Source organism: Amphibalanus amphitrite, unplaced genomic scaffold (assembly GCF_019059575.1).
Source record: "Amphibalanus amphitrite isolate SeventyFive unplaced genomic scaffold, NRLGWU_Aamphi_draft 000878F_arrow, whole genome shotgun sequence".
Taxonomy (NCBI): domain Eukaryota; kingdom Metazoa; phylum Arthropoda; class Thecostraca; order Balanomorpha; family Balanidae; genus Amphibalanus; species Amphibalanus amphitrite.
In genome coordinates, this window is record NW_024882372.1 from 1 (window position 1) to 235,000 (window position 235,000).

The 235,000-nt window shown below is 47.6% G+C and overlaps 8 protein-coding genes across 15 annotated transcripts in view; 3 read left to right on the forward strand and 5 right to left on the reverse strand.

Moving 5' to 3' along the window:
• Nucleotides 1-2,193: 2,193 nt before the first annotated feature.
• On the forward strand, nucleotides 2,194-64,855 carry LOC122367570 (relaxin receptor 2-like; the record flags this gene model as incomplete). Its single annotated transcript, XM_043340797.1, has 20 exons — nucleotides 2,194-2,328; nucleotides 2,884-2,967; nucleotides 6,960-7,074; nucleotides 14,220-14,288; nucleotides 14,581-14,652; nucleotides 15,034-15,174; nucleotides 15,673-15,738; nucleotides 16,084-16,155; nucleotides 17,763-17,834; nucleotides 22,337-22,408; nucleotides 22,850-22,921; nucleotides 23,305-23,376; nucleotides 23,616-23,683; nucleotides 23,941-24,105; nucleotides 24,304-24,449; nucleotides 28,787-28,943; nucleotides 29,273-29,402; nucleotides 60,229-60,419; nucleotides 61,877-62,035; nucleotides 62,754-64,855. Coding segments are annotated over 20 exons (2,207 nt in total), but the record flags the coding sequence as incomplete, so codon positions are not given.
• Nucleotides 64,856-64,900: 45 nt separating this feature from the next.
• On the reverse strand, nucleotides 64,901-67,175 carry LOC122367576 (membrane progestin receptor delta-like). The gene is made up of 2 exons (XM_043340809.1): nucleotides 66,403-67,175; nucleotides 64,901-65,984 (listed from the first exon to the last, which is right to left on the reverse strand). The coding sequence occupies exons 1-2, from the start codon at nucleotides 66,752-66,754 to the stop codon at nucleotides 65,047-65,049; spliced, it is 1,290 nt and encodes a 429-aa protein (XP_043196744.1). The 5' UTR covers nucleotides 66,755-67,175; the 3' UTR covers nucleotides 64,901-65,046.
• A 542-nt stretch (nucleotides 67,176-67,717) lies between these two features.
• Nucleotides 67,718-91,042, reverse strand: LOC122367571 (speedy protein 1-A-like). 3 transcript variants are annotated; one of them, XM_043340798.1, is made up of 6 exons: nucleotides 90,546-91,042; nucleotides 89,978-90,122; nucleotides 83,795-83,966; nucleotides 71,764-71,863; nucleotides 70,048-70,158; nucleotides 67,718-68,750 (listed from the first exon to the last, which is right to left on the reverse strand). In XM_043340798.1, the coding sequence occupies exons 1-6, from the start codon at nucleotides 90,841-90,843 to the stop codon at nucleotides 68,530-68,532; spliced, it is 1,047 nt and encodes a 348-aa protein (XP_043196733.1). In that variant the 5' UTR covers nucleotides 90,844-91,042; the 3' UTR covers nucleotides 67,718-68,529. The 3 variants fall into 3 exon arrangements, with proteins under 3 accessions (XP_043196733.1, XP_043196735.1, XP_043196734.1); XM_043340800.1 differs by lacking the exon at nucleotides 70,048-70,158; XM_043340799.1 differs by lacking the exon at nucleotides 71,764-71,863 and having other exon boundaries at nucleotides 90,546-91,035.
• Nucleotides 91,043-91,334: 292 nt separating this feature from the next.
• On the forward strand, nucleotides 91,335-132,926 carry LOC122367572 (serine/threonine-protein kinase SIK3-like). Of its 4 annotated transcripts, none has more exons than XM_043340801.1 (18): nucleotides 91,335-91,429; nucleotides 93,199-93,566; nucleotides 94,749-94,865; nucleotides 96,109-96,172; nucleotides 102,246-102,407; nucleotides 102,735-102,859; nucleotides 105,107-105,230; nucleotides 105,984-106,213; nucleotides 107,095-107,250; nucleotides 110,407-110,529; nucleotides 112,594-112,792; nucleotides 115,655-115,829; nucleotides 118,340-118,452; nucleotides 118,890-119,072; nucleotides 120,855-120,970; nucleotides 122,173-122,281; nucleotides 130,610-130,722; nucleotides 131,216-132,926. In XM_043340801.1, exons 2-18 carry the CDS (start codon nucleotides 93,423-93,425, stop codon nucleotides 131,798-131,800), a joined length of 2,838 nt encoding a protein of 945 aa, XP_043196736.1. In that variant the 5' UTR covers nucleotides 91,335-91,429; nucleotides 93,199-93,422; the 3' UTR covers nucleotides 131,801-132,926. The 4 variants fall into 4 exon arrangements, with proteins under 4 accessions (XP_043196736.1, XP_043196739.1, XP_043196737.1 ...); XM_043340802.1 differs by having other exon boundaries at nucleotides 91,346-91,423; XM_043340804.1 differs by lacking the exon at nucleotides 118,890-119,072 and having other exon boundaries at nucleotides 91,338-91,429.
• A 174-nt stretch (nucleotides 132,927-133,100) lies between these two features.
• On the reverse strand, nucleotides 133,101-180,820 carry LOC122367575. 2 transcript variants are annotated; one of them, XR_006254077.1, is made up of 15 exons: nucleotides 180,425-180,820; nucleotides 161,912-161,967; nucleotides 142,136-142,270; nucleotides 141,598-141,743; nucleotides 139,568-139,761; nucleotides 139,066-139,193; nucleotides 137,412-137,569; nucleotides 136,802-136,921; nucleotides 136,259-136,385; nucleotides 135,674-135,918; nucleotides 135,202-135,451; nucleotides 134,627-134,914; nucleotides 134,200-134,351; nucleotides 133,408-133,933; nucleotides 133,101-133,351 (listed from the first exon to the last, which is right to left on the reverse strand). XR_006254077.1 is itself a non-coding variant. In XM_043340808.1 (14 exons), the coding sequence occupies exons 2-14, from the start codon at nucleotides 161,948-161,950 to the stop codon at nucleotides 133,798-133,800; spliced, it is 2,118 nt and encodes a 705-aa protein (XP_043196743.1). In that variant the 5' UTR covers nucleotides 161,951-161,967; nucleotides 180,425-180,820; the 3' UTR covers nucleotides 133,101-133,797. The 2 variants fall into 2 exon arrangements, 1 of the variants encoding a protein (XP_043196743.1); XM_043340808.1 differs by having other exon boundaries at nucleotides 133,101-133,933.
• An 897-nt stretch (nucleotides 180,821-181,717) lies between these two features.
• On the reverse strand, nucleotides 181,718-183,006 carry LOC122367578 (sperm flagellar protein 1-like). The gene has a single exon (XM_043340811.1). The coding sequence runs from the start codon at nucleotides 182,754-182,756 to the stop codon at nucleotides 181,887-181,889; it is 870 nt and encodes a 289-aa protein (XP_043196746.1). The 5' UTR covers nucleotides 182,757-183,006; the 3' UTR covers nucleotides 181,718-181,886.
• A 415-nt stretch (nucleotides 183,007-183,421) lies between these two features.
• Nucleotides 183,422-203,630, reverse strand: LOC122367574 (UDP-N-acetylglucosamine--peptide N-acetylglucosaminyltransferase 110 kDa subunit-like). Of its 2 annotated transcripts, XM_043340805.1 has the most exons (16): nucleotides 203,212-203,630; nucleotides 195,159-195,309; nucleotides 194,654-194,897; nucleotides 193,958-194,026; nucleotides 191,819-192,105; nucleotides 191,031-191,268; nucleotides 190,502-190,600; nucleotides 190,010-190,174; nucleotides 189,331-189,654; nucleotides 188,626-188,829; nucleotides 187,829-188,155; nucleotides 186,569-186,772; nucleotides 185,745-185,951; nucleotides 185,273-185,525; nucleotides 184,814-184,937; nucleotides 183,422-184,455 (listed from the first exon to the last, which is right to left on the reverse strand). In XM_043340805.1, the coding sequence occupies exons 1-16, from the start codon at nucleotides 203,249-203,251 to the stop codon at nucleotides 184,302-184,304; spliced, it is 3,090 nt and encodes a 1,029-aa protein (XP_043196740.1). In that variant the 5' UTR covers nucleotides 203,252-203,630; the 3' UTR covers nucleotides 183,422-184,301. The 2 variants fall into 2 exon arrangements, with proteins under 2 accessions (XP_043196740.1, XP_043196741.1); XM_043340806.1 differs by lacking the exons at nucleotides 193,958-194,026; nucleotides 194,654-194,897; nucleotides 195,159-195,309; nucleotides 203,212-203,630 and adding an exon at nucleotides 192,563-192,653.
• A 27,803-nt stretch (nucleotides 203,631-231,433) lies between these two features.
• Nucleotides 231,434-235,000, forward strand: part of LOC122367577 — a 14,755-nt gene continuing 11,188 nt past the window's right edge. The window contains exon 1 of the mRNA XM_043340810.1: nucleotides 231,434-231,753. Coding sequence (XP_043196745.1) covers nucleotides 231,571-231,753 — 183 coding nt within the window. The 5' untranslated portion in view covers nucleotides 231,434-231,570. The remainder of the gene's footprint in view (nucleotides 231,754-235,000) is intronic.

Genomic DNA, 235,000 nt, shown 5'->3' on the forward strand with positions numbered 1-235,000 from the left:
CGCTGAATTGTAAATGTAAAACACCCGCCATTTCGGTGTCCGAACGGAAACGGGACGCCGCGTGAGGTAGGTTTCGCTCAGATTTATTTGATTTTGAGATCGCAATTGCCCATTTTGTGAATTTCAAACCATCGTTGTAATCATTTGGCATGTTTGAGCAGCAAGTAAGTGGTCATTTCAAGTCAAAATGCCTTGATTTTTACGCTAAATTTGAGGGCATGAAGTGCTCTTTGTTGAGAAAGGAATTACAGAAGAATCGCGTCCCGGCTTGTTTTGCTGTCGGGGCGTTGTCGGTCCATGACTGTGAGTGGGGTAACACCGCCATGCTCGGCGGTGCTACCCCAAGGGGTGGCAAAATGGATAAAGCCGCAATGATGATTCACTCAGCTCGGAGAAGAGCTTTAGTTAGGCCGCAAACGTCGTCTGTTTTTAACCTCACGTTTGACTTCACTGGATGTTTCGAAATAAACGTGAATTTGTCATGCTTTGTATGCATATTGTCCGCAACAAACAGTCTGATCTGTGACAAACTAACAACCAATTCTTGTGTGTCTTATATGAGTTTGAGTTACTATTTCAGACAGCAGTAACCCTTCCAAGGGTGGCTGTCACCGTAAGGCCGATCTGTGGATAACATCGCCATCAGTGGCGGTGCTACCCGCACATTTTTTGGAGGACGAAAAATGCAGGACTTGTTTTCGACGTCTGTAAAGTAGCGAAATTTTATAATGGAGCGCTGGAAACTATGCCAACATGTAGGAAAACATTCCTACTTCACATGAATGCAAAAGAGCTTCGTTTTTACTACGCATATCAGCTCGGTGAGCAGAAATGCTTAAGGTGGCGGTGCTCCCCCGCTTCCCCTAAAAGTAATCGCGAAAAATTAGGGTCTCAAGGGGTCTGGCGTTAACAGTAGTTGCTTAAAGAAAAAGTTAAGTGGCAACATGCTTTCATGATATATCATACGAAACATTCAATCATGCTTTCTTTCTATGACGTATGTAAGTATGTCACTTTAATTTGATAGAGTAAACCGCATCCGGGTTTGTTGTTGGGTTGCTGTCGATGTAAATATTTAAGCATGTAGCGTAGCCGCATCCTAACCTAACCCAATTGCTTGAAGCATTATCGAAGTAATCACTGCCGCTTGCCGTCTTCAACTCCCCAGTGACTATAAGTCGTGGCTATGTATGGCCTCTATACTTCCCAGCCTCCTCCCTCTCCCCCCCCCCGAGACGCTGACAGACAGGCACACAGCACGTCCACGCAGAGTGCGTATCTCCGTTGGCTCGGTCTGCCGGGGAGGGGAAGGGGCGGGGGGATGGATCGCTGCCAAATCAGACGCTCCCCCCCCCTCCTTCGGACACGCAGCTCGTAATGATGGGGGTGCGAGGGCTGCCGATAGACGAGAAGGGCCGACGTTGGCCGTCCATGGCAGGGTAACGAGAGATCGTCTGGGGAGGTGGTAGCTTCAGATGCCGCTTTGGTTGGTTTTTGGTCTGCTCTGATAAAATGTTGAACTGTTTGTGCCAAAAGCTCTAAAGGGCGCTTAACCTGCCAGGAAATTACAATGATGCCTACAATGCTCAAGAAATATATGAGGTCTTGTGTCATATCCTCTGTCCGTATCTGTATCAAAATGCAGCAATACAAGTAGAAACTAGAAAGTATTTCATACAGCTACTTCCGATCTCAGGAATTCCATGAAAAGCATTAGCATGCCACCACCACTCTGTCTGTGAAACTCGCCATACATTTGATTCCTTGTCTTGGGTCAGTGCTGCCGAGAAGCTGCACAGTGCGATAAGGCCAGCCGTCATACCTTTCTGACATCGCTCTAATGTTCGCCTGTCCCACCTTTGACGCTAATGTGACCCTCACCTACGACGTATGGCGTCATTACGTCAACCATTGCGCTCAGTCGGCCGCGAGCCATAGCCACCAACTGCCATTGTTCCAGTTATTGGTGCCACTGCCAGGTCGTGGGCTTTCATGCTTTAGCGCTATCCGCACAGTGGTGATTACAACACTCAACACTCATGAACAGGCATCATTGTTGAATGAGACTGGACAGTGGTAAATGCTGATGACAAAACATCACAAAAGAGACACTTGATACCATTATCCAGGAGCCAGCACCCAGTAATCACCATATCGTCGAGGTAATTAACTGTGCCGTCTGACTGTTCACAGGTGTCTGCCCGAAGGGTACCAAGTACGTCTGTGAGTTGCGCAGCGGTGAGGCGCGCTACTGTCTGCAGGAGGTCTTCATCTGCGACGGAGTACGACACTGCAAAAACGGAGAGGACGAGGGCGTCGACCTCTGCAGTGAGTACATCAATCGCTCCACGTTCTCCGACGGCTTTCGCTTTTAAAAGCACTTAAATGTGTGTAAAAATCCGTGTGCTTTTTGTTGACCATTCCAGGATATTTCACTGAATGCTCGTACGAAGTATCGGCAAAATAACGTAACATGTCTATCCAGTGCACACTGACACTGCACACAAACTATTTCCGCTTCAGTGATACATGGCCCGTTTTTTTAACGAGTGGTGTCGCAGTGGTTCAGTTGAACTCATTATAAAAATAATATAAACATTTAACACCGATCGTTGGGAACACCTGCGCGGATTTATACTCATTTGTAGCTAGGTTAAGTTTTGATTACCTTGTCTATTCTTCTTTCATCAGCGTTTATAATTGAACGCAACAACATATCAGTGTACTGTGATGAATGCACAAAATGTAATAAATTGCCTGCATCCTGACAATATGTTGCTGCTTTGGTGTAGTTTTATCACAATTTTACGACTGTCGGTACGTCTTGAAGGCAATTCTGCTGAGGCCCCACGGCGCGTAAATGACTCTGTTTGGCTGTTTCAGAGAGGGGGAAGATAGCTACAACCATATACGATCCCAGATTGTACGGAAACGCCTCGAAGCTCTTCGGCGATCGTGACTCCTGCCGTAAGTTTGTTTATGAAAAGGGGAATATGTAACTGATGTCAACAGAGTGCGTTAAAGAAGAAAACATAAGTATGAGACAATCTGACAAAACTTCCACCTTAGATACAATTCATGATTGGGTTTTAATGGCACCCTAAGTACTGGGGCATTCCACGATAGATCGACCAAAGCCGTACACCCTCATATTTTATTTTTTGCTTAAAATTGGTCTAATGGGTTGTGATGGGCGGGGAAGCCAGCTGTGCCAAGGATTTTTTTTCTTCGAACAACGGTTTCCGAGATATAGCCTCAGGCAATTCCTGGAGGTCACGCTGCAATCCTATGTTTGGCGGCTTATAACTCAGAAATTATTGGTTTTCTATGGTAAAAACTTTAAATGGTTCAACTCGCAATCAACCAACAAACGTTTTGGCTATCTCGGATTTTCGATTTTGAAAATTTTGATCACGTGACATCTTGACCTTTTTTTCGAAGAGTGACCTTGATATTTTTCCCAACTGAAAGTCGCAATTATGTCTGATGACGATTAAAGCCTTATCAATTGTCATTCATATGCGACAATAAAAAATTGGCTTTTGGCCTGCATTGACCTGAGATCAGGTCATTTTTGTGACCTGTCCTTTATAAGTCAATGGCAGAAATATCGGCTACCACCGAAACGCATCTGACCGGTTCAAATACTTTTGAATCATGTTGAGTTAGGCTATATTTGATGGCACTGGTGCAGCTTTGTATCAGTGACCCGCTGAAAGGTCATCCGAGGCCACGCGTTGAACACACAATAATTTTCCGTTTTTGGCTGTACCTTTTGCTCTAATAAAGAAAGAGACGTAGAGTAGGCACCAATGCGTTTGCTTTCGCCTAGCGCCAGTTCGTTTTGAATTTCAATACCGATGACCTAAGGTCAGGTCAATTTCTTGACCACCCCATTATAAGTCAATTGGGGAAAAATCAGCTCCATTATTTTTACAGTAAAACGCGTCGGAATTGCCTAATATACCATGAGTGACTTCATATACGACTAACTTTGACTACCTTGAGACCTTTTTTGCTCTTGGTCAACTGTGGCGTTGCTCTTGGGTCATGTGACGTCATTATGTAAAGGTCACCAAATGTTTTTTGCTAATAACTCCTTACAGGTTTGAGATACAGCCGCGCGGATAGGCTCATTGTGTTCAGCTCGTCAAGGCCCATCGAATGATATATATGATGACCTTAAGGTCACGTGACCTAAGGTCAACTTTTGACCTTGACCTTTCGAGGTCAACATACACATGTTTCGATGCGGATCGACGAGAAGATCACGATGGTGCTATTAGTTTGTTACTAGCTGTGATACTTTGAAAGTTATTCGAGAAAAACTTAATATAGGGGAGAGCGGGGCAATGGCGGACAGTGGGTAATGCCGGCCACCCATCTCTTGTGAGTACTTTGTCCATCACTAATCAGCTGATGTTGTTTACATTTCAGTTGAGCGCCATTCTAGCACGTGGTGCAAGTTTGTCACGGTAGCTCCATTATTTTCATTTTTATAGCGTTAAATGTGTTTTTCGTATCTGATTTTTAATTTTTGTTGCATCTATTTGCTGACTGTGAAATGTGTTAACCCTAGAACGCCTAGGGGGGGGGTTGTATCAACCCCCCCCCTGAGGTTTTTTCGAAGTGCACGCTAAACGGCTTGTCGTAGCGGGCTGAAATTTTCAATACCCACTGGGGCAACCTTTGCGCATCTTTTGCCGAAAAAAAATTGATCGGGTCATGTCAGGTCACGGAGTTATGACGTCATAAGAGGTACAGCCTCCGGCCGGATTTTCACAAACTGAGTGCCAACGCCCGAGGTTTCCTGCCGGTGGTACGAACATCGGTTGATGGATCGTGATGAAACTTCCCATGCATGTTGGGGCAAGTATTGGCTATCATATGGCATAAGAAATTTGACCGGGTCAGGTCAGGTCACGGAGCTATGACGTCACAAGAGGAACAGCGTCCGGTACTATTTTTGAAAAGCGCCCGAACCACTATTTTGCTAATTCTTGTCACCTCAATGGGAATATGCAGCAATATTAGCTTCTATAGGGAGGAAATGGACCTCCCAAATCCAAAAATACAATCAGATTTCAAAAATTTAAATTTTGATTTTTCGAATTTCTGCCGCCGACTGTGACCTTGCCGACTTCCGGCGCTCCCAACGCGCCATTTTTAGAGGGAAACGAAATACATACCAAACGATAGAGAATTGATCAAGGAACACAATAGTGAAGGTTTCAAGTCGATATCTCCCACCGTTTTGCCGCAATCGCCGCCGAAAGTTGAAAAAAGTCTATTTTTCCGAAAATTTGACCTTTGACCGGTCAAAAGTAGGTCAAATGTTGACCTAGGACCAAAAAATATACCACCAATCGCGAGATCTCGTTGAGAGCAATCCGTTGGTTTTTCCGCTAAGCTCTACGACCTTCCGTTTCGAAACGCCAGGGGGGGGGTCGTAACAACCCCCCCCCTGGTCGTTCGTGTTATGAGAAATGGCCTGGTCGTGCGAGGGTTAACGCATTTTCAGAAGTGCTGCTTTGCAATGACCTTCAATTAAGCCTTTCTTAGGCGACTGCTGGATGTGAGGGGTTTGCGACACAATGCCTTTGACTGCTGCCTGCTTTCTTAAAATAAAGCTGACCTCGGGGTAATACCGGACACGTGTCCGGAATGACCCCACGCGGTTTTGTTTGCGACTTCTGTCGTTAAAGCTCAACGTTTCGGGTTGCTGTGTTTACGGCTGTGTTAGTTTGCTTGCTGTTTACGGTTGTGTTAGTTTGCTGCTCTGTTGGCGCCGCGCTGTTGTGTTGCAGCGAGTGCAGTGTTGTGTTGCAGTGCAATGCACTGTTAACTGCTGAGTACAGTTGTCGTTTCTTAATTCTCACTTAAATTTCCATCGAAAGAACGGTTTGAGGATGAATACCAGTGACGATATTTCGACTTTTTGTGCTATTGCACTTAGTGGCCGGCATTACCCCTCGCTTTTTTGCACCTCCATTTTTCACCACATTTTCGCGTAGGCTCTGAATCTGTCATCAGTGATCTGAGATACTAAAACTGGGTGTTATCTGAAAGCCTATTCCTTTGGCTACAACCACAGTCAAAATCACCATAAAATAGCTTCAAACAGCTAAGCTATTGAGCAAAATGCTTATGGTGTCGCCATTGCCCCACTCTCCCCTATATATGTAGTGCCGCCATTTCGACTTTCTTTTTACCTCTGTGACGTCATCTTTGACCTGAACTGAAAATGACCTGAGTAAAAATTGTAGACCTTATCCATGTGTACCCTGTGCCGTTTACCGCTTGTCGCTATCTTGATTTGTTCTCGAGATGTCGCTGTCGCTCCCGCTCGTAATAATGGGAAGGTCATAAAAATTACCTGACCTGAGGTCAACGCAGGCCGAAAGCCACTTTTTTATTATCGCATATGAATGACAACTGATAAGGCTTTAATCGTCATCAGACAAAATTGCGACTTTCAGTTGGAAAAATATCTAGGTCACTCTTCGAAAAAAGGTCAAGATGTCACGTGATCAAAATTTTCAAAAATCGAAAACCCGAGATAGCCAAAACGTTTGTTGGTTGATTGCGAGTTGAACCATTTAAAGTTTTTACCATAGAAAACCAATAATTTCTGAGTTATAAGCCGCCAAACATAGGGTTGCAGCGTGACCTCCAGGAATTGCCTGAGGCTATTTCTCGGAAACCGTTGTTCGAAGAAAAAAAATCATTGCCACAGCTGGGTTCCCCGCCTATCACAACCCATTAGACCAATTTTAAGCAAAAAATAAAGTATGAGGGTGTAGATTTTATTTATTTTTGGTCGATCTATCGTGGAATGCCCCTACTAGTCGATTCCTTAGTACATAGTTTTCATCTGTACTACAGGTGCTGCCGAGAGGTACCGATACAGGTTACCTGTGCCCAAATTTCTTACCAGTCATTTGCTCCATGTGCATCAGAACTGGAGAACTACAATCAGCCGGTGTGTAACTGTGTCTACAACACTCGCCTGGAGTGTGACGACAGACAACTGACGCGGATACCGGGCAACGTCAGTCCAAACGTCACGCGCATGTAAGTACGTACGTGACGTATGCTGCCCCGGGAGAGTGTCAATCGAACCCAAGGCGATATATGTAAAGGGTCGAACCGGCTATACTCTGGTCTTTTCCACGCGATGTTTTCAAACTTCAGCCCCCACGTCACGCCCATTGATGTTCTTGGTTACCATCAGCTACAAACAGCGTCAAGCCTGACTCGGACGTCTGCTGTCCTGTAAGATCACATCAGTCCCAACATCAGACCAATACGAGTTATTCCGTCCCGCTGCATACCGTCCCGCTTCAAATCCTCGGCAGTAAAATCCGCCGACGGTGTAGGATGCCATGAGCCTCACCCCTTATATTTCCTCTGTTGATAAATTGCTGTTGATAAACAATTTTCAGCTATCATACGACCAATGTTGAGCATCTCTAAGCCGTTTCATTGGATCAAATTATCATAGTACTCATACTGATTCCATATACCTACAGTGATGCACGTTCGATGGCGCACAATGCTTATCGATTCATAATCAGTATAGTCAGTATAGTCGGAAGACAGCACAAACCGGCGTTATTACGCATGCAAAATGTCATTGCCCCATTTGCATAGTAAACGACGATGTAATCACATTCCCAGTACCCCACGGTCCGAGTTGATCCATTTTCCGGTATCTGGACAGGCTGAAGTCCAGTCCAGTTTGATCGGGTGCTGAAGATCATGCATGATGCATGTGGCATTAGACTGTCATTATGCATGGTGTGTGCAGTGTGCATTGTCTGCAGAGCCAGCTGATAGCTGTTGGCAATAGTGCCCACTCTATCTCATACTTGCTTGTCTAATGAAAGGAGACGGAGCATCATGAACTTTATGTGCAATATTATCTAACATATAAGCGCGGTTTATTGCAGATAGCAGTTTTCAATTAAGACCGGGAGGCCTCCATGTAAGATATTTCATAGTAATGACTTTGTGTTCATTGACGTTAAAATCAAGTTTTTAGCCCTTCTTGTAAAGCAAGTATTTACTGGTTTATTGATATCTTAGTGAAGTCATTAAAACAGCAAGCCTTTTATTATACTTGACGTCATTTTCGTTGCATTGAGCGTGTTTGTACTCTTTAAAAACCAACAATAGCCCACACAATTAGGTATGTGTCTGTAATAATTACTTTTACAAAGCACACTTATTATTGCTTCTGATATCGAGCATTCCTCTTTTTTTTTTTTTTTTGATTAACGCTGGCGAAAATTAAGTTCGAACATAATGGTATGTTGATCAAACATCAAATTGAGGAAACGCAGCAGTTGGTCCATCGGGAAAAACACTTCATTCAACGACAAAGAAAAATATATATTAGGCAGTCAACTTTGCCGAAAAGTTACGGGCAACTGAGTTTCATAACTCCAGAAGTAGAATTCTGGAACCACTGGAATCTAAATGAGGTCTAGATGGGCTGCTAATTTTCCTGACCTCCAGGCGAAATGGAAGCTGTTCAGGGGCATGCTTTGAAGAAGTACACCGTTCTAATCATGGGATGCTCATAGTTTCAGTTCTTTGCTAAGTGCTCCACATATAAAACAATGCTTGTTTACTGCTCAGTGCTCATATCTATTGTTATATATATGACATACAATTAGAAAAATCCGTTGGTGATGAATAAATATGTACTTAGTGATTGGGAATCCAAAGTTATTGTTCAAATGCTTATATATGTAGGTATCGAACAAAGGCCCGATTCGAAAAAAGAATACCCAAATTCATTTGGGCCATCCATGTGGTAGGTATTTCTGCTACCAAGAGTGAGGAAAGGGACTAGATCCGGTTGATTCGGTCTCCCGTCTTTCCACGCCCGTCCGGCGGAACCCTGTCAAACACGGTCCGTGGCTCAAACATCCAGCACGGGCCGGGCATTTCCAAACACCTCCCCTCCAGCGCTCAGGCGGATACTAGAGCGCCTGTCTACACTCTGAGGTCAGCAATAGAGCTTCTATTTAGACACCCCAACCGGTCAGCGTCACTGGTCAGGTGTAACACACTTCAGGCACGCGGCGACGAGCTCCGGTATGAACCGCGCTTTAGGGCGATCCAGTTAGAGTGGGGTGTAACACGTGCTACTACCGGGAGGCCGCGGGCTGAGGGCGGGTTCACAGGGTGGCGTCAGGGTATGTGTTTACTGGAGCTGCGGGCTGTGAGGTCGGACTAATCCGGGCTCGCATACCGACCGTTTTAGATCACAGGTGCTTTTGGATGATGCAAAGGTAGCGAAGAGCATGGTGGGCAAACCTTTAAACTTTCAGGCTTTCGATATGGCTGAAGGATTAAATCATAATTACAGTTAATTACGTACGTGTGTAATTATGCTGTGTTTGGTTGAATTCTGTCAGAAGTTAACCCGCATTTGTTCATTCGAGATAGAGGTGAGAAAACTGCACTCGTAGCTCCCTTAGCGCAGCAAATTGTTCATGCATGTAGGTATGCAATGTGCATTGGAAAGGATAGCAAGTCAAGTGCCGTTGCAACATATGTTTTAGGCCGGGTATGAGAGCCACTTTAGGTCCGCACCTGATAGTGCTGATGTCATTTAGGTCGGAAGGGATTTAATTAAAGTCGAAACAAGGTCATCGTTCTTTGCTAGTCGGGATATTCCTCCTTTTTATCACACCGCACTGGTGCAATGCTTCCCTTGCACGGTTCCAAGAGGCCTCAGAGGTGCTTTCCGTGTAGTTGCCAGCTGATGACATCGTTTTTGTACTTGGAGCTGAAGTATGCAAGCTGTCCTCAACACTTTAGCTTGCTAGGTGATGCCACAACTGGAAATCTACATATTTAAGTGCTGCCGCTAATATCGTGTCTCATTCATATGATGAATACACGTTGCTCGTTTCAACAAAGCGAATCGATGACAAGTTTACGTTTTTTTTTTACATTCTTTGAGAAAACTCTGTTTTTAATGATACTTATATCTTAACTTCGTTTGTAGGCAAAATATAAATTCAACACTTCAGATGTGCTAGATGTGCATTGTGCAATAAAATAGCTACCGATTCCTGGATCTGGCATGGTCAGCTAGACTCATGTGCGGCAGTGGGGCAGTCACGTGCCCCGTACTTTGGCACCCATAAGGACGCTTTGCCTACGGCATGCGGAATGAAAGCTAAATGGCATCATCGCAGCTCAATAGCGTATAGATAGCTGATACCAGATATGAATTCTGATGTGATGATGAACATAGCCGGCTAAGCCGAAATTAAGCACAGGAAAATGGCCACAATGACGCTTGATTGAAAACTCAGCAACTACACATATAGTTATTTGACAGAGCTTTGTCTATGTGATTGCTGATGAATGCTAGACAATCCCAAGAAAATTTGCCTTTTATCCTCTGGCGTTGGAATAAAATTACATTACATGTAGGCAATTATCCGCATTCAAGCTCCAAATGCTATTACATCAAATGCGAATAGCGATATTAGACCTCCATATTTAATTATCGATCTATAGTTGCTGGCTCAGGATAGCAATGCACACACAAGAAAAGAAATCCTGTAGGTATATCCTATTACACATATACATATATCCTATTACACAATATACATATCAGTAAAAGGCTCCAAGGCTCCATTTTGATAGCAGATGTACCATTTTCACAAGTAGGCAATGGGCGTTATAAAGCCATGGGTATGCTGCATGCTAGAATATTACTTGATATATTTAAAGCTATCAACGCTCTTCCTCCAACAAATAGAAACGAATACAACTTAACACACGTACGTACACAAAGGGAATCTTCTGAAGATAAATGAAGCCATCCGACAATGAGTTATTCTGGATCATAGATAACATGAACTACCTGGATTGGACACTCGTTTTTGGCGCGAAAAATAAGAGGCCACTTTGGCCTCTTATTTTTAATGACGGATTTTTAATAAGTGTTTTAAGAGGCTGATATCTCAGCAACCGCTGGGCCGATTCGCCTGCGGTCTTTTTTGTTGGGTAGCTCCATCCTTTTTGCCCCGCAATTCACTTATCGTGGTGCGTTCATGGGTGACCGTCGTGGCACGTGGCACGTGAAAAGTTGGGGTGTTCAAGTCGTTCTGCTGGAGTAACTGTTTTGAGAGGCTTAATCTCAGTAACCACTGGGGCGATTGACTTGCGGTAACTTTTGTAGAGTAGCTGTATCCCTTCTAACAAACATTGGATACTCGTGATGCACGTGAGTGACCCCCGCTGCACGTGCGAAGTGCAAAAAACAGAAGAGGCGTTAAATTTGTTCCCATTTCAGTAACTCAGCAACTACTGGGGCGACTTCGCTGAAACTTGGCATGCATGTAGGCACCCACAGGGCAATGCCCGCCGTCAAAGACATCCGTATGTCATGGTTGGGGTGCTATTGCACGTGCGGCGCACGTGCAGGAGTCGCTTCCAGATCTCGAGAACGGCTGGACCGATTGCGCTCAAATTTGGTACACGATTAGAGACCGGCGAGAAGGGTGCCATGCAAAAGTCAGCTGGGACCCATATTGCACGTGCGCACGTGCAGGGTGCCGCTTCCAGATCTCGAGAACGGCTGGGCCGATTGCGCTCAAATTTGGCACCTCGCAAGAGACCAGTAAGTAGAATGCCGTGCACCGGGGAGGTTGTAGCTCTGCGCGTGCTCACGTGCTCACGTGCACACCCCTCTGTCATATCTCAGAAACGGACTGACCGATTGCAATGAAATTTGGTGTGTGATTGGATGCTGAATGTGTATGAGTTTTTCTAAGTCGATGAAGGTGAGGTAATGTACGTGCGCACGTGCAGGGGTCGCCTCCAGATCTCGAGAACGGCTGGACCGATTGCGCTCAAATTTGTCCCACGACTAGAGACCGGCGAGAAGAGTGCCTTACCAAAGTCAGTTGGGACCCATATTGCACGTGCGCACGTGCAAGGTGCCGCTCCCACATCTGAAGAACGGCTGTGTCGATTGCGATCATATTTGGCACATCGCAAGAGACCAGTTGGTAGGGTGTCGTGCACCGAAGAGCCTGTAGCTCTGCGCGTGCTCACGTGCGCACGTGCACACCCATCTGTCATATCTCAGGAACGGACAGACCGATTACAATGAAATTTGGTGTGTGATTGGATGCTGACCGTGTATGAGTTTTTCTAAGTCGCGAAGGTGTGCTTATGCACGTGCGCACGTGCACGAGCACACCCAACATTAACAGCTTAAAAACTGGAAGGCCGATTTCGATCAAATTTGCCGTGCGATTAGGGGATAAGACAACAAATTGCATTGACTGTGTGCATCAGAATAAGTGTGAATATGCACAACCCAATTTTTAGAGCTGACAAAACGAGCACGCTGGTGGTGATCAGATTCGGTTCATAATCGATAGCGTAGCTCGCTCAGGCTGGGTAGTACGGTCAGGTCAGGTATATACCTGACCTGACTGAAATCCCCAGTCTGAGCGAGCTACGCTATCGATTATGACCCGAATCTGATCACCACCAGCCTCTGCCCGTTTTTCAGCTCTAAAAATGGATTGTGCACCTTCATATGTGCATACTCGCACCCATTCTGATGCACACAGTCAATGCATTTGTTACCTTATCCCTTAATCGCACGGCAAATTTGATCGAAATCGGCCTTCAGCTTGTTAATGTTGGGTGTGCACTTGCGCACATGCATATTCAGTGCTGGAGCATACAATAAATGCACTTTTTTATTTCCCAATCGCACACCAGCTTTTACTGAGATCGGCTAGTCCGTTTTTAGCTGTAAATATGGGGTGTGCGGTGTGCACGCGCGCACTTGCTTTAGCACAACTTCGTCGACTTAGAAAAACTCATACACGGTCAGCACCCATTCACACACAAAATTTCATTGTACTCGGTCAGTCCATTCCTAAGATATGACAGATGGGTGTGCACGTGCGCACGTGAGCACGCGCAGAGATACAGGCTCCTCGGTGCACGGCACCCTACCAACTGGTCTCTTGCGGTGTCCCAAATATGATCGCAATCGATACAGCCGTTCTTCAGATGTGGGAGCGGCACCTTGCACGTGCGCACGTGCAATATGGGTCCTGACTGACTTTCGCAAGGCACCCTTCTCGCCGGTCTCTAATCGTGTGACAAATTTGAGCGCAATCGGTCCAGCCGTTCTCGAGATCTGGAGGCGACCCCTGCACGTGCGCACGTGCATTACCTCACCTTCATCGACTCAGAAAAACTCGTACACATCCAGCATCCAATCACACACTAAATTTCATTGCAATCAGTCACTCCGTTTCTGAGATATGACAGAGGGGTGTGCACGTGAGCACGTGAGCACGCGCAGAGCTACAACCTACCCGGTGCACGGCACTCTACTTACTGGTCTCTTGCGAGGTGCCAAATTTGGGCGCAATCGGCCCAGCCGTTCTCGAGATCTGGAAGCGGCACCCTGCACGTGCGCACGTGCAATATGGGTCCCAACTGACTTTTGCACGGCACCCTTCTCACCGGTCTCTAATCGTGTACCAAATTTGAGTGCAATCGGTCCTGCCGTTCTCGAGATCTGGAAGCGACCCCTGCACGTACGCACGTGCAATAGCACCCCAACCATGACATACGGATATGCATTGCCCGGTGGGTGCCTACATGCATGCCAAGTGTCAGCGAAATCGCCCCAGTAGTTGCTGAGTTACTGAAATGGGAACAAATATAACACCTCTTCTGTTTTTTGCACTTCGCACGTGCAGCGGGGGTCACTCACGTTCATCATGAGTATCCAATGTTTGTTAGAAGAGATACAGCTACTCTACAAAAGTTACCGCAAGTCAATCGCCCCAGTGGTTACTTAGCTATAGGCCTCTCAAAATAGTTACTCCAGCAGAACGACTTGGAACACCCCAACTTCTCACGTGCCACGTGCCACGACGGTCACCTGAATGCACTACGATAAGTGAACTGCGGGGCAGAAGGGATGGAGCTACCCAACAAAAAAGACCGCAGGCGAATCGGCCCAGCGGTTGCTGAGATATCAGCCTCTCAAAATACTGATTAAAAATACGTCATTAAAAATAAGAGGCCAAAGTGGCCTCTTATTTTTCGCGCCAAAAACGAGTGTCCAATCCAGGTAGTTCATGTTATCTATGTCTGGATGAATGATGGATCGCAATTCTGACTGCTGATGCTTTGGTTCATTTCAGGTACTTGCATCGAAACCGGATCGTCCTCCACAAGGGTGATCTGGACAAATACAAGAAACTAACGATGATGTAAGTGCCAGATAATACCGGCTCACCATTGGAAAAAGCATTATGTAAATGTATCAACAATGTTGAGACACAAATGATTGATAAGTTGTGACTTCTAAAGTGATAATAATCGAAACGTGAAAACTGGGTATTAGGTATGTTAGGTATGTTGCATTAAAAATGTATGGAAAAGACAAAACAATTTTGCACTCCCTTGAAACCAAGAACTACCTTAACAATTGTTTTACATCGGCAATGTTGCAGCAACCCAATGAGTATCAAACATCTAATTCATTGACCTTTTATTCCATAGAAACCTGAATGACAATGGCATCGAAGATATTCCGGAGGGTCTTTTTGCAAACCAAGACAGTCTTTTCAAGCTGTAAGTATGGCGCCGTTCACTAATTGGAGAGAGAGAGAGAGAGAGAGAGAGAGAGAGAGAGAGAGAGAGAGAGAGAGAGAGAGAGAGAGAGAGAGAGAGAGAGAGAGAGAGAGAGAGGGAGAGAGAGAGGGAGAGAGAGAGAGAGAGATTTGGCAAGTTAGCTGTTTTCCCCACCAGTCAGATTGTTTTTAGTAACCCACATACACTGAAATGCTATAACCTGACTTTTTAGGAGTTGTTTTGTTCAGTTGCATGAGTATGCATTTATAGGAACATCGCTTTCACTGGTTGTTAATATAATCAAATAACTTTATTTTCATGCCAAGTCCGCACCCAACTTGGTCTGTGTGACATCCCGTTGCCTCCGTCTGCCCTGTTCAGATTGCTGCGAAGGAACCGGCTGACTCGTCTGCCGGAGATGGCGTTCTCTGGCGCCGGCTCGTCTCTGACGCAGCTGCTGATGGACCAGAACCTGCTGACCCACATGCCGCCCATCGGACACCTCACTCAGCTGCACTTCCTGTGAGTTGCAGCGAGCAGAAACTCGCCAGATAGCTCGGAAGAGTTAATACCCTGGGGCGATTCACAGGTGGGAGGAGGCTAAAGATAACAGTTGTCAGACAATTTGCTATCGCCAATATAGCGATAACTGTAGTCTTTTCGTACGTCCCTGGCCAGTGGCCATACCGTGCAGAGTGCCCAACAATTTGGGCGCAATCAGGCAAAATGCGTTACTATTACTCAGCCTTTCCTGTAGTCGCAATTTGCTGCCCTAATCGGGTGACGCAAGCCAATAAAGTAGTCGCGCAATGCGGCTCTTTGGCTCTTGGGAGATGTTTTTCCTGATACCTGATTGTTTTTTTTTTTACTATTGCCGTAGAAACAGCCAGACCTACTGAGTCCCTTCGTTTCGCGTGTGTGCGCGCGTGTGTGTGCGCGTGTGCATTTGTTTATATTGTATGTAGTAGTCTATGCCAAAACGTATCCAGTAACTATACACGGCTGCATTTACTTTTCCAGAAATATGAGCTACAACAGACTAACTCTAGAAAATTATGAGTTCCCAGAGTGCAAGATACAGAAACTGTAAGTACATGTTCCACTTAATTGCATTGTTTCATTAATATTCCGTTTCACTTATAAGGTTTTATCGCTATAGTTTTGTGAACGACAGACATCCGTGCACGGACGTCGAATCATATAATAAAAGGAATCATGATTCCTTTTATAAAAAATATCCATTCATTAAAATGTCGCATGTATGTATTTTTTTTTTTTTGAAGTGGAATAATCACTTCGTCAATAACAATACTTATTAGGCTGTCAACCAGTTCAGGGTTATTTATCCCATTTTGTAGACGACGAATGAAACCACTTCTTGCACTCATTGGCGAGTTTCAGCTCCATTGAACAATACCGAACTTCCCTCAGGCATCTTGACGATAATCAGATTCGGCACATCACCAACAAAACCTTTCGGAAACTGCTGCATCTGAAGACGCTGTGAGTACGATTTCAAGAATAAAAATGTGTTTTCACATAGATCGTTCAAATAAGCATCATTTGTTTTCGTTTCAGTGTCAGGTTGGGAAGGAGCAGTGGAGCTCAATTTTGAAATGTTTAACCCTCGCCCCGTTTGGGGGGGCCATTTTGGCCCCCCCCTGTGGGTTTTCCTGAATAGCAAGAAAACGGCGGCGCGCAGCGCCGCCAAATTTTCAGTACCTTCCCGGGCATCAATTTGACACCTTCACACCAAATTTCAAGTCCTAGGTCACCTTAGGTCAGGAGTTATTGAGGTCAAACTGAGGTTATGTTCGAGCAAAAATGAGCAAAAAACATGCAATCTTGAAACGCTCACCAAATCTACAGTTATCAAGCAATTTCAAAGTTCTTTATATGGTCTAGTAGACAAAAAGCGGCGCTACAAAACTGCTATCTCGGATTTTCAAAATTTTTGGTTTTTGACCAAAAAAAAATCAAAAAATTGATTTTTTAGAAAAACTTTGAAAAAATCCAAATTTTTCCGAATTTGGAAAAAACCGGAATATATGTGATAGTCCCAGCGCTCTTCTAAATGCATACCAAATTTCAGATCGATATCTCGTTTTTTGGCCAAGTTATAGCGAAAAAACTGTTCAAAAATGATGACGTCAAATTTTTTAACTCAATTTTTAGCGATTCTAGACCACGTACGGCAAAACAAAGACCACCATTGAACTCCCCGTGACGAGCTGCATCGATTCGATACCCATTTTATGCAAAAATATTAACTTTGAAATTTGACCTAATTTGACCTGACCTTGACCTGACCTTGACCTGACCTTGACCAAAACGTGATCTAAGCTGGCCCCAAAGGCTGCCTGACCCATATAATCGCATTTGTCATGTAAAATGGACCATAAAACATGTATCACACGACACTTTCATATTGTGACCCCCCCGTGACCTGACCTCTGTGACCTGACCTGGTATCAGTGACCTCAAATAGCAAAATATGTGTTTGAAGAACATTTCCCCATCGATGATTTTCAATGAAATGCATTTTACTCGATTTTACAACGCATTTCTTGAAGTGCCTGTAAACGGTGAAAATTGGACCTTTGACCTGACCTGTGACGTCATCGGTTTGACCTAGGTCAATAAAATTGGGTCACAAGGTAGTTCCCCGTTGGGGCTATCCAACGCCGTTTACCGCTTGTCGCTATGTTGCGTGGTTCTCGAGATCTTAGGGGGGGGGGCCAAAATGCCCCCCCCCCCTCCAACCGGGCGCTTTGCTCGGCAGAGCCCAACGGGGCGCGGGTTAATGTTATCATGAAACCTACTGCTCTAGCAAATCTATGACAAAATATCTTTAATGCTCGTCTCGCGAAACTCACATTTGTGCATATTCCTACTAAAATAGTCGTTGGTGAGTCAAGAAGCTCCATTGATTTCACTTCCAAAAACAAGCTATCCATTTAATTGCCTCTCTCACAAATAGCTTTTCACATTCAGTGCTACACTCGATGTCGATAACACCAGCACACAGCATACAGGCCGGTTGACATAGGATCATCTAACATCTCGAGGCGATTTCATTTTTCAAATGGGCTCGTTTCCGTTTTGGGCAGGTTCTTGCGAGACAACAGGATTGAAGATATCGCACCGGATGCTTTCAGTGGTCTGCCCAACCTCACCGAACTGTAAGTATTTATATCTTGAAGACAGCAGTGTGGCTGGTTTCATCATTATTTTATCCGCTGTGTTCCATAATCCATACTGCACACTGAAAGAAAAAATGACACCAAATGGGGGGTAGGGTGACTCTGCCAAAAAGTCCGCCCCACGGGGGTGTCAAACAAACTCTCTTTTGGAGCATCATAACACCGTAATATGGTGTCCGTGAACGCCGTTTATTGGCGTACATGGACTCTTGATTTCGGAGTTTGGATGCCCCAAAAGAGAGTTTTTTGACACCCCTGTGGGGCGGACTTTTTGGCATGTCACCATAAATAGAGTCGCGACTCCCCTTAGGACTCTTTCTTTTGGGGTAATGATGCCCCAAAAGAGGGTATTTTGACACTCCTATGGGGCGGACTTTTTGGCATATCACCTTAAATGGAGTCATATCTCTCTTGAATTACCCCCTACCGAGGTGCAAATGACACTTTTCTGGAGTGTTATCTTTTTAAAGGTGTCAAATATCCCTACGCGCGACGCGCTTCAGCAGAATCGTCTTATTTGGTGTTTCACCATTCTTCAGCGAAAAAGAATCCACGTTGCCGCCATTCACTGTTGTCATCGTGACATGTACAGATGTACTCCATTTCCATCATATCTTGAGAAATTCCAAAGTGTTGTTCCAGGAAGATCTCTAGATATGACTTCAATGTCCACATCCGGTCTGCAAATTTTGATTTGACTCCAAGATTGGAATCTAATCAGTATAACCACACACATGCAAGTATTAAGCTTTATTATATACAACATGAATCTTTTCACCGAGTTTTAGCCGTCAAAGCATTACCACACAATCATCTTACATCATATAGAAGTTGTGATGGGCCAGTCCTAAATCTCAAACTGCCAAACTGATGAAAATGATGAAAGAAAGACAAGGTACGTCAAACCTACAGACAAAAAGCGGAAAGTTCGACGCAAAAAAAGACTGTCACAATCAGCGACATCTATGAGAAAAAATAAAACTTTCAGTACCAGCACGATAGCAGCGCCACCTATATAACATCCGTTTAAAGGAGTCGTAGAGGAGTCTGAAACCTTAAATAGGGAGTATACATTTTCTGTTAGAGTTTAACATTCCCGTAATGTAACGTCACACTTTTGTTAGAGGGACATATCTTCAGCGAGGTATTTAGTCGTAGTTCTTTAAAAGAAAGCCGTACATCAATGGAAATTTTCAAAAGTGAGTGGTATATCATGAGGGATCATTGAACAGGGAGTCGTACACCTTCAAAAGCGAGTCATACCTATATGTAAACTATATATATGGCGTCGTACATATCTTAAAAGAAAATCGTACCTAACTCAAAAGGGATTCGCACATTTCCAAAAAGGAGTTGTACCTCTCGAAAAGGGAGTTGCACATTTTTAAGGCGAGTCGCACATGTTAAAAAGGGAGTCACTCATTTTCAAACGAGAGTCACACAGTTTCAAAAGGGAATCACTTATTCTCCAAAGGTAGTCACCTACGTTCAAAAGAGAGTCATCCTTCTTTGATGAGGAGTCAGATATTTTGGCAAGAGAGTAAAGCACCTTTTATGGGAGTCAAATGTGTAAAAGGAGTCTCGACTCCATGTTAAGTGAGTGCAATAACGTAGAGTCAAGACACCTCATTTTAACTTGACTCCCATAAAGGGGTTTCTTACTCCCTTGCTAAGATGCACGACTCTAGAGTTCTGCACGGCTGCAATTTTCCACAGCCTAGCCGCCCCGCAGCCATGGCTCCACAGCCACAGCCGCCCACAGCCGTGGCAAACTGTGGGCAGCCAGCCATCAGCCGGCCGTGGATACTTTCAATGAAATGCAACCAAATAGTATATAGTAAGTTGTTTTTAGTTGAAACATATAGCCAAAAGCACATTGCAATGGGCTATAGATTCTCAAGCTCATGAAGCATCATAGGTTAAGTGGTTGTGTATCTGGCTTTAGGCTGAAGGCCTGAAGCCTGATGCGCATCGCATGCTTACACAAGCCCTTGCAAGGGGTTAAGAAAGATGGGTAGGTAGGTACCTACATCAACAGAAAACATAAACAACGAACCAGAATAGAAGCACTAGCAGTGTAGACATCTAATGCCAAATCCTGAAGCATGGTTGTGGGACAGAACAACAGACCCTGATGCTTTTCATTATCAATGTTAGGTATGGAAAATGAAACTGAAGTTGATGGACTGTCAAACAGTGATTGTCTAGTCAAAACTCTTGCTTCTTTCTCACCTTGCATATTATTTGGGGTGTGATATGCCAGGCTTAAAGCAGCCTTCTGAGCAAGTCTCAAACTAATTTGATATGCAAGGCATCAACACACTAGTGAGCATCCAAGAAAGAAAAACATTCATCTATTTTGATTTTTCCAAATAATGATCTTCGCTCAAATCGTCAAGGACGTGCGAGCCACAATTGCCTCTTTGAATCAAAAATTTTACTTGAGTTTTTAATGACGTCAATAGCAAAGAAGTGGCAATGAATTGTTTTGTGTCACTATAAACAGCCATAAAAATTATAAATAATAAATAATAATGCTATAAAACTAAAAACTTGCTCTCAAACAAAGATTAATGGTCAAATTTTAACATTTTTAGAAGAAGACGTCATTTTATTAGTAAAGTCAACAGCTCGCGTAAGAAATATTGTGTTCAGGGTTTTCACCGTCATGTGAATTACGTGTTCAGGGTTTTCACCATCATGTGAATTAACCGTGAGTAGGGTTCATGCTCACTTATAATCTAATTCCATTGGCTTCTTTGATCAGCATTTTCTGTTAGCGGTCACTCACACACCAGTTAGAACATAAAGCGCCAGTTTTATATTATGTAATTGGACTTGCCGAAAATCCAGAAATACGTCTAAGAGTTATTTTAGATAATATTTTATGAAGCCTTTACCTGCCTTTACCTAGGCGTGATTTCTTTTTCTATTACCTGAAAGAATTATTGAACGCTCGTCTTCAATAGCTGTAAGGTGCTCTCCTAATGACCAGGTGAGATTGATTTGAGAGGGATGTGACAATGCAACATGTTGCATTTTCTGAAACTGCCAAGCTCTTGATGATGAAGGAACAATTGGTACATATAATTAGTATTCTGTACCAGAGTGCAAACTCCCCTACAGCAAATGGTAAAACCATTACAGGTTTTCAAAGGCTTCACCACTTTCAATGTTCTTTGAAAGGGCATTCTTTGCATTTGCTGGGCATTCTTTGCATGATTTTTACAGGCTAGACTGCTTATCAGAATGTAAGATTAAGGATTTAAAATTTTATATTTTGATTTGAGTACTTAAGATTGAGCTTGAAATCTCACAGCCGTGGCCACAGCCGTAGCCGTGTTCTTTGAGATATTTGCAGCCGCCCCGGCCCACAGCCGTGGGGCTGCAGCCAGCCGCGGCTGCAGCCGGCCGGTGCAGACCTCTACACGACTCCCTTTTAAAGATAGCCAACTCCCCAACAAAAGCGTCAACTATTGCCGTTTTGGTGTCGGACACCCTCGCAGAGCTCACTGATCCGATTTAAGGGTGTCATGACCCTCTCAGGAGGACACCATATTTTGGCTTCGTCGGAAACCGACGCCAAACGATGGGGTCAATGACCATACATTTTGGAGTCGGACACCAAAATCTAAGCACTCAGACTCTAAAACATGGAGTCGTCGTAGAGGTGGGGTGTCAAAATTTTTATCAGTGTGATACACCGTAAAATCCATTCACTGATGTCTAATATCCATTAAATCTGCGCTGGTGGAGATGGGCAGCTGAGCCTAACAGCTGAGTCGTGATGTGTATTTATAAACTTAAAACTCAGTTGTCATCAATTAACCTCAACTCTGTTGTCCGGGGAGCAGCGGGGTATACCGGATCATGATCCCTTTCTCGGATGGAAACGGCCATGGCTGCTATGACAATGACGCCACCTCGCCGACCTGACTCTGCTTCGGCTGTGTCCGCGGGCAATCTCCCATAGACAGGCGCTCCATCAAAACTACGACCAACGAGCTGCCCATACTCTCCAGAACGGACGACCAGCAGCTCAGCTGGGGCCCGCTGAAAACGAACACTCTTAATTTGTAAACTGGCTGAGTAAGAGATTGGAAGAGGCCACGTAACGAGAAAACGCGAAACAAGTTTAGCCATTTGACCGCTCCGCGGTGCCTGAAAATGATGGCTGCTTGTTAGTAGTTTCCACACTCGGCTCGACGCATATTTGAAATAGTTTCTTGTAAGGCTGGATGTGGGTCGCTTATGACAAAAGTTTGAATTAATTTTCGAAAGCCCAACCAGTCAGCATCACACCGGCAAGGTTTTATTTCGGTATGCGTTCATTCGGTACGGAGTACGCTCATAACTGCAGCTATACGCGTAGTTTGTTGTTGCAAGTATGCAGTGAGGTGCGCCTATAGCGCAACCGATCTACCCTCAGCAGCTGTAGGTACTCGGTCTGTGTCTGACGTTTCTTGTCGTCTGTTCGTCAGCTACCTGTCGGGGAACCGTCTGACGCTGCTGCACCGCTCCTGGTTCGTCACCACGCGGCGGCTCACGGTGCTGTAAGTGCTCACGGTGCTGTAAGTGCTCACGGTGCTGTAACTGCTCACGGTGCTGTGAGTATTCACGGTGCTGTAAGTGCTCACGGTGCTATAAAAGTGCTCACGGTGCTATAAGTGCTCATGATGCTGTAAGTGCTCACGGTGCTGTAACTGCTAACGGTGCTGTAAGTGCTCATGATGCTTACTGCTGAACACGGTTTAGGACTGAGCTCATTTGAATTAACGGCTGGCAAGGGCTGATGCTTGTCAATTTGTCAGTTAATGATAGGTGCTCTGACGTGGCATAGATGAGGTTGTCTTTATTGGGACTCATGTATTTTGAAGCGTGACTTAAAGACAACACTCAATATCCATATCCAATAACCATATCCATGCCTAACTATAGCATCCAATAGTATATCGATGACGCTGCTATTCTTACCTGGTTTTTATGTTTTCCAGCGATCTCGCCTTCAACAACTTCAGAACGTTCCCAGAAGATGGCTTTCACGATCTGATATCACTTTATTCCTTGTAAGTATCGCAAACACTTCTTTAAAAGCGTAATTCCTTTGACTGCCGTATTCAGTCGCTGAATCAGAATGTAAGATTGGGAAAATAAACAATAGTGTTTTCTGCTTTTATCTAAAATAGGAAAAATAAACAACAATGTTTTCTGCTTTTATCTCTATTTGCGCCGGAATTCGTTTGCATGCATTTGTAAATATACTGATATTTTTCCGCAATGCATCAAGAGCCTATAGAGCGATCAGTGTTGGAAAAAATATCAACCACATTTCACCTAGGTATTTACATTGCTCTCAGGACGCCATGATCCAGCGCAAGTTCCATATATTGGGTTCCCATAGACACTGTTTCAGTACTATCATCATTGCTAAATATGTTCTCTATTGCAGGGACCTGAACGGCTTGACCATAGACAACATCAGCGAAACGATGTGGTCTCCTCTACACGAACTCAGCAAAATGTAAGTTATATAGCACTCTGCACAGTTTGCTCATACCAAGCCGGCCAATGCAACGCTTCATGGATTCAATGTTGCAAAACATGATTACTCGTTTATTCGTATTCCTGAAGTGCGTGCTTATTGCGCTGTTTGCGGCATAACATAAAGTACAGATATGATTTTCATGAAGTGCTTTAGTGCTTTGTATTTTGCATATTTCTCATGACAAGGAATTATCACTACTTTTGTGTGGTTGGCAGACGTTTTGCCCGATTCTCCGATTGTGCCTACACCCCTCGAGTGAAGAACTGCGAGCCACGAACAGACGGTACGTGCCCAAAGTCAACCGTGATCGGTACTAAGGCTTTCTGATGTATGTACAGCAAAAAAGGCGAGAAGATCTCTTTAAATATCGTCTTTTGTTCATTCATCACAACAAAATCAAGCAACCATCCTTACGTTTTTGTGTTTTGTAAGCCCCACTAAGCCCATGCTTCTCCACTGCCCTCTTTAAACTTTCAAATTGTGATCCCTTGTCTTCCGCTCTGAGTTCACGACCAACTGAAGCTCCGTCCTCTGCGCAAGGCGTGTCCTCCATGGAACACCTACTGGACACCACCGTACATAAGGCCATGATCTGGCTGATAGCTCTGATGACCGTCACTGGAAACTTGGTGGTACTGTGGGGCCGTGGATTCCAGAGAGCCGACGATAATAAGAACGTCAGCGTACTCATCTGTAACTTGGCAGGTTAGTGGATCGGGGGAGAGGGAGGGAGAGAGAGGGAAGGAGAGGGAGAGGGAGAGAGAAATATGTCTATATGTAGAGAGAGAACGCGTGCTGCCTATGAGGTAGTTGCACGTGTTATAGACCGTGCAAACGGTAAATGTAGATTGACCCGATGTATAAACACTCCGCCTGCTTTACCACCATTTTATGTTCCGACAGTGGCTGATCTGCTGATGGGCATCTATTTGTTTGTGCTGGCCTTCAAAGATCTCGAGTACCGGGGCGATTATAACGAGCACGCTGCTCACTGGAGAGACTCACCACTGTGCGTCATCAGCGGTGTGCTGGCTATGACGTCATCCGAGGTAAGCTGGCCGTGACGTCATTATATGTGAGCTGCCTGATCGGCCGCTGAGGCTTCTGACCGGTGCACGGAGCAGTCAAGCTTTAGATATTTGTAGTTGTTTGGGTGTGTTGAGTTTCCGATCCTCTCTTCCCGGGCTGAAATGAAACAATATCAAACCAACAGCATTTTGTGTCAATTACGGCTTTAATTACCTACCTAAACGTACGCATCAGGCCTCATAGATATTTTACATGAACTGTGTTGCATAGGATGATGCATCATTCGTCTTTATATCCTGAAAGGAACAGTTATATGGTACGTCATTCATGCATTGTGTGACATTAATTAATCTTCAATAATGTATGTAAAGGCAATGAACATGATTATCTGGCAAACACTGCCTCTGTATTTCGCGGAAAGCAATATTCAGCTGGGAAGCGAGCGGGGAGTGATTTCAACAGATTGACATCAGGCTGAATAGTGAATATCCCTTTGGAGTCTGTGGTGCCGCAATAACCATCATCACAGGATTGTCGTCGTTGTGTTATACTGCCCTAGTAAAATGGTTGGCACAATATCAGGATGTGTTGAGGCAGGCCTGGACCCCTCATCGCCAGAGCCTTGCATCAGCAGCCACGATCTGGGAAAATGTCAATATAATGTTATCTACCAATCTCTTTCAATTATACAAGATTATTTGGAATAAAGCAACAAACTGAAGGAAATGTGGTACCTATGTAAGTGTGACGACTGAAATAATTAAATGAAACACATCAAATTGATGATAGGGTCCTCCATTCTTATGCAAAACAAAAAATGCCCATTTACACGTTTGGCAAACATCTGTGGCGGCGGGTTCTTCCTCTATTTATTTGCCTATATTCACACAGAATCGTGAGACATTCTTATGACTGGCTATCGGCACATGGTTTTCGTTTTCATGGGATTTGACGGCTATCTTGATTGGCCATATGTGTAAATACCCGCGAATTTGCTAACGGACGTAAAAGCTGCCAAATGGGGTTATCAGTGCTGCCAGACCCCCTGGCTGCCGTTGAAAAACGGTTACTGGTCTCATCAGCGCTCTTAGCGCCGTTATCGCCAGCCTCGAGGACGGAAAATGTCACCGCAGGCGGGTATTTTTAGTCGGGCCTTATCGACCCGCCAGGACCTGCGCTTTTCATGATGTTGCTGTGAGTAAAACAGGTAGTCATGTTTGGTACAGGAATTAATTACGCATTAGCCTCAGGTCCTCAATTACGCATTTGTTTCCACTGTAATCAAATACGTAACTAAATGATCCCGTCTGAGCACAATCCTTCACTGTGTTTTTTCTTTTTAACCATCACCTGCCGTCGTCCCCGCAGCGTCTATAATTTATTCCGTGTTTTCACTAAGGTACCCGGCGCTCCCGTCACCTTGTCAGTGTAATTAGGTTCCACGTTCGCCGTCAAACAGGCCGCGGCTCTCCTCCAACTCAACGGAAGACACAGGCGACTAACGAGATTGCAGAGCTAAACTGCAGAGCGTCCTCAGTCGTCTCAGTGCGAGCGAGTGCTGGACTGAACGGCTGCAGCGCAATCAGCGTTCTGCTCGTATCTCTCACTCATTCTCTCTCTCTCTCTCTCTCTCTCTCTCTCTCTCTCTCTCTCTCTCTCTCTCTCTCTCTCTCTCTCTCTCTCTCTCTCTCTCTCTCTCTCTCTCTCTCTCTCTCTCTCTCTCTCTCTCTCTCTCTCTCTCTCTCTCTCTCTCTCTCTCTCTCTCTCTCTCTCTCTCTCTCTCTCTCTCTCTCTCTCTCTCTCTCTCCTCTCATTGTCCTTGCGTATCTCTCTCATTCGTCGTATTTCTCTCGCTGGGTGTAAACGAGTGCTAATGGGCGCTTTCAGCTGAGTGGAGAGCCTCTCCAGTTGTTGTGATAAGGGGACACGGACGTGGTAGTTGCCTCCGGCCATCCCAGTGGGAAAATCAGCATCAGTGGCGGACTCTATGTCCGTTCCGTCACCATTTCGCCGGGAGCTGCCCCATGCTGATAGTGCTTGAAGCCTGGGTGATTATGGGCAGCTGCGACCTGGCCGGAAAGATATCTTTCATAAAGGTGGATTTCGAACGGAAGGTGCCGATGAGAAGTGAAAGGAACGTTAAACATTCAAGAAGATTGAATGTTTTTGTTAACACTGTTAGCAAACATCCACTGAATGCCACTTTTATGATTATTACAACTACAAGTGAGCTTTAAGTAACTACTGTAGATTAACCCGCGCGGGGCTGGGGTCTCCAGCCGAACGCGCGGGGCTGGGGGAGGGAGGGGGTAAATTTTACCCCCCCCCCCCCCCTGTTATCTCCCGAACTAATGGTCCGATTTGGAAAATTCAAACGCCAATCGAAAGATCTCATCACGAACAACTATAAACATGCACTTAATTTAAAGTTTGAGGTCAAGGTCAAGGTCAGGTCAAGGGTACAAATTGCAAGTTTCTACAGTATCGGCCTTGCACCGTAGTTGCCGAAGAATGGACTGAGACTGATTGCCCAAAACGTGTTCTTAGACTACCAAGACAATATTCGTTGTATACAATGTCATTCAAAGGTCAAGGTCAAGGTCAGGTCAGGTCAGGTCAGGTCACCAAAAACATAATATAGAAAAGGGCATGTGCGACACATGTTTTATGGGTCATTTTACTCATAGAATTCAATAGGCACACTCAATAAGTGATATGGACCACCTCTGGATGAATTTCAGGTCGAGGTCAGGTCAAGGTCAGGTCAAGTGAGGTCAAATTTTGAAGTTGGTTGTTAAGGCCTAAAAAGGTGTCTATCTGATACAGTTTTTCACGGCGAATCGAATGGTGCTATTTTTGTTTCCGTACAAGGTCTAGAACATCCAAAAAAATCATTTTTCAAAATTTTTGTGTGTCGTGACGTCATAAAATTTTGAATAACTCCCACATTTTTGAACCGATTCTTCTAAAAATTGGTATGTAGGTGCACATAGAACACTTCTCTGACATATATTCCGGTTTTTTCGATACACTCAAAATTTTGGATTTTATAACTATTTTCCCAAAAAAGTCAGTTTTTTGAAAACATTTGGGCCAAAATCCAAAAGTTTCAAAAAACCGAGATAGCCATTTGATAGACAAGGTAGAAAGACGTATAACCTTTTTGTTACGTCTTGATTCCTTTAAAAATGAAGATGTTAGCGGCGTTTGAAATTTTGCCGTTTTTGAGGCGAAAATGGCGAACATGACGTCACTAAAACGTCAATTTCTCAAAAAGTTTCCGACGGATTTCGCTCAAATTTTCAGGGAACGTGTCAAATTGATGTAAGAAAAGGTACTGAAAGTTTGGCGGCGCTGCGCGCCGCCGTTTTTGCGATATTGCCAAAATTCGCGAGGGGGGTAAAATTTACCCCCCCCCCCCAGCCCCGCGCGGGTTAATGTTCGATTTTATATCCTTGTCAGTTGTCACAGCGTTACGTAATCAGATCTGACTTTTGCCTCGTGCCGATCAATGAACCCAGCTCAGTACGGTGCCGGAGTTCCTGGAAATGTTCCTAAGGGCGGTCACGAAAAGTTTTGCAAAGGCATTCACTTATTGATGCAAAACTTGTAGATGCAGCCGCAGCCATTTGTTCCTGAAAGGCTATATCCTCCCTATGTGCCATGGAACTTCGTGTTCGGGTCAGCAGCGGCGACTCTTGGCTCGCTCCATTCTCGATAAAATAGTTCAACACTCTGGTTCCATTTCTGGAATAGCTTAAAAATGGATTGTTGCATGTCAAATATTTTTATGTTGTCTTCGTGTAAAGGCTGAAACAGACTCTTTCCGCAGTCAGGAAATCGCATGCGAGAGCCTATTCAAATACCTTACAATCCATCCCGCATCAAACGCGTGCGGGAGGTGCGTACGATTGATGCGAGCGTGATTTAATGTATTTGAATAGGCTCTCGCATGCGATTTCCTGACTGCGGAAAGAGTCTGTTTCAGAGGCGTAGCCATTTCATCCGCAGTCAAGCCATGTCAACTGTCAGGCTGTTAGGCTAGGAGTTAGATGACACAAGCTGTATTATTTAAGTTGTTTCTAAGTTCCACTTGTTTGCTTAATTTCTTGATAATGCTTAATTAGTTTACAGTTATTTTATATTCATTGTAAATTCAAGTCTAGTACTTGCATAATAAATCACTCGTATCAAATTATGGAAGGTCAGAAATAGTCGAGTAACGTTTGGCTTCCTTTAATGGTACAACTCAGCCACATTAGCATTAAGGTCGCTTGACATCCCCGTCTCTCCTGTTTTTTTCATCATCTATCCACCATCCACCAGAACTGACGTTAGTTCCGATTTCGGCCGACAGGTGGCGGTGATGATAATGACGTTCATGTCTGTGGACCGGTTTCTGGCCATCGTGTACCCGATGATCCGACAGAGAGCCAGTAACCACATGTCGCGCACGGTGCTGGGCTTCATGTCGGTCATCTGGACGGTCGGCCTGATCATCGCCCTCGTGCCAGGTGGGTACGACGGGGCCAGACTGTCTGCTGCGGCCGAGTAGAGAATAACAAAATGACGATAAACCTGACTTAGCCGTAACAAATCAGATATCAATAACAACTTACCTTTTTATTGAATGCATCGGAAAGAAGCAAAAAAAAAAACTTCTGTTGAATTCGCCTCTCAATGGACATTGGACACTGCCTGTTGGCGCTATTGTGAAGTAAACATCAAACAATAAACAACGAAGACTAAGTGTTATTCCGGTAACTAGAACCTGACTCCAATTAACCTAAATCGGTTAAAAGTTATCTCCTCTGAGTGACCTTCATTTCTTTGCTGACCACAGTCTTCTACTGGAGAAGCTACAGCACCTTCTACGGCATCAACGGCATCTGCTTCCCCCTGCACGTCCAGCGACCGGACTTTGTCGGCTGGAAGTACTCGGCATTCATCTTCCTCGGCATCAACGTCTTCAGGTAAGTCTCCAGTGACAGCTACAACTCTGTCACTGGAGTGTCCCTTCAAGGTTCTAATGTTTAATTGCAGGTATCGATTGGACTGTGTACCTATTCAGGATCGTATTTGATTGAATACGGACTTGATTGAAATTATGATTAATTTTTGGTTAGTTGGTAGGCATCAAAAGGCATTCTTCAACAATAAACATGTGCTAAAGAATCTTATCAACACTCGGCTCACCGGCTTCCATTATTTTTCATCAGATCTCTCGCCGCAATGCATTTTTGCACTTGTTAACTTGCCCTATAGATTACTATCGTGCCTTGCTCCATGCCTTCGTTCACCGGCACTTTAGAGGCAGAGACCGGCGCGGATTTGCTAGCGGTCGCCATGGAAACGCGTTTCAGTGTTCCATCGCGTACCCTGGCGTGCCCAGTGCTCGGCCATGAATCCGACGCTGAAATTTCTGTTGTCGCACTGCTTCCGAGACTGGATTACGTCCGTGACGACCGGGGCAGGGTGGAGGCATCAGGCAGGGTGGGTGGAGGGTGCTACTTCCACTCATCGTCCGACTCGCCACGTGCCTGCAGGTGCCACAGTCGAGCGCCTTACCGGGCGCATCAGTGACGTGGCCACGCCTGTTGGTACTTATGGATGGCTGCAAAGACGTGCTAGAGGATTGCTAGGGCCAGGCTTTCATATCTTAGTTCTTTTCTCATTCACGGCAACTTTTAATGCGATAATTGGAAAGGATTTACATAGAGACAAATACTCATGTTACGCCTAAACATTAATTGGGTGAAAGCGTTACTGATTTATATTCTTCTTTTATAATGCAATGCCATTTTTATCCACTATACCTCGACCTGAGTGGTGTTAGGCCGCCGTTTTTTTTAGCACATTGCCAACTGCTGGCGTTTCTTACCACCACATTGGTGAAAAGCATGAAAAGCATGTGGTCTGCAGTGTTCACTAGGGAGAGGCTGAACAGTGTAAACATATTTATCCAATATAAGACCGAACCGACAGTATGTTGATCAAATCGCCACCAAACAGTCCAACGATTTCAGGATGCGTCTGGAAAATAATGTAATGTTAACCTTATAAGTTGGATATCAATTGCTAAGACCAAAAGCTGCCGAACACCTTTGTACCGATGTAGAAAATTACCACACGTGCTCGATGTAATCAGTCTTTGATCAGCGATGCAAAGCTGGCATATATTTACAAATAGCTCGCCCTGCGCTGATGGGAGCCGTGAGACTGAAGGGCTGCGATGTGGGCAGCTCAAGTAAAGGCCGCCGTCCACTGGTTAGGCGCACAATATGCGCGTAATCGTTAAGTACCTACCTAGTGCACAGTGAAAACTTGAAGTGTTTTAAGTCGTCATGAGTATTGAGTAGTAATGTAATCTTGAGTCGTTAGCGCATGATTCGACGCCCAACAGACGTCGAATTGTCAGCAGAATGCGATTCATCGTGCATTCGGCGCTGAACCGCATTCGGCGCGCAGCCTATAGACTTCAATGTTAAATTCGGGGCGCACTAAACGAGTGGATGGCGGCCCTAAGTGGAGAGCCTGGATGCCAGCCACTTACTTAAAGTGCCTACCTATTTAATTAAATTTTATTTTATTGCAGTGTTTACAACTTCTCCGATTTCTAATCACATGCACTATTTAAAATTCATGTCACCCAACAACTTTTACTATCAACAATGGTCACTGCGCAGTATATAATTACCCAGTGTTGTAAGTACTGTCTTGCAGACATTTCAGCACTTATTTGCAGTTCTGCACTCATTTCCTCTGCGCAGCAGCCCATCGAGGCTGCTCAGTTTTTCGTAGTTCGTGTTCTAATCTGGTCGGAAACTGTAGCTGTCAGTGGTGTTTACCCTCTGTCGGCTCGCTGTCAGATTCGGATGGGATCGGCGGTACAGGAAGCGCGCAATACTCTCCCTCTGTTAGCTGGACCCCGCTCAGCTGGATACTCGGAGCAGAGGGGCTGGGACGTTAGCGCGGGCGCAGTTCCGTAGAACTTGATTGGAGGAATTCGCTGCTTATTACACAGATCTTCGAATGACGAGCTTTTTTGGTAATAGTGACTCTTCTGTCACTACTACAACTTTTTACACTTAAGTAGAAAAATATCTACAAGCTACCTATGGGACATGTAAACCGAAGGAGCACCATTTTAACCCTCGCCGGACCTATTGGTTTTCTACATACGCGCCGGCCGAGGGGGGGGGGGGGGGGGGCGGGTACGACCCCCCCCTCGCTGTTTTGGGGCTAGCGCGTCGCAGAAAAAACGAGCGTGTGCGCCGTTACGAGACGCAGAGATTGGTACCCGATTTTAAGGTCCTAGGTCAACCGGTGACCTCTGAGGTCAGGTCAAGTGCCCCAAGGTACGGTTCAGTTTTTGGTGAATAACTTCGCAAAAAACGGCCGCAGAGCGCCGATTTTGGCAGCATCGTGTTCGTCTCGCTCAGGCGCGTCGAATGATATACTTTTTGTCCGGGTCAGGTCAACTTGGGGTGTTGACCTCAGGTCAAGGTCAAGTCAGCACCCCCAGGTCACGAAGTTGGTCGAAAGAGGTCATGTCGCATATCATTCGATTCGGTAGGTCTTCCTGAGTCCATTGGTGGCTTTCCCGACTCGCTAGCTCAATTTGATCAAGAGTTATTGACGAAAAACTAATATGACCTTGATGACGTCATAAATGACGTCACGCAAGGTCAACATTGCAAAAGTGACGCATCTAACCTTGCAAGGAGTGCATCAAATCACGATTCTGTGTGCTTGAGATAGTTGGAGATCGTTCCCGGCGCCAGAATAGCAGTTTGAATTTTTCCCCATTGACTTATAATGGTGAGGTCACGAAAATGACCTGACCTCATATGACCTTTAGGAAAAATCCGAGATATACAAATTGTGGGACTCATAATGGATACTAGACCCTGCAAGTTTCATTTCCCTGTGACATCTCCTCTGGCAGTGAGGGCGTTGCGAAGTTGCGACATCTGAAGACCGTGCAGAGGTTCACTTATGACGTCATAGGTCAGTGACCTGACCTAACCCAAAAATGCGGTTGGTGTCAAAAGATCCGGCTTGGATCAAAGGTCAGGTATGTCAAGTTTCAGCTCTCTATCGCCAGCGTGTTCGGAGCTATCGCGAAAAAACCCTATGGGGGGCGGCACCCGCCCCCCCCTCGGCCGGCGAGGGTTAACTGAGTACGCTTTTGTTAGAAACGCCATCGCGCTGAACGAACACCGCAAACACATGCTACTTTTGTGGGGTAGCAGTATTGTGAGCAGAATAACTTACCTACGCCTGAAGCGTCTGTACAACCGACAGTCGGCTTTATTACGGAGCGAGCGAAGCGAGCGTAGTCTTTCCTTAGATTAACGGAAATTTCTGAGTATGAGCGGCCGGCCGGCCGGCCGGCCGTGGTCACGCTTTTGCGAGGCTTATATCTCAGCAACCACTTGACCGATTTACATGCGGTAATTTTTGTAGGGTAGCTTCATTCCTTCTACCAAGTATTGGACTATTCCCGATGCATGTGGGTGACCCCTTATGCACGTGCCACGTGCAAAACGAAGAGGTGTCCGTTTTGTAATTGTTGCAATATCTCGGTAACTACTTGGCCGATTGCGCTGAAAGTTGGCATGTAGGTAGGCACCCACTAGGCACTGCATATCCATGTGCCAGAGTTGGGGTGCTGCTGCACGTGCGCACGTGCAGGGGTCGATTCCAGATCTCGAGAACGGCTGGACCGATGGCGCTCAAATTTGGTACATGGCTAGGGACCGGTTAGTAGGGTGCCGTGCAAAAGTCAGTTGGGACCCATTTTGCACGTGCGCACGTGCAGGGTGCCGCTTCCAGATCTCGAAAACGGCTGGGCCGATTGTGCTCAAATTTGGCACATCGCTAGAAACCGGTCAGTAGGGTGCCGTGCACAAGTCAGTTGGAGGTACCCCCTCGAAATTTCGCACGTGCAAGATTCACCCCTTCGCTCGCTCCGTTAGTCGCCCCAAAAGGCGCTATACTGGTATAACTATATATTAGCCACATTCACGACGGGCTATCCGGCGAGTGCACCTAATTTGACCAAATCTGCACCGAATCTCTTTTACAGCAAATATCTTTATTTTTCGAATTTATTTCAGTGTGTTAACCCGCGCCCCGCTGGGGGGGGCAGAATCTGCCCCCCTCCCGTTTTTCGCCAATAACTTCTCAACGCGTTACGCCAGCGACGTCAAACTTTCAGGACCTTATCATACATCAATTTGACACGTTCCCGGAAAATTTGAGCGGGTGAGACTAAATGCTTACTTCGAAATCTAAGCTGCGTTGCGGCATTGGCGGTTATGTGCGGCGTGTATGCCGCATGATTAGTAAGCGGCGACCACTAAATTAAAAATTCAATAGCTTCGACCTGTTTTCAATGGATAACACTGCATACCAAAAATGTCCATCGCTCTCGTCATAGGATATTTAGATTTAAATAACTAACTTATCTACATCATTGTTTTGAACCAAATTAATACTCAGCCGCGAACGTATAAGGTATAACCCCTTGCCGTTTCGCTCCTGATCAAGCTAGAGCTTCGCGGAAAAAACGAGCGTGTTGCCCGTGACGAGAGAAAGCCGATGATACCCAATTTTAAGGTCCTAGGTTATCGGTTGACCTTCCAGGTCAGGTCAATGACCCAAAAGGCGGGAAAATTGGGACCTGTTAGAACGTCGTAGTGTGGCTGCTATGGGGTTTTTCGGGGTGCTGATCACGAATATCATACTAGTTTTGATCACAGATGATGTCATCATTCATTTAGGCCAGGTCGGGTTAGGTCAGGTCAGGTCAACCAGTAGAGGTCCTGCCAGGTATTTGTAGTAGGTGTCAACCGCCTCTGACAGCCTCGTAACATGTTACGAAGGCACCAAAACTACTTTGTAAACGTTCATGTGGTTGCTTAATTCGAATTCAGCTCGAAAAAACTGACCTAGAAACATTTCAAACTCGAAAAAGTGAACCGAGGTCACCAAAGGTCAATGACCTGACCTGACCTTCAGGTGACCTTGACACCCACCCTAATGCATGGGGGCAACATCATATCACATGTTTGAACGCTTGAAACCACGAAAAGACTGCAAACGCGCTGCTAATGCGAGCCGACATACGCTGAATCGCGGTTCCGGCCAAACATGGTCTCGAAAAGTAGGTCACAGGTCAAAGGTCATTTGGGTCAGGGTCATGAAATTTTCAGGATGGGTGTTAAATTGATCAATGCGAGGGTACTGAAAGTTTCGTCGCGATCAGCCGCTTTTTAAGCGAGTTATTCGCGAAAAACCTTAGGGGGGTTGCATCAACCCCCCCCCCCCTGTGCGGGCGAGGTCATGTTTTGATAGCAAGACTGAAACAGACTTTTTTGGGTAGCCAGGAAATCGCATGCCAGAGCCTATTCAAATTCTTTTATCGGCCTTTATATGCACCAGTCGCATACAGGTACGGGATTTAGCATACGATTTCCAGACAATCGAACGACTGTTTGGAGACAACAAAGGAAGGAATGAGTGAGTTAAGTTGAAAGTATTAATTTGGTTCAAAATGATGATGTAGATAACCTAGTTATTTAAAGCTGAATATCTTATGACGAGAGCGGTTGGCATTTTTGGTATGCAGTGTTATTCATTGAGAACCGGTCGGAGCGTTTGAGTCTTTAATTTAGTGGTCGCCTCTTACTAATCATGCGGCATACACGCCGCACATAACCGCCAATGCCGCAACGTAGCTTAGATTTCGAAGTAAGCATTTAGTCCCACCCATTTGAGCGACATCCGTTGAAACATTTTTGAGAAAATGACGTTTTAGTGATGTCATGTTCGCCATTTTCGCCTCAAAAATGGCAAAATTTCAAACGCCGCTAACATCTTCATTTTTAAAGGAATCAAGACGTAACAAAAAAGGTTAGGGGAAGTTGGGGCAATGCCGGAGTTGGGGCAAAGCCGAAATTCGAGATATTTCTAAAACCGTACGACATGGATGCCACGTCTCAGTGATGCTCTGAAGCTTAAGTGACTACAATTATCGCATGTTTGTTACGAGTTGTCATTTGGAATACTTCGGCTGTGAGGGCGCCAAAAGCGTTTTCAAGGTACGTTTCCCTTGTACTACATGCGCCTTTGAAGCTGCATTTCTTACTCATTATGCTACCGTTTGTCTGGCCAATTCGGTCAAGTAATCTTCAGCATGTCTTTGCATAAGTGTGCTGCCGATTTGAAATTTATACAGCACGTTTAAAAGTTATGGGCCTGCAAATGAAAGTATGGCTGGCTGGGGTAATGCCGAAAACGTGCAATTACGCACGTTAAAGCACGCTACGTGGACTTTACTGCTGTAGAATAGCAACGCGTATTTTTAGTCAAACAAATTACACTTTCAGCCGGCACAACGGCCTGTTACCTGTAAGGAATGATTTACCTAGTATTTTTTTATTATATCACACAATTATAACTTCCAGTGTGCACCAAGCGTCCTCAAGCTCTTAAAACGCGTGTCAGCTTTGATGAATTGTGGATAAAGTTTAAGATAAATTGGCAAAACATCAATGTCGGCATTCCTCGTAGATCATTTATCCCATTTTCGGCTTTCCCCGCAGTCCGGGGCAACGCCGAAAAAGTCAGTTCTTTGATATTTTTAGTTTTTGCGCTTAACGGTATGCGAATTCATCAAATGCGCCTGGTATGTTTGAAAGACAAAAGACTGGCCTCTCGAATGACGCCAACAAGAATAGCTTATGTTGTCTACCTTGCGTGCTACGGGCGTCAGAAAAAAAGTATTCGGCGTTCCCCCAACTTCCCCTATACGTGATTCTACTTTGTCTATCAAATGGCTATCTCGGTTTAAAAAAAATTGGATTTTGGCCCAAATTTGTTAAAAAAACTGACTTTTTTGGGAAAATATTTATAAAATCCAAAATTTTGAGTGTATCGAAAAAACCGGAATATATTCAAAGAAGTGGTCTATGTGCACCTACATACCAATTTTTAAAAGTATCGGTTAAAAAATGTGGAAGTTATTCAAAATTGTATGACGTCACGACACACAAAAACTTTGAAAAATGATTTTTTTGGAAGTTCTAGACCTCGTACGAAAACAAAAATAGCACCATTCGATTCGCCGTGAAAAACTGCATCAGATAGACACCTTTTTAGGCCTTAACAACCAACTTCAAAATTTGACCTCACTTGACCTGACCTTGACCTGACCTCGACCTGAAATTCATCCAGAGGTGGTCCATATCACTTATTGAGTGTGCCTATTGAATTCTACTATATGAGTAAAATGACCCATAAAACATGTGTCGCACATGCTCTTTTCTATATTTTGTTTTTGGTGACCTGACATGACCTGACCTGACCTTGACCTTGACCTTTGAATGACATTGCATGCAACGAATATTGTCTTGGTAGTCTAAGAACACGTTTTGGGCAATCAGTCTCAGTCCATTCTTCGGCAACTACGGTGCAAGGCCGATACTGTAGGAACTTGCATCTTGTACCCTTGACCTGACCTTGACCTGACCTCTGACCTACTTAAGCCAAAAATGGGCTCTTAAGATCCGCCTTGTTGAGAGCTTTCGATTGCCGTTTTCCCCGTCTTTCTACGACCATCGGTTCGGAAGTTAGACAGGGGGGCAGAATCTGCCCCCCCCCCCCCCCCCAGCAGGGCGCGTATGGCTGAATAGCCCAGCGGGGCGCGGGTTAATCGATGATGCTTTTTGATAATATGGCAAAGCAGGCATATAAGCAATTAGTGCAACCCTAGCTGATAACTACTAAAGGTCTGGCCACACTATGCGTTTTCTGCGTGCGTTTTTTGCGGGTTTGCGGGTTTTGCGTAATATCGTTCTAGAATAAAAAAAAACGTTATTACGTTTTGTGATGTTTTTTATATCAAATTTTAGTTAATATAAGAGTTATGTTAACTTACTTACATAACTAATGCACAACTAATGTAAAAGTTGTATTATTTATAACTTTTTTCTAGAACGATATCACGCAAAAAAACGCAAACCCGCAAAAGAAAACCCACGCAGAAAACGCATATTGTTGCCAGGCCTCAAGAGACACACTGAACCTAATGTGACCAAATCTGCACCTAATCTGCACCATACTCGTATGTGCACCAAATGTGTACAAGATGGCCGTCGTGAAAACGGCTAATGACTCGTAACATGTTTTGGGCTTAATTTGATTGAAGTGATCGGTAACATGCCAATAGTTTGCTAGCATACAAACTAAATAACTCAAACAATGCCGAAGCTATTCTGTGTTGTGAAAATAAGGCAACGAGTCCTGCTTTTTTATTTACCGATTAATTTGATATGATATTGTTAGGCTAGTAACTGGGATCAAACTTGTTGGAGTTCACTAATCAGAGGCCATAGATGGCCACCACTCACCAGTCAGAGTTGCAAGATGAAATTAAACTGCCTGCAAAACTAGTCCTCGGGCTCTAATGCTGTAAGCAACGCCACAGATGCATAACGGAAACTTTTTAACTTTTCATAAATGAATCATCAAACTTTTTTATCAACGCACACTACTTACCTGCGCAATTGCATATTTCATGGCATATGCGAAGTCGATATAAGCACATCAAAAGCGCACGCAGTAAATGCACCAGTACTCATGGGGCTGCCAAACTTCTGAAATTATGACAAAGTCGCGGCACTTTGCTGACAACGTGACCGAGGCCCAAATGACCTCGCCGCGCTTGTCCAACTTGGGGGCTCCCGTCAATCGTCTCTCTCTCTCTCTCTCTCTCTCTCTCTCTCTCTCTCTCTCTCTCTCTCTCTCTCTCTCTCTCTCTCTCTCTCTCTCTCTCTCTCTCTCTCTCTCTCTCTCTCTCTCTATCTCTCTCTCCCTGTCTGTCTTCTCTCTCTCTCTCTCTCTCTCTCTCTCTCTCTCTCTCTCTCTCTCTCTCTCTCTCACTCTCCCTCCCTCCTAATTGATTCACAGTTTGGCCTTTTCTGGCCGTAATCAATCATTGCCATTGGCCATCCGTCCCCTGCACCAGTGGGTGGGTATATCTGCCATGATCGGTACGATCGCTTATGCCTCTCCCGACCCTTATGATTATCCCAGGGGAATCCGTAGAAGCCAGTCCTAAGCGAAGTTCTCTTACAACGATAAGTTGACGGAATTGGTGGAAGTGGATTGAAGACTTCACTCAATCCAGTCGCCAAAACAGTCAAGAAGGGAGAACGACCACGCATATTGCCTGCGGTGAAAAGCTAGACCATCGTTGTCTCCGGGGCTTTGTGTCTGCGCATCTGTGCGCGCCTATTGACTATTGCGACTGCTGTAAGACTTGTAAAGTTTTGAGTGGACTACTGTGCAGGTGAACTTTTGCTAAAACTTACACAATTGCTTACGAGTTACGACCCACAAAGTTCAACAGACAACTTCGGATTCGCTGAAGAGGGTACGAAGAACATTGTTTAATTATCGTATAGTCCGATTAATTGTCCAACACACAATTTCCGATGATGCGATATTGCCTTCTAAGAAAAACGTCATAATTACCCCGTTTACATGAGTCAGCGAAAATGACGTTTAGAACGGATATTTCCGTTTAGCGAAAAGTGCGCAAGTTTCGACTCATGTAAACTGGTTTGGGCGCGCAAAAATGACGATTACGCGGAACGGAAATATCCGATGAATTAATGGGAAATATCCGTTTAGGACGTCAGGCCTAAACGGATTTTTTGCGCATCTAGCAGAAAATGACATGAATATGCATGTTTTATAGATGAAATTTTTTAGTTTACACATCAAAATACATGTTTATGTTGAATGGTAGGTCTAATGACAATGAAATCCACTTTTTGCCCCTGATTTCGCGCCATTGTGGCAGATTCATGAAGTACCTACATAAGTGTTGAGAGGAACGTCCTATGCTTCAAAACGGAAGCATTCTAGTTGAGGGGTAATTTCCTTATTTCTTAGATTCAACAATCAGGGTTCAATTCCAGGGCAACCAACATAGCCTTCCCAGCCAGTCGCTCCCTATAGCCACTTGGAACAGCATGGTAGTGCCATTTAGTGCTTAGTACACTGGATATGATGCTTGATTTATTTTGCTTTAGTACATGCTCCCAAAAATGTTCTCTACCTAGGTACTGCAAACTTCCTAGCAGTGATTCAGATAACTTATGCTTCAGCGAACAGCCACCAGACGGCAGGGCACGCAGGCTGGTTGAGACAGGAACTTGGCTGCATGCCAAAATATACACAAGACACACAGCCAAATTTACTCAGTGACATTGCCATCTGCCCCCCCCCCCCCACCAATATTTAAATGTTCTTAGATAATTGTTCCAAAGAAGTAGATTCTTCAGTGGTGGGAAGGCCTCTGAAAGTTTGGTTAATCTCGGGTGGTGGAAGCAGGTAGGTACCTGGCAAGTTTTGTGGAATTTGTAGAATCATACCTAACCTTACCTACCAACCTAACTTTCAACCTACCATCCTTCAAACACACCTACATGCCTACAACCTATCATACCAAACTACTTCCTACCAATCTACAAGGTCAACCAACCTACCAAACCACATAGGTACCACTCGGACTTCATCTTCACATCTTACCTGGTGTGATTGAGAGTGGATTATTCTATGCATTTTGAAAATTGCACTGATAGTGTCTCAAAGTTTGGTGGTGAGTAGATGTAACTTCTGATATGAATAAAACACATGGAACTGATGGATCCTGTGTTGCACTCGACAGTCAAGCAATGCAATGCACAGCACAGGTCACATCTACTACACAATTCACCTAGTACTGATCTGACCCCTGTCTTTGAAGAACTGAGCAGCTAAAAGCAAAACATGAAAATAAAGTGCTGGAATATTCAAGTGCTTCAAATGTGTTAACCAAAATGTATGCACAATCCCGCACCACCCACTTTCATACCAATGTTTTCTGAAGTGTGGCACCATCCTGCACATCCTTTCATGCATTTTCATTTTGTCAACTTACTGGAGGTCAATCATGATGATCTATGACTATTATGAGCTGTCTTAGCCTTTTTCTGAAACCAAAAAGACTTTCAATATAGATGTGCGCTTCAATGTTGTCCAAGACCTCAATTGTTTTCTTGCTTTCTGACAGTTAATCACGCTTCTTTTACAGCACACAAGTAAAATAATGGCTTGTGCCATGATTATTTCTAATTCTACATACAAAACTTAAAAGAATCAAGTAAATTAAGCCTAAAACAAGCACAAATAATGCTTGATAGGAGCTGCGCCAGACATGTAAAAATGCGCAAAATATCCGTATTTTTCGGGCTGCCGGCGTAAAGGGAATTATCCGTTCCGGAACGGATTTTTCCGATAAGGCTCATGTAAACGGGTGCAGTTATTTTTTTACATCTTAGTTTTTGTTTACGCGTTTTTAGACGTTTTTCGGCGCACTGTTGTTGAAGTTATACAGGCCTATTTTACAGCTATTTTTGATTCACAAAACTGCTGCAATTTTAGAACTTTTTTTGCATATTTTGATCGAATTGGAATGCATTGAAAGATTTTTATTCTTAAATATTGAATGCGAATATAATAACAATGTTAATCGAGCCACGCTCGTAGCGAAATATTACGAATCAATGATAATAACAGTAACCGACAGAAAATATGTAGTTACCGCGATTGTATGATAATACTATATATTCCGCGTGAAATTGACAGGAGATACCACAACAATAATAGCGTAAACAAATATTGAAATAACTGAAAGCTCATAATACCCGCTTAGCACTGCTTGGCCATTTTCTTCGAACATTAAATGCTTAGCTTACCATGCAATAACATCTGAAGATATGAACTTGAACCTCGAAAAGCGAGTTGTCCAGTTTTAGTCTCAGTTTGTGCGGTACTGGGATACATTCATTATCAGTGAATCAAATAAAAATTGTCCGGGGCATCACGCTGTGATTATATGAACCAGTTAATATGTATACAGTCTAGTTATTGGCCAAACGTAACGGCCACGGACCGTAGGTTGACGACCCCGAAATTTAGCGAAATGAAGTATGGGTTCAAGCAGTTTAAATAATGCTGGTGCGTGGAGTTGAATAGTGATGTAAATGTGGCCACAGTCTACAAACACGATAACAAATATCGATTGCGCTTCTCTCAACCAGAGCCATGCTCGTTCTTGCTCATGAAACAGTGCATCCCCATAAAATGAAAAGTCTGAACGAATGCATTCAGGTTCCCAGTAAACATGACGACGTCGGCCCGACGTCGGCCCAACGTCGGTTCAACCTCGTCCCGACATCGGCTGGACGTCTGATATGTCCGCATGTTCCGACGTCCAGCCGAAGTCCAGCCGACGTCGAGCCGACGTCGGGCCGAGATCGTTCGCCGAGGTTGACGAGATCGTTTGTCGTTGGACCGACGGGGCCGACGTCGGCATGTTTATTGGGACAACGCGCCAAAAATATCAACCGGTGGCGGGATTCGAGCCCCCCAGTCGCCGACGTCGGCATGTTTACTGGGATAACACGCCAAAAGCGTCAGCCGGCGATGGGATTCGAACCGAGTGTCATTCGAACGCGAGGTTAGTGCGCTAACCACTACACCACGCAGCCAGCTAACGAATTAGGTTTGTTTTGTTGGGTTATGCCCTTTCGGTCTGACAAGACCATTTCAGAGCCGGAAAGATCATAGGATGGAGACATTGGTCTTCTTGGCGAGCACCCTGGGTCCAGTCATATAGAGTCCCTGGTCCCATTGCTGTTACGTGACACTTATTGGAAAGGGCGACCCCACAATGGGTTCATATAGCCACTCTTATACACCTGCACCAACGTTTCCCAAAGTGTCCCTTTGATAAGTGGCACTTTGGCAAAGTGACACTTGCCGACTGGCCTTTCTATATGAACTGGGCCCGGCCCTGGTGGGTTGCTGGGGCTGAGCCTGACCAAAGGATAGGCCGAGCAGCCCCCAAGCACTCACCGCACCCGGCTACGGGCGAGCTCGGCTTACGGGCAATCCCAAATGGGATAAAGTTTCCCGTCCAGTCCGGATCAGGGGGTTGCGGCGTGGAGGAAGATTTGAGTTTCCTGAGGATATTTTGGATACAGAAGCTCTTTATGAAACATGAAACATGCATTTTATATTATTTTAACGGTCAAAACAGCGGCCGATGTCGGTCCGACGTCGCCCCGACGTCGGCCCGACCTCAGCAATTGATCTCGGTCCGACGTCGGCCCGACGTCGGCTGGACCTCGGCTGGACGTCGGAACATGCGGGCATATACGACATCCAGCCGACGTCGTGCCGAGGTTGGACCGACGTCGGGCCGACGTCGGCATGCTGATGCCGAGTTGCCGACGTCACCCCGACGTCGGCCGACGTCGGGCCGACCTCGGCATGTTTACTGGGTTCCTACCTCTGAATCACCTTATATTGAGATCCGTTTCTTAAGGAACACAAACGCGGCCCATCAATTTGTCAGTACTAAGGCAACAGCGTCTGACAAGTGACAACGCATCAAATGGCCAACTTCTGACACTAGCTACCAATACGGTAAAGGCAATAAAATTGCATTGCAAAATGCAAATAAAATTGCACGATTTCCAAGCGCAGCTTGAAACCAAGTGCGATCAGCTGGCAGCTAGTGTCATTTTCACAACCAAGTGCGACCAGTTAGTGTCTCGAGACCAGGCATCGGTAGGATTGTGATTGCAGGATTGCAAAATCCTGATTGCATTCCTTTTTGGTGGATTGCACCTGGATTTGAAATCCATTCCTAAAAACAGGATTTGATTGCGGATTGGATTGCATCATACTTCCAATTTTTGCAATCCAATCCGGATTGTGTTTGATTAGTGCTTTGAAATGGTTTGTTGCGATTGAAAATTATGAGATCGGCTTCATCGGCTTAATGTACTTTGCTATTAAGGGCTTTACATCGAAACTTGAAATAATTTAAACGCTTTTAATTTAAACGCTCAAAATAATATACGCTGATGAACTACATAGGAAGGGCAAATTTGAGGGAGAGTTTTAAAAACATAAAACACTGGTTGGGTAGAAGTTTAAATGTGGGGGTGTTTGAGGCAAAAAATATTTCCCATAAAATACCTGTGCCTTAGATAGGGCATTCCACGATAGATCGTACCAGGCCCGTCACCCTCATCTCTCAGATTTCAATGAAAATTGGTATAAGGGGTAATCATAGGCTCCAAAAACACCAGCCAAAATATTAGACTTCTCAGATGAAAACTTTTTGAGTTACATTGCATAATATTTTTTCAACTTCAGATTGTAAGGGTGAGTTTGATGAGCTATAACTCAAAAACGAGCTAAGCAAGCAACAAACGGTAAACAGCTTTGAACTAACGATGAATCAAAGATTAATACAGTATTTTTAAAATTGGAAAGAAAAGCTTTACATATTGAAAAAAGTCGTAGTATTTTTTTAAATTGTCTATAATGGCCCTTGGGACCAAAATTTTTGCCATTTTTATTTCTTCAAAATAAACTTCGGGCCATTTAAAAAATCGACATGCAAAAAATTAGAAAGGTGTTCTTTCTATAAGTTCCTCATTTAAATGTATACAAAATGGGTTTCCGGGGGGTCGGTACGACCCCAGCTCGCCGTTTCGCCTCTAATGGAGCTAGAACTTTGCGGAAAAAAACGAGCATGTGCGCCGTTACAAGATGCATCGAATGATACCACATTTTAAGGTCTCGGGTTCATTGGTGACCCCTGAGGTCATTTCAAGTGACCCAAATTACGGGTCCGGTTTTTGATAAATAACTTCGCAACTAATGGTCGCAGAGCCGCGATTTTAGCATCTTTGTATTTGCCTAGCTCCGGCGCGTCGAATGGTATACTGTTTGTTCTGGTGAGGTCAGCTTAAGTCGCTGACCTCGGGTCAGCACAATGCCGTGTATCCGGCTGCGCTCCCCGACCGGGCGGCCCAGCCGGCAGCCAGCCCCCGGCCCCCGGGCATCACGTGACCGCCCCGAGTCCGGGGCAAAGCCAACCACCGCGGCGCTGGACAAAAAGCGCCGCCACAGAGATGGTTAACAGTCGGGTCAGGCCACGAAGCTGGGTGAATGAGATCATATTGCACATCATTCGATTCGCAAGGTCTTCCCGAGTCCATTGGTAGCTTTCCCGTCACTCTAGCTCAATTTGATCGAGAGTTATTGACGAAAAACTCTTATGACCCTAGTGACGTACGAATGACGTCACTCAAGGTCAACAATGCAAACGTGAGGCAAAAATGACTTCAATTGAACTTTCAGTAATCAGTGATGTCACTAGGCAGCTTTACCACGCCATTTGTAGGCTCTCTTCCGAAATCACAATTCGAGACCATTACGGTGACGTAAAATAAGTACATTTATAGAAAGAACACCTTCCTAATTTTTTGCATACTACTTAATAATGATCCAAAAATGTTTTTAAGCAAATAAAAATTCAAAAAAATTTGGTCCCAAAGGCATAAAAATGCAAATGAAAGGGAACTCGAGGTGTTATATATCAAAAATAGTTTATATTTCAAAATTTAAAAAATGCATATTATTCTTTGTTTCAATGCAAGTTCAATGCCGTATAGCATATGGCATTTGGATTATCCGTCTTAGAGTTACAGCCCGCCAAACTTGGCGCTGCAACGCAAGATCCAAAACATGTTTTACACTATAACTCAAAAACTACTCATCTGATAAGCCTGAAATTGTTACAGGAGGATTCAGAGCCCCTGATTACCCCTTAGACCAATTATCGTTAAAATCCGAGAGATGAGGGTGTCAAATTGGAAAAAAGTGGCACGATCTATCGTGGAATGCCCCAGGAATTACTCACAAGACTAGGTACTAGAAATGGGTGATTTGGGGATAGGGGCACGGCCCTATGCCACCCCCCCCCCCTCCCTCCCCCAGATCCACTAGTGCACGTAATAATACAACAGGATTGCAAACAAGGATTGCGGATTTGATCACAATCCAAGTGAAAAAAGGGGATTGCGGGTAGGAATGCAATCCACTTCGGTACTAGGAATGTGGATTGTGAATGCAGTCCTTTCAAAAAGGATTTTACCGATGCCTGCTCGAGACACATTCCAACTGCATAGGTACCGCAGTAACCCATTAGGGGCGAAAGGAAACACATGACTTGTGTACGACCAGCGTTCTGTCAGCGTACGACGCATAAAGCAAACTGCTCAAAGAACTGTGATCCCGAACAACACAACAAAGAGCTCCGAAACGAATGGTTTACAAAAGTCTACGACTGACGACATCGAAACAGTACGTTCATCGGGACTAGTCACATGACTCGCTCAACCCAGCTGGGTTATGGGTACTAATTGCGCTTCAAATTGACCTCTGGCAGCCATTTACTTACGCTAGTTTGATGCATAAAACTGTACATTGAAACTCAAGCGGCAGCACATAGGTCTCCATCAAGGTGGTTATATACAACAGAGCACCTCGCTAAAACGAGCGCGAGCCGCACTGTCACAATGACAGTTAACACTGAGCCGCGAGTCGTGACAGTCGCACTGCGTCATATGCACGCAGATGTCGCACTCACGGCACCGTTGCTGACACTGCGTTGCGGGTGGACACGCGCGGTGCAGTAGCTCCACGGTGTGCGGCTCACCGGAGGGATTACTAGTCTCCGACCGGACAGTCCAGGCGGGAAATGCGGTGTCTTCAATCATGACCGCCGTCCCCGTCTCCGCGGAGTGCCGCACGGCGGCGACGCGGCGGCGTCGGATCTTGAGCTGGTGGACACTGGACTCCTGCCAGAGCTACCAGCTTCAGCCCTTCAGCATCCTGTCATCAGCAAACTCCAGCAGAGCTCCAATGCAACTGGGAAAATAAAATTTATGCTGTTAAAGGGACCCTCCCACCTTCAAAAAAGTTAATGAATTGGCATGAAAGTGATGTCGCTCGGTTCAGAAAGAGCAAAAACGAATATCTACCAAATTTCATCGAAAAATATTCACCGGTTTTCAAGATATTAGACTTTTACTTTTGTTTACTTTTTGGGATCTCCGCTGTTCCTAACAACTTTATTTGAAAGTGCGGCATTTGTTGCGCGCAAAGCAGCATATACCACCGCGTGCTACAAAACGTTTTAGTCAAACATTTAACGGACGTTTGAAAGCCTGATGACGTCATCAGATTCCCGTAATGGTTAAGAGATAGGGACCACGCTGGTCCCACCCTGCAAGTAAAGGGAAGAAATTTCTTGAACACCATAAAGCTGCGGGGGTTGCGACCAGGATAAATGGTGGTTTCTGAGCCTGGCCGCAAACTTGGCTATCTCAACTCAAAACTAATGTTAAGGTGGGAGGGTCCCTTTAAGCTAAATCATGCAAAACATTTCCTTGCACAGGATTCTTTTGCGCAGTTCAGCAAAATCTTCTGTGATATCCATGGCAGTGACAAGAGGACTTGATGCCATTGTAAAAAATATAGGTTCATTGGTTCTCATTTACCCACATCGAGCCTCTATAGGTACCATTCATTTGTATATCATGAAGTATGTTAACTACACAATATTTATGCAATAGACTAACATGAAATATGTAGGAATGGCAAGAGAGATGGGTAAATAAGCCAAATAGGTTGCAGGATTTATTGGCACCAAATAGGTCAGAAAGTAGGAGTTCAAACAATCTTACAAACTACACCAGAGAAAGTCTTTGAATTAGGTACAAAATTATGCCACAGAAATAAAAACAATGCAGTTTTGTAGAGCATTTCCCAAAAGATAATTGTGATTCAGCCTTGCTCCCATTCTGAGATTGAATAAATCCAAATTATGAGGTGAAAGTCACTAGAAAGCAGTTTTTTTTAGAAAACAGCTTCAATCCATGTTTGCCTGATTTCAAACTCAAGGCAACATCTCGGATCATAGGGCCTGTTCCAGCGCCTCCAGAAACCTCCAGAAAGCTCCAGAAAGCTCTAGAAACCTCCAGAGAGCGTTCCAGCGCCTCCAGAAAGCTCCAGAAAGCTCTCGCCAAAGCTCCAGAAACCTCCAGTAGCCTCCAGAGAGTTGGGAGGTCCAAATTTCTCTGGAGGCTCTGGTCTACAATTATGGCACACATGTGACAATCACGAATGTAAACAAAGGACTTTTGACTGATTATTTTACAACTTGAATGTAAAGAAAATTACATTGCTATAATTTTGTTAATCTTTCTTCATAAAATTGAAAAAAAAATTGCGTTTCAAGAGAGAACAATCGTCATTCTTTTGGTATATGTGATGCCAATCTCCAGAAATCTCCAGATTGCGTTCCAGCGCCTCCAGTAAAACCTCTGGTAGAGCCTCCAGTCAAGAATTTCTACTGGAGGCGCTGGAACAGGCCCATAGCTTTGACAGCATGAAATTTCATTATTGAGGTTACAATTTCCATAATCTTGTCACAAACAGTGCACTTAAATATGGATAACTAAAACCAAATCAGCCAACCTTGTATCTTTATCTGGTGAAAATCAAGAAACCAATAGAGCAAACAATTTCTGAGCAAAACATTTAGGTATTTGACAAGCTCAAACACCAGCCACTGTGACTGGAGCGGTATGATGGGGTCTCGTAACTTAAACGTTCAGTCTGTAACACCATGCCTGACTTGACTTAACTGCTTTGAGGCATCACAAAGACCTTTGCAGCAGCTCCTCCTATTCTTTTTTAACATAAAATTAACCTATTATCATTACCATGCTATGATGATGAGGTGGCTGGTTATGGTTTCGGGCGCATGAAAAGTAGCAGCCCTTTTCATTCTATTTCCTTGTTTTCACATGCTGCACAAAATGTTTTCTCTTCCACGTCACTTCTGTCATTATAAAAAATAATAGGTATCATAATTGCTTCACTTCTTCTTTATATTCCAAGTATTGCTGCTGCAATTCATCACATCTCCCGTTAGTAAACCCAAGATAGTAAACCATTGCCCTATGGCTGCTAAAGTAAATAAGTGGAATGCGCCAGAAATTGTCGAAATCGCGCCAAAATAGCAAACTAAGATGAGAAAAAATAACCGCACCCATGTAAACGGGGCCACCGAAACGCATTTTTCCGTTCCCTGGCTAATCGGATATTTCCGTTTAGGCTGAATGACTCATGTAAACGGGGTAATTGTCACCACTCAGCAGTGTACGTCATCCTTATGACGCTTGGCAATCGTATCTCATCAAATAACGAGAGAATGAAGAGAGTGATGGCTTTTTCTGACCATCTTACATTGCCGTGTTCGGACCAAACTTGCAGAAATTGCTTAAAGCTAATACTTCGGCGCGATGAATTGCAAACATATTATAAATGAATGAAGAGTCCACTGAAAGACCAAGTATTTCAGCGGTGCTATGCTATTTTTTTGACAGTTGCAACATATCTACAAGCCGTTGAGCGGATCACCGTATCTCTCACCGACCAGTAGGTATCTCCGGGCTCCGGACTGTGGTGTCTCCGGGCTCTGGACAGTGGTGTCTCCGGGCCCCGGACAGTGGTATCTCCGGGCTCCGGGCAATGGTATCCCCGGGCCTCGGACTGTGGTGTCTCCGGGCTCCGGACTGTAGCGTCTCCGGGCTCCGGGCAGTGGTGTCTCCGGGCCCCGGACAGTGGTGTCTCCGGACTCCAGGCTCCGGACAGTGGTGTCTCCGGGCTCCGCGCTGTGGCGTCTCTGGGCCCCAGTCAGTGGTGTCTCCGGGCTCCGGACAGTCGTATGTATCTCCGGGCTCCGGTCCGGACTGTGGCGTCTCCGGGCCCCGGGCTCTGGACTCCAGGCTGTCTGTACCACCCAGCGCGTCAGACCCGTTTACGGCAACACTCAGGAGCGAGCCGCGCCGCCAGAGAGGCAATAACCGCCTGAGACCGGGATCATCTCCCGAGAAACAGCCACCAGAGCTCGTCGGCAGCCAGCTGCGGCACAGAGCCGTCCGCGGCAGAGACCAGGACGGCAATCTGCTGCCGGCGGTAGCAATGAAGCAGTTTTAAGTTCAGAGCCTGACAAAGAGCGGTCCGCAACTGGTGGACGAGTTCAGGTTGGCGATCATGAGAGTCATTTATCGAGAGCGGTATTTCCGGGACCTGGCAGGCGGCCAGGTCTGCGATCCGGTCAGAAATATTCGGTCATTGGTCACCGCAAGGTGGTCAATGGTCATGGTGGCCGGTGGGCGTTGAGAGTACAGGTCACAGGTCAGAGGTCAGTGGTCAATGGTCCGTAAATGGTCATAAGTTAGTGGTCAGCGGTCAGTGACGTCAGCCCTAAGTCAGTGGCCAAAAAGTGCTATGTAGTCAGTTGCTGACGGTCCACTCAGTCGCAGCCAGCAGTCAGTGGGACCTGCAAACCGTTGTGGACCGCGTTTGTCGGTGATCCAGCCACCCCCCCCCCCCCCCGGGGTCATCAGTGGACACTCATCGGTCACCTCTGTTCAGCGACGTGACCGGTGGCCGGGCCGACGAGGGCCCTGATTGGCCGCATCAGTGCTCACGACGCCACCGTCGCCCCTGATTGGCCACATTACGGCACAATGAGCGGCGTGAGCAGCAAACGGCGGCCGTCGATCACAGGCGTGCCCCCGGTCGGTCGTGCTCAGTGTTCACCCCTCCGCACCGCCGTCCCCGGGGTCCTATGAGACGTGCCGCAGTCTCTACGCCACTGATCAGGCTCGGAGGTGGACGGGGCGTGCCTCCAACGCGACCGGGCGAGGATAATAGAGATAGTGATGGACTTTTTGCTGTACAATCGGCGTTGCCTGAGTATAGAGCAAATAAATAACCGGAGACGCCTGAGAAACTCGGGTGACACATGTGGAGCACGTTGCTTATTCACGGCATCAAGTTTGTGTTTCTGCTGAAATGCGGGGCCGGCAAACTATAAAATATTCCAACACTGCATGTCGTTATGTGCTTGCGATAGCTAAGTATCATGCAGTGCTAAGCATGCAACGTAACAGTCAACATGGTTGCATTGTCACAGGACATTCAGAGATGCCAAGAGATCAGGGTCAGACATATCCATATTCCATACGGAGGTCGGGCCCGCCGCCATGCGTCGGTTACAGCTCGTGGGGTCAGTGATACCCGCCTCAGGGTCACGATAGTTGTTATGGTGTTATTTCCAGCAAATTTGACTTACGGCTGCCTTCTTCGTAAGCTCTGAGCGTCTATCAGACGCTCATTTTCTTGGTAGTCCATTGTATCCCACGATAGTGTAATGATGCAGTCAACTATAGCGTTGAACAGTTTCTGACAAATGAAGTGTTTTGCTCCCGGGGATCGGGTTTCCGCTCAATGGCTTTGATGTATGGGGCTATAACGGATACTTCTTACAGAAACAGAACGAAAAGAGATCGGTTTATATAACGCTTATTAGAGCTTCAGCACATCTATTGTATTTTCTAAAGGACCTTTCGGCATAAAAGAAGCGATTTCGAAGCACGGATGAACAATGGAATTATTACTGCAAAGCATAAAAAAGGATTTATAGGGAAATGAGATAAAAAAGTTCTTTGATGAAGGCCCACTTTGCATTTCGTGTTTAGATTGATTCCTTTGAACATAGGGCTCCGTATGTAGCAAGACATATAGGAGACTATTATTTGCGTTTGATTATATTTGGGTGCATTGTAATGAATTCAGACTTAAAATATCACCCCAAACATGGATAACTTTATTCGAAAATAGAAATGCTATTGTAACATTCAATTCAACGCAGAGTACCGAAACACGTGACGGACAAAACATAAAGTTTCTCAGCTCAGCTGGAACTCCAATCTAAAGGGTTTGCTATTGACTTAGCCTATTCTGAACCACGAAACAAATTGTTGTTTGATAGGAAATCTTCCATCAGTCGTTTGGAACAAAAAGTGCTTTACTTTTCTTGTACGTTACAGCATTGTTAAGAAAATTCCAGCGATTTAATGGCACACGAGAGTCGCCCAGTGCTGTTGTCTGTCAGAGTTGCTCGCTCACAAATCTTCCCCTCCACAATATCTCTTGGCTGTGCTGGCTGGCTTAGACACGCTTGCAGCTGACGTATGTCCTGTCACCTCAAACGACCAGCTACTCGACAAAATAAGCAGTGACGTAAATCGACATCCGGACCGAGAACCTGAACGCTTAGTACGCTGTATTGACAACCGTTTTTGTATGCTTCTGTGACATTTTAAAGGAATAGCTTATTAATCTACTGCTACTTATTTTATTTATTGTTGCTATAAAATGTGTGCTTTTGAAATAAATAGTAAAAGTAATATTTTCAAGCGAGTCGTTTCTAGGATATATACATATATAGCTTGTACTTTGTTCATTTAGCATATTATTAACTTCATAAACCTTGATATTTGCATGGTGAACTGTCGTCTATCAGAGTGTGCTGATGCGGCAAATCCTTTTCAAGTTCTGGGGCATGACTAATGAATAATGGAATGGAGGGTTCTAAGGATTAACCACTTAATCCTTACTACCTCTGGCTCCATGAATTCCCTATTAGAGATGCCACAAATTTGCAATTTCATTACCCGCCCCGCCCCGCAGCTACCCCTTGCCCAACCACAACTACCCGCAAACTGATTTTGGCTGAGCCGAACCCGCAAAAAACCCGCAATTTTAAAAACCTGCTTTTTCAAGAAAAAAAAAATATAGCTGGGTCAATGCTAGAGCTATATAAACCTTACTTGCTTCATTGCTGTGCAGAAAAAGACAGCCAAACAAATAGTAAGGACTTGAAATTGCTATGCTAAGTCCTCAGGAAGCGCACACTGGATAGTGGAAAATGAATAATGCATCAATACATTTGAAATTCCTTTCTGAAAAAGAGTTCAGTAAAATCTTTCTCTCACCTTACCCTTCAGCATTGGCTGAGGATCAAAATTTCACTCTGGCTCCCTCTCAATGTTAGGCTTCTGCAATGATATTGCTATCAAAATGAATGTTGATATAAAAGATATGCGATTTCCAGTTAAAAATAAATAGTGACACGGTGAATAATGAGTATCCACTCGATCTACATATAAAAACAAATCATGCAAAATCCCAGCAAAAACCAGCTCAAGCTAACCACCAATGAACCACGCATTTCTGGAAACATGCGTCAGAAGCGTCACCAACAGCTGATTGCAAGGAATGCTACAGCGACTAAATTATTGCGGCCGTAGTTAGTGCGAGCTTGTTGCGAAAACACCGTTGTATAATGCATATTCATGTGCCATTCTGATAAAATTATTTTACACAACAGCTAAAGTTTTACAATTCAGAGGTTAATCACCGGTTAAGAAATAAAGACTACGTTTCCATGGGCATCACTGATCCGGATCAGTAAAAATGGATTAGCTAATCCAGTATAGTTAGACAATATATGAAAATGAAAGTAAGGGATTAACTGGTTATATAAGCCTAATCCACTTTGAATTATATCATGTAACGAAGAGTTCGAGAAATATTATACGATTTAAATTTGCTGATCCGGATCAGTGATGCCCATGGAAACGGGGTCATAGAAACAGTAAATACTAAATTAAATGTAATAATTTTATAGATGGTCTTGGTAATGTTCTCCGGCTGGTCCTCTCTCGGCATACAAATGATAAGAACGTAAAAAGATAAAAGAAATAAATGCGACCAGCTTCGTGGTTTTGTAACATGTATAACTGCTATTTTGAGGTATTCAAAAACCAAGACAGAAAAAATGATTGTAAAATTATTGCGTCATCAATGACAGCTTTCCTTCGCCTCAGAGACCAAAATTGACGCAGTCAAATGCCAATCCTTGTCAGATTGTCGGAAGTGCGCCAGTATTGTATTGCGTTATGTTTGGGCTGCATGGCAGTCAATATTTTGATTTTTTTTGTAAGGGAATTGGTGTGTTATTTTCGTAATATAGGGTGGAACAGAACATAGGATAGGTAATCAATGAATTTGCAGCAAATTTTGTTTAGCTGATAGCTCTTTTTTATGCCGACCAGACGCAAATAAAGTAACATGTGGCATTTGCTCTGATTTTCAACATCTCATTTAACCCGCGCCCCGTAGGGCTACCGGCGGACCCTACCACCCGTAGGGGGGGGGGCCGTTTCGGCCCCCCCTAAGATCTCGGAAAGTTACCGGCCGATTTTCAAAATTCAAACGGCGTTCGATAGCCCCACCCGGGAACTACCTTGTGACCAAATTTCATTGACCTAGGTCAAACCGATGACGTCACAGGTCAGGTCAAAGGTCAGATTTTCACCGTTCACAGGCAATTCAAGAAATGTGCTGTGAAAGCGAGTAAATTGGTAATTTATTGAAAACCATCGATGGTACATTGTTCGTCAAACACATACTTTGCTATCTGAGGTCACTGATACCAGGTCAGGTCACAGTGAGGTCAGGTCACCGGGGGTCACAATATGAATGTGTCGTGTGATACATGTTTTATGGTCCATTTTACATGACAAATGCGATTATGTGGGTTAGGCAGCCTTTGGGGCCAGCCTAGGTCACGTTTTTGTGAAGGTCAGGTCAAGGTCAGGTCAAATTAGGTCAAATTTCAAAGTTGATATTTTTGCATAAAATGGGTATCGATTCGATGCAGCTCGTCACGGGGAGTCTAATGGTGGTCTTCGTTTTGCTCTACGAGTTCTAGAATTGCCAAAAATTGAGTTTGAAAATTTGACGTCATCATTTTTGAGCAGTTTTTTCGCTATAACTTGGCCAAAAAACGAGGTATCGATCTGAAATTTGGTATGTAGATAGAAGACGGTAGGCACTATCACATATATTCCGGTTTTGTCGAAACTCAAAAAACTTTTTGGATTTTTTGGCGAATATATCCAAAAAAATGTTTTTTTGATTTTTGGGGGTCAAAACTCAAAAATTTCAAAAATTCGAGATAGCAGTTTTGTAGGCCTGTCAATTCTACACCTTTTATGTCTTGATCATTTTTATGTATCTTCAAAGCTGTAGTCCTGACAGGTCTTCTCGCGAAGGTCTTTTTTCGGTCGAAAATGACAGAACATGACGTCACTCTGACGTCATTTGTGGCCAACCTATCATAGCCTCTGGAAAAATTTTTGGTCACCATGTGTAAAATTGATGCCCGGAGGGGTCCTGAAAGTTTAGTGGCGATATCTCCAGCCGTTTAGGAGATATCGACCGAAAAGGACAGGGGGGGGGCCGTTTCGGCCCCCCCCCTACGGGGCGCGGGTTAAGTCTGCGTTCTTCCATAATGTATATCTAGTGCACACTGCACATAGACTTCAGTTCAGCTTCCTATAAGTTTGCTTTTAGGTTCTTTTATGTTTTATGGAATGCTTTCATCAGCATTTATTTATGTTTTGTAGTTTGTTGCTTGTACCCTGGTTTGGTCATTGCTAGACTGTGGATGCTATTGCTGGTTGTTTTCAGTTTTGCATTTGAAATGTGCTTCCTTGATATATTTTTATATTTGGTTCTGATTTAAAAGTTGTTTTGATGAATATTGTATTGTTAACCTGAGCAAATGCACTTGGCATTGTGTTTTGCATCTAAAAAAGTAAAAAAATAAAATTTATAGGTTCTTAAGTCTGACCGCCAAATACCCGCCATACGATAAGTTTTGCTTCTCGAACCCGTCAAAAACCCTGCGGGTTTTGAAAACCCGCAGAAAGCGGGTTCGCGGGTTCAAAAGTGGCATCTCTATTCCCTATCATAAACTTTGAGTCGTTTTGCGAGGAACCACGACTTCGGATTGTTTGATGTGAGAGTTGATCATGTCATCTGTCCGCTTCTTTTTCTAGTCTTTATAAGTGGTTGGTGTGACGGTAGACGCTTGACTCCCATATTGTTCAGAGATGGCGCTAGTAGTGGGCGCCTGAAACTATACTGTTCCGCATGACATCAATTTACAGCGGATGGCGTCTGCGCGGCAAGCCGCGGACGGGAACGCTGCTTTCCATTCCCGTCCAGAGATGGCGCTAGTAGTTAGCGCCTGAAAGCATACTGCTCCGCACGACTCGAGACGTAGCCGGGCGCCCGTCGAGTTTTGGGAATCGCTTTCAATTACTCAGCATAAGTGAGCAACATAGTTTTTCAGCACAATCCGGTTCCCTTAACCCGGCACCGCCTGGGCTATTTCCGTACCCACGACAGCCGGGGGGGGGGGGTCGGATCCGACCCCCCCCCCTGTTATCTCGAGAACCAATGGTCGTATCGAGCCCCACGAGGCGGCGTTCGAAAGGTCTCTACGAGACCTTCCCAAAGCACTCTTAAGATTTTAAGATTGAGGTCAACTTTCGGGTCAAGGTCAGGTCAAAGGTCAAATTCAGGGGTTTTGCATGAATCGGCTTACGGAGAGCGGAATCGATAGCTGCTGCTCGAAACTCACCAAAAATGACCTCAAAGGCCTAGTGAAGGTACCATGTGCGTATAGGGGTCATACTAGGTACAGGTCAAGGTCAGGTCAGGTCACGAAAGGTCACGGTTTTCACTTTCTGCTACATGGGCGTGCGACACATGTTTTATGGCTTATTTTTCACGCCGAATCCGATGGTAATGGTTATATGTGACCCCAAGTCACTGTGCTGGTGATAAGTGTGCATTGAAAGCAAAAAAAAAAATCGTTTATACTATACATAACTAAACGAGGGCTAAGAAAAAAAGGTTAATTTTTCAACTTTTTATTTTTGACATAAAAATGCACTTTTCTAGACGAGCTTTGTCCCAGGAATCTAGTGGTGCCCTTTGTTTTCACATGCGATGTTCAGAAGTGCCTCTAATTCACGAAAATGCTTATGACGTCACCATGCCCTATGCATGTTGGAGCTATTTTTTTACAATTTGGGGGTCAAAAATCAAGATAGAAAGTTGAAATTTGGGGCATATACTGTTCTAATAGAGCTCTACAACATATATTCCGGTTTTTTGGAAATTCCCAAAATTTTGGATTTTATTAGCTGTTTTCCAAAAAAATATAGTTTTTTGAATTTTTAGGGGTGAAAAACGCATTTTATGGAAAATCCGAGCTGGCCATTTTAAAGAACTCGTTGAGCTGCGTCTTTTGATGTCCTTAATTTGCAAATTGCTTCAAACCCTGATTTTTGGCGTTTTTTTAAACATTTACCACTTTTTGACTAAAAACGCCATGTAGTTACATCACTAAAATCGATATATCTCAAAAATTTTTGGAAATTTTTTCTTAAAAATTGCACAGGAGACGTCAAATTGATGGGGGAGAAGGTATGCCAAGTTTCAAGTAGATAGCGAAAGTGGTTCATGAGTTATTCAAGAAAAACGGAGGGGGGGTCGGATCCGACCCCCCCAGGCGGTCGCGGGTTAATCAACCTTTCAATACATTTGCAGAGCATTCACCACAAAAGGCACCATCCAGGAACATTTTCACTCGTAACTTGCACATTAGAGATGCCACAAATTTGCAATTTCATTACCCGCCCCGCCCCGCAGCTACCCCTTGCCCAACCACAACTACCCGCAAACTGATTTTGGCTGAGCCGAACCCGCAAAAAACCCGCAATTTTAAAAACCTGCTTTTTCAAGAAAAAAAATATAGCTGGGTCAATGCTAGAGCTATATAAACCTTACTTGCTTCATTGCTGTGCAGAAAAAGACAGCCAAACAAATAGTAAGGACTTGAAATTGCTATGCTAAGTCCTCAGGAAGCGCACACTGGATAGTGGAAAATGAATAATGCATCAATACATTTGAAATTCCTTTCTGAAAAAGAGTTCAGTAAAATCTTTCTCTCACCTTACCCTTCAGCATTGGCTGAGGATCAAAATTTCACTCTGGCTCCCTCTCAATGTTAGGCTTCTGCAATGATATTGCTATCAAAATGAATGTTGATATAAAAGATATGCGATTTCCAGTTAAAAATAAATAGTGACACGGTGAATAATGAGTATCCACTCGATCTACATATAAAAACAAATCATGCAAAATCCCAGCAAAAACCAGCTCAAGCTAACCACCAATGAACCACGCATTTCTGGAAACATGCGTCAGAAGCGTCACCAACAGCTGATTGCAAGGAATGCTACAGCGACTAAATTATTGCGGCCGTAGTTAGTGCGAGCTTGTTGCGAAAACACCGTTGTATAATGCATATTCATGTGCCATTCTGATAAAATTATTTTACACAACAGCTAAAGTTTTACAATTCAGAGGTTAATCACCGGTTAAGAAATAAAGACTACGTTTCCATGGGCATCACTGATCCGGATCAGTAAAAATGGATTAGCTAATCCAGTATAGTTAGACAATATATGAAAATGAAAGTAAGGGATTAACTGGTTATATAAGCCTAATCCACTTTGAATTATATCATGTAACGAAGAGTTCGAGAAATATTATACGATTTAAATTTGCTGATCCGGATCAGTGATGCCCATGGAAACGGGGTCATAGAAACAGTAAATACTAAATTAAATGTAATAATTTTATAGATGGTCTTGGTAATGTTCTCCGGCTGGTCCTCTCTCGGCATACAAATGATAAGAACGTAAAAAGATAAAAGAAATAAATGCGACCAGCTTCGTGGTTTTGTAACATGTATAACTGCTATTTTGAGGTATTCAAAAACCAAGACAGAAAAAATGATTGTAAAATTATTGCGTCATCAATGACAGCTTTCCTTCGCCTCAGAGACCAAAATTGACGCAGTCAAATGCCAATCCTTGTCAGATTGTCGGAAGTGCGCCAGTATTGTATTGCGTTATGTTTGGGCTGCATGGCAGTCAATATTTTGATTTTTTTTGTAAGGGAATTGGTGTGTTATTTTCGTAATATAGGGTGGAACAGAACATAGGATAGGTAATCAATGAATTTGCAGCAAATTTTGTTTAGCTGATAGCTCTTTTTTATGCCGACCAGACGCAAATAAAGTAACATGTGGCATTTGCTCTGATTTTCAACATCTCATTTAACCCGCGCCCCGTAGGGCTACCGGCGGACCCTACCACCCGTAGGGGGGGGGGGGGGCCGTTTCGGCCCCCCCTAAGATCTCGGAAAGTTACCGGCCGATTTTCAAAATTCAAACGGCGTTCGATAGCCCCACCCGGGAACTACCTTGTGACCAAATTTCATTGACCTAGGTCAAACCGATGACGTCACAGGTCAGGTCAAAGGTCAGATTTTCACCGTTCACAGGCAATTCAAGAAATGTGCTGTGAAAGCGAGTAAATTGGTAATTTATTGAAAACCATCGATGGTACATTGTTCGTCAAACACATACTTTGCTATCTGAGGTCACTGATACCAGGTCAGGTCACAGTGAGGTCAGGTCACCGGGGGTCACAATATGAATGTGTCGTGTGATACATGTTTTATGGTCCATTTTACATGACAAATGCGATTATGTGGGTTAGGCAGCCTTTGGGGCCAGCCTAGGTCACGTTTTTGTGAAGGTCAGGTCAAGGTCAGGTCAAATTAGGTTAAATTTCAAAGTTGATATTTTTGCATAAAATGGGTATCGATTCGATGCAGCTCGTCACGGGGAGTCTAATGGTGGTCTTCGTTTTGCTCTACGAGTTCTAGAATTGCCAAAAATTGAGTTTGAAAATTTGACGTCATCATTTTTGAGCAGTTTTTTCGCTATAACTTGGCCAAAAAACGAGGTATCGATCTGAAATTTGGTATGTAGATAGAAGACGGTAGGCACTATCACATATATTCCGGTTTTGTCGAAACTCAAAAAACTTTTTGGATTTTTTGGCGAATATATCCAAAAAAATGTTTTTTTGATTTTTGGGGGTCAAAACTCAAAAATTTCAAAAATTCGAGATAGCAGTTTTGTAGGCCTGTCAATTCTACACCTTTTATGTCTTGATCATTTTTATGTATCTTCAAAGCTGTAGTCCTGACAGGTCTTCTCGCGAAGGTCTTTTTTCGGTCGAAAATGACAGAACATGACGTCACTCTGACGTCATTTGTGGCCAACCTATCATAGCCTCTGGAAAAATTTTTGGTCACCATGTGTAAAATTGATGCCCGGAGGGGTCCTGAAAGTTTAGTGGCGATATCTCCAGCCGTTTAGGAGATATCGACCGAAAAGGACAGGGGGGGGGCCGTTTCGGCCCCCCCCTACGGGGCGCGGGTTAAGTCTGCGTTCTTCCATAATGTATATCTAGTGCACACTGCACATAGACTTCAGTTCAGCTTCCTATAAGTTTGCTTTTAGGTTCTTTTATGTTTTATGGAATGCTTTCATCAGCATTTATTTATGTTTTGTAGTTTGTTGCTTGTACCCTGGTTTGGTCATTGCTAGACTGTGGATGCTATTGCTGGTTGTTTTCAGTTTTGCATTTGAAATGTGCTTCCTTGATATATTTTTATATTTGGTTCTGATTTAAAAGTTGTTTTGATGAATATTGTATTGTTAACCTGAGCAAATGCACTTGGCATTGTGTTTTGCATCTAAAAAAGTAAAAAAATAAAATTTATAGGTTCTTAAGTCTGACCGCCAAATACCCGCCATACGATAAGTTTTGCTTCTCGAACCCGTCAAAAACCCTGCGGGTTTTGAAAACCCGCAGAAAGCGGGTTCGCGGGTTCAAAAGTGGCATCTCTATTGCACATCGAAGAGTGAAAAATCGCATAGGATATGTTACTACATTTTATGTAGGCTTGGAGAATGGACACTAATAGGTGCAGTGGGTGGCGATTTTGAGATATTCCCTTCGGAACTTTCCGCCCGAAACGGGTGCGTACATCTGCCTTTTGTGAAGTGGAATGTGATTGTCCCTCTCCAGCGCATCATGTTCATTGCTGAGGACGCGATAGAGAGCTGAGATAACTAAACACCCATTCCATGTTTCTCCTCCGTGCCGGCAGTCTGATCCTGATCATCGGCTCGTACGCGGCCATGTTCTTCAACATCCAGCAGACGCGGCGGAACACGCCGCTCGTGGTGAGAGAGGTGGAGGTGGCGCTGCGCTTCTTCTGCATCGTCGCTACCGACTGCCTCTGCTGGACGCCCATCGTGGTCACCAAGGTGCTCGTGCTCATCGGCGTCCAGATTCCCAGTGAGTTCAGCGACCGGCGCGGGAGTTTTTTTTTTATAGGCTGGGAGCTTCCAATGTGTTTAGAACGCTATAAGTTTTCTATGAGATTCGTTACGGAAGCGAGAGCCTTTTAGAGGACTGAGCGGGACGTATCTAGTGCTTCTGATGCAATGGTATTGATGGGCTTAGGCCCATATACTGCTGAGCCACCGGACTGGTTCTTTGTCCGATAAAATAAGGTAAAAAAAAAAAAACTTCGGAAGCCATACCCTCCACGTTACGAGTGTAATTACCAAATGCAGCAGACGTCACACGGAAAATAAAATATAAATATTACTTTTTCTAGACGCCAAATTAACTTTTGTGAACCATTGCAGGCGGAGCTCCAGATTACTTTTAAAAGAATGACTACATATATTGTTAAAGGGACTATCCCACCTTTAACATGGGGTTTGAGTTGAGATAGCCAAGTTTGCGGCGAGGTTCAGAAACCACTATCTATCTAGGTTGCAACCCCCGCGGGCGCGGCCTCTTGGTGTTGAAGAAATTCGTTCCCTTCATTTGAAAATGGGCCTTGTACAAGGCCCTATCTTCAACATGGAGCGACCGTTAGTGTGACGTCACCTCGTTTAGTCATTCTGATTTAAATGGGTTTGGTCGTTGAAAAATCGCTTAAAACTTGGTCTGAACTTTGTTGTTGTGCCTACAGAGTAAAAAGAATCAGCTTTATGACAGTAATGTGGCCTGGGGAAGGAGGTAATTTTGGGCTGTGACGTCACATATTTGAAAGTTTGTGTTTGGAATATGGGAAGCCAGATGTTTAATGAAAAATAAATGCCAGAACCGTGTTCCTGGTCATCCAATCTATAAAGTCGGGCACAATTTAACTGGTTTTAACAACATTTTAGAAGGTGGGATAGTCCCTTTAATATTGGGAAGCTAGTCGTTGCCCAACTACTGACCGTCTATGAACCCATGCAAACTTTCATCAATGAGTAGGTCCTCCAATTATGTATGCGATATCTATCTGAGGACCAGCCGCGTAGGCAGAATGAATCGGGAATCGTGAGAATGATCCTTACAGACAGAAAAGCAAGCGATACACGAACAGACTGAATCGTGCCGAGATTCGACTTTAGCTAGCTGTGCAGAGCCCCGGGGACCACCGTGGGAGGTGACGGAAGCCTTCTGATTTCCCAGCTGACTCGTGCCCAAATGTCACCCTCGACCTGGGACCGATCCGTGCTCCAGGTTTTAGCGTCTCAATCGGAGGTGCTGAAACGCATCACGTGATGATGCAGAGACGATGTGTAGTGCGATTGATCTGCTGACACCAATTCGCTGTCGGGAAGAATACAATTAATTATAAACCTCTGTACCTATACCATTCTCATAGGCATGCTCGTATACTGCAATTAAAGATCTCGAATTGCAGAGGTCTATGATTAAATCTGACACCTTGTGTGTGCCCGTTCCAGCTGAGCTTCACGCCTGGATTGTGGTATTCGTGCTTCCCATCAACTCTGCGGTGAACCCGTTCCTCTACACATTCACCACAACCAAGTTCTACAGCAGGATCAAGACGGTGACGACCAAGTACAGCAGCTGCATGCCCAAGGGTCCGCGCAGGGAGTCAGGTGGGTCTCGGCGGCATGGTTCTTTCATGAATATTTCGTCGTATTTCCGAGCTTTTATCTCGATGTTTTATCTGTTTACTACAGACATATTGATACGTGTTGATACATATTGTTTATCGCAGGTTCAAACGCCGTGACAAAATTTATATTAGTTGTGGAATTTTATCAAGGGCTAGAGAGGTGCGAGTTTGAGTGTTTATTTAATTACAAGAGAGTGACAAAGAGCTTTTGGTATTCACCACTGATCACAGAGGGATTCTTGCTTCTAGCAAAACAGAAATAGAACGGAGCTTTCATACCAGACAGACATTCTGCGTTCTCGAATGACAAATAAGTCATCAGCAGAGCTTATTTGCTACGCTATCACACGAAATATTATTTGTTGATTAGTGCTTCAGCGAAGCACGCTACAAGCGTTTCTTCCGGGGTGCCAATCTAGCACCGGATAGCGGCCCTAATTGCGGGCGGCGGTGCTCATTAGAGGTGCTCCGCGGCGCTCTCGTGGCTCGTGGCTGCCATCAGCGCCCACTGCACGGTCCACGGGGATATCATCGGCCGCGACACCCCTAATCCTCCGCTCCCCCGTCAGTGAGACGGCGACGACGCGGCGACGTGCGCCGCCTCGCCGCCGCCGGATACCGCCGGGAGCCCCCGCCCGGCCCCCTGCTGACGTCACACCCGACCCCCTGCTGACGTCATACGCTGTCTGTGCCGACAGTGAACAACACGGGATCGGAGAGCGTGGCGTTCACTCAGCGACACAGTCTGCAGGTGCTGCCGCCGACCGCATCAGAGCACCACGGTCCGTCACCCACGCCAGGCGACCCCCTGCTCGTGGCCAACAACGTGGCTGACTCCAAGTGCTAGAGCAGGGCACATAGGTGGCGGCCATGGAGGTTACAGGTCACCACGGAACGGAGTGCGAACGAGATTTGTCTGGGGGAGAGTTGTGTTGTGCATTTTTGGGCATAAGAGTGGTAGAAGTATGGAGTTGTTGCAATAAGTATTGTTGAAAAGAGCTTACAAGTACCTACCACCCTAGTGTAAAACAGTGTAGTTTTGGCTCAGTTTTTCTTAGATACAAGACCCACCACATATGACAGGAATGGGAGCGAATTTTCTCTGGTCTGTAGCTACGAGGGATGATTTTTTGACAGAGACCTGTGAGCATTTTCGAACATACATATGAAGGGGGAGCGAGGCAGCTGACAGAGATGAGGACGAGGCGGTAAATACTCATTTCATCAGAGACGTATTATCATGGCAAGGTAGTCATTGTCGTCCCTTTTATACTCATATTACTCATCCCACACTAAAGACACTCACATGGCTGATGATTGAGATAGAGCTGAGGCTGGTGTGGAAGCGTGTTGGTATCTGAGTGACGAGCGAAACAAACTAGTGTCAGAGTGAAGTGTAGATGTGCACAACTATGGTCCCAGCGTCGTACAATCATCATTTTTTACAATATGCATACTGCATACGTAGTTGACGTAGTTACGCATTGTGAGCTTATTGTGTAGACCTATTGCAAGATGTGCTATGTCATTTTCCAGCTTAGTTTTAGTAAGCAGTACGCATTTATAATGCGTGATTCAACGTTTTCATTCATTACGCTTTAAGCCATCATCATACTTAGAATGAAGGCACGACTGCTTTGTATGCTTTGTATTTTACCTTGTTTTCTGTACACATTTTCCAAGCGCTTCATCTGCATTAGCGCTTGGCATCTAGACCGCACAGTTACGGGTGCATTAAATTGGACGCATGATACTTGTTAAGGTCATCGGAAGACCTTTTTTTCTCGTGTCACCCGAGCGAGCTTCTGTTGTGTTCTATGTAATGTAGTGTTGTGGGGATTGGGGATACAAGAAGCTGACGGAACTTTGTGCCGAAGTGAAGCGAACCGCGTCGCTGTCGCCACCAGGCGGCCGCAATGGTAAGCTCTTGTTGCGTACATTGACGCCGCCGGCAGCACCTGCCACCGAGCTCCTGACCCGATGGGGCGTACTGTGTAGTGTGCAGCCAGCTCAGAACATTGTTTGAGAGTCGGATATCGAACATCATTCAGAGAGTCAGGATATCCTTCTGCTCCGATTTATTCATGTCCACATACGTGAAAGATATAGCACAGTGTCAGACAGTCCTATCTTCTTACCGTGTGCGTCGTGCACTTCAAAAACACGGGCTGACTGGACTTATCGCCCCCAAAACGCCCAGTATCCATTAGCGTACTAAGCTGGCTTCATCCAGCGGACCAACCCAACCCACAGCAGCTTGTAGTCGCGTGTCAATTGTGAGGGTTGGCGGGTGACTCGATGTCCTTCATGTTTATAGATCGATGGCCCAGACGCTGATCTTACGTGTGCCTGGCTCAAGAGTGAATGTGCAATGTGCGATGTGTTTGTCACAAATTTAGGCTTGTGTATTTGTAACCATGTGTGAGATACCTACTTAACTGTGTTTCAAAAATTCTGACACAAACGCGAAAATTGTGACACAAATGTGGTACATGCTGCACAAATCTTGGCGGCTGTTGTACAGAACAACTGTTTCATGTACCATTCTGTCGTAGCTGAGTGACCGTAGGCGTATTTTTTTGTGAGGTGACCCTGCCGGACATGGTTATCTCCGGGTCTCTAATGTGTGTGCCCGTACCTGTGTGAGAACTGAGATCTGCCCTGGGTAAATGTACTCAGTGTCATGTATTGACCCAAAACTACCCAAGAAGCGTCCCAAGGCCAGTGTATACGTTTATTTTGTTTTTCGCGTGTAAATCAATGTCATCAACTGAAGGTAAATATAAGACATCGTATGTGACAGGATTATTTATGTACAAAAGTCGAAAGACGAGAACTCTTTTTCACTCGTTGACATCTTTAAAGATGCTGACAGCAAGGCTGAACGCAATGACCGCGATTCGCGATCCATTCAGCGGTGTGGTGGCCTGATAAAATTATCAAAAAACACGCACAATGGTGCACTTTACCTATCCCGCCGGTGAGCTCCCATCAGGTTTGTGCGGCCGATATATCGGAGGTGGGCGGTCTGACCTCTGGGTCGCCGCCCTGGGGCCCGGAGGCTGTGGCCGGCCGCGGATCCGTCCCTGGTCGCTTGGTGTGCCGCTCAGCGGCCGCGTACAGGCCTGTGAAGCCGATAGCTGTGGCCACCAGTGCTGACGCCACGGCGCCGTAGCCGACCTCGACCCACCAGCGCAGCTCGACGGGCTGCTGGCCGGCCGGCGCCGCCTCCAGCTGGGCGCGCACCGCCGCCACACAGCAGCCGGCCGCCAGCTGCGTCAGCACGTGGAACGTGCCGTGCGAGTGACCCAGTACGTCCCAGCGGCCGGGCCAGCGGCGCTCCGGCCAGCGCGAGGCGTACACGCAGACGGCAGAGGCGGCGCAGAGGGCGGCGGCCGCGCGCAGCGGTGACCAGCTGCCGGCCGCGGCCGACCACAGGAACAGCACCGCCTGGCCGCGCAGCCGCAGCCGCTGGCCGCGGTGCTGGCACCGGCTCAGCCGCGACCAGCAGGCGGCCGCGCAGCCCAGCAGCGCCAGCACCGCGGCCGTGGGCAGCAGCACGCCATCCAGCCAGCGCTCCTCGCCTCCCCCGCTGCCGTAGGCGTGCTCCGCCATCGTCATGGCCAGTCCGAGGAGGGTGATCCCCGCGTAGTCCAGACCGTAGAACAGTTGCGCCACCGCCGGCGAGACGGCCGAAAAGCCGTGCGCCAGGAACGACGCCAGCGATGACAGAGCGATGGAGAGGAGCAGCAGGTGGTAGGGCCGCGGGTCGGCGCCGTTCTGAGGGGGTGTCGAGCGCAGTAGCTGCCACAGGTACCCCAGCGCCGGCAGCAGAGCCGACCACGAGTTGAACAGCTCGTTGGTGGGTAGGAGCAGCGCGCGCAGGCAGAGCGCGAACGAACCGGACGGCAGGTAGCCGCCCGTGATGTCTGCGAGGGGCGAGAGAGAAACAAGGGTGAGAAACATCGTTGATAGTTACAACTGCCTGAATTGAGGAAGAAAGCCAAGCTAATGAGATGTCACTGGAGATATTTTCTGAGTAAATACCTACTGCATTCATACTGCGTTGCTGCATGCCCCGCATCAGCATTGATTGATTTTGTACCCTGAACTCATAGAAGCAATCTTTCTAGCGCAAGATCATATGCGGCTAGCAACAAGCCCCAATTGAATGTCTATTCACGTCGAATTTGTTCACTGACCAATAATGAATGTCCCCGTATCTAATCAATCATCAATGTTCTCTATGCGGCACATAATGCATTCTAGGAATATCCACTGAGACATGACCACGGCCTTCATAGCAACAGCTCACATCGGTCCCCGTAAATAGCTCGCTGTACTCACAGGGCTCCCGGCGCATGGGCTCCACTTCTGTGTCGCTCAGGAGGCGCACGGTCGGCTGGACTGACCACTTGTCGTCAGTGACGGCCAGCAGCCAGTGCGGCAGCGCCAGCCGCCGGTGACTGCGCCGCCGAGCCGCCGTGTCCAGCTCAGAGGCGCTCTCGGTAGTCCAGCGCTGACGCTCGCCGGTCGTCGGCGCCGTCTCAATGTTGGGCGCCGACTCCATTGTTGGTACTTGGTGGTCACAGTGGCTGCCGCTAGCCACGGCGTCCCGTTTGACTCGCCGGTCAGAGACAGAGGCCGCCGTCCGAGGCGCGTCGAGTTCAGGTGTTAGGGATGCACAATGCACATGCATCGGCCGCCGGCACCCCACGGTTGACCAGCGCAGCTGAAAACAGCGGGAGAACGCACTTGTATAATTTGCATAAAATAGTAACGATCTACATGTAACAGATGGATATCAAATATAAAAGCTGAATTTTGTACAAATTAATAATTTTCGAGCGAAATACAGAATTTGACTAATGCATTACTGATAAATTTAGGCTACCTGCTATTTCAGGTGAGAAAATAATAATACAGGTGGTGTTCCAAATGAAGGTGATCAAGTTGTTAGACGGTTTCCTTGGGAACGAAAAACTAGCTTCGACTACCTCCACTTGAAATGCTCAACTCAACCAGCATTACATACATAAGTCGCATGAACGCAATAACAGAGGCCATTTAAATGTCAACACAAAACAAAAAAGTAACATTCTATACCACTCACCTCTCGCTCACAGTATCCCAACACAGATGTATCCCCAGAAGACCACAGCGGCCGAAATCCACCCAGGCCGTCAGCCCGCACTGAATGGGGCGCGTCCGGCTGGGCCGGGCCGAGGCAGGATGTCGGCGCGGTCTCTCTCACTCCGGTGTCATCCCATGGGCCGGATGGCAGCCACCGCTATACCAGAGTCCGATTCCCGGCCCAGACAATCGGTCGTTACTGGGAACTATCGGCTCAGGTGTATGGACTACTCAACGGCAGCCGTATGTGTCGAGATTGAAATAAAAATATTTAGTTTTTCCTTCTGTTACAGGTACTAAAACGCCTGTAGGTATACCGGCACTCAAAAAGACATAGCAACTGGTATGCTCATGTTTGTATTTGTCGCATAAAATAACGCAAATGAAGATTATAACGTCACTAATCGCTTGATCTATGTAAAGCTCTTCATGCCCACTATCATCCAGTGAACAGTGTGGTTCAGACGAATCAGGTTGAATGATATTGCCGTTTATCAACATCCATCAAATATGTATTAAAACGGACCAATAGGTTTCATGTAAATCAACATTTTATTTAACGCAACCAGTTTCAACGTTGAAGTGCCGCGCGGTGGGATTAAAGTCATGTCACTTCTTGGAATCGCTACTAGCCTACTAAAAGACGAAATACACGAAGCAATGGCTGAACCACTGTCATGTTTTATGACCTCACATAACACTAGCTCACCGTGGCAAACCAGCTGAGCTCCGGAGACTTAGCTGTCTTCCAACTGTGACTGTCAGGTAGATAACTAGGTAACTCTACAAACACACTGCATACCCTACGGGAACAAATACGAAATAATTGATGAAATAAATAGCCACCGTCGGCGCTGTTAGACAAGCCGGACGATTATAAATATGAGTACATCAACAACAACGAACAACAATGTCACGTATTCCAAGCCGCCCAAGAACAAGAATCAAGCGGCAGAAGCGCAAGCGCGTTCAAAGGAGCACATCCAAGAACGCCTCAGAACAACCAGTGGGTCAGAAGCGCCAGCCAGGAGCGACTGTCCCTATCATTCAGCAACACACAGTCTGCCCGTCTGTCACCACAGTCTGTCATTTCCTGTCATCACAAAGTCAGTCTGTCAGCTCACCACGATCACAAGTCACCTTTGGCATCCATCAACTTCCACTCCGCTAAGACTTCACGGGCTCAGACTTTACTTATCAGTTATCTCCCTGCCTCCGGTCCCCCGCCACAGCCAGTTCCAACCTCCCTGATCTCCCCATCACCTCAAGGCGATCATCACTATCACACTCATCCCTCCATCACAGCCAACCTATCAGGCTTCCTCAGTCCATCCACCCTCCTCACCCAACGACAGTCGCACCAGAGAGCGGCAGCGCAGCCCCGCGAGAGTCCCTCTCTTCGACAGAGGCTGAGGGGAAGGTATCGGCTCCGGCGGGGGGCGAGGGGTGTCCCCCGGCCTCCTCTGCCACAGCCGGCGACAGCAGGGAGTCGGACAGCTCCATCTGGCCTGGGTAGCCGCCGTCGGCCCCCTCAGCGCCACCTGGCTCGCTGACCGGGGCACCTGCGGTCGGGCGGTGGAGGTGAAGGCGGCGGGTCAGAGGGAAGGGAGACAGAGGATGGGACGGGAATGGGATGGGGTGGGATGGAAGGATATCGGAAGAGACGAGGAAGGGACTGGATGAGACTGAGACGAGAAGAGGAAACGATGGGACGGAATGAGACGGGAGGAGACTAGAAAGGGATAAGGAGATGGGGTTATGAGGGAGTGGTCCGTTCCGTCGTTACCATCCTCAGTTCAATCATTCTCCTCCACGCCTCAATCCCCTGCTCCGGGCTGGACGGGCGGCTTTAGCCCATGCGGGAAGCTCTTATCGGAGCACACCCGTAGCCGGGTGCAGTGAGTGTAATGGGGGCTGGGCGGCCTGTCCTATTGGATGGGCTCAGCCCAGGTGACTCACTAGGGTGCCTGCCCAGACCAATGTCTTCCCCTAATTCCTGCCATCCTCCCGGCTCTGAAATGGTCTCGTGAGATCGAAAGGGCGTAACCTAACAAAACAAACAAACAGAGTGGAAAAGGAAACGGAGCATGTAAGGATCACGAGCTGAGACGGGACGAAGGGAAAGGGCGCGTCGGAGAAGGGAACGGGAAAATCAATTATGATGCAGGTTGCGATTGCATGAATGGGAGCACGGATGTTACCGAAAATAAAGGTAAGACATCTATACGAATACAAAGTAATGGATGAATCACAGAAACTAATCAAATTGGATGTCTGTGCCTGGTTACCTGACTTGACTACGATCCCATTAGCCATAATGGCGGAGGGACTCAAGAGTAATAATAAACGAGACGTTTTCCTGCGACTTAAATCACTCGTAACAAAAAAGCACAGGCACCAATTACGCAGAAATGTGACCAAGTAGATGCATTTGACAAGCAGTCTTGTTTACCCTAGATGAGCCGCAAGTCCGATATACGGACATCGATATAAGATAAAATCAGTATAGTCAAAACCAATAGAGCGTTAAACCAGACAACGATTCAATTACGTTTTCTAAAATGATCAATCTCTTTGGTTGGGTAAGGACCAAGCGGAATCTAGATGCGACTCGATCCTAATTGGCTGCTTAGCGACCTGTCACGTGACCGGAGTGACCCATGACTGACGGTCGATCAGCTGTTTGTCCAGCCAGTCGGTAGTTACACATACCGTGGTAATTTTGTAAACACATCCCAGCCAGATGACAGACGAATAACAAAGAGCAATTAAGAACAAGCTGAGAGGTTGTCCTACCATCCAAAAACCAGCTGATAGACCAGCTGACCAGGACTGACCAGGACTGACCCGAGGACTGACCTGGGGGCGACAGGTCGGACAGGTAGGCCACACCAGAGTCGTCGCTGACCACCTCCTCTTCTGGAACACACAGCCGACAGACGGGTGGCAGACGGTGCGGCCCGAACGGGCCTGTGGAAGTCATAGACAGAGGTCATCAGGAGTCAGGACATTAAGCTCGCATCAGGCGGTGCGAGATTCGAAATCACGTGAGTCCAAGGTCACGACATTAACGCATTGAGGTTTTGCAGAGTCAAAAGAATACCAGAGTCAAAAGTCAGAGTCAAATTCACTGCCCGGCAACCCCAGCGAAGACGGCGGCGGGACTGGCAGTGAATCTGACGGCAGACCGCTCGGTCTCACCGGCCTCAGGAACACGGGCAACACCTGCTTCCTGAACACAGTCGTCCAGTGCCTGAGCAACACACGCGCTCTCCACGATTACATCCTGCGCGATGGACGCTCCTCAGATGCCAGCATGCCTGCCGCCGCTACGAAGGGGTCCCTCATGAACACATTCAGCGCCCTGATACGCGACATGTGGACATCCTCGGACGAAACGGAGCGGGTGCTCACCACCGCACCACTCAAGTCGATGATCCAACGGCTCGCGCCACGCTTCATGGGCTCTCAGCAGCAGGACGCGCAGGAATTCCTCAGATATCTGCTGCAGGGACTTCACGAGGACGTGAACCGGGTGACGAGCCGGCCAAAGCCGATCACGACCGACATCGACGACTCACTGAGCGCCAGTCAAAAGTCAATGGAGGCCTGGAAACGTTTCTTGCGCCTGGAAAACTCCAAGTTTGTTGACCTGTTCGTGGGCCAGCTCAAGGCTACCCTGCGGTGCACGGTATGTGGCCACGCATCGGTTACCTTCGACCCGTTCTGGGATCTGAGTCTGCCAATCCCGTCACGAAGTGGCCAGGTGCGCCTACAGGCCTGTTTTGACCTGTTCACCAAAGAGGAGGTGCTCGATGGCGACGAAAAACCGACCTGCTCAAAGTGCCAGAAGCGCCAAAAGTGCACCAGGAGCCTCTCGATCCAGAAGTTCCCTCGTATCTTGGTGGTCCACCTGAAGCGGTTCTCGCCGCAGGAGAGGTTCCGCGGGAAGCTGAACACCACCGTCGACTTTTCGGTGAACGGCCTGGACCTGTCGCCCTACTCGGCCGGACAGACGCCCTGCCGGTACAGCCTATACGGCGTGGCGAACCACTCTGGCACGCTGCTCTCAGGACATTACACCGCTCACTGCCGACACCCGTACACGGCAGAGTGGTACGAGTACAACGACTCGCGGGTCCACGTGATGGACCAGAGAAACGTCAACAGCGGAAAGGCTTACGTGCTGTTCTTTGAGCTGGCCGGCTCGAAACACCGCTCCGGCTCGACCCACGTCTAGTCATCCAGTCACGGGAGAGGAGCCTGCGATCGTCACCCGCTCGGGCCCTGTGTAGTCACACCGACCGGCGCACATTCTGCTCGGACAACTCTAGCCAGCGGCCTATTGTGATTCGTGATATTGCGTGTAAGGTGTTGTGAAAAACCAGAACAGCCTTTGGATCTCACTGAAAACATTGGCAAAGAATACCAAGAGAAGCTTAAATATAAAAGGTAGATGCTTCCATCACTACGTCCCTCACTTCCTTTCTTCCCCTCCATTTCGGTCCCCAGTCTACCTTCTCTCCCCCTCCACCACGACCCTGATTCTGCCGCCCCCTTCGTCAGGACACGTACCGAGCACGATGTCAGGGTTCTGGTACTCTCTGAACGCGCCGCTGTGGTGGTCGGGACGCGTGCGCTGCCACACCGGGTGGTGGGGGCGGATCGACATTACCTGTGTAGGAGACAGAGTTAGCTGCAGAACAATGGGACATGACTGTGCCCAATCACACAAGGATGAAGGAACCTCAATTCGCAGCTGGCACGTATATCGTGGTAACAACATAGAAAAGGTATTCGTTCAGAGATGTGTTGGTTTTCAGGGTGCGTCCAGTCCAACTGACAACTGTAGTCTAACTTTTGAGAATAAAAAAAAAGATTACGTTAGCCCTTATGGAGCTAAGAAGGTGAAGCTCGCTTCTAATTCCGCGTCAGACCGCCAAGACCTATGTTTAAAATATTGGATGGTGATTTGTTAAACCGGTAAAAAGGTCCATCGACAGGGAAGCCTCATCAGACGCACTTGACTGAGAGCCTGAGAGGTAGGGAGAAAAATATGACATTCAGCGGTCGTGTAAGCCAGAGAACCGCCTGTAAGGCGGGACAACACCACACATTGGCAGCCATTTGTGTCACACCAGCAACAGTGCTGTGGTTGTTGCTGGAAGACTATTCGCAGAGTTCCCAGAGCTACTTGTGTGTACATTTGAACAGACCGGTATCCTAGCGCTACGCGTCCTAGTGCACCTTTTTGCGAATATGCTCGTGCATTGACCCAAACATTTGGAGACGAATGCAGCAGCCCAAAAACTAATCAGCGGCTAAATGCGGGTCGCGTTACCTTTCACCTAGAACTTTTTTACCAGGTCCGGGCGTATTACTAACGAATTTTCTGCCTGCGACAGCCGGGCTCCCGTGATGTCCGTCAAGACAGCCCATATTCAGCCCAGATTCAGCCCGGATTCAGCCCAGATTCGGGACACCTCCGATCAAGCTGAAACTCGCACACAATGTAGGCCATGACATGCTCAATCCACAGTAGAAGTCATTCGGTGGCACTCCCAGCCGTTTGACCTACAGAGGTCAGCAAAGGTCACGTGGCCCAAATTTGCACAGCAGATTGTGGCCCACCCAGTAGAGCTAGAGCGCTAAAAAAGGCACCAATCGACTCGCCAGCATCTAATCTTACTTTCCCAACACTCATTTGACCTCTCAAGGTCATGCGATGACCTAAGGTCATTTGTGGGCTATGTCGAAAATACACTTGCACAGCAGTTTTCGAGTAGATGGATTGACCGAATTCCAAATCAAAGCACATCATCGGGTATCCCATAGACCGTAGTAACTTTCCTTGAAAACCGCTTTTCGATATGTGACCCCATTTGACCTCGGCAGGTCAAAATGTGCAAATAAACGACACTCAATACGTCGCAGCCCGGATTCAGCCCAGATTCGGGACACCTCCGATCAAGCTAAAACTCACACACAATGTAGGCCATGACATGCCCAATCCACAGTCCAAGTCATTCGGTGGCACTCCCAGCCGTTTGACCTACAGAGGTCAGCAAAGGTCACGTGACCCAAATTTGCACAGCAGATTGTGGCCCACCCAGTAGAGCTAGAGCGCTAAAAATGGCACCAATCGACTCGCCAGCATCTAATCTTACTTTCCCAACACTCATTTGACCTCTCAAGGTCATGCGATGACCTAAGGTCATTTGTGGGCTATGTCGAAAATACACTTGCACAGCAGTTTTCGAGTAGATGGATTGACCGAATTCCAAATCAAAGCACATCATCGGGTATCCCATAGACCGTAGTAACTTTCCTTGAAAACCGCTTTTCGATATGTGACCCCGTTTGACCTCGGCAGGTCAAAATGTGCAAATAAACGACACTCAATACGTCGCAGCCCGGATTCAGCCCAGATTCGGGACACCTCCGATCAAGCTGAAACTCGCACACAATGTAGGCCATGACATGCCCAATCCACAGTCGAAGTCATTCGGTGGCACTCCCAGCCGTTTGACCTACAGAGGTCAGCAAAGGTCACGTGGCCCAAATTTGCACAGCAGATTGTGGCCCACCCAGTAGAGCTAGAGCGCTAAAAATGGCACCAATCGACTCGCCAGCATCTAATCTTACTTTCGCAACACTCATTTGACCTCTCAAGGTCATGCGATGACCTAAGGTCATTTGTGGGCTATGTCGAAAATACACTTGCACAGCAGTTTTCGAGTAGATGGATTGACCGAAATCCAAATCAAAGCACATCATCAGGTAGCCCATAGGCCGTAGTAACTTTCCTTAAAAACCGCTTTTCGATATGTGACCCCGTTTGACCTCGGCAGGTCAACATGTGCAAATAAACGACACTCAATACGTCCCAGCCCGGATTCAGCCCAGATTCGGGACACCTCCGATCAAGCTGAAACTCGCACACAATGTAGGCCATGACATGCCCAATCCACAGTCCAAGTCATTCGGTGGCACTCCCAGCCGTTTGACCTACAGAGGTCAGCAAAGGTCACGTGGCCCAAATTTGCACAGCAGATTGTGGCCCACCCAGTAGAGCTAGAGCGCTAAAAATGGCACCAATCGACTCGCCAGCATCTAATCTTACTTTCCCAACACTCGTTTGACCTCTCAAGGTCATGCGATGACCTAAGGTCATTTGTGGGCTATGTCGAAAATACACTTGCACAGCAGTTTTCGAGTAGATGGATTGACCGAATTCCAAATCAAAGCACATCATCAGGTAGCCCATAGGCCGTAGTAACTGTCCTTAAAAACCGCTTTTCGATATGTGACCCCGTTTGACCTCGGCAGGTCAAAATGTGCAAATAAACGACACTCAATACGTCGCAGCCCGGATTCAGCCCAGATTCGGGACACCTCTGATCAAGCTGAAACTCGCACAAAATGTAGGCCATGACATACATGCCCAATCCACAGTCCAAGTCATTCGGTGGCACTCCCAGCCGTTTGACCTACAGAGGTCAGCAAAGGTCACGTTGCCCAAATTTGCACAGCAGATTGTGGCCCACCCAGTAGAGCTAGAGCGCTAAAAATGGCACAAATCGACTCGCCAGCATCTAATCTTACTTTCCCAACACTCATTTGACCTCTCAAGGTCATGCGATGACCTAAGGTCATTTGTGGGCTATGTCGAAAATACACTTGCACAGCAGTTTTCGAGTAGATGGATTGACCGAATTCCAAATCAAAGCACATCATCGGGTAGCCCATAGGCCGTAGTAACTTTCCTTAAAAACCGCTTTTCGATATGTGACCCCGTTTGACCTCGGCAGGTCAAAAGGTGCAAATAAACGACACTCAATACGTCGCAGCCCGGATTCAGCCCAGATTTGGGACACCTCTGATCAAGCTAAAACTCGCACAAAATGTAGGCCATGACATGCCCAATCCACAGTCGAAGTCATTCGGTGGCACTCCTAGCCGTTTGACCTACTGAGGTCAGCAAAGGTCACGTGGCCCAAATTTGCACAGCAGATTGTGGCCCACCCAGTAGAGCTAGAGCGCTAAAAATGGCACAAATCGACTCGCCAGCATCTAATCTTACTTTCCCAACACTCATTTGACCTCTCAAGGTCATGCAATGACCTAAGGTCATTTGTGGGCTATGTCGAAAATACACTTGCACAGCAGTTTTCGAGTAGATGGATTGACCGAATTCCAAATCAAAGCACATCATCAGGTAGCCCATAGGCCTTAGTAACTTTCCTTAAAAACCGCTTTTTCGATATGTGACCCCGTTTGACCTCGGCAGGTCAAAATGTGCAAATAAACGACACTCAATACGTCGCAGCCCGGATTCAGCCCAGATTCGGGACACCTCCGATCAAGCTGAAACTCGCACACAATGTAGGCCATGACATGCTTAATCCACAGTCCAAGTCATTCGGTGGCACTCCCAGCTGTTTGACCTAGAGAGGTCAGCAAAGGTCACGTGGCCCAAATTTGCACAGCAGATTGTGGCCCACCCAGTAGAGCTAGAGCGCCAAAAATGGCACCAATCGACTCGCCAGCATCTAATCTTACTTTCCCAACATTCATTTGACCTCTCAAGGTCATGCGATGACCTAAGGTCATTTGTGGGCTATGTCGAAAATACACTTGCACAGCAGTTTTCGAGTAGATGGATTGACCGAATTCCAAATCAAAATACATCATCGGGTAGCCCATAGGCCATAGTAACTTTCCTTAAAAACCGCTTTTCGATATGTGTGCAAATAAACGACACTCAATGCGTCGCAGCCCGGATTGCGACGGGCTGCGACGTATTGAGTGTCGTTTATTTGCACCTTTTGACCTGCCGAGGTCAAACGGGGTCACATATCGAAAAGCGGTTTTCAAGGAAAGTTACTACGGTCTATGGGCTACCCGATGATGCGCTTTGATTTGGAATTCGGTCAATCCATCTACTCGAAAACTGCTGTGCAAGTGTATTTTCGACATAGCCCACAAATGACCTTAGGTCATCGCATGACCTTGAGAGGTCAAATGAGTGTTGGGAAAGTAAGATTAGATGCTGGCGAGTCGATTGGTGCCATTTTTAGCGCTCTAGCTCTACTGGGTGGGCCACAATCTGCTGTGCAAATTTGGGCCACGTGACCTTTGCTGACCTCTGTAGGTCAAACCGCTGGGAGTGCCACCAAATGACTTGGACTGTGGATTGGGCATGTCATGGCCTACATTGTGTGCGAGTTTTAGCTTGATTGGAGGTGTCCCGAATCTGGGCTGAATCCGGGCTGCGACGTATTGAGTGTCGTTTATTTGCACCTTTTGACCTGCCGAGGTCAAACGGGGTCACATATCGAAAAGCGGTTTTTAAGGACAGTTTCTACGGCCTATGGGCTACCCGATGATGTGCTTTGATTTGGAATTCGGTCAATCCATCTACTCGAAAACTGCTGTGCAAGTGTATTTTCGACATAGCCCACAGATGACCTTAGGTCATCGCATGACCTTGAGTGGTCAAATGAGTGTTGGGAAAGTAAGATTAGATGCTGGCGAGTCGATTGGTGCCATTTTTAGCGCTCTAGCTCTACTGGGTGGGCCACAATCTGCTGTGCAAATTTGGGGCACATGACCTTTTCTGACCTCTGTAGGTCAAACGGCTGGGAGTGCCACCAAATGACTTGGACTGTGGATTGGGCATGTCATGGCCTACATTGTGTGCGAGTTTCAGCTTGATCGGAGGTGTCCCGAATCTGGGCTGAATCCGGGCTGCGACGTATTGAGTGTCGTTTATTTGCACCTTTTGACCTGCCGAGGTCAAACGGGGTCACATATCGAAAAGCGGTTTTTACGGAAAGTTATTACGGTCTATGGGCTACCCGATGATGTGCTTTGATTTGGAATTCGGTCAATCCATCTACTCGAAAACTGCTGTGCAAGTGTATTTTCGACATAGCCCACAAATGACCTTAGGTCATCGCATGACCTTGAGAGGTCAAATGAGTGTTGGGAAAGTAAGATTAGATGCTGGCGAGTCGATTGGTGCCATTTTTAGCGCTCTAGCTCTATTGGGTGGGCCACAATCTGCTGTGCAAATTTGGGCCACGTGACTTTTGCTGACCTCTGTAGGTCAAACGGCTGGGAGTGCCACCAAATGACCTGAACTGTGGATTGGGCATGTCATGGCCTACATTGTGTGCGAGTTTCAGCTTGATCGGAGGTGTCCCGAATCTGGGCTGAATCCGGGCTGCGACGTATTGAGTGTCGTTTATTTGCACATTTTGACCTGCCGAGGTCAAACGGGTTCACATATCGAAAAGCGGTTTTTTAGGAAAGTTACTACGGCCTATGGGTTACCCGATGATGTGCTTTGATTTGGAATTCGGTCAATCCATCTACTCGAAAACTGCTGTGCAAGTGTATTTTCGACATAGCCCACAAATGACCTTAGGTCATCGCATGACCTTGAGAGGTCAAATGAGTCGTGGGAAAGTAAGATTAGATGCTGGCGAGTCGATTGGTGCCATTTTTAGCGCTCTAGCTCTACTGGGTGGGCCATAATCTGCTGTGCAAATTTGGGTCACGTGACCTTTGCTGACCTCTGTAGGTCAAACGGCTGGGAGTGCCACCGAATGACTTGGACTGTGGATTGGGCATGTCATGGCCTACATTGTGTGCGAGTTTCAGCTTGATCGGAGGTGTCCCGAATCTGGGCTGAATCCGGGCTGCGACGTATTGAGTGTCGTTTATTTGCACATTTTGACCTGCCGAGGTCAAATGGGGTCACATATCGAAAAGCGGTTTTCAAGGAAAGTTACTACGGTCTATGGGATACCCGATGATGTGCTTTGATTTGGAATTCGGTCAATCCATCTACTCGAAAACTGCTGTGCAAGTGTATTTTCGACATAGCCCACAAATGACCTTAGGTCATCGCATGACCTTGAGAGGTCAAACGAGTGTTGGGAAAGTAAGATTAGATGCTGGCGAGTCGATTGGTGCCATTTTTAGCACTCTAGCTCTACTGGGTGGGCCACAATCTGCTGTGCAAATTTGGGCCACGTGACCTTTGCTGACCTCTGTAGGTCAAACGGCTGGGAGTGCCACCGAATGACTTCGACTGTGGATTGGGCATGTCATGGCCTACATTTTGTGCGAGTTTCAGCTTGATCAGAGGTGTCCCGAATCTGGGCTGAATCCGGGCTGCGACGTATTGAGTGTCGTTTATTTGCACATTTTGACCTGCCGAGGTCAAACGGGGTCACATATCGAAAAGCGGTTTTTAAGGAAAGTTACTACGGCCTATGGGCTACCTGATGATGTGCTGTGATTTGGAATTCGGTCAATCCATCTACTCGAAAACTGCTGTGCAAGTGTATTTTCGACATAGCCCACAAATGACCTTAGGTCATCGCATGACCTTGAGAGGTCAAATGAGTGTTGGAAAAGTAAGATTAGATGCTGGCGAGTCGATTGGTGCCATTTTTAGCGCTCTAGCTCTACTGGGTGGGCCACAATCTGCTGTGCAAATTTGGGCCACGTGACCTTTGCTGACCTCTGTAGGTCAAACGGCTGAGAGTGCCACCGAATGACTTGGACTGTGGATTGGGCATGTCATGGCCTACATTGTGTGCGAGTTTCAGCTTGATCGGAGGTGTCCCGAATCTGGGCTGAATCCGGGCTGCGACGTATTGAGTGTCGTTTATTTGCACATTTTGACCTGCCGAGGTCAAACGGGGTCACATATCGAAAAGCGGTTTTTAAGGAAAGTTACTACGGCCTATGGGCTACCCGATGATGTGCTTTGATTTGGAATTCGGTCAATCCATCTACTCGAAAACTGCTGTGCAAGTGTAATTTCGACATAGCCCACAAATGACCTTAGGTCATCGCATGACCTTGAGAGGTCAAATGAGTGTTGGGAAAGTAAGATTAGATGCTGGCGAGTCGATTGGTGCCATTTTTAGCGCTCTAGCTCTACTGGGTGGGCCACAATCTGCTGTGCAAATTTGGGCCACGTGACCTTTGCTGACCTCTGTAGGTCAAACCGCTGGGAGTGCCACCAAATGACTTGGACTGTGGATTGGGCATGTCATGGCCTACATTGTGTGCGAGTTTTAGCTTGATTGGAGGCGTCCCGAATCTGGGCTGAATCCGGGCTGCGACGTATTGAGTGTCGTTTATTTGCACCTTTTGACCTGCCGAGGTCAAACGGGGTCACATATCGAAAAGCGGTTTGTAAGGAAAGTTACTACGGCCTATGGGCTACCCGATGATGTGCTTTGATTTGGAATTCGGTCAATCCATCTACTCGAAAACTGCTGTGCAAGTGTAATTTCGACATAGCCCACAAATGACCTTAGGTCATCGCATGACCTTGAGAGGTCAAATGAGTGTTGGGAAAGTAAGATTAGATGCTGGCGAGTCGATTGGTGCCATTTTTAGCGCTCTAGCTCTACTGGGTGGGCCACAATCTGCTGTGCAAATTTGGGCCACGTGACCTTTGCTGACCTCTGTAGGTCAAACCGCTGGGAGTGCCACCAAATGACTTGGACTGTGGATTGGGCATGTCATGGCCTACATTGTGTGCGAGTTTTAGCTTGATTGGAGGCGTCCCGAATCTGGGCTGAATCCGGGCTGCGACGTATTGAGTGTCGTTTATTTGCACCTTTTGACCTGCCGAGGTCAAACGGGGTCACATATCGAAAAGCGGTTTGTAAGGAAAGTTACTACGGCCTATGGGCTACCCGATGATGTGCTTTGATTTGGAATTCGGTCAATCCATCTACTCGAAAACTGCTGTGCAAGTGTATTTTCGACATAGCCCACAGATGACCTTAGGTCATCGCATGACCTTGAGTGGTCAAATGAGTGTTGGGAAAGTAAGATTAGATGCTGGCGAGTCGATTGGTGCCATTTTTAGCGCTCTAGCTCTACTGGGTGGGCCACAATCTGCTGTGCAAATTTGGGCCACGTGACCTTTTCTGACCTCTGTAGGTCAAACGGCTGGGAGTGCCACCAAATGACTTGGACTGTGCATTGGGCATGTCATGGCCTACATTGTGTGCGAGTTTCAGCTTGATCGGAGGTGTCCCGAATCTGGGCTGAATCCGGGCTGCGACGTATTGAGTGTCGTTTATTTGCACCTTTTGACCTACCGAGGTCAAACGCGGTCACATATCGAAAAGCGGTTTTTAAGGAAAGCTACTACGGCCTATGGGCTACCCGATGATGTGCTTTGATTTGGAATTCGGTCAATCCATCTACTCGAAAACTGCTGTGCAAGTGTATTTTCGACATAGCCCACAAATGACCTTAGGTCATCGCATGACCTTGACAGGTCAAATGAGTGTTGGGAAAGTAAGAATAGATGCTGGCGAGTCGATTGGTGCCATTTTTAGCGCTCTAGCTCTACTGGGTGGGCCACAATCCGCTGTGCAAATTTGGGCCACGTGACCTTTGCTGACCTCTGTAGGTCAAACGGCTGGGAGTGCCACCAAATGACTAGGACTGTGGATTGGGCATGTCATGGCCTACATTGTGTGCGAGTTTCAGCTTGATCGGAGGTGTCCCGAATCTGGGTTGAATCCGGGCTGCGACGTATTGAGTGTCGTTTATTTGCACCTTTTGACCTGCCGAGGTCAAACGGGGTCACATATCGAAAAGCGGTTTTTACGGAAAGTTACTACGGCCTATGGGCTACCCGATGATGTGCTTTGATTTGGAATTCGGTCAATCCATCTACTCGAAAACTGCTGTGCAAGTGTATTTTCGACATAGCCCACAAATGACCTTAGGTCATCGCATGACCTTGAGAGGTCAAATGAGTGTTGGGAAAGTAAGATTAGATGCTGGCGAGTCGATTGGTGCCATTTTTAGCGCTCTAGCTCTATTGGGTGGGCCACAATCTGCTGTGCAAATTTGGGCCACGTGACCTTTGCTGACCTCTGTAGGTCAAACGGCTGGGAGTGCCACCAAATGACTTGAACTGTGGATTGGGCATGTCATGGCCTACATTGTGTGCGAGTTTCAGCTTGATCGGAGGTGTCCCGAATCTGGGCTGAATCCGGGCTGCGACGTATTGAGTGTCGTTTATTTGCACATTTTGACCTACCGAGGTCAAACGGGTTCACATATCGAAAAGCGGTTTTTTAGGAAAGTTACTACGGCCTATGGGTTACCCGATGATGTGCTTTGATTTGGAATTCGGTCAATCCATCTACTCGAAAACTGCTGTGCAAGTGTATTTTCGACATAGCCCACAAATGATCTTAGGTCATCGCATGACCTTGAGAGGTCAAATGAGTCGTGGGAAAGTAAGATTAGATGCTGGCGAGTCGATTGGTGCCATTTTTAGCGCTCTAGCTCTACTGGGTGGGCCACAATCTGCTGTGCAAATTTGGGTCACGTGACCTTTGCTGACCTCTGTAGGTCAAACGGCTGGGAGTGCCACCGAATGACTTGGACTGTGGATTGGGCATGTCTTGGCCTACATGGTGTGCGAGTTTCAGCTTGATCGGAGGTGTCCCGAGTCTGGGCTGAATCCGGGCTGCGACGTATTGAGTGTCGTTTATTTGCACATTTTGACCTGCCGAGGTCAAATGGGGTCACATATCGAAAAGCGGTTTTCAAGGAAAGGTACTACGGTCTATGGGATACCCGATGATGTGCTTTGATTTGGAATTCGGTCAATCCATCTACTCGAAAACTGCTGTGCAAGTGTATTTTCGACATAGCCCACAAATGACCTTAGGTCATCGCATGACCTTGAGAGGTCAAACGAGTGTTGGGAAAGTAAGATTAGATGCTGGCGAGTCGATTGGTGCCATTTTTAGCGCTCTAGCTCTACTGGGTGGGCCACAATCTGCTGTGCAAATTTGGGCCACGTGACCTTTGCTGACCTCTGTAGGTCAAACGGCTGGGAGTGCCACCGAATGACTTGGACTGTGGATTGGGCATGTCATGGCCTACATTGTGTGCGAGTTTCAGCTTGATCGGAGGTGTCCCGAATCTGGGCTGAATCCGGGCTGCGACGTATTGAGTGTCGTTTATTTGCACATTTTGACCTGCCGAGGTCAAACGGGGTCACATATCGAAAAGCGGTTTTTAAGGAAAGTTACTACGGCCTATGGGCTACCCGATGATGTGCTTTGATTTGGAATTCGGTCAATCCATCTACTCGAAAACTGCTGTGCAAGTGTATTTTCGACATAGCCCACAAATGACCTTAGGTCATCGCATGACCTTGAGAGGTCAAATGAGTGTTGGGAAAGTAAGATTAGATGCTGGCGAGTCGATTGGTGCCATTTGTAGCGCTCTAGCTCTACTGGGTGGGCCACAATCTGCTGTGCAAATTTGGGCCAAGTGACCTTTTCTGACCTCTGTAGGTCAAACGGCTGGAAGTGCCACCGAATGACTTGGACTATGGATTGGGCATGTCATGGCCTACATTGTGTGCGAGTTTCAGCTTGATCGGAGGTGTCCCGAATCTGGGCTGAATCCGGGCTGAATCTGGGCTGAATATGGGCTGTTTTGATCAACATGCTCCCGTGCGCTTTCCACGGAATGTGGATTGATTCTGAATGGGATTTAGTTTCAGTATTACAGGGCGAGCCAGAAACACGTCCATCAACACACGATTGGATCCGCAGATAGCGACGTAGCAAAGGCATACGAACCAACGGAGAATCGTCAATACAGCGCGCATGAACTTAAAACTAAAGGATTTACTTACACACGCCCTGCTGAAGCCATTCGCCGCAAATTATGAATAAATGTATCAATATTACCATGAAATGTCGACAACATGTTGTGCATTATTTAACCAGAAGCATGTCGCATTCCTTGCAACTGCAACAGCCGACGTTCGCCGCAATGCGGTGATATTGGCTATTTCGGCGTGTTATGGTTAGGGGTCAAAGGGTTCGTTTCCATCGGATGTAGTGCCTACATTCTCGGGCACGTTTGTACCAACGATCGCAGTCTGGGGTGAATCGGTGGTCTGCCAGTGTGAAACAACTGGGAAAGTGTCAGAGCAGCGGCTGGGAGGCACATTTGGGGCCAGGCATCAGTGTTTGAAACTTGCCATGTCCTGCATCCTCCTCATGATCGCTAAACAGGCTATTGGTGTTTTATCGTAAGAAGAATACCGGTACTAGATATTGTACAGTTTCTTGCTATTTACTTACTATACTGTTCGTCACAGCCGGCACAGCAGACCGTATGTGGAGCCAGGCACCACCCTCACTCCCTAACCCGCACCTAACCTGTCTATTTTGACCGGCACGACCTCAAACACAATAGCTAGCTGCCTCCCTACAAAGTCCCGTGAGTCACAATACAAAGATCGGGGCGTATTGCAGTGAATGAGTAAAAAGCAAACGCACAACTATTCGAAATTCACCCTCCTCAGCACTCACGTTTGTCCTTCACGTCCAGCAGTTGCAATTGCATAAATACATGAATAATATATGCCTGAGCGTAAATATATGCCTGAAGCAAGTCGCACCCGGAGCGATGACACTCGCAGGCATTTCATTCAAAATTAACCATAGACGAATCAGATGTGATCTAAGGATAGACATAGCACGACATCAATGAACCCCTGGCGTGCCGACTAGCTCACCTCGTCGCAGCATTTTCGGCTGACCACGGCTCGGTATCCGATCTGTCTCCAGAGTGCGTCTCGGTGTCGCAGGAGGACGGGGTAGCGGCGCCGCCAGCCGTCGCCGTACAGCCAGGGCAGCACCTCGAACTTGTACTCTTCCTCGTCCTCTTCCATGTCGTGGGCCAGGTACCTGCCGAGGGATATCGAGACGGGAGGGGTGAACGTGGGCCAGGTACCTGCAGCGAAACTGGAGCGGTGAACAGTGAACACAGGCCAGGTATGTAAGCATTTACTTACCTGCCGCGAAGCGGGAGGGGTGAACAAGAACATGGGACAGGTATGTACGTACACTACGAGATAACGCAGCTATGGACACCTACTTCTTACCCGCTGAGAGCTGAAAATGTGATAAATTACGTCCCAATGTCTGGTGTCCACCTTGACTGAAAAGCCACTGAAGTGATAAGGCTTAACCCTCGCCGGACCTATTGGTTTTCTACATACGCGCCGGCCGAGGGGGGGGGGGGGGGCGGGTACGACCCCCCCCTCGCCGTTTCGCCCCTGGTGGAGCTAGCGCGTCGCGGAAAAAACGAGCGTGTGCGCCGTTACGAGACGCAGAGATTGGTACCCGATTTTAAGGTCCTAGGTCAACCGGTGACCTCTGAGGTCAGGTCAAGTGCCCCAGGGTACGGTTCAGTTTTTGGTGAATAACTTCGCAAAAAACGGCCGCAGAGCGCCGATTTTGGCAGCATCGTGTTCGCCTCGCTCAGGCGCGTCGAATGATATACTTTTTGTCCGGGTCAGGTCAACTTGGGGTGTTGACCTCAGGTCAAGGTCAGGTCAGCACCCCCAGGTCACGAAGTTGGTCGAAAGAGGTCATGTCGCATATCATTCGATTCGGCAGGCCTTCCTGAGTCCATTGGTGCCTTTCCCGACTCGCTAGCTCAATTTGATCAAGAGTTATTGACGAAAAACTAATTTGACCTTGATGACGTCATAAATGACGTCACGCAAGGTCAACATTGCAAAAGTGACGCATCTAACCTTGCAAGGAGTGCATCAAATCACGATTCTGTGTGCTTGAGATAGTTGGAGATCGTTCCCGGCGCCAGAATAGCAGTTTCAATTTTTCCCCATTGACTTATAATGGTGAGGTCACGAAAATGACCTGACCTCATATGACCTTTAGGAAAAATCCGAGATATACAAGTTGTGGGACTCATGATGGATACTAGATCCTGCAAGTTTCATTTCCCTGTGACATCTCCTCTGGCAGTGAGGGCGTTGCGAAGTTGCGACATCTGAAGACCGTGCAGAGGTTCACTTATGACGTCATAGGTCAGTGACCTGACCTGACCCAAAAATGCGGTTGGTGTCAAAAGATCCGGCTTGGATCAAAGGTCAGGTATGCCAAGTTTCAGCTCTCTATCGCCAGCGTGTTCGGAGCTATCGCGAAAAAACCCCATGGGGGGGGCGGCACCCGCCCCCCCCCCCCTCGGCCGGCGAGGGTTAACGTAATTTTTCACCTATGTCATTGCGCACATACAGAATCTACGACACATTTATGAAACTCTGTGCGTTACCGTTCATTATGAAATAGCATAAGTATGCACAGTCTATAGCGCCGTTGGCGGGTGCAGTCTCCTTGGTCTGACGACGAATGACAGCGCCAAAGTAGTACCAGCACGCAATGCGGATAATTTCACGAGCCATTGGCTACACGGCGCATGAAACCCGGATGCAACTGAGACCTATGCTCAGCGGCCACCTGTCTTGTCTCTTGTCGCGTGGAAAGAACGGTTAACGGTACAAGCGAGCACAGGTCTCTTGTCGCGTGGAAAGAACGGTACAAGCGAGCACAGGCCAACCATGACAAACAGAGAATAGTCAACCATGACAAGCATGGCGGGTCAATGTCAATGTGCTCACCAAGAACGCAGTCGGTCTGGTATATAAACCACCTAACATGTCACATCTTATATATCGCAGACGCTCGCGTTAATCCGGCAGACGTTATATAATATAATGAGCCCAGAAACGTGATTTATTTTCCAGTGTTATTTTTTATCCTTTGACAATAGAGTTCTTAATTAATGATTAATCTTTCGCTGAATAACTTACTAAATATAATTACTAACAACTTATATGAGCATTCTGTGAAATTGGCATTGGCATATCGGAAACACTTGCAATATTTCTTATATCTATGTACATTCAGTTATCCAGGTTCCGGTTATCCTTGCCAGTAAATGCACCATTTATTTTGATAGATAATCCTTCCGGTTCGCAGTTCAGGCTGCTACATGGGAAACATTTCTTTTTCGTTTGTTATTGAGCATGGCATTCGAGTTTGTCTTGGTTATGCCTTGATAAATGGAAACTTTGACATGGCTGGCCTGATCGGGCTAAACAGCGCTTAACCACGCCCCGTCGGATCTCCCGGATTTCCACGCCCTCTACATACACACGGTTCAATATGAGCCGTACTGTCAGTCTTGAAAGTACCGCGCATCGGTGCGGTGGATCCACCAAGCCCGACTGAGGAAGGGATGGTAAATTTGAGAGTCACCGAACCAATTGACCTAAGGGATGGATGAGGATGTCAATTGGTTTGGTGACTCTCCAATCTAGCAGCCCTTCCTCTGCCGGGATTAGGATCCACCGCACCGATGCGCGGTATCGAGACTGACTGTGCATTGCGCATACTGTTGCTAGCTTACTGGTAAAGCAGCACGATACTTCGTAACCACTGAACAGACCGACCCGATCCGACCCAACACAGACAGTCGTGCGAAGTGCTCTGCGGCTCACGGAAGGCAGCGTAAGGACACCTCTCGTCGCAATCGGAGCGGAGCAGCCTTATCCGCCGACGCAGTGACGCTCTCTGCTCACGGGCGCAGATAAAGGGGACTCCCGTGGACCCGTGCAGTGCCTCGTAGCCCGGCCAACCGCAGACGTCACCCAAATCGCCCACTCCGAGACCGGAGACGGCCGACGGTCTGCGCTCGGCTCAACCGGCGTGGCTCGCCGCGCGCGGAGCCGATCTTCGAGTCGCCACATCTTTATAATGGCGGCTTTTCGAGGTGGGGAGGGGGGAGACGACTGCAAAGCTTCGTAATGGATTGAGCTATTGATTCATGTGCTCGAATCGAGCTACCTGATAGCAACGCTGGTCAGCACGAGCGTCCCATCTGGTTGTTGGAGTGCGGCGGTGGACGGAGTGGACGGTGACGCGTCGTGGACGGAGTGGACGGTGACGCGTGGTGGAAAGAGGACAGTGACGTGCGGTGGACGCAGAGGAGTGACGCAAGTGGACTGAGTGGATTAGCGCAGGTGGACGTAGTGGACGGTGACGTGCGGTGGCGGGTGGACGGAGGGGAGTGACGCACGGTGGACTGAGGGGAGTGACGCACGGTAGAAAGTGGACGGTGCCGTGCGGTGGACGGAAGACGGTGACACACAGTGGACTGAGCGCGATACGAGCGGTGGACAGAGGAGTGGTTTTCAGCAGATACAGTGGTGACGGTCGCCGTACGGAAGACCGTGACAAGCGGCAGACAGAAGGTGGTGTGATTCGGTGGCCGATAGTGGTGTGTCATTTATTGCTCGACAGCGGTGTCACGTCAGTAGACGGGGGCGGTATCATTCGGTGAGTGGAGGAGACCGACGGTTGTCAATGTGGCCGCAGGTCGAGTAAGTGGCATTAAGCCTGGAACACAGCCTTCAAGCATGCAAATCGCGTCTGAGCACCTGCCATTAAAATACATAGCATATTTTTGCTGGTCCCGTAGCTCAGTTGGTAGAGCGTTGGACTCCGCGTGGTGAGAGCACGCGTTCCCGGTTAATAACAGTCCGGGTTCGATGCACGACGGGCGCTTGACATTTATGGGCCCCCTGACAGGTATGGTTGCGGTTGGTGGCAGGCCGTAGCCATGCGAAGTCAGTGAGGGGACCGGCCGTGCGTGGCTATGTGCGCACGTTTAACTTTGGACTCTAAATTATGCCATAGAACCGGAATTGCGCGATCGGAGGGTAGAGGGCAGGGTCACCGCAACAAGCTTCGCTTAGCGGTGGCTCTGTCCTTGTGAATCCTTCCTTTCAAAAGGTTCGGATTAAATTTATATATAAAAAAATATGTTCCCAAATTTAACGCGTAGCAATGCGCTACGAATTAAAACGAAAATATACCATGTATTATAATGGAAGATGTTTAGACGCGATTTGAACGTGTGAAAGCTGTGTTCCAGCCTCTAGAAAGGACAGACTCAAACTAGGTAGAGGAGGGGTGACAGTTGACACACAAGGGACGTTCATCGCGGTGTCTGAGGAGTCCGAGGTGAACACCAGGTACAGATACAGCGTCGACGGAGCTCGTTAAAAGTGGCTGACGGGTCCGGCCGAACGGTCGGCTCGAGCCGCAATAACGAGCGATAACATATCGACCACAGGACTGATCTGCGCCGAATGCCGGCATTGGAACGGGACCACCGGCTACAAGAAACCAAACCAGACGAAAAATGGCTTTTCAGTACATACCTACCTCCCCATAAAGTTGTGCCCCTTTTCTGGTAATTGGATGATGAGCAAAAAGAGGGAATTTTTGAACTTCAAATCATTTTCGGTGCTCTGAATTTGCGCTATAAGACCAAGCCAGTATGTTTAAAATTGGTAAACATCTAGTAGCTGTTTCAGCTGTTTGAAACATCTGTTACTTGTTAGTTGTTACATATTTAAATGTAACACCATGGCTTCGGTGCGGGATAATAACACTTGACCGGGTAGGGGAGAGTGGGGTAATTTGGCCGGTGGTGTAAATTGGCCGCCCCCACCTGTACGATGTCTAATAAAAGTGAGTGAAATAACTCTAGTCTCTATTCATTTGTCATCGGTAGAAATAACTGTAGGAAAAATGTCAAAACTTTGCCCCTCGTAGTTTTATTCAAAATTAATAAAACGTTAATTTCATTAGAAAATTGTAACTTTTACTTCTGTTTACAAAGTTGTATAACATGTAGTGTTTGGGCTCAAAACGAATTCAGACATTATAGCGCCATTCTTGGGGGTGTCCAGCGGTTCCAAGAGCAATTTTATCTAATTCCGTATAGCCGTGATGACTTTATAGACAAAAATTTTCAGAATGGCAATACGGGGTAATTTGGCCGGGACTAGCGGGGCAACTTGGCCGGTGCGCTCATGGTCACTATGCTGGGACGGCCGAGTTTTCATGGTCAATTGTACCATAAATGACATGATTCATGACCAACTTTGACTACTTCGATGCCTTGCTTTCGATTGGTCAACTGTAAGAGCATGTGACGTCATCAAAGGTTACCAAAGGTTTTTTGCTAATAAATCCTTACATAAAAATGGTACAGCCGCACAAATGGTCTCATTCTGTTCAGCTCGCCAAGGCGCATCGAATGATATGCATGATGACCTTGAAATCACGTAACCTTGAGGTCAAGCGACCTGATACAACGTGACCTGAGGTCAACCTTTGACCTTGACTTCTCAAGGTCAACACATATATCTTTCGATGCGGACTGACGAGAGAATTACTACGGTACTCGAAGTTTTGGCCTAGCTTGATTACTTCAAAAGTTATTCGTAAAAAAAACTGTGATCGCATCTAGAGCCGCTAATTTGGCTATTTTGACCCCTGTGACCCCTGAGTCAACCTCCAAAATGCGGCAAATGCGTCATAGGACACACGTCATTGCTGAATCTGAAGCTGTCTCGCAATATAACAGAAAATCCCGACCACAAACTAGCACCGGCCAAATTGCCCCACACCCCCGGCCAAATAACCCTACTAGTGGGGCAATTTAGCCGCCTTGCAGACCTTTGTAATACGTCACAATTTCAATATAAGTAATTACTCTATCATTTCAAGTTCACTGTCCAGTAAAGTAAAATGAATGCGACACCTGCCAGCGTTGAGAAAATGCAGAAATGTGTCGTCAATTTTAAGTTATATCGTTTTCTAAAAAAAGCGGCCAAATTACCCCACTCTCCCCTACTCTTCAATAACATTAACAGCGTCATTATATGCTCATCCAAAAACACATCCTTAGCTACACGCGTCAAATGGATCGCTGAATCCGCAGGTGCACGGGGACCGGCGCACTTCTCACAGTCCAACAAATTCTCACAGGCTAAGCCACAGTCCCGACTCACAGTACAGTCCCAGTCCCGACTCACAGTCCGACGAAGAAGTTGTAGCGGGTGTATTGGCGCCAGCTGTAGTTGGCGCGGATGAAGTAGGTGAACACCATGGCGACCAAGTACTTGTCGGCATAGCGGCGACACGTGTCTCTCTCGAGAAAGGCCGCCACCACGCTGTCCTCTGCGGGAGGCATGGGGGGGGGGAGGCGGAGGGCTGTCATTTGGTGAGCGGCGGGGGCTCGTGGACGATTTTATCTTTAACCTTAACCTGACCTTCATAACGACCCGTAACGAGTATTGCATGCTAACCCGCGCCGGGTCGGTAACGAACGAGTATTGCATGCTAACCCGCGCCGGGTCGGTGCTCTTTTCGTTTCCAAAATATGCGTCGATTTGTCAAAGATTATCGGAAAAGGCAAAATTTGACTTTCAATGGCCTCTAGTGACCTGACCTTCGATCTGACTTAAAAATGACCAATTACCTATAAGCAGAGTCAGAAAGAGCAGGAGTCAGAGTCAGAAGCAGAGTCCAGGAGCAGAGTCAGAACTCAGAAGGGAATGCCCACCGTTGAGGTTTGATTGTCAATGCACCTACCGAACCCACCTAGTAAACGGAAGAAAACTTCGATGTCAGCGGTTGTCACCGTAAGCTTGGATGCACTTTTGGAGTTCCAGTGGTGTGCACGGTGAATGGTCTTTAACTTCCTCACCCGGAAGTTTTGCGGATGAGCCAACTTTGGTAAATTGTTGTTGCTTAGGCACTCAAAGGCTTGATTCCTCACAGCAAAGACACCACCAGACAATCCAAAATGCTTGCAATGCTGACTAGCGCTTGAAAAACCAGTTCCTACGTTACCAACACAACTGCGTTCATGTCCATGATGGGAGAGAGATACAAACATTTTCTAACCACCACGGGAGTTTTCAATCTTCACGGACTAAATCATGTAATCAATATCACCAAACTCGAACCAAACTGAATCCCTTAAAAAATCATATATTTATATACACTGTGAAAAAACCAATAATTCGAAAACTGCGGCTCCAAGGCTGCGGCTGGGCTGCGGGCTGCGGCTCAATCAACAAAACTGCACCGAAATTGAAGTTTTCTGCTTCGCGGTCTAGTGAAATCAGCTGTTAATTTTTTTTTATTGGCGTATTGTGAAACTGAAACTGGCCTACTTATTAAATATTTTCCTTCCGAGATGCAAGTTATTAGAAGTAAATTAAATTTTAAAATATATGTTTCATCAAAATGTGATTTATTTTACGGTGGTAGCAATGGCTTGTAATGAAGAAATGCAATTTTCCTAGGTAGGGAAATACTTTCGCCAAATTTGGTAGCTACAGTTTTGTGGCAGCTGCGCCATGTTTGTCTCGAAACTCCGGTTATGTTGTTATGAGTGGTTGAATGCGTGTGATCGCCGGAGGGGGTGCTGGATGTTCTGTTTTGGTTTTTTTCGCAGTGGATTATTTAGACTAGTAACAGTAAGTTGTTTTCTCATGTAATTCAGAGTCTTGTCTATTACTTGGGCTCCTGTCTGTATGCCATCTTTACTGGTGTTTTATAAGCTCCTTGAAATAAGTGACATTTATTCAGTAAGATGCAGGCTCAGAAAAATTGATATAATAACAATCTGGAATATTTTGTGGCTGCTGCTTATTGGCTTTTGTTCATTTTTTCTTCAAGTTTTCATATTTATTTTACTTATGATGATGCATTTTGAGACCTATTTTTGTTAGAGAAATGTATTCCCCTCGTACTCATCTTGTTGCTTCCGACATTGACATGTTGATGTCTCCTGGAGATAATGGAATATTATTGGATGGTTTCAAAGAGAATAATTATACCCACGGCCACATCGCACAACATTACATGTAATAAAGTAAAACATTACATGCTTGGTTGTGCATGAGGTTAACTTAGTGCTCACTGGAATGTGTTCCCTTGGAACTAACTCACCCCATGGAACTAGTTCAAATAAATCATCTCAGTTTTGAGGGACGGATCAAATTGAATTTGTTAATTGAGAAACAACAGAATTATAGTTGTATGCGGCTACCTGATCTCATTCAGAATAATCGATGTGAACAATGACAATAGCTAGACATGGGAGGTTACTTGAACTTATCAAATTTGATGTTAAAAATGGATTTCATAAGAAGCATGAGAAAGTTTTCTTTAATCAGCCAAAGAGAAATGTTGTTGCAGACTATGAGTCACTGTTCACCCTTTTTTCTAATCCTAGCACACTCAACACTGGTCACTGTGAGTTACTTATAGGCATTTGATATTTTCCTAAAGCTACCCCATGCCATATCAGTTGTGAATGAATGTTGTTGAATTGTATCAGTTAAAGGAATAAATTAATGAATGTGAGCATCACCTGCTATCATTTTCTGAGTGTTCCCAGGCCATCTGTATCATAATTCAGTGTGCTGTCTGAGGCAGATTAAAACAGGATGCTGTTCCAGATGGAGTGCAAAGCAATGTGTTGTTAAATTCAGTTATTATTTTAAGGAACGATTTGCAATTTGCACACTTAGATATTGCAGGAGGCCTAACTCCTCCACATACTGACCAGTCATCAGGCCAGTAACTTCCATTCTGCACCAGCCTCAAATAATTTTCACTAGCTCCTGATGGCAATATGTGATTGCTTCCAGTACCAGCATTTCCCTCAACCCACAGGCTTAAACAATTGTGACCATGTGGTCCTTGGTTTTTGCCCCAACTGCTTTATGGTTGCAGTAACATCTGATCAGCCCAAATTTTACTTTAACAGAGCAGATTTCTTATCCTGTTACTATCTTGCACTGACTGTAAAACTCAGCATATTCTTCACACTGGCTGACAGAGCTATTACTTGTGGATATCCATTAAAATCCAGAAATCTTCAAAAACCTTGAGGTGTGGCATTCCTTGTTTGCTGTACGAGTTGTGAATGACTGGAACTGATCCCCGTCTGACTTGTCTGAGGTGGTCTGCGCCTCATTGCTCAGCTGCTTCAAGTTAAAGCACATTAGGTTTACTTATGAATTATGGTACATGGTACCTGATTTTCATTGATTCTTGATAAGTCAAAACTCAGGAATACCAGGAACTCGAGAATAGGTACCTTAGACTCTACCTAAAAATTCTGATGTGGTGAGGTAAGGTATGGTGATATCTGTGCACGCTTTCTCTTTAGTTCTAGACTGGCTCTCACATACAGCCATGGGTGACAGCTGGCTGACTCTGTGTTCCGTTTCCACAGGCCGCTGGTCCGGCGGGGCGCCTCTGATGCTGCCGGCCCACCCGCCGCCCTCCTGCGCCACCCGCTGCGGTCTGTAGGCGCTCCCTGCCGTGGCCAGCTGCTCTCTGCGGGTGCTCTGAGGTCGGGCGGCGGCGGCGGCATGGCGGCGCCGGCTCCCGGCCGCCTCTGAGCCTCTCCCCTGCCCCGCTGCTGCAGCAGCTCGCTGCCCGCGCCGCCCAGCAGCCATGAGCCAGGAGCCGATGATCAGCGATGGTGTGTCCGGCTCCAAGAAACTCTACCGCATCGGCCAGTATGAGCTGGAACAGACCATCGGCAAGGGCAACTTTGCCGTGGTCAAATTGGCCACCCACATCATCACACAGGCCAAGGTGAGGTGACTTGGCTAATGAGGGAGTAGCCATCGACTCTTACATTTTGGTTTAGAGTCTGTCACAGCTGAGTTCGATTTGCGAGCAAAAGTACGTATCGCCAAAGTACGTAGGACAGAAGTACAGCCCTCAGCAGAATGCGTGGTAGGTATTTTTTTTTCTCGACAAAACCGATAATAACTCAGAGGCTATGTTATCAGTGACTCGGTCGGAACACATTGCAAATACATAGATGCGGCATGCTCCTCTCCTCCATTGGGTCTATCACTAACAAAGTTTACGCCTTTTGTGGCAACAAAATGCAACAGTTTGTTTTGGGGACAAATATAAACTTTTGGGTTTTGTTGTCAATCTGAATGGGAAATGAATATGATGATAAGTCCAATCTAAGGTGCGGAGTTTCACGCGGCTTGCTGTTACGATTTCCGAGTGACCGATAGCATAGTATTCGTGTTATTCTCAGTTTTGTCGAAAGAAGAATGCCTACCACGCTGTTTGCTGAGGGCTGTACATGCGCAAAGCAGTTCTTGCTCAAAAGCTCGTAGGACATAAGTTATAGCTGCGAAACTGTTCGTGTGTAAAAGTACGTAGGCAATAAAGTTCGTGGGAACCAAAGTACGTATCGCCCTGATCTAACTTGACCTGACGTGACCGAACATTAACTAACCTTACCTATCGCCATTCGCCATACGGACATTGACGATGCACAATTTTGCCCGCGACCCCTCATTTGGTTACTGAGAGCCTGGATTCGAGTTGCTCCGGCGCTCGATACTAGTATATGAGAACTCTGACTATAAGGTTGTGGTTGGTGGGATGGTTGCGGCCGTGGCATGATTATAGTATGGTTGGGGCTGATGGGAGCAGGATCAACCAGTAGAAGTCAGACGAGCTTTTCCGGCTTTGATGGTCATGCTAAACTTTGGCATCCTAATCCTCCCGATGCCAGGAGTTGCACGATCGGACGTTTGGAATCGGTAACTACGAAACAAATTCTGCTTGGCGTAGGTGCGGCTCTGTTAGTATGCTCATCTAGTGTTCGACTTTCGAGCGAAAATATTCGAGCTAAGTTTAATAAAAACGTGTTGGCTGTATCATGGTGTGTAACATTAGCTTATCGTGTGCAGGTGCACCATATGTAACCATGAAACCGATGTCTGATTTTGCTTTTTCCTCATTCAGGTGGCCATCAAGATCATCAATAAGACGAAATTGGACGCCGACAACCTCAACAAGATTATGCGGGAAGTGAAGATAATGAAAATTCTCCGGCATCCTCACATCATTCGCTTATATCAGGTACGTTTTGGGCTGGCGCTAGCTAGTCTCTGTCCATTGTTTTTCAAGTTCCAATGGTTTGCACGCGCTAGGTGATAGCTATCTGGGCACTACATAATTTGACATTTTCGTTATCCTTTGGTCATGCAATTGATTGATTACGCCAGCTCACGTTATTATATAACGTATTTATAACAGCGATTCGTGTTTTTATTTTTATATTTACTTTTTACTGGTAGCTGGTGCGCATTTTGCAAACCATATTTATAACAGTGATTCGTGTTTTTCTTTTTTATATATACTTTTTACTGGTAGCTGGTGCGCATTTTGCAAACCAGCTTGTTGAGAGAAGTTTGTTTTGGCCTGTCAGTGAGTGAACATTTTTGTGTCCAATTCTGGCTCGCATTGCCTATGTGAGATGCCACTTGTGTGGATTGGGTCACAGTTTGCTTATGGTGCCCAAGGTTAGGTCTCTGCTTTTGATTGTTCACTGGTGCAAGTCACCGATCACTGACCGCCATTGACCACTGGCTACCGGCCGCCACTGACCACGGACTACTGTTGTCACTGATCACTGACCGCCATAGGCCACTGGCTATCGACCCTCACTGACCACTGGCTACCGACCGCCACTGGCCACTGGCTACCGACCGCCACTGGCCACTGGCTACCGACCGCCACTGACCACTGGCTACCGACCGCCACTGACCACTGACCACTGGCTACCGACCGTCACTGTCCGCCCGACCACTGACGTCATTGATCATTGACCACTGGCCACTGATTTTGACCACTGAACCTCTAACCACTGACCACGCCACTGCAGATGCCAAACTGTTTATGTTATGTTACTGTTGATCGCAGATATAGATAGCAATGACCACTGATCGCCAACCACTGGCCCTGACCATTGGTCAGTACACTGAACCCCTCTAGTGTCTGACCACTGCATTGATCAGCATTGATCAGTGCACTGATCAATGCTAATCCAACACTATGCTTTGACAGTTGAACATTGATCGCTGACCACCCACCGACCATTGACCGCCCACTACGGACCACCGACCGTTGATCGGCGACCACCGACCATTGATCACTAACCAATAACCACATCGATCAATGATCACTGACCACCAACCACCGAACACTGACCGCCGATCATTAATCAGTGACCACTGATCATTAGCCTGTGACCATTGACCACTGGTCGCGAACTATTGATCACTAGCCACTGATCGCCGACCACTGATCTTTCGGTCGGCAGGTGATGGAGACTGAGAAAATGATCTACCTCGTGATGGAGTACGCCAGCAAAGGGGAGATCTTTGGTGAGTGTGCGCTTTGACCCTCCAACGCTTGCCATCAGCGGGCCCGTCCGGCTAGATAATCATTTCCCAGCTGATGTCAGAGGATTTCAATGGTCAGCATTTTTATTGCAACCGTATTTCATTTATCTGTTGATGAATAATCTTGAATAATAGCCGCGTGCTTGATGCATTGTTTACTTGTATAGACATCCCACCCGCACCGCTGGCTACATTACTGATAAATATTTTGACAACGTGAGCATCTATTTAATGCAGCAGCGGCTTGTGTATTTACAGCAATATATTTCTCTTAATAAGCAGCGAATACCTACCTACTTCATACAGCAGAACGGTTCATTGAATTGCCTGCCGCTAGCCGTCGGCGCACTGTACCGGCTGAAGCCCTGTGAAGTTCGGTGGATCACCATAGTTGCGGTACTGCAGTGTTCCTGCCGTTGTGTATGTGAATTATACATAATTGATTTTGAGCATTGCGACACAAAAATGCAGATTATTAGTTGCACGCGTGACAGGGTGAATGTACATTAGCGCATCTAACGTAGTGATGGATCCATTCAGCTCTGGGTCCACTGCGGAGACCCATTCAGCCCTGGGCCCATTGCGGAGATCCATTCAGCTCTGGGTCCATTGCGGAGACCCATTCAGCCCTGGGTCCACTGCGATCCATTCAGCTGTGGGTTCATTGGGGAGATTCATTCAGCCCTGGGCCCATTGCGGAGACCCATTCAGCCCTGGGTCCATTGCGGAGATCCATTCAGCTGTGGGTTCATTGCGGTCGTGACGCCAGGGGCCGGACTCGGGCCGCAGCCGACGGGTAACGGTTGGTGGTGTCGGCGGTCACGGGGTACCTTAAACTGGTGTCGCTACTGGTTGCACCGAGCACCAGCCAGCGATAAATCACTCGCTTATGTAACTTCTGGCAGCGCCGGTGAAGTACACCTGGGATTGAAACGGTAGCTGTCAGCTCGACAAGTGGCGCGTCGCTCGATAGGTATTTGCAGCAAAGACGGGCAATGTCGTACCCGAGCTGTGGTATTTTACCATAGTATTTGCTGAGGTTGACGTCTAGGGGAATAATTGCTGGTGCTAAGTGTACTACCTCAAGATATGAATGCCGCACCGGTATTTTCATATTTCGAATATTTGTATCTTTGGAATTTAGATTAGAATTTAGAGTGAAACCACCACCGGATGATGAAATGTATTGTATAGTTGGTATGGTATGTATAGTTGGTATGGATGGAGCAATAATTGGGATGATACCGTCGGATTTCTGGGTAACCGTTTGAGGCTCTACTGTTCCAATAGCTTTGACCTTTACCAAAAAGTCAACAGATGGGGCATTGTATGTGGGGAACATGCTACTGGATTTTCACCCAAGTCTAGCGTCGGATGAAAATCTAGAGTCTCCAAAAAATCCAAAATCGAGAGCAGGCAGCAGAGTCTTTGTGTTACGGTAGCCTAAATGTTTCAGTGAGGCGTTGTGTCCATCACCTCGTTATTAGTTCGCTATCGGTGAGCTCGCTCTGTTCGGTATCTCTGATTCTGAGGCAGCGCCGGACTATGGCCTGGTCTGAGTTTCGGCTCAGACCCCACCGCGTGCTATTTACACGACCCGGCCAGAGGCATCAGTCGCCCGAACGGCGCCGTTTCTGGGTAACCGGCTGACGTTCTACCGTGCCATTAGCTTTGACCTTCACCATAACGGCTCTGCTCTCATTCGGAACGTTATTAGGACCTCTAAAGGTATTTTGCTCGTTGAATTCGACGTATACTTGGCTAAGGGTGGACTTTTGGGGTAATTATATAGCAATACAGAACAGTCAGATGCAATGCCAGAATATGGTGGAGGATTTGTATGCGTTTAGCTCTTCGACTTTCTGCCGGACTTGGTGTAACAAATGTAATTATAAGAGCAATTGAATATACTCGACTACAACATGCTCTTGAAAAGGCATTGTGCGGCATTATATTGTGGTTTTATTGCATTTAAAACAGACCGAACACTAATGTTATCGGCGCATATTCTATGCATGCCATCGGTTAGGCCATCCTGGACACCGAGCACACCAAGGTACGATACTAGACGGCTTGGGACGGCCGACGCGGCGGCCGGCACTCTCAGATATTCCCCGTCTACTGCTCCTAGTGTCTGTTTGGGGCGGGCGGTGCCGGCTATCTTGGGTAGCGTGTCGCTCCCTGCCGTGTAGTGACCCGAGAGACGGCGCCGGAAACACCTCGCCTGTAAGATTCCTGAACATTGTTTTATCAAAAGTCGGGAATCGTATGAGACAAGATTAGAAGTCAAAGTTGGGTGTCATAATTTTGCTGGCTGCTAAGATAGATCTCTGGTTTGGTGTTGTTGTATAGGTGGCTGCTATATTTAGTTCGATCCTGGATACGACTGGGATTACTAGCTGTCTGATAGTGTGTTCGCACTGTCCCAGACTGGCAAGTACTCTGGAAGATTGTTCTAAACTGTAGCTTTATTTCTGCGTAGAGGTCATGGTAATGCAGTGAATGCACGATTATATAATGCACGCTATAACGCACGATACCGAAAAGTCACGATATCTTGAATGTCAGTGTTGGGATTTGCTCGCTGTCAATCTTCAAAGCACAGCGGGGATGACTTGTCCTGCTACGATGATTTTTATATTGAGGGATGATATTTTGGCAGATAAGAACGTTTAGAGGCGTTCGGAAATTGATATGTGGTCAGCACTCGACTTTTCCAAGCACAATGCTGAACTGGATTTGCGGGGAATGAAATAAGAACGCTAAACATAGTAGGCTAAAAATAATCGTCATGTAGCCGAGTTAGCACTCCCTGCGCCTGCGCGATTATCCAAGCTCACGTGATTTTAGCCGGCGGCGGGGCACTCATTGCTACAGTCATTGGCGCATGAGCCTTTCCCCGTTCAAGTCTCGTGCTGGCACTCATGCCCTGACGTCTGCGTCCAAAATAGCCAGTCGTTTACCGACATGCAGCCACTCCGAAAATAGTACAACGGAGGATGACCGGCTACTAAGTATACGCCGAGTGGAGTATTTTATGTTTCGCGTTGCCTCGTGACGCGCGCAGTTATTAACCAATTGGGCCCCGGACCGCTATAGCGGGCTATGACGTGAGCTCCAGAGCGGATCAATGACTATCAGACTACTCGTGACGCCTTGCTGTGTGTGCTGTGGTGCTGCAATGCATTGCATTGTGTTACGTCGGCTGAGCTGGCTGAGGTAAATTGTTATGCGGAGTGCTGAGAGGCTGTCCCGCTGCTCGTCGCGAAATGGAGTTTGGTATTACGTTAGGTTTGTGCTCTCCCTTGCAGCTTCTCTGCCCTACGCATCATGTTTTACCTCAAACATGCAGAAGTCGCTGTGTTTTGCCGCTTCTGTTCAGATCTGACAGTCCGTTATACCCATGTTACTGAGCGAACACGTTGATAGGCAGAGAGACCTCGTGCGTACCTGTATGTTATGTAATGGCTATCCTGAAGCGGTCGATGTCGCCGGCGACGACTTGTCTACCAGGCGACTGGCCAGTCAGCGGGGAAAACCCCCGCTGTGACGGATATGCTTTGATTTGAACAGCGCAGGAAATATGTAATACGAGAAGTAGTAGCCTTTGCTCATATTAATGTTCAAATAATGCACAAAATTGGATATATTAAAATAATTCTGATATTTCGCCTTGCGGCATCATCAGAGTACACACATACAACTTTAGCTTTAACAAAATGCAAGAAAGAAAGAGACACGTGCGACTTTACCACGGGAACAAACGCCAGCCGATAGTCAAATCTTGTCCTATATAAGAACATTGGAAGAACCTATAACATACGTTGACTACATTTTATACATATGATAACAAATACATGTAACAGTACGGTAGAGCGAAGAACAAACACACAACAGCAATAGGAGACGATGTGCAGACTGCAGAGGCCAGAGACCTATACCACACACCATGTCGGTCAGACACCAGAGGGCTACCCTAGTAGAGGCCATGTATCTAACTGATTGTTCAGACTGGGACGCCTGTCCCGAATGGCCAGAGCCTCTGCTATCTTTCTGTCTGCTGCATCTTTGCACCGGCGTATGATGGAGACAGACAGCCGTGGCTCTGACACATTGGGGTGACACTGTTCCATATGATCACCGAATGGGGTCTGCCGAGTGCGATTCGCGCCGTCACGGAAATGCTCATCGAATCTATATCTGATACACCGTTTGGTTTCACCGATATAGACTTGCGGTGGTCCTCCCAAGTCAGCACATATGGTGCACGTGATTGTGTACACCACGTTCTTAGTGGTGCACCGACCCGTCAGACCATTGGTGCACGTGCGGCATGAACGCTTTCCAGCGCGGCATGGAGGTGGGTCTAACGCCGAGTGAACAAGGCGTCTTTGGATGGTGTTCTCGTTCTTCCAAGACGCCGTGAGACTCGGATTGACTGATTTTAGGGCAGCATCTACTCTCCTAGTCAGGGTGTCGTCTATGAAAGGAAGGGTAACGTATATCCTGTCTTTCTTCTGTGGTCGTTTTGTTGTCTTTTTAGGGTGTTTGTGCTGACGTATAGCTTGTCGAGCCACCCCGTCAAGCCAGTGGGGTGGGTAGCCGTTAGCAGCAGACAGAAAGATAGCAGAGGCTCTGGCCATTCGGGACAGGCGTCCCAGTCTGAACAATCAGTTAGATACATGGCCTCTACTAGGGTAGCCCTCTGGTGTCTGACCGACATGGTGTGTGGTATAGGTCTCTGGCCTCTGCAGTCTGCACATCGTCTCCTATTGCTGTTGTGTGTTTGTTCTTCGCTCTACCGTACTGTTACATGTATTTGTTATCATATGTATAAAATGTAGTCAACGTATGTTATAGGTTCTTCCAATGTTCTTATATAGGACAAGATTTGACTATCGGCTGGCGTTTGTTCCCGTGGTAAAGTCGCACGTGTCTCTTTCTTTCTTGCATTTTGTTAAACCTAAAGTTGTATGTGTGTACTCTGATGATGCCGCAAGGCGAAATATCAGTATTATTTTAATATATCCAATTTTGTGCATTATTTGAACATTAATATGAGCAAAGGCTACTACTTCTCGTATTACATAGTATATATAACGATGCTCATCACAGCCATCCATTTCATTAGCGCAGGAAATAGGTGGATAACAAAAACGGAGCCCTTAATGGATGGATAGTATGTTACAGCGCTATGTAGCTTGAGCACATACACGCAATAGCCTAACTACATTAGCGGTACCTGTACACTTCAAGTTACGATCAATCGTATCATATTTAGAGGGATATTGTGGATACCAATGTTGTTGCCATGTGTCGCCTTATCCACGAAGAGATACGTTCAGTGGCTTTCGGTTGATATTGCCAACGGTCGCAAACTAGTCACTGCCATGGTTATACGGCATATTGTACTGATTTTTCTTCTTTATTCGCGTTTCACACGGTAAAAAGTTACAATCTTTGGGTTCTATATTTGTACGCATTTCTTGCCCGTTGAACTGAACTCCCCTTCTCTTTCTAAGATCGTATGACAGCCAAAGAGCCGTTGAAGTGTCCGTTCATCGCATCATCTCTCTCCCCGCCCTCCCCCTGTCGTCAGACCACGTGCTGGCCGACGCACCGCTGAAAAAGGCTCACTTACCGCCCTCCTTCTATTCCCAGCCAACGAACTGCTGAAGAGTCCATTCACCCTCATACCGCCCTATTCCCTGTCATATTATTACCGCCTGTATTGACCGCCAGGAGTCCACGCTCTCACAGTTACCACGTTTCCTTCTATTTCACACCATGTCAGCCGACGGACCCCTTACCTTCCCCTCTCCCTTTTTCAGATCATATGGTCGCCAACGGGCTAAAAGAGTTATCTCTTAGCCCCGTCCTTCCTTCACTTGTCATCCTGCCACTAAAAGAGTCCGCCGTATTACCTTCCCTCCTTTTTCAGATCATATGGTCGCGAAGGGGCTCCTGGAAGAGGTCTCTTATACCCCGTCCTTCCTTCATATTTCATCCTGCCACTAAAAGATTCCGCCGTCTTACCATCCCCCACCTTTTTCAGATCATATGGTCGCCAACGGGCCACTCAAAGAGTCCGAGGCGCGGCCATGGTTCCGACAAATCCTGGCCGCCGTCCAGTACTGTCACCGCAAGAACGTCGTCCACCGCGACCTCAAGGCCGAAAACCTGCTGCTGGATGCCGAGGACAGCATTAAACTGGCCGGTACGTGCCGCCCCCGCGCCACTGATGGCATGATGTATTGTATTGTATTGCATATTGTATTGTAAGTGTATTGGAGAGGGGTAATATGTGGCTTGTGTTGCAGCAGGATAATCATGGATGCGGCACGGGGACGAGTAAATGGGTAACGGGGTCGGTTTATGGAGCTTGATAAATGGGTAACGGCCGAAGGGGCCTGAGCTTGGCCTGTTAGGTGTTTTCATGCTCATTCATAAGCAGCTTATGATCCTATATTGTGCATCTGACTGTGTTTGATCCCGGTACTGCGCTCCTAACTGGGCCACTAATGTCGCCTCTCTGTGTCTGCAGACTTTGGCTTCAGCAACTTTTACTCCGAGTCGGACCCGCTGACAACCGGCTGCGGCAGTCCTCCGTACGCGGCGCCAGAGCTGTTCGAGGGAAAAGAGTACGACGGACCCAAGGCCGACGTATGGGTGAGTATTTTAACAGGTGGAGTGTAGACGTTTGTGATGAGTCCAGGGTAGGCGTATAGAGTGCGACAGGACCAATGAGGAATTGTCTGTAATGTAATGATAGAGTGATCTATATGACAGTTTATGATGTTTTTGGTGACAATTTACCACATGCCGAGATATCCCTTTAACATTAGCACGTGCATTTGGGAAATGGCTTCGGCCCGCCTCGGCTAATGTTGAAGGTATTTGGGAAACGATTCGGCCCTAGGGCTTTTTGATTTTCCCAGACAAAATTTTACTGAATATTCTGAGCGGAAGAACCAATTCCAAAGAAGATATTTACGGATTGTGTGTTCACTAACAGCAACAGCAGAAGTGAGCAAAATTAAGTGACTGCGTTTTCACTTACTTTTGCTGTCAACGTAATTCAACTAAACAAGGGTATAGGTATCGTTCAAATGCCAGTGTATTTATTGCTGCAGAACATGGTCAGCGAACTGATTATTACACTTATTACAACATAATGCACGCAAAAAACGAACACTTTAAATGCGCGAAGCATCTTAACAAGCCACAATGAAACATTTGATATTGTTCCAGCTGGGATCCAAGACGCGTTTGATTAATCGGTTCACCCAATTTTCAGTTTTCCTCACGGTTTCCTCACTCCTGCTGGAAGTGGACTCCATATCTTTATTCTAACTTCTGACGCTTCACAATCTTCATCCTCAGCCTTTTCAAACCCTAAATAAGGGGGAAGTAGGAAATTTCATCTTTCATACTCAACGCAGCCCAATAATGAAAAACACAAAAAGATAATCACGGTGACTATAAATATGATCATAGTATTAATATAATATTAACACAATATTAAGAATATAATAATATATATCAAATGAATATGATATTAACTGTTGCGCCGGTACGGCATGTGGTAAATCTCTTCCCAACCTTGGGCTGTGAAAATGCAATTTTTTTCTTTTTTCACCTCGGTTTTTGGCTACGGACCTCGTGCCTACCGGCACTCGGTCCTCCGCACAAAAACCTCGGTGAATAAAACGCATTTTCCCAGCCCCGGTCGGGAATATATAATCCCATGACGAGAAAGGATTGTACAGAGTTGGCATATTCGCTGTATTAACCAGGGACGCTGTTCCTGTAGGAACGCTCAGAATTCCATTTCCATTGACTCGTACGGATAAAACTAGCTGGTGCACCAGATGCGACACGTTATTAGGAGCAACCTGTGTTCCGGAAAGGCAAAAAATCCGTCCCAAAGGTGGCTGACAGTAACATTAGGTAAATGAAAGCCGTTGTATCAAAAGTCGCTGGAAGATAATTTTTCCGATTACGTCTCTTCCACAAGCCGGCGTTATGGCAGCGGATATACTTATCTTCACTGGCTAATAATGGACGTGCCTCGAGTGAGGAGCACGGACTCGCGGACAGTCCGTGGGACCAAAGTAGACGTTCAGTTTGCCAACTCTGTTCGTCGGATCCGGGCGACCACCTAGGGTATTGAGGCAGGCGCTGACATGTGTCTGATCGGGTACACGCGCCGGGGTCGCCAGAATAACGAGAATCCGGCCGGTTTGACAGGCGTGTTTATTTAGTTCTGACTACCTACGAGTATATAAGACAGTCCACTATAGTGTTTATCTTATGTGTGCATTAACTATGAGATTACTGGAACTGACCTAAGATAAACTTAAATATTCAGCAGAGTCATGCTCATGCTGGCACATTATGCCACTTCGTCCCTTTTTACAAGAGAGCGGAAGTTAGACCGAGTTTCTGTACGTCTTGCCGTTCGGTTCGCGGCCACGGATCTTATGCCCTTGTAGATTGAATGGCTCAAGAACCGCCACTGAATGTGTCGTGTAAGCTACCAGTGGCTGACGGAAACTGTAGAGAGGCAAATGAAGCCACAGTAGTGATTTGACATTTGTGTCCTGCTTATCGAATAAAGCGATGTGGTGAACGGTGGTTATTCCTGGCAATGTGATGCTCAAAATAGACACGTATTCCTTGGTTTCCCTACTTGTTCTGTAATGTCTCATCGCTGCACTGACTGACATTTATTTTTATCCAAATTGACTTAACGGTCCATTCAAATTCGCGTGGCTATCAATGCTAGAAAGTAACTTTTTACTCTACTAATTATTTTGCCTGTAGCTACCAACTTACGCAGACAACTGGTACTGTGATTTTGTTTGTTTTATTGTGTGATTACCCGATGTCTGACTATGCTCGTTTGTTTGACAGAGTTTGGGAGTTGTTTTATATGTCCTTGTCTGCGGAGCTCTGCCGTTCGACGGCAATACGCTACAAATCCTGCGGGGCAAGATTCTCTCCGGAAAATTCCGGATTCCCTACTTTATGAGCACAGGTGAGACTCGGCGAAGTGGTGAGAGCTTCTGGAGAGTGTCTCCAGACGTTGTGGGGGTGTCTGGTCGAGCTGTAAAACCCTGCGACCGAGCAGCGACATTTTACGCAGGAGCTGCGTGCGTGGGAGGGATGGGATTTGATGTAATTCTGTCTGGACGCAGTTATCCGGTCTTGAAATAGACAATTGCGAGACGCACTCCGTGTGTATTGTACCATGCACTTAACTGCGGAAAGTTTTGTCATTTAGACTCGGCTCCTATTGTAATATCGTCTGATGTGTAAAGCTGCAGTTGATTGCAGTTGGTTTTACAGACGGAATGTCTTACATACTTATATGTCATCACTTATGCATACGTTATTCATGCTTTGTAACCAAAATTGCATAGTTTATAAGTATTATCACAGTTTGCACTTTACTGAGCTGCATTTACATCCTAGGTGCAATTAAATAACTGTCTGTTAAATTAATTATAAACAGTAACGGTAAACTGCGGTTACTATGCTGTCTTCCATACGGAGTATCAACTATTGACCTCTTCGCTCGACTTCTGTCTTCAACTATGTCCCTCGCCACCACTTCTCACTTCAAGACCGCACCGCCTCAGCCGTTTCTACCCCTCCTCTCTCCGACAGACTACTGTCAAACACCACCGCTTCTTACTGTAAGACCGCACCACCTCACCCGTCTCTAACCTCCCTTCTCCGGCAGACTACTGTCAAACACCAGGTTTCTAACCCCTCCGCTCTCCGGCAGACTGCGAGAGCCTGATCCGACACATGATGACAGTCGACCCGGAGAAGCGCTACAGCATACCACAGGTGCTGCGCTGTCGGTGGGTCACCCAGGACCTGGACCCAGACGAGGCAGAGCGGGTGGTGTCCTTCTGCGAGCGACCCGACCTCGATCAGCCGCCGCCTGTACAGCAGAGTGTGGTGGAGCTGATAGCCCAGCTGCCCGGAGTGACGGCCCAGCAGGTCCAGCAGGTGAGAGAGAGGAGGGGAGAGGGAGAGAGAGGGGAGAGAGAGAGGAGGGAGGAGAGGGAGAGGGAGAGAGAGAGAGAGAGAGAGAGAGGGAGAGGGAGGGAAAGGAGAGAGAGAGAGAGAGAGAGAGAGAGAGAGAGAGAGAGAGAGAGAGAGAGAGAGAGAGAGGGGGGGGGAAGGGAGGAGAGGGAGAGGGAGATAGGGGAAAGATCTGTCAGGGAAGTAGAATGTGATAGTTTCAGCTACAGTCTACAGCAGATATAATAGTTAACTAATATATCCTTATTCTGTATCTACTGTATTCATGTAGTCTTTATATTCATGTATTCTTATATCCAGTAATGCAGTCGCTTCCCTATAACTTCCGCTGCTCTTTGTGTTCGCAGTCTACGCAGTTTGCAGTTGCACACTATATAGTCGAACCACCATAACATCTCACCCTTGCGTTCCCACGCCATATGTACAGTCAAACCCCATGCATAACCTTCCCACCTTTCTGCGTTCACAGTCTCTACAGTCAAACCCCCGTCCTCTCCTACCCTTCTTGTTCATAATCTGTACAGTCGAACCCCCTAACCTTCCCTCTGCGTTCGCAGACGTCTGTCCAGTCGAACTCCTAACCTCTTTGTTCGCAGCCTACATATACTGTCGAACGCCACTAACCTCTTCTCTGGTGACAGTCTGCACAGTCAAACCCCCATCACTTCCACTACTATGTTTCACAGTCTGCAGGCCTATGGCCTATGACCTCTACCATCTCCGTTCAGTGTTCACAGTCTGTACAGTCGAACCTGTATGACGACTTGGCGGCCCTATAAGGGTCCCTCTGTGCTCGCAGTCTGTATAGTCGAACCTCCTAACCTCCCCTCCCCCTTCGTTCGCAGTCTGTACAGTCGAACCTGTACGACGACCTGGCCGCCTGCTATCACCTGTTGTGTGATCAGGCGGCGACGGCTCCCCTCCTGCCCACGGCCGCCGCGGCGCCCGCCCTGCCCAAGGTCCTCACCTCCATATGGAGTGAAGAGGCCGACAAGGGACAGGTAGGTGGGCTAGACTAGAAGAGGAGGGAGAGAAATGGAAGAGGGAAGAAGAGACAGATAAGGGGACGAATGGTGGGAGAGAGGAGGGAAGAAAGAAGAGGAAAAAACTATTGGTTTTACTGCGTGATCCCTACTTGAGCTGTATTGGATAACAGCTATGATAGCTGTTGTTGGAGATGGTGCTCAGAATCGTTCTGAGCGCGAGTGACAGTGGATATTGTACGTCTGCGTAGGGGATGTGGACGTGGGACAGTAATCGATCAGTGCTCGCCGAGCTTTGGATGGGCCCCGACGGGAAGGTGGATAGAGGGCGCGCCCATCGCACTGTACTAGGCTCGGGCGGGCTAGGCAGTAGCCACATCGTCTCATACATCATGTCTTGCCTCTAGTCTGAGCTGACGTAACGTGGTATGTGTTGCTTCATTCGCCACTCGCAGCCTGCTCTGACCTGGACTCGGCTGCTATGACCTACTCCTACGTCCTGTAGGCCCGGGCAGCGCTTGTCGAACAGCACTGCGGATCCGAAGGTTGGGACTTTAATTGTGAAAAACCGCACGCCCGCCGCCAAACGCAAACACCGCAAAACGCGCAAAACGCACGCCTAAAACGCCAACGCAAACCTCGCAAAAAACAATCGCCCGCCCGCCGAAAACCGCAGAAGAAACGCACAAAATGCCGCAAAAAACGCGCGTCCGCCGCAAAACACAAACACCGCAAAAAAACGCAAACACTGCCGCCGCAAAAAAACGCCTGCATCGCCCGCGGCCAACCGCGAAACGCCGCAAAAAACGGCCGCACGCCGCGAACCGCAAAACGTCGCAAAAACGGCCGCCCGGCGCAAAAAACGACCGCCCGCCGCCCGCCGCTAACCGCAAATAACGGCCGGCCGCCGGCAACCGTAAAACGCCGTAAAAAACGGCCGCCCGTCGCAAATCACAAAACGCCGAAAAAAAACGGCCGCCCGCCGCAAACCGCCGCTAAAACGGCCGCCCGCCGCCAAACGCAAACAGCAAAAACACCCGCATCGCCCACCCGCCCGCCGCCAAACACAAAAACCGCAAAAACGCAAACACCGCCGCAAAAAAACGCCCGCAACGCACGCACGCCCGCCGCCAACCGCAAAACGCCGCAAAAGAACGGCCGCCCGCCGCCAAACGCAAACACCGCCAAAAACGCAAAAACGGCCGCCCGCCGTCAAACGCAAACACCGAAAAAACGCAAACACCGCCGCAAAAAAACGCCCGCCGTAGGCAAAACGCAAACACTGACGCATTAAGACAAATATGGCGCCCTGCGGCAAATGTGGTGCATTCATATCTACCGTTTAAGCAGCCATCCCTGTATTACAGCGCATCCTAATCGTCCAATGTTCGACAAAGTTACGCACATTCTGCGCTTTTCGGCAAAAATGGCGCTTTGAGACAAACGTGGCGCACTGCAACAAACATGGCGCATTCGTTCACGTCGCTTAACAATTCATCCACCCACCAAATTCTAGCCCAATCGGACTTATACTTACAAAGTTATGTACATTTCAATATTTCACTATAAAATATCTCCGCAACGGAGGTGCCCAGATTTTTACATGTGCCACGTGACCACCGGTGGTGCAAGCAGGACTTGTCCCCTCACCGATTGTTCCATTACAGGCTTCCTGACTGGTGCTGTTTTCGTGCTATAATGCCACAAGTCGGCAAACACACGATAATCTGGGAGGTACGCGACTCAAACACGTGGCCACGTGGCACGTGCCGGACCTTTGATAGCTTCACCGTTCACGCCACGTGATGACCCATCGACGTGGCCATCAGCATATAAAAGATGACCCCGGCCGGTGTCACCGTCCCTGAACAGTGAACGGCTAAAGTCGAAAAACGGGAAAATTTAGGGAAATTTCACCTTTCGAATATATAATTTCCCCAGAATTTTAAATTTTTCATTTTACAAAAAATCCGAGATAGCAGTTTTTTAGCCTCCTTCATTCTGTGCCTACACCCGTTTTCAGATCGACCCTATCATAAAATCTGACGGCCTGACGGCTATTTCCCCCATTCCTTGCATTTTACAATGCTAGTATATTTAAGCACCAAAATTGACCCCGTGCCACGGCACGTGCAATAGCACGTGCGCCACGTGACCACTAGTGCGACAAGCTGGACTCATCTGCTCACCGGCTGCGTTGATTTGGTGTCGCTAGGTAGAGTGGTTTCCACGCCATAGGACCCCCAGTTGGCCAATGTCGGATTTTCCCGGAGGTTCCCCCATCAAACACGTTTGCACGTGGCACGTGCTTTTCAATCGCCCCATATCTGACCCATATCATGTGGTAGCCGACACCCCGGGGCACAACATATTGGAACATTTTCAAAATCTAACGTGGAAATTTTTTGCAAAATCGATTTGAATATAATTTTTCGAAATTGCCATAGGCTCAACATGGGGTAACTATCCGTCCCGATTACCCGAAATTTTGTCATTTATATTTTAAATAATTACCACCATGAGGTGGGGTCCCGGCCCGAGATTCGACCCTAAAAATATCATTCATTTCTAACGTGGAGTTTTTGCGCAAATCGAATTTTAAATTTTTCCCCATGTCAACCCTATGGGAAAATGCACGTGCCGATTACCCCAAAACGTGTCAATTATATTTTTTGCAACTTTGCCAGAAGGTAGCTCCCCCACACGGGACCAAACGCTGAAAATGGCAAGAAATTCTACCGTGCCGTTTTCTTCCCTGTCAAAATGTCCAAAATCGCGGCAGAAACGCTAAACACCCCCCTAGAGAGGTAGCTCAGGTTGGGATTTTCAATAGAAAATCACAATTCTAAAGAATAGTGATTGTCTTAATTGAAAAGTCCCAACCTTCGGATACTAGTGCATTTATCGTGCCTTCCGACTCGCCCTGTTCTGCCCTGCTTTGCTCTACCCGATATAATCCGACCCTCCTTTCGCATCGCTCGGCCTTCCTTGGTCTAATCGGGACTGGCAGCTCTGCTGTACCCCAGCATATCCACACTGGCCTTGCCTACCACCATTGACAACCTGTTTTACTCCACCCCGATCTGACCCGCCCTGACCTACCACGTGTCTGCCTGCTCGACTCGACCCTCCCCACATGATCCGCCCTGACTCTATCACGTGTCTGTCCCTCAGTTCGAGGACGCCGAGCGTCACCTGGAGCTGGATCTGGAGGAGACGTCCAGCAACAGAGACCAGTACCACTGTTCGCGGCGGCACACGGTCGGGCCCGGCGACACGGCGCATACACAAGTTCAGGTGAGAATGGCTAGCGACACGGCGCATGCACAAGTTAAGGTGAGAGCGACTGGGGACGAGGTGCTTGGTTAGGTGAGAACACTGAAGACACGGCAAGAACGACAGGAGACACGGCGCCCGCACAGGTCTAGGTGAGAAATCTATTAAAATGCGGCGTGTAGGTTAGGTGAGATTACGCTAGACACAGCGTTTGGTGAGGTTAGAAGGTGATGACACGGTATACACATAGCTCCAAGTGAGAACGTTGGAGGCATGGCGATTGGTGAGGTGAGAACGCGTGAGACAGTATTTGGTGAGGTGAGAACACTGAAGACACGGCAAGAACGACAGGAGACACGGCGCCCGCACAGGTCTAGGTGAGAAATCTATTAAAATGCGGCGTGTAGGTTAGGTGAGATTACGCTAGAGACAGTGTTTGGTGACTAGGTTAGAAGGTGATGACACGGTATACACATAGCTCCAAGTGAGAACGTTGGAGGCATGGCGATTGGTGAGGTGAGAACGCGTGAGACAGCATTTGGTGAGGTGAGAATGCTGGAGACACAGAGGGCGAGGTGAGAACGCCTGGAGGTGCGACACTTAGCCACTTGCTTTAGTGATCACGCTGTCCGATGCAACGATCACTCAACTGAGAACGCATGCCGGGAGGCGTGGCGCTTGCCGCTTACACAAGTTCAATTGAAAACCTGCAGAGCCGGCGCTCGCTTAAGGTAGAACGCTGAGTGGGACGGCGCTCAAACAAATTCAGTTACTATCGTCAAGGCACACAGCTTTGGTAAGGTGAGAACGCTTAGGAAGGTTGTGTGAAGCCAAATGAGCTTGCCTGGTAACTCAGTGCCTACTTTGGTGAGAACGCCTGTAGAGTTTTGCCTAGCCGAGAACGCTAGGCGAAGCGGTTCCCACTCATATTTGATAGAGAACGCCAGAGGGTTTGTTTTGTTTGGCGGTGATCGTACGCAAATGCCACTGAAAATGCTGGCCGTTATCCTTTCAACACCTGACTGCACGCGGAAATCTGGCGCGCCGGCTGCTATGTTTAGTTTGTCGTGCTGCAGTGTAGATGGGGACACGGTCAGCCTGGCTCGCCGGGCGGTCCTGCATTGTTAGTCACCAGCTGCAGCGTTTAGCATTCCTACGCGACTCGTGGAGCTGTCACGGCCGCACGGCCGGGTAGCCATCCTTGCGCGTGGCAGCGTCAGGCAGCCGGGTTGGGACTGGCTGTCCAGGAACTGCGGGGACGGGCTAGGTGCTGTCAGCAGCCTTGGGAAGGTGTAAGTTCTGATTTCCAACTGATTGTATCTTTTGAGACTGAAACGTTTTTTTTTATCTATTGATAATCTGATCTGTCAGGGTTTTAGTCTATAAATGGCGAAATAAATCGTAGTCCATTCCCCAACTATCCGTTATTTTTGCCGCCTCCAAATGGTCAATAGCTGATACCTTTGTTTATCTCATCCTAAATGCACGAGAGGAGTGCCACCATGATCCTGTTCATGTATATTTTCGTTATGAGCAAAGTATGGACTGTATCTTAGCGCCTCCACTCAGTGCCTATTCCAACCCTCGCTACATAGCACCTATCTGTGGTAATCACTTGTAATTACTAGCTTTGTCGAGTCGTGCATTCTGGCGAAATCAGATACCGAAACCTAACGCGATGCCAATTAGATTGTGTTGTCACGACTGCTGTGCAGCCGGAACAGGCACCTAGCCGGGCGGCGGTGCTATTTCCGTATACCGCGCGCTGCACGCTCCACACTAGGACACCACATATCAGCGTTTTTTTCGTTATACCGCGTGCGGTCCAGTGTTCGCCACATTCTCCCTCCCAGAACACCAAATATCGGCGCTAATTTTGTAATTTTGTATTCTGCGTGCTGTTCAATATACCCTGGTTCACCCCACCCCAGCATCCACCCCAGGACATCAAATACCAGCGCTGTTTCAGATGCGCGTGCTATTCTCTCCTCCACACTTTCCTCAGGACTCCAAATCTCTGCGCTATTCCCGTAAACTGCCTGTCCCGCACCCGCTAACACACCGGAACCCTCTCCCCCTCACCAGGTATCGTTCGGGGTTCCGCCCGCCTGGGGCTACGGCGTGCCGACCGGCGTGGGCGGCGGCGGCGGCGCGGCGCGTCTGTACCCGGTGCTGCCGCAGACGAATCTGGCGCAGAACCTGCCGCTGGTGCAGCACCAGCCACCGCAGCGGTTCAGCACCAAGGATCAGCATCTGCTCAAACCGCCCACTGTGCTCGGCGCCTGTGAGTAGAGTGGCGAGGGAGGAGTGAGTGAGTGAGTGAGTGAGTGAGTGAGTGAGTGAGTGAGTGAGTGAGTGAGTGAGTTAAGGCCGCCGTCCACTGCGACGGAATTCCGTCCGGAGTCCGTCCGGAATGTCGCCGCACGCTGGCCGCATCCGGTCCGGATGCGGTCCGGATGCGGAGAGCTAATAAATGTTTCCTATCACTTATTACCAAATAAAATATTGCAAGTAACCAGCAGCGAATACTCTTGCCATTCTAAGGAAATAATTTTTACTTACTTCATGATGATCGAGTTCCAATTCTTCGTACAATTCACAATGTTTGCCTCCGACACGGCCCCAAACCACGTCTGTTCCGGACGTTCCGGATGCGTTTTCCGCAGAAAAGTTCAACGCGTCGGACATCACTCTTCCGTCTCCGTAGCAACCGCATCCGAAACGCATGCGGAGAGCTGACGGAAAATCAACAGCTGATTGCCGTTCGGATGCGGTCCGGACGGAGCGCACACGATTTCCGCACGGACCGGATGCGCCCATAGGGTTCTGTGTTAAATTCCGTACGGACCGCACGCGTTCCGCACAGTGGACGGCGGCCTTAAGTGAGTGGGTGAGTGAGTGGGTGAGTGAGTGGGTGAGTGAGTGAGTGAGTGAGTGAGTGGGTGAGTGAGTGAGTGGGTGAGTGAGTGAGTGAGTGAGTGAGTGAGTGAGTGAGTGAGTGAGTGAGTGAGTGAGTGAGTGAGTGAGTGGGTCAATCAGTGAGTAAGTGAGTGAGTGAGACGTCGAATGGCAATGTGAGCCGAGCTCTGTGCTGTTCAATTGTACCGGGATCTGGGCATGTGAGAGCAATGTGAGAGGACGTGCTCTGCAGTAAAGAGTGATTAGGTGCTGTAGAGAGGCCTGAGGTCTGAGTGGGTTGAATGATACAAACACTTTGGAGCATATCGTACTGCTCAGCTGATAACTAGATCGTATCAGTACAACAATAAAGCGTTGAAGGCATCGTCTAGCTGCCATGAGTCCACATACGTGGGGTGAATGAAAAGTTTTGAGCCTTACACGATTACAGGTGACGCAGGTTAATGAAAATTTGGTCATATGTTTTACCACTATTTATATGAATGCACACCAAATTTTGAAGTCCTAGCACTTGTTTCGATTTTAGAGCCCGTCAAAGTGAAGAAGATTGCCCGTTCGGTGAAAATGGAGAATCCAAAATTGGAGGGACTGTGGAGTTGGTGAAACCACGTCGCTACTCTCATCTGAAAAATTAAATGCCACAGTCATAACAAGGAGGGAAGTGTTCCGTAATTGGGGAAATAAATTAGATGTATTGCAAGTGCAATTCCTTTCAAAGGGTCTTACTGTAATTGGGCAATCCTATGACGACCCACGGATGCGTCTTTGTCAGAATATCAGGAAGATCAGAACGGCAATGCTGACAAAATTGGTCATGTTTCAACAGGACAATGCTTCAGCGTATTTTTCCTGGGATGCAATGTCAATTCCATTACTGAACCTTCCGATTTTTCTCAAATTAAATCTTTTGACCAGTATTGGCATCCTTCGGTGTCTGTTTCCTTCTAAAACTGAAGAAAAACTGAAATAATGACGCTTCACAAAAAATATGACGTCATTGACACTGCGAGCGCTTACAAAAATGCCATGATTCAATGCGCTTTAAAAGTAAGAAAATAAAGTGCTAGAACTTCACAACTTGGTGTCCACACATATAAATAGTGGCAAAACATGTGACCAAAGTTTCATTAACCTGCGTCACCTATAACTATGTTAGGCTCAAAACTTTTCGTTCACCCTACGTATAACGTCCTTGACACAGTTTGTATATCAGTAAAATCTGGTTAAAAGCGAATATTTACGTTGTCATGGTGGCCGTGACTTGTCCCGTCTGCCATGCACCGAACATTGATGACCATTATTTTGTGACCTTTACCGCGCTCATCATGATCCCACGCTCAAAATGTCAGATGTTTGTCCTGTTCCCGCTCAGGATTTTGTGCTGGCTCCCGGACGGTGACATTTCACTCGATGGCTGGCTGGTGCGGGCAGCGTTATTGTGCTCCCGTGCACCAGGCTGGGGTTTGGTGTCACTGTCCGCCCCTGGCTGTGGAGCGCTGCTCCCTGCAGCAGAGCAGCATGGGGAGTGGAGGGGAGGGTACGGTAGCCGCGATGGGAGCACCAGGGGGAGGACAGGGGAGCAGCGGCGAGATCAGAACGGGAGCAGCAGCGGCCAGATCAGAACGGGAGCAGCAGCGTCAGTTGCAATGGCAGCTGGGGGAGGGGCACAGACAGCTGAACAGCAGAGGCCGGCGGCACAGCGCAGCGCGAGTCTGTTCGCCGCGCCGCGCCCGCCAGCGTGCGGCCCGGCCGCCGGCCGCCGCCGGTCTGGGTGGCATCCGGGGCGAGCCGCGCGGGCCGGCGCGGCGGCCGGCGGTCAGTTCAGTCCCGGGCCGCACACGTGGGGTAGGCTGCCGTCAGCGTGACAGCCCGGCCGGCCGGCGCGGCGTGGGCGGTGACGGGCGAACGAGTGATGTGAGTCATGAGTGTGATGTGAATGTGATGTGGCGTCGTTGTGATATAATGTGACGTGGCATGTGGTGACGTGGGATATGTGATGTGACTTGAGTGGTGTAAGTCGCTCTTAGAAGCGTTTTTAGTTTTTCACGATGATTTGCTTTTTTCGTTCTTGATAGGGATCAAAACATTTTGCGGCAATGTCTGTCATAATTGGTGTGACATTCTACATACATTTGATAATTACCATCTGTCGTCCCTCCATAACCCTTGTAACCTCTAGCCTTCTCACGACCCACCTCTGACCCTGCCTCGCTCTCCTCTCGTTCAGTCGGCGGGTTCGGTCGCCGCGCTTCGGACGGCGGTGCGAACCTGCAGCTGAGTTACCGGCAGCCGGGCGGAGCCGCGCAGCCGGCTAGTCAGGAGCAGCTCTGCCTGCTACAGAGGACCGGTGCCGAGCCCGGAGCGCCCGGAGCAGACGGAGAGATGGAGGATGGCGGAGCGAGGTGAGAGGGGGAGATGATGGGGTGGAAAGAGGGAGATAGCGGGGAGACACGGGAGATAGTGGGGAGGCACGGGAGGGAGATAAATGTGCAGGCAGGACATAGTCGTGGGGTGAGACAAAGGAGACAACAGATGAGACACGGCAGCTATTGAGTTGAAACAAAGGAGACAGTGGGTGTAGAAAGGGGAGACGATGAAGTTGGTTGCGACACAGGAGACCAGGGAGTGAGTCAAGGGAGAGACTATTGGTTGAAACACGGGAGATATTGAGGCAAGGCAGGGGAGACGATGGAGTGAGGCAGGGGAGACGATGGAGTGAGGCAGGGGAGACATTGAGAAGCCCTGGTTACAAGGAGTGAGACAGCTGGAGCAAGAGGGACAATAGGACGAAGCTTGGGATGCAGTGTGATGTGTTGCAGGCTTGGGACACAAAGGGGTGATACATGGCTGGACGATAGGGTGAGACAATGGGAATTTAGGTGAGAACGGACTAGGAGAGGCAATGGGGTGACGTAGGTGACTACGGAGTACGGAATAATATACATGTGAGGAATGGGATAACATGAGATGAGACCTGAAGACGGGGAAAAGTGTAAGGAAGGAGAGGGGGGGGGGGCATGGATTGGGAAACAAACATGTGAAGTGAGATATGGACGATAAGGGTTTGAGTCACGGGGAGAATGGGAGGAGGCATGCGATAACGAATGAGGAAGGGAGAAGGGTTCAGGCAATGAAAATCAGTAGGGTATGACTATAAGTGACGAAAGAGGGATTGGCACTACTTGATTAGGGGCTGACATTTTAGACATTAGAAAAGAGAAGGCTGAACGAGAGGCAATGGAAAACACTGGGCAATGGAAAACACAATGGATGCACTACGTCACTTGAGAAAAAGACGGAACTATGAGGATGGTATTCAAGAGTTCGAAATGCTTGGTCTGAAATGGGCAGTGGTCGTCTTGCTCGTAACGCACACTGTAGTACGAAATCACTTCGTGTGTGGTGTGCGGCACGTTCCTGTTCACTAATGATATCACGAGAAGACCACGCGCCATGCAATCAGCACTGTTCCAGTTGTTGTTTTTCTCTCATGATCATATATGCTATCTAACGTAATAGCTTTACGTCTGTGAGAGTTGCATAAAAAACAATTTCAAAAAGCGCACTTTGATATGTACAGTCATGCTACGTCAAGGGTAATCTCTAGAGTTTCTATTAGTCAGCTTGGGGTTAGCTGGCCAAAGAACGATTGTGCTAATCATATTGCTTCTATATAAAGCTACCGTTCTTCAGATAATCTTCGAGGGCACTTGAAATATCGGTGTAGGTACTCTGTGCTTGCTCAAGTCGATTATCAACCCATTCTTTGATACCCGATCTTGTAAATCCTGAAAACTGTGTTGATCATTGGTCTATTGAGTTACTTTTTGCGGCATGACTGCGAGGACTTGCCGTTCGCAGACCGCAGTATATCAGCATTATCTCTTGAGACTTTTCTGCCTTGTTGTTGTTGCTTTTTAAGAAATCTGCAAACTATATAGTTTTTTAGCAATACTGAATAAGATGTGGTCGTCCATCAGAAGAGTGCTGTTTGCCGCAAAATCAAATAATTGAAATGTAGGAAAAATGTAGAAAAGTATTGTGAGAAAAAGTGTGTATCAACGTAATGGTTCAGCTATAATGTTTTTTATGAATTTGTTGAAATTTTACGTTGCCTCGCTACCTTGGCTTGGCTCACACTGTGCTTGAATGTCACATGGTTTTACCTGCCTCAACGTCACTCAAAACGCGCCGGTCATGAAACACTGTGTGGGGAATCAATGATGTCAGCGGCTTCGCCAAATTTAGACACGGCTGTCCACCTCCCGGATATTAATGTGGAACACGACCCGGTACTTTGATGCTGTCACTCGCTAGAAACATAAGGGGAGGGGTGCAATAATTCTGACCTAAACTGGGTGGAAGACGTCCAGCTGTGACCGTATTTTGGATGTGTAAATTGTTGTTGTTAACGTTTGGCCTCATTGTGAATTATTCTACGTCTCGTAATCAAAATGGTACAAAGCCTGAAACAGACTCTTTCCGCAGTCAGGAAATCGCATGCGAGAGCCTATTCAAATACATGGAAGCACGCTCGCATCAATCGCACGCACCTCCCGGATGCGAATGCTGCGGGAAGAACTATAATGTATTTGAATAGGCTCTCGCATGCGATTTCCTGAATGCGGAAAGAGTCTGTTTCAGCCTTAAAGCATGAGTTGGAAGTTACTATAATATGTTAACCAGAAAATCGCATAGATAATACAGGGCCGTCTCTAACTGTGTCTGCTGGCCCCGTCTAACCGTCTTTCGTCTCTGTATTAGTGCATTCATCTTCTGTCGGTCCTCTCTGTCTCCGTCTCTGTATCAGCACACCCAGCTGTCTGTCTCTGACTGCGTCTGCCGGCCCTTCCTGGCCGTCTGACTGTATTTGTCGGCCGTATCTAACCGTCTCCGTCTCTGTCTCCACCAGGTACGGTGACGACAAACGCCTGGACGAGAGCTCACTGTGCGAACGACGGGTCAGCGCCGGGAGCGCGGGTAGCACCAAAATCCGCCGGCCCAGCCTCAAAGAGCCGCCTTCAGGTCAGCCATTCTCTGAGTCAGACTCGCGAGCCGAATCCGACTCGGTCGCTCAGAACACTAAGCATGTCGATGTCTGGCTGCGCCCGTCTATCGTTTCGTGTCCCTCACGGAACATGGCCCAGCCGAGCCACTGTATCAATCTGTATCGATGTTTTATGTTGACTCTGTTAGTTTCGACTGCTCGCTCGGTGTTACTTCACCGTTTTAGTTATCGCCTCGTGCTCTGGTTTTGTCGTTTAGTTGTTGGCTCATTCTCTCTCCGAGCCCCTGCCTGTAGCCTGTTGGTGTTCGCTGTTTTGCTCCTATTTAGCACACCTCAGTTTTAGTTTGGCACGCCGGCTCGGCCCGTCCGCCGGGCCGCACTGTTCCTTTCCTCTCCTGTGTGACCGGGGACGCTCGTGTGTGCGTGTCTCTAACCCCAACCGGGTGGACAGCAGGCAGTGCGTCTGCCTTTATGTTGGAGCGAGCGCTGATCACACAGCAGCGCATCCAACCGATTGGCGCCGACGGTAACGGCCGGCGGAGGAGGACGGGTCTGATTACGGTGGGCCTGTCCCCGGTCCTGGAGAACTCCACTCTTCATACACCTACAGTCGGAGAGAGCACCGATACGACCTACGGTGAGAGGGAGAGAGAGCTGGGGAGGAGGATGGTGTGAGCTGAGTGGTGAAGGACAGGGGAGAGAGAGAGAGAGAGAGAGAGAGAGAGAGAGAGAGAGAGAGAGAGAGAGAGAGAGAGAGAGAGAGAGAGAGAGAGAGAGAGAGAGAGAGAGGAGAGAGAGAGAGGGAGAGAGAGGCGGAGGAAGAGGGGGAGCATGAGAGATTCGGGGAGAGAGTGGTGGAGGAGAGGAGAGAAGGATGAAGACAGGCTTGGGGAGAGTATGTGTGCGCTGGGAAGTCGGGCGATTGTTTAGGTTGTGATGGCGTTGAATTTGGGAGGAGGGTGATTGCTGTTGTTTGAAGGGTGGCTGTGACGATGAATGGATGCGATGTGGGTTCAATTGGGGCCGAGTGGTTGAAAAGTGTGTGGTGGTATAGTAGACGATAGTCCTTTAATGTAATCTGATACCGTGATACTCTAACCCTTATCTTAAGATGGTCAAGGAATTATATTCACCAGGCTGCAAGGGATCTGTCGTGCGGTATGTGTCACCACAGGAGTACATTTATATGACGCTTTCTAAACTAATAGAAAAACACAATTCTAAAGAATAGTGTTTGTCTAATGAAGAAACAACCTTCGGGTATCTACATCTCCAAATCAAACACCCAGAAATAACTACATACGCAAAACACACACAAACAAACCTAACAGCTGTTTGTGCGTCCACCAACCGACCCTAGCGGGCAGTCTGACCGGTCGCCGCTCTGTCAGGCGGGACCGTCGAGGCCGGACCGTGGTCCCCGGGCGGACCGGCGTGGTCCCGGCCGGTCCGGTCCCCGCCGTGGTCACGGGCGACGCTCAGCCGGCGTGGAGCGTCACGGTTGGACCAGCCCCGCATGACATTTTCAATCCGCATGCAGTCTGTCAAGCTGGCATGGTCTTTTGTTAGATGTTTGCTGATGTGTTGTGGCTAATTATTATTTTACAGGTTTGGCTGTGTTTAGTGCATGCCGTTTCTGTGATTGGCTGATGTTTTTAGAGTTCGTGTGCTCTCTTTTATGTGTTTTCCTACGTAGAAGTGTATCTTTGTTCTTTGATTGATAGTAGTTAAGTGATTAATCAAGCGTAGCATTGTTCACATTATCGCTTGGTGTTTAGTAGAAGCGACAATAATAGCATAATTAAGTGTGTAAGCTATGGCATAAGTAACATTTCAGCGATAATTGCGAATATTAATATGCCCCTTGGTGAGCGAAAATAACTAGGCGTCAATTGAGCTGCAGACTATGGCAAAACATTCCATCCGCTCGTTATATTCAACCTCACAATATCCTCTCAATTTTCCTGTCACTTGTCGCTTTCCCGTCATTTTACGTGTGTGTTTGCACCTCACGCCGGCTGTTCTACAGCTTTCATTACACCACCGTAACCGCACGGACCCAATTACCCATGACCTTTAAGTCTAACCTCTGACATTTAACTCGTACTGTGTAACCTCTGACATTTAAAAGTAACTCCCGAAGCCTTGAACCCCTGATCCTTAACCCATGAGCCTCAATCCCTATCTCAGGACACGTCCTGTCTCCTGTCGCTGACTAATAACCCCTATCGCTGACTCCTGCCGTGATCCCAATCGCTGACCGCTGACCCCCTACCCCCTGACCCCTGCCGTGACCCCTGTCGTTGACCGTTGACCCCCTTACCCCTGCCGTGACCCCTGTCGCTGACCGTTGACCCCCTTACCCCCGTGACCCCCTGCCGTGACCGCTGCGGCTGACCTGTGACCCGGTGCCCGGCAGGCGGCCACTACCCCAACTCGCTACGTATTCCCTCGGACCGCTACACCCGCCGTGTGAGCGACTCGTCAATGCTGGGACAAGACCAGGACGCCGTACGGGAACTGGAACAGCTTAAGGTAGGCGGGCGGGACGCTGTGGTAGCTGCTATTACCTGTCAGTTTCTACAGTAGTTCGTTTGTATTAGCCAGTAGTTAACGCGACATCTTTCGTTGGATAATCCTTAATAGTTACTGTTCTTAGGAACTTTATTGTAAGGTAATGCAAACCTTTTTTATCGCTGGTTGCAACCCCGTCCCTCCAAGTCCGAGTGTTTCATTATTTGGTCAGGTTCTGTCCCTTTCACTTTAAGTGCCAGTTCTGGTTTATTTTAGGCTCGCTCTTGACAAAGCCGGTGGGTAAGGTCACTGTTCGCGCACGACAAAAATTCCCATTGTTTGCCAGCGGCCCAGCGTCACCTTGTTTCTAATTGGCCATGTGCTGACAGCGTGCCGTTCTGTTTGTGTGTTGGGTTAGGCTCTTTGGGTCTAACAAGACCATTTCAGAGCCGGAAGGATGATAGGAATGAGGGGGAGACATTGGTCTGGGCAGGGACCCTAGTGAGTCGCCGGGGCTGAGCCCATCCAGTGGACAGGCCACCCAGCCCCCTGACACTCACCGCACCCCGCTACGGGTCTGCTCCTAGGGGAGCTTCCTGCATGGCATAAATAAGCTGTCCGTCCAGCCCGGAACAGAGGGTTGAGGCGTGGAGGAGAAGGATTTAACTACCCTGAGGATGAAAACGGCGGACCGGGGGACAGCGTGCCTCTGTGCGGCGCATTGTAACGCATCGTGACCAATCGTGTTGCGTTTTGACGTATCGTCACGAAGTTTGGCGTGTTGGGACGTTTGGTGATGTATTGTTGATCCTTCACAAGACCTTTTGGCGTATTCCAATGTTTCGTGATTCCTTGGAATGCCTTCATTTGGCATAACTTGATCCTGATTGCAATGCATTTTGTGACGCATTTTTATGCACACAGAAACGTCTGTTGTTGCTGTGATGTATTTGGATACATGATTGTAACGCCTTGGCGTATTGGGACGTTTGGTGATGTATCGATGATCCTTAACGAGACATCTTGGCGTATTCCAGTGGTTCGTGCTTCATTGGAAACCTTTATTTGACATAGCTTGATCCATCGAGACGCATTCACAGTATGTGATTTTATTAAACGTATTTTACACTCACGGACGCCCGAAAGCTTTGTGACGCGTTTTGATTCATTGTGAAGCATTACGGCACGCTCGTGTGACTGACGCGCGTGCCTGCCGTTTCCAGCAACACAGCCGGTCGGTGGACAGCACCACGATGCAGGAGTTGCAGCTGCAACACACGCGCCACTTTCTGCAGCGAAGACAGGAGGGCGTCGGACAGCTGGGAGCGCCAGGTATGAGAGGGGTTACCGGAGGGAGAGGGCGGGACGAGCCAGGTAGAGGACTGGGGTGGTCCGGCCGCTGTCCTATATACCGCACTCTGTCCCCATCCGGCCCTCAGTTGGGTGATGCAGGGTGGTCTAATGTCTTACGGTATGATATGAAACATGTCCCGCCATTTGGTGGGCTTAAAGGTTAGAGGTAAACTTGTCTATTTATAGAGGAGTCCTTGGTCCCTGCATTCAGTGTTGGGTGTCTAGGAATGCGGTCTTACTGGTGTTTCATTGTGCAACGCCCGCATCTGCTTTGTGCTCTCATATTCCTTGTAACCTTTCAGTGAGCAGGCTCGTTCTAGAAATAGACGGCGATAAATCAAGCTATAAATAGCCGCAGTGTCCACTGACTGCGAATGGCCCCGTGTGTTGTCAATCGCAGCTCTGCACCACCAGTCTGCACGTTGAGTCCCTGCCTGTATCATTGCAGTTGTTTAGCGTCTAACTTGTCTCCACGCGCCCTCCCCACTTGTCTCCTGGTGTCTCCTGGGCCCAGTTTCACCAAGTGGGGTAATTTCGGCATGGGGTAGATTTCCATTCTACCCCATGGGATAGAATCCAGTTTCACCAGCTCAAACTACCCCCATGGGGTAGTCTCGGCATCTCTTGTGAATGTTTGCTAAGCAAGCAGCATCAGCAAAACAACGGAACGTTTTGATTGGTCGAGAATTTCATTTCACGACGGCGTGAAATGAAGAACACATTCGATTTGGCTTCTTGTATTTGTCCACCAATCACCTTGGTAACGATGGCACCATGGCGCCTCAGTTTCCAAGATTCACAACTGTATTGAGAAAGGAATGCAATGCACAACCGCGAATCTTGATGGATAGGTTACATTATCGAATATCGATTTATCTAGTTTTATTATCGAATAGTATCGAATGTTTTAATATTAATTAGTGTTTTCATAAATTAGATTTTTTTATTATAAATTTAGTCCGAACATTTTGATGGGAAGGATTCACAAGGACAGAGCCACCGCTAAGCGAAGCTTGTTGCGATGACTCTGCCCTCTACCCTCCGATCGCGCAATTCCGATTCTATGGCAGAATTTAGATTCCAAAGTTTTACGTGCGCACAAAGCCGCGCACGGCCGGTCCCCTCGCTGACTTCGCCTGGCTACGGCCTGCCACCAACCACAACCATACCTGTCAGGAGGCCCATAAATGTCGAGCGCCCGTCGCGCTTCGAACCCGGACTGTTATAACCGGGAACGCGTGCTCTCACCACGCGGAATCCAACGCTCTAACCAACTGAGCTACGGGACCGGGACCCGTAGATGCTTAGATTAGATGTTTAGATTAGATATTTAAGATTAGATTAGATGTTAAATTAGATTAGATGTTTAGTGTTTTATAATTAAATGTTTCAGTAAATTAGTGCATGTTTTAGTATCGAATACACCTTGCTTGGTATTTTTGACGACTTTTAACTACGAATCTTTTGCACCAGATGCTTTTTATTTCTAATGTGCCATACAAAATACAAACATTACAGATGTACGGCACATAACGCAACTTAATTGAGATATGCACAACAGCGACAAAAAAAAAATAGATATGGAAAGTATCGAATCCACTTGGCCTGGTATTTTTAACAACTGCTTCTTACGAATTTCGTGCACCATATGCTTTTTATTTCTAATGAGAATTACCTAGGTATGCACGACACATCCTCTTGCTGATTTAGGTACGGCATTTTTATATTGCTTTCAGTTGTTAGCGTCTTGATATTTGCTGGATATTTGCTTATTGACCCTAATACATAGATGCCTCAAATCAAGGCCATATATAGGCTCAAATGATAATTTGAATAGATCACACAAGTACTTGGATCATTTCAACAAGACGCAGCATGTAACCACCGTGAAGAATGTGCATTTTTATTGTTTGTATTTCAAGGCTTCCTCATCCGGTATTCAAGGTCACTGTTGAAGAAAACCTTTAAGTTAAAAAAAGTAAAATTCCTGGCATTCAGCTATGGGCGACATCTATAATGCTTCTTTTGGTGTTGTAGATCACAAGCATAGGTGGCGCAGGCTACATGCAGTAAAATACTTGGATGAAATTTGAAGTAGGTATGCTATGAATAATGCGTACTCAAACGTGACAGGTGATTGGGCTTCAATAAAGTATGTTCTTATTACTATTTTACTGTCAATTCTTGCTCACAATTGGTATCATATTCACAGATTACCCCACGAATGTCTGCCGTAATTTTGGTCGGATATTTGGGGTAGAACCGACGATAATCAGCTGATTGATTGGCTTGTTCAGTTGCTCACGGACCGTGAGCATCTGTTTGCATGGCAAATTTGGGGTAAAATAAGAACTACTCCATGGGGTAGTTTGGAAGTGGCCAATCAGAACCTACCCCATTTGGTGAAACTGCTTTGGGGTAGTTTCGCCGAAACTACTCCAAACAGAGCTTGGTGAAACTGGGCCCTGGAGACAGTTGACCTTTGGCTCATGTCTCCGCTTGTCTTTCGTGTCTCCGCTGTCTCCCACAGATCCTTGCCGTTTGATCTGCCTCCTTCGCGTGTCGACGTATCTGTCTACCTACGCTGGCATCTGACTGTCGTCTGCCTCCCTCATGACTTGTCTCCAGATATATCTTGGAGACACTTGTCCTTTGACATGTCTCTCGGCACTACCATCTGTTGTATATCTCCGCTGTCTCCTCGAGACATCTGTCGTCTGACTTACAGGGTGTCCCAGAATTACCCGGACATTGTTAATTAGCGTATAAAATAAGGCAAAAAGGATTGCGCCTTTTTCTTTTTATCATCCTATATAGTCAACTAGGGTGGCTGTGAAATAGCACATGCAATAGATACGCTTGTTACAAGATCAGCCGACAATGATTAAAAATGCCAGCCTTTGCTGGTCTCAGTTGTTTTACGGTTCTCCCGAAACTGGGTGAAGGCCTGTTTTCTTTGACCTGTTGCCGAAGGATAATACGATCATATAAGATAAACTTAACATCAAAGTGTTCCCAGGTCATAAGGCATTATCCCCCAAAACAAAAATTGCTGCCTACACCACTTTTGACGCTTTTTTACATCTGAAGTGGAGAAGCTCCATGTCTGAACATGGTGGGACCCTTGGCTTCCAACAGATTTGGTTTCCAAAACAAACCCGTTCATGGCCATTTGGTTTACGGCATCCAGTTTTTTTACTGGTAGAATATTACCGCAGTAGTACTCCGTGCTAACGGCTGTCGTTGGGCCATCATATCAACCCGAATGAGTGCACGGTAGCTCAAAATGTCTCACAATTTGATTTTCGACGGTTGCCTGGCCGTCTCTGCTGTTGGGGCGTTGTAGCCATCTGACGTTCACACACGCCTTTTTTGGGCGGTTCAAATGACAGAATACCTTCGTTAGACCACAAAGTGTGCTTCAATATAATTTTTTGTTGTATATGTTATATTTTTGGGATGAATTGTAGTGATTTTCGCTGCTTTTCCCGTAGTTTTCGCATATTTTTCAGGCGAGGGACCCCAAATTTCAAAATTTTGCGAAGATAGTGGTGGAAAGTAGACTGATGTTCTTTAGATAATCCTGATCTATTGTTTAGCTAGTTTTTAGCTAGATCAGTGACGTTTGTTGTAGAGCACTTCATGGGCCGGATAAATCCGTTATCCACGGATAAATCCGCGGACCGGATAGGATTGGATTCTAAATTTGTTAAAAAACAACGGATATGGGCGGGCCGGATTTGGGAATTGAAGGTTGAACCCGGATCAAAACGGATCAAAATTTTAGCATTCAACATTGAAGTTAAAAATTAACCTAATGTGTTAAGCGGCAGCAGAGGTTTGATTAACCCATTAGTGCCGGAAGAAGAATTACTTGAAAAATTACGTTTTCTTCTATTAAAACGGCGTCAACTACACCTACTTAACACACATTTCGCCTGATTGTGTTTTTATTTGTCTCAGTTCCGGAAATATGGAGCGTCTATATTTATAGTTCGTTTTTCTTAAGTTTGCCCCTCACTGTAAACGTCTTTTTGAACACAGCACGAGAATTACTAGCTGAATTACTGAGAAAACTGGTTGGCGCACATTGTATTGGAGATATGAATAATATTTTCAAAATAAGTTTTGAACACCGACGATGTAACGTTAATGTTAAACGCCGTGCAATTTATTAATTAGTTCAGACATAATTCCTGAGAAGTCGTCTATCACTGTGGAGTTCTAGGTATGGGTAAATACGAGCTATGAGTCTGTGAAATAGTAAACAAATTTGATAAAATTGATCGTCTGTGAAATCTGGTGAAATCAATGTGCGCCAACCAGTTTTCTCAGTAATTCAGCTAGCAATTCTCGTGCTGTGTTCAAAAAGACGTTTACAGTGAGGGGCAAACTTAAGAAAAACGAACTATAGTACTCTCGGCATTTACAGTACACAAAAATGGACGGGTTACATCCAACGTTTATTGTTCACACAGACATGACCGATTTGATGTACTGAGATATGATGCCTCTGCGAAACAGATCAGGATTCACCATAGGGGTCTCACACGGTTGACACTGCAGTTGAGAGTTGACACAGTTGACACAGTTCAGTCAGTTGACCTTTCGCTGTGCTTTACTTTGAGTGGTATGGGCGGAAGCACTTCACGCACAACGCGACGTTGCACTTGCAGCAGGCTGTTGAAGGCCGTGACTTGCAGGCCTCGCGTTTACAACGCCTTTGAGACTCTGCCGGGATGACGTAGTGGTGCATGCCGTCATACCGGATGTCAGGGACGGTGGACCGTGATGCTCCCGTAGGTACTGACCTTGGCGGCCCTGTTGCGCCTTCTGTGCCGGCACCGCTGACATCTCGCTGACACCGTGTCAGCAGTGTCGTGGAGATCTGCCGGCGGACGTCTAGGAGGCTGGCGTGTTCATCCTTGGTACGGTGTACGAGCCACGTGTTCTGCACTGCTGCATCCAGCATCCATGAAAATATGGCCCACCACCACTTCTTGATCCTGATGTTTGTGCGATACGCATTGATGCTTTGGTCCATGATGTCCGTTCCGCCCATCTTCTTGTTGTACTCAGACACACAATGCGGCTGAGGCACCTGCACCATCTTCTTCTCCTTCGAGGACCACCTCTTGACTGTCTGAAGAGGTCCAGAGCCCGCCATGTTTGAGGCCACCGTTACAACAGAATTGTCCTTCCATCGCACAACTGAAATGCCATTGCTAGTGTCTCCACAGACCGAGACTGATCCTCTGACCAGCGCCTTCATCGACTTCACTGCAGCTGCTGGACATGACTTCGGCAGTCGGTTGTCTCTGATCGTTCCAGTAGCCCCATATCCGCACAGGGTGAGATGCTTGATGAGAGGAAGGCTAGTGAAGTAGTTGTCGAAATACAGCTTCAATGGTATCTTGCGGATGTGGAGTGGCAGCCTGTCAAGCGCATCTGCCAGGGCGGCGCCTCCCTTGCCGAAACGTTCTTCGTACTCGGCACTACCACGGTACGTAGCTCCCTGATACACATCGAAGGCGATCAGATAGCCCTTTGCGCTGTTCAAACACCACGCCTTGAAGCCGAACCTGATGGGCTTTCCCCGGATGAACTGCTTGCACCCGTGTCTTCCGAAGTAGGCGATCATGCTTTCATCGAATGACAGATCTTGCTCCACAGGGAATGCAGCCATGAACCTTCACTCAAGATGGTCCATGATGGGACGTAGCTTAGCAAGCTTGTCCGATTTGTCCAGTCGCTGATTGTCTGCGAAGTGTAGAAACCTGAGGATTTCGTCAAACCGATCTCGACTCATAGCAGACGCGACCAGTTCCACGCCGATGTCACGTTCTCGCTTCCAGTACATGCGCCGCGCGGGTACAGTGTGATAGCCTGACAGAAGCATGATTCCGATAGCAGTTTTTAGTTCGTCCCTGCTGACAGCGAAACGTTCCCCTTTGCTTCCAGCATATCGGCGGCTTTCGTAAGCGATGTGATCTAGCAGGTCGTCATTGAAAAAATACTCAAATATCTCGGTAGGAGAACGTTGAGACAGGTCAACACTGCTCGGGGGATTTTCTTCTGATCGCAAATGCTGCCCGACCTTGATGTCCCTTTTGACCCACTTATACTCCAGCGATTCCTTCTGAGACTTGGCTCGTTTTTTACGTGGCACACCTTGATCTTGATCAGCCTGCGTTGTATCTGCACCTGACCTGTTTTCACCTGCTGACCACCCGCTGTTCCCAGGACCGACTTCCAGTTCTGTACCTGTACGTTTCTGAGACAGGGTGTCGCCGTTCGCCAAGACTACCTCCGCTGTAGCTCGTAGTTGGTTTCGATTTAGGTTGTCGAGATATCCACCGTCATCGTCATCAGCGGAATCCCCATCGGAGTCCTCTCTGACATCGGGAGGACAAATGAAGACAGCACTGACGTCTTTCTCCTCTTCCTCGAGCTTGTCAAGCGTTTCTTGAATACTCAGTCTGAGAAAAAAAAGCGTAAAAACGTTATTGGCTGCTAACTGAAACTTCACCGTTTTTTGTATACCGTTAGTGCCGAAAGTACTATATATAGACTCTTTCAATAAAACGTCTATAACTGCAACACAAAATTCAGGAAATGTTTCATCTTTGGATAGCAGGTAAGAAAATAAGCAGGTAACACATCAATGAAGCATCGATCGTTTCGAAATCCACTGTAATATATTTTTACACTTACCCTTTTCCCGACGCCATGATGGCACGATCACCTTTGCCGCACCTCTTCACCCTGCCACGATTCAGGCGAGACTGGCTGCAGGCACCCTTGTCTCACTCCCGCTTGACGCACGAAAACGTTTTGAATCGGAGCAAACGTTTAGAAACGTTTCTTTACTACCACCGAACTCCGCGTCTATATATAGTTGATCGGCATTAATGGGTTAAAGTAATAGGCATCATTTTATGACACTCACTTGTCACAAGACTTGTCTTCAAGTGGATAATGTATGCAATATAATGTAATAAATGGCTCAAGAAATCCCGAAATGAAAAAAATATATGTCCACAGTCCACACGTCAGTCAGCTCCTAACAAATGACAGCTCAACTCAAAGTTTGAAAGACAATATTGTGCACCTGCAAGCCAACACCTGTTATTTGCCTTTCATGTCCCTAGGCTCAAAGTTGAATGAAAACCACACCATTTTGCCACAAACTATATATCAACTCACAAACTATGTGAGATGTATGGCTGTCTGGTCCCTTAGATTGAATTTGTTAGTCCAGTTTTGGGTGAAACCAGTTATTAGTGAAACGGATTATTACGGATATTTTTTGGAAGTTTGGCTGCAATACGGGCCATGGGTGGGCCGGATTCTGATATTCAAAGAAAGGCGGATAATGGGCGGATCTGGATATGACTTGCCGGATATGGGCCGGGCCGGATCCTAAAAAGCCTATCCGTGAAGTGCTCTAGTTTGTTGTCCATGACAAGCAACCACCCGTTTGACAACTGATGCATGGCCCTTTTTGGCCGAGCCCAAGCTTGTCAATCAGGTTTATCTCTTGCTCTCTCTGGCTTCGTTAGCTGATATAATTGCGCTTTGCTCAATCCTAACTGCTTGCAGATGAGCTGCAGAAGCTCTCCAGCAAAAACCATGCCGAAAGTCCGTTTACAAAGTTGAAAACGGGAGTTGTTTCACCATGGTTGCCTATTAGTGGCTTAAGCTGAAAACGAAAAAGGACTACTCTTACTTGACTCTGGATAATAATTGACTCGAGTCGTTACCGGTCACCAAAAGCACACAGTCCCCAAGCTCGATAGCTAAGGGATATCTTATAAAAGTATGATGCTTGTATATCATTAGAATCGAGCGCAATCGCACTTTTAGCCAGAAAATAAATGTCCGGGTAATTCTGGGACACCCTGTATGTTTCTGTGTACATGATGTCTTTATGTCTCTGCGCTATTGTTTAACATACGTCTGACATGTGTCTCTCAGTTGTCTTTATTATCCAGTATTCATGTCTCCTGACGTGTGTCTCACCTGTCTCCATTAACCCATTTGATCCGTGGACGTTTATCCTCTGTCTCGACATGTTTCCTGACGCGTGACTCTCTCGTCCCGTATCCATGTCTCCTGACGCGTGTCTCTTACCGTGTCTCTCCTGTGTCAGTTGTCTCAGTCGTTCCGTTGACGTGTATCGAGTCTTATCTCCATTGTCCCATTGGGATGTCTCCTGACTCGCGTCTCTGTTCCATCTCTGTGTCTCTCAACGCGCGCCCCCGTTGTCCCGACTCCGCGTCTCCTGACTCGCGGCTCCCCCGTCAGGCGGACTCGCTCACACGGGTAGCCACAGCGACCAGGCGCTACTACGTAACATGGAAACGCTGCGACTACAGACTGATGTGTCCCTGCAGCCGTTCGGACTTGGACCAGTCAGTGTGAGTTGAGGTGGAGGGAAAGCGGAGAGGGGAGGAATGCGGGAGGATAGACTTGTAGGTAGGTGGGAACTGGGATTAGCCGTGTGGTTTAAGGAGCCCGTTGAGGAAGGTAGTTAAAAATGGTATAATTTGTTAGGGTAGGATAGGTGACGGTTGAGAAGAGGAATCCTGTTTATGATGAATATAGCCATGAACTTATGAGTCACGATTTTATGAATTTCTACTGCTTTAACAGAGGCTATATTCCACCATTTGCAGATGCAGCGTACTTGCTATCATCTTGATTTGATTATGTTGTTTGTTGCTAATTTACATTACGGGCGCGAAGTGATGTTAGATAGTCCGCCCACATGTAAACATGCACATATTCCGCATTGCAAGTGAGCTGTCAGCTGAGTATATGCTAGCTGAGTATGTTTTCCATTCGTCTGTCGCGAGCCCCCGCTCCGCCCCCTGTATGTATGTGCCCTGACGCGCCCTGTCCGTCCGGCAGGCCACCCTGCAGCGTCACAGCTGTCCCGGCTCCCCCGTCTCGCTGCCGACCCGTCTGGTGAGCGCCCCGTGCTCGGCCGGCGGCAGCATCACCTCTGGTACCTCCAACTCGAGCGCGGCCGCCTCCCGCGAGCAGCTGGTGCCGCTAGAGACCGGTCTCCACCACCTGCCGCAGCTGCCGCACCGCGCCGGCAGTCCTCTGACGGCCGCCAACCTGGGCCGCATCCAGGAGGACTCTGAGATGCTGCTGGGCATGCCGTTGGTGGCGCCGCCGGCCGCCGGCCAGCGGATGTCGATCACGACGGGCACGCTAGCGCCGGAGCCGGCCGCCGCGCCGGCCATCTCTGTGACCGACGAGAGCGGCGCGCCGGTGGTGGACGGCCAGCCGCCGCCGCCGCCGCTCTACCAGGTGGTGCCGGCCGGCGCGCGGCCGCAGAGGCCCAGCATCACGCGCGGCACGGGCCTGCGCCAGTTCTGGGGCGTGCCCGGCTGGCCGGGGCTCGATCAGATGGAGGTGGACTCTGAGAGTGCGCCGGCGGAGGGCGGCGGTCCGCACCAGGACCAGCAGCTGCTCATCACTAACTGAGCCGCCGCCGAGCCGAACGCCGCCGAACGCAGCGGTGGCTGTTTTCGCCATGACTGCGTGGAGTCAAACACGCATAATTCGCTCGCATTTTAGCTGGCGCGGCGTCGCCCGCGCTGCGCACTTGCATTCCACGGGAGGCGTCGCCTGACGGCCGCGCCAGCCTCGCCAATATCATGGAGAGTAGATTTTCGGGATGGATGCTAGGTCGACATTGTTTTTCCTCTCTGGACGGCGGTATAGATGTCTGTTTTGCATGGTTGTTGCGTCGCGCCGCGTCCAATTTTGGTGGAGCTGTAACCCACCCGTCTCTGCCCCTTCGGCGACTGGGTCGGCGCGACCGCTGCGCCCCCCATTTGCCGACTTTGATTTTCAGTCTGTGATACTGCCGTGCGGTGTATGTATATAAATCGTTTCATCATTCCACTATGCATGGCTGGTGGTGAGGGTCGCCGTCGACGCCGTGACCGCTGTGTGGCGGATAGCGGCGCTTCTGGGCGACCTGTCCGAGCTTCTGTAGGCGACGTGGGCGGGCACCCGCGGGCCGGCGACCTGCGGGGTCGGGCCGGGCGGGCGATCAGTCGAGGCATTCCTGGTGGGACACCACCAAACCTGACAGAGCGAGAGAGAGAGTGAGAGAGAGCGAGGGAGCACGGGTAGAGCGAACGCGCGTTACTTTTTCCCTGTCATCGTGGCATGTGCAATGCTGAATCCGAGAGCGGGTATATATGGTAAACGGGACGGCCGGGCCGACTGGTGGGGGCCGAGAGAGCTCCCTCAGTGTGATACCGCGAGCGGGCGCATCCTGTGTGTGTGCGTGTGTGTCGGCTCGGGCCGCGCCGGGCCCGGCGGGGCGCTTCTCTCGCATTCCGCGGCCTCCGTTGGCCGCGCGAGGTGACGGGCCCGCTGGCGGCGGCCGTTTCCGACAATAATGTTTAGTGGTGTGGGCGGGAGATGGCGCCGGTGTCGTCACGCGCCTCTCCCAGGGCGCACGGCGGTGACCGGTCAGCTGGGGCCTTAGTGTATCTATATACTTCAAACCAAGTGTGAGCGCGGAATATGTGTGTAAATAACTATGTAAAAGATCATCTCCGTCTAACGACTCAATGGAATAAAAAATAAACTCAAAGCGGGCGTGTTCGGTGCTTCCCGAGGACCGTGAAGGTAGTGGTGGGGCTCCTCACTCCGGGTCAGGTTTCTCCGCTCCAGGGATCGAGGACTGTGCTGCTCCTCAAGGAACGTTGAACAGTGAAGAGCGCCACTGTAACGGCCTGGGTAAGCTGCCTCGTCTGACGCAACCGTCGTTAAAAATCGAATAATGTATTTCGCGTATTGCTCAAACATTCAATCCATCAATTAACACCTGCGCGCATAAAACACAAGCGATGCGCAATACATGCTCACGACAGTCAAACGCTTGAATACAGTCTGACATCTCGCTAAACTGCATCATAAAATTCAACCAAATCAAGCGCAACAATACGATAAAATTCGCATAAAACATACTCCCGCATATACCTTGCACTTTTCACACGTTCTTATTTGAAATTCTTATTTGAAATAAGAATTTCTTATTTATTTATACGTTCTTATTTGAAGTTCTTATTTGAAACTCAGCAGCTCGCCCCCGCCCCGGCAACAATCAATCCCTGGCAAACCGACACAGTCATCTTCACTTCCCGATCCTTGCATTGCAGAGATCGAGCTGCGACGGGAGACTGAACACAAGTGCACTGAGATGTTTAATAATCTGTCCACTAGCTGAATGAGCTACAAAACACAGTGCAGTCTATAAATAGGCCCCAGAACGCCCTGTTTAATGGGCGTTTGGGTGCATACTACGGCAGTCAGAAACGGCTGCAGTCTACACCTCTTAGACAGTGTCTCAGGTTCCTCGGGCCAGAGATGTTCTCTTTCGAACGATTCGCCAGGCCTGGCAAGAAACAGCAGCCTCCCTGCGAGCTGCACCCACCCAAAGGTCAGCGTTTGCGGCAGCTGCCCTAGGCGGCGCTGCGAGCGCTCTCAGTGGCGCCCTCTGGGCTGGGCTCAGGTAAGGGCGTGTACTGGTCGGAGCTGGTAGCATCTGCCAGGTCCTTGGAGCTGGCACTGATGTCCAGAGTTCCCGAACGGGAGCTCCTGTGGGTGACAGGTCAGCAAAGGTCAAAATTTGCTCGGTATGTCATACAAGGGTGATACACCACAGAAGGCGGGTCACGATGAGTTACACTGCTGTTTAACAGGTCACCCGAGGTCATAGTTCAAGTTGACCGGTCATCCTGAGCTCGCAGCTGGCGCTGCGGGAAACAGATGATCTGCGGAGGTTATACGACTCATAAGAACCAAGTAAGACCATAAAAGGTAAAAGGTAAGACCAATAAGACCATTTGGCCTCTTCGACGCACCTTTTCTTGAGACTGAACATGTTCTTGAGCGACCTGAGTGACACCTTCCGCGCCCGCTCGGCGCTGGGCGGCCGCGGAGTTTCGGGGGTGACGGCCCTCTCCAGTCGGCTGACAACCATCCTCCGGCCGCGGGGCAGCGTCTGACTGTCAGTCTGGGGAGAGATGAGGGGCGGTGAGTCGTGAAGACAGGCTGTGAGGATGAGGTGGGACAGAGAATGTCCTTGAAAGGAGTCAGAGTGCACTGACAAAATTTCTTACTTCTTACTATTAACTTGTCTTCAGAAGAAACAAGCTTTTTCCATGCGTAGGCTTCCCGGAATTTATCGCGAGAGGCCGTCTGTAGCCAGATGAATCACACTAGATAGTATTTTATGTTAACAATTGACAATTGACAACAACATGTTAACAATATGCCAACAACTGTCACCTTCGATGACTTCTTCGTTGGCGTTTTCGGCTCCTCGCTGCCCAATTTCCGTGAGCTCGGCTCATCTCGGTCGGTTGGAGTATCCAGCGGGATGTCCTCAAACTCGAGCCTCCTCGCGCCGCCGGTAGATGGCTCTGCCAGGTTGGCAGCGGACCGTGCAGCGGGAGGGTCGAACACCGAGAGCGGACGCTCGCGCAGGTTCGTCTCTGAGCGGGCCGCAGTCAGCTGACTGGACAGCTGAGCGCGCCGGCGCTGCTTCATGTGAGGCAGGGACTTGCAGTCGAACGGCTGCCAGCGAGGTCAGGTCACAGGTCAGAGGTCGGGCCAGGCGTCAGCTCAGCTTTAGAACGTGTGAGACGTCAAACGGCTGCCTTTTTCTTGATGTGACGCAAGGAACGTTGCAACAGTGAGTCAACACGCCAATGAATCAAACACGAGTCGCAAACGACCATTTTGAGCCTACTTATTCTGGAAAACCTCGTTAATCTTTTATAATCAGATACCGCGTAGCTCTTACATCCTAAATACTATCGCAACACACCATATCTCTCCAAATGAGCGCTGAGCCCGCCCACCTTGTACTCTGAGGCCGTCCTGCGCGCCTTCCTGGTGCAGGTGGCGCCCCTATCTGCCCGCTCCAACGTGTCACTACCGCTGGAGGAGGCTGCCCGGCAGATGGTGGTGATCGGACGAGTCAGACCGCTGCCCGACCCTAGTTTGGCGCGCCGCCGCGAGATGGCAGGCTCGGCGGACCGGCGAGACGGGCTCCACGAGGTCTCGGGGTCACCGACAGAGAGAGTGGCGACTGAAGCGGACTTCGGTACCCTGTGAAATGACAAAAAGGTTCAGGAATACATCCATACAGAAAGCTGTACATATCCTCTTAGTTATAAACTCCGTTTTATCTTTTCAAATTACCTGCCCATTTTACTAATTTTGTACAGGTAAAACGTTTTTCTCAGCTACCCCTCTCGGCTCTCTTTCCCTCTCCATATCTCTCTTCTCGCACTCATTTGCCCTCTCTTTCCCTCCCATCTCTCCCCTTACCTATCCCACTGGCCGGCTCCGCGGTGCACCATCTGAAAGCTCTGCTCCATCGAGTCGTTCAGCCTGGCCAGGAACTGTCTCAGCTGCAGTAGCGCCCTCTGCAGAGGCGCGTGGTCGCTGTGCTGAGCCGGGGTGCGACGTAGCAGCTGTTGTAGTAGTAGCACGTAGCGAGGCACCCGCTGCACGGGGGAGAGCAGTAGGGCGGAGAGGTCGAGTCCCGCGCAGCCCGGGTGGTGCTGGCGAGCCTGGGGGGGGGGTCAGGTCAGCAGAGGTCAGGTCATGAGGGTATAGCGGCGTGGTGATAGAAGTCTGAACACCCGGAGAGCTGTTGAGTGTTGATGACGATGTTTCCATTCCCAATTCCATAACTTGCCAGTGAGAAAACTAATGTTGAATGAAACGACTTCGAGATGTGGTGTAATGGGTTGTAACCCAGCAAGTGCACACAGTGACAGTTGAAAATCATCACAAGTAAAATGGCGAAGATAAGGCAATCACATCGTCAACCAGAACCTCATCAAACACATATCAGTGGGATATCTCAAAGCCAAGCTGTCTCCGAGTCCTCAAAGGATGTGGTCCTACCTTGAGGAATTGCAGGAAGTCTGCCGACGTCCTGCAGAGCCGGTAGAACGTGCTGAGCAGCTGGGGGAAGCCGTTGACGTACGAGGTGTACAGGCGAAGGACCTCCGAGTCGCCGTGAACGATAAACCTGCAGATAGGGTACTAAAAGTTAGCGGGAGTCTCGACCGTAAAGGGATGAACATTGGACGTTGCTGCGTCAGGACTTCGGTCAATAATGAAAAGCATGATGTGCACTCATTGATGTTGACGCTGCGACATCAGCTACATCTGTCTAAAAGTGACCTCTTTTGACCTTCCTATGCATTGGCACCGAACTGGTGGATTCCAGGTCAATAATTTTCGCTGAACTCTATATAGAGAACGTGACCCAAACCGACCCCAGCTGACCCCAATTGATACAGGGACACAACACTGACCTGTCAATGAGGTCATCAGACTGACCTGTTCGTGAGGTCACCAACTGACCTGCAATTAAGGTCACCGTACTGACCTGCAGATGAGGTCACGTTACTGACATGTCAGGTCACCGCTAACCGTACTGACCTGCAGATAAGGTCGCCGACTCCACTCTGCCACGGCCACGAGTCCAGACGCTCCTCCAGTGAGTGTAGCAGACGGCAGTGCTTCTCGTACAGTCGAGCACACTCGGTAGGGAACAGAGTGCTGGTGGGAAGAGACGGAGTTGGTTACGAAGAGACGAACTAAATCCTCCTAAGGGTTCTCAACTTTGGATAGCCCGTAGGTTGCGACTGTCAAGGACAATGAGTACCCGTTGCAACCTTCAGAAACGATCAGCTCACAAAAAGGCGATCGTAAAAGAAAAGCCGAAAATCCCCAAAATGCAGTGATTATGACGAAACTTTGTAAACATTCGTAAAAGATAAAAGTAAAAATCCACTTATCGATACACATGCACCGGTAACACGGTATAAACAGCTAACACATACCTAACCATCCCGATCTACCCACCCTGACCCGAGCTCATCCTGAGTAGCCACCTGGGTGTCTGCCAAACGGCTCTAAAACCCACCTGTGAGCTGACCAGTCACCAGCGGCCCTGTAACTCACCTGAGTTCATCCTGGGTGACCACCTGGGCGGCTGCCAGCGGCTCTAAAACCCATCTGTGAGCTGACCAGCGGCCCTGTAACTCACCTGAGCTCATCCTGGGTGACCACCTGTGCAGCCGCCAGCGGCTCGGCAAACGTGTCCTGTATGGTCCACAGGGTGCCGCAGTAGCGACGCTCCGTCTCTGCCAGTTCCCTGACCACCTTCACCCGCTCCGACTCCTCCGCGTCGCCGGAGCTTAGAGTCTGTGAGCGATGAGAAGGGATGGAGGAGAAAGGTGAGAGGGAGACGAAAATGTTTTGCTGCGTGCACTTAACCCGCGCCCCACTGGGGGGGGCTATTTATAGCCCCCCCTCCCGTTTTTCTGTAATAACTTCCAAACCGCTTTACGAATCGACGCCAGACTTTCAGTACCTTCGGCTGCATCAATTTGACACCTTGTGTCAAAATTTGAACTTCGTAGCTACTATAGGTCGGCCGGAAATGACGTCAGAGTGACGTCATGTTCGTCCGATTTCGACGCAAAACATTGAACCACGGCAATCGCTCCCAAGAGCTCAGTTTTTAAGCTAGATCCAATTTCTTTGCATGAAAGAACTCAGAATTGACCGCGCTATCAAACTGCTATCTCGGATTTTCAAAATTTTGAAAATTTCGAAAATTTTATAAAATGATATTCAAAATTTATATTTTTATATTTTTTTCAAAAAGTTTTTGACTTTTCGAAAAAACCGGAATATATGTGACAGAACGTATGGTTATGACTAACTGTAGCAAGTTTTAGCTAAATATCTTCAAAAATGGCCAAGTTATACGCATTATTGCAAAAAATTCACAATTATTAATTTTTCAAATCAATTTTTCAGTACGTATTTGGCATCGTACACCAATATAAATGGCACCATCGTGTTCCTGAGCTCAAACTGCATCCAATAGACACCTTTTTTGTTGAAAAATTTCAACTTCAAAATTTGACCTTTTTTGACCTGAAAGTGACCTGACCTAAGCTAATTTCGACTCAAAATGACCTTGAATGACACAGACGACATCAAATTCGAAATCTATGGCCTAAATGGACCATAAAACATGTGTCACGTGACCGACGCATGATATAATATTTTCGTGACCTGTGATGACCTGACCCTGACCTGAAAATCAAAGTACAAGTTTGGTACCCTCAAGGTATCTAGAGCATCTGTTCACAAGTGTGGAAACCAAAAATGAGCCTGATCTGACTTGTAAGACGGCGGCCAGCGCCCAAAATGTGAACAAGCCAAAGTGCTAATAATTTTTACTTTGACCTGACCTGTGACGTCATCGGTGACCTCGAGGTCAATGAAATTAGGTTTCGCTCGACAGTTTTTCCGGGGCTATCAGACGCCGTTTGAATTTTGACGATCGGCCCAGTAGTTTCGGAGTTAGGAGGGGGGGCTATGAATAGCCCCCCCCCCCCCCCAGTAGGGCGTGTTATACACAGACCCCAGTGGGGCGCGGGTTAAAAAGAAACCATGTGATAGCGAGCCTATGTGAAGCTAAAATGTCATGCACCTTTACTGCTGATCGTGTGGTTTCACAAATTCAAACCACCTTTACTTGCCGTATTTTAATAATGAAACGTCTACAACTTCGCAATTGAAGGGGATTAGATCGAGATGACATCCGATGCCAGAAGGAGACTTCAGTTTTCGCCTTGCCTTCAAGCAGCCCTGCGTAACAACTTTGCGTCGGAAAATTCCCCTACCTGAGCCGTTTCCGATTCGCTGACGTCATCCAGCTCCAGGCCGCACTGTTTCGAGAGACAGGTGCTCAGGGCGAACGACTTTGTCACGGCTACGGACAGTGACGAATCGGAGTCGTAGCTGTCGCCACCTGGCGGAAAGAAATGCAAACCGTGTCTGACAAGATGACGCGAACAGCGACTATATGAGCTTACTTAACTGGCCGTTGATGAGACATGCGACGTGAACAGTGATCATTGTTATAGCCCATGCTCTGTGGTGCGCACTACCGAAGTTGAGCTGTCCCCATGTTGATTGATTTCTAGTGAGGTTGTATTTACAGCACCTAGTTGTCCATGACAAAAATTTTACCTATGCGAGATATATCAAATGAACGTCATGTGAATATTACTAAGATATACCTAAGCATTTACAATTATGTTGTATGCCAATTGTGAGTATATTCTTGACTCAATTAAAATTTTTAGACGCTGACATTAAGTCTGACCTGCAGTTTCTACCTACCTCCACTGAGCCCGTTGACGTACTCCTGGACCATGGTAGAGACCAGGGGACCATCTCCCAGCGAGCCGGTCTCCTGGTCCGACGGTGCGGACCAGACCGATTTGTCCACAGTCTGACCCAGTCCCGAGTCGTTGCTATGGCAACCGCTCGAGGTTCGCGAAGGAAACTGAAGACCCGGCTGATGCAGCTGCTGCCTGCAAACGTAAAACCGTTGTTTCGTAACAGGAGTTATTTGTAAATCAATACAACCTGCCAACTCTGCCGGCCTCGGCCCAAGCGCAGAGGCGGAAAACAACAGTACGTCCTTGCGGCACCTTTACGTGTCATGTCCTCGGTGAGGAAATCTGGTGAAAGTATGGAACCAAAATGTACCCTTTTCAAGCAAATTACATTTCACACTCGTTTTCCTTAATTTACGAAGGTCCTGGTCGTCTATTAGTCCTTCTCGGTAACGGAAAATGGGTGATAGCCTTTTTTTCTCTTTCTTTTTTTTTCTAGAGTAAGTTACCATTACTGGATCGGACAATGATGCCCATGTTCAGCAGTCAGCAACTCATGACTAGCAAACTCAAACTCACGAACACCCTGATCAAAAATATTCGCCGGCAAACCCGACACGATACTGCTGCCAAATACGGCGACCCGAAATCGACGAGCCCATCTCGCGTTTGCTGTGGCAAACGGTTGCGCTCATTTTTTCGGTGCATTCGTGTTACGGCATTGGCCGGTTGACGTAGTGACCTACTCGGAGCGTGACATTCACAAAGGGAGTACAAATATGGGACGTCTACGAAAGTAAAAAATGTATCAAATAATCAAAACGGTCTGATTCATGTTTTAGGAATTAGGGAGTGGTCCTAACATCACGCGATGGATGAATTGTGTTTTTACGGGATTCGGTTCTTCCATGCTTCGTCAACGAAGATGAAACCAGAGCAATCTACATTACAAGTAAAACTTCGTTGTGTTTTTACTTTTTATACCGTTGTATTGTATTGTATTGTATTCACATCGTGCAATCGGTCCATGAACACATGGCTATTATGATTGACATGTCATAAAAACGGAACATCGGGATTCAGTTGCACAACTAACACACACACTCACGCACACACACTCAGCTCACATCACATTTGTACATCGTGCTACTCGTTTTGTTGTTTTGCCAGAAGATGTTTGCGGAGTTTTAGCCTGAACTCTCGCGTTCCCATGTTGTGGAAACTCGGCGGCAATTCATTGTAGCCCGTGACGGCAGAAAACAGAAATCGTCGGCGTCCCGATTCCGTCCGTATTACAGGTCTCTCCAGCATGTCAGCCTGTCTGGTCACACGGCGGTGAATGCTACCCCGGGTCACGAGGCTACTGTACAGGGTTTCAGGCTGGCAAGCTGACAAAATCTGTTTTAACATGGTCAGAGAGTGGTAGAGGTGAATAAGTCTTTCCGTTGTTTTCCAGTCAGGGCTGCGGAGTCGATGGATTTTCGGCGACTCCGACTCCGACTCCGACTCCGGCTTTCAAAAACCAGCTCCGACTCCGACTCCGACTCCGGGCAGAATTGTCGACTCCGACCGACTCCAACTCCCGACTCCGACTCCGCAGACCTTGCAGGGCTGCGGAGTCGACAGATTTTCGGTGACTCCGACTCCGACTCCGGCTCGGGTTTCCAAAATCGACTCCGACTCCGACTCCGACTCCGGTCACAACTGTCGACTCCGACCGACTCCGACTCTGACTCCGACTCCGACTCCGCAGCCCTGGTTTTCCTCATTATATTTTTACTATTTTTGTTCTAATCTCAGGCATCACTATCAAATGGGCAGTAGGAAAAGCAAGAGAAAGATCAAAATACCTGCCTTTGCCTAAGAACTTCAAAGAAAAGTTCAAAATTGATAAAACACCCATGCTGAGGGCTTAACCTTCACATATATTCTTATCATTCATGAGATTACAGTTGAGCTCCTCCTAAATAAACCAGACTGCAACTGCATTCTTCATTCGAGGCGCAATAACTTCATTGTCTGTTTTCTCACCTGGTTTCCATGGAGACGCTGCCCGTTTTGCACAGCTCGTCCAGCAGCAGGTCTCGTTCGTCGAGCAGCTGCTGCAGCTGCCGCCGAGTCGACTGCTGGCCCTGCTCCAGCTGCTGCAGCGACGTTGTCATGGCAACCAGCTCCGACTGCCGAAGAAAAAGGTAAACGAATGAACGATGCCATAGGAACATTGCTTATTTATAAATATTTACTAACATGTCATGGTTGCTGGTAGCTACTGCCGTAAGGTGACACGGCCAATGCTTGACAAGCTGAAATACGAAGACGTTACGAGTTTTGACATCTTACTCATACCAAACTACAGCTTCAGCATCGTCTTCATTCGGCCAAAAATCTGATGCACCACAAAACACCGTTCTCGGGCTTCTATTTCAAATATGCCTTCGATTTACTTCATATCCAGCATCCCGTCCCAGCGGCAGATCGCCACTCCTTTCCGACATGTTCCTCTTCATAAACATTGTCTACATTTATGTAGCTCCTAGCCCCATTCATGTGTGCTATTCTCCCGTCGTACCTTGATATCTCTGACGGCGGTGATGGCAGTGACGTCGTGCTCGATCAGCGTCAGGTCGGCCGCTGACGGCGCTGACGTCAGCTGACGTATCGCTGACGTGAAGGCCGTCTTCATCTCCGTCACTGCCGTCTGCAGCTGGGGAACAAGAAGTGGTGGGTGAGCAGGTGGGAGGTGGAGGATCGTAATGCCTCGATCGTTTAACGAGGAGGTATGGAGATGGGACTGGGAATTCAGAATGCTGTGCATATACGTCCATTACAAAAACTATAATTTGTATGTATACAAATCACTTCTGCGTTGTCATTAAAACTTTAGTTATAGTAGTAACGGATGAATTACGACTTTATTTCAAGTCTGGTTGTTTGGCGATCCAGTAAATTACAACGTCTTTAGACGTTGTAGACGTCTACAGCGTCTATAGATAATATATAAGATATAAGATATAATATAATATATAAGATATATAACGTCTAAAGACGTTTTATTTGTATGTAGAGCACATGATCTTATGCATGTATATCTATATATGCATAAGCACTTTGATCTTATGTCGGTTGAACCAACAAGCCTTCCAGATGAGGAAGGAGGTAACAAGTCAGTCACAGGATGTAGATAAGCGCACAAATGCAGCTGGGCCCGAAGTCACACGTGGACTAAGATAACTGAACTGTTTAGCGGAATGCGTTTATCTTAGCGCGAAGTTCACGACAAATCCCGCGATAGTTCATACGGAAACAGATGCCTGACTAGATGTCTTCAGTTTCCGATGCTGGATTATTTTTAAGGAAAAAACTTCAGGAATAAAAACCTAATGCGTGAGCATGTCTAAACCCAAAGTTTTACGAATGTAAATCAAAGAAAATGCTGCATCAACTATGCTTAGGCGCTAATATATCTGCAAATTGGCTGTCACAAATTGGGAAGAGGTTAAATCAAAAGCATTTGTATTTATTCTAGATACACTAATTCGTCATTCGAATAGGCGGATTCGAGAAAAAAAAAACAGTTTTGGCAGATGTGACTCGGTAGCTCCAGGCGTTGATCATGCTTATTTTCTGTTATAAATAGGTATTCATCGAGGCATAAAAATAATGCCCTTATTTATCGTATATTTCTTAAGTAAGCATGCAATGTCTTCCTTGTAAGCATGAATTTGATACAACAATAATCGTACAAAGGAAAATGGCATCGTAAACTGGTCTATATATGTATGTATAAGCGGTGCAGTGACCTCTTTTCGTGTCACACAAAGTCACCCGGACACTACACGAAACGCTTTTGGGCAAATTATAAACTGCCAAAGTATAAGTGGCACACCTGATGCATTCAATTAAACTGCGGCAATATTCGAGTCATGTCTTTGACGATGCACACGACTGCGGTAGCTGTTTTCCATGTAAATTACATGGACGAACATTACCGATCCCCCTGAAAGACCTTGTCGTCGAGTGAGTGTTTTTATAATGAAATCAGCTGCATGTAGCAGCGTGGCTGCGGCTGCCTTGGCATGTCAGGTTTGCTGCAAGGGCCACCTGACTGACTTAGTTACAATAACGTGGCAGTTTAACGCATTGCTTTGGAACATGCTGGGATAGGTAAAGGTACGGGTTAATACCCAAATCATGCATTGCTGAAAGCATACCCGAAGCGGTCACATTAACTTCAACCTGCATCGCATTTATACCGTTTGTGTCATTATTTTGCTGGGCATGAGTTCGTTGCAATATTTGTATCTAACCAACTCTTGAATCCACATTATAAGCATAACTGTTGATAACCTTGAGTAGAACCAAGTATCTATTGTACGCGCTGTTTTATCTATACATCCGGCGACTTATGTGAAAGCGTTAACCTCAATATTGCGTGCCTGAAGGATACGGTGTTCGTCCGGTGATCGTTTTAGTCAAATGTGACTCATTTTTTCGCACGCCATTGCCTGTCTAAAGCAAAAGACGGGTAGTTCGGGGGAATTCCCGTCCACCTGCCGACTCTTATAGGTTGTGACTCATTGCTGCGTACGGGGAATCCCTCACAAGGATCGCCTTACGTAAAAAAAGAAGAAAAAAGAAAGAGAAAAGGCTCCACGAAAATCCACCGTGGTGGATGTAACATGGGGCAGCCAGTTTCTTATTATTCTCAAGTTAGCTTATACGAAATATATATCGTCCCATGTGGTGGCAATATGTGGGGACTATAATATCTCCACAAACGTTTCTTATAACTATCGAAGACGGTATGAAAAGTTCCTAAGAAGTGTATAGCACCAGCTTCTTTGTGTTTGAATAGAAGCACGATAATTCCATGTGATTAGGCTGTTTATTTCGACAACTTACGCTTATCAAGATGAGTTGATTAGGGACCTTCTTCATAACATCTCAAACAAGGCGGGTCCTACCATAGGCCCACTGATATTCCCTTCGCCCACCCCCGCTGACCGGTCTTCCTTGGGCTCGATAGCTTTGTCTGTTTACATCTGCTTCGCCTCAGAGGCAACACAAAAAGTCCGTTCAGATCTTATCGCAAGTATTTTACAGTGGGCCTAACCGGGCGGTTAGCATTTGACCAAGGCTACAGACCGTGAAAGTGCTCCTAGTCGGGGGAGGGGGCCAGGGGTGGGCGAGAGGAGAGGTGATGTTGAACGGGCTGCTGGCGAGTGCCGTGCACGAGCGCATTTTACCGGACCAGTGCACACTGCACGCTTATTTTCAGTAGGAGAATGATTACAGCCGTAAGTTTGTAAAGGTTTTTCTTTTCGCTCAGTAGCAAGCTTCAGATGTAAGGACCATATTATTTGTACTAGTTTTACTGATAAATTTTGTTTTATCGAGCAGATTAATAACAGTACCTCCGTTAATCTGAAACGATGCAAAAAAATCGAAACGAAACGGATGCGAGCACCGAGCAGTCACCAGTGCTATCCCAGAATATATTATAGCCTGTTCACATCTTTTGACGCTCTTTAGTGTCTTTAATTGTCCACCAAAGTCTCGCTAATTACCTCATTAGCCCCACCGTTTGTTGACCTGTGACCAGTCTTCAAACACGCCTTAGGTTATCACAGCAGCGCTAAAATCTCTACTGAGTCAAGAGAGTTTTCTAGCTCCGGTGCCGGGGAAGGACGCAAAGGTCGCACTCGCTTTCGGTCGACCCTCGACCCCGGGTTACGATACGGCTGTGCTAATGTGCTATGATGAGCGATGATTGGTGCCGAGTCGTTAACGCTGGCGGTTGATGGCGACGAGAGAAAACTCGCGGTGTGTAGTACTACGGTGTAGGCAGGACGGGGAGGCGTGTTATGGGACGACAGGGGCGTGAAATGGCTCCAAATGGTCTCCAAAAGGAGTCACGCAAGGTACTGCTTACTGACATGGAAACGGGATGATTAGCCAATTAGCATGTTCTTGACATGAAGTAATAACTTCAGAATAATTATTGTGCCCTTCAAAAATATACACACCCACCAACGCTTTTTGAATGCAACACGTTGTTAACGAGAATTGACAAATAGGCATGTCTCAAAATAGAAATGCGCCTTTATCTCATGATATATGGCCCATATATTATGGGATTTGAATTCCGGAACGTGGCCACTGACCAACCATTAAAAATAACGTCGTAAGATCATTGAAACGCAAACCAGCACCTAGTGAGATCGATTGGTGTGAAAATATCTTCATTTAACCCTCGCCGGACCTATTGGTTTTCTACATACGCGCCGGCCGAGGGGGGGGGGGGGCGGGTACGACCCCCCCTCGCCGTTTCGCCCCTGGTGGAGCTAGCGCGTCGCGGAAAAAACGAGCGTGTGCGCCGTTACGAGACGCAGAGATTGGTACCCGATTTTAAGGTCCTAGGTCAACCGGTGATCTCTGAGGTCAGGTCAAGTGCCCAAGGGTATGGTTCAGTTTTTGGTGAATAACTTCGCAAAAAACGGCCGCAGAGCCGCGATTTTGGCAGCATCGTGTTCGCCTCGCTCAGGCGCGTCGAATGATATACTTTTTGTTCGGGTCAGGTCAACTTAGGGTGTTGACCTCAGGTCAAGGTCAGGTCAGCACCCCCAGGTCACGAAGTTGGTCGAAAGAGGTCATATCGCATATCATTCGATTCGGCAGGTATTCCTGAGTCCATTGGTGGCTTTCTCGACTCGCTAGCTCAATTTGGTCGGGAGTTATTGACGAAAAACTAATATGACCTTGATGACGTCATAAATGACGTCACGGAAGGTCAACATTGCAAAAGTGACGCATCTAACCTTGCAAGGAGTGCATCAAATCACGATTCTGTGTGCTTGAGATAGTTGGAGATCGTTCCCGGCGCCAGAATAGCGGTTTTCATTTTTCCCCATTGACTTATAATGTCACGAAAATGACCTGACCTCATATGACCTTTAGGAAAAATCCGAGATATACAAGTTGTGAAACTCATAATGGATACTAGATCCTGCAAGTTTCATTTCCCTGTGACATCTCCTCTGGCAGTGAGGGCGTTGCGAAGTTGCGACATCTGAAGACCGTGCAGAGGTTCACTTATGACGTCATAGGTCAGTGACCTGACCTGACCCAAAAATGCGGTTGGTGTCAAAAGATGCGGCTTGGATCAAAGGTCAGGTATGCCAAGTTTCAGCTCTCTATCGCCAGCGTGTTCGGAGCTATCGCGAAAAGACCCTATGGGGGGGCGGCAACCGCCCCCCCCCCTCGGCCGGCGAGGGTTAAGGAGAAATCTTCTTGTGGGTCACCACTATTTGTGGTAGAACCTCGATGACCTTGACCCCATTCCAGTGACCTTTCCCGCCCTCATCTTCAAAAGCCGACCTACAGCAATAGAAAATCAACCCAGGTGTCATTCTCCAGCTTTCATCGTCGGGAAACAAAGGATCTCGCACGCCACTGAGCTAGACACGATTCAGTATCCAGCCCAAGCATTCATTACGCCGAACTTCTGCGCACGTTGAGACGCCTGGAAAAGAAAGAGAGAGAGAGAGAGAGAGAGAGAGAGAGAGAGAGAGAGGGAGAGGGAGAGGGAGAGAGAGAGAGTAAAGGAAGACGGAAAGGAGGGGGGGGGGTTGTGGGCGGAGCCGTTGGCGAGTCGACTGCGGGTCACGCACTGCCCGTAGAAAGTGAGCGTGAATGAATATTACAGACAGGATGAGTGGTCGGATTGAGGGTTGGGTGCTGAATGGTGCATGAGTAGGTGTGAGTTTGTGAGTGAGAGTGTAAACGTTTGATAGTGAGTAATAGAGCTATGAGAATGCAGAGTCTGTATGTTGAGCGAGTGGGGAGTAAGAGTGGGAGTAGCGTAAGTGGGGAGTAAGAGTGCGAATTGTAAATGGTTAGAGTGCAGGTGCCGAGTGAGAGTGATAGTAGGTGTGTATGTGGCGCCAGATCCTTAGTCTCTGGGATGAGCGCCTGGCGGGACAAGCTTGGGACGGACGTCCCAGACGGTGAAGAACGGCTCGACAGACGACTGGTTGCCAAGGAGACCTATCACCGGGGCAATCAGGACCCATCAGTGTTAGGTGCGGACCCGAGGGCGTAGCGACAGGCCTCTTTGCGTCATGGGTGGGGTCACACCCACAAAAAGTCAGACCCTGTCATGTTTATTGTTGGGGATCGGGACCCGGCGCCTCAGATTTGGCGTGGCTAGAATGGTAGGTTGATGAAGAGCTCGTGTTGAAACTTATGTGGCGATTAACGAATGACCACTCCCTAATTCTAATATGCCAGAAGCATATAAATCTGATTTACTTTTCTTATACTACACACTATGTAGTATAGCTTCAAATGACTCAAATATGCGACAACTGATTCGCAGGATTCAGGAACGACAGAAATGCGCAGTGATCCGTTGGTTGTTACCGGTTCATCGCATATTTCTCACGACTGAGTGTCCTTGGTGTAAAAATGACGCACAATGTCGGGGAAGATTCCACGACGTGGTGAATCAGTTCACACGAACATGCAGATCTGATAACCACTACAACCAGCCACACGCGTTGTGCGCCCATGTGTATGTATGTATTTAGGTGCTTCCACATGGTGGGTTTTCGAGCATTCACGTCAGTTAACATAAATACAGGTTTAAAATGCGTATGACAAGAGCAGGGCAAGATTTAAAACGCACATAAAAGACACGGCACATAAACGACAGGTACTACTTCGGTGGGCCTCATCTAGCCAACAGGTATGACCTCAAAGCGGCTTTGAAAGCGCCGCTGCTACCTGCGGCCGACGCTCGTAAGTCCGTGGGCAAATCGTTCCAGGCTCTACACGCACGAGGCCAGAAACAGCGGCGGCCAAACTCAGTGCGGACACGCGGCAGTTCCAGCAGTGTTTCCATGCTCGAGCGGGTGATGCGACAGGATACGTCAGAGCGACGAACAACTCGCTCGCGCAGAGGCTCCGGTGCTCGATCGTCCATGAGGAGTGCTCGTACTAACAAGACAGTGCTCGTACTAACCCATCGCTGGCATAACGGGCGCCACACACCTTGTCATTCTCTGCGTTCAAATCTGGCACATAATTCACCACGCTCCACATTCAACTGGGATGGCCATTTGAGTGTGATCGGTTTGGTGCCTCCGGCTGATGGTCGGTCGGCCGGAAGGCACGCTACCGAATGACACACGGCCCGAAGGCAGACGCGGCTTTCTCTCTGCCACCTCAGAGTGGGACTATAGCCTTGGGCGGGGTCGGAGGGCAGGACTGAGCGAGGAAACTGGGCGGAGGTGGGGAACTGAGCAGCCACCGTCGGCAGACGGAGGACGGGCGACGGGAAACTGGAGCGGGAGAGGTGGTATCACTCATATTAGACGGAGCATCGCTCACTGATGAGACAACTGTGACAGACGGATTGCTGCGCCGGAAGGAACAGAAACGCCCGGTGAACGGCAGCAACCGATCGAAGCTTCTGAGAGTAGGCTAGCTCTGAGCTAAAATGGCAAGTGGCATTTCGGTGCAGTAGGACTGCAGGCGTAGTTAGTGTGGGAGTTAAGTAGCTTTGTTGAATTGGGCCTTTTTCAATTGTCCTATTTTGCAAAAGTTATTTAAGTTTAAATGGATTATAAATCATTACTGTCAGCAATTATGAGTTTTAGCGAAAATATAGCAAATGAACAATAATTCATAAGAATTGTCTTCTTGGATAAATATCGTGAACTCCAGTCGACAACATGGTTGCTTGATTTCCGATCCCGTTAAAATATCACATAAGCAATCATGAAATATACATACAACAGCCTACAAAAGAGCTAGTGCTTTTCCCAAACAAGCCTCCAAATGCATTAAAGGAAGGGTACCACCTTCCGAAATTTTTGTTCTATGAATCTATTTTACTTATTTGAATTTTTAGACGTGGTTAGCGCGTCCACAATATACAAAAAAAACGAAACATTGCATTTAATACATTGGCCAAAAAAAGATCGTTGTTTATATCACCACTCCAACTCAAGGTCGTTTGATGTGGCAGCTAGGACGGCTGGCATATCCTGTTGTCATGGCAACATATCATTCTGCCATTTGCATTGATGGCGCAACTGAGACAAAAAGATGAACAAATAAAAAGGAAGAAGATAACATGATTTGAACTAAGTTGTAGTAAGTAAGTTGAACTAAGTAAGATACGTCAAAAGAACATCAAATAAGTCGAGTAAAGGTTTTTCCTTTACAATGCTTAAGAGATCTATGGAACCCTTCACCCTTCATGCAACTTACTAGAAAAACTTCCCAATTAAAATTTTAAAACTTAAGTGTATACCATAAAGAAAAAATATACCCTTTCAAAATGATAAAACATGCTTCAAAAGTATAACTTTTATACATACCTTTGCTGATTTCATGTTTTATAAAATACCCTTAACACGACGAGGAAATAGTGCTGAAGATTTTTGCCTGCCCGAATGCTGGCAGCAAAACTCGCAAATGATAACTTCACGTGCGGATTCAATGCTGACCGTCTCGAGCATAGGTAAGTGAAGCCGGTTTTTAGGTTCATGTGAGGCTAATCTTGTAAAAACTGCGTTGTGTCCAAAAGGTGGCACCCTTCCTTTAACCATCACCAAAGTATGCATTTAGAAGACCATTACGTTTTCTCCATTCAAACCGCCCCAGCCCACAATTCATAGCACTATTGCGTTATCTCGAGAGCACACTAATGGAACATTACATCATCACAAACGAGGGGAAACGTAAGGACAATGTGAGACGCGTCCATCTCGACTAGTTTGGGTTCCCGCACCAGGCGGACCCGCGCCAGCTGCGGGCCTTTCCGGGGATGGTGCAACTCACAACAAAAACGGGAATCGGTCACCAAATTGGGGTATCGGTGTGCCGACGAAAGTAGTTCTGTCAGCGTCCAAGCTGGGACTTGAATAGCCCCGACCAGGTAAAGATAACCATCTGTATGGCTTCAGCTGGGGATCGTAGAACAAAAATTAACAGCATTTTAACAGCGCGATAGCAGACATTGTTCAGTGTATTATGACGACAAAGAAGGCGACAGGAAACTACTATCGAATGATCACATCTTTAGAGGCAGTCTAGTGGCAGAAAACATCGATAACGCTTGTAATCGTGTGGACGCCAGTGATGGAATCTTACACGAAACACCTCGGTCGGTATGCGGGCCAAACCGTGAGTAAATGTCGCCAACAGTGCCGCGCAAACATTAGGCCTATTAGAGTCATCCCTCCCCTCTCTCTGTCTCTCTCTCTCTCTCTCTGTCTCTCTGTCTGTTTCTCTCTCTGTCTGTCTGTCTGTCTGTCTCTCTCTCTCTCTCTCTCTCTCTCTCTCTCTCTCTCTCTCTCTCTCTCTCTCTCTCTCTCTCTCTCTCTCTCTCTCTCTCTCTCTCTCTCTCTCTCTCTCTCTCTCTCTCTCTCTCTCTCTCTCTCTCTCTCTCTCTCCCACTCATGCCGAACTGTCCTATCTGTCTTGACGACGACGTACGATTACTGTGGCGCACACATTATGTCACAGAGCGGACGAAAAGGGCGGCTCACTTTCCCACCCGGGGGCCAGACTTGGGCCAGACTGAGTGCGCTGTGCTGTCCCTCGTCCGGACGGGTCGCAACGGCAGCGAGGAACGCCTGGGACACTCCGCGTCGAGTAGGTAGTTATCATTCAGTGGGTGTGGTCGGGGGTTAAATAGTCCGTCCAGTTGGTACAGGATATACGCGCGGCTAACTGCTTTCCGGCCAGATGGGAGTGCATTGCCAGACAAGAAAAACTGAAACGGAGTTAGAGCCTCAGATATGGTGCTCTGTTCAATAGAATAGATTATCCTGGGTGTGAGGATACTTGAAACTTGAATTGTCACCACATGACTGATCAGCCACGTCATATATTTCGGTCAAAAAATGCAACAAGTGTAAATCAAAGTTTTGGAAGCTGTGAAAAATAAATTAGTTTTAACTGTTAGCAGCTGGATAGGTTGAATAATCAAAAATTGCATTTCAAGGAGTCAGATAAGGATAGGGCATGCTATGCTACATTACTAGCTGACTTACTCACTGCTCAGCCGGTGGAACTCGCATTTCTTCAGATCAATCCTCGAACAGACAGCAAATCACAGATGATTGCCCGACCTCCACCGTGAGCCATTTCGCCTGAGGGCACGACAGCGCACAGAGCACACCACGCCTCACTGCCGGCGGTCAGCGAGAGTTCACAGGTCACGGGGTCACCCACATCGCATGGACGCCACGACCAATCACCGCGTGAGAGCGCTCCCGTCCTCTACGCGAGAAATGTCTCGTATGGATTCACGATTAGGACTTCACGGGACTTCACACACTTGGAACTTCACGACGCGCCTGGAACGTTCACGCTTGCTCTGAACGAACTCGCTCGAGATGCAATACCTACTATCTCTGGCGTCGGTTCAGACTAACTCTTCAACCAATCATCTCGGATCGTCGTTGCTAGTCGACCCGAAGATCAGCCTGGACAGGCGGCCGCACAGAACAGCCACTGAATTGAGACTAGGAGGGAAGGTGCTCTGACAATCCCGGTATCAGTGAATATCGAGGCTGCGAGCTGTCAGCTGAGAGCAGAATTTGGTTACCCCGGAGACAGGATTGGTCCGCGTCGCGCTCTGGAGCAGCGGAACCGGCGTTCATTGCAATGCAAGGCAGTCGATGCAAATTGTAACTCGTGTCCTGTGCTAGGTGATTTGCAAGGTCGAATACGATCAGCTTGGCAGTCTTCCAGGGACGCATGCATACGGGAAAAAGGCGCCCATGGTAACAGAGCTGATGGTCGCGGACTTGAAGGAAAGACTCTCAATGGTTCTAAATGTTATGGCATAGTTTGTGGACAGTTCTTATTGAAACGGGTAAATAATAGTTTGCACACGAGAAGGTAAACTTAGCATTGAGATGAGTGCTAAGTGTTAAAAAAAAGATGCAGGTCGCTGGTCAACCGATGTTCACCGTTTTTATATCGAAAAAAAAATGAAACAGTTATGAAAATTTTCTGGGAATGAAAAGTGGATATCATCGTCATTTTAACCCGCGACCTGGTGGGGGGCTATTTTTTGCCCCCCCTCCAGACTTTTCGATATATCTCCAGAACCGCTGCGCCGATCGTCACCAAACTTTCAGTACCCTCCCGGACATCAATTTTACATATTGTGACCAAACATTTTTCCAAAGGCTATGATAGGTTGGCCGGAAATGACGTCAGAGTGACGTCATGTTCTGCCGTTTTCGACCCAAAAAAGGGTTTCGCGGGAAGAGCTGTCAGGCCTATAGCTTTGCAAATACAGAAAAATGATAAAGACATAAAAGCTGTAGAATTGACAGGGGGCATTCCACGATAGATCGTACCACTTTTTTCCAATTTGACACCCTCATCTCTCGGATTTTAACCCTAGAACGCCTAGGGGGGGGGGGTTGTATCAACCCCCCCCCCCTGAGGTTTTTTTCGAAGTGCACGCTAAACGGCTTGTCGTTGCGGGCTGAAATTTTCAATACCCTCTGGGGCAACCTTTGCGCATCTTTTGCCGAAAAAAATTGATCGGGTCATGTCAGGTCACGGAGTTATGACGTCATAAGAGGTACAGCCTCCGGCCGACAGTTACCAAACGTGTGCGCCGAATCCCTAGGTTTTCTGCCGGTGATACCCACATTGTTTGATGGATCATGATGAAACTTCCCATGCATGTTGGGGCAAGCATTGGCTATCGTGTGGTGCAAGAAAATTGACCGGGTCGGGTCAGGTCACGGAGTTATGACGTCATAAGAGGAACAGCGTCCGGTACTATTTTTGAAAAGCGCCCGAACCACTATTTTGCTAATTCTTGTCACCTCAATGGGAATATGCAGCAATATTAGCTTCTATAAGGAGCAAATGGACCTTCTAAATCCAAAAATACAATCAGATTTCAAAAATTTAAATTTTGATTTTTCGAATTTCTGCCGCCGACTGTGACCTTGCCGACTTCCGGCGCTCCCAACGCGCCATTTTTAGAGCTAGGGAAACGAAATACATACCAAACGATAGAGAATTGATCAAGGAACACGATAGTGAAGGTTTCAAGTCGATATCTCCCACCGTTTTGCCGCAATCGCCGCGGAAAGTTGAAAAAAGTCTATTTTTCCGAAAATTTGACCTTTGACCGGTCAAAAGTAGGTCAAATGTTGACCTAGGACCAAAAAATATACCACCAATCGCGAGATCTCGTTGAGAGCAATCCGTTGGTTTTTTCCGCTAAGCTCTACGACCTTCCGTTTCGAAACGCCAGGGGGGTCGTAACAACCCCCCCCCCTGGTCGTTCGTGTTATGAGAAATGGCCTGGTCGTGCGAGGGTTAACGATAATTGGTCTAAGGGGTAATCAGGGGCTCTGAATCCTCCTGTAACAATTTCAGGCTTATCAGACGAGTGGTTTTTGAGTTATAGTGTATAACATGTTTTGGATCTTGCGTTGCAGCCCCAAGTTTGGCGGGCTGTAACTCTGAGACGGATAATCCAAATGCCAAATGCTATACGGCATTGAACTTGCATTGAAACAAAGAATAATATGCATTTTTAAAATTTTGAAATATTTACTATTTTTTATATATAACATCTCGAGTTTTCTTTCATTTGCATTTTTATGCCTTTGGGACCAAATTTTTTGAATTTTTATTTGCTTAAAAACATTTTTGGATCATTTTTAAGTAGCATGCAAAAAATTAGGAAGGTGTTCTTTCTATAAATGTACTTTTTTGCGTCACCGTAATGGTCTCGAATTGTGATTTTGGAAGAGAGCCTACAAATGGTGGGGTAAAGCTGCCTAGTGACATCACTGGTTACTGAAAGTTCAATTGAAGTCATTTTTGCTTCACTTTTGCGTTGTTGACCTTGCGTGACGTCATTCGTACGTCACTAGGTTCATAAGAGTTTTTCGTCAATAACTCTCGATCAAATTGAGCTAGAGGGACGGGAAGGCTACCAATGGACTCGGGAAGACCTTGCGAATCGAATGATGTGCAAAATGATCTCATTCACCCAGCTTCGTGGCCTGACCCGAATGTTAACCATCTCTGTAGCGGCGCCAAGGGTGGAGCTTCCTATTCACTTGGTGGGGCGCCTGCCCCACCAACTTGCCATTTTGCCCCACCAATAAGCGTTTTGCCCCACCAACTTAAGCCGATTTGCAGGACTTTACTGCTTAGCAAACCTATGTTTTTCGCATTGAGGAGCTTTGAAATGTCTGTGTAATGCAAAATATTATCTCTGTAATGAAAAGAATTGATTCATTGTTGAATTTTATCTAACTTAACAATCGGACATTGTAGGTTTGACAACTTTTTGCCCCACCAACTTTCCTGGAAAAGCTCCACCCATGAGCGGCGCTGTTTGTCCAGCGCCGCGCTGGTTGGCTTTGCCGCGGACTCGGGGCGGTCACGTGATGCCCGGGGGCTGGCTGCCGGCTGGGCCACCCGGTCGGGGCGCGGAGCCAAATACACGGCAGTGTGCTTACCCGAGGTCAGCGACTTAAGCTGACTTCACCAGAACAAACAGTATACCATTCGACGCGCCGGAGCTAGGCAAACACAAAGATGCTAAAATCGCGGCTCTGCGACCATTTGTTGCGAAGTTATCTATCAAAAACCGGACCCGTAATTTTGGGTCACTTGAAATGACCTTAGGGGTCACCAATGAACCCGAGACCTTAAAATTTGGTATCATTCGATGCATCTTGTAACGGCGCACATGCTCGTTTTTTCCGCAAGGTTCTAGCTCCATTAGAGGCGAAACGGCGAGCTGGGGTCGTACCGACCCCCCGGAAACCCATTTTGTATACATTTAAATGAGGAACTTATAGAAAGAACACCTTTCTAATTTTTTGCATGTCGATTTTAAAGGACCTGAGGTTTATTTTGAAGAAATAAAAATGACAAAAATTTTGGTCCCAAGGGCCATTAGACAATTTAAAAAAATACTACGACTTTTTTCAATATGTAAAGCTTTTCTTTCCAATTTTAAAAATACTGTATTTATCTTTGATTCATCGTTAATTCAAAGCTGTTGACCGTGTGTTGCTTGCTTAGCTCGTTTTTGAGTTATAGCTCATCAAACTCACCCTTACAATCTGAAGTTAAGAAAATATTATGCAATGTAACTCAACAAGTTTTCATCTGAGAAGTCTGATATTATGGCAGGTGTTTTTGGAGCCTATGATTACCCCTTGTACCAATTTTCATTCAAATCTGAGAGATGAGGGTGACGGGCCTGGTACGATCTATCGTGGAATGCCCCAGGGCTACAAAACTGCTATCTCGGATTTTTAAAATTTTTGGATTTTGACCCCCAAAAATCAAAAAATAGATTTTTTTGGATATAATAGTCGAAAAATCCAAAAAGTTTTTTGAATTTTGCAAAAACCGGAATATATGTGATAGTACTTACCGCCTTCCATCCACATACCAAATTTGAGATTGATACCTCTTTTTTTGGCGAAGTTATAGCGAAAAAACTGTTCAAAATTGATGACGTCAAATTTTCAAACTCAATTTTTAGCAATTCTAGACCCCGTAGCGCAAAACAAAGACCACCATTAGACTCCCCGTGACGAGCTGCTTCGAATCAATACCCATTTTATGCAAAACTATCAACTTTAAAATTTGACCTTTTTTTGGCCTGACCTTGACCTGACCTTGACCTGACCTTCACCAGATAGTGACCTAAGCCGTACCTGATAGTCTTATAACCAACACCGTTGAGTTGGAAATGAAAAATTGGCCATAGAACATGCATCACACAACCTTAGTAAAGTTGGGTTCATGTGACCTGACCTGTGACCCTTGGTGACCTGACCTGTGACCTGACCTGGTATTGTCAGTGACCTCTAATAGCAACATATCTACTAGGCAACTGACGCTCTATCGCTGATTCTCGACAAAATGCGTTTTCCTTGGTGTTATAGCGCATTCCCTAGAAGACCCGTGAACGGTGAAACATGTCATCTTTGACCTGACCTGTGACGTCATCGGTGACCCCGAGGTCAATGAAATTTGGTTTCCCTTGACAAATTTGACAGGCCTTTCGAACGCCGTTTGAATTTTGCGGATCCGTTCAGTAGTTTCGGAGATACGAGGGGGGGGGGGCAAAAAATAGCCCCCCCACCAGGTCGCGTTATAAACAGACCCCACCAGGGCGCGGGTTAAGATTGGCGGCTGTCTGGGATCATTAATAATATCTGTTGAATATAAGTTCGTGCTCTTTTACACGAAGCATTGTGTCTGGCAAATACCGTAAACACCGTTTGCCTATCTGCTTGAATATATCAGTCGAAATTTCAACCATTCTTATACAAGGCCTGTCACTGGCACGATGAATCTGAACTCTGAAGGTAACCACAACCACAGACATGCTCCTCCTAATGTTATCAGCTCGTAAACAGGGCATAATCTGGAATTTTGAAACCACACCGTCCTTTCACTTTCCAAGCCGCGTACAGTCGTACCCGGCCTTTATCTACGTTGTCCTCCGTCGCGTATCTCGCGTCTCGGCAGTTCCTTCCGACCGCCAGTCCCGGCCTTCAGTGCCGCCCCTGTCCACTCGCTCAGCTTTCTCGGTTCCCGGGAGCTCTCGGCCGGTGACCATGCTGCGTTCCTCTCGCTCCGGGTAGTCAATTAGGAGTCCAGTCACTCTGTTCTGGCCCGGCCAGTGAGCGCACGCACATTACACAACTGCTGGCGAGACCAGTTATCGCGATGGAGACCCGGCAGGTGCTCTTGTTCCGCCTCGCGTGTCTGAGTTATCGGCCAGCTTAGCGCGCCGACGCACACTGGTCGGAAACGCCCTCACGAGAGGCCACGGGTGATTCCGGAGTTTCGGATTATTTTTTATATAGATCGATTTGAAATTGATCAAATTATTATACTTCGGCCAAAAAAACTAATCCGGGTGACCAAAAATAACTGTAATCAGCCCCCGAAGATGGGGTATCCCAGAACTCGGAAACTGACGCAGAGCAAGAGGTTTCTTGAGCCGGATATTCAAAGTCTTATTGCTGATAGACACCAAATTGAAATCCCACATATTATGCATCAAAATGTTCCTTATGAAGTTGCCGACTGGTCAGTGCAAATTTTTGGTATACTTTTTCCCTAACTAAGATTAACTGTAGCTTTTTTATGAAGGTTCTCCTACAGTGATTCTGGAATATAACTGCAAAGTTTAGGTAAGGAAACAACAGGTAGTCCCATCTAGTTCCACTCTGATTTTTTGTGAGATGAAGCAGGATTTGAATTTACACCAGGGCAACATAAAAGCTAACTGCGCATATTTGCGCAAAATTTGCAGGAGCCGCTCTTCCTACCCAACTACCGCCCGCCCCGCCCCAGTTTCGGCTCGGCCGCCGCGCCCGGCTTACGCTGACCTGTGTGGCCTGCACGCATCCATGCGTAGTTGACTGGTCATTAAAAACAGATGCGTTTGAGCTTATGAATTTTGTGAAAAGCGCGTTTTATGTATGCATTTAAGTATGTATTGACATCAAAAGCCTTCCACATATTGCGTGGCGATTACGGCTTGCATTTAGAGAGCCTTGCTATTGACAACCATCACTCGGCTGAAGAAAGTGGAAATTGAAACCTTCGTGAATATAAGACGCTGCAAATATAGGACACCTGTCACTGACGTCGGGTTACCTTGGGCCGTCTTTTTACATTAGATCACAATTCCGGTATTTAACCCTGGCCGGACCGATTGGTTTTCTATATTGACCGGGGAGGGTTGGTACAACTCCCTCGCCGTTTCGCCTCTAATTGAGCTAGAGCCTCGCGGAAAAAGAGCTTGTGTGCCGTTATAAGACGCAACAATTAGGTACTACCCGATTTTAAGGTCTTAGGTCAGCTAGTGACCTCTTAGGTCAGGTAAGTGCCACAAGGCACGGGCTCGGTTTTAAGTTAATTACTTTGCCAAAAATGGCCGCACTGCCGCGATTTTGGCATCATCGTGTTTGTCTAGCTCAGGCGCGTCGAATGCTATACTTGGTGTTCGGGTGAAGTCAACTTAAGGTGTTAACCTCGGGTCAAGGTCAGGTCGGAGCCCCTCAGGTCACGAAAATGGTTGAAGGAGGTCATATCGCATATCATTCGATTCGGCAGGTCTTCTTGAGTTCAATGGTGGCTTTCCCGACTCTCTAGCTCCATCTGATCAGGAGTTATTGACGAAAAACTTATATGGCCTTAGTGACGTCATAAATGACGTCACGCAAAGTCAACAATGCTTAAGTGAAGCACTGGACCTTGCAAGGAGTGCATGAAACCATTCCCGGTGCCCGAATAGCAGCTCCCAATTTCCCTTGTTGACTTAAAGTGGTTCTAGATCCTGTATTATACTCAATTATGACGTCATAAATTAACAGATTCACGTCATATATTTAGTGCTTGACATCCAAATGATAGCTTACATATGACAGAGAAGGTATGCAAAGTTTTATGAAGTTTGCTTCACTAGTTGTGGAATAACAAGCAAAAACTTTTGCGGAAAGGCCGCTGGCCTCTCGCGGGAGCGTTTCCGACCAGTGTGCGACGCCGCAGGGAGGCCCATGCACGTACGGTAGCTTTTACTTTCGTTCACGCATTAGGAGTGACCTTGAGAGAAGTGTGTGTTTGAAAATGAGTGTGAATTCATTTGAACACGACGGAGAGTTTGCTTGTTTACGCATTCGCTAATCTGTTCACTACCTCTTTGCGCAGCATGAGCATATGTAGATAAAGTGTTACGCGACCTTACGAGCAGTAAAAAAGAAGCAAACGAAGACTTACTGGCTGAAAATGTTTGGAAAAAGGCTGCTGGTGAACACGTTTTCTCATACCGAGCGAGAAAGGCGGTTCTAATATTTGCTATTTCTCAAAAAGCTATATTTGTTACTCCTAATGTTACATGGCTAAAAGAAACACTCCAAATATACTTCTGATTGTAAAATATGCTTACTACTGGCTAGAATGTTATGCACTCATGTATTCGTTTGACCCTGGCCAGGAGGACATTTTGTAAAATATATTCAACCTTCCTCCCTACGTAATGCGATAAGCCTTCGACTGAGTTTTTTTCTGCTCGGGTGCGGCACTGTGAGCCTAAAATCCATCCCGATGTGGAATTAGATGAACTGAAGCATTAAAACACCAGCCGCTCTCGCAGGAAGCCGATTGTATTAGGGCTCACCTTATCTCAATTCTCTTGGAAATAGCTGAAGGACCCATGTATGCAGAAGATTCCATTCATGATACCATTAAAATAGCGTCATCTTCAAACCGGATATGCTTAGGACGAGCAGATACGTGAGCCCTTGAGAGGATGTGCACAATCATCGGTTCTACGCCACGTTTATACCGCCGTCGCTGGTTAACGCTGGTAGGTACAAAACGGTATCTTGAATAAACTCGGAATTGACAGGTGATTGAACACAGGTAAAGGCAAAAGGTGTGGATAAGGATATACATCTTAAGGTAGTGTGATGTATATCATCAAAGCCATCAGCTAACGTAACGATTATAATTGTGAGTCACAATTATAATCGTTACGTTGTGACCATCTCATCTCATGCGTCACACTTCTCATCCCCCCTCCCCATTCCCCACCAGCCCACTCCACCGTCAAACTCCTCGAGTCTTTGTGTGACCAATACTGCACATCCTACATCCCACGCACTACCATATTGGTCAGTTGATAGCCCCGATGACATCACAGCACCTCTGATGACATCACTGGGGTCAAACCGAGCGTGACAGACGCGTCAGCGACGGAAATGAACAGGCTCCTCCAGCCCGTGTCGAGCACCGATGCCAGCACGAGCTACCCGCCAGTCACGCGCCGGCAGGGGTCAAACGTGAGCACAGGGTCACCTTGGCAAGGGCAGGGGTGACGTGAGTTCAGTGGTCACGGATTACTCCACATCGGAGGGTGATTAATAGTATCTATCCCTAACTCATGTTGGAGAGAATGCAGACACAGTAGGACACAGGGACTTGCAGTTATTGGGTAAATGATGTGAGCTCAGAAAGCAAGGCTTTGTGTATCATTTCTCTGAAAGTTTTGTCACTTGCCTGCTGACTCCAGGAAAACATCAATATCACATGCCAGATACGATAGGATATAAGCGCTTGCGACAGCTGCAAGCCCTTAGACCTCTTACATCTCACATCGTTTTTCCTGAAACTAATCATCAAGCCTTCCTGGCTGAAACCAAACAATTTGTTGACACTCATCAAAGTAAGGTCGTCTTGCTTTCCTCCGTCCCCCATCACGAAGCTAACTTCTCATTGAGACCAAGGCCTGGCGCAAATCTGTCCACGAACGGCAGCAGGCCCGGGCAGTGGCGGGGGCGGGGGCGGGGGCGGCACCACCAGGCACCTGCCGATTGACCTTGTCATTCCTCCGTGCCGGAACTGACGGCAGCCCTGCACGGCAGACCTGTCTGCTCACCACGCCCTCACGAGGTGCTTGTCGTGCCCGGGACGACCCTGCCGTCATGGGCCGACACGGAGGCATCGGCAAGGTCGGGGGGCATGGGCAGCGAAAGAGAAAATCGGCGGGGATGGCGAGTGTTGGGACTAATTACGTTTGGAGGATGATGTGATGGATCTGTTTGGCTCCAAATGCAGACCAGGGGAAATACACATGCGACTATGTAACTATACCTTGCAACTATAGTCAGAGCAAGAGAAGAGTAACTAAAATCAAATAGAGCAAGAGTCCTTACAAGGTTCATATAAGTAGAATAAAAAAGGAGCGAAATATATTCCAACTGCAGCTGGACAGTCGAGCAGCTTTGCAATCTTTGATTTGAACGAAGTTAACAACAAAATAAAATCAGACATTATAGACGATAGTAAGTACAAGAGTAGTAAGTAACCACACCTCGGGGCCACAAACAACCCAGCTGTGCAGTTACTCATGACCAATCGACCACTAACTACGTGATAGAACATGTTCACTTCAAGCCTGCACCTTCATACATGAGGCGATCATGTGACCAATGCAATGTCTACTCAACCGTGAAATGAGATGCACTGCAATGCGCATATGCAAAATATTAAATGGCGGCCTTGCACTGCATGCATGTGTATAAGTGCATGAATTTACATTAATAATGCATTAGCTTTTGAGCATAGCTTGCTCTAGTTACCTTCGCCAAACTTGCTCTACCTTCGCTTAACTTTAAGCCCTTGTATTTGTATTTCTGTAATGTCTGTAATGATATTTTATGTAATTATATTTTCTGATGTTAGTCTGTATTTCTGCAATGATAAAATATGTGCGTTGTTAGCGCTGCGTCTCAGCACTTACCTCGGCAATCCGGCCAATCACCTCCTCTTGTGTCTGCATCTTGACGCGCCGAGCCCCTGAAAAGACAGCCTTGAGTCAGATTCACATTACATTCCACATTACACTCTGCTCTGCTAGAACAAAACCCTCAAACACGCGCCAAATATAGCGCTATAGATTAACCAGATACGTCTCTATACGGCAACGACCGGCTTATATCGTGAACAAAGCCCCTCGCCAGAGCGCGGCGGCGCCAGGCCAGCCCGGACGGCCGCCTAAACGACGGCCCGGACTAAACGGCGTGTCGCACGCGCCACTCGGTCACGTGACCTCGATTACGTCACCATAATGGGGCGACATCACGAGCGCCTTTTGTCCCCAGCGCGGCGTCCCCCGTGGTGATGAGGCGTGCTACTAGCGGCGGGCGGTCCCCTTTCGGAGCCGTGGAGGCGCTACGGTGTGTGGTGGTGGCTTCCGAGGGAAGATGGAGAGGTGCTCTTTGTGTGACTTTGACGACTCATCAGTAGAATAGTGGCAGAGTCGTTAGGGGGTGTGAAGAAGCACAATGGGGAGTTAGCGGTTATAAGAGACCATAGACCTCTGGATATGGTCTATGAGGTCTATGAACAGACTTATCGAAACGTCTTATAATTTGCCGTCTTCATTCTTGTTAGCTTTTAATGGTGTTAATAACCACGACCGATCTCACATATTTTTTCTAGATTCATTTCCTTGGTGAAACACCCGTGGCTTGCCAACATTGTGTATGGCTATGCAGTGTGAAAGAGGGAACGACTCTGCTAATCTTATACGCATATTCATTATTCATGCTTGCCGTAGACGGACCGTTTGCTGGTTGACCTCGGCCACACACTCGCTCGGTTTCACTTTGTGAGGAATGTGGCTTTGACAAACAAATCAGCCGGCATTCACGATATTTAAATTATCGCTGTCGGCTACGAAAATAAAAGGTCCCATCGAGGAGCCTGCTTTTATAACGAGCGGGAGCGCCGTGCCGTGGCATAATTCATTCTTCAAAACAATGCTTTTGTGAATGTTTTATCACAATGTGCCGGATAGCTACCGATTCTGAAGGCCATGCACGGTAAAAATGGCGATTATTCGTGTTTAGGCCGTGTTTTTCGAGTGTGAATTGTTGCCCACTGCTGAAAGGCCTGGAGTTGTACAGGAATGCCAAACAAGGAGTGCCTGACAGCGTGCTTGGGCAGGCAATTGTCTATTGTTTCGAGCCAGGTAATGCCGCACTAGCGACCACATGAGCTGTACTTGACATCTGAATGTCTCGCTCAGCAAAACATCTGATAGTCAAGTAATGAGTAATGAGCCAGATGACAGAATCACTGCCTTGGTGAAAATGTTCATCCACTGCTCATTACCAACTAATCACAGCTGTGCGTTTTCGAAAATGCACGCAAGCTGACATGTCCTTCAAAATATACCACGCCCGCCCAAGAAATGAGTCGGCAACACGTTCTCAACAAACTGAAATGTCCGGTATTTCAAATATAGGAAAGTACGGTACACTCATATCCTCTAACTAAAATAGCTTTGCAAAACTCAGTCAAGAGTAGCAAAGCATGAGGAAATACAGCAAAGCAGCGGAAGTCACATACCGGACACGCCTTCGATCCAGTGAGCCCAGACCATGGGGCTGCATCCAGTAAGTAAGCCTTGAGCTATGTCATTGTGTCAGAAACGTCTCTCGCCATGTGGTTGGCAGTTCAATATGAGAAGCCATCATCCCTTCCCGGGACCTCACCCCGCGATGAGTGGCAGCTACAGTTCGGTGGTCAGGGGAAGCAGCAGGTACGGCTGACCTGGCCAAGTTTCAAAGGGAAACCAACAAATAATCGCTGGACGGACTTGAGGGAACTGGATGGGTGCAGTGTAGAGACGTACTACGGATTGACGGAGGAGCAGACTGACTGACTAGTGACTAGTGTTGGTGTTAAAGAGCCAAGTAATTGCAAATTATCAAAACTTATACATTTGAAATGTTGCCGACACGTTTAAAATCGACAATGGTTGATACCTGAATGATATCATTCGTATTTGTCATCATGCCTAATTTCAAACGATAATATACATCCGACTTTGGATATGTACTGCGATAATCTGTTTATGTGTGTGTGGGGGGGGGGGGGGACTGGGGAGGCTTGTATTTGGTCTTTCGTGGGTGTTTGGCCGAGTGTACACTTACGCCAGTGTGGTCGGTGCTGGTATGCAATTTCTGCACTCGCCGGTGTGTAACCCTGACCTTGCAGTTACCACAGACCACAGCGTTGCAGAAGGTCTCGGAGCGTGTGACATCGCCCGCGGAATCGGACGCGCGAGTGCCGACCGCAGTAATTGGGTGGCCCACCCTGGCGCCGGCGGACCGACGGGGGTGCACTTCAGGGTGCACAGCGTGACACTTTCGGCGCAAAACGTGACCTGACGGTGGCACGATGGTATACGACGCTGATGGAGGCGCTCCCGCGCAGAAACTGCAAGTAAGGATCGGTAATGAAAGCGCAAGTTGTGCACTGTGCAGTGCTCTTTCCTTGCATGCCTCGCGAATGTGAGGAATGACGAGGTTTCAGCCGTTTCGGGTGACTAATTAAACACAGAAGTAGCAAGCCATGCAGTGGACCATTGTGATATTATGGGCAATTCAGAAAGAAAACAAAATGCAGGCATATCACAACAAAGGACACATTGCTAGTGATTTCGAAAGATGTGAGTGTGTATCCCGTAAAAAGGTGTTTCACGACTACGAGGGATCCGAAATATTGCCTTCAGCAGTGCCATGTGAAACACAGATGCAACAATAGTCATGAGTGCCCGGGGCGAGCGTTGAAGGTAAAAAAGCAGCTGGGTACTGAACGCATGGCTATGGTTATGTAACTACTTCGTTGTTGCATTCCTGGGCAAGCGGTGGCATTGTTTTGTGCTCCCTTGTTTCATGTGTCTGTTCTTTATGGCCTTTACTGAACGTAGCCCGAACGGGAGAATATGAGCTGGCGCACCGACAATCGCAGTATTTCCTCATCTCAGCAGAGCACACCAGATAAAGTACCTGTACCCATTCCCAGCACCTACAAATGTTCCTCGCCCGTCACCGTGACGAAAGCCGTCACATACATCACACCCCAAGCAACGATAGCAGGTCATGAGAACTGAGAAACAATGCAAACGCATGACGCAAGTTTGACACCTGCACTGGAGCGGGGCGCACACTTCATATGCGTCAAGCGGTGCGAGATTTATCACATCAAAGCGTGACTTTCCGCCACCTCCTGAGCATTTCACGGCAGTTTGTCACGGACTGGTGAAAACAACACCTCGCGGTTCACCTGGCCCGGAGTGGGGGCGTGACGCCCCCGCCACCGCCGTGAAGAACCCTGTCATCTGATCACTGAGCCCCTAGAGTGATTGCGATCTGGTGTTTGTGTCCTATGCGGTAATGCGGTCTCCGGCTGTGAGCGGGCTAGTGACGTGTGATGATATGCAGTCGCTGGCGGTGTGTGAAAACATGCAGTCACTGGTGTTAGTGACGTGTGACGAGATGCAGTCGCTAATTGTAGTGTTGTGTGAGTAGACGCAGTCACTGGTGCTAGTGACTTGTGAGTGAATGCGGTCGCTGGCGGTAGTTGCTTGTGATCGAGCAGCCTCTCGTCCGATTCTTGAATTATTTGAATCAAGTTGCTTCCCCTGCACACTGTACAGCTGATCCTAAATTATGTCCCCATCGATGCTTTAAGAACAGATTAGCTAGAGATAATAGTAGTTGGAAATAACAAAATATCCTAATTGCTATCGTCTAAATCACTTGCTAATGGCAAGAATCCTACATTTGACGGCGAAACAAGAGCCTTGTAGCCAGACTGGTGTTTAATTCACCCGTGATTGAATCGATTGGATTGAATCAAACAAAATGTGTTGAATCAAAAAGATTTGATTCACCGTGAGGATTATTTGATTCACAAGCCATGATGAATCAAACGCATTGGAAATCAGGGTTGATTGAATCAAAAAATTAATGATTCATGAACTTGAAAAAAGTTGAAGACTGAAGTGCATAAGTCATTATCAACAAATGTTTACACTACTGCCATGTGATGATAACCGCATGACAACAAAAAGAACACAAGAATACAAATAAATAATACACATAAATACAACAAATACAAATATTTTTTGATTGAATCAAAAAAGAATCGTTCAGCAACTTTTTGTCTGAATCAAACGTGAATCATTCCTTTTTTTGTGAATCAAAAGGAATCGATTCACCATTTTTTTGATGAATCAAACGGTGATTGAATCGAAAAAATCAAATGAATCAATGATTGAATCAATCCAAAAAAGGTGAACCAATAACCAGTCTGCTTGTAGCTACTTCAATGTCAGATAAAAGTAAATACATATCCCAGTGGCAGACCGGCGTGCTTAAGCGAAGCGCAAACATGCCTCTTCTGTCGGTGAGTTTGAGTGATCAGGCGATACATAGGAAGCAGGCATACGACGACGTAGGTGTAAAAACCCTGCATCATCAATATCCTTTTGAGAACCGATCAGTTCAACGACTTGGAGAGGCTAGAAACGACATCCAGCGACAAGCACAAACAAGTGTGCTGGCTACTTTAAGTGGCTTGTGTACCGTGTTATTTGAACGATCATCAATTAAGCACCAATTATTTCTGTCCGTGTTCCCGTCTCAGATGGTAGGAAGATGACCGAAATAGACCAGCGTGGTAAGAGCACGCGAAATCGCTCACACATTAATGCCGTTCAGCAAGTCGGAGATCATTTCCGACTAGGAAGACCAATTACTCATGAAGCTGAGGGATATGAGGTTTGAAATGAATAGCCACTGATGATATCATGGTATCATGTGTAAATAAATATTTGAAGCACATATTATTTTCTCGAGTAGAAAATAAAACAAAAGATCAATTTGCTTACTGCGGTATTCCATCACTCTGGCAAGGGAGGGGCCTAAAAATGACCATTGAGGATATCAACATCGATTTAAAGGCTGGCAAGAACAGATTCAGTTTTTTAACATCGATTTAATGCGATGCCGTCAAAGTACGAAGCAGAGACAGTCGAGAGATAGCAACAAAATACGCTTAGTTACTTGGAGTTTTTATTCACTTACACAGCAGCTCACAAAAGCTCTGCACAAGACTTGAATCGTACAGACTATCGTAGCTAAATCGGAAACTGTACGTCCCCTCCACACGAAAAATTTCAGTTATCACAGTAACGTGATTCTCACAGAGAGGCTGGGCTCGGTCTGTTCAGATCCAGTGAGGCGTAATTCCGGCTTCTGGCCGAACATCTCGTCTCCAACAGATGGAAGTTTACCAGCGGAAATTTACCAGCTTAGCGAACGCTGGGGCTGTATAATCGTATAAAATATCCAAACAGAATCCGGAAGCTGGTTAACCCGCGCCCTGGTGGGGGGGGGTGCTATTTTTTGCCCCCCCCCTCCAGACTTTTCGATATATCTCCAGAACCGCTGCGCCGATCGTCACCAAACTTTCAGTACCCTCTCGGACATCAATTTTACACATTGTGACTAAAAAATTTTCCAAAGGCTTGGCCATAGGTTGGCTGGAAATGACGTCAGAGTGACGTCATGTTCTGCCGTTTTCGACCCAAAAAAGGGTTTCGCGGAAAGAGCTGTCAGGCCTATATCTTTGCAAATACAGAAAAACGATTAGGACATAAAAGCTGTAGAATTGACAAGGCTACAAAACTGCTGTCTCGGATTTTTGAAATTTTTTGATTGTGACCCCCAAAAATAAAAAATAGATTTTTTGAATATAATAGCCGAAAAATCCAAAACGTTTTTGGAATTTCGCAAAAACCGGAACATATATGATAGTCCTCACCGCCTTCTATCCACATTAGGGTGGCACTTAGCAATAGGGTGAATTTTATGTTATCCGATTTTTAGGCGTGCGGGTAGTTTCCTGGTTCCATTCCCGTAAAAAATAATGTGTGCAAAATGATTTTGAAAAATATTTATATTTAGGGGTCGCGAATTGAGGTCAAAGTTGACATTTTCGGGCAAAAAATCAACTTTTTGGAAACTACTTTAAACCTATTTGGAATGACATATGTGGTCATTAAGCGTCATTTCAGACGTATTTTGAATTTATTTGTATAACAATTGTTTATCCCATCACTTCCGGCCGATCGTAGCCAGTCCAGGTCAGGCCAAGACAGGTCTGATCTGGGCTGTTTTACCCATGTCAGGCCTGTTTTGGCCTGCGACCGGTGCCTTCTCACAGTGGAGGCCATATCCTCTGATTAGTGTGAGGAGTGACCGGTCTCTCCTGTTCCAAAGGGAGGACGAGCCCCACGGTTCTATCGGTTCTTGAGACATGCTCCTTTTCTGTCAAAGAGAATGTGAAGAAGTTGGAGTCAGCCTATCGCCGGCGGGCGAAAGCAGAGGCGAGAGTGTGCATTGAGCTGCACTGGTTCATTGTGCTTTCGGGATGTTCTTCCGTGGGCGCTCCTTCCGACTCTAGTGCCAGTGCCAGCAACAGACTTACCCGGCCGTTGCGGCGCGCACACGGAGGGAACGTCTTTGACGATGGCTACCATGAGAGAGAAACGTTGACTCACACTCCCAAGCGCATGCGGGCGAGCGGACGTCCCCAACAGTGAACTGGCCTCGACCGGGCCAAACTGCCCAACCGTAATGTGTGAAGAACACGTGAACCTGTTATCAACTGCGGCACGGAACTTAGGATACGACTCCGGCTGAACCGCGAATCCTGAGCCGCAAGAGAAGGAGCGTCGACCGATTCTAGCTCCTGGTGATGGGGAGGGGAAGGAATTGGGGTGGCCAAGCTCCTCGCCGTTCCCAACCTCCCCTCCATCCAAGCACAGGAGGCCATGCTTACAGCGCTGGGGGACTAAGAACTGGAGAAGCGGAACTGCGGCCTTTTGCTTCCGGACGCCACGACGGCGAACAGCATGCTGGTGAGCGGTACTTTAGCCCTTATCGAGCAGAAGCTGGATCGGCCCGTCCTCCAGCTGGCCTGCCGGCACCACGTGTAAGAGCTGGTCCTAGAGAAGGCCTTCTCCACCCGCCCTAGAATCTCGAGCGGCCTCTTTGTTTTGTTGGGTTAGGCCCTTTCGGTCGTCAAGACCATTGCAGAGCCGGAAGGATGATAGGAATTAGGGGGAGACATTGGTCTGGGCAGGCATCCTAGTGAGTCGCCGGGGCTGAGCCCGTCCAGAGGACAGGCCACCCAGCCCCAAGGCACTCACTGCACCCGGCTACGGGGTGCGCTCCCTCGGGAGCAGCGGTGCCGCTCCAAGGGAGCAGCCCGCATGAGATAAAGTTGCCTGTCCAGCCCGGAAGGGGGTTGCGGCGTGGAGGAGAAGGATTTCAGTATCCTGAGGATAGAAGCACGGATCGGTGTGTGAAATCGAGCGGCCTCTACATCCGGCTGTTTAAGAGGTTCAAAGGCGGGTGGGAGTTCATACTTCATTGACAGGATCACACCGGTGGCGTTCGCCGTCGACGACGTTCCGGAGGACGAGCTGCTGGTCAGCTTCCATCGCTTCCATCTATGTCTAGCTCCGGGAAGACTACCGAAAACTTCTGGAGCTCTGCGTAATTGCTCTCGATGGAGTTCCAAGCACGGCATTCGTTTCTCCGCCTCAGAGTACTCCACTGAGTTAGATGAATGGCAAAGACCATCCGCACTGTGGATTAGTGATGTCAGTTACGGAAAATCTGAATACCGATACCAAACCAAATACCAACCGAAACCGTGGAGAAATACCGAAACCAAACCAACTTGGGAACATGAGGGAAATACCCACTTTTTACCGATTTTTTAGCCTTTTATACATTAGTGGGGGTTAATGATACCAACAAAATACCAAACACATTAGGATTGAAATACCAAATACCAAGTTGGTATCGGTTTGGTATCGGTATACCAAAAAGTCGGTATCCGATTGACATCTCTACTGTGGATGAGCCTCTTCAGGGAGCGGCTCCGGCTGACGGCGGCCGAGGCCCAGGTCATCAGACGCTGTGCGCTGTCCGTTGCCTGCAAGTTTGCCGCCGCCTGGTTTAGGACTCTACTGTAGAGTTGCAAAGTTTCCCCCAAAGGCTGCTACCGGCACCGCCCCGCCCCACAAAAATTTTCTGGGATACCGGCATGCTACCACGCCCCAAGCAAAAAAACCGCCAAATTACCGGCATACTAAAAAAACTGCATTCTTGATTCTAGCTTATCCCTGCAAGAGATGCCACATTTTGGCAGTTTCAGTACCCGTCCCACCCAGAAGCCATTTATTGTCCAACCACAAATACCAGCAGGCTGATTTTGGCTGAGTTGGCCCCACAAATACCCACAATTTTGAAACTCAATTACAGTCTATAACTGTTAAATTCACCTGTAATCAAAGAAGTATTGCCTACAAAAAAAAACTTGCACATTCATCAAAAAGGTGAGGACAAAAAGGACTTGAATTACTGAAATGTGTTTTTGAAGACTGGACAGTGAGCAGTAATCACATTTACATTTCACAGGTGTTCTACTTTTCCACATTCTCCTAACATGTTGCAGGCACCAGCCAAATGTTTAAAATCTAGATGGTCAAAACATAGGTAAACAAGTACAGATTCGGCCATCTTCCTAACTGAGGAAGCGAGATCAACATCTACTTTTTCCTATCCACTATGGCTTGCTGGTTCGTGAATAATATATGAATCATGTAAAAAAATGTGTTAATAACTCACTGGTCCTGAGAATAGTCACCAAATAATATGTACAGTCAAAAACGATATCTTCCATCCTCTCCAACCTCAAGCGGGAACAAACACAAGAGGATTTCGAAACAGATGCGCCATAACAGAGGCTTTTTACCAGCTGATTAAAACGCTGCAAAAAAGTTGACTGCAAGCCACTGCCTCGTGAATGATTATATTGATAAAAATTATCCTACACAATATTAAATTATAATGAATTCAGCATTGTGAGTGTAATTCACTACAAGAAAATTCATTTCTCTTCAGTTACTCAACCAAAAGGGTATATGAATAAATATTACGTCATCAGATTACATCCATTCATTAGGGGAGAGAGAATCTTAAAAGTAAATCCTTGGTTGTCTAATTATTTGCGCCACTTTGTCAATTTTGCCTGCATGATGTGTTTTCTTGTAAAGATAAGACAAAATGCCAGTTCAAATCCATTTTCATTTAATTATGGGACCAAAGTCAGGCTCAGGGCAACCTAACACCTGCCTTTTCAGCTGGATTTTCAGTGTCAAATTCTTTGAAGAGTTTCTCAGACCACATCTCATGATCTCAGGACTCAAGGCCAGTTTCCAAACATTGTGGTTTTTGGTGTTTTGATTCTGCCTTTTTCCCCTAGGGAATGTTGTCATGAACTTTTATTTATTTTATTGTGAGCTATACGTATTACCTACCATTAGACTTAATAGTTTATCGTGCTTTTGCAACATGAATGAGTATTCTTCCTTTTATAGACCACAGTAGATTCTTGACAATTCTAATTATAACCAAGCCTGTGAAATGCTGAGGTCCATGTGTTGTGTTATCACTACACTTAGCAATGGAACTTCTACCACAAAATGTATCTTGCAGTGGCTGATATTGCTATTACTACAATTTGAGAGCCTCTTACTGTCCAAAGTTTGAATCATTTGCTGATAATTTTTTTTGCAATAAATCAAAAATACCGGCATGCTACCGGCAAGACATGCCAGATACCACGAATAAACCTGCGGTAGTGAAAAATTACCGGCATGCCGGTAGTGCGGTAGGGAAATTTTGCAACTCTACTCTACTGCCACTGCGCCGGCTCTGGACCTGACCTTCGTGAACTCGTTCTGCACCTACCCCGACAAGGAGCTGTCGAAGGCGACAGTCCCGGTCTTCGGCCGTCACCTGTAGTACTTGAGTGATCGGCTGGTGACTCTGGAGCTTTTAGACCCCGACTCTCGGGCTCAATCAAGACATGGTGCGGGCAATAGACTTGTAGGAGAGGGAGGACGAGGACCCGCCCCATAAGTCCTTAGTGGACACTATGAACGCCGCTCTCGCGACCGAGACGTTGGCGAGCTTCCTCACACAATCGTTCAAAAAGCTCTCAAGGATCCACGACCTGGACGCGGGGCTCATCATCAATGACCTAGGCCACTGGGAGGACAGCAGCTACCAAACCGCAGCTCGTGTAGTCCGGGAGCTGCGGGTGGTGAATGACTTCACCAGGCGCGGTATGGCGCTGATGTAGGACTGGCACTCATGAAAGACAAAGATTAGCGCCAGTTCTTCCTCCATGTCGTTAAAAAGATCACAGAAAACGCTAACCTGACACCCGAAGATCGACTGCAATTGCTAACCAGGCTACACACAAAGTGATCTGGGTGCCCGTTGCCCATGATACCCCTCCCTCCAATGGGGCGCCAATAATCTACTAAAGAGAAGGAACTGGAGTAGTGGAGTACGTACATAGACCAGCGTTCTGGCGTGACCGAAGCTGCATGAAATATCAATAAACAATATGAAAATGACTAAGAAATGCCTTATTATCATCCGATTACAGCGTAGTTAATAGGAAAGTCAGAAAAGATTTTAATGATATTGAAATCTGCTACCAAAATCTCAATTTTGACCTTGATTCGCGACCTCTAAACATCAATATTTTCCCATAAAAATTTGCCTCCCTTATTTCTTACGGGAATGGAACCGGAAAACCACCCGCACGCATTAAAAATCAAAAATTGATTTTTAAGTGCCACCCTAATCCACATACCAAATTTGAGATTGATACCTCTTTTTTGGCGAAGTTATAGCGAAAAAAATGTTCAAAATTGATGACGTCAAATTTTCAAACTCAATTTTTAGCAATTCTAGACCCCGTAGCGCAAAACAAAGACCACCATTAGACTCCCCGTGACGAGCTGCATCGAATCAATACTTATTTTATGCAAAACTATCAACTTTAAAATTTGACCTTTCTTGACCTGACCTTCACCAGAAAGTGACCTAAGCCGTACCTGATAGTCTTATAACCAACACCATTGAGTTGGAAATGAAAAATTGGCCATAAAACATGTATCGCACAACCTTAGTACCTAAAGTTAGGTTCATGTGACCTGACCTGTGACCCTTGGTGACCTGACCTGTGACCTGACCTGGTATTGTCAGTGACCTCTTATAGCAACATATGTACTAGGCAACTGACGCCCTATTGCTGATTCTCGACAAAATGCGTTTTCTTCGGTGTTATAGCGCATTCCCTAGATGACCCGTGAACGGTGAAACATGTCATCTTTGACCTGACCTGTGACGTCATCGGTGACCCCGAGGTCAATGAAATTGGGTTTCCCTCAACAAATTTGATAGGCCTTTTGAACGCCGTTTGAATTTTGCGGATCTGTCAAGTAGTTTCGGAGATACGAGGGGGGGGGGCAAAAAATAGCCCCCCCCCCCCCCACCAGGTCGTGTTATAAACAGACCCCACCAGGGCGCGGGTTAAAACCAGTCACAGACAGTGAACGAATTTTGTCGTTTTACGGCAGATATCTGTAATGTTTAAAATGTTGTCCCCGACTAGATGGTATATCGTCAACTTCTCATGCATTAATCAGGAAAATGATATCCTAAAAGCGTTAACAATGAATGTGGTGCCTATATGTATATATCCATGCGCCCAATGAATTAGCTAAGAGGCTTCCGACATGCCTGAAGTGATTTTCAACAGCTGAATGGTGTACCTAACCATGATTGAAGACCCAACAACAAAACAAGATACGCGCATAAACATGCAAATATCTGCACCGATAACCCGCCTCTGCCATGCGCACGGAGCCCTCGAAACCGATCAATTTTCGCGCCCATCCGGGCTGAATCTATTGACCCACACACGTCCCTATATTCTCACATTATGTCCAGTCACCAGGCTCAAAAGGAGGCTCTCCGTTCGCTGGGTACGGAAGTAGTCATCGGTTAGTCTATCGGCTATCTAACGGCCCCGGAGCCATGGAGATCGACCATCGTCCACGATTGATCGGGCAGCTCTGGTGACTAGGCAGGTTTGTGCAGCGGTCAGCTGATAAAATATACCTTTTATTCCTATCCTAGATCTGATGACGTTGCGTCCTTAGCATACGGGCAGTCACGTGATCGGACAAGGACGCACGCATGTAGGGATTATGCAGAGTGCTCACGTCACGTGATCATCATATGCGTGTCGCGTCATCCGTACACGCACTTCACAGTCCATTAGGATAAGACCGTGTTGAAGATTTAAAACAGCCGCTCTTGTCTAATCTAAGGTAACCGAACCTTGAAGCCTGTGGATCAATTTCAATATCAGCAGTTGAAGACTAAAAAGGAGATTTCGCTCGTCATCGCAATTCGACTTGACAACATGAATTACACCAAATGTGATCACTTGAATCTCAGTTTTCCAAGAACAACACTCCGCATAGGGCATGATTTCTCCTGAGTCGAGCTATCGGACATCATTAGTCATTACCAGTGTGCCATTTGGACGCTCCTACTGCTCACCTCACCTCACCTCACCTCACCTCACTGCTGCACAAAAATCCTGTAGAATTTAACACGAGGCGTGCGCGGAGTCTATACGTGGACCCAACCTCGGGTTGTGCTGGGCGGAGGAGCGGTGGGGCAGAGAAGCCGGGCCACTGCGGTTCGAGACGGATAACGTCCCGTGGTACCGGGCGGCCACCTACACGCACGAGTGACGCACCGCCGCGTCACGACAGGTCACGCCCGCCCTCCGCGTAACGACACCGCGCTGACGTTCGTCACGTCACATCAGCTACATCACGTCGGCGAGTGGGACGTTAGAGAACGTCGCAATATCAAGCGTCCCGAAAAAAAAAACACGTTATACCATAACGTCCCATAGCCGGTCCCGTAGCTCAGTTGGTTAGAGCGTTGGACTCCGCGTGGTGAGAGCACGCGTTCCCGGTTATGACAGTCCGGGTTCGAAGCGCGACGGGCGCTCGACATTTATGGGCCTCCTGACAGGTATGGCTGCGGTTGGTGGCAGGCCGTAGCCAGGTGAAGTCAGCGAGGGGACCGGCCGTGCGCGGCTTTGTGCGCACGTTAAACTTTGGACTCTAAATTCTGCCATAGTATCGGAATTGCGCGATCGGAGGGTAGAGGGCAGGGTCATCGCAACAAGCTTCGCTTAGCGGTGGCTCTGTCCTTGTGAATCCTTCCCATCAAAAGGTTTGGACTAAATTTATTTAAAAAAAAACGTCCGTGTGGTTAGGGTATGCTCGAGATTCCACGCCATGTGATATTTCGAGTCCTCAATGGCATCGAATCTGTTTTCCGGCGTGACGCAGGCACTGAAGGCCATGTAAACCGCATGCTAGATCGATTTGAGGTCATTACATCATGTCATCCGGAGGTAGCAGTCACACAGAGCTCCCGTGTCAGCAGGTCAGCAGTCACTCAGCGCTCAGCCCACTCAGCGGTCAGCAGGTCAGCAGTCACTCAGAGCTCCCGCGTCAGCAGGTCAGCAGTCACTCAGCACTCAGCCCACTCAGCAGGCCAGCAGGTCAGCAGTCATACAGAGCTCCCACACCAGCAGGTCAACAGTCACACAGAGCTCCCACACCAGCAGGTCAGCAGCCGGCGGTGAGAGGACCAGGTGCGGGGACACTCCACCACTTTGGGCGAGATAATGAGACCGTCCCGCCTCTCCTCTCGAGGAAAATGGCTCGGCGGCGGCAATCACGCAGATTGGCGGCGTTAGAGTGCCGCGTGATGACGGTTTAAAGAGCGGACGGCAGGGCAGTGACGGTGGGACTCGGTCGGTGCTGCTCCACATACAGCACTGGGTCGTGCAGCTGGAGGAGGAAGTGCTGAGGGTGGCGTCTTTGCAGCGTTTGGTACGGTAATGCTGCTAATTATCAATGAGTGTTTGGATTGTCTGAAGTAAACTTTGAATGGGTAAACCAACGAATTCTTACGCTGTTTTCCGCTTTCCATTTGTTAAAGAAAAATGTCGAACTAAAACATCGCTATGCAATCAACGGCAACGCAGTTATAAAAATGTACTAATTCACCTTAGCTTAGAAAGCAATAAGGTATAAATTGGCGCAGACAAAGACTTCAATCGGGCTGCAAAACTTATATCCGCTGCTAAAAGCGTCGAACGTTACACGTCTTGTCTTGGACATGATGAGCAACAGCAGCCATGCGTCCTCACCTACCCGGCTCCGAAAAATTGTTGATATGTGTATAAGAGATGCATTTCGAATCAATCCAAGGAGGCCGAGATCCAAGGCGGCCAAGAAATTGCAGGAAGAGACCGGAGCGTATATGATTTCTCGCTAAAGCTCGCCATGCATTAGCGCAGCATGTAGTCACTGCCCTGGCTCTCCAAGGTCCGTTATTTGAGAATCAATGTCAGAATACATTATACCGCGACCCAGATTCCACAAAACATTTGTTCAGATGCAAAACATCTATCAAGCTCTGCACCAAGAAACGCACAAAGAACTGAGCTGCATCCATGTTCCAAGAACAGTTTCGGCCAGAGATATGCCAATGCAAAACTGTCTGCACCATATACGTTTTACTTACATCCAAGCAAGGCATCTCAGAAGCCGCACAATTTTGGTCATGACATCCCCTTTGACTCGACGACCTGCATTACCAGACTCATGTTAGAGTCAATGCAGACCTCATTTCGGCCGCTTCACCGCTCCTCGGTCTGCAGTTCGAGGCAGCTGGAGCGGGGAGCTGTCTCGATATGCATCTAGGCGTGAATAACTCCTCAGAGCAGCTTCAATGTCTGATTATCATTCTCCACTGGAAACAGTGGCCGTGCTAGCTAGTCTAAGGTCAGAGCTAGGTCAAAGGCACTGTGCAAAATATGGTATTCTATGAAACGGCATATCGATCGTGATTATCGATATTCACAGAGATTGTTAACCCGCGCCCCGTTGGGCTCTGCCGAGCAACGCGCCCTGTTGGGGGGGGGGGGGCATTTTGCCCCCCCCCCTAAGATCTCGAGAACCACGCAACCTAGCGACAAGCGGCAAACGGTGTTGGATAGCCCTATCAGGGAACTACCTTGTGACCCAATTTTATTGACCTAGGTCAAACCGATGACGTCACAGGTCAGGTCAAAGGTCCAATTTTCACCGTTTACAGGCATTTCAAGAAATGCGTTGTAAAATCGAGTAAAATGCATTTCATTGAAAATCATCGATGGGGAAATGTTCTTCAAACACATATTTTGCTAGTTGAGGTCACTGATACCAGGTCAGGTCACAGAGGTCAGGTCACTGGGGGGTCACAATATGAAAGTGTCGTGTGATACATGTTTTATGGTCCATTTTACATGACAAATGCGATTATGTGGGTCAGGCAGCCTTTGGGGACAGCTTAGGTCACGTTTTGGTCAAGTTCAGGTCAAGGTCAGGTCAAGGTCAGGTTAAATTAGGTCAAATTTCAAAGTTAATATTTTTGCATAAAATGGGTATCGAATCGATGCAGCTCGTCACGGGGAGTTCAATGGTGGTCTTTGTTTTGCCGTACGTGGTCTAGAATCGCTAAAAATTGAGTTCAAAAATTTGACGTCATCATTTTTGAACAGTTTTTTCGCTATAACTTGGCCAAAAAACGAGATATCGATCTGAAATTTGGTATGTATATAGAAGAGCGCAGGGACTATCACATGTATACCGATTTTTCGAAATTCGAAAAAAAAATGATTTTTTTAGTTTTCCTAAAAAAATCAATTTTTTGAATTTTTTGGGGTCAAAAATACAAAATTTTGAAAATCCGAATAGCAGTTTTGTAGCGCCACTTTTTGTCTACTAGACCATATAGAGAACTTTGAAATTGCTTGAAACCTGTAGATTTGGTGAGCGTTTCAAGATTGCATGTTTTTTGCTCATTTTTGCTCGAACATGACCTCAGTGTTTGACCTCAATAACTCCTGACCTAAGGTGACCTAAGACTTGAAATTTGGTGTGAAGGTGTCAAATTGATGCCCGGGAAGGTACTGAAAATTTGGCGGCGCTGCGCGCCGCCGTTTTCTTGCTATTCAAGAAAAACCACAGGGGGGGGGGGCAAAATGGCCCCCAACGGGGCGAGGGTTAAGATTCGGGCGAAAGACGCAAGGGCCGAGATGGGTGTATCGGTAGAAAATTAACCGATGCTGTTATATTGGCGTTTAAAGCCGTCGATAAAGGTACAATACACATAGCACAATATAAATAGGTAGATTCATCTTACGAATATTCAGGGATAATTAGCTGAGTAATTTTTGGAACTTATTTTTACTTATTTAGTTATTTACGCGTAGTTGGACAAAACACTTCAACGTAGAAGCAATAATTAAAAGGATATTTGCTATGCTGTATGTGCATTGCAATTAAAATAAACGTTAACTAATTATTAAAACTTTTGACGTTTTCAGATAACCCGGCCGGGCCCGGGGGGTAATCCCAACCACCGCAGCCCGGGGGGGCGTTTTTCGCCCCCCCTGTCTAACTCCGTAAATAAGAGAGCTACGGAAACAAAAGCGATACCAAACGAAAGGTCCTTACGAGACGATTCTAATGCACCTAAAATTTTTGACCTCAGGTCAATTTTCAAGGTCAGAGGTCAAGGTCAAAGGCCAAAACCGGCACATGTGTAGTGATCTCAAAGTAAGCCTTCTAGAGGACGGCAGGCTGCATCAAACCGGCAAAATTGGGTGTCAAACGAAAGAAGAGAATCTGAGGATTCTGAAAATGTGCTCTAAATCAAAGGTCAAGGTCAAGGTCACGCTCAAAATTGACCTCAAACTTGGCACTTTTTCGCACATCTTGCGTGCTAACTTCCAAGATGTTTTGAAATGTTTTGAGGCTTATCAGTTCCCTATTTGTGGTTCATCTTACGATACAAAGCTGCTCAAAGGTCAAGGTCACAGAAGAGTATCCCTGCTAGAGGCTATTTCACTTATTAAGTTAGTAATAATAAATAAGACAATTTTACCATCCGGAAGCTCTAAATGAAGGCTTAGAGGAAAATAGATGCCAGATTCGTGATCAGCGGGTACAAATCCATCATAAACGACCTTTCATGTGTCAAGGTCAACCAGAGGTCATTCGAGGTCACATGAGGTCAACATGAAACTTGACCTTTTCCGAACAAAATATATATCATTCGACGCGGCTTGACAAGGCGAATGCGATGGTACCACTGCCGTAGCTCTAGGACCATTTTTGTCGAAGTTATTTGCGAAAAACTAAAACCACATTTCGGGGTCGTTGACCTGACCTCTGACCTCAGGTCACCAAAACTATTTTTCTATTTTTCTCTAGGTCAAACGCTACACAGCCGTGCTCGTAATTTGTCTTTATCTCTAAAACTCTATTTTTAGCAGCTATTTGAAGTTTGCGTCTGTGACGCCGAAGTTTACCGTGCAGGGGTCTAGAAAAATGGACCTTGTGACGTCATCAAGGGGGCTAGGTCCAAATTTTTTACTTCAGAAGATGTCAAATTGATGGGAGAAAAGGTACTGAAAGTTTCGCCTTCCTATCCCTAAGCGTTCGGGAGTTATCGCAAATATTCGCCAGGGGGGGCGAAAAACGCCCCCCCCCGGGCCCGCGAGGGATAAGGGATTATTACTTTAGGCAGTAACTAAAGGCTCATTTGTTGACTGTATGTCATTTGTAGGTCACAACCTGAACGGAAGCCAAGTGTTCAACGCCACTAGCATTGACTTCCAGATTAAATCGCGTAATGCCCAAAACCAATACCAGTGCCAGCTCCTTTCATTTCATCGAAGAGTCGAACTTTCCTCGGACACAATTAAACGATATCACCGCATTGCAACAACAATCGGAAATACCACAGCAGCTATGCCATTCGCGACGACTGACCCCGACTGCAAAAATCCTCTTGTCAAACACGTTTTCGTCTGTGCCTTTTTAGCTGCCCCGTTAGCCGAAATTCCAGAGACTCGGCACAAGGAGTGGCATTATGCCGGGAACCGGTGGGGAGATGGAGGGGAGCAGGGGGGGGGGCAGCGACAGACTCCGAACTCCGAAGGCTATGGTAACTTGATCTCGCACCGAACACCGAGCCGCGATTCTCGAGATATCAGACCGAGAGGGATCATGTGTGAGTCATGAAGACGGCCGATTTACAGGAGATAGGGATGAGATCAGGGTCGCGCAGTCGGGTGATAGAAGAAATAAACACAGATGTAACTAAATATCACCTTGCATTGGATGCCTGTAAGAGACGTCTAAAAGAAAACAAATGACCAAATCTTCATATTGATATGACGTGCATGCGATTTGTGATTCTAGGACGCCAGGACTTCAGAGGTCATCAGCGGGGCTTCAATTGAAAAAAAAAAACTAGATAACGATAATGTGTTACGAGCACGTACTACGCTACGAGCTCAAGTTACGGGCAGGACCTGCCAGTGACACCGTAATATCAGAGTCCGTAATGTTGGGATGAAGATCGTGCCTTACCTCACTCGGCTCGTCACTTCTTGTTCTGTAGCTCCTCTTCCGTTCGCCAGTCCACCCAAACACTCAGTCCATCCAAATACACCAGTCCTGATGTCCAATGATCTCTACCACTCCTATTCCACTCTCACTGGCGTCTTCCTCGTCTGGCTATTCCCGATCAATGACCATGGACACCCTCTCCGATCACATCCGAGCGTCCACCGTCGTCTTCCTGAGTCCCTCTCTCTCCTCCAGGACCGGTCTTGGCCTCTCCAAACGCACACGCACTCTCCAACGCGACTGGCTGGCCGTTCAAGGGACCGGCCCAGGACGGACGAGCGAGCGAGCGAGCGGCCCGCGCGGCTGCCGGCGGCGGGGGCGGAGTCTCCTCGACTGCGGCCGGCGCCGCGGTTCGGAACGCCTCGAGGAGGGATCCGCCAGGTGGCGCCACGAGGCCGGCTGAGGAGCGAGGGCTGGTCAAGGCGTTTATACGGTGATGCCGATTTGGTAGTGTCTGTAGTGACAAGTCGATTACGATGAACTGCCGACGCTTACGTGGAACGTTGTGTGAGGAGTCCAATGAATACGTAAGGGATGAACTATGACTCATAACGGAAGAGAGCTCTAGCCAAACTAATAAATTACTAATACCTAAATTCAAGTCAATAGTAATTTTCACGACGGCCATCTGGTACACATTTGGTGCACATCTGGTACAGATTAGGTGCAGATCTGGTCAAATCAGGTTCAGTGTGTCTCTTAGCAGCTATCAGCTAGGGTTGCACTAATTGCTTATATGCCTGCTTTGTCATATGATCAGAGAGCATCATCGATTAAAACACTGAAATTCATAAAATGAAGATATTTGCTGTAAAAGAAATTAGGTGCAGATTTGGTCAAATCAGGTGCATTCGCCGGATAGCCCGTCGTGAAAACGGCTAATAACTCCCAAATATTCTTGAAGATGTAATGCCAGTCCGATCAAAATTTAGGCGAGCGTCGAGGGAGCCAATTAGATCGCCATGTCGAAGGGTTCCGAATTCCGATTCTTTCACTTCTAACGATGATTCTGTCGAGTGTTCGGTCGTCACGGAAGTTTTAAGCAATCAAGTGTGACACCCTCGACTGCTTAACTGCGGCTGTCTGCGGGCTGCGAAGTCCGGGATTCATGTGAAGCGATCGATGGGAGTAATTCAAATCGGCACGTAGATATGACAAACACAGCGGACAGGACTTGGGGACCCGATCTGTAGTATAGCAACGCGATAAAATGCCGTTATTAAATCTGACAGCAAAGAAAAATGAAGTCAGGAATACGCCTCAAGTTTGTTATTGAATGATGAAATATTTTTCATTATCCACACACATCGCTTTTCAACACAGCATGACAATCACCGTTGCAGTTGCAGTAGTTCATCGACCGGGCGCATCGGACTCTCACCAGCCTCCACTGTCCGTTGACCGTTCTTGACCTCGAGACGGGTCACTCGGGCTCACCGCCGCCCAGCTGTCGCAGCTGATCGTCCCGCAGCTGCAGCAGCTGCTCCAGCTTACAGCAACGGGCCTTTAGCACGGCAATCTGCTCAGTCTGTTCAATGACCAGCTGCCGAAGTCGGTTCCTCTCAGCCGTTTGGGCGTGCGTGCCGATTGCTGGTGCCGTAGTCGGAGAGGATTTTGGCGTGAGTCTGCTCCTCCCTCGCCTGGCCAGCTCGGCAGGGGAGCCTGGTGTTGGTCCGCCGCGGGCTACCCCGATCCGCTTCACGGGAATCTGTGAGACGGGGACGGGGGCGGAGGTAGCGACGGGCGCGACGGCCGGCCGGCGAGAGCTGTCCGTCTCCGCCGCTAGAGGCGCTGTCGGCGGCAGGCCGGGAGAGTCCGGCTGGTCGGGCGTCGCGCCGTCCGCTGGATTTTCTCTTGGAGAGACGTCCGTCTGAGACAACTCTAGTCGCTCTGACGTCGGAGGAGTCGCCGACTGGTTCACAGAGCAGGAGTCGTTGAGCTCTCGGCCGTCAGACTCTTCGAGTTTCGTTTTCAGCAGGTAGAGGAGCTTCTCAATGGCACCGGGCTTGGCCTGGACCAGCCAGTCCGTGTTGACATCACTCGGTCTGATGCCGAACTTCGGCAGCACCTTCCTCCAGAGCAGGTCCCAGTTCTGGCGCTTCTGCTTCACGCTGTTGGCCGGGATGTAGTTGTGAAGCTCGATCAGGCGAGGTACGAAGTACTGTACCACCTCTGCGAACATACAGCCATCAGAGAAATCCCTGTGGATGTTACGCCGAGGACGCGATAGAGGAATGTCGTCCACCCACACATACACTTCCTCAAACTGGGCACGCTCCAACTCGTCTTGCATGGTGGTCGGCTGGTCGTTAATTCAATACAGTATCTTCCTTGATCGTAACAATAACTCTACTCAAAATATGTGCGAACGGATGCAACCTTTTCATAAATTGGAGACGGCAATTCTAGATAATTGGCGGCTTGCATGTTACGAACTTACGGCAAATCGCAGCCAACGCAGATCCAACATAGGGCCTTGGATCCAACGCAGCCACCGACACAACACACAACAGTATATAGGGCCTTGCACACAACACCCTTGACAACACAGACAGTTGCTTGGCGCAGTTTAATTTTCTGGAATTCTGTCTCGGGCTTTTCACGGTATCACACCTCTGTCGTAATGAGCCGAATGAGCCAGTCATGCGAGAGCACGATGCGTCTCGATTGAAGATCCAGCAGTCCACCGTTTCCCAGCTACTGAACGACGATGGCCAATATGCTTCCGCTTACCACAGAAATTCAGTAATTGAAAGAAATTGAAGATAGCCCCTCCTCATCATGATTAGCACGCAATGAATAGGGTTGCCAAGTCCCGTGTCTCTAGGGGATTTTTTTTCACCGCGAGGTGCAATGCGTTCCAAGCGGCCATTCCGGGAGGCGTCTAACGATTGATATTCATCAACCTCTCCTCAGTCTCGCCATCGCACATACCATCCCGCCAGCAACAAACGTCAATTTATCAATGCTCACCAGAATATATTCTGCTACAGGAGGGAAGTATCACATGAATGTCGAACAGTCCTACGCTACGGCAAGCACTCGACAAACCAGCCTCCTACAACACTCGCCAGCCCGGCATGAGCCTCACACATACCCACAATCGCGCACACAATTCACGAATATATCATACAGAAAGCGGCGGTACGGGAGCCCGGCGCCGCGCCCGGCTAAGCGTCACGACACACGGAGTCCGCGCTCCGCCGGCCGGCGCACCGCGTCCGGAACGGCGCACACCGAGTCTACAGACATCGACAGCAGGTGCGACCCGGGGGTCGCGGCGCCCCGCCCGCGTCACTGAAGCTACGCTACTTATGTGAAATATGCCCAGCGGACGGCGCTCGCCATCCGTTCCATCCAGCAGGAACTCGCAAGAGTGCCCACGGGAGCGGTTTACTTTCCACCCAACACACACGCCCAGTCGCCGGCGAGTGCGGAGCGCACACCCGCAGGACACACACCGGCTCGTCAGGCGAGCCTCGTCTCACGCCCCTCAAAGCCCAAACGGTGCACTTCGGTGCCACTCAGGTAAGCGGTGAGCACTCACGATACACAGCGCGGTGCGTGCACCACACAAAGTCGCACCGCCCCGGGGCGAGTCCCCAGCGAGCGCGCCACAGACGGGGTCAGTCAGAGCCTAATATATACAGTGCCGCCCGTCGGCGTTCGCCCGCTCGGGCGATCCGTCACGCTCTCGTCACGCGTCACGTTCTCAGGTCCATGTTACCCGGTGTGCTTGTCACAGCGGCGGAGCGGCGCACCACTCCGCTATCCAACACACATCGCCAGCTGCGTCCTAGCGTCTCCCCAGTCCTGTTCACGTCACTAGTGTCCCCGCCTACCAGTCGGTGAGGTGGTCGGGCTTCTCACCGCGCTGGTAGCGCTCCCAGAGACGGAGCAGCAGACGCTCCAGGTTCACCGCGTACCGACTGCAGCTGAACAGGGGTCGCGTGACGCGCGCCTCCCACACCTTGGAGCGCACCGACTTCAGGCTGCAAACGCACACAAATAGACGGTCAGACAAACAGCCATCGCCGGGAGAAGAGGTAGGCATTTCCGTCATACTGACACAGTTGCTAGTTTACATTGAAAAATGACGATATTGATTTTAAGAAAACTATATAAGCATACAGTCTTTTCATTTACAGGGAATCTCAAATGCTTGGGAGGCCACATCCGACAAAACCAAGCCTTATTTATCAGCTACAAAGCTAAGTCATTTTCTCTGTAATTTCAGCGAACTATTCCACCAAATCAACCCGAACATCATCACACTCTCATATCACTCTCAAGCTACTCTGCTCGACCGCTGGCGGACCAGCTCAGTACCCCACGGCTCACGGTACTCACTAGTCGGGATCGGTTCCCAGCTTGATGGCGATCTGCTCGTACTGGCTGCGTGTGGTGGCAATCAGCTCTGGACAGCCGAGAGCCGTGAGCTGGGAGGCCGCCACGCGAGACGCCAGGGTCTCGCCTGTACGAGAGTCGGGAACGACAGTCAGCGACGATCGGGAATTAGACGCAAAACGCACGGGGAAACACACATTAGCAGCTGGTCTCCCATCTCCCACTGACAGAATCTGTTTGACAGCTTGGTTGACCTTAATGCGGACGAAGATTTAACGATATAAAGTTGATCAGTTGCTGCAGCCAGTAAAGATTACGTAAGCGTACCAGCGTAATAACAGGGGGAAATTTCAAGCGTTTCGACGCTGATGGATGCGTCAACTACGACCCGTTGAGCTTGCTAGTGTCAACTCCGTGTAAAACGCAAGTCCCCCCCCCCCTCCCCTCCATCCCCGCACTAACCGACTAGCGTCACCATGGGCGTTCCCGCCCAGAGCACGTCCATGCCGGTGGTGTGTCCGTTGCAGAGCGGCGTGTCTAGACACACGTCGGCCAGCTGGCCGCGGCGTACGTGCTCCTCCTTGACGGCCACGTTACTGAAGACGAGTCGGTTGGCGGGCAAGCCGTGCGCCTGGGCGGTGGCGGAGAGGTTCGCCTCGCCCACGGCCGGGAAACGCAGCAGCCACATCACAGAGTTGGGCACCGCCTTCAGAATCTGCTCAGATGGAGAGACGGGTTAGAGTTGCACGGGGACACAAACTATCAGCTGGGCATATTATGACTGTGATAGCCGGCATGACGAAAGAAAGCACCATTTTCATAACGAGCAACTTCAACAAAACCAAGGGCACATCAAAAACACACAACCATCTGAGCGCCTAGTAAGCACACGGGCAGCCAAAAACCCTACAAGAGTCCTGTCGCGACCACTCACCGCGATCCACATTTTCAGCGTGCTCGGGTCGATCTTGTAGAGCTGGTTGAAGTTGCAGTACACGATGGCCTTCTCCGGGAGGCCGTACTGCTGGCGCGTGGTGACCAGGATCGACTTGGGCACCTCCTCGCCGGAGGCGGCCTTGGGCTCAGTCTGCGGCGTGGCCAGGCCGTTCTGGATGGTCAGCCCATTCACCTGGGTTTGCAGCTGCAAAACGCGGCACAACAGGGTCGGGTGTCAGCACGGTCATGTCACCTGGGTTTGCAGCTGCAAAACGCGGCACAACAGGGTCGGGTGTCAGCACGGTCATGTCACCTGGGTTTGCAGCTGCAAAACGCGGCACAACAGGGTCGGGTGTCAGCACGGTCATGTCAACTGGGTTTGCAGCTGTAACGCGGCACAACAGGGTCGGTGTCAGCACGGTCATGTCACCTGGGTTTGCAGCTGCAAAACGCGGCACAACAGGGTCGGGTGTCAGCACGGTTACGTCCGATGACACGACGATGACGTCTGTGTTTTGAGGGCATACGGATAATCTGGAGCCCTTTCCAAATGGCTACCTCTTTCAACTATATCAACGCATAATTGAGAGGGTCGCATAAGTGGTGAGGAGTTCCAGATGCATTATTCGGGTTGAAAAGTCATATGGCAGCCTCAGAAAGGCTTTATGCTATTTTCATCCATGGATTCAACCATAACTACACCAATCAAACACTGACTCGTCCTCTTTTGATCCACAACCTGTTTCTCTCCTCCCATTCAACATATCCGACCAGCCCCCTCCACCTACCCATCTACCAAGTCCCCGTTCCTCCCACTCTCACCTGCCCGCTCTGGATCATGGTCTCGATGCCGGTGGTGGACGGCAGCTGCGCCACCGTCAGCTTCACCTCGGTGGTGGCCGCGTCGCCGTCCTGGCCGCTCGTATTGACGCGCTCCTTGTGCGTCTTGGTCTGCGTGTTCTCCAGCACCGGGGAGAGGTCGGTGGCGTTGATGATGGCCACGTTGTCGGCCACACTGGACGCCAGCTGTGGACACGGGTGGGGCGGTACGGAGGTCAGGGACGGTTCACGGTGGGGAGGGTTGCCGGACTTTTTAACAGCGGCCGATGGTCGACCCACGCAACAACGGTATACGGCAGGATCCTAGTCCAATTATAATCGTGCTATACAAATAATTAGGGCAGGGTATCATCCTACTGGCCAGTTACCGTAACATACTTGTAGGCAACAGCCATAAATTAGGGTCTATGGATTCAATTATGAAAGGGCATGTCGATTTGACAGTCCTACCTTGGCAGATATGTCAATTCTCAACACATAACAAGTGCAAACAGCCATCTATCCCCGCCCACCTACACCCAATTTCGCAACCACCCCATCAACACCAGTCAGACATACCCTGGCCCTGTTTCACCGGTGATAGCAGCAGCGTGTCAAATTGGGTTTCCATGGAAACATCAACAAACCATGACGCCGTCAATCTGTGTGATGTCATCAAATATTGCTGCTAACATCTTTACGGCCGTGCGAACAAACAAATGTTATCAAACGCATACAACAAGACAGCAACTCTGTTCCAAACGCAGCTCACGGATTACGCGAAACGTCATTAGTGTGACCTCATCACATTACGTCAGCTCGCGCAATTTGATAGTAGCGTGCTGCTATCACCGGTGAAACAGGGCCCCTGCCTCCCCCCCCCCACACACACACACACTCCCACGCAAGATCCCTTTACTACTCAGGTTGGTTCACTAGGGAAATAAAGGCGCCGTGGTGACGTCATCAGATGAAATCCTTCACGTTCAAATGAAGGGGTCATTTGAATTGCTGATTTTGGCTCGACATAGTCCTATTTTCTTTTTAGTTTCAGCCCCATTTATCGTAATGAGGCGAGCTCATTGTTACATTGGTACAACTTTTGATGACACATAATCCTTGTTTTTTTTTCTCTCCAGCTCGCTCGAAAAGTGAAGAAACTTGCATGCATGCCTATTCATGGGTGAAGGGGGATTCTACCGCCGTGGTGACGTCACGGTAAAGGGATTCTGGAGCTCGTGAACGGGGGCTGCTCCCACCCACCTTGTTCTGGCCGTCAATGACGACCCGCTCCTTGAGGTGCGGGAACATCTGCATGTGGTCGCCGATGAAGAACGTGTCCGGCATGTAGGCCAGCTTCTCGCTGTACTGGTGAGCCAGCTGGAGCGGCGACGTCACGGCGTCCGTGACGATGTAGTCCATGTAGGAGGCGCCGCTGGTGCCCGGGTAGCCCAGCCACATCACCTGGATTGGAGCCGGCCGCAGCGCGAATATCTCGTTACGCGCGCCCTTCGTGTAGCCGTTCATGTTCAGCAGGACGTGGATTCCGTCGGCGTTGATGCGGTCGGCCGCCTTGCCGTTGCACGGGATCTGAAATGTGACAGGGGGGGGGGGGGGCGAGAGTCAAGGTCGGGTGGAACACAGTTACCAATAAAGTTTTGCTTTTGAACGCGGCAGCGCGGCTACCGAGCATTCTGGGAAAATTAGTAAAGTAAGATATAAAACAATACTATCCTGACTGTTTGCTACTCAGAGCTAGCACACATATACTTGACTAATTCTCGACCACTATCTGAGTTTCAAATGAAGTTGGTCTAATTATGTAACCAACACGCACGTTCGTGTGCATTACAGTTATTAAGCTTGATGTTCCCTTGGCTATGTATTATGTAATGCAGTGTGCAGTTAGGGTAGCGATTGCAAGCTGGGCTCCAGACCGAAAGACTAAGGCTCCAACTCTGAGACGGATCTACAGATTACAACACACGCCCCGGACCCTTTTACGATGCCCAAAAAATCTCCCTCCCATCTCCATCCTGTGACCGCCAGCCACACCGCACCTGGCTGAGGTCGACAAAGTGTTCGGCCTCCCTGGCGATCTTCTGTCGGAAGTTGGTGCCGTCGTCGGGACTGAGACTGTAGCAGAACACCTCCACCTTATCGGCACGGTGGAAGCCGGGGATGCTCTGCATCAGGTGCGACGTCGGGTGGTTGCAGAAGTCAGACGACACGTAGCCGATGCGCAGACGGCCGTCAGGCGCCAGCTGAGGGGGCAGCGGAGGCCGGCGGTCAGTGGGGAGGGATAGATCGATACAGACACCGGCAGACACCGCAGCACGGCGGAACGGGCTGGAAATGCGCATCTGAGCGATGTCCACTACATTAACCGCCTGGCACATAGCAGCGTCTGCCAGACTGACAGTGGGCAGAATATCGTAGCATTAATTTCAAATGAAATGTGGTGCTGTGATGAATTGATAGCAGCCGTTGTATTTCAAATCAGCGTCTTTCGCCTGACCCGCGTTCAATAAGTGGTCAATTATAGTGGTCAATTTCAGTGGTCGATCCAAGATAATTTGGAAATCAAGACCAACCAAATACCTGCCAAAAAGGGAAGATATGAAACACCAAACAAACTTACATAAAAACTACGACTTAACCAAGCTATAACATAAAAAAATATTCAACAAATGGTTAAAGAAACCAGCAAAATACCAATACCTTTGGTTACAAACACGACGACTCGACTCTCGCAGCTCTCTCACCTCCGTGGGGTACTTGTAGGGCGACTTGTGTAGCACAGCGATCTTCTCCAGGCACAGGTTGGCGTGCCGGTTGGCGATGGCCTTCCTAAACTCATGGGACAGCGGGTAGAGCATGCTGTGGTGCGGGTGGACCGACGGCAGGCGGTTGCGCTCCAGCTGATCGGCCACGATCGAGATGAGTTTCTTCATGCGCGCATCGTAGTCGGTCCAGTCGCAGACGATCTGCTGGCAGTGCGCCAGATTGCAGTAGGCGTCCGGGAAGTCTGGCTTCAGCCGCAGGGCCGTCCGGTACGACTGGATAGCCTCCGGGATATTCCCAGAGTCCTGTACGAGCCGAGTAGAGCGGTGTTAGACACAGTCAGATCACACGGTGACGAGGAACTAACAGAGCCGTGCCGCGGGCACCCACACCCCGCTCCTGCCCACCCAGCAAGTCACCTGTCATTAATTAGCGGCTCATTCCCGCCGCACTTACGTCACACCACACTTACATAACAGGGCAATTAATCAAATGACACCGGACTGGCCTCTTTATCAAATCACGGAAAGGATAATGACCTTGCCAGTGTATTACATTTATTACGCCCGGCTGTTGCGGAGCAGAAGAGCGCCAGATCAGCATCCCAACCGTCGCCTCGGCCAGTCCCTCAGCCGCCACGCGCCCTCGCCCGTCTCTCACCTTGTGAATGGAGGCCAGGTTGCTGTGAGCGTCTGCGAACGCCGGGTTGATCTGGATGGCGCGCGTGTAGCACTGCAGCGCCGCCTGAATGTCCTGCATCTCCTTCAGCGTGTTGCCCATGTTGCTGTAGGCGTCTGCGAACGTAGGCTGGATCCGGATGGCCTCCTGGGGGCGGCGGGCACGGTTCGGTCAGCGCAGGGAAGCAATGCTGCTGGCTGCGGCGCTGGTGGTGGCGGGGTGAATGATTGGGCGGAGAGTGACCGTAGTGATGTCAGAGACAAGGCGTATCAGCTTCTATTGAAAGGTGCATGCACGATCACATCACGGTTTCGGGCAGGACGTCGAACTGGATTTATGGAGACTAAAGCTCCGCCTGACCAGGATGACTATTGAAAGATTTTGGGCATTATGCTAGAATGGCCCGTGACCATGGCGAAAACGAGAGATTCGAGGCTCACAGTAAGATGAAATTATGTAAGCGCGCGTCCGTACCTTGTAGTGCATCAGTGCCTCGTTGAGTTTGCCTTGCTGCTGGAGTACCGAGGCCAGGTTGGAGTGTGCCGCTGCGAACTCCGGGAACACCTCCAGAGCCTGTCCAAAGGTAACAATAGACGTCAGGACGTAACAATGGAACAGAGGCACGAGACTTTCCAGGAGGGGAGACGTACGGCTAAAACGTAAGGCGGAGCCGTTCAATGAAAATCCGCTATGGCACATATGCGGCTAGATAAAAACATGCATCCTGTCTGTCAACCATATCGCCGTGTATATGAAACATTTTCCACACATCCTGAATGCAATCAGTCAAAGGCTGCACAATAGCATTAGTCCATCACATGGCATTCGGCAAAATACGCAGAATATAAGCCCGCAATAGTATAAGGCACGGAACTGGCTCAATATCTCACTCATGCAAAAAAAAAAAACAGCAGTGTCGCACACATGCATGCCCCTGCCCCTAGATTCCACTCCGGCCAATAACTCCCCCCCCCCCCCCCCGCCTCCCCTCAATCCCTCATACCTTGCAGTAGAGCCTGATGGCCTCCTCCGTGAATCCCTGTTCACGTTTAATGTTGGCCAGGTTGTTCAGGCTGTCGGCGTGGGTGGGCATCAGCCGCAGAGCCGTGTTGTAGCACTCCTCCGACTCCGTCACCAGGCCCTTCTCCTTCAGGGCGTTGGCCAGGTTGCAGTAGGCGTCGGGGAAGTTGGGCTGCAGCTCGATGGCATGTCGGTACGTGTCGATGGCGTGGTCGATCAGACTGCCGGACAAACAGGGGGTTTGGTTGTGAGACGATGGAGGAAGGAGAAGTACAGTTGCTGTAGTGATTCTGGTATCAGCGTGTTGCTTGCTAAGACAAACATGCTAAGAGATCTCTCTTGCTGGGCTAGTTACACTAACGTCGGTCAAAAATGATTAATTAACTTACCTACCCTAACTATCTAGAATCAAAATGGTAGGTGAAGCTAAAAATTGTTGTTCAAACAAAAACAAACGCCATGCCACAAACATAAAACAAAATATGAGTTAGCCCGTAGTACACTCGGGGGCAGATTGATGTTCCACCACTCCCTACCCATCGGCCTCCCATGGCTCAGCACTGGCAGCACTGGCACTGGCAGGCAGTGCTGAGCAGTGCTAAGGGCGGGCAACACTGGAAGCAGCCAGTGCTGAGCCATGGGATCGCCCGATGGGTAGGGAGTGGTGGAAGATCAATCTGCCCCCGAGTGTACCATAAATGGTGTCTAGCACTAAATTAAATCGTCCGCCGCACGAACATCTCTCCAACGAGCACGCGCAGCCGCTCTCACCCCTGCTCGTAGTAGACGCAGGCCAGGTTTCCGTGCACCACCGCGTGGTTGGGCGACAGGTTGAGAGCGCGCAGGTAGGCGGCCGCCGCCCGATCGAAGATGCGCGCCTCCTTCAGCACGTTCCCCAGGTTGATGTAGGCGTCCAGGAAGTTGGGGTCGAGCGCCACCGCCTTCTCGAAGTGGTGGATCGCCAGCCATATCTCGCCCTGCGCGTTGAACACGCAGCCCAGGTTGCTCCAGGCCACGGCGAAGTCGGGCCTGGTCTCAATAGCCTTCAGGTAGCAGCCCTGGTGAAGCGGCGGTCGTCAGAGGGTGTCCGCGCACGGGCGCGGTGGCAGGGGGCGCAGAGCGCGGGCGCGAGGCGCGGGGAGCGGAGCGCGGGCGCGCGCGGCGCAAATCGCAGAGCGTGGTGCGGCGGCGCCGCGGCGGCCGCGGACGGGTGCCGCGCGTGAGGCGCGCCGGCCGCGGCGCCGCCGCCGCGGGGCGCGGCGTGCGCAGCTCAGCGGGCGGAGACGATCCTCTGCGAAAGCAGACAGGTGTGTGGCACTGGCGGCCGGCGCCGGACGGCCCGTCACCGGCCCGGGGGCCGGGCGGGCCGCCAGCGGCCGCCGGCCCTCGCACACCGCACGCACACGAGTCAGCAGTCACGCACTCGGGCGCTCTCTCAGTCACACGGCACGCATACCAGTACATACAGTGCATTGAGTATTCAATACAGTTGTATACTTATCCGTGTATACTAACCGGGTCGCCTCCGTCGCCGGCCCGACCTACCAGCAGGATAACCGATGACTGGCGAAGGCCGCCGCACCGACTCGAACTCCACACATCTAGTCGTGCAGAGATAGAAGGATGGACCGGTTAGTGGCGTCCGAACTCTCTCCATCAGGGCACGAGCACATAGGCGCGCGGCTCCAAAGGACCGGCGGTACACGTCCACCCCGGCGCGCGGCCAGACCGGCGCCCCCTCCCTCCCCCTGCTGGCTATCCGTCCAGCACAGTCCAACAGTTTGTAAACGGCGCTCCCGTGCATCACATCTGGCTACGTTACGTTACGTTGATTTACGTTACATCGCATTACGTTAGCAGAGAATCCACATCACCGAGACTTGCGTGCAAAGAAGAGCAGATAAAGTCTTACTACTGAGCGTCGTACATACGTCCAGCTCATTGTTAACGGCCGATAGCCGAGCGACCGGCATCAAGCAACCGGTACTATGTTTTCGTATGTTCTCTCGCGCTCCCTTCTGCCTGGTGAACAGGAAGCACGCACAATGGTGGCGCACAGGGGCGTCGGCACAACAGTGGAACACTACGGCCGGCGGTTCGGGCGTCGCCGCCACGCCCCACACACCTTGTACACAGGCACACGGGCAAAGATCCCACCGGGTGCGGGGCTGAGGTGGGGGGCCGGGGAGGGACTAGGAGAGGTGCTGGGGCGGGGCAGGATCACCCGAGCGACGTCCGTGACCCTGACGGGCTCGTACCGGCCGGCGGCCGGCCTGGCTCGGTCGCTCCCGGGGCGCGTCCACCGACACAAAACAGCCGCGACTGAACGGCGGCGCAAAACGCGGCGAGCGGCCGTCGGATGTCGGCGAGGACGGAGAAACTGCGCGCGGATACTACCTCGATCTTCTGGGCCTCCGGCAATCGCGCGCGTCAAACCAATCAATCATCTCAAAATGGACAGCTCGGCGCCAAAAGGCCGAGCTGTCGGCGGCGGCGGGCGAATCTCCGGCTGACTGGAACCCTGTCAATCGCAGAGCGCAGTAAGTAGGCCGATGTGCCGGCGCGGAGCCCGCCAGCCCGTCCGCTAGCTAATCATTACGTCCACATATGAATCAAAAACTGTCCGCCCGGGCGGCGGGTTTGAGTGGGCCGCTCAGCAGTGAGACGGCTGTAGTCTGGCGGGCGGCGGGGCACCGCGGCGGCACATGGGCGGCGCAGTGAGCAGCGCGGAGCGCGCGCGGCCGTGCCGGTCGACCCGCCCGGAGAGCGACCTCGTGCCTTGAGCCACGCTGAGGCAAACATACTCTGATCGCAGGGCGGCCGCGGGCGCCGCGCCGGGCAAGGAACGGGGTCAGCGGGGCCGGGGTGGGATCTTTGCTGAGAGCAAACGACACGAATTGAGTGACATACCTTGGCCTCGTCTAGCCTGCCTAGAGCCTTCAGAAGATTGCCGAGATCACTGCGGACGCAGTAAAGGTCCTGCCGAAGGATACCGCCGTCAAACACGAATACGCCAGCCGCCGCGAGTACAGCGACAAATACGTGCATATTACGATCTATGGTGACATCGCTCTGTTCTTATGCAAGGAACCAGAAGCACACGGAAAACGAATTATAAACACTGCATACATGTTCCACCATCACCACACCAACCACCATTTTTACGTTCAGCCGCAGCTTTTACGATCCCACCGTCGCTGCAGAGTACTTACCATTTAGTGAGTCATACTCACCCCACTGCGTCCCACTTACCACTCAGGCCATCCCTTCACTCTGCCCACCGTAACGGCCGAGTCAGGACCAGCCTCCCCATAACGACCGCCGAGTCAGGACCAGCCTCCCATAACGACCGCCGAGTCAGGACCAGCCTCCCATAACGACCGCCGAGTCAGGACCAGCCTCCCATAACGACCGCCGAGTCAGGACCAGCCTCCCCGGAACGACCGCGGAGTACGGGACCAGCCTTCCCGTAACGACCGCGGAGTACGGGACCAGCCTCCCCGCCGTCCCAAGTCTCTCCTGACGCGGCCACGGTCCCACCTCGGTCCCCTCCGTTCCCGAGGTTTCCGGCGATCCGTCCGACAGGGCTTCCGTCGCCTGACTGACCGGGTTATACTGCAGCGCCGACACGTAGGCCTGCACGGCGCCCTCCAGGTCGCCGGCAGCCACCAGCGCCGCCGCTAAGTTGATGTAGCCGTCGATGAAGTCTGGCTTCAGGCGCACGGCGTGCCGGTAGTTGTCGAGCGCCTCCTGCAGCTGGCCGCGCTCCTTGTACACGTTGCCTAGGTTGCTGTAGGCCTCGGCCAGGATCGGGTTGTGTTTGATGGCCATGGCGCTGAAGTGCGCGGATCTGCGGCCGGGCGGGACGGGACGCGAAGACGGTCAGAGGCACGGTGGTGGAGTTGTCGAAAGTCAGACTCAAGATTCACGTAAATAAACAAGGCAAAATCTGTAGAGGGCCTATGGTGGCGTAACCATTGGAACAATAAAAGTAAGACTATCCAAAATAAAATGTTTGCTAATGACTAAAGTGACCTGGAGTTTCCCGAAATCGGGTTGCGAACGTGACAGCGATGACCACTGGAAACTGTGGAAAGCCCCCGGTACTCACTTCTCCAGCCGCCGGCACTGGAAGTGGATGGACGATAGGAGCAGCAGCACGCCCGTGTTGTGCGGCTCCTGGCGCCACAGCTGCATGCAGTGGCGCTCGGCGTTCTCGTAGTCGCCGGCCTGGTACTCGCGGTGTGCCAGCTCGGCCAGGCCTGGTGGGACATGGCGATGGGACATGACATGACATGACATGACATGACAGGTCAGGTCAAAGGTCGAGCTTTAACCGTTTACAGGTTTACAGTCATACCTGATACCTCCTGACATTTGGGGATCATTGAAGGCACTAGGATAGCCCGGTGGATCCGTCGTAGAGAGCGTGGGTAGCATCAACAGTCTTCTCTATTGTGGAGCAAGGAGGGCATAGTTCGTCCAGTGCTTGTCCAGCCGGTTCTTGAAAACATTTGACAATGGCGAGCATTTCATTTCAAGAAATGTGTTGTAAAATCGAGTAAAATGCATGCCATTGAAATTGTTTGTTTGTTTGTTGGGGGTTAGGGGTGCGCCGACTGCGAGGTCATTTTGCGCCCATAACAGAGATTTTTAATACGTCTTTAATTACTTACTTATTTACGTTTGCATGCCATTGAAAATCATCGATGGGGCATGGTTCACCAAACACATATTTTGCTATTTGAGGTCACTGATACCAGGTCAGGTCACAGAGGTCAGGTCAGTGAGGGTCATAATAAAAATGCTTTAGAAGGAGCTCCCATGATATTTTATGAGGAATGTAGTAATGTTTTTTGCACAAATGAAAGGTAATTGATGGGCCTCCCAATATAACTAACACTGTTAGCTAAGTTACCACTAAATACCTAACTGGGCTCCACTTTATTGGAGTCATTGAAATGGTCAAATTTGAAGAGTTCCAAACTTTTTATTATCTAACCATGTCTTAGACCACCTGCGATGCTGAAGCTTGGTATGGTTGATCATGACAAGGCTGTTAAGTTAGCATATCCAACAAAACTGGCATTTGTCACTTCATTTAGCGGAAATTTTTGGTGGCGATTTTTCTAAGTGAATAGCAGGCCACATGGGATGACTTTGCCACCATGTTATTTATGCAAAAATTGAATGCTTATCCGATGCAATTCAAAATAATTTTTAATGTAGCATCATTTTGACCTCCAAATTGGTTTTTTAAAAAGTGAGAGTTCATACGTTTAAAATTAGCACAGGAATGCACAGTGGGAATATAGAAAGGCAAAAATTACCAAACTCAAAAAATGGATGAAGCTGGGCCCAACTTTTCAGCACAGTCATGATCATCTACAACTCCTGAGTTTGCCAGTAAGACTAGCTGAAGAAATTGGTATCATTGTATAGATCAAAACGCTGATAATAAGGGTGCCGATAAGTTGCCGCAAGAACGTCTTCTTTCTGTTCCTCTCAATGCCACTGCAGGAATGTGGCACGGTCCTAGAGTACCGATACAATCATATTTTTGCTTATTTATCTATTCTGAACTATTTTTCAGTTTCTATTTATTATCAATGTCAATAATTTTCAACAAATATAATGTATTATAAAAGTAATGTATCTCTCCTTTTATGTACATCATTTAAGAGCAAAAAACTTTGAATTGCTTCATTTTTTCCTATTAAACAATTAAAGATGGTTGCCCTCCCCCATACAATGGGAAAAAAATGCATAAAAATTATTTGCAAGCGTTAAACAACCATGTTTTGACATAGTGGCAAAGTCACCCCTTTTTCAGTTTAACTTTGCCACGACTCATTTTCTTAAAAAATTTATATTTTTAGGCAAGATATAAATACGATAATAGTAAAACCAAAAGAGCTAATCTTCATCCGTGTTTTGAACATAGAGTCATCCCAACAAGTTAAGAAGTGTAAAGAATACAAGCGTCTAAAGTTGAAAACATGGCAAAGTCACAACCGTTTACGGTACGTCGCAAAATATCGTGCGACCAAAGATCGTAAGCTAAAGATCGTAAGAAAAGGCTCGTGGGTAAATGATCGTAGGATAAAGATCGTATGTTGTAAAATACCGTACGACAAAACATCGTAACCAGGGGTGCGGGGCTGGAGCCGGAGATGGAGCCGGAGCCGCCGGAGCCCGCATATTTTGCCCGGAGCCGGAGCCGTGAAACAATATAGCCAAGAGCCGGAGCCGTCAAAAAAGGCGGCGACTCCGGCTCCTTTTTTTTGAAAAGGAAAAAGTTATTGACATGCTTCGGTTTGTCAGTACAAGGCAGCAAAACATGTGGTTCTCAAAATAGCCTTGGTATGCAAATACAGAAGCAACGTGAACCAATCCCTTCGTCTTTTTGCTTCCACCCGTAATGAATTGTATAGAGGATGTACTGAGTACTGGAGCCGCGGCCGGAGCCTGAGCCGCCCGAGCCGGACCATTTCACTCGGAGCCGGAGCCTATTTTTTTCTCCGGAGCCGGAGCCGTCTGAAATTTCCACGGCTCCGCATCCCTGATCGTAACGCAAAGTTCGTAAAGTAAATAATCCTATAGAATAACATTGTAGGTAAATGATTGTAGGATAAAGAGCGTTAGTCGCAAAATATCTTCCGAAAAAACGCCACGTGCGTGTGCTGCTGTGGCCTTTGGGGTGCCCCTGTTGGGGTGCTCAAGTCTTATTGCTCAAGGAAGCATTGGAGGGGGTGCTCCAGCACCCCTAATTAAATAAAAATCCACACCCATGCTTAGGTCACCTTATATAGAAACAAATCTGAGAATACGAATTACTAATTAGGAATATTATGACATCATGTTATCCACCAACTTTGAAACCTGTCATGCCCACAATTATATCAATAAATTCACAATTATGAGTGTGACTACCATGGGCTTTGATGCTAGAGCATGGGTGTGGATTAAAAAAAAAACATTGGGGGTAACAGGCATAGGTGTGGCCCTCACGGCTGGGTGTGCCCCCTAAACCAAAGAGGGCCCTCACATTTCACATGTTACCAATTATATCATGCTACTTTTTAGTGGGTTACTCATAATACGGCTTTTCAACGCAGCATTCATTTTCATTCAAATACTTGAAAACGGCTGCACATACATTCATTTGGCACATATACAAAGTATTGCTTTTAGGTGCCATTGAGCCATCTGTGCTCTGACACATCAATGTATGGTTGAGCTTACGACGGCCACTTACGACGCGAACACAGAAGTTGATAAGCTTTTTATGCACTGGAGTTGGGTTGCACCATGTGAATACCACATTTTGACTGTACAACCTTTATCTCATATGATCATTTGGGGTACGGTCATTTACCTTGAAGATCTTTTGCACATACGATCTTTCGTCCATACAAACATTACACTGTACGATCTTTATCCCATGTCTACGATCTTTTGGCATATGTTTATTTTCACTGCCGATCTTTTGCGCTTACGATCTTTTGTCCAATTATGCCGTACCGTTAAACGGGGTGTTAACGACGGACAGTTGCGTGTGAAAAACTTTAAGTCATGTTAAAGGGACAGTATCACCATTTTGATGAAATTTGACATTGCATAGGCCCCACCTTTCTGGTCCGGGAACTGAAGACCGATCCTCGAAGCTCCACACCGTTATCCCGCTATCGCCGCTCAAAGTACGAAAGGTGTACCACACTTTGAATCGTGCTTCACTATCTTCACTGTTTAAATGTTTGCGCCGTTTTGAATTGACCGCCAGTAATAAAACTTTTACCCTGGTCATTTCATCAAATTTTATAAAGCCAAAACGTTTTTCGCACTTATTCATCACCGTTAAATTCATTAAATAGTCGTAGGCAATTTCCGCTGTTTCCTTCGGATTCTAGCGGCTCAACAAAGGAATTCCTCCAGCTTGAATCACAATCTCCCTCCAATGTATGACGTTTATCACGTGATTGTCACGTGATATTTTCTCCCATTGTCAATTGTCACGTCCAGTTGTCACTCCCTCCAATTGTCACGTTATATTTTTATAGGCAATACCTAAGGCTACCTCTCCCTAAGGACAACTCAATCAGAAGAACGACCGCGTAAGCGTAGCGTCAATAATGTATTATCTGCGCCAGTTCTGTAGTAATGTTGCATGCTTCCAAACTGGCGGCCATGCTTGTATAGTGGTGGTTCGCTCATGAAAATGAATCATGAAAATGAAATGTGGTTGCAATATTTTTCACCGAGTTCGGTCCTTAAACTATGTTTTTCTGATTCAGAAAAATAAGAAATGCTAGTAAAAAAAAAATCAGCTCCATACATGGATTTTTTTTTTCGATGATACTGTCCCTTTAAGTTTCTAATTTGATAAGGCTAAACAAAAACTTGAGTGTGGTAGTTGACACTGTTTTGTTCTTGACTGTAGAACAAAATGGCATGGTTTTTCATGCAATGATTTGGCTCAAAAATGGTTTTGAAAATCATGCTAAATTTTCACAACATTAACCCGGTTTACATAGCATATTTGACGAGGCTCTAGCTCGTTAATTTGGCGATAATTTCGTTGCAGTGGTCTTCAGATATTTAGAGGGGATCATTTTGTAAATTGTTAAGCACCATTGGCATCTTTTGCAACATCACGGACGGAGATATAAGCTTGCAACAAACCCTATGTAAACCGGGTTATTGAAACATCTCCAAAACTCTAAAACTTCTCCAAAACTTCTGTGTAACACAGAAACTAGTACTTAGGTGTACAGGGCAAATGAATGCATTGGTGTACTGTCACATGTATTGAATGTTTCCTGAAAAAAAACTTAAACAAATCCACCCATTCATTCATCATGCTCTTCCTCTTTTCCAGATACATGCATATCTAGAGGTGGAAGTGGGGTGCTAAGGGACAGGGAATAAAGAAAATAGCATCTTAATATAATTTCATTAAGTTTTCTTTCCGTAGGCATGGAAAACACGCAAGTTCCACATAAAATGCTGGCAAGTTCATGCTTTTATCTCTAACACATCTCAAGTTATATAACAATTAACAAAACACCTCAAAACTACAAAACACTCTGTTTTACAATGATGGGTCAATGAAGACTGATGTAGGTAGTAGGTACCTAAATGTGATCTGTCATCATAAAAAGGCCAAAATAAAGATGGTAACATAGTGACAAGTGGCTAGCTTCAAAGTGGGTTTTTGTTGATGACAAAAGGGTACTTTTTGATTCTGTTTACCTTATAATTAGCATATATTCCAGAAGCGTAAACTGCATTACATGTAACTGGCTAAAAAGGTCATTAGTGGTGAATGAACCTAACCTGTTTGTGACAGAATATGCAAAACATTTCAATAGATAAATCATGTGTCCTTTCACACCCAAAATGTGGGCTTTTGATGACCATTTCTTGAAATAATATAGGTGTCCCTTAACACCCCACATTGGGGTGCTGAGGGACAGAGAAGGAATATGATTAACAATTATATGCAGGTGTATATTTTTTAATTTTAATGTAGCAGGCATGTGAAGTACCAAATTCCACACAAAATGCTGATAATTTGATGCTTTTATCTCCAACCCTTCTTGAGTTATAAAACAAACCACCTCAAAACTGTCCCTTTACACCATTTTATGGCATGATCTTTATTTCCATACAACTTTTTTATATGCCTACAATCATGTTCCTTAGCGATTTTTAGCGAATACAATCATTTGTCCAATCTAGCATTGTGCCATACAATCTTTATCCATTATGATTACAATCTTTTGCATACAATCGACTTCCCACGATCTTCTGCTTTACGATCTTTTGTCGAACGCAGTTCACACTGCCCGTAAGGTCTGCCGGTGACGGGCCCGACACCGTCAAAACGGCCGAAACCGACGGAGTGACGGCCGTCAGGTCGACGGGCATGTGTGAACCGGCAGCGTTTGACGGCCGGCAACAGCTGACTGCGCCGGCGCCGGACCTGACGGCCGTCGCTTTGGAAAGTTCAGCAATGGTCAACTTTTGACGGTGACGGGCCCGTCGGTTTGACTGTCTGCGTGTTGGAGGAAGAGGAAAAGGAACCTTCTCATGCAGCATGAAGCTTATGTGCATTTTTGAGATCATTTATACCATTTTCCATCCATTTGTTGAGATGAAAGTGTTTATTACGGCACGATATCTTGAGATTCGATCCCCGATTTAAATCAGCAAACCGATGTGTCTTTCATTTAAATAAAATTGCAGCATTATTTGACATAAGAATGTAAATGCGTGGTATTTTATTTCTGCAATTCAAAGAATATTTCTAACCTCTCGGCCTTTACCGTCCCCCCATCCCCTTCCCCCATCTGCGTCAATCTCGAAAATGATGCGCCATTTCTGTCACAACATATGGCAGCCAATGGGAGCTACCAAATCTCAACTTTCGTTTGACGGGCTGCAGGCCGTCAGGTTGACGGTAACGGGCCCGACACCGACAGACTGACGGTCATGTGTGAACAGCGTTTGACCCATTGCAGTAGTCAAAACAATGAATACTGAGTGCTGTTCACGGGCACCTGCGGTAGCTGCGGCTCGGCGGTCAGCCGAGTAATGACGTCACAGAAAGTGGGGATGGGGCGGGTGGTGTGACGTCATACGGCTGCGGTCGGCTGCGTCTCCTGCGGTCGAAACGATCCGACCGCAGCGGCCACAGTAACCATTTGTCATGCAAAGTGGCGCGGCAGTTGTGCATTCGTGTTAATTGGGCGCAAAATTGACAGCCGCCGCAGACGAACACGTGATCAGTCGGGCGCACTAGGGTAATTCCGTTCCATATATAGAAACGTTTCTATATTTGGAAACGATGTTCCATATATAGAAACGCTTGTTCCAAATATGGAAACGCTGCGTTTCTATATTTGGAAACGGTAGGTGCACGCTCACCTGTTTGACGATCTTCGCAAGCTCTGGCAAAATTTCGCACAAAACGGTTACCACCAGTGACAAGCCAACATTTGAGTTTATAATCGCAAGGAGGCCCGAAGAAATCCATGGTGGCCCATGGTAATGACGACAATTTGATTTCCGGTTTGTGTAAAATGTAGAAGAAATTGCGAATAAGAGAAAAACTTCCATTAAGGTTTCCCTTCAAACATGACGTCCAGAACCAGTGGGGGAACTATGGTAAAATCTGCTATTTTTAGCAGTCTGCTATTTTTAGCAGAAATCTGCTAAAAATGGGTACGCATGTGACGTCATCGTACCCAAATATAGCAGATTTGGGTACGGCCCCCGACAAAAGCAGATCTGCACCCTAATTGAAGCAAATGCGCATCAAATGCCTGGCAGATTCATGATTAGAATAGTGCTGAGAATGTCCTCTGATATTTTTGTTCAGATCCGACTATTTTTAAATAATGAATTTGAAAATAGTCGGATCTGAACAAAAATAGCAGAGAACACTCTCAGCACTATTCTCATCATGAATCTGCCAGGCATTTGATGCGCATTTGCTTCAATTAGGGTGCAGATCTGCTTTTGTATGGGGCCGTACCCAAATCTGCTATATTTGGGTACGATGACGTCACATGCGTACCCATTTTTAGCAGATTTCTGCTAAAAATAGCAGACTGCTAAAAATAGCAGATTTTACCATGGTTTCCCCGACTGGAACCTGATTTGGGCTGATTTTTGGCAGAATATTGGCTAATTTGGGCTAAATAGATGTTTTAAGTTTTGGCGAAATTGACATGTCATTTTCACCTGAGTGCTTCCTTGTTGCCACTAGATGGCATTCCACCATCTAGAAAGTTATATAACGCATCTTGCTTTAAAATAAATCATCAGGAAGGTTGGCGTTTCTATTTATGGAACGAGCGTTTCTATATATGGAACAAAAAACATTTCAAATATAGAAACGTTTCCAAATATAGAAACGTTTCTATATATGGAACGGAATTACCCTAGTGCGCCCGACTGTGATGATGTATACACAAGTGGGCGGGACTTTCAGCCTGTGATCTACCACAGCTACCGCAGTCACCGCAGGTGCCCATGAACAGCACTCTGGACAACTGTTCTTTAAACTCAAAAAATAAAAATGCGATCTGTGAAACCAATATCCTGACACACCAAAAAACGGACATCCCAGCACACCAACACTGCCCACAGGTACTCACCGGCACTGTCATATATGGTCATCTTTGCCATGTCTGTCATTTTTGCGACAGGGCCTATTATCACTGTTTGTTGGCCTAGTTAAATTGACAGAAAGGGTCTTCACGGAAACTCTGTAGACGATAGCGCCACGTGGCGCTGCAAGATGCCAGCCTTCTAACAACCTCTACTGGAGAACTGGCCAGGCAGAGATTATCCAAAACGCACGAGAATTCGAATATGTATACACCAGTCACTTGATATTGAGGCCAGCTAAAATGACAGATGATCGCTGGCGGGTCGATACAAATCACCCAAAGCGACCACCAACGGACGGAGACAAAGATGGCGTTTCTTCACGGCAATGGCGTCTCATGCGTTGCTGTATGACGTCATCAAAAGGAATTCGTGTCATTCTGGCCAATCAAAGAATCCTAAATTTCTGTCGTCATAAATTTTGACGTCATAGACAAAGATCAAGCTGGCTCAATAACCCGGTTTACATAGCATATTTGACGAGGCTCTAGCTCGTTAATTTGGCGATAATTTCGATGCAGTGGTCTTCAAATATTTAGAGGGGATCATTTTGTAAATTGTTAAGCACCATTGGCATCTTTTGCAACATCACGGACGGAGATATAAGCTTGCAACAAACCCTATGTAAACCGGTCTATTGGGAGCATGGCGAATCATTAGTGGATGGAAAGTAAAAAGGATGATAATTGCTTGAGGTGATCTCAAAATAAATCTTATCATTTACTATAACTTATATAAAAATATTGGACTGCAAACTGCAATTCAGAAATCTTTGCAACCGTTATCTTCGAAACAATCGGCAATCGAAAACAATAAGAAATTCATCACTAACATTTGGATGATTGTACTAAAATATTCGTTTTGTGTGTAAATCATAAATGTAAGGGCGCGAAGGCAAACTTAGTTTAAACTAATCTATCTCACCTTGTATCTCTTTTTCATTGTAACAAAAATGTATCAAGAAAACATCATGCTTTGTGAGAACAAAAGAAATAACTGTAGGTATAGCTTCAAACGTGTTTGCAACAGATAGCAAAATGCAAAAAAGTTGCAACCAGCCCCAGTCTCCCCTAGGTATATGCTGGCTACATAGGCTGCCGCTGGCGCCGGTTGTCAGTCCAGCCAAAGGTCCCACTTCCGTGCCACAAGCCCAACCAGCAATTCGGTTTGGCTCACCGCTCAAGTCCGTTTCGCCCCGGCAACTCCAACATGCCAGATTTGGGCCGGTGTAAACGGAACGCCGTCGGAACAGGATGTTTGGGTCGATATGACTCTATTCCGGTTACCCAATCTTTGCCGTAGCGCTCCGGAGTTGGTATAGTTTCGGACCGCCAAGTCCGGCTCAAGTCCAGCGCCCTGCCGACGACGTGCTACGGCCAGGTCCGGCTACGATAGCTGCTCTGGCTTACTGTGGATGAAGTACGGTTGAGGTACGGCACGGCTGATACGGCAAAGTCCGGCTTTGGTGTGGGTGAGCTCTGGGATCTTGTGCACGTGAACCCAACTTTACTGAATACTAAGGTTGTGCCACGGATCACATAACTTAGGTGATCCGTGGTTGTGCGATGCATGTTTTATGGCCAATTTTTCATTTCAAACTCAATGGTGTTGGTTATAAGACCATCAGGTACGGTTTAAGTTAGTTTTTGGTGGAGGTCAGGTCAAGGTCAGGTCAAAAAAGGTCAAAGCGTAAAGTTGATAGTTTTGCATAAAAGGGCATTGATTCGATGCAGCTCGTCACGGGGAGTCTAATGATGGTCTTTGCTTTGCGCTACGAGGTCTAAAATTGCTAAAAATTGAGTTTGAAAATTTGACGTCATCAATTTTTGAAGTTTTTGTTTCGCTATAACTTGGCAAAAAAAGAGATATCGATCTCAAATTTGGTATGTGGATAGAAGGCGGTAGGTACTACTCCGTTTTTTTCGAAATTCAGAAAACTTTTTGGATTTTCCGTATATTCCGTTTTTTTTCGAAATTCAGAAAACTTTTTGGGTTTTTCGGCAATTATATTCAAAAAAATCTATTTTTTGTTTTTTTTTTGGGTCAAAATCCAGCAATTTAACCCTATTAGTGGCAGGCTCCTGGCTACCCCTATTAGTGGCGGGGGGGGGGGGGGGCTGTTTACGACCCCACCTTGATATCTCGAGATCTAACGAGCCGATTTTCAAAATTTAAACGGCATTGGATTTCGCTCAACGTGATCTACATTTCTAAAAAATAGAAATTAAAAATGTCAATAGGGGGGTAGAGGGGGGTAAAAACGGACAAATTGCAGATACATTTTAGACTGTTTATCACGGCCAGGTTTCTGAACCAATCTTAACACAACTTTTGCCGATCGATAGAGAATGAACCAGGAATTCACATGGATCCTAAAAATATGCATTTTCAAAAATCATAGGCGGATACAGATCATTGAGATTGGGGGTACACAAAAAGTATAGTAAATAAGGTTTTTGTTGGTACTGTTTCTAAAAAGGGTGGTAATGGTCTTGTTATGTTACAATTTTCTTATGAGAGAACGACTACAATTGTATTGGTCATGCATAGGCGGTGTCAGGGCACCTATGTTGGGAGGTAAAACATAACCCCCCTTTTTGGACGCCTGGATCCGCCTATTATAGCAAAAACGTGTCAAAAGAGGATGCACAATAACTTTGTATATGTTATCACATGATACCTTTCATTCACTGTTCGTAAAACTGGTGCATACAGTTATAATACATCAGCATCGTGATCTTCGCCCAAATGACTCGCTTCACGAATAGGACCCCCAATTCCCAGTGCTCTGGAGCCGCCCCTGGTAAAGTTATGAACTTGAAATTTTCAGGGAATGTGCCCAATTTAGTTGCAGGAAAGGTCAGAAAATTTCAGCATCGTAACTTCAGCGGTTTCGGAGATATTCCCGAAAAACCTGAGGGGTGGATGAAAACAACCCCCCCTGCCACTAATAGGGTTAAAAATACGTAATAGGAGTTTTGTAGCCCTGTTAATTTTACACCTTTTATGTTTGAAACATTTTCTGTATCTCTAAAGCTGTAGAGTGTAGGCCTGACAGCTCTTCCCGCAAAACCTTTTTTTGTCGAAATTGGCAGAAATTACGTCACTCCGACGTCACTAGCGGCCAACCTATCATAGCCTTTGGGGAAAAAAATGGTCAAAATGTGCAAAAGGTATTCACGGGAGGGTACTGAAAGTTTGGTGACGATCGGCGCAGCGGTTCTGGAGGTACTATCGAAAAAAACTAAAGGGTGGGGGGGGGGCAAAAAATGCCCCGCCACCGCCTAGGAGGTTAACCCTCGCATGTGCGCGGCGTTTGCCAGCTTCTAATGTGTAGGAAGGGGGGGGGGGTTCGTTGGACTCCCCCCCCTAGCCGTTTGGCCCCTGATCGAGCTAGAGCTTTGCGGAAAAAACGAGCGTGCTGCCCGTCACGAGAGGAAGCCGATGATACCCAATTTTAAGGTCCTAGGTCATTGGTTGACCTTCCAGGTCAGGTCAATGACCCAAAGTCGGGAAAATCGAGACCTGTTAGAAAGTCGTAAAGTGTGGCTGCTAAGGGGTTTTTCGGGATGCTGATCACGAATATCGTGTTAGTTTTGATCACAGATGATGTCTTTAAGCATTTAAACCAGGTCGGGTCAGGTCAGGTCAGGTCAACCAGTAGACGTCGTGACGGGTATTGACGGGTATTCGGGTGTCGACCGCCTCTGACAGCTTCGTAACATGTTACGAAGGCACCAAAACTACTTCGTTAATGTTCAAATGGTTGCTAAATTCGAATTCAGCTCCAAAAACTAGCCTAGAAACAAGTAAAACTCGAAAAAGTGAACCGAGGTCACCCGAGGTCACCAAAGGTCAATGACCTGACCTGACCTTCAGGTGACCTTGACACCCACCCTAATGTATGGGAGCAACAGCAAATCACATGTTTGAACGTTTGAAACCACGAAAAGCTTGCAAATGCGCGGCTAATGCGAGCCGACATACGCCGAATCGCGATTCCGGCCAAACATGGTCTCGGAAAAGAGGTCACAGGTCAAAGGCCATTGGGGTCAGGGCCATGAAATTTTCAGGGTAGGTGTAAAATTGGTCAATGCGAGGGTACTGAAAGTTTGTTGCGATCGGCCGCTTTTTTCGCCCGATTACGCGAGTTATTCGCGAAAAGCCATGGGGGAGTCCATCCGACCCCCCCCCCCCCTACACATGCCAGGGTTAAGCACCCTTAACCCTCGCCCGTAAACGGTGTTTTGCCACCTTCGCGCATGCAGGGGGGGGGTTGGTGCGACCCCCCCTTGCGTTTGAAAACGGAGCGTCGTAGAGCTTAGCGGGAAAGACCAACGGATTGCTCTCAACGAGATCTCGCGATTGGTGGTATATTTTTTGGTCCTAGGTCAACATTTGACCTACTTATGACCGGTCAAAGGTCAAATTTTCGGAAAAATCTAACTTTTTCAGATTTCGCGCCGATTGCGGCAAAACGGTAAGAGATATCGACTTGAAACCTTCACTATCGTGATCCTTGATCAATTCTCTATCGTTTGGTGTGCATTTCGATGTCATAACTCTAAAAATGATGCGTTGGGAGCATCGGAAGTCTGCAAGGTCATTTGTGCATTGGGTCACGTCAGGCGTGTGACGTCACTGACCTGACCCTGACCCAAAATGAACTACAAGAAACAACCAACGATGCCTGAAATGGATAGCAAATTCGAATTCAGGGCATCAAAATACCCCGAAAAGGCATAGGTACAAGTGCAAGAAGTCATTACAGGTCAACCGAGGTCACTGACCTTACCTTGACCATAGTAACCTTCAAAATGTCAACGGACATTGTGCCAATGTCAAATCAGCCAGTTGTGTTTCTAAAACAATCCATCAGTGTGTCAGGTCAGTAGGCATTTATACCAATGTGAAGCAATCTCCAATTTAGCGTAAATCTGGCCGGAGGTTGTTCCCTTTATGACGTCATAACTCCGTGACCTGACATGACCTTGACAAAAAAATACCAAAAGTTGCGAAGGATGCCCCAGAGGGTACTGAAAATTTGAGCAGGCTATCTGAAACGGTTCGGCGTGTAGCTAAGAAAAACCTCAGGGGGGGGGGGGGGTTGCACCAACCCCCCCCCCCTACATGGGCGAGGGTTAAGGCTGAAACAGACTCTTTCCGCATTCAGGAAATCTCATGAAAGAGCCTATTCAAATACATTATAATTCTTCCCGCATCAATCGCATCCGGGAGGTGCGTGCGATTGATGCGAGCGTGCTTCCATGTACATATTTGAAAAGGCTCTCGCATGCGATTTTCTGACTGCGGGAAGAGTCTGTTTCAGCCTTTAATGGGTGCAACCATGCTACTTTTCGACACGATCATTTAGCCTGCTTAAAATAAGCCGGTACAGGGAGCTGGCTTTTGCCAGTGCTGCAAACTTTTTTTACAGTGAGAGGTCAAGGTCCAATGTTGACCTAGATCAATAAACAAGCATGGTAGGTATATCATTCAACGTTCCTGACCATGACAAGCACGAAGATGTCAAAATCGCGGCTGTGATGATTTTGGCGAAGCTATTCAGCATTCACCGATAACCGAATCCCTACCTTGGACCACTTGACCTGACCTTAGAGGTCACCGGTTTACCTGAGACCCTAAAATCGGGTATCGGACTATCAGTCGTTGCGTCTCGTAATGGCGCGCAGTTCCACAAAACAACAACGTGCCAGCTCTACACATACGCTCGCAATGGGGCAAAGCACTCAAGTTGGCTGTATTGAACCATGATTAGATGAAAGAGTAACTTCAAAAGGCAAAAGCGTCGTTAGCACCTATCTATACACGGGTTCGTAGATCTATCTACACTAGGCAGGTGAGTACATTCAACACCAAAAGTAAGCATCGCTAAAAATAAACGTCAAACCCAGCAATGACGCCCAAATAATTGCCTCATTTCGCTTCGTTTCAAGTATTTTGTTGGTCATTCTTAAAGCGAACGTCACAAATCACTACAAACTACTGCTATGGTTGACGAAAATCAGTATGAATCAGTGTGTGCATGTGTCTTCATAGCTTATGATCTCAGACAGCACTTGTGATCTCAGGCACTTATCAAATGTCAGGCCCATCAGGGCTACCACAGTCACCGGTACCCTAAGCTTCCTCCTACAAGACGTCTGTTCTCGTCCAGCACCAGTTTCTACAGCGGCACCATCCCCCTCTCGACTCCTCTTCAGTCTGAGTCCCAGTCGTCAGCATCGTCGCCGGAGTTCTCACCGAAGCGGTCCAGCGACACGCCATCCTCGTCGCCGTCCTCGGCGTGGCAGTAGCGGCCGCAGAAGCCCACCACCCCGATGCCGGCCAGCAGGATGACGCCCACCACCCCGGCGCCGATGAGGCCCGCCGGACTGGCGTCAGAGAGTAGCGCCTCAGCCCAGTGCTGCAGGATGCTCTCCTCGCCCCCTCCGCCGGAGCGCGAGCCGCCCGCGTCGGTGCCGTTTGTCGGGGAGAGGCTGTCGTCGGTGGGTGGAACGCCGAACGAGCTGACCTCCATCCGAATCAGCAGCGACTCCACGCTGAACTGAGGCTCGCCGCGGAAGAAGGCGCCCAGGCCCGAGCGTGCCACCATGTGGAAGGTGCCCGCCTTCCGCGAGCGTAACACCGTCGCATCAGTTTCGTTCAGGAAGAATGACGAAAAACACCAGATGCGAAGCTGGTTCTGGCTCTCGGCGCCCCAGAGCATGGCGAAGCCCTCGACCACTTTGCCACACTCGAATCCCATCAGTTGTGTCATGAGCTTGTCCGGGGGAGTGAAATTGCGATGGAGGAATGGTGAGTCCGCGATGACGACCTGGCCTGTGTCGTGTTCATGAGGATCGTTCAGCATTCGGTCCAGCACTTTTTGCATTTTTGTGAAGTTCAGGGTCACGCTGATGTGGTTTAGCACATTTCCGGGCTCAATGGTTATTGTCAGGTACTGGTAACCATCCTGGAACTCTGAGTATATTTTATTAAACAGGTAGCCTTCAAATAATTTCTCTTTTGGCACAGACATGCCGACATCGACCGTATCGTACAAGGAAGTGTTGGTCACGTTCGTAATTTCCATGAACCAGGCGTTCTTTATGCAAGAGTCGGCGGCATTGGTTGCAGTCTCACATCTGGGGCCAGTGAAATACTTCGAGCATGCGCATGTGCAGTCTTTCTTGAGGTAGCCGAAATTTAGGCATTTCGGCGCTGCTCCTTGACTTTTCAGACACTCTTCTGCATATCTCTTGTCACAGCCATAACCTTTGTTCACCTGATAGATATCGAGATGCGAGAGATCGGGACAGCTCGACTGTCTGTGATCAAACAAATACTGCTTCCTTCTGTCACGAGCGACAACAATGGCGAACTCGGCGTGACCATCGACGTTCTGGCTTGTGAGCGGGTTTTTACTGGACAGATAGTCGAACGGCACTGGTGTTGTCCCCGATCCCTGGCTCTGCGGACATTTGGACATGCTACGCCAGCGCTGGATGTGGTTGTACGGAACGGGCGGCCACATCTCAAGGTCCATCTGCTCCGGGTTCACTGTGACATAGTCGTCTCTGTCGGGTCGGTTCATCGGAGACAACAACCCCAAAGTGTAGCTGATCATATCACGAACATCCAACAGATTGCAACGCTCGAATCGGTAGTCAACGCACATCTTCTGACAGCTCTTCGACTCTCCCTGATTCGGAAACTGGTTTCCGAACAGGGAAGAACAGCATTTATACAAAAATGTGCCCACGTGAAGAATGCCGTGAGTCAAACTTTCCGGTCTTGAACATTGTTCGCCATCTACCGTCTTGAATTTTAGACAAGTATATTGCGACCACTGGGATGTTGCCAAAGTAAGTAAATCTGTTACCGTGGTAAAAGCATATCCGCGAGTGCTATTCGTATCGACGTAATATTGCATTTCAGGGTTGCCGTATTCATCAAGCCACAGTTGCGACTTGTTTGGAGCGAAGTTTCCGTAAAGACTTCCTGCCAGCCGACCAGCGATTTGCGTTGAATACGTGGTATTGTCCTCCAGCTTTCCTTTGCCGTCAACAAATGTGCCATCAAAAGGCAGGTCTTGAGCTGTGGCCTTCTTAATCAGGCATGCATAGATCACAATTAAGATGAGTCGTGCAAATTTATTTTCGGAGTTGATGCCGAAAGAACGTTCAGTGCATGCAGTCATTTCTATTTTCTACTTTTATTGCGATGTAATTGCTTGAGACGTGGACAATCGCTTCATAGCTAAATCATCGTACTGCATGTTTGATTCGAACTAATTACAATGTAAAATGAATCCATTGAAGACTCTATCTTGCATTGCAGTAAGCAAGAAAATATGATTGAGCCGAGAAAATGCTCATGTCGATTTTAAGTATTTGGATCCAAAATATGAAATAAATAGCTTGCGTTTCTGAACTACCACTCACTTTTAATGGTGTGGGCTATTTTGGTGAGCTTATTTTGACCATTCCTGATAATCATTGCTGATAAAAGTAGCATTGTTTGTCACAGGAAAAATAAAAATATAAGCGTGCTTCAACAGCGGAAATGAAGAGTATAACTATAAACGCGGCGTGAAATTGATCGCACTGGCGCAAAAGCGAAATGGAAATGAAAAACAAAATAAGCGCCGATGCGTTAAAATATGTATTGTGTTACTTCGAATACTCTAAAACTATCGTGTTATGTGCGCAAAATCTGCCGCATGCTCCGTGGGACAACCACGAGGGACACCCATTATATTCTTTTAACGTTGAAACCTCGTGCAAAACATAACGCGAAACTGACATGAAGCAAATCAATGTAACAAGTTACCGCATTTTGCGTCCTGGGAAATGTACCGGCTAACAAATATACTTGTAAATTCTTTTGGAATCCGCCTGCGTCATGAAGGACGCCTAGCTTTTTTTCAGAGACGAAGTAAGCTCTGAAGACGGCCTAAGCAAGACGACGTTACGCGCGGCAGACCCAGACGCGACAAGATGATCGACATGGATCAACTGAACCTACCAGTTATTCAAAATAAAGATTGTGTGAAATGAAAGATTGTTCTGTGCGTGAATGATGAACTTATGTGCTCGTACAGGTTTATAACCTATTTTTATTTATTTATGTAATCGTTTGAACTTATGAAATTTTTGGTCGAAAACTCAGAAATCAGTACGTCGCCAAACCTCGATACCTCAAAAAAATTCTGACCGACTTTTTTAAACTGCCTCACAATATAACTTCAATCAATATTCCCAACAAGTACCCAAAAATTGGCGCGCACTGAGGGCGTTTAACGCCCCCCCCCCCAGCAACTCGCGGGTTTAAAGTCACATTTTACAGCTCGGAAAATGTTTTTTATTCGAACCTTTTATTTGCGTAACATTGCTTGCAAGCATGTGCTACCAGTTAGCTCTCACCTTTCAATTTAATTCAGTAAGTTTTTTTCCCATTATCAAGCGCTCTAGAGTTGAGAGCATCATAATTGGACATCACAGTTTACAATACCTACCTAAAGCGTCTTGTAGTAAGTCAATACCACATCGAATTACGTGAAGTTGTTAGCTTGAAACCACTATTTATTACACACCTGATACCACAGCAACCAACTACTATAGGTTCAATGATATACACTCAGCTCGAAGGATCGTTATTCAGCGCTGCAACAGCGCCGGCTTTGCTGGTAACAAACGGGCTGCCCGAAGCCAGCCAGCTTTCACAATGTTGCACGTCTAGTTATGTAAGTACGCATTCACAATATGCAAGCTATGACGAGCACTGAGCGGCAGAGCCGTGGGCGACAGTGAGTTGTTGGAGCCACTCCATCCCACGCTCGTCATCTTAATGAACCGTTATCTGTCGTCCCAGACAGACCTTCACTTGGTGCTGTCCTCTGGGACTTGTTAACTCGGAGTCGGTTCTAACGTTGCTGACGGGGATACGTCCTGACGACCACGGCATGGTCATGACTCTTGTGTTTGTCATTTTGTGTCCATGTTCTGTTTTGCGCAGCAGGTGCCGGTGCATATGGTGCGAGTGATGCTGTTGAGTTTCTTCTTCACCCTTGTGTGCCTTGTGCATTGTGCAATGTATCGACATGCATACCTTAGAAGGTATGCATTCAAAGGTATGCATTCAAAGAAATTCAAAGAAATTCTTCTGTCGTTTACTGCATACCTTTGAAGGTATGCAGTAAACGACAGAAACGTACCTGTTCAGCCTCTGTAAAAAGTACCTGCTTAACACAGCACGTGTCAAGAAAATGCATCACAAAATGTCGCAGACAGCAGGTAATATATATGGCCTTGGGTAATATCGCCGCTGATATCGCCGCACATTGCCGTCACACTAAAGGCGATATTTAAACTATGAAATTGCTGTCTTAATTAATTGTGTAATTAATAAGATCAAAATCAAATCATATTGCCGATGCAGTTATATCAATTTCCGTAGGCTCTTCTTGCACTGACCCTCAACGTTACTTGAAAAATAAAAAGTACCCAGAACGGATAGCAATGTGCACGCCATAAGAGGTTGAGATGTAGGGATGCATCTTTGAAAAATCCAATGCCCTACCCATTAGGCGATTTTTATTATAATGGAAGCCTGGAAGGTGGACAAAATCTATCAGCGGCCATCGTCTTTGATGAGTTGGAAAAGGCACGACTCTCAGGAGTCTTTGCGCACAGAAAAAGGTTATGGCTCGACAAAAATGGAGATCCGAAGATATGGTATACGACTCAGAAGAGTACATATCTCAATACGCCGGCAGCGATGCGGGCTGTTGTGGGAATAGTGCTTCTAACAGCTCAGCTATGGACGAAACATACCGACGGTTGCATTCAGTTTGTTAACCTTGGTGCCGGTGCATGCTCGGAACAAGAAACGCTGGATCACGGGGTTCTAAATATCAATACATTTCGAGCAAAATGCTGTTCGACATACCTTGGCTATCGCTACGGTGAAGAGGGCGGCCCCGAAAAATGTCAAGAAATGTGCATTGATAGCCGCGGCTGTTCACACATTGAGATGGAGAGACTGGTGAGTAACACATTAGGTTTGTTGTCACCAATAAACCGGCCCGATCGGGACGATTACATTGTCTTCCATCCTGAACTTTTGAGCGAACGACTGTGGCCTCCGTTGTCATTTGATGTCAAACCAAAGTGGCTGAGTTTGCAGAAATGCTCTAGCTCCGCTGTCAGCATGGATGTTCCAGTACCTTACGATTATTTGTCCACGATGCACCCCATTACTTCGGAGCATGTAGACTCAATGGGTGATCCACATGGTGTCATAGTTACAAAAGACGGTACAAAGCAATATTTACTAGATCATCGCCATGCTACGTGTCCTACATTGTCACATCTGGATATTTATCAAGTTCATAAAACGTACGGATGTGAGAAGAAATTCGCGAAAGACTGCACAGATACCCCTCCAAAATGTTTAAATTATGGGTACTTGAAAAAAGACTGCACTTGTGCCTGCTTGAAACAATTTGGAGGCCCAAGATGTGAAAAAATGATCAATACTGGTCCCGATTTTTGTTATAACAACACGTGGTTTTTGAACATCAATGCATCTGGATTGTACAACACTTCAAATCTTGGGATGCACGTTAGTGAGAAGCTCCCGATTGTCACAGACGCAAACCACCACGTCAAGCTAATGCAGTTCCTAACAATTTCTATACGACTAGCCGAGGAACGAAAGCATATCAACGTGGCTCTGAACCACACAGCAATGCAAACAATCATCAGCAAAATGCAGGATAAGCTGGAAGACATGCTGGCAAACATAACCATGACCGAATGCGACATGCACTCGGGCGGCTTTGTGCTCTACTGGGGCGCCAGCGAGTCCAAACACATCCGTGTCTGGTGCTTCTCCTCGCTGCTACTCAACGAGCCTTCGCCCACCATGCTGCGCTCGCGGGTGCCAGAGGCCATGGACCTGGTGTTTCGCTCCAGTCTGGGCATCCTCACAGGGGAAGCGCAGCTGAGTATCGACTCGCTGCAGCTGCAGCTGGAGGTGAGCTCGTTCGGCGTGATGAACCGCACCAAGCGCGACTCGGCCGACAAGCAGGACGGTGGCGGCCGCTCCTCCGGCGGCGGCATCGTCAAGAGCGTGGCCGAGGCGCTGATGGAGGCCGGTGCCGGAGGCATCGTCGGCGCGGTGCTCATGGGCGTCCTCCTGCTGGCGACCATCGGAGGACTGGCCGCCTGGATGTGGTCACGCGCTGACGACGACGACGACTCCGAGTACTCCGACTACAGCAGCTCGGACGAGTCGGAAGGGGACGACGCGCAGGACGCGGAGAGGGGCTCGCCGGAGGGTGACGCGAAGGAGCCGGCAGGAGGCTCGGCCGCGGCTGAAGACAGAGCGGGAGGGGCGGCAGCGGACAAGGCGGAAACTCCCGCCGACACCGGGACGTAGGATGTGGAAAATGGTGCGGGAATTGGAATGTGAATGGTGGGAATGTCCTCTCTCAGAGGCGGAGTTAGCGAGGCATGGTGGATGTTCAGGGCCGGTGACGTGACCGATGGTTGAAGAAAGGAATCAGTAGTGAACGAGGAAGAAGGAAATGAAGGAAGAAGGGCAAGGCAATCGCTTCCCAAGGCATGGTTACGAACGACTGTCAGCGAACGAACATATCCAATGTCATAAGGGCATTATTCCCCGTGCAGCTCGAAAACCATTACGAACGATTTGCTTCCCTTGCCGCCGTGAAGCTTCAAGAGATTCGCTTTATCCTACAAAACGCTTAACTAAAGGAAAGATAATGAAGTGAGTGTTATAAAATGTTGAATTGATCTGACGTTTAATCTCTGTTATGTTCGCAGGGTGCTGTAAAAGTGGATATATATATTCCCTTCTACCGAAAATATATCTATCAATCGGGACACGTCTAAATTTAGTATCGAGGTCACAATTTAGTATCGAGCGCTATGTTCTGGAATTGGTTAGATTGTTGTAATGCGGCTTACTTAGCTGACCTTACCTGATAATAGCATGGGTCTTCAGACATGTGATGAGCGTCGTGGTTGTCATATCTATCAGTGTCCGTGGCAATACAGACTTGCGGCTTTCCATTTAAAAATAAGTTTTTTTTAAAATCAATGTTGCGAAGTTATTACCTGGAAGGAGGAAAGGCATGCCGCAGTAGGAAAATACGAACAAAGACGTTAAAACCAAAACATACGAGTGACAATGATGGCCATGTATTGATGTTGAATTGTGCCGACTCCGAAACTCAGAGACACGAGCACATCTTGGGAGCGCCAGATGCCTGTGCGCATGTTACACAAAACAAGAAACGTTAAACAATGCAACAGAGCTACAACGAGTATAGGTACTCATAGTCATCATGTGTAAGATGGTTGTGTTGCCATGATTCTATAGATATAGAGTAAAATGATCAATAGTGTGGCAGTGAATATGAGTATTACTCTGTATGTGAGCTGGCCAAAAGGGAAAGATTTCACGTGAAAAAATCAGTTTACATGTATCTATTAATTGTTTGGATGCGAATACTTATTACTCCTTCACTTACATAAAGCTATTGAAATCGTCACATTCAAATGCCATCTCATTGATCATTTGATTCTATATCTACACCAGCAGTACACGGCCAACGGACGGTTAACACATTATCACGTCACATTTCTGAAGTGACAGTCCTGCGTAAAGCTGGAAACCATACACTTTGAACTTGAGTATGGAGGTGAATGAGAAAAACCTTGTGCTCAATAATCGGATGGTCCATTTCATGCCATCGAATGGTCCAATTCACTTTGAAACAACGTTTACACATTAGGCCTTATGCTGTGCCTAGGACATTACTGCCGCTTCCATCAGCTTTTAAACTCGCGGCGTTATTTTCTGTTCGGGCGACCGCCCCGGACATCAAAACATGACGTATATCACACGGATCGCACGGCGCCAACACGACTCCCGCCAGGCCGATTAGCGCGCCAAAAGGAGCGCTCGGCCGGGCTTCCAGACACAGACGGACATTCTCCGACCGTCTCATAAACAGAGAGCTGCTCCCTCCGAGCGGACACCGATCGAACGCCAATCCAATCCCGCCGCCAGGACAAAAACACAACGCCATGCCGCTGCACCGCTGGACATAGGTAGACAGTGGTACAACGGACCGAAGCTCTTCTCGTGTTTATCCGATAGACAACGGCTTTCTCTCAGTTCTTTCTCTTCAAAAATTGATAGCGCACCAGGCAACATGTCACATTACCGCTCAATCGCTTGCGATTACGGCTAGCAATCTGCCTTCCTCACATCAAACTCAGATGGAGTTTGATCATTACTCACTAGATCTCTTTTGATCACTGTCATCACTCTCGAACGAGCCGAGGCTTTTAATCCCATCAGGCATCAGTCTCTGAATCAGCACGTTATCACTGCTGACTCCCTTTCGATACTATCCTCTCGGCCTCATTATATGGATGCCTCTAGCGGCACGCGCTGGTAATGCGTCCCATTCTCCAGGAGAACACAGACACGCTCGGGCGGCCAGTCATCCTCTGCCGCGGCAGCAGTTGTCAGTTCGGTGGGCTCGCGGCGCGCTCGGCTGCTCCTCCACTCGCTGGAGGCCAGCACGGGCGACCACGAGCTGGGACAGTTGCCCTCGCTCTTGGAGAGGCCGTGCCTGTGGCGCGAACAGCCGCCGCAGCCGAGCTCGGCCTGGCTGCGCGCGTGCGCCGGCTCCGAGCGGCTGCGGGGCGAGCCGGCTCCGCGGCACTGCACGCAGCACAGCTGCACGCCGGGCGGCTCGGGCGGCGGCGGGGGCGGCGGCAGCTCGGCCAGCGAGCCGCCGCCGCCGCGCTCCGAACTGCCGCTCTGCCGAAACACCACCAGCAGCTTGTTGGAGGCGCGCCGCGCCGGCCGCCGCCGTCGGCGACAGCACAGGTTTTCGCGAAATGCCACGCGGAAGCGTTTTGACATGACGTTGTAGAGCACCGGGTTGATGGCCGAGTTGAAGTAGTAAAGTACGCCTGAAACAGACAGCGGGTAATCAGTCAGAGTGAATGCCTGCAGCAGACACGCTGTGGGCTCGCGGACTGTGCAAGTGAAATCAATCACTTCAGCTTGAGACACCCTTCGCTCACATGTCTTTATCATCAGTATGCTGAGGCAAATTCCTCAGCGTTCAATTGCTGTTAACTTGAGCTATGTGCTGACAATGTTCAATTAGTTTTGCGTGTGCTTTATTGGCATATTCTACATTCTTTCCAACAGGTGATGGGGAAGACTTCATATTGCGCTAGAAGCATGCAGGACAATATTCCAGCTTCAGCATACTTCAAGGCGCTGCCTTCGAGCACGTGTTGCAATGCACACAATGTTCAAACATGATTGGGAACTTTGAAGTCAGCCCCCACTCAGCGTTTGCTCCCACGTTTTATTGGCACAATTCGTCACCACTTTGAGTGGAGTGAGCTCCTGTGTTTTTTTTTTTTTTGCATTTCTATATTAAATTTTGGGCAGCAACAACGCTTAAAGGCCACGAAATGCGGTTAGCCTGGATCATGATGCCCCCAGCTGGCACGGTGCTTCTGGACATACACTGAAATGCTGTCTCTATTCCTCTTCTGTGGTCGTTGGAGAGAGACAGACCAGACGGACAGACGGACAGACGGACAGACGGACAGACGGACAGACGCACTGACGGACAGACGGACGGACGGACAGACGGACAGACGGACAGACGGACAGACGGACAGACGGACAGACGGACAGTCGGACAGACGGACAGACGGACAGACGGACAGACGGACAGACGGACAGACGGACAGACGGACAGACGGACAGACGGACAGACGGACAGACGGACAGACGCACTGACGGACAGACGGACGGACGGACAGACGGACAGACGGACAGACGGACAGACGGACAGATACGGATAGACAAACAGAGTGGAGAATAAGAGCAGGAACGGGGCCAGGGACAAGGAATGAAAAAGAAAAGCGCTTGAAAGAACTATTAGGTTGTCGGTGACTATAGGAGTAAAAGAATAAAAGGAGGAACGAGCGACAATACGTGGAACGAAAGAAGAGAGCGATTGAAGTAATCGAAAAACAATCAGCGAGTGACGGCAGAAATGGTCGGCAACTCGGGTGTCTGGCTGCAACGGACGACCCGAGAAACCCGGGCGGCGTCTCTGCACTGGCGGCGTCTCGGACCTATACCGGCGCCAGAGCTCCTCGCTCCGCCAAATTGATATTCACGGCCGGCACACAACGGTAGTTTAATGCGTGATAAATTCGGCGTCTGATTCAGCCATACATACCAGACTCGCATGCCTAATGTGTGGAGAACCACTGCAAGGGTGACACTGCAGTCATCAAATCACTGCTGTCACAATAGTGGTGTTTCAATTTCTAAAGAATACGCGAGAAAGGCGTTGCTGCAAAGACGGAGGAGCATTAGCGTCGCCACGGGGGGGGGGGGCAAGCGGGGCAGCTTGCCCCCCCCCCAACCTCGGACCGGGCACCCCCTGAGATCGATACAGATCCGATGAGATTTTGGAGTCGGGAAAAAATGGGGGGGGGTACCTTTCCGAGAATGCCTGTGAGGTCAGACTCGGTTGCAGCAAGCAGTTCAAACCAAAGTCTGACTCGCAGTCGCCAAAATCTTCAAGACTCCGAGTCCAGACTCGGAAATGTCAATGCTGTGATTCATTCCATGCTCCCGTTCTTTATTACATTTTACAGCTGATTTTCATAAGTTTTGGAGTGCTGACACAATTTTCGTTCAAAGCGTGAAACGAAATCTTCGGGGCCTTTCTCAACTCTCGTCAAATGTCTGCGAAAGACTCATGTACCGTACAAGTGTCGCAGGGCTCATGAGCTTGCTTTAAACAAAGGCTCCTAAGGAGCTCCACTGAGCCCTAAAGAATCCTTCAGAGTTCAGAGGGCCCAAACCGGCCTCTGAAAGTCCCACTGGTGTCCATGTTCTCTGAGGGCCCATACAGGGATATTTGAGCCTTCGAACATTTCTGAGAACCTTATAACTGGCCTCTGATAGTTCAGCCAAACTTTTGAGGCGACAGACTTTGCTAACCCCAAGCCGGCATCTAAGGGGTCACAGCTCACGTGTCCCTCTGAGGTCCGCAACACATGTTTATTATGTCCCTACGTAGGGTCCTTAGGGATTCGACACAGACCCCGAGGGTTCACACTGTTATCCGAGGGCTCCAGGCTCACCCTGGGCCTAGTCTCTTAGCGCCCGCCGCCCACACTGGCTTCTGAGGGCCCCACCTTGGGCTCGGAAGGCCCTAAAGCACCACGTACACGTAAATATTTGAGGTGATCCACGCCGATCTCCGGGATCCTAAGCATACTTCTGAGAGTCAGCACTGACCCTGAGTGGCCTGAAATGGCCTGGAAGTCCCAAACCTATCTCTAAGGGATCCCTTGCCGCTATGCCGTGCGTAACTCTTGGTTCCGTTTAACAGTTTTTGTTCGCGTTTGCAGCGCTTCCCTTCACACGAAAAACGAGAAACTTTTGTTCACACTCGAGTGTACAAAACACTTCCTCTCACTGGAGCAAAGATGAATTACTACCGATTCACACTTCCGACATTCACTCTCCGCCGAATGCCCAACTTAGCTATGACCGGCGGCTGGGATAAGTCCTATGCATTTCACGTAAAACCTCTGCATGCATGCGTGAATGGAGGTTTTAGCAGGGTGATCCGATTAACCCTATTAGTGGCAGGGGGGTTGTTTTCATCCACCCCTCAGGTTTTTCGGGAAAATCTCCGAAACCGCTGAAGCTACGATGCTGAAATTTTCGGACTTTTCCTAAAACTAAATTGGGCACATTCCCTGAAAATTTCAAGTTCATAACTTTACCAGGGGCGGCTCCAGAGCACTGGGAATTGGGGGGTCCTATTCGTGAAGCGAGTCATTTGGGCGAAGATCACGATGCTGCACCAGTTTTACGAACAGTGAATGAAAGGTATCATGTGATAACATATACAGTTATTGTGCATCCTCTTTTGACACGTTTTTGCTATAATAGGCGGATCCAGGCGTCCAAAAAGGGGGGTTATGTTTTACCTCCCAACATAGGTGCCCTGACACCGCCTATGCATGACCAATACAATTGTAGTCGTTCTCTCATAAGAAAATTGTAACATAACAAGACCATTACCACCCTTTTTAGAAACAGTACCAACAAAAACCTTATTTACTATACTTTTTGTGTACCCCCAATCTCAATGCTCTGTATCCGCCTATGATTTTTGAAAATGCATATTTTTAGGATCCATGTGAATTCCTGGTTCATTCTCTATCGATCGGCAAAAGTTGCGTTAAGATTGGTTCAGAAACCTGGCCGTGATAAACAGTCTAAAATGTATCTGCAATTTGCCCGTTTTTACCCCCCTCTACCCCCCCCCCCTATTGACATTTTTTAATTTTTATTTTATAGAAATGTAGATCACGTTGAGCGAAATCGAATGCCGTTTGAATTTTGAAAATCGGCCCGTTAGATCTCGAGATATCAGGGGGGGGGGTCGTAAACAGCCCCCCTGCCACTAATAGGGGTAGCCAGGAGCCTGCCACTTAGGGTTAAATGGGGCGTTTTCACCTTTTTCTGGGTAATGATCATGAGCGTCGAGCGTCTGCACAGGGGCCCTCTGCAGTGCGTCGGCAATCGCAGCCACTATATACTATAATTCTACCAGTCGTTTTTGTCATGAAATTTCAAAATTTCGAATTTTTCTGTAAAAAAAATTACATGTCATAGCTAGAAGGAAACATTTGTCACCATCGGATTCCTCGCACCATTGCGCGTCGAATGATATGTAAAACGAGTGAGTAAAGACTGGGGAAAGGCAAGTTTTAACACAAAAGTTGATTTTGCCCCACCCAACCGAAAATCTCTGGCGACGCCTATGCGGAGGAGTGATCGATGTAGGTAGCAAAACAGGAGAAATAACAAAGAAGTTGTTTTACAAACTACCTATGTAATACTATCAGGAACTTGCAGCATAATTAACATCCTTATAGCACAACAAAAAGGTAGCAGCAATATGCCTACACATTACCTATACCTACGTCTGCTAATTCCAAGCAAGCCGCAGGAAATCTGATTTTTTTCAGCCATGCTGGGTGAGTGCTGAGTGATATGTCGACTACACGTAAAGAACTAAAGGTGGCAAAATGTGGACCCGAGGACCCGGTCCAAAGAACCAGTCTGGACCCATATGGGTCCAGACCGGTTCCTGGAAATTTTCAGACGGGTCCAGCCGGGTCCTACTATAAACTATACATCTTGCACACTACATATTGTTGCAAAATATGAAGTGAATGAAGTGAATGTTTCTTGAATGTTTCTTGAAGTGAATGAAGTGAATGAAGTGCCCACAGTAGCTCATGAGTATTCCCAGTGGGAAAAAGGCTGTTTTACATGATGCAACTTATGATTCCTACAAGTAGTTTGTATTAATTGACTTTAGGAAAACGGGTCCAACTGGTTCCGGTTCCAACTAAGACCGGGTCCGACTGGTTCCAGAAATGCTCAGCCGGGTCTGGTTCGAGTCTGGTTCCCAAAATTTTCATCTTTTGCCACCTCTAGAACGGTGGCATTTTTGTACGGGAGATAATCTAATAAGTCGCACGACAAACAACAGTTGTATTACCAATTATTCGAGACGTGAGTCTCTTGATGTAGAAATATTTGAAGGCATTCACATTTTCATAGACATAAACGGCCAATTTAGCTTGTTGCTGTGCGTGACGTTGCGAAGGTATTAGCGAGGTTTGAACTGCAAAGCATCTCGGTTTTACCCGGCTTTAGTGGGTTTTACCGCTGTAGAACAACGTGATACTGTCCTACCTACTCGCCTTCATTCACTGTCCTTACCTGAAAAAATAAAACATGCTGCTGAAGGTACGGCAAGTTTCGTGTTGTTCCGTCAAACGGTTTAGAAGATATTAACGAAAAACGGGGGGGGGGCTCTGTAGAGCCCCCAGTCATGCGCGGGTTAAAATGTTGCATGAAATGTGGATGGTGTGTCAGCACATGCGATTCGTGCTTTTTGACATTCCCCGTAATTCTGCCCTAAGAACTTCTGAGATAGAAAATACGCGCTCATTTTGAATATTAATAAATCGGACCCGGCTGACGAAATCACCACCTCGACATTATGAAGCCCACCATTGATCAAATTATTAGTGCTACGCTACATCACAAAATCTTTCATCGACAGGCGTCTTCACGATTCCGAATTGGCGGCGTGGGGGATCCCAGCTCCCTAAAGAAGCTCAGACACCTTTGGGCACCGACCAGACTAATCAGACGAAGCGCCTATCTCCCCGGGGCAGACACCGACAGACACACAGACAGACACACAGCCGGCGTCGGCGGCGCCCCCGGAACAGTGCATCCGCCGACTGCCTCGTCAGACTGCGAACCGTTGGGGAGTGGGATGCGGAGCCGAGATTTCCTTTGGTATGTGTTCAGACGGAAAGCAATCTGAGCGGGATTAAATTCGTGACGGCTGCCTCCACCGCAAATGGATAAGCAGTGGACTAGCTGGAATATTTGATAGCGCACCTCTCTGCTGGTAAACACTGTAGTGTTGGCAATATGATACATCATTTGATATGCGTATTATGATGGCTGTTACGTACCCCAACAACAAAAACTGGATCTCACAGTTTTTCTTGTGTCTCCAGTTAACCCAATGGAAAATAATGACCTCTAGTTTGCTCCCATGCAGCTCAAGGACCGACTATTTCCGATCAACGCAACATGGCGTTATAGAGCACCAGTCCACTTCATTGAAATGGAGATCTCTTTAGAGCATGGTTCGTACTTCAGCTGATTGTTACTGAGCACATCAAAGCCGCGCTCTCCATTGGTTGCATCAATGAAATAAAGCTCACGTCACCACACTGGCAATAGTGTTCAATTACATTATAGCTAGATCACCAGAGCCAAAGCAATTTTCAAAATGAACTCATGTGTCAGAAGGAATAGCAATAATATTCGGTTGACGGCAAAACAGGACAGGCTTTATATTGAGTTCACCTCTTTCACCACTACAACAAGGATGTCCTCTGATCTGGGCTCTATTTCGTTACTCCTGTGCCACATTCATTATTACCAGTAAACCAGACTTACTGACGGATAAAACTAGTTCTGACTGTATTAATCGACATTAATAAATCACTGATAATTTACGTGTCCCATAGCTAACGCACTGTACATACCAGATATGTTGAGGAACGGGTAGCAAGAAGACTATTTACGAAATGTGACAATTTAATTAGGTTGTTACTACTCACTGACCAATAAATCTCCTAATAACCAAGTAATTTTAGCGCTACAACTGTTAAATCATGCATACCTACAACCAACGGCCCATTTAAATGCTGTATATAGTGACAAAAGTATAGACACAGGCGTGCATAAAGACACAAGCTCAGACACAAACACAAACACAAACACAAACACATATAAACACAAACACAAACACACATATAAACAAAAGCACAAACACAGACACAACCACAGACACGAACATATGTAGCTACAGACACAAACATAGTCACAGACACAATCACAATCACAAACACAACCACAGACACAAGCACAGAAACAAACACAGACACGAACAAAGGCACAACCACAGACACGAACATAGTCGCAGACACAATCAAAATCACAATCACAATCACAATCACAATCACAATCACAAAAACAAACATAATCACAAATACCACCAAAAACACAGACATAACCACAGACACAAGCACAATCACAAACACAAACACAAACTCACACAAACAAACACAAACACAAAAGCACCCTCAGTTGACTGCAGCTCACCGGCCACGTAGAAGATCCACTCGTTGACGGTACGGAGTGTCTCACTGGTCCAGTTGTCCCAGACGGTGCCGTACGTGAACAGCAGCCGCTGGGCGTGGAATGGGGCCCAGCAGAGGAAGAAGACAATCACCACCGCCACTGCCGGACATAAAGTGAGATAATGACGTCAACAGAGATATCAAAGGAGGGAGAGAGAGACAGAGAGAGAGAGAGAGAGAGAGAGAGAGAGAGAGAGAGAGAGAGAGAGAGAGAGAGAGAGAGAGAGAGAGAGAGAGAGAGAGAGAGAGAGAGAGAGGAGGGGGATACAGAGAGAGAGAGAGGACAAAACTAAATGTGACACTCAAGGCGTCAAATGTCACTCATCCAGGCTGCGAGGCATACGAGTACATTTATTTACTCGTATGTCTATTCATTGCCGGATGTTATCCGTCCTATTGCTCATTTAGTTAGTAACGCGATGGACTCTCTGTGGTAAGGGTCCGGGTTCAGTCGCTTTGGCGCTTGATATGTGAAACCCTTGATGGGGATGGCCTATGGACTTGGTGAGAGCAGCCGCAGCCAGTTGAAGTCAGTTGAGTCTGCAGAATGGGACCACCGTGTCCGGCTCAATAAGTGAATTCCTGCTACATGTGCTTACATAGTCATCTTTCAATGCAATAACATTGTTTATAAAACAGCTCCTTCTCACAAATAAGACCAGCCGTAATTGCGGCTCGTTCAGACAAATTTTAACGTAGCAAATGCTCCCCTTCACTACCGCGCAGTGCAGAGTTCCAAGAAACTGTAAAACGCTTCTACCTTTCTGAGGCCCTCCGCATGGCTACTGCTCGTGGAAATGCCAGCGTGCCTAGTATGACCTTGCCCTCGGGCAAACATTAGGCAACACAACTGGTGATCCTGTGGCTAACGGCTATGGTAATGGTATAATCTACTGACTAGATAGTAGTTAGTCGTCGTTCCTGAGACAGCTGTTATAAATCACTACCGATATGTATCACTTTTACTATCACTATCACAATTGACCCTGAATAATAACATGTAATAAATAAAAATGCTGGTTTATTTCGTTCCGAAATCGGTACATATATACATACAATGTTGTGCGCGCAATATAATGCGTACAATTTGTCGGTATATTGTGGTGCGTATGCAAGAATAACGATTGTATCACTTCACTTGGATACTATTTAACCGAAAGGTCGATAGAAAGGTCGTTTAGAAAATAGAACGATGTTTGTGGTGAGCCAAGCGCTGAGAGCGTATGCCTCTGTATGCTTGGAAAGTGCATGCCGGTATGCAAACATTGTATACGCACATATCACATTCATTTTGAAGTACGGGAGGTGCAAGAGGGACAGTTTTCATTTTCTTTCGTCGACGAAGGAAGACGACTATCGACCTTATAAGCCTCTGTTTCAACAGCCCAGCCGAAGATGGCGGCATTCATCAATCATTGCAATCAGAGCCGTGTCTAATCGTGTACTGTGTGATGGAGCCGAGCGCAAACTGCTCTCCATGGGCAATTGCTCATGGTTTGCCAAAATCGGGTCACATGTACTGCTCAAGACGGCCTTGGAACGGTCTGTGGTCCGCACTCCGTTTCTAGGGCATGAATTGAGTCCGAAAAACTGCGGTATAGTCCATAAAACTCAGTGACAGCTTAGCTACTGCATTGTGCGCTTATGCTTGTCCCTGGGCATCTGGTCCCGCCAAATAAAGGACAGGAAACCCCAGGAGTGGAGTATTGCGGTAGATCCCAGGCATTCGGCACATTACGAGCTGTGTGCGATATATGTCACATTGTCACACTGGTGCTCGCAATAGGAGGGATCAGGATGATGCTGATTGATAACCTGCGGGGTGAAAAAGACGGAACCAAAACGACCTGGGACACTTATCCCTTCCAGGTGTCTGGAAAGGATTATGTAACTATTCCCGAACGGGGCTGGGAAAATGCGTTTTATTGACCGAGATTTTTGTGCGGAGGACCGAGTGCTGGTATGGCACGAGGTCCGTAGCTCGGACCTCGTGCTACGAACCTCGTGCTAATTTAATGAATGATAATTATCATTCATTAAATAACAAAAATGCCATTCATCTTCCGCACCATTTCCCATTAATCCGGGATTCCCACGACAGACATGGCGACCTGCTACCTGATGACATATTATACCAACAGGCGCGTTCCGGCCACATTCACTAATGTATTCCGGCCGGCACGGCAGCGAGTCATTTACCGGCATACGTCGAGTGGCCGCCGCACGCGGCGCATTGTTGGACAGTGGCTCAAGTGGCTGAATGGCAGCCGGCTGAGGCAGAGCGCTCAGCAGCCTTACACAGCCGCGTGCCACCACAAACTGTGTCGTACGCCGTCCGTCGAGTCGCTGAGAGGCACTGAATGCACTCAAGATGAGCGGCACCGCCAAGGCATAGAGCCTATCCTGCTGTGATAAGTGATGAGGCGGAGCAAGGCTGAATTGTGGCCAGGAAATTGCTCCCGCTTCCCTTAGATGCGTCTGTATACCGCGTGAACATAACAGCTTGAGTGTATTCACCGCGTAAGCCCAATTGCGGTGATGATATTAGTGAAATTGAAGCGGCCGAGAAGTGACAAGTGCTGCAGAAAATTCGAAAATCATTAAACATTTGCGTCAAGGAATTGGGTCCAAGAAGAGTCAGATATTTTGTTTTTCTCACAGACAATGACAATACAAAAACAATGTAATAAGACCATGGTCTTATTATATTGTTTTTGTATTGTCATTGTCTGTGAGAAAAACAATTAGGTCCAAGATTCAAAGCAAAACTCTACCAACTTATATAAAAACAAAACTCTAACCATATTTTTGCACAGAGATAGCACTACCAGAATCATAACGAACATTGGCATTAGTTGAATCGACGCTTTGCTGAGAATTATTTTCATCAGGATAATATGACAATCATACAAAGCTTAGCCGACAGGAGCTGCACGATGAACTCACGAGGAAGTGACAAGCACGAACCGGCGGGGAACCTCATGGAGGTTCACGTTTGACAGAGCAAATTGACGAGACAGGCTGGCGCGGGGTGACATTCGATGTTTCCAACATCACTCCACCACTGCGTTACCTGGGAAGCTAATAGTTTCCTCACGCGCTTATTGCCCTAAATAGCCTCTGGCAGTACCCAGAAACGCCGCGTCATCCGTGGGTCACGCTGTAATGGATCCCCGACTATCCGCGGAGCGGTCGATGACTCTGTCGATGTCGATGTCATCTCTCCACGTCTCGCCGACCTGATCAGCGCCGTCCCCAGTCGAGCGGTGACCCGTAGTGGACGGTGCCGGGGTCGCCAACAGCGGCGTGCTGGTACCCCGGAGACGATGAGCGCCGTCGAGGTATTGAGCTTTCTGTCTGGCTGCCATGTGCAGTACCTCGTTGTCGGGTGCGATGAAAGCGGAGTGGTTATAAGAAGAGATGAGGTAATTTCCGTTGCGTTTTTCGTGACAGTATGGCAGCTTCATGACGCGCTCGAAGTAGATGTAGCAAGAGAATGTCACCAGGGGCATGTGAGGAATTCAGTCTACAATATCGCAGGCTCACAAACTGACTGCCATGTTCCGGCCGTGCTCTGGTGTCCGGCCGCGATGACTTTCTTGCCTGCGGTGCTCCAGTCAAGGCGGATCTCTGACAGTTGACACAGCAGCGCGTTGTCAAATCAAATCATTCTGTCCTAGATGACACACAACGGAATGAGCCAAGCTCACAGAAAACAGTCACGGCCGATTAAAGCCAAAGTATGGTGCAGTTTTGATCAAACGTAGGCTCAAAGATATATAATGCGACGAGTTAAATCGCGTGGCGAGGGAACATTACTAAACGTCTTAACCCTCGCCCGCACATGGGGGGGGGGGGTGCCACCCCCAGGTAGTTTTTCTGCTCTGCACTCAACATTTTTAGAGCTAGAAGCCTAATTCTTCGTATAGCTGCTCTTCTATCCTTTCTTGATGTCCACTAAAAATTTCAAGTTTCTGTGGTTTTTGGTTTTGGAGATATGACCTTGTTTTTCAGGTCATATCATGACCCAAATGACCAAAACCCAATATCTTGCGTTGGCTATGGGTCTTGTGAGCTTTTGACACCTTGATTTCGGCCTTTTTTGCCAGTCTTACCTCCCACCTATCATGGAACATGCTGTTCGACGACGTACAGTTGTCAGTGTCAGGTCAAAGTCAGCCTGGGTCATCTAAAAACATTGCGTTTTAGGCAAGCTAAATTTACTTTTCATGATGTTTCTTTGACTGCAATTTTGGTAAAAGCTTCTCAGTTCATGATCTCATGTGATATGGACACATAAACAATCGGTGCACACATCAGTATACACACAGGCACACACAGACATACAAACACATATCATTAACCTTGACCTAACTTGACCTGATATGACCTCAGCCAGCAAAAATCAGTCGGATAGTGTGAAAAAGAGGTTCTAGCTTGCTTGGCACCACAACACGGCATCGTCATCGGTGTATGAGCAGCGCACTTGATATCCAACGGTGACCCGAAACAGCAATATTTTTTAGTTTGACCTGACCTGGAAAGTCAATAACTGACCTGAGAAGGTAAAACTGGGTATCATTGGATTCGTCTCTTCCCAAAGAATCTTTTTGGTCGTTACCGCGAAGCTCTATCTCCAACAGCAACAACATTGCGCGGGGGTGGCAACCAACTCCATGTGCGTTCTAGGATGGGGAAATGACATGTGCGGGCGAGGATTAAACGCAGGATTATAACAATATGAAATTCAGGCTTCTTTCCAGTTTTTTTTCCAAAGTGTTAAAGAAACTTTTTTTATTTTTTTCCAGATTCTTTAAATACATGCGGCACTGCATCACATGGAAAAATATTTTCTAATTTCAATTGAATGACTGTATGTAGAGGTAACGCTTCCAATTTACAAGGATAGCTTAGGCGTGTGTGTCGAGCAAATGCAATACGGAACTTGACACGCTCTTGACTACTTAGAACGTCAGTCGGTACTTGCGTTTGGCACGGCGGACGAACGTCACTAGGTTGTAAGATCCAGGGCTTATTTTGAGCTACATATCGAACCATTTCCCAGAGTTAACCCTCGCCCATGTAGGGGGGGGGGTTGGTGCAACCCCCCCCCCCCCCCTGAGGTTTTTCTTAGCTACACGCCGAACCGTTTCAGGTAGCCTGCTCAAATTTTCAGTACCCTATGGGGCATCCTTTGCGCAACTTTTGGTATTTTTTTTGTCAAGGTCATGTCAGGTCACGGAGTTATGACGTCATAAAGGGAACAACCTCCGGCCAGATTTACGCTAAATTGGAGATTGCTTCACATTGGTATAAATGCCTACTGACCTGACACACTGATGGATTGTTTTAGAATCATAACTGGCTGATTTGACATTGGCACAATGTCCGTTGACATTTTGAAGGTCACTAAAGGTCAAGGTAAGGTCAGTGACCTCGGTTGACCTGTAATGACTTCTTGCACTTGTATGCCTTTTCGGGGTATTTTGATGCCCTGAATTCGAATTTGCTATCCATTTCAGGCATCGCCGGTTGTTTCTTGTAGTTCATTTTGGGTCAGGGTCAGGTCAGTGACGTCACACACCTGGCGTGACCCAATGCACAAATGACCTTGCAGACTTCCGATGCTCCCAACGCATCATTTTTAGAGTTATGACATCGAAATACACACCAAACGATAGATATTGATCAAGGATCACGATAGTGAAGGTTTCAAGTCGATATCTCTTACCGTTTTGCCGTAATCGGCGCGGAAATCTGAAAAAGTTAGATTTTTCTGAAAATTTGACCTTTGACCTGTCATAAGTAGGTCAAATGTTGACCTAGGACCAAAAAATATACCACCAATCGCGAGATCTCGTTGAGAGCAATCCGTTGGTCTTTTCGCTAAGCTCTACGACGCTCCGTTTTCAAACGCCAGGGGGGGTCGCACCAACCCCCCCCCCCTGCATGGGCGAAGGTGGCAAAACATCGTTTACGGGCGAGGGTTAATGGTTTTACTCTCAGAACAAATATTTCTCATAAACCAATGAGGCATACTATTATACTGCTTTCAAGCACAACATGATCGGATGATCCCTTATTTGCAAACTCGTTTGAAATTGAAATTAAGAGATTTCTTTAATGAAATCGATGCAGAACACGCATGTACAGCATTCATAGAAGCTGCTGCTGATAAAACCGGACAGTCGCATTATTCTAAGAACTGTTGTTTTCAATCGTACCACTTCCACTGGTCGGCCACCAGCGCGCCGTTTCCGGTCAAAGGCTGATACGGGTCAATAGTCATGTTTCCGATATCTTCAATACAATGTGGGTCAGCACATCCTTTTGGAGGCCCCGGGGCAGCAAGGAGGCTCCGGCGAGCGGCACTGGTAGCTCGACCGGCCGACCGTTCGGCTGTGCCGCTGCCGTAGGGCGTACCGCGGGACCATGGTGTCCACCGACCGACCCCCGCTGGCAGTGATTTTGATCATAGTTGTGGCCGCTCTGGCGGGCGGCGCCGATTCCGCCTCCTGGACCGGTGCGTGCATGTTAAACGGGTGTCGGTTGAGTCCGAACGTCAAATACGCAGTCACCTTGGATTGTGACCACAGCGGCATCAAGTACAGCTGGGTAAGTGGTGCACGCTGAAGTAGGGTGAAGTCGTATAAGAGTACGCACTTAGTGGATTTCTTGCTCTCATTTGTTTAATGTTTGAAAGAAAGAAATCACAAATATGGAATATTAAAGTTCATTGAATTAGCCATCAACCCATGGGGCAACGATCCTTCAGCGTAAATGGAAGTGGTCTAAAACTGACATTTTCTGAACCGCTGCAGTTGCGTACTCTTACCATGGGTGTGTAAGAGTACGCACGCCAGGCGGGTGGAGTACGCAAGCATATGAACACACACCTATGCAGCTTGTACTGTCCAAATGCTTAACTTCAAACTCAGAAGGCAGTTAAGTTAATTCTAGTATCCAAAGAGAAAAACATAAAATAAATCTTTCAAGTCTATAAATCAGGAAATAATCATTTCGTGTGTTTCTTAAAAAAATGCACAATCAAAGGGGAGAATAACTCGTATTTGGAAGAATTTCGGGTACACATCTGCATCACAGTGCTCCATTGATGATATACCTACAAAACAAACGTCATTGAGCGATAGATTAATAATTTTATATTTCTGTATATTCGATTTAATGTATAATTCTGCGTACTCTTACCCTCCTGAACAGTGCGTCCTCTTACCGTACATGCAATTCGCGCACAAAACAACCCCGAAACGTTGTGCAAAACTTCGCAAACAGAACATTGCACTGCACAGTATTTCCCCAGATAACCTCACAAGTTTCCCACAACAATCACGGAAATGTGCCTTATCTCAACTGCCAAGTATCAAAATTATTGGACCATACCATAATAATATCATAACGCTCGAAAATAATATTCATCGCCTTAAACTCAACAGCGTCGTCGCTCAACGCCCACGTTCCGTTGGTGACAAGCACGCACTGGCGGCTTCATGTCACTTCATGAACTCGACAAACCCGCGTTGCTAAGCAACCGAAACAGCTGATGCGTACTCTTATCGCCCGCGTACTCTTACCCGCCCTTACCCTACCTGAATTGTGGAAAAGATCATCAAACTTAGTATTATTTTATATTTAGAGGGGGGGGGGGGTGAAAACATGCAACTCACAAGTAGACAGAAGTATTGCGACTTTGCACTTGGATGATGCTTTTCCATTTGGTTTTATCGTTTGATAAGTGTTACTTACGCAACTACGTTTCAGTATGTATAATTTATAGGTTACAACTAGGGCCTGAGAGGGCCCTTTGTGCGTCTCAGAGGGCCTTTGTGTGCCTGAGAGGGCCCCCTGTGTGCCTGAGAGGGCCCCCTGTGCACTGGCGGTCGCAGCCGCTAGCAAAAGGGGGGGCCAAACTCACACTCGCGGGACATAACATTTATCCGTCACCGGAGGGGGGGGGGGGGGGTGGGGTGTTCGGCTTATTTTTACCGTGATTTTTACGTCCACGAGGCGCCGCGCAGTTGGCCATACTTATGCTTCAACCATCTCATTCTTGCGTGGAATCTTTAAGCTCAATTTAAGCAAAATCACCAGTTCCATTTCTCGTCCCACGGTGTTTCCACCGGTCGGGCCACTGCACCATGGCGACTGATCGGTGTAGCATATACTGGAAGGTCGGGCACGAGGATTCATGACCTTACCACTATAAAACAATTCGGAAAAGTACAGATACCTACCTCTTGCTTTGAACAAGCATGTGAAACCCAGAGAGGATTTTCAGACTATGACATTTACCCATATACGAATAGCATGTGTTGCGGCGGGAGAGAGTAGGTACAGGTCTCGCGGGTTTTAGCGGTAGGTTTGCACCTAGAAAATTTAGTGTACTTCAGGCTATATCTTCGTCGTCTTAAGCTTTTAAGTGTTGAAGATGCGATCAACTTGTTGGTTCACAAGCCGGCCATGATCGTGTAAAATGGCTTCGTCGTAGATCGATTAGTTTCTGAGATATAACCGGAAATGTAAAAGTGCAAAACCTACCGCTTAATCTCGCGAGAGCCGTACACCGTCCACCGACCTCTGGAGACCAAAGGTTCCTGGCTTTCAAAATTGGCATCTGAAGGCCGCGCGCGACTCCTGCGGGCTTCGCAACGGCTCTATTGGGGCTCACTCAAATGTCTAGTCCTCATGCTAAAAAGACTGGCCCTGAGCCCTGAGGACTTCATCAGTCTCTGCCAGCCCCAGGACCCACAACGGCTCATGGGGTCCCGACGTCGAAATATGAGTGAATCTACGCGGGACCATCAGGACGTAAAGTGATCTCGATCAGGACCAACGTAAGGCTGTGCAGGAGTCTGCGTAAGCCCTCTGATCTTCAGAAGCCCACCCATGTATGTTTTCACTTAGAGGCCAGTTTAGGGCGCTCAGAGACCAGTACAGGGCCTGCAAACTACAAAGGCCAGTAGTTTGAGACCATCAGAGACCGAGTTGGGCTCTCAGAGGCTAATGTGGGTCCTTACTCATTACAGGCCAACATGGGGTCCTCAGAGGTCAGCGTGGGGCTCTAAAGCCCGGTTCCCACTGGGCCCGTCACCCGTCGAAACGGGCCCGTCGCCGTCACCCACCGTTTTGAAGGCCGTTTTTCCCAAGTTGAATATGGCAGCCACGAAACGGGCCATCTGGTAGCACTTGTCGTGACAAAAACGGCGCGCATGATTCGTTCTACGCGCAGTGCTGGGGAACGGGGAGGGGGCGGCTGGCCGGCGGCCGATGGGACCAGAGCGGATGGGACGCCGCCGGCCTGGCCTGCCGGGTGTAGCGCATCGCTGTGGGGAGTCTGTCCCGGGTCCGGCGGGCCGTCCCGGACCGCGCGGCGGTGCCGCGTCTCGCTGTGGGGTCTGTCCGAGCGGCCGTGTCCCCCTCACCGCCTCCCGGCAGAGAGGGGTCAAGTCTGGCGATAGGTTTGGTGCGGTGTGCACGTGAAGTGAACATACTGGACAGCCACAGGTTTGTTTTATTATTTCAAAACCTGCTGTCATAATAAAGTAGCATTTTTTAGACAGGACTGCACCTCAATCAAGTTGACTGCCTAAAATAACATCACATTTCCATTTTAACTTGATGATCAGTACCTAATGCAATATTGTGCGGGGGAGGAGGATATACTCTCTGTTTTAGCTGTTAAAATTGAGCATTGTCTTCATGACTAGACGTCAATATCATATGTATGGTATGTACCAAAGCGGCGCAATGCCAGATGAGTTTCCCGACGATTGCTCTTCAAAATGTACGATATTTTACGTTATTTTACTTAAATAATCATTTTTACATGATCTACAGTCATCTA

Excerpts from the sequence above, each read along its gene's own strand:
- LOC122367571 (XM_043340798.1), bottom strand. The coding sequence starts at position 90,843 with ATGTTTGTATCTCTCTCCCATCATGGACATGAACGCAGTTGTGTTGGT. Across the intron at positions 90,123-90,545 it reads AGTTTTCTTCCGTTTACTAG|AGGACAGCGTGGTGGCGGCC; the intron begins GTGGGTTCGGTA and ends TGCCTCCCGCAG. Across the intron at positions 70,159-71,763 it reads GAACCCTGACATCGTGCTCG|GCCCGTTCGGGCCGCACCGT; the intron begins GTACGTGTCCTG and ends TGACTTCCACAG.
- LOC122367575 (XM_043340808.1), bottom strand. The coding sequence starts at position 161,950 with ATGCAGACACAAGAGGAGGTGATTGGCCGGATTGCCGAG. Across the intron at positions 141,744-142,135 it reads CCGCCGTCAGAGATATCAAG|TCGGAGCTGGTTGCCATGAC; the intron begins GTACGACGGGAG and ends TTTCTTCGGCAG. Across the intron at positions 139,194-139,567 it reads CGTCAACGGGCTCAGTGGAG|GTGGCGACAGCTACGACTCC; the intron begins GTAGGTAGAAAC and ends TCTTTCCGCCAG.
- LOC122367578 (XM_043340811.1), bottom strand. The coding sequence starts at position 182,756 with ATGCAAGACGAGTTGGAGCGTGCCCAGTTTGAGGAAGTGTATGTGTGG.
- LOC122367576 (XM_043340809.1), bottom strand. The coding sequence starts at position 66,754 with ATGCATGTGCATTGTGCATCCCTAACACCTGAACTCGACGCGCCTCGG. Across the intron at positions 65,985-66,402 it reads GCCCATGCGCCGGGAGCCCT|ACATCACGGGCGGCTACCTG; the intron begins GTGAGTACAGCG and ends CGCCCCTCGCAG.
- LOC122367572 (XM_043340801.1), top strand. The coding sequence starts at position 93,423 with ATGAGCCAGGAGCCGATGATCAGCGATGGTGTGTCCGGCTCCAAGAAA. Across the intron at positions 112,793-115,654 it reads GCCCACTGTGCTCGGCGCCT|TCGGCGGGTTCGGTCGCCGC; the intron begins GTGAGTAGAGTG and ends CCTCTCGTTCAG. Across the intron at positions 130,723-131,215 it reads TCGGACTTGGACCAGTCAGT|GCCACCCTGCAGCGTCACAG; the intron begins GTGAGTTGAGGT and ends TCCGTCCGGCAG.
- LOC122367574 (XM_043340805.1), bottom strand. The coding sequence starts at position 203,251 with ATGACAGACATGGCAAAGATGACCATATATGACAGTGCCG. Across the intron at positions 194,898-195,158 it reads CAGTGCCGGCGGCTGGAGAA|ATCCGCGCACTTCAGCGCCA; the intron begins GTGAGTACCGGG and ends GCCCGGCCGCAG. Across the intron at positions 186,773-187,828 it reads TCATTGACGGCCAGAACAAG|CTGGCGTCCAGTGTGGCCGA; the intron begins GTGGGTGGGAGC and ends CCGTGTCCACAG.